This window comes from Pseudorca crassidens, chromosome 11, assembly GCF_039906515.1.
Source record: "Pseudorca crassidens isolate mPseCra1 chromosome 11, mPseCra1.hap1, whole genome shotgun sequence".
Taxonomy (NCBI): Eukaryota; Metazoa; Chordata; class Mammalia; order Artiodactyla; family Delphinidae; genus Pseudorca; species Pseudorca crassidens.
The window spans coordinates 26,231,893-26,490,628 of NC_090306.1; the positions used below are offsets into that span (position 1 = coordinate 26,231,893).

At 38.9% G+C, this 258,736-nt stretch overlaps 1 protein-coding gene, 1 long non-coding RNA gene and 1 other non-coding gene across 9 annotated transcripts; 2 read left to right on the top strand and 1 right to left on the bottom strand.

The window, feature by feature from the left end:
• Window positions 1-22,372: 22,372 nt before the first annotated feature.
• Window positions 22,373-36,592, bottom strand: LOC137201770 (uncharacterized). Its single transcript, XR_010932314.1, has 3 exons — window positions 35,889-36,592; window positions 26,234-26,379; window positions 22,373-22,758 (listed from the first exon to the last, which is right to left on the bottom strand). It is a non-coding gene; the product is annotated as an uncharacterized lncRNA (long non-coding RNA).
• Window positions 34,861-239,676, top strand: BICD1 (BICD cargo adaptor 1). Of its 7 annotated transcripts, none has more exons than XM_067696107.1 (10): window positions 35,303-36,039; window positions 123,897-124,109; window positions 175,834-175,986; window positions 182,403-182,828; window positions 192,900-193,991; window positions 198,008-198,159; window positions 200,723-201,040; window positions 202,003-202,196; window positions 229,980-230,055; window positions 230,184-230,747. In XM_067696107.1, exons 1-10 carry the CDS (start codon window positions 35,827-35,829, stop codon window positions 230,251-230,253), a joined length of 2,907 nt encoding a protein of 968 aa, XP_067552208.1. In that variant the 5' UTR covers window positions 35,303-35,826; the 3' UTR covers window positions 230,254-230,747. The 7 variants fall into 7 exon arrangements, 6 of the variants coding, with proteins under 6 accessions (XP_067552207.1, XP_067552208.1, XP_067552202.1 ...); XM_067696101.1 differs by lacking the exon at window positions 230,184-230,747 and adding an exon at window positions 233,619-239,676 and having other exon boundaries at window positions 35,310-36,039; XM_067696102.1 differs by lacking the exons at window positions 202,003-202,196; window positions 230,184-230,747 and adding an exon at window positions 233,619-233,757 and having other exon boundaries at window positions 35,333-36,039; window positions 200,723-200,930.
• Window positions 197,253-197,355, top strand: LOC137203100 (U6 spliceosomal RNA). Its single transcript, XR_010932930.1, has one exon. It is a non-coding gene; the product is annotated as a U6 spliceosomal RNA (small nuclear RNA).
• Window positions 239,677-258,736: the final 19,060 nt, after the last annotated feature.

Here is a 258,736-nt window from a genome sequence, read left to right on the forward strand (position 1 = left end):
GAAGGTTCCCTCTATGCCTACTTTCTGGAGGGTTTTTATTATAAATGGGGGTTGAACTTTGTCAAAAGCTTTTCCAGCCTCTATTGAGATGATCATATGGTTTTTCTTCTTCAATTTGTTAATATGGTGAATCACATTGATTGATTTGCATATATTGAAGAATCCTTGCATCCCTGGGATAAATCCCACTTGATCATGGGGTATGATCCTTTTAATGTGTTGTTGGATTCTGTTTGCTAGTATTTCATTGAGGATTTTTTCATTTATATTCATCAGTGATATTGGTCTGTAATTTTCGTTTTTTGTAGTATCTTTGGTTTTGGTATCAGGGTGATGGTGGCCTCATAGAATGGGTTTGGGAGTGTTCCTTCCTCTCCAATTTTTTGGAAGAGTTTGAGAAGGATGAGTGTTAGCTCTTCGCTAAATATTTGATAGAATTCACCTGTGAAGCCATCTGGTCCTGGACTTTTGTTTGTTGGAAGATTTTTAATCACAGTTTCAATTTCATTACTTGTGATTGGTCTGTTCATATTTTCTGTTTCTTCCTGGTTCAGTCTTGGAAGGTTAGACTTTTCTAAGAATTTGTCCATTTCTTCCAGGTTGTCCTTTTTATTGGCATAGAGTTTCTTGTAGTAGTCTCTTAGGATGCTTTGTATTTCTGTGGTGTCTGTTGTAACTTCTCCTTTTTCATTTCTAATTTTATTGATTTGAGTCATATCCCTCTTTTTCTTGATGATCTGGCTAATGGTTTATCAATTTTGTTTATCTTCTCAAAGAACCAGCTTTTAGTTTTATTGATCTTTGTTATTGTTTCTTTGTTTCTATTTCATTTATTTCTGCTCTGATCTTTATGATTTCTTTCCTTCTAGTAACTTTGGGTTTTGTTTGTTCTTTCTCTAGTTCCTTTAGATGTAAGGTTAGATTGTTTATTTGAGATTTTTCTTATTTCTTGAGGTAGGCTTGTATTGCTATAAACTTCCTTCTTAGAACTGTTTTTACTGCATCCCATAGGTTTTGGATTGTCATGATTTTGTTGTAATTTGTCCCTAGGTATTTTTTGATTTCCTCTTTGATTTCTTCAGTGATCTCTTGGTTATTTAGTAACATATTGTTTAGCCTCCATGTTTTTGTGTTTTTTACGTTTTTTTTTTTCCCTTAATTGATTTCTAATCTCATAGCATTGGGTCAGAAAAGGTGCTTGATATGATTTCAATTTTCTTAAATTTACCAAGGCTTGATTTGTGACCCAAGCTGTGATCTATCCTGGAGAATGTTCCATGTACACTTGAGAAGAAAGTGTATTCTGCTGCTTTTGGATGGAATGTCCTATGAATATCTAATTGTATCTTTCAAAGAGCAGGCATTTTAAGTTTTGAAGAAGTCCCATTTATTATTTTTGTTATTTTTTTATTTTTTTTTTGCGGTACGTGGGCCTCTCACTGCTCTGGCCTCTCCCGTTGCGGAGCACAGGCTCTGGACGCACAGGCTCAGTGGCCATGGATCACGGGCCCAGCCGCTCCGCGGCATGTGGGATCTTCCCAGACCGGGGCATGAACCTGTGTCCCCTGCATCGGCAGGCGTACTCTCAAGCACTGCACCACCAGGGAAGGCCCACTTATTAATTTTTTAAAATTAATTAAATAATTTTTGGCTGCATTGGGTCTTTGTTGCTGCACACGGGCTTTCTCTAGTTGTGGAGAGAGGGGACTACTCTTTGTTGCAGTGCGCAGGCTTCTCATTGCAGTGGCTTGTCTTTGTTGTGGAGCACCAGCTCTAGTTGTGTGGGCTTCAGTAGTTGTGGCATGCAGGCCCAGTAGTTGTCGCTTGCGGACTGTAGAGCGCAGGCTCAGTAGTTGTGATGCGTGGGCTTAGTTGTTCCATGGCATGTGGGATCTTCCCAGACCAGGGTTCAAACCTGTGTCCCCTGTATTGGCAGGCAGATCCTTAACCACTGCGCCACCATGGAAGTCCTCCCTCACTTATTAATTATTTCTATTACGGTTTCTGCTTTTTTATGTCCTAAGATATTTTTCACTAACCTAAGATTCTAAATATTTTTCTCCCTCTGTTTTCTAGAAATGTTATAGTTTTAACTATTGTCTTTAGTTCTATGATCCATTTGGAGTTAATTTTTGTGTATGGTATGAGGTAAAAGATTGAGGTTTCATAAAAAGAAACGAAATTGTTTTATTTGTAGTGAGGTGGATGGACTTAGAGTCTGTCATACAGAGTGAAGTAAGTCAGAAAGAGAAAAATAAATACCATATTCTAACACATATATATGGAATTTTTATTTAAAAAATGGTTCTGATGAACCTAGGGGCAGGACAGGAATAAAGACGTGACGTAGACGTAGAGAATGGACTTGAGAACACAGAGAGGGGGAAGGGTAAGCTGGGATGAAGTGAGAGAGTAACACTGACATTTATACACTACCAAATGTAAAATAGATAGATAGTGGGAAGAAGCTGCATAGCACAGGGAGATCAGCTCTGTGCTTTGTGACCACCTAGAGGGGTGAGATAGGGAGGGTGGTAGGGAGACACAAGAGGGAGGGTATATGGGGATGTATGTATACACATAGCTGATTCACTTTGTTATACGGCAGAAACTAACACACCATTGTAAAGCAATTATACTGCAATAAAGATGTTAAAAAATTTTAAAAAATAAGATTGAGATTTATATTTTTCCTGTATGGATATGCTGCTGTCCCCACATCACTTGTTGAAAAGACTCTTCTTCCCTCATTGAATTACCTTAGCATCATTTTTGGAAATCTATACACCACATACATATAGCTCTTTCTCTAGACTCTCTATTCTGTTCCATTGTCCTATATGTCTACCTTTACGCTAATATAAAATTGTCTTGATTACTCTAGCTTTATGATAAGTCTTGAAATCAAGTAGTATAAGTATTTGAACTTTGTTTTTCTTTTTCAAAATTGTTAGGTTCTTTGACTTTCCATATTAGTTGTAGTTTGTCAATATCTACAAAAGAGACTCTTGGAATTTTGATTGGAATTACATTGAATCTGTTGATCAACTAGGGAGCACTGACATTTTAATAATATTGATTGTTCTCGTCTATGAACATAGTGTACCTTTCCATTTATTTAGATCTTCTTTAATTTCTCTCAGAAACGTTTTACAATTTTTAGTGTACAGGTCTCATACATATTATGTTAAAATTTTTTCTAAGTATTTCATATTGTGGTTGTTACTGTAAATGGTATTTTAAATTTCAGTTTCCAGTTCTTTGTTGCTAATACGTAGAAATAAAATTGATTGTTATATAATAACCTTGTATCCTGTAACTTTGCCAAATTCACTTATTAGCTTTAGTTGCTTTGTTGCAGATGAGGAATGATATTTAAAGACTGCAATCTAGATTTTAGCAATGTTCATTGCTACTGCCATTGTTTCTAGGGCTTTTCATTGGATAGCACCAGGAAGAAATTACGAATACATATTGATATTTCCAAGTGAAGTTTTAGATTACTGTGCTCTTACTTAAAATGTTTTATTTAATTTACTTGTATCTCACGTTGAAAACTCTGGTTCCAAACAACATTAGCGTAATTATTTGTTTTAGCCTACAATATATGGATATGTGTACCAAAGTATCAATACAAATATCATTACTAACAGTAAGAATATTGAATGAAGTTCAAGATTTTTTTTTACAGTTCTTTTTATTCTCAGAATATATCTCATTGAAGTTGCTTAAAGATACTGTGCAATATAGATTCATTTGTTTTGACTTATTTTCAATTTCTGGACCTTGGTTTTTTTAAATAAATTTATTTAATTATTATTTTATTTATTTTTGACTGTGTTGCATCTTTGGTGCTGCACATGGGCTTTCTTTAGTTGCAGAGAGAGGGGGCTACCCTTTGTTTCTTTGTTGCAGTGCATGGGCTTCTCATTGCGGTGGCTTCTCTTGTTGCAGAGCACAGGCTCTAGGGGCACAGGCTTCAGTAGTTGTGGCACGCGGGCTCAGTAGTTGTGGCTTACGGGCTCTAGAGTGTAGGCTCAGTAGTTGCAGCACATGGGCTTAGTTGCTCTGTGGCATGTGGGATCTTCCCGGATCTGGGCTCAAACTCGTTTCCCTTGCATTAGTAGGCAGATTCCTAACCACTGTGCCACCAGGGAAGTCCTCTGTTTATATTTTTAATTGAGGTTATCACATTAGTAAGGCAAACAATCACTAGCAGAAAGAGTTTTCAGTTACGTGGCAGGTAACGTGGACAAAAAGCAAAGCCACAATCACAACTGTTAGAAGTATAGACATCTGCATGACAGTCTACTATTAATGACATATGTTGCCAGCTCTCTTGTTCTTGATGTATACTGATTATCAGTTAACCAGGAAATGCCCATATTTTCCAGAAGAATATCAAACTCTGAAAACCTAACTGGTAAGATGCAAAGGTTGGGGACATGTGGCATATGTAGAATGCTCCAGTTGACTCTCCCTGTATTAGAGTAAGAGTAGCTCTAGTTGTAGCCCTTGCCCTTTGTGAGATTGTGGGCACACCCTCTGAGAGGCAGGGGCACTAGTTTCCTGAAGCTGTCATGGTCTTAATGTGAGTGGCTCTGTCTCCTTAGAAATCTCCTGGAACAGTCTCCTGACTGAAACTTTCCCTTTAGTCTATCAGGTCTTTGAAGACAGGGCTCATGTCTTGCACACCTTTAATCCCTACATGAGACTCATTTCCTCCCATATCAGGGGTTGCTGAAGCCTTGGTAAGCTGTGGCCTTGGTCAGTAGTTATTGTTCAAGGGAAACCAGTGAACTCCATGAGGGCAGGGATTATATGTCTTGCCTTCTACTGTATCCCCAGCACTTAGAACAGTGTTTGGCGCTTAATGGATGATCAGTTTGCTGAAGGAACAAATTTCCCTCCTTCAACAGCTGAGTATCACAACCTTGCTCTACAGTTGCAGAGTCTCCAAGTCCATGAAAAATAAATCTGACTGGATTAGGACCCCCCAATATCTCACATGGGTAGGATCTGGAGTTGATTTGCTTAACTGAGCCCAGGGTAAAGTTCAGATGTACAGCTTTCCTCTTTTCCCTTCCTCACTCCATATTCTATGTGTCTAATTTGATTGAATGGGATTCTTCTTAAGTGCCTACTGGGATTTGAGTCCTACTATTAACCAGTCCATTTGGTGATGGAACAGATCCCCTGCATAGCTCTAGTTAGCTTTCTTTTTTTCTTCCTGGTAGAATTGGCCTCAGCTCCCAGACAACCCAGCTTTGTCCTGTGTCTTGGCTATTCTTGTGTCCACAATGGTGCCATAATTTTGACAGCAATTTTTGCCAGTACCCATTGACTCTTATACTGAGGTCCCTGTCTATCAGAAGGGATTCCTTAGCTACTGATTCCAACCTGGATCAGACGAAAATCCACCCCTGCCCCCATAACACACACACACAGAAACACACACATACACACACACACACACACATACATACACACACACACACACACACACACACACACACACACACACACACACACACAACTTTGGACTTCTTAAATTTAAGATACTGTCAATAGTTTGGGGAGTGATTCTATTATCAGTATGCTTCCTAGTCACAATTCATTAGTTCCTGGGGCTTATATTCATCTCTCTGCCAGTTCACGCTGGATTCCCAGCAGATCTCAAGGCCAAGGCTATGTATGGTTATAAGAAACACTCCTCTCCTTGTCACTGCACAAGAACTGCCACGGATAAGTAGAAAAAAAACCAACCCTGCTTTTTTTTTGCAGTACGCGGACCTCTCACTGTTGTGGCCTCTCCCGTTGCGGAGCACAGGCTCCGGACGCGCAGGCTCAGCGGCCATGGCTCACGGGCCCAGCCACTCCCTGGTATGTGGGATCTTCCCGGACCGGGGCTCGAACCCGCGTTGCCTGCATCGGCAGGTGGACTCTCAACCACTGCACCACCAGGGAAGCCCCCCAACCCTGCTTTTATTGCTTCAATTCACCCTTATTTGTCCACTTCTTTGAAACAGGAATGTCTGGCTTTCCCTTTCTAAACCACACAACTAACATGATATTTTTATTTTATTTATTTATTTATTTGGCTGCACTGGGTCTTGGTTGCGGCACTCAGGATCTTCATTGTCACGTGCGGGATCTTTAGTTGCCGCATAAGGGATCTAGTTCCCTGATCAGGGATGGAACCTGGACCCACTGCATTGAGAGACTGGAGCCTTAACTGCTGGACCACCAGGGAAGTCCGAACATAATATATATATATTTTTAAGGGCATAAGAGGTGTGTATTAGTTTGCTACAGCTGCCAAAACAAAATACAACAGATGGGGTGGTTTAAACAACAGAAACATATTTTCTCAAGTCTGGGGGCTAGAAGTGCAAGATCAAGGTGTCAGCAGGTTTGGTTTCTCCTGAGGCCTTTTCCTTGGACTTGCCATGGCCACCTTCTCACTGTGTCCTCACGTGGTCTTTCTTCTGTGCAAAGGCATCCATGATGTCTCTCTGTGTGTCCTAATCTTTTCTTTTCTTTTTTTTTTCACACACACACACTGTGTTTTATTTTTACAAGAGATAAGTAAAGCGATGCCAAGCGTTGTAAATGGATGACCACAACAAAAGCAACAATGATTGCAATTACCGAACACGAAACACACTCATACTATGTCATAATATTGACATTCAGTCCAGTAATCCTCCACTGTAACAGCTCCTTTACTTTGCAGTGAAAATTGATTTGTATATTTTTTGCCTCTGAGTCCTTGTGGGATTTTTTTTTTATTATTCAAACAGAAAGTCACAAAAATGATAATCATCTTCATCAGTTCACTCAGTCCCATGTAATTAATTTTTTTTCATCTTGATCTTTCATTAGCACTTTATGAGTTCATCAGTTTTCCATTAGAGTTCTGAAAATGCTTATTCATTCAGTTCAACAGTATAGTCAGTTACCAGAATCCTGTACTTGTCAGAGTCTTTTCCATGAATTCCTTGAAGATGAAACCCTTTCATCGGAACATCTTTGCAAAAGCATCAGAGTACACCCAGGACTGTCTAAATGACAAAAGACTTAAAAATGACCACGGTTAAAGATTTGATGAAAGTTCATAATAATGCAATTGGCAAGGAAATTTAGTTGTTCCTGAGATATACATTTTAAAGTAATAACTAGAATTATGACTTATAACATTATAACAGAACATATAAGATTTTAAAAAATTTCATGTAATGTCTGAAACATTTATATTAACATATTTCCATACAAATAGCCCAAAGAAAGTTTAGTATTAGTTGTTTTGTTTGTTTGTTTATACTGCAGGTTCTTTTTAGTCATCAATTTTATACACATCTGTGTATACCGGAACATAATATTTTTAAAAATTAAAGTGCTCCTATGATTTTGTTCCCTTGGCTAATAATTTATTTAAAGTGGATACATGAGCCAATTCTGGCAAGTGAGATGGAAGTAGAGCTGACCTGGGAAGGATTCCTTTCCTGAAAAATAAAACAAAGATACAAAAGGAAAAGGCTCTTGCCACCTCCCCCTTTTACTGGCTTGAATTGAGGGAATGCCTGGAGCAGCAGAAGCAGCCCTCCTTCAACCTTTTGGTGACAAGCCTGAGGACAAAAGCCAATGATAAGCACAGCAGAGTGAATCCCAGATGGCATCATTTTGCAGCTGAACTGATGCCAGCAACAACCTACCTCTGGTCATGTTCTGTAAGAAAATTTATGTTATTTGTTTAAATGTGAAATTATATTTTCTTTTACTAGCAAAAACATGCATTCCTAACTTATAGTTAACTTTCTCTTTTTAGCACATCAGTCTGGTCTTAATTCTAAGCATTATCTCATCTGACACTGTGACCCCACATTCACAAATTCCTGGCCCAACCCTCCCCTGGAATTTTATTTTTCCTTTTATCCTAGTTTGAACTTTTTTAACTTTTTCAACTTTTTTGAACTTTATACTTTTCCCTGCCCACCACTGTATGTCTTTAAACAGTTTGGTAGTCTACTCCAATATAAACATTATATGTTTAAAATGTAGGACACAATGATGTAGGGAGGACCTACTATGTGTCAGCCTTCCCTCATCCCCAGCCCCCCACACCAGTTATGTTATAGACATCACCTCACTGACTCTTCATAGCAGCCCAGTGTGGTAGGTATTAGCCTCCTCCCTTACCCCATTTTATAACAGAGGAACTTAAGCACAGAAAGTTTAGGGAACTTGCCCAAGGCCTCTCAGCTAGCAATTTGTAAAGCCAGTTTTCACCTCTAGGTCTACTGGATCCTCAAAATGCCCTTGCACTTAGGGCCCAGGCTTGTATTTGTCAGGGTTCTTAGTTGAAACAAAGTAATAAACTGTCCCTATTTATTTCAGGGTATAGAATAGCTTATAGAATTTCCAAGAGTGCCAGGGACCAAGCTTGAATGCTGCACAACTCAAAGAAATACCCCACCACACCACGGACTGTCAACACAGAAACCCCACTGCTACTTGTGCAAGTTGTGCAAGTAAGCACTGGGTGCCCAGGACACTAGAAGTTGGTCAGCAGAAGCTCTGCCACAGCAGCTCAGGAAGAATCAAATGCCTCTGCAACAAGGGCCAGTCGGCCTCTGTGCAGCTGCCTCCTCATTGGACTTTTGTCACCTTCTAGTCTCCCAGGCTTGCTTGGCAAAACCTGGGTTGTATATGTAACTGTGGCCACAAGGGAGTCTAGAAGACTGAGTTCTTAGTTTCCCAGCATCTACAGTGCAGGATGGAAAGCTAGAAGGGGTTGGAACTGGCACTGAATGAGCCAATAGGAGGATCTCCCACAGGATTCCCTAAAAAAGGATCTTTCTTTACAGGAGATACTTCTTCAATTTAGTGACTGCCACCAGGCAGAGAGAGCAAATGGATTGCAATTCAGTAGCATCTCTGAAAAACCATTAGTGTTAGAATGACTGAGATGGAATTTCAGTAATGTCGGCCATGATGAATGGATGATACCTCCCCTGGGCTGAGGAGGAGGAAATGTGGATTCTTGCCGTAGGTTAAGGAGCTATTCCTGAGAAATTTCCTTTATGTAGCTCAGTATATAAACTTATTAAAATATTTATGTATTTTAAAATAATTGTAATATAATTATATATATAATATAAATATAATTAATATAGTATTTTTAAAATAAGATGATCTGATTCAAAGAAATTAAATACTTACAAATTTTGTTTCAACTTGTTTTAAATTTACTTCTGAAGCAATATGGCCAAATAAGGCCTTTCTTCTGCTCCTACATTGAGTATATGGAAAATCCAGCCTGTGGACATCCCTTTTGTGTTGCTGTGATCTTGTATGAGGTGTTAAATAAAAGGTGTTCGAACTGGTTATGGGAAGAATGCTTTCTAACCGCTCCCACACTCAACACCTTAGTAATGGGCACATTTTAACACCTAAAAAAACCCACAAAAAAACTGGAAGTTTCTTCATTGATTATTCTATGCTAAACTGTTAGTTCTCTGTGTGTGTGTGTGTGTGTGTTTCTTTCAAGGGCAATGTTCATTAATTTAGTACCACCAGCTAGCTGACAGGTTGTCCTACAACCTGTCAAGGGCATTGACAAGTGACAAGGATATCCTTTTCCTGAAGGATTCTGGGGGGCTTTTCACCCCCATGCACAGGGTACTGACAGCAAAGAATGTCAGTCCACTCACGAGGAGTCTCCAAGTGGCAGATTGAACATTTCCTGCTGCTGCCAGAAGGCGGATACCACAGAGTGAAGCTCTTCTTTGCATTCAGTACCTCCCCTGTTCATTCATTTTCAGAGCCTGTTTTTCCTTTGACAACACTTCTCAGAGAGAACTGTGACAAGTGTACAAATGAACTTATTCCTGCTTTGCAGTACAACATGTCTACTATCTTAAATCCTCAAATTTAGCAGCTTCTAGTTCATTTTCTTCTTGTATTCATACATTCATTATGTATTCAAATAAATTGCACAGCAATTTATTTATGGCTGCATTGGGTCTTTGTTGCTGCACACGTGCTTTTTCTCTAATTGCCGCGAGCGGGGGCTACTCTTCATGGCGGTGCATGGGCTTCTCACTGTGGTGGCTTCTTTAGTTGCGGAGCACGAGCTCTAGGCGTGTGGGCTTCAGTAGTTGTAGCACGTGGGCTCAGTACTTGTGGCTCATGGGCTCTAGAGCGCAAGCTCAGTAGTTGTGACACACGGGCTTGGTTGCTCCGCGGCAGGTGGGATCTTCCCGGACCAGGGCTCGAACCCGTGTCCCCTGCATTGGCAGGCGGATTCTTGGCCACTGCACCACCAAGGAAGTCCCCCAATCAAATTTTCTTTAGTGAATACCTCAGAAGATAAAGTGTGTCTCTCTGCAGGATCGTGTAGCTTTCATAGAGTTTACTATGAAATTACTTGAAACTGAATCATGCTTTTCTTATTAACATCATCTTACAAAGGAAAAACTTCGTGTTTATAAAAAGACTAGTTTCAATATACAAATAGAAATACTCAACAGAACACAGCAAAGTATGAAAAAGATTTTTAAAGGAAAAATGAATACCAATTATAACAATTTTAGCACATTTCGACAGATAATCAGATTCAGTATGTGTTGAACTCAAATCATATTATTTGCACGTTAATCCCCCTTGTTTATTAGGCCTAGTTAATGTCAACAAAAATTTAATCAATAGTCTAAGAAAGAAATGGAAAATTTTATTTCAACCAAACTGAGGATTATAACATGGGAGACGGTCTCTGAGACAGCTCTGAGAACTGCTCCAAAGAGGGAAGGGGAGAGGTCAGTATATATGTGATTTTGGTGAAGGGGTATGTGCAACTAAGCACACATCTCAGTGGAAGGATGCTGCTAGCAATGAGGAATAGATACCTTAGTTAATGGTTTTAGTGCTTTTCTAAGTATGGGAAGATGCAAGAGTCCAAGTTTACAAAAAATTTCTCCTGAAATATTTCTAACTACCTAAGGGCCTGTTCTTCTGTTTTCCCAGAGCAGAAAGTGCCTCATCCCTATCTTTGCCCTGAATTCCTTTTAGGGTGTGTATTATAGGTCACTGACTGCAGTGGCTAATGACTGAATTCTTGTAGAACTGGATGGTGGGCAACATCCTTTATTTTACAATCGCTTCCCCTTCAGTCATAATTTTGACCAAGGTTCGGGAAGCATTTCATGACCAATTTGGCCCACGGTGCTAGGAATGCTTATTCCCAGGTCAGGTGAAGATTTCATTGATAGGTCACTCAGTGTGCTTATTGCTGGACTAGGTCCTATTAACAGTGGCCAAAAGCCTCTGGGCCACCTGCTTTACTAGTCTGTTATGGTCCTGGAAATGGTTCCTTTTCGTTGCTTCTTCGCATATGTAGAATTGCAGTGTTACAATCAATCTTATAGAACTATATATTTGATCAATCATTTCAAGTAACCTAATCATCATTAATTTTATCTGAAGCTCAGTCACACATTTGGCAATGCAAGAAACAATAATCTTGTAAAATAGGCAGAATACAAGTAATATAGCTAGTAACATTTATAAGGTCACAAGTAACTATTTAAGCCAAGAACTTCCATTAGGTGTGGCCCAGTGTCTCCCCAGGCCGTCTGACCAGTCTGCTCTGCACCAGAACTGCTATCTTTAAGGGAAATGATATATTGGCATTCTTCATAAAGTTCACCAAAGATATCTGCACATACAAGGCAAGTGCTAGGTCATTGTGACCCCTTACAGAATTCAGAAAGGAATGTTATCTTCTATCGAGTTACATGGCTACTGCCAGAAAAAAAATTTTTGTGGACTTTATGTTTGAGCGGGTATTTCTGCCATTGGGGAGGTCTGGTTAACACACAAGGCAGATGCACAATTCATACTAGAGGGAGGGAGGAGGCCCAAATGGGCAGAGAAAAATTTTATGTTTAAATTTTTCTTGCCTGGTCTTAAAATGTGAATTTTTATTTCATCAATAAGTAACCCTTTTGGGACTTCCCTGGTGGTCCAGTGGTTAAGACTCCACACTCCCAATGCAGGGGGACCGGGTTCAATCCCTGGTCAGGGAACTAGATCCCACATCCCGCAACTAAGAGCCCGCATGCCACAACTAAAAGATCCCGCATGCTGCAGATAAGACCCGGTGCAGCCAAATAAATAAATAAATATTGTTTAAAAAAGTAACCCTTTTAAAATCTCAGATCTATTGTTTTTAGACATTTGTTTCAAAGAAGTTTGTGTTTTGCTGTTTGCTCATCAATTTGATTTATTTTGTTAAAGGCTCTGTTTGTACAACAGGTCTCACTACTTTCAGAATATCTGATAGAAAAAAATGCTCCACTGGTGGTGTCTGTTGTAAGAGTTTTATGCTATTTTTGGTAAGACTGAAACTTATCTCCAGAACCAGGCCTGCTGCCTGTGCCATAAGACATTGTTATTGCTGTGAAAATAATCACTTCCTTAATTGTTTTTATTTCCATAAGTTTGTATGTCAGCATAGGAGGCTTTATTTAAATGGAGTAACAGTAAAAGATGAGGTAAAAGTGAGGAAAAAGAAGAAAGCAGATCACTGAGAAGAAAGAAACTCATAAAAAGTTTAATTGATAAGTTACTAGTTGAGGACTGGTTTAGCCCAGAGCAAGGGTTGGCAAACTATGGGTTTTTAGCCAGATCTGGCCCAATGCCTGTTTTTGTTTAGCCCATGAACCAAGAATGGTTTTTATATTTTTAAATGATTGAAAAAAAAGGTCTATTTTGTAACATGTGAAAATTATAAAAAATTCAAATTTCAGTGTCCATAAATAAAGTTTTATTCGAACACAGCTGCTCTGTTTGTGTAAGCATTGTCTACGGCTGCTTTCACACTCTAATGGCTGAGTTCAGGAGTTGTGACAGAGATCATGTAGCCTGCAAAACCTAAAATATTTACTGTATTTGGTCTTTTATGGCAAAAGTTTGTTGACCCCTGGACTAGACCTCTGAATTTGAATTTTGATACTTCTCTCTTCTTCACTTCTCCTTCCCTACATTCCGCCTTTTCTAAGTACTTCTTGGAAAGCCCCAGTCTGATCTCAGAGGTGGCAATCTGGTTAAAGTGAGGGTCTTGGTTTAGACCTAAGTCTGAAGAAGAAGAGGCTCAGAAAGAGCAGAGAACTTGATAGAAGACAAACCTGGGTTTGGATTCTGGCTCTGCTGGTTGTATATCTTTACTTAATGGACATCAGTTTTGTCATCCATAAAGCAGTAAAATACTTCATAGATGTGTACTGTGTAGTCAAAAAACTTGAATATGTACAGCCTGATATACACTATGTTCTCAAAAAAATACTAACTTCCATTCCGTTTCCCTGTGCTCCATGCTTGTGGTTGTTTGCTTAAATTTGTGGAGATGGTCTCGGGGCAAAGGGTTCCTTACATGGAGTAGGTTTTTCCTCTGGTTCCTCTCCTGATGGGTTGATTAAAGCAGCCTTCCTGGCTTAAGTGGAATTTCTCTCAATACTGCATTAGGGCACCTTCAGCCTAAGGTCTGAGAAGGTCTGCCTTGCGAAGTAATATTGTGGCTGATGTAAAGAATCTGTGCTTTTAATGAATTTTTATTGTTTTACTGAAGTTTATCAACTTTGCTTTCATATCTATTTAGCTCTCTTTTTAAAAAATAAACAGTGTATGTCTAGATTTACATTTATAATGAATCTCACTATCCTATACTATTTCTTTTTTTGTGGAGATCCCTAAAACAGGATCCTGGTCACTCTGTACACATTTTTTTACCAAAATGCTCTGAAATTCTTTGACCATATGCTCTTAAAAATATACTGCAAACATTAAGCAATTTGCCGTGTTTTTTAAGTGTTACTCTTTTTTGTTATGCAAAATGTAAGTATTTATTAAATAAATATCTTGCTATTAAAATGCTTCCACGATTATTGTTATATCTCAACTTTGTTTTTGTTCTGGATAGAAGCCACAGTGGTGACTTAGTTCATTCCATCAACCCTGAGTCTATTTTGCTAAAATAGACAACAGCTGAGCCATATTTATGTCATAATCTAATGAACTAACAGTGTATAAAATAACGTTATAAATCTGATTCCTTCTTTTGAGAAGGAAATTTACTTAAAATACAATTTCATTTTATACTATCAAAAGCTTGCACCATATGATTTTTATATATATATATATATATATATATATTGTTTTTCATGCTTGATCTCTAGAGGTAAATATTAAATTTTGGATAAGTTTAGAGTTTTTGCTAAATAGACTCAGTTCTGGTGTCAAATCTAGGCTTTGACAATTAAGACAAGCCTCCCTTTTTCATCTTTATAAAGTGGGAATGAATTTAATTTCACATTCTTAGTTCCGGGTTCATGACTGCATAAAGGAAGAGCTAAGAGCAGAAGGAGGGAACCCTTTAAGTTTGGAAGGAGCAGAGAGTGAGAGTTCCTTCACAGCTGGCACAGAACATAGATCTCCTCCCTGCAACACCGTGGAGGTGGCAGGGCTCTTGATGGGGCTGGTCATGGGTAGCTGTGTATTGTGCCTTGAGTGCCATGGTGTGGGACTGTGGGGAGGTCCCAGACCCACAGGCTCATGTTGGACATTTTTATTCCCAGCCCCACAGATGCAACTGGCGGAGGACTGACTGAGCTGGGCCATGGAGGTTGCTAGAGAGCAGCTGATTCTTGTTCTTTGCCTACATTTGGTCCAAGGACCTGAGAGGATGATGATCTTATGACAGAAAACCAGGTACAGAATTTATTGATATATTTTTTTCTTAACACTAAGTGTGTTAAGGTAAGGCCACTTGCTTCATCCCTTATATTCTTTACGTGGATTGGGTATGTTGCCTGACTGGTGAGCAATGGCCAATGAGCCTCATTTCTTAACCAGGTGAAGTTAAATTATCAAAGGTCCTAAACATGGGAATTTTGGTCTCTTTCTTCCTCTCTCTTTTTCCAGCCCAATGTGTGTCTGCTCTGCTGTCCCAAACTTGCCCTCAGGGGCCTATTCTAAGGTCTAGACTGGAAGATGAAGAGTTAACAAATTATTTTGTCTTCCACACAAAGCTTCATTTTCCAAATAACACTTAATCAGCACTAAAAGTAATATTTGGGTTTCTATATGCCTTATTCCTTTGTAATATTTCTCAGTTGGTCCAGAGCCCAGGTGGGAAGAGAAGGACTCTTTATGTGTTCCCTTCAAAGATTTAATCAAAAGCAACCCCCTGGAATAATCAATCTCCCCCAAATATCATAACTTTTACACAAAGGAAGAGGAGTAAAATGAATATTGGACATAGTTGTTAACTGATGTGCAACAATTTGGACTTATTTCTTTTTTAAAAAAAAATATATTTATTTATTTATTTTTAGGTGTGTTGGGTCTTTGCTGCTGTGTGCGGGCTTTCTCTAGTTGTGGCTAGCAGGGGCGCTACTCTTCATTGCCGTGCGTGGGCTTCTCGTTGTGATGGCTTCTCTTGTTGTGGAGCAAGGGCTCTAGGCACGCAGGCTTCAGTAGCTGTGGCACGCAGGCTCAGTAGTTGTGATGCATGGGCTTAGTTGCTCTGTGGCATGTGGGATCTTCCTGGACCAGGACTCGACCCCGTGTCCCCTGAATTGGCAGGCAGATTCTCAACCCCTGCGCCACCAGGGAAGTCCTTTAGGTTATTTCTTGATAGACATTGGTTCACTGCTCTTAGTTACAGGTGGGTCAGGGTTAACTACTCCCTATCCCTCACTACCAGGTTATAATGAAAGCAAGTTTCAGACAAAATTAGAGCACGCACACAGATGTTATGGAGCAAGAACTTATCAGCAAGCAGGCATGCAAAGTTCATACAGTTGGTCCTACTTGGTTAGATGAAGACCCAATCTGCTTCCTCAGGTGCTGAAGCACTTCTCACATGAAAGTTTCATTCTGAGGCGAGGTGTCAGTATTCTGGAGGCAGGATGTGGGTAACTTCATCATTGCCCTCAGGCAACTGAATTCTCTGAATCAATGGCTGAACACTCGAGACAGAGTCAACAACTGGGTGGCATCCCCTAGGCACAGGCTTCAGAACATCCTAGATTCTTTTTTAATTTTTAAAATTTTTTAATTTTTATTTTTTTACTGAAGGATAGTTGATTTACTATATTGTGTTAGTTTCAGGTGTATAGCAAAGTGATTCAGTTATATATATATATATTTTTTTCAGATTATTTTCCATTATAGATTATAAGATATTGAATATTGTTCCCTGTGTTATACAGTATATCTTTGTTGCATATCTACTTTATGTATAGTAGTTTACATCTGTTAATCCTATACTCCTAATTAACTCCCTCTTCCCCCCACCCCCGGCCCCAGCTTTCCCCTTTGGTAACCATAAGTTTGTCTTCTATGTCTGTGGTCTGTTTCTGTTTTGTATATAGATTCACTTGTATTATTTTTTTAGATTCTACATATAAGTGATATCATATAATGTTTGTCTTTCTCTCTCTGACTTACTTCACTTAGTATGATATTCTCTAGGTCCATCCATGTTGCTGAAAATGGCATTATTTCATTCTTTTTCATGGTTGAGTAATATTTCATGGCATATATATATATATATATATATATATATATATATATATATATGCACATACCACATCTTCTTAAATCAGTCATCTGTTGATGGGTATTTAGGTTGTTTCCATGCCTTGGCTATTGTAAGCAGTGCTGCTATGAACATTGGGGAGCATGTGTCTTTTTTTTTTTTTTTCCAGCCGAGCCATGTGGCATGCGGGATCTTAGTTCCACAACCAGGGGTGGAACCCCTGCCCCTGCAATGGAAGCACAGAGTCTTAAACCAGAAAGTGGAAGCCAGGGAAGTCCCTTGCATGTGTCTTTTTGAATTAGAGTTTTTGTCTTTTCTGGAGATATGCCTAGTAGGACTACTCTATCAGATGAGAATTCTATTTTTAGTTTTTAAGGAAGTTCCATACTATTTTTCATAATGACTGCACCAATTTACATTCCCACCAACAGGGTTCCCTTTTCTCCACACCTTCTCCAGCATTTATTGTTTGTAGACTTTTTGATGATAGCCATTCTGACCAGTGTGAGGTGATAGATCATTGTCGTTTTGATTTGCATTTCTCTAATAATTAGCAAGAACATCCTAGATTCTTATACTCTGTTCTAGCCAAGAGTGACTAAAACACTTTAGCCACTCCACATTTCTTGACCTCCATCAATTTTACCAGTGAGCATTCTTCTAACATCAAGATGCTAATTAACAAAATCTCCTGCTTATTAAAGATAAAGCACTTGCAGGGTGTACTTTCTGACTAGCATGCTGGCAAGGCCCCCTGAGGGGGTGAGGGAGTTCCAGAGAAGGGCATCTGACCTGCATCCATCTCATTCTGTAGAGCACACAGCCTCTGCAAATGGCTGGTTCAATGTCTTTGCAGCTTCAATTATAAAAGTGAAGAACTTCACAGAAACTAACACAACATTGTAAAGCAATTATACTCCAATAAAGATGTTTAAAAAAAAAGTGAAGGACTTCAAAAATATGCCGATTTGGGTTATTGACTATTTTGAGCTGAAGGCACTTGAAAAACACAAAATGTTAGAAGAGGCCTTCTTTGAACTCCCCTTATCTGCCTAAAGACCGATCCTCCCAAAGGAATCCAATGGTCTTAGATTCTCCTCCCCCTAGTTTCATCAACCAGAGAAGACTTGAAGTCGACACCACACCACACACATTTGTCACAAACTATCATATCTCCCACCTGTTCTAAGGCCCATTCATCTTTCCTAAAAATCACTTACTCTTTCCTAAGTGGCTTACGTCCCTTTCCCCTTTCCCTGTAAAGACTGTATATAAGCTTTCAGATTGCACAGCTTTTTGGGGTATTCACTTTTTTCCCCCGGTGAGGCCCCTCTGCCTGTAATATTAAAAATTAATAAATCTGTGTACCTTTTGTTAACCTGCCTGATGTCAGTTTATTTTATAGCCCCAGATATCATACCTAGAAGGGTAAAGAGAAAGTCTTTCTTCCCCTACAAAAGTTTGTAAGCTTGCATTTGCCCACATATAGAAGAGAAACACAATAACAAGTTTTCTATTTTCATACATATTTGAACTCTCCAATAAAGAGAAAGTATAAAATTTATAAACAATTACATTTTTTAATTTATTATTTGATCACCAATTATGTTATTCTTTTTTTCCTTCCCTTTCAGTGTTTGAACATATTCCTTATTATATGCTGTAAACTGAATGATTTAGGATTTACTTAATGCCCTGCCCCCTGCCTGCCCCTGACCGTTTATAATTTTTCCTCAGTCCAACTAGTGGTCATAGTTCAATTTTCCACTGTAGGCTTGGTTGGATATCATTATTATCATAACTATCATTTCATGGGTTCCCCTAATTCAAATTATTCCATGTTCCATCTTTTTTCAAAAATTATAACATTCTGCACAGGTTTTAAAGGTGGTAAATTGTGTCCCCCAAAATGAGTGATCTACAGGAGCCCAAGTTGTGAACTGCTGAGCTCAATGAAGACATAATTAAAATAACTCCCTTTAGGGACTGGTTGTATCAACAATGTTTATTTGTCAGTATCCATCCAGAAGAGCCAGGTATGGTACAGGTGCAACACTATGAAGTAAACAGCTGTAGACATGGTTTGGTGGATTAATAATCACTCAACATCCTTCATTACAGGCTGTGGATATATTTGGAAAGATTGCTAAGAGAATTCTTTTTAGGGTAAAAGGACAAAGTAGTGTGGCCTGGTATAGGGACCGTCCTGGTGACTAAAATTTCTTCTGCTCACCTCCCTTGTTCTCTACTAGGAGTCCTTCTTAGCCCACACCCTGGCTCTGATAGAAAGACAGGCTTTGAGTGCTTCTCTACCCCTGTCTGTTCAAAGCCACATTTGAAAAGTACAACAATTATATTATGGAGAATGATTTTCATGGGGTAAGATGGGTCCTGAAAGCATCAGCCTTGCCTGACCTACATGTGACATGAAGCCAACCTCACTCAACTCATCTCATGAGAATTCTGCCTGTCACATTCAGGTAAACAATCAAAAGAGTTTGGGATTTCTTTATTTTTGTCTTGGAGATAAGTGACAGAATTTCTGGTCCTGAAGTGAAAAAAATGGTTTTTAGAAATTAATTTGGGGCTTCCCTGGTGGCGCAGTGGTTAAGAATCTGCCTGCCAATGCAGGGAACACGGGTTTGAGCCCTGGTCCAGGAAGATCCCACGTGCCACGGAGCAACTAAACCCGTGCACCACAACTACTGAGCCTGCGCTCTAAAGCCCATGAGCCACAACTACTGAGCCCGTGTGCTACAGCTACTGAAGCCCATGCACCTAGAGCCCATGCTCCGCAACAAGAGAAGCCACCGCGATGAGAAGCCTACATGCCACAACGAAGAGTAGCCCCTGCTCGCCGCAACTAGAGAAAGACCGTGTGCACCAACGAAGACCCAACACAGCCAAAAATAAATAAATAAAATAAATAAGTTTATTAAAAAAAATCAATTTGATGTGTTGTGATATGAGCCACATACTTCAACTAGTTGTCCTTTCTTGGGGCCCTACATGTTCAGCTTCATTATATGTTTCCATAGTCTGGAAAGCCTGCCCCTCATGCCATTGCTACATCCTGTTTTCTGTAACAATTGCTTTAATGGTCCATTTCACTTTTTAGTTGTATTAACTGCTTCAGGAGTGATATTTGGAAACATGAACAAAAATCAGCAATGATATTTCATTTGACTCATTCTGCATTGCTTAAAATGTATTTCCTAATTTGTGGTTATATAAGTTAGGGGTCTGTTTTTTGGACAATCCACATTTCTAGTCTTTTCATTGGGGTCTCTTATTATGTCCTTGGTCTGACTGAGCAGGCAAAGCTTAAACCAGAACGATTGTCAAAACTAGTTAAGAAAAGACTCCCAAGTCTCCCAATGCAATGGGAAAAGCCAGTTATGTCTCAGGATGTGTCCATTGACCAAAGCAAATTATTCTCACCAGGCCATGGCTTGGGATACATGTTGCTACCTTCAAGGCCTGTGCAGTTTGTTGTTCCAGCCACTAGCACTTCTCTCTTTGGACTGTGACTAGTGGACAACAGCATGACAGATCTATTCTTGAATCATGCCAACAGGTATTTATATGAGTGGGGTGGGTAGGACCTACCTGAATGACCTCATAGAGTTGTTGTAAGGATTAAATGAGATAATGCATATATAACTCTTAGCACAGAGCCTAGAACATAGTAATTGCTCAGTAAATGTTATCAGTGATTATATTAGGACACACATACATCTTTCAAAACTTAGCTCCAATATTGTCTCTTCTGTGAAACCTCCTTGACAATTCCTAAGAGCACGGATATAAAAAGTCATTGGAGAGACTTCCCTGGTGGCACAGTGGTTAAGAATCCACCTTCCAATGCAGGCGACACGGGTTTGAGCCCTGGTCAGGGAAGATCCTACATGCCACGGAGCAACTAAGCCCGTGTGCCACAACTACTGAGCCCACGCCACAACTACTGAAGCCCACACACCTAGAGCCCGTGCTCCACAACAAGAGAAGCCATCGCAGTGAAAAGCCTGCACACCACAGCAAAGAGTAGCCCCCACTCGCTGCAACTAGAGAAAGCCTGCGTGCAGCAATGAAGACCCAATGCAGCCAAAAATAAAAATAAATAAATAAATAAATGAAGAAATGTGTATTTAAAAAAAGTCATTGGAGTTGCTCAGGACTTTTCACCTTACAAAGACCTTTCATCTCCATCATGTCATTTGATTTTTATGACTGCCATGGGAGGTTATGCAGGTATTATTATTATTCCCATCTGACAGATGGTAAAACCAAAGCCCAGCAGGATTTAATGACTTTACTAAAGCCACACGGGACATGAATCCAAGTCTTGTGACTACTAGCCTATTGTTTTGTTCAAATGTTTGCATTTTGGTAGAGAACATGACGTGTAATTCTTAGTTACTCCTTGGGGATAGAGGAGGAAGTGGTAGAAAGTTCAGTGGGAGAGGAGTACATGGCTTAAGAGAGGTTTATATGAACAGTTGATGAACATCATTTGTCAGTTGTGAGACTTTGGGCAAGGTACGTAATCTTTCTGTGCCTCCATTTCCTCATCTGTAAAATAGGAATAGTATCATTATCATTATAATTACCCTCAATCTCCTGGGGTTGTTGTAAGGGGTGAATTAGTTAATATATGTAAAACACTTAGAACAGGGCTTGGCATAGAGTGGTGTTCAAGACACGCTACCTTTAAAAAAAATTTGAAGAAAAAAAATGAGTTAGGAAGGAATCAACCTTTATATCTGTTTACCAAATTGGACATCAAGAGCTTGTAACTGCGTTTTCCTTAAGTACCCAAAGACTGTATTTGTGCATGAAATAAATTGTCAGTGAGGTTTGTGTAGCTCTGTCCAGTATGTGGCCATGGGCTGGGCATAGCATCTTTTGTCTCTCAGTATATATACAGGGACTTTATTAGGAGAAATCAGAAGACAGACGAGAGAACTATTAGAGCATGTGCTTTGTACTCATTAAGAATTTTTAGGAAGAACAGAAAAAGCTAAAATGTCACAAAAGAGAAGCTAAAAAGTTGAGTTGGGTGTGCAACACTGTGCCAAACCATTTAGCTTGCCTCCACTGGCAATGAGAGAAAACATTTCTAAAATGAAATTATTTTAGGGGAATTCCCTGGCAGTTTAGTGGTTAGGACTCCATGCTTTCACTGCCCTGGTCAGGGAACTAAGATCCTGCAAGTTGTGAGGCCAAAATTAAAAAATAAAATGAAATGATTTTAGTAGATATAGTGATTTGTTTGACTTGGTTACTAAAAATTGTCTGTGCAAGCTGGTTATGTAGCCATGGCATCAGGTGGGTTTCCGTGGTTACAAAAAATAATTACTCTCCTACAAACAGTCTTTGCAACAGAGAAGTGTTTGTTTATGATCTTACAATTGCTTTGTAATTCAAGGAATTTTATTTCAACTTAAAGAATAAAACTTAATGTTTGACTATTTTTTTGTGGAATTGGTCATGTTTTAAAAGGAAAAGAGGAGAGAGATTATGGAGATGTTCTATTACCCGTGTGTAGTGCGTTTTGCTTTTAGAACGATACACATCCATCCTCAATTAATAAGATGGCAGTTTACTCTGCAGGACCCACATGCTGGCCCAGAAATCCATTTATGTGTTCCTGGTTGCCCCTTTTCCATTCCCTGTGATTATTACTTCCCTCAAGTCCCTCTACTCCCCTATTTTCCCCTCTCTTGGCAGATGACTGGAGACAGAGAAAATAGAGTCCCTCATCTTATTTACTTATTTATTTTAAAATACATTCTCTTTTAAATTAATTAATTGATTTATTTGCTTATTTTTGGCTGTATTGGGTCTTCATTGCTGTGTGCGGGCTTTCTCTAGTTGTGGCAAGCAGGGGCTACTCTTCCTTGTGGTACATGGGCTTCTCAGTGCGGTGCTTCTCTTGTTGCGGAACACGGGGTCTAGGCTCGCGGGCTTCAGTAGTTGTGGCACGTGGGCTCAGTAGTCGTGGCTTGTGGGCTCTAGAGCTCAGGCTCAGTAGTTGTAGCATGCGGCCTTAGTTGCTCCACGGCATGTGGGATCTTCCTTGACCAGGGCTCGAACCCATGTCCCCTGAATTGGCAGGTGGATTCTTAACCACTGCGCCATCAGGGAAGTCCCCTTATCTTATTTAAATAGAAAAAAAGACAAATACAAAGACCTCAATAAGAAAATTGCAAAAGATGAAAAGAGAGAGAAGAAATATAAATGATAAATAAATAAACATAGTAGTTTTGGTCAAAAGGTTCATTCTCATTAGTTATCAACAAACTGTAGATTGAAATGACAATAAGATGATACTCTTTCTTTGCCTGTTAAATCAGCAAAGTTTTTTTAGAATAATAGTACTCAGCATTGATAAAAGTATGGTAAAATTGAAGATTCTTCCACTTCAATTGATGTGAAATTTAGCACACAGCCTTCAAAACATGCATGCTCTTTGACCCAGTAATTTCACTTGGAATAAGCTCTGTATAAGGTAAAACTCCAATAATAGGAGAATGATTATAATAATTTTTCTTAAGTTGTTTACAATTTCTTTTAAGCACTTGACTGTGAGCTAAGGACAAATCTGAGGTCTTTGCATTTATTTTGTCATTTAGTCTTCATCAGAGCTCTACAAGGCAGACACTATTATTCCTTTCCTACAAATAAGAAGCTGAAGTACAGAGAAGGAAAGTAACTTACTTGCCCAAGGGCACTCAGACAGGAAGTGGTTCCAGCTCTAGAGCCAGACCCTGAACCACTATTATCTATAGCCTGGTTCTAGAAAAGACTTAAGGCAGCAGGCAGAGTTATATAGTGAACAAGATAATTTCAAAAATTCCGTAGAAGAAAGAATAAACAGTGGTGGAGACTAAAACAGCGCTAGGAATAAGGCTGAAAATACATATTATGCAACCTATACACTTGCTAAAAGAAGGTCACAAGTTTGCCTAGATGCTTTCTAGCAGCCTTGGATAAAGGAAAATCTGATCACTTATACAATTCACAGTACTCATGAAATAAAAGCAGATCAATTTCTCCAGAGAATACCAACTATTCTTGTAATAAGAACAGACGCAGATTTATTCCACAGAACACAGAAGGTTCTCATAAAAAGAGACAGTATGTAAGGTCATGGCTAATGACCTCAACAGCATCCTTGTGTAGACAAGACAACCACTTCTGGTGGGTTGAGTCTCCCACCAGAGACTTTTCTCATAGGGCCTCATGACCCAACATCAAAACGCGGTAACAGGCGAGCAGGATGTGGGCCAGGCATCTTGCTCTGTACTGGTCTAAAGATTATAGAGTACCTGCGAGTGAATGGGCTGATAGTCCTTAAATAATCCCCCCTTTGATAAATGTGATTTATCAAAGTCCTGAAATTCAGACTGTACTTTTCAACAAGTACCTAGAATTCAGTACCTATTTTGTCATACAGTTTTTATTTGCATTAGGACCACTGGATTGGAGTAGGAATGGTTAAAAAAATATTACAATATGAAATGGTCAATTATTCAGGTTTTAAAGATGATGCTTAGGAAGTATTTTGATAATATGAACATTTTTTCAGACTATAATATTAAATAAATAAAGCAGGATACAAAACTATGTATAACATACGATCTCAACAGCGTTTAAAAAATATAGTAGCAAGATAAGAATATTCAGTTTTTCTTAATATAGAATCTTTTTTTCCCTCTTATTTACTGCAATAGAAGAATGGAAGACACTTTCTAGTTGGATTGGAATATCTCAGAAAGAGGCACTAGTTTCGGTTCCTAATTGCTTGGGTCCTAGGTTTGATTTATCATCAAACCAAGGGGAAAGAAAAAGACAGATATTAATTTGATTTGATTTATTTGGGGTGCAGGAGAAAATGGAGGGAGGCATAATGACAACGTGGAGGAAACAGATTATGGAGTAGGGTAGCGATAAGCAAGATTTCCAGAGATGCCTTCAGAAACCCAGAAGCTGATCTCTGAAGTTGCCCACGAAGTGAGGGTCCAGGGCTAGGAGATTTCTGTGCTCAGGAGAGGTTGGTTACTGAGCCCTGATATCCCATCAGATAGACCTACACTTGAACAACAACATGTTCACCAGCACCCTAGGGTCTACACCAGTTTCTTCTCAGAGATATAGAGATATTGCTCCTTCCCGAACTTGCATTAAATTGATAATTGCCGCACCACAAGGCATTGCTGACTCCCTCATTCATTACCCTGTATGAGCATCCTCTGTAAACACGTCCTAGGACATCAGTACAGGAGAGGGGTGGGTGAAGGGGGAAAGCTCCTATATCTAGAGAGAAAAGGTTAAACTAGACAAGCTTGAGATTATTTTAATAGTGCTTATACATGTGCACGTGAACGCACACACACAGAGGACACAGGGTACTGGAAAAAACTACACCTCCTTCAAGGATTCCACCTAGCTTCCCCTCCTGCCCTCTGAATACGTGTGTTGCCCAGGACCCATTCTCAGCCCTCATCTTCATTTTAGGTAATCTTGCTGGGCTATTTCAACTTCCACACAAATTCGGGTGCATATTAGATCCGAAATCTCCACTATGAGCCTTCTTATAGTTTAATGACATCCATAATAGTTACCACATAAGAAGCACATGTAGTTTCCCATCTATAAACATTTTATCTTTGTTTTTGTCCCTTAATCTCTAAATTCTTGATGAACATTGTTCTACTGTAAGAAGGAGGGTCTTGGGAGGGAAAAAGAAATTACCACTCATAAACCTCGTAACCACTCTATGAAGGAAGTATACTCATTCCTATGTATAGATGAGAAAATTGAGGCTTGGAGCAGGTAAATACCTTGTACAAGATCAAAGAGCTTGGAAGGAAGATGACTAAGGATTAAAGTCAGGTCTATCTATTTACCTAAGAAAGAAGGTTGATGGTTTCATGTTGGGGAATCAAACTTCTTATTCCCAGGATTTGGGGTAGTATGCTAACCAGGAAATACTAATTCTCCCCCCAGGACATGTTAGTGTGTGAGACTAAGTCACCATAAACTTTTAACCTTTTAATACTCAGTAAATGCTGTGACCTTCTAGCTTCATCTACCCTCTGATATACCTGGGACCTCAGGCTATCTGGCAAAAAGTTATCTTACAGGACTCACACTGTAAAGAGAAACACTCTTCCTCCTGTGTGTCTCCTTTACCCTCACATTACTACCATACTACTGCACTCCTGACACCAGATGTGTCAGTTTTCCATACATCAAGCAATTCTGCAACACCAGCTGGGTGTCCTACAACTTAACTAATTCTGACACTACCTACCTGGAGATAGCATCAGATCCCACAGGTTAAAGGCTCAGTCCCATAAAACTGTCCTCTCTGCCTCTCATTTCAGACACCAATTGAAAGTCTAGGTTGTTACCCATGCTTCCCACTGTTGCTGAGCCAAAGTTCATGCACCCGATGCACAGTGAGGCCAAACAAACTGAAACGTCAGTTTGGAGCAGAGAAAGGGCCTTACTGCAAGGGCCAACCAAGGATAATGGGCCACTAGTGCTCCAAAGACTGACTCTCCAATGGGTTTCAGGGAAGAATTTTAAAGGCAAATTTGGGGTGAGGGCTGCAGGGTATGTGACCTTCTTTTGATTGATTGGTGGTGAGGTAACAGGGTGATGTTCCAGGAATCTCAATCCTCAGCCTTCTGGTTCTGACCAGTCTGAGGTTCACGTACTTATGCTCAGCCTGAAGTTACCATCCTCCACCTGGGTGGGGGCCTTAGTTCCTGTAGAAGAACTCAGAGACGTGTGTCAGATTGTTATGTATATCCCTTGAGGAGGAACTAGGGCTCTGTTTTATCAAACTGTTTGAATCTGTCCTGTTTGAACTCATAGAAGGTCTAGGAGGCTGAAGCCTTTTTCCTACAAACAAGAAATAGGGGACATGGTCCTGCTTGGTTTCACCACCAGCTTTACCACCAGGTTTCACCACAATTAATTGCGAGTTTAGTTCCCACATCCCAGTCTTTGGTTTGGATTAGTTTGTTAGAGCAGCTCACAGAATTTAAGAAAACAGTTTACTTACTAGATTACTGATTTATTAAAAGGATATAAGAAAGGATACAGATAAACAGTCAGATGAAGAGCTACATAGGGCAAGATCTGGAAGCGTCTCAAACACAGGAGCTTCTGTCCTCATGGAGTTGGGGTGTGCTACCTTCCCAGCACGTGGATGTGTTCACCAGCCCAGAAGCTTCCTCAGCCATACCCTTTTGGGTTTTTATGGAGGATTCATTACATAGGCATGATTGATTAAATCATTGACCAACAGTGATTGATTCAACTTCCAATCCTTCTCTCCTCCTCGGAGGTGGGGAGGTGGGGCTGAAAGTTCCAACTCTCTAATTTTGATTGGTCCCCTTAGCAACCAGCCCCCTCCTTAGGAACACTTCAAAAGTCACTTATCTCATTAACATAAACTCAGATGTGGTTGAAAGGGGGCTTGTTATGAATAACAAGACACTCTTTCACCTTCATGGATCTGGAGCTATTCAGGAACTAAGACCAAATACTATAACAACTCTTATACTTGGTCTTCTGAAAAAAGCCATAAAACTATGTGGCTTTTAGTGTCTCTATAAATTCATGATTTTTAACTTTGGCTGGGCTTTTTCACCCAGGTGGGTGACAAAAATTTATTCAAAACCAAACTTTATAATTCTTTGATCCACAGCACCTTGTAAAACCTTAGATGGATTTATCACTTTAACTGCTAGCATATAGGTTTTTAAAAAAATTATTTATTTATTTTTGGTTATGTTGGGTAACATACAGTTTTGCTCATTAAAATGGTCCTCAAAATAAACTTTATAAAAAAGAGGAATTGGTATTCTGAAACAGGTGTCTCAGAACATTGCCTCAGATCAAGAAAATCAAGGCTGGTCAGTGGAAAAATTCTAAAGAAAGAATACCTGGTAGTCAGAATTTTTTAGTCTTCTTTTAATGAAAGAATAAGTTATATTAGCCTGTGTGCTGCAGTGTGCTGCAAATTCTTCTGGTTCTTTCCAGCCAAAATAAAGAGAGGGTAGATTTAATAATGAAGAAAGAATTAATGAGGTGAAATTGTCCCCCAAAATAGGCAAATGCTGATAACAAAAATGGTAAAAATCAAGAATTTCGAAGAAAACATCATTTAGAAAGTAAAGCAAAAAACAGATGGAAAAATGCAATCCCAACTAAAATTAAATTGAGTGCTATGAGATTACCAGTGCCTTTCTGGTGGGAAGATGACAATTATACAGGCTGTGGCTAAGAAACAAACCCAGAGAATCTGATCGCCACTGATTTTGAAGATATAAAACAGGGAGAGGACAGCTATGTGGCTGTTCCCCCCCCACCCCAACACAAAATACTCCAGCTTTTATTAATTAGCATCATGCATCTTAGAAGAGACAAAAGACGAGGTAGCAGAGCTGGGAGAACTCCCTGAATAAACACACAAAACAGAGCAGACGGGCCTCAGGAAGCCATGTGAGCAGAGGGAGGCAGCATCTTCTGGGAGTGGGCCTGGACCCAGGGTTGCTCCAGGATCTGGGCCAAGGGCAGCCTCCCAGAAGGCTAGTATTTGAGCTGCTTGAAAATCAAGTCCTGGCTTCAGAAGGCATTGATGGGGGAAAACTCACATCTACCTTTAGTATGCATTTGGAGGTCTCAGTGAGTGAGGTGTTTTGGAGGGTGGATTTCCCACCAGCAGTTACATAGTAGAGCATTCCAATGTACCACAGATCCACCATCTTATTGTATGTTTTCCACCATCTTATTGTATGTTTATCCCTCCATTGTTTCTGCAGTCATGGAGTTGTCTGCTCAGCCTGTCTCCACATTTGAAACTTCTCTTCACGCTTTAATCTATTACAATCTGGTTTTCACCCTCTGTTCCACACCAGCTACTCTTGCTAAGAACATGCACCTTCGAGGGATGTAATGTACAACATGGTAAATATAATCAACACTGCTGTATGTTATATATGAAAGTTGTTAAGAGAGTAAATCCTAAGAGTTCTCCTTTCAAGAAAAAAATGTTTTTTCTATTTATTAAATTTTGTTTCTATATGAGATGGTGGATGTTCACTAAACTTATTGTGTTAATCACTTCATGAGGTATGTAAGTCAAACAATTATGCTGTACTCCTTAAACTTATACACTGCCAATGTTATTTCAATAAAACTGGAAGAAAAAATAAACTTCTGGGAAAAAATTTTTTAAAAGACCTATAATCTGAGAACTATAAAACATTGATGAAGGAAATTGAAGATGATTCAAAGAAATGGAAAGATATCCCATGCTCTTGGATTGGAAGAATTAACATTGTTAAAATGGCCATACCACCCAAAGCAATCTACAGATTTAATTCAATCCCTATCAAATTACCCATGACATGTTTTCACAGAACTAGAACACATAATCTTGAAATTTACATGGAACGACAAAAGACCCAAAATTGCCAAAGCAATCCTAAGGAAAAAGAACAAAGCTGGAGGAATCAGGCTCCCTGACTTCAGACAATACTACAAAGCTACAGTAATCAAAACAGCATGGCATTAGCACAAAAACAGACATATAGATCAATGGAACAGAATAGAGAGCCCAGAAATAAACCCATACACCTATGGTCAATTAATCTTCAACAGAAGAGGCAAGAATATACAATGGAGAAAAGACAGTCTCTTCAGCAAGTGGTGTTGGGAAAGCTGGACTGCCTCATGTAAATCAATGAAGTTAGAACACTTCCATACACTGTATACAAAAACAAACTCAAAATAGTTTAAAGACCTAAATGTAAGGCCAGATATTATAAAACCCCTAGAAGAGAACACAGGCAAAACATTTTCTGACATAAATTGTAGCAATATTTTCTTATATCAGTCTCCCAAGGCAAAAGAAATAAACACAAAAATAAACAAATGTAACCTCATCAAACTTAAAAGTTTTGCACAGCAAAGGAAACCATAAAATAAACCAGAAAAGACTACGTGCACCCCAATGTTCATAGCAATACTATTTACAATAGCCAAGACATGCAAACAAGCTAAGTGTCCATCAACAGATGAATGGGTAAAGAAGATGTGGTGTACATATACAATGGAATATTACTTAGCCATAAAAAACTGAAATAATGTCATTTGCAGCAACATGGTTGGACCTAGAGATTATCATACTGAGTGAAGTAAGTCAGACTGAGAAAGACAAATATATGGTATCACTTATATGTGGAATCTGAAAAATAATACAAATGAATCTAATATATACAAAACAGAAACAGTCTCACAAACATAGAAAACAAACTTATGGTTACCAGAGGGGAAACCTGCAGGGGAGGGATCAATTAGGAGTATAGGATTAACAGATACACACCGTTATATATAAAATAAACAACAAGGATTTACTGTATAGCACAGGGAACTATATTCAATATCTTATAATAACCTATAATGGAAAAGAATCCAAAAAATATATATGTATAGCTGAATCATTTTTCTGTACAGAATTGTGAATCAACTATACTTCAATTTAAACAAATTTAAAAAAATAAAATAAAGTGTATTATACTGAAAAAAAAAAAAGAAAGAAAAGAAAAAAAGAGAGTACCCTCTTCTGTGTTCCAAATTCAGTGACATTTCTGTGTCCACATCTTACTCGACTTTGATCTCTCAATGGCACTGACTTGGTCCTTATTCTTTCACCCCTCAAACCTTCTCTTCTTTTGTTCCCTTCAGATGTTTCTCTCCTGGTTCTCCTCCTACCCACACTGACTGGTCCCTTCTCTGCAGGCTTTTCCTCTTCAATTCAGCCTTTACTAGGGGTTCCTCAGGGATAGGTCCCGGATGCCTTCTCTTCTCTATTTAAACTCTTTTCCTAGACAATCTCATTCATTTTCTTTGCTTTAAATACCATGTAATGCTAATGATTTCCAGAGGAGAATTGTTTATATCTCCCAAGAAGTCTTTCTTAATTCTGGTCTTACATCCAATTTTCTGCTTAACATTTCTATTCAAATGTCTCAAAACTGTCTTGAACTTAATATGTCCAAAATAGAACTCTTAATCTCCTGAAACTCCCTCCCAGTCTTTCCAATCTAACTAATGGCAAACCATAATCCCAACTGCCCAAGTCAGAAAATTAGAGTTTATTCATGATTCCTTTTTTTTCACTCCATCCTACGTCCAATCTTCAACCAAGTCTTGAGACTTCTTCCATCCCCTCTCCCAATATATCTTGAATCCATCCACTTCTTTTTCCTACTGCCACCACCTCAGTCCAGATCACCATTTTTTTTCTCCTGGACAATCACAACAGCTTCCTAACTAGTGACCCTACTTCTATCTTTCAATACCTCCAAACTTTTTACTCATAGCAGTGATAGTCTTAAAGTATAAATCAAATAATTTCATTCCTGACTAAATAACCAATAACCTCCCACTGTGCTGAAAATAAAACCCAAATTCCTCTCTTTTGTTTTTTTGGGTTTTTTTGGCTGTTAGGCAAAGGAAATCTTCTGAACAGATTCAGGATCTCTATATAAATTCCAGGGCCATCAAAAACCAAGAGAAGTGGAATATTTTAGCAGAAAGAAGCAATTAAGAATTCTATTCAAGTCTTGAAGTGTTGAGTGCCAGGCCAACCTTAGGCACAAATGTGAATCAGATATTTGTCTTCGGTTTTCCTAGCCTTCTCCTTTTCAACCATTCAGTTCCTTCCTCGGTGTAACTCTATCAGAATCAGGAAAAAACAAAAAGCATATATAACTGTAAGTTTAAGTTTACTAACTTTTTGCTTTTTAAACTTATTTCTAATTATTAGATGATAGACTTTATTTATTACCAAAGAAGTTTCAGACATCATTGAGGGGGATTAGAAAGAAGGGCAGAGGATTTAAAAAGTCCTTTCTGGGAGGCTCAAAATCACAACACATGACCTATCAGCTCTTCTGACTTTAAGCCTGATTCAGTTAGTAGGGCTATTTAAAGATTTTTCTAGTACATGCTGAGAAGCTACACAGAAGTATTTTGTCTCCTCTTGTTTCTGTGTGTTGTGAAACTCATTTCCCTTGAAAAGTTTTTTACTCTGTGATTGTTTGCACTTTGAAAGACCAGATTCTTTTTCTTTTAAATTGAGATATAATTGACATATAACATTATATTAGTTTCAGGTGTGCAACAGCCAAATTCCCTATTCTAACCTGCAAGGTAGGCACAGTATCTGAGTGTGTCTCCAGTGTTGCCTGTCTCTCTAATGTAGTCTTAGGCCATCTCCCTTTTGCTTAATCAGCCTCCGCCTCTGATTTTTATTCTTTGCACTCACCAAGCTCTTCTCTGCCTTAGGTTTTTACATATGCTGTTTCCGCTCCTTAGAAAGCAATTCCTCTACATTTTGCATATCCGATTCCTCCATGTTCCTTAGATACTAGTATAAAATCGCTTCTTCAGAGAGATCTCCATTGATTATCCTGTTATTTCTTTTTTCTACCTCAATTTTATCCTTATTTTTCTTTAAAAAAATTAAAAAACAAACACACAGATGCTGCTTATTAGGTGTTAAATACTATTCTATTCACAACAATCTCATTTGTAGATTAAATTATTAGCCCTTCTTTAAGGATGAGGCAACTGGTGGTCCAGTGGGTAAGACTCCATGCTCCCAATGCAGGGGGCCCAGGTTCGATCCCTGGTCCCTAGCTGGGGAACTAGATCCCACATGCATGCTGCAACTAAGAGTCCACATGCTGCAACTAAGAACCCACATGCTGCAACTAAAAAAAAAAAAAAATGCTGCATGCTGCAACTAAGACCCAGTGCAGCCAAAAATAAATAAATTAAAAAAAAAAAAAGAAGGATGAGGCAACTGAGGCACACACAACTAATAAGTGGTGAATTGGGATTTGACCCAAGCAGACTAAGCTTGTGCTCTTAACCACTATGCTGTAACCTGCCTGTCAATGTCACAATTTGGAATTATTGTATTAATTTGTCTTTTTTGTTGTTGCTGTCTGTTTTTTATTCATGTTATTGTCTGTCCCTCCCAGAACATAAGCTCCATGAGTCAGGGACCCTTGAGCACTGACATCTTATTGGTCATTGATTTCACAACGCCTAGTGTTATATCTAGGACATAGTGGGTACTTTATAAACATTGGTTTAATGAATGAATGAGAGCAAGAGAAAGCAATATTCATGCTGACAAAGTTGGTGAAAAGTTGGTTTGAGGTGCTAGACCACAGCAATACAATTTTTTCCTAAATATTTGTTAGAATGTTGCATAAATGATTGGAGGCTGCTAGGATAAAGAAATATGAAGGAACCCTGCTTCTAGGAATGATTTAAGAAATTATTTTCTAGATACTTGTCATTGATTTATATACACATATATATGTATGTGTGTATATATGATATGTATGACATATATAGGAAGAAAGAGAGAAATATAACTGTGAAGTACTGGAAGAGTATGATGTATAAGGAAACGTTTACTTTTTTTCAAGTTTAATATGAACATAGAAAGGATCAAAGTTGTAATAAACAAAATCTTAAAGTATTAAAATAGTGTACATGTCTGAATGAAGTCAGGCTGAATATATTAACAAAAATATATCAGTCAGAAAAATGGGGCAGGATGGAGCATAGGGAATGGGTGGCAATAGAAACTCAGAAAAAGAAAAGTCACAGAAGAAAACTCCATTCTTAGTTCTATCCAAAGGAAGGGGAGACACAAGCAATCTACTCCAAGTGTTATGACCCCTTTGAAGGGCTGTGCTTATACTTTGTGGAGTGAGGGACCGCCAGGGCATCCTGGGAAGAAGACAGTTTTAGCTAACTGCAATTACAGGCTTCCTCTCTCTTCAGCAGTTCATGGTCATTCATCATTGTGACAGAGAATGGGCACTATAGGAGCACACAGGGGTGGGGAGGGGCGTCTCAACTGCAATGAGAGCAAGCCTGCACAGGTGGAATGGAACTCACGGTGGTCCAAAGTTTCAAGTGTTTTCTTTCTTCCTTTCTCCCTTTCCCTTCCCTTCCCTTCCCTTCCCTTCTCTCTCTCTTTTTTTGATCAATCACAAGAGAATATTCTGTTGTAATTGTGAGCATGTGGAAGGAATCTTTTTTTGTACGTTTTCAGAGACAGTGAAAATCACATCCAGAGAACCTATTAGTCAAGGCTTTGTAAGGACACTGTCATTTGCTCTTCCACACCATCAACCATTGCTTTTTTTTTTTTTTCTTTACCCTGGGCACAACAATGGGAGAGTCCTGCATTCTAACTCAGAAAGAGCGTGTGTGTGTGTGTGTGTGTGTGTGTGTGTGTGTGTATGTGTTTGAACACCTCTTGGACACTGAGAAACAGCTCTGTGACAAGTGCCACCAGGAGACAGGGAAGGAACTGGTCAGATCCTTGATCTATTGATCCCACAGCCTACGAGTTACACAGAAATAGTTCTTTTTCTGCTCCTATTGCTTCCTTTCTTCTTGGTTGTTCTCTATTCTCATCTCTTCTTCCTTACCCTCTTTCATTCTGACTTTGCCTTCATCTCCTTTTGTGACTCTTCATCATCACTCTTTGCATTGATTAAAGTGGTCATTTTACGAGCATATAATATGTAGTTATTGGTTTTGTTTTAGTAATGAGTGAAGGTGAAGCCAACATAATGTTTCAGGTTATGGCTGTGGAGTTACGGTTAAATTTTGGCTTCACCAGTTAAGAGTTGCCTGACTTTGGGCAAATCGCTCAACTTTCCTGTGCCTTTCTTTCACCACCTGTAAATTGAGGATAATGGTTCCTACCTCAAAGAGTTGCTGTTAGGATGGGAGAAATTTCATGTACCATACTTCGAAGAAAGCTTAGCACGTGGGCTCCAGAACTATTAGCTCTTATTATTTTAAGAATATTTATTGTAGGGTACTGTTGATACTGTATAGAGGGAATCTCATGCAGTTTTCCTTTATTGAAGAATCCATAGAATAGAACTACTGGGGCAAGAAATAATTGTACCCAGAGGCTTCTGGGTGCATGCATTATAGAGATCTTTTTCTGAGTAGTGATGTTGTGATAAGCTGGGCACAGAAAGCTTGGGTGAGGGCAAGCAATCTTTAGCAAAGACTGTCCTGTAATACGGTTATTTGGAGTGAGCGTGAGGTGAACCAGGCCATGTAGGGAAAGGAGGGGAGAGATGGGAAGAGGAAGAAGGCGGAAGGGGCGGAAGCGGGAGCGTTGCGCGGGGGCGTCTGGAAGGCTTTGGAAGCACAGCGTTTGGGTGCAGAAGGCCAGGGAAGGATGCCGCGAGCCCAGGGGGTGAGAAGGAGGATGCGCGGGCCCCGAGCGCGTTAGTTACTGTTTGCCTCTCTTTGAGCAAGGCGCCGATTCCAGGCAGCTTCCTGAGCTTGGGCTCACGTCGTAGTGAGAGAGCCGGGCGCCTAAGCCATTCTCCGGGGCTTCGACGCCCACCAGGGCAAAGCCCTGGGAGGAATTCCTGCCGGCGGCGAGCAGGGCGGGCCGAGCCAGGCCTGGCTGGGGGTCCCTCCCCGCGCGCGTCCGGCCGACTAGGCATCGGTCCCGCGCACCCGCGGTGCCGCCCGGCGGGAGGCGCCTCCGGAGGTTTCCGTCTGGTCCCTGCCCCTCCCCCCGCGCCGACTCCGTCCGCCTCCCCGCCCCCCGTTCGGAGCCCCGGCCAGGCGCGGAGGGAGGGAGAGGGTCGACGCTGCATCATTCCGCACCCGCTGCAGCGCGGCCGGACGGAGCAGGTGGAGCGGGCGGGCGCGGCGAGCCGGAGCGCGGGGCCCGAGGAGACTGCAGTGACGCTGCCCGGAGACATGGCGGCTGTGCGTCTCTGAATAAGCAGAATCGGAGCCCCTCGCAGCCTCCGGCCGCCGCAGCCTGGCCATGCCGCACGGCTGTTGACCGCACGCAGGGGCCGGCCCGGAGGACACATGCCGCAGCAGCTGCCGCCTCGCCCCTGATCCTCTCCCCTGCATTCTCCATGTTGCATTTCTCGCCGGTTTCTCAGGCGGTGTAGCCGCGGCTGCCGGAGGGGCAACCGGGGCATTGCTCTGCTCGTACATCCAGCTACACGTTTCTTTTCCATTTTCATCCTTCCCTCCTTAGTTCCTTTTCCCTTCCCCCGCCTGCTTTGCATCCATCTCCCACACCCCGTTACCCCCTCCTGCCTCCATCCGCCGGGGCTATGGCCGCGGAAGAGGTATTGCAGACTGTGGACCATTATAAGACCGAGATAGAGAGGCTGACCAAGGAGCTCACGGAGACGACCCACGAGAAGATCCAGGCGGCCGAGTACGGGCTGGTGGTACTGGAAGAGAAGCTGACCCTCAAACAGCAGTATGACGAGCTGGAGGCTGAGTATGACAGCCTCAGACAGGAGCTGGAGCAGCTGAAAGAGGTGAGTTGCCTGTCACCTCTTCCTTGCTCGGCCCGGTCCCCCTCCCTCAACTCCCACTCATCATTTATAAAGAAGTCGGAAAGGATGCTATTGAAAGGACTGTTTCTTCGTCTTAGAGCTCTTTGTAGATAAGAGAAGATTGAAAGTTCATTGTTTTACCCCCAAGAGAGAATTTGCCCAGGAAATGAATGTATAAGCTGGAATTTGGGAGGCGATGGCTGTTCAGGCTGTGCGGGAGGGAGATTCATAAGAGTCCTCAAGCCTCAGCACTCTAAGGCGACATTCAGCTGGGCTGGAATGCGTAAATCAAACTTCTCAAAACTGCTGTTATATCACGTCCAGGTTTCAGTAACAATCCCATAATCCACAAAGTCGATGAGTGGGTTTGTGTTGAGGACCCACGGTTTCAGGTTGTAGAACCTATGGTACCTCAGCCTTCTGCTGAACATAACCACTCCTTGATGAGATTGGGAACTGTCATTAGGAGAACTCCTTGCCAATCCCATTTGACAAAGACTTGAGCAATCTTCATTCTCCTTGTCTTTAGTTATTCTTGTCGTCCGGCAGCAGGAGAAAAACAACTCTACTGCTGGGTGTTGCTGCTGCCTTGATTTCACCTCTGAGTGAGGGTGGGCCATGCCCAAAGTCTTAAAAGGTCACCCTGAACAGGGAAAATTTAATTCCCCTACAAATGGTGTGAAAGAATGGTATATATCAGATGCGTGGGTAGCCGTGCGTTTCACGTAAGGCTCTTCTGTTTGAAATGACTGTATGTATAAAGCCAGAATGTCACAAATTGGCCATGTATATATAACACTTGTCCTCTTTGATCTTTTGGTATTTGGCTTCTTTTAAAGACTGGCTAATGTATTAGAAGAAAATAAGTAGTGAATATCAAAAATTTAGAAGAATATACATATTGTTGAAGGAACTCAGTCTCTTTTACCCAGTTCCTGGGGTACTATGGGTAGCATAAATGTAAATGTACACACCGCTTTTCTATGTGGCATGTCTTTATTTTTAGGTGCATATTGGCATTTAAAATATTATTTCTAATTTGCTCTATATGCGTTTTTATTCTTATAATGTACTTAAACAGTTTTTCAAGGGGTGTCTTGTGTTATTACATTTAAAAAACATGATTTATGACAGATCTAATCAATTTGCCTTCTAATTTAGTACATAATATGGTAAGCATTTATAGTTTCAGGTATGTCTTATTTTTATTCTGATGCCTAGATGCCAGAACATAAACATATGGTGAAAACCCCAGTTAGAAATCTGATTTTTTGTGCGTTAGGCTGTACCTTTCTAGTTCATTTTGTTGTTGTTTTGTTTTGTTTTACCATGTACACGTCTATTAACTACAGCTGGACTTAATGGTATTTTCCAACTTAGATTAGGTCTTAAGCTGGTATGTTTGAATTCAGTGATGCTAAACCTTGTGAAGTCAGGAAGGTGATGGTAATTTTCAGAGATGTTTTGATGTTGTCTACACTTATCAACACTGCTTTACCAAGACAAGGAAGTGTAAACCAGGCAGTGTTAGCTACCACCTCCTTGATAAAGATGGTAGACTTAATTTAATGAAATGGACTTTAACTGTTAACTGTCCTTACTGCTTGATTCAAACAACCCTACTAGGGTTTTTCTGTGTCATTGTATTCATCGTGCATAGTAAACCTTAATGCAATTGTCTTTTGCCTTCACTAGACCATGAGCTCTTAAGGCAAGGAATCTGTCTTAATTTATATTGCATCCAAAGTCTTTAACACAAAGCCCAGCACATAGTGAGCATACAATAAGTATTTTATGAAAGAATAAATTTATACTGGAAGAAGATATACTTTATCAAGCATTCACTAGTGCATATTGGTTAGTGTCGGAGAAAGACTAAGAAAATTGAGGAGTATAGGAAGTGATTAGTATTAAACACTACCTGTATTACTTTCATCAGCAGTAATAGGAAAAATGACAAAAAATGTTTCGTAAGAATGGTGTAACAGTGTTTTCTTAATAGAGAATAATGCAAATACCAATTATAATTTTTTTCTGTAAAACAGTGAGGTGTATTTTGTTCTGTACAGCAGGAGGTTAATAAAAGTTTATCAGGATTATTTTCGCCAGATGATACTTGTTTACATATGTATTTTGAGTTGCATTTGGCATAAATATAATTTAATTTTATGTTCTCAATGAACTGGCTTATACTATTATATAAAAATGTATTTTAAGGTAATAAAAAAATCATTATATTGATTATTTGATAGTGAGACCTGTGATTTTGATCCTTTAAACATGATGTATACTTTAGTTGGGAGTATTATTTAAATGAGCTAAATCAGTCTCAGTAATGTTTCCTGTTTGAAAAGTAAATCCAAAATAATTGTGCGAACTAAGATATTGCAGTGATGATAGCATATAGAAGCCATTTTTGAAAAACGCGTTTTGTTAGCGCTCTGATTTTTCAAAAGGAAGTTTTGTTCATTTGCAGGTATATATAGGAAGTGATGTTCTTGCTCTATACTATAAAACCAAGTATAAAATCTTTGGTTTATTTCCAGGCTGTTTCAACAGATATGATTCATTTAAAAGTAATTGGACCAGTTTATGGGAATGTCAACAGAAAAATACTGTGCTAAGTCCAAGCTGGACGTTAGTAATTTGCAGTGTCGCGAAACGGCTGTCTCTAAGGTCATGTTGTTTTCAAGAGTCAGCACCCAGCAATGCTGCTGCCCTCCTTCCCAGGCTGTATACAGCTCTGACAATAATGCAGGTGAGCAGTATTGCTGAAGATGTGTAGAATCAAGATGATGAATTCATTAATTTTTTTCTAGTTATTTTCTTCCCTAAGTCTGGATTGCTCTTTGGCTTGGCCTCATATCATTAGGGCTCTGCCCGGTGCCTACATGACTACTGTAATTCTGAAAGAACACACTTGAAAGGAAAGTACTAATGATGTGAAAAGAATGACTTCTGAGATCATCATAATGTTCTCCTTTTCATTATCTTTGGGGAGCTGGACAAAGCACATGTCCACTAGAATATTTAATCACGGCTTTATGATTTCATGAGTAATGCTTGCTTTTCAGTGGCCTGGGGGGCACCCATGCCCAGTTATGTTCAGGGCCTGGCTGATTGTATGTTTGGGATATGTGTAAATCAGCACTGTGCCTGTCACCCAAGCCAAAATAGTGTTTGAAGAAGAGTCTTCTCTACGATAATTTGAAACTTAAAAATAAACATTCATTAAAAAAAAAAAAACCTAGAATTTAAGGTTTTTGTTTTGTTTTTTGTTTTAAAAATGTTTTAAATTTAGAATGTAGTAAAGTTTTAAAAGATCCCCTTAGAAAGAAATGATTCAGCATTCCTGGTAACATTTTAGAACACACATCCATGTGACAACTTTAGAAAAGTTTTGCAGCTGGGATACAGTGGACTGTCTGCTAAGAATCTTCAACTCATTTCCTTGCTCATTTTCTCAACCTGATACTAAGGATAGACACCAGCTGCTGAGGAAGCACTTTGTGGACACAGAGCAGCTTTCGTCTTAGAGCCAACTTGATGCTTTTTCAGGACTATAGTTAAATCATTCAAGAAATAAACACTGAACTTACATACTTTTAGAGATTGTCACATTAGGGACCTGACAAAAGCCATTTACCTGAATTCATCTTTAAACAGAACTAATTTTTTTCCTCTTATGCTTAGAAAGATTGTTAGTTTCTCTTCTCTTTGTAAATTCTAAATCATAAAATCATATGAGGAACCCCCCCCATATTTCTTTTCCAGTCTATGAATAAACATAGAGAAAGTTAACATTGAATTTATCTATCTAAGCTAGTATTTTTATCTCTTGTTGTTTTTAAAGAAGACATGTTATACTTATCACATTTATTATCAAATTAATTAAAACATCTAAAGTATATGGACATATACTTTTGGAAAGTGTTTATAAGCAACCTCAACGAACAAGCATAATCACTTTAATCATATTTTTTTTTGACCCAGTTTCTCTAACTTGTACCATTTTTCCTTTTTATTTCAACTCAAGGTTTCATCCCTGGCAAAGTTATTTCTCAGATACCATTTAGCAAGATTTTATAATCTCTCATCACATTAATCATATTTGCATGAACATGTACAGCAGCCATGGTTTGAAGATTTTTTTCAGAATTTTATGCTTACAAATATTCTTCCCTATCTTCCCAATAAATACACTTGTACTTTATGGATATTGCATTCCAAATTTGAAAATATGATAATTAACTTGCATGTTGAAATATATAGAAAAGACTTTATTACACCTAAGATTTTACTTGTAAACATGGCTTTGAAGAAGAGAAGGGCGTGAAGCGGTGCATAGTCTGACTGTGCACCTAATTCATTATGCTAGACTTCCCTGGCTCTCCAGTGATTAAGACTCTGTGCTCCCTAATGCAGGGGACACAGGTTTGATCCCTGGTCGGGGAAGATCCTGCATGCCGCATGGCATGGCCAAAAAAAAAACATACAAAAAAAATTCATTATGCTAAAGGAGAAGTAGCAGGAGATGAAATTGGGAAAGTGGCAGTGGCCGTATTTTGTCTTAGGGATGGGGAACCATTAAAAGGAAATGAAAGGAAACAGTAACTGTGTTTGGTGCCTTACATTTTATCGTTTAATCTTCAAAGTAACTCAGAGGCTTATTGCCTTTTTTTACAGATAAGAAAATAATTAAAGTAATAAAGCATTGAACTATGTATACAGCCCCATTTAGGACTAGGCACTTTGTATGCCTTATCGGTAATTCTTATAGCAATCCTTCTACAAGGTAGATATGGCTTGCATCATACAGAAGAGAAAACTTGGTCTTAGAGAGGCTATGGGTCCTTCTCAAGGCCACAAAGCTAAGTGGTGAAACCTGGTTCAGGAAGAAGCCCACTTTCTTTGCACCTTACTACCCTGACATGCTCAAACACCTCAGTCAACATGCAGTTAAAAGGTCATGGTATTGGTCGTAGAGGGTGGATTGGAGCTGTGCAGAGACAGTAGGGGTAGTGAGGGGAGGACAAACCTGAGGGCTGTTTAGGAGGTGTAGGGTGGAATGCGGTGTTGGATGTGACTGGGTGTGGAATGTGAGGAAGAGAGTAGATTTGAGAATATCAGGATGAATTAGAAGGTGGTTCCATTCACAAAGGAAGGTTCTAGGGGGAAAGAGCAGTTTCAGAGGGTAAAGTTGATGCCTGAGTTATATGAGGTTTTTAAGTTCATGTTTTCTTTTAAGGGGAGGAATAAGTTGCATGATAAAATACTCAACTCTCAGTTTAATAAGACAAATGAATAATTTGTGCAATTGGTTGTCATTTTATTCAAACCTAATTTCCAGAATATGGAATATATGAACAGTTTAATGATGTTTTCACAGTTTGTTTGCATTCTTTTTTCTTTTATTTATTTATTTATTTATTTTTGGCTCTGTTGGGTTTTCGTTGCTGTGCGCGGACTTTCACTTGTGGTGACCGGGGGCTACTCTTCCTTGCGGTGTGCGGGCTTCTCATTGCGGTGGCTTCTCTTGTTGTGGAGTATGGGCTCTAGACATGTGGGCTTCAGTAGTTGTGGCTTGCGGGCTCTAGAGTGCAGGCTCAGTAGTTGTGGTGCACGGACTTAGTTGCTCCGTGGCATATGGGATCTTCCCGGACCGGGGCTTGAACCCACGTCCCCTGCATTGGCAGGCGGATTCTTAACCACTGCGCCGCCAGGGAATCCTGTTTGCATTCTGAATTGAGAGATGTATAAACTCATAAACAATGGTCAAGAAGCTGGCCTGGCACAGTGAGGAAAACCAGCCCTTGCAGACCTCTAGGGTTAGGGGTGCTGGAAGCAACGTCACTCACCTCCCACTGACTGATACTTGAGAGTACATTACCACTTTTACTTTTTTCTTTCTTTTTTTGGCCGCAAGAGTTTGATTGCCCTTTAAAGGGCAATTACCATTGTGGGGCTTCCCTGGTGGCGCAGTGGTTGAGAGTCCGCCTGCCGATGCAGGGGACACGGGTTCGTGCCCCGGTCCGGGAAGATCCCACATGCCGCGGAGCAGCTGGGCCCGTGAGCCATGGCCGCTGAGCCTGCGCGTCCGGAGCCTGTGCTTTGCGACGGGAGAGGCCACAACAGTGACAGGCCCGCGTACCGCAAAAAAAAAAAAAAAAGAAATTACCATTGTGTAATTATGACAATTTGTGGCAACAGTCCCAGTTGGATAAAAGCATAGACAAATAGTTTCCCCTTCCTCTCCTCCCAGTTCTGTCTCTATTGCTAATACTTTGGTGCGTATTCTCTTATACTTGTTTTAAATAACTTTAAACATGTGAATCCATATGCACGCTTCTTTGTTGTTCTTATTCTTTAGTTTTTATAAAAATGGACTCATGCCGTGCGTATTACTCTGTAACGTGACATTTTTTTTTTTTTTTTTTTTTTTGCGGTATGCGGGCCTCTCACTGCTGTGGCCTCTCCTGCCGCGGAGCACAGGCTCCGGACGCACAGGCTCAGCGGCCATGGCTCACGGGCCCAGCCGCTCCGCAGCACGTGGGATCCTCCCAGACCGGGGCACGAACCCGCGTCCCCTGCATCGGCAGGCGGACTCTCAACCACTGCGCCACCAGGGAAGCCCGACATTTTTAATTTAATAGTATATCCTTTCAAAATACAGATATTTCTAGGACAGGGCTGTATTTTTAAGGCACTGGCGTTTCAAGTGTGAAGCAAATGGGACTGATTAGGGAAGAAAACCAGAGAGCCTCAGGGAGTGTGGTCGGCACTGGAGACCAGGAGAGGTGGGGAGGTGGCCCAGGGTCTGCCCTCAGGATAGCTTGGGTGGCCCTGTGAGAGAGAAAACTAGTGTAGGTGTGTGTGAAAGAAACTGATGGGATTTGTTTGGTTGGCCCATGGCAGGCCTGTGATACACCAAGGGAAAAGATGGGAAGTTTTATGGGTGAACTGGAAGCGATTTTGATTCCTTGTCTACTTGGCTGGTGTCAGACCTACGTGGACACCATAATAGGTGGCTGGTTTCCAGGGCCGGCAAGAGCTGGTCCTGCAGTGTGGCCACATCCTGTCCATGCTGGGTCTTGGGGAGAAGCCAGGATGATGCAGGCAGTTGGGCCTCATTATGTTAGCCCATCTTTGCCCTGTGACAGTTGAGTTTTTTTGTTTTTAACTTTCCATAAAAAATTATTTTTATTATTATACTATTTTGGTTGTAATTGTAAAGATAATTTACTTTTATTGAAGACAATAAAGTATACAAAGGTATGAAGAAAATTAAAACCACCCATAATTTTTATTAGTCCTATATTTTTAATCTACATTATCAACTATTTTACATTATATAACCAATCAGAATTTTTTTTTTTTTGCTTTAGATTGTCCATTACTTCTTTTTCTTTAAACACAGCCTTCATCAGAGGCATGTCCATTACTTCTTGTTCTGTTACATTTATTCATTCAAAAGTTTTTCTGAGTGGCTGCTATGTTGACACTATGCTTCTTGCTGAAGGTAAAAGGTTGAGCGAGACAGACAAGATGGAGCTGCCTGAATGGAGCTTACGGGGAGATAGTCAGAAAGCATACACGCGTGTCAGATGTGAGAAATGCCACGAGTGAAGAGATGGGGGCTGGCTGGGGAAAGCATGATCAGGAAAAGCCTCTCCCAGGAGGTGACGTCTGAGCCCAGACCTGAATGATGAGAACGAGCCAGTCATGTGGAGATTGAGGGAAGTGATTTTTTAGGAAGAGGGACAAGTACAAAGATTGTGGAACTCTGTTGGTAGTTGTTAGGGGAAATGGTGGGTGACCATGCCCTGTAAAAATAACCATTCATATAAAGAAGATGTGGTACAATGGAATACTACTCAGCCATAAAAAAGAATGAAATTTTGCTTTTGCAACAACATGGATGGACCTGAAGGGTGTTATGCTTAGTGAAATAAGTCAGACAGAGAAAGACAGATACTGAATGTTATCATTTATATGTGGAATCTAAAAAATAAAATAAATGAATGAATGTATCAAAACAGAAACAGACTCACAGGTATAGAGTACAAACTAGTGGTTACTAGTGGAGAGAAGGAAATGGGGAGGGGCAAGACAGGGATAGGGATTAAGAAGTACAAACTACTATGTATAAAATAAATAAGCTACAAGAATATATTGTGCAGCACAGGGAATATAGCCAATATTTTATAATAACTTTAAATGGAGTATGATCTGTAAAAGTTTTGAATCACTATGTTATACACCTGAGAACTAATATAATATTGTAAATCAATTATACCTTAATAAAAAAAGGAAAATAAAAAAAATCACCATTCATTTGAAAAATGACCATCCATAAAGTAGTGTATTGCCTTTAGATTCTTCACATGAGATTTTGGAACTGGACATCAGAAGTATTTGTGCAGAGCTTAGATCCCTCTGAGGTCTTCTTTTTGAAGAGGTGACTTTCAATACAGATTACTCATTAGGATCAGCTGGGTGATTTATAAAAATACTGCTGCCTGGACCCCACCCTGAGGCAATTCAAACAGTCATTGGAGGTGGAGAGGGGCTTCAGTATATTAACCCCACTTCCCTCATAGGTGCAACTAGGGCTGAGAGCCTCTCTCCTAGAAACTTCCAACTCTAGGAGTAAATGACTCCATAGGAATAGAAGTGTTTGTAAGAAAAGCTGGGAAGTCATGAGCCATGAGGTATGTAAACCTCAATGGCACAGTCGTTTTACTTCTCTGTTTTCTATAAATGAAGACACTTGGGAAAGCCTTTCAGAAAACCAACAAATGTCATCAAAAACTTAACTATGTTAAAATGTAAAATAGATAGCTAGTGGGAAGCAGCTGCATAGCACAGGGAGAACAGCTGGGTGCTTTGTGACCACCTAGAGGGGTGGGATAGGGAGGGTGGGAGGGAGGGAGGGAGACGCAAGAGGGAAGAGGTATGGGGATATATGTATATGTATAACTGATTCACTTTGTTATAAAGCAGAAACTAACACGCCATTGTAAAGCAGTTATACTCCAATAAAGATGTTAAAGAAAACAAAAAAACAGAAAAACTTAACTATGTTAGACAATTAAGATGCATGCTAAAAGTATATAATTTTCGATCCTTCAGGGTTGTTTGAAGCTTCCTTTAAAAGTTATTTGTCTCCTTTGTTGTGTCTGTTTTGTTGCTCTATTCTGTTTGCAGTTGTTTATGCCAGCTTTACAAATTCATAAATAGAATATTAGAAAAGAATTGCTTTGATGGATTGATCTTTAACTTCTGGGGTTATTATCACTTGTTCTTTTGGTTATACATGCTTACTGTTTTCAAATATTATTTTATGGAGAAAAAGCACTACACTAAAATGTAGTATTTATCTGGTATGTTTCTATCTTTATATTTAGAAATGAAAAAAAGAAACCTGTTTACATTTATGGGAAGTACACAGTAACAGTAGCAATTTCCTTAAGAATGTTTTGTTGCGCAGTTTGGTGTGGGTCTGTAAATAGAAGGTTCAGAATGATGGGTCTTTGTTTTTCTCCTGGCATACTGCAGACTAATGTGGAATCAAATGCCACTGCTGAAGAGCTCTTAGCCATCAATTTTTGAAATTGAAAGAGGTTTATATTATAACATGAATGTGCTTTGTTGATAAGCCTCACTGATTGCCATTCTCTAGATAGTTTTAGGAGATTTTTTGAAGTTGACCTCCATGTGAGGTAATTAGATGGAGACAGGATAAGTGTAATCTTGTACATGGCTTCTTTTGATGAACTGAAGACACCACCATCTTACAGATTATCTTTTTGGCATACATGGCCATTTTCCCCCCTTTAAATCATAATCTGACATTCTTTCTGCTAATGCTGGTATGTGTGCTGAGCCTTTAAGCTCAAAACCTCAAGGAAATATAATTAGGAAGAAAAAGCAACCACTAGAGGGAGAGAAAAAAGGATATAACACACTTGAAAACTAATTATAAATGCTTTAAAATTTTTGGCCCTTTGGATTGTATTTTTAAGTTGATAAATGTTATTAGTGTTGGTGATTCACAATTAACTATGGTTTAATGATCTCATTCTAATGATCTGAACATCAAAAACCCCTTTCGTTAATATTTTAAAATAATTTAGAACTAGGACGCTTTTTAAAAAAAAATTATTTATTTATTTTGGTTGCGCTGGGTCTTAGTTGCGGAAAGGGGGCTCCTTAGTTGAGGCTTGCCGGCTCCTTTAGTTGTGGCACATGTGCTCCTTAGTTGCGGCTGGTGGGCTCCTTAGTTGTGGCATGTGTGTGAGATCTAGTTCCCTGACCAGGAATCGAACCCGTGTGCCCTGCATTGGAAGGCGGATTCTTAACCACTGCGCCACCAAGGAAGCCCCACAATTACACTTTTAGACAATGGTTATAGTAAGACATTTCAGGAAATGACAATGCTAAGAACTGTCATCATTGATCAATTCCAAATGAAAACTTTTTAAGTTGCATTTTAATTTGTGATGCTAATGTGATTTAGAAATATGGACACCAAAGTAAATATCGTGAACAGGTAGGTCATTGCATAAAGCTAACTAAGGTTCACTCATTCTTTCTTACAAAAACAATATATTCAATACCTCCTATGTGTTAGGCACAGATCTAGGTGCTGAGAATACAGCAGAGACAAAACCCAACAGGAATATCCATGCTCATGAAGCTTACATTCTGTGGGAGAATGGAAGGGGAGACAATAAACAAAATGAATAAGTGAAATAGAATGTTAGATGGTCCTAAATGCTATAGAGAAAAATAGAGCGTGAAAGGGGGGAGATGGCCTGTGAAGTGGGGAGGGATCAGAGAAAGCGTCCTTGAGAGGGACGGGCAAAGAGGCTGCGTGGCTGGAGGGGTTGGGGTGGGGTGTGAATAGTAGATGAGGTCAGAAAGGGAATGGGTGTCAGTGATGCAGCAGCTTTTAAATTGTTACCAGGACTGTGGCTTTTACTCTTGAATGATAGGGGAAACTTTTGGAGGATTTGAGAACAGGAGACCGTGTCCTACGCCTTTTTTCCCCCACATGTGTGTACGTTCAAGGAGACTGTAACCTCCTTCAGGGAGAAGGAGATCAAATTAACCTGGTAGCTCATGAGATTTGTCGCATGTTCTCCCTGCCTCCCCCACAGCGAGTGTGTAAGAGATGTCTGTGGTATTGCATTCATTTAGGCTGGAAGAAAAAGGTGAAGTAATTAAGACAGTTATTTTGAAAAGAGGTTGAACTAGACTACCTGTTTTAAAAGTAAGCATTTGTTTGACCAATTAAATCAGTTTACTAAAAAAGATACTGTGTTGACTTGCCTGGGTCCTTGAACCATAATCTTTACTTAACTTTCTTCTACTCTGTCCCTTATTCTGGACGATATGAGCCATTTAGTAGACCTTAGTCTAACGTGACGTAAGGACAGTTTAACATTGTATTACTGGTTCTGTGCCACAGTTGATATTCTAGTTCCTGAGGGACTGGAATGGATGCTGGTCATTCATGCATTCATTCATTCATGTATTAAATAGTTAGCATCAGTTATATGCCAAGTTTATGCTGGGTGTACAAAAATGAGGAAAACGTGGTCTTTATTTTTAAGTTAGTTATTTGCTGTTAGAGGCAAAAGACATGAACAAATGTGATTAAGGTGTTTTATTGGAAAGATCATGGGTTTTTGAGTCAGAACAAACTGTATTTGAATTTGGTTAGTAACTCTGTGATCTTAGGCTAATACTTAAAACCCTACGAATCTCACTTTCCTCCTCTGTGAAATGGAGGGAGATAGTAACTATAGATAGTAACTATATAGTAACTATTAGTAACATAGTTACTAATCCATCTAAAGCATTTAATGCAGTCCCTGACACCTAGTAAGCACCCGATAAATGATGGATGTGATGGTGATAATAATTCATCATAATAACAAAATAGTAAAAATAATAATGTGTTGGCTGTGCTTGATAGGACACCAAAGTGGAGGGCAGCAAACTCAGAGCAATCAGAGAAAAGTTTCTGATCAGGACGACGTGTGAAGGGGCATGGAGAACAAGGAGGGATTTTCCAGGCAGATGAGGGGCAGAGTCCTTCAGGAAGAAGAAACAGCCTGCAAAGGAGGGAGGATTGCAGCGATCGTTGCTCTTCAGCATCTGTGTTGTTGCAGGTGGCATTTGAAATGGGATGACGGGTGGGAGATGGTTTGGGGAGAGGCGATGAAGGGCCTTGGAAGGAGGCTTGTCGGTTCCCCCACCTCGGCTCCGGCGTGGCTGACCATGGCGACGTCTGCCTGGGAAGGCTTTGCCCCTGAGCACCAGGTCCCAATGACAAGATGAGAAGTACCTCCACCTAACAAGGGGTCTGGAAGTCTCTGCTGCTCCTGTGCCCTGTTTGGTGTGTTTTCGGGTTTGTTTTAGCCTCCTGGCCTCTTGTGAATTGGAGAGTGGCAGCTTCCCAGTCTTACCCCATTGTGACCAGGTTGCCTAGCTGCCCCTTCAGTGAGGGTCCTCAGTGCCACTGTCCTTCCGTGTGGCTGGGCTGCTTCTGCTCCTGAGAGCCCTCATCGCTCACCCACCCTCTGATTCCTGACTCCCTCGGCTCTGAGAGCCACAGGCCCTGAGGTCTTGACGTAGATTCTAACCTGTTGACCAGACCCTGCATGTTGAGCTCTGTCCATACTAGACAATATTTCCTCGCTCGTTGCCTTTGCTGTTTAGGACTCATGGCTGTTTTCCTCCTCTCTTGTCTTTTCTCTCAGTTGCCATTGACTCAGCTTCAACCTCCATTTTGCTGCTTTTCTACGAGTATCTCCCTTATGCCTCTGCAACGGGGTCAGGCCACTTGTGGGACTGCTAAGGAGCTTGATCTATATACCATGGGAAAAGCATCGACAGTGTCAAAGCAGGAGAGTAATATCATTAACTTTATGTTTGAAAACAGTGATTTTTGGCTTTGGATTCTGACTACAGTGGTCTAGGACCTCTGACTAACCCTTCTGCTGGGAACAATGAAAAATGCTAGAAAAAATATAAAACTAGCCTTTAAAATGCATGAATGAATTGACTTCTTAGTAAGAATGCTCAGAGGCTACATCTGAATAAAAGCAAGAACCTTTAGATGTAAGCAGTACATCAACGCTTTTGCCTTGAGTGCCTTTATTACCTGTAGCTCTATAAAAATTCTGCCCTTGGTTATTTTGTTCTTACCAGAGTCATGGGAAAAATAAATCTCTGCACTAATTCCCAATTAACTGGTCTATTTAATAATAAATAATATCATACTCCTGTAAAATTTAAAACTTTTATGGAAAAGGCTCAGATGAAATATTACCTAAGCTGGAATTCATTTCTTTTTATCAACTTATATTTTTTCATTTTTCATATTATGAAAAATGTAATTCTTCCTCTTCTTAAAAAAAAAACCTTTATAGTGTTATTTGTGTTCAGATAGTTTTAAATCAATAATTTTCTCCTTATGTTTATAGCTTAATTATATTTTCAAGTCAAAACTATTTGAGGTTTTTCCCCTTTATAATCTAATATTAACAATATGGAGTAAAAATTCAGCAATCCAGCATCACATTTAAAACTCCCTGTTTAACATTAAAAAGTAAGACTTCTCCAGTCTCTTTTTCTCCTTGTATACTTTTCTTTCTCATCTTTTATCCCTTCACTTTCCATTAACTTTACACCAGAATATCAAGGATTTAATGGATCATGAAAGAATGAACTCTAATTAGGAGAAAATCCCTGGGAACATTTATTAAATGTCAATGTGGAGGAAATCTTCCTAAGCAAGATATAAAACTTAGAATCAAAAGGCAAGCCTGACACATTTGGTTACATAGAAATTTTTTTGAAAACTGAGGTAGGCACCACAAACCAGAGTGGAATACAGACAACAGATTGGGAAAAAGAAAAAGCAACATGATTGATTTACAAAGGATTATTATCCCTAGTATATAGCTACCCTGAGTTGATTGAAAACAACAATAATGCCATAGAAAAAGGGGACAGACTATAAGACAAACAGAAGAGGGTTTGCAAATAATCAATAAACATGTGTAAAAAGATGCTCGATATTGGTAGTCAGTGAATGCAAATTAAATAATAGTGAGTTTTCACTTTTCTACCAATCAACTTAGAAAAATTTTAAATATTGATAATATACAGTGTTTCCAAGTGTGTGGAAATGTGAACGTTCTTATACATTGTTTGTGGGAGTATGAATTGCTATGAGCTTTGAGAATGTGATTTGGCAGTTTGTATTAAGATATAAAATGCACACAATACTTGTATACCAGTCCTCAAATACCATGCATCAAAGAGAAGCACTGGTTAGCATTTAGTATCTAATTAGACCCTATCTAAATGTGTGGAACATAAAAGGAATCAGATTATACTCATTCTTCTTGCATATCCTAACAGATTTCTGTATGTTTAAATAAAATCATATCTTAAAATCTAGATGTAATTCCACACATCCCCTCTTATCACTTCTCCCTTAGCCCATTTCATAGACCTGGTTTGAACTTTTGATTTAGTGCTCTCGGAGTATTTTTTTTTTTTAACGTCTTTATTGGAGTATAATTGCTTTACAATGGTGTGTTAGTTTCTGCCGTATAACACAGTGAATCAGCTATGCATATACGTATATCCCCATATCTCCTCCTTCTTGTGTCTCCCTCCCACCCTCCCTATCCCACCCCTGTAGGGGGACACAAAGCACCGGGCTGATCTCCCTGTGCTATGTGGCTGCTTCCCACTAGCTATCTATTTTCGAAGTATGATTTTTTAAAAATTTATGTTGCATTATTTTTCTACTCTTCTTGGTCTTGAAAATATGTTTGTGAACATTCTTGACAAAAAGTGATGCTTATTCTCTCTTCGGGTGGATTCAGGAGTTGCTCCTTTCACAGTGAAGGGACCACCACCACCTATGCTTATTGTTGTCCTCAGAAGCAGTCATGCCACTGGACTCCTGACCCTATTGGCAGAAGAAGTAACACATATACTCTGAGGTTTACAAAAACTACTCATAGGAAAACCCTCTTTCACATTCTGTGAATGAGTTAAGTGATGACTTGGGAATTTTAAACTGTTACCTCTCTGTATTTATGTATTTATGTAAAAATAAAAGTTGTGGCATGTAAAAACAACTCTTTGAGGGAGAGTCCATTGCAAAAAAGGAAAACGACATAGGAAAAAAAATAACTAGAAATGAAGGTTAGATGACACTGTATGTCAAAAAGAAGCTTTTTTAAAAAATTCCTAATCCTAAATAGAAAAATTACTATGGACGTTTATTTATTTCACAGATGATTATTGAACACCTGCCATGTCCCAGGCATTGTAGTTAGGTACTGGGGGTACAAAGTTCCTGCCCTCGGGGACTTGACATACCAGTGGGGGAGAAAAGCATAAAAGAGTAAGGAAATAAAGAAATAGTTTTGCATAATGACGTGTGCTAAAAAGTGAAGAAAGCAGGGTAAAGGAATAAATAATAAGACTGGCAGGTATGCTGGGTAGGCTATTTCAGAAATGAGGGCCAGGGCTTCCGTGGTGGTGCAGTGGTTAAGAATCCGCCTGCCAATGCAGGGGACACGGGTTCGAGCCCTGGTCCGGGAAGATCCCACATGCCGCGGAGCAGCTAAGCCTGTACGCCACAACTATTGAGCCTGCGCTCTAGAGCCCTCGAGCCACAACTACTGAGCCCGCATGCCGCAACTGCTGAAGCCCGCACGCCTAGAGCCCATGCTCTGCCGCAAGAGAAGCCACCACAATGAGAAGCCCGCGCACCGCAATGAAGAGTAGCCCCCGCTCGCTGCAACTAGAGGAAGCCCACACGCAGCAACGAAGACCCAACACAAACAAAAATAAATAAATAAAATAAATAAATTTATAAAAAAAAAAAAGAAATGAGGGCCAGACATGGCCTTTCAAAGGAGAAGACATCTCAAGTGATGAGGACGAGCAAGCCTGGAAAAGATTTCAGTGTCCGGGACTGAAAGTAACTGCAAAGGTAAAGACCTTGAGGTTTGAATGAGCTTGGTGTTACTGGCATTTTGGCAGTAGTCCTTTGTAGGGTAGAACTGTGCTGTGCATTGTGGGGCTGTGGGGCTCCTGGAGGGTGGTGAGCATCCCTGGCCCTGCCCACAGTATGCCAGCGTGTCCCCACTCTTAGGTCATTGTGATTACAAAAGCACTGTTGCTGTACATCATGGTGACTGTAGTTAACAACAGTGTCTTATATATTTGAACGTTGCTAAGAGAGTAGATGTTGGTTCTCATCACAAGGAAGAAAATTGGAACTATGTGAAGGTGATGGATGTTGACTTATTGTGGTAATCATTTTGCAATTATACATATAACAAATCATGTTGTACACCTAAAAACTGGTACAATGTTATGTATCAATTATATCTGAATTTTAAACGTAAAAAATAATAAATAAATACAAAGAATAAACCAAAAAAAACACCCTCACACCTTCCAAACACCTCCTCTCCCCCCAGGGTGGAGCCGTACTACCCTCCATAGAGAACCCCTACAATATGGAGGGAGGGGCTGGTGTGGATGTTAGAGAGGAGGATGGAGCAGTGGACAGCGACCAGGACCTTGAGCCCTGGCAAGAAGTCTGGACTTTATTTTAAGCATAACGGGCAGCCTCTGGAGTGATGTGATCTGATAAATATTTCAGGAACATCACTCTGGCTCTTCCTTGCAGACTGTCGAAGGAGTGAGCCAAGTGAAGAGGCTGTTGCAGTATTAGGTGATGGTGGCTTGGGCTGGAGGAGATCTACTTGGGGGTGAGAGAAGAATGATTCAGGATGCATGACGAAGGACTTGCTAATTAATTGATCGGGAGAGCAAAAGAAAGGGAGAAATCAGGATGGCTCCTGTGTTTCTTTATGACAAGCTAAGAAGAATATAAAGAAATCATATGATGAGGTATGAAAATGAAGGAATAAATAATTTTTCATGATTAAATTTAGGAGATGAAATATTCCATATTTATTTGAATTTGAAAATTCTCACGGATCCTGATTTTGATGCTTTGTTTAAAAAAGAATTTTAAAATATGTCTGCCAAAGCATTTAACATTTGGAAAGGATTCATGACTTGGACAGAAAAACAAGCATCATCCTATAGTTATTATACTCTGTGTTGTAATTTACTGGACTTAAGTTGGCTACATTTCATGATACACATTGTGTGTAGTCATATTTCTTCCTTTTATTACGAAGCTAAAATGTTGTCATTTTTCTTCCTAAAACTAAAACAAACTAGCCATATATATACACTTCTGACATTCTGTGAGGGCAACCAACCTGCTCCATTTACTAAAATGGATGTCAGTATTTTTTAAACTAAAGAGTTAATCATTTATAGGAAGCAATGTGTGTACTCTAGATTAGAAACATGGAGACTGGGGCATAAATATATCCTTAAACTGAAATTAAAGTAAAAAATGTGACTAGTACTAATAACAGCTTTCTTTCCCCTCTGCTGTGGATCTCTTGACTCGCTTGCAGTGCTAGATCACACTGTAGTCCCTGAGGGCCAGGGAGGCAAGTGTACCAGACTGTGAAGGAGCTGATGTGACCTTAGTCTGCATTAACAGAAACACTGTCCAGAATGTGATGGTAAACGTCTGTCCATCCGCTCCTGGAATATTGTGTTCTAGGTATAATGATCCAGGCACCAATGGGTGGCAGATACGAGGATACAGAGCTCAACTTAATATGAAGAAGGACCTTCCTTTATGGAAGGCTAAGAGCAGAGGGAAAAGTAGCAGGTTTTCTGAGGAGAGAGACTTCCTTGTTGGCTAACGGAGATGTTTAAGCAGAAGCCAAAAAGCTGTTTGGTAGGGATGTTAAGGAAGTGAGTCAGGCATTGATGGATTTTGGAACGGGGGATGTCTGAATTGTTTTCAGCATTGTAACTCTATCATTAAACATGGCTGTCTTACTAATACTGCAGAATTAAAGTCCTGCTGACAACAGCTGCGCCAGCCCTGCTGTTTGTTTTGCAATGGCTGCTTGGTTGTTAAACTCTGCAGGTGAAATAACAGAGTGACGGAGAGCAGTGCCAGTGAGATGGGCTGCCTCTCATCCAGAGTAGAGATCACAAACCGGTACCCCATAGGCAAAAGCCAGCCCAGTGATTTAGAAACATCTGGTGCAGGGAGCTTCTTTTTTTACAATAAGGAGAGTCATGTAAAAAAATCTGTATTTCAGAGCTCTCTCAAAAAATTGGAAGATTTCACAAAGCCCTGGGCCCACATTTGTTCATGACATCAGTGGGCTGGAGCTGAGTCCCTCTTCTTCAGAAAGGGCGTGAATCTCCAGTTCACCACAGTCCCCACCATTCCATCTCATCCATAACACCTTACTGTATCATCTGTCGCTTCCTTGTTGACATTTGACGTTTTATTTTGGCTGTGCGGCTTGTGGGATCTTAGTTCCCCAAGCGGGGATCAAACCTGTGCCCCCTGCAGTGGAAGTGTGGAGTCCTAACCACTGGGATGCCAGGGATTTCCTTGACATTTGAGTTTTGACTTCTGATCAAGACACTGACACTCTTGCCCTTCTATTGAAAAAAAATAAAGAAGAAAGCAAAGTCAAGAATGAGAAAGCAGAGGAGTTGGAGGCGGGTCATCATGCCTTACCAAGAGCCCTGGACTTGGATTAAAAGGACCCAAATTTTACTCTGAGTGTACCTCTTATATCTCAAAGCCTACATTTCTTCATCTACTGAATAGGAACAGTAAACAGGACTATGTTTATTTTTGAATGAGATGGTAAGTGCAGGACCACCTGGCACATAACCTTGCCCAAAGTACATGTTCTGGTTAGCTGATGTCTCTCTATGCTCTCCTGTAAAACCCAAGGCAACTCTAATATTCCTTGTTCAGTGATTTTTGATTTTCATGTCTGTTTTCTCTTTGTGTCTTATTCAACTTTATATCACCAAGCACTGAACTTGACTTTTTGATGAATGAAGTGAATTTTTTTTTTAAACAGGATTTTAAAATAATTAATTTTATATTTGGCTGTGCATGGACTTTCTCTAGTTGCTGCTAGCAGGGGCTACCCTTCGTTGCAGTACGTGGGCTTCTCATTGCAGTTGCTTCTCTTGTTGCAGAGCATGGGCTCTAGGCGCGTGGGCTTCAGTAGTTGTGGCTCGCAGGCTCAGTAGTTGTGGCGTGTAGGCTTAGTTGCTCCGCGGCATGTGGGATCTTCCTGGACCAGGGATTGAATCCGTGTCCCCTGCGTTTGCAGGCGGATTCTTAACCACTGCTCCACCAGCGAAGTCTCCAAATGGAGTGAATTTTGAGAGTGAGGGAAGAGAGAACAGAGAAAGAGGAGATGACTGGGCATCTCCTTCCTTCCCTGTTTCTCAGATCCCCTTCCCCTCCTTCCTGGATCCTCAGTGTCCTAGTCCTGCCCTGAACTCCAATCTCTCTAGAAGGATGTCCACCCATGCTTACCTGGACCACTGTGTGCCCAGTTTGAACATTCTTAAATTAGGAAAGTGGTTCTTTCTTAAACATATCCCAGTTCTTTATTTAAGAGCTTTATTATCAGGTTTGCTTAAGACTCCTGAAATAGTTACTAATACCTGGAGGTATAGCACTGTTTTGGTTTATCATGACTCTGGTTTTCACTGAATACTTAGTATTTTAAAGTGGTTGTTTTACTAACAAGTTATTTTGCTTTTGTGACCTGAAACCGTACTCTCAAATATTTACTGTGGTGATACCTTACTCAGATATATAATTTTTCTATATTTTTCAAAAAGGAAAAAAATCATAGTAGAAAAAAGAGAACAAGGTAGCATGTTTGGTGGTATATGTTTCAGCAGGAGCATCTGGCCTGATTATCTTACAACATATAAAGCCTTTCCATACCTGATGTCAGCATGTGCAAGCAATGTTACTTTTTGTTACTATGTTATAATAATACTTGGGTGTATCTGTTTGATTAAATGGACTGTTTCTATGTTTCCTAGCAGTGTGGCTGTAGAAAGTGTTCTAAACACTTTTGTCAGGAAACCCCAGTTTTAATTCCAATTCCCTGTTTACTGGCTAGGAGCCAAGACCAAACATTTAAACTGTTATAATTGCTAAATTGTGTTCGCCCCGGACCACATACAAGGTAGTCTGCTAAATATGTACTCTGTCTGATCTCAACACCCTCAGTAGTCTACGAAGTAGATGTTTTTATTATTTCCATTATATAGATGAGAATATTGAGTCACAGATGGATTAGGTAACTTGTCTAGTTAATGATGGAACCAAAATTTGAGTCAGGCAGTGTGACTTCAAAACTTGCATTTTTAACAATAATAATAATATCAGCAGTAATACTACTGTAAGATAGAAGTAATAGCTTGGACTTACATAGTGCTGGTTGTGTGACAGGCATTTCTCCAAGTGCTGTACATTCATTTAATTTATTCAAACTCATTGAGCTGTGCTTTCTTAGTTCATAGACTTGTTATGAGTATTAAATATGAATTGTGTGTGCTATAGAAATTGTAAATTAACTCAATTTCTTGGGTGGCATTATTGTACATTCACACATAAGAATGAAGAATTTTATGATTTTTTTTTTTACTTTTATGATTTTGAGGGGAATTCCCTGGCAGTCCAGTGGTTGGGACTTGGCGCTTTCGATGCCATGGCCTGGGGTTCAGTCCCTTGTTGGGGAACTAAGATCCTGCAAGCTGTGGCGTGGCCAAAAAAATAAATAAAAATAATTTTATGATTTTGATTAATTCACATCCTTTAAAGTGACCAGGAAGGCAGAGTTTGCTGCATGCAGAAAGGCTGCATTTACGTTAATTTAATAAAACAGTATGATAGTAATAGCTTGGTCCTTCTTTAGTAAGTTTGTAGTTAAATTTTCATTTTCCTTAAAACTTTTTACAAGATAGAATTTACTCAGGGCTGTTATTTAGTGACTGTATTATAACTGAATAATTGGAGGGACTAATTATCTGTCTTGTGCCCTAGTCCCTGTGGTTGCTATGGTGACTGCTTTAACAATGTTCAGTTACCTTGACTGCTGAATTAGGCTTCAGTGCATCATCCCTTGTTTAAAGCCATGTTTTCCAGGGTGGAACCACTCTGTTTCTGTAAATTTGTGTTTGTTATCATCTGAAAATTTTTAAGGCCGTCGTTTTATGGCCTCTGCTGTAATTCTGTGTGTGCAGCATGATGGAAAAAGTGAAAAGCCCTTAAATTAAATCAGAGTTTAATCCATGTCCTTAAACTAGATGGTAAGCTGCTTTAGGCCTTTTCCTATCCCTTACACCTGGTCCCAGCTCAGTAAATCTTTGCTGATTGACTCTCAAGTTAAGGATTATTTTTATAGTAGCATATGGTAGGCTTAAAAAAAAATACTGGTAGTTGAAAACTTGTTGGCATATATCCATTTGCAGATTTTTCTAGGTCTCATAGAGAAGCAGCAGAACCATCTGTCCCTGAACCTAGGGTGGATGTCAGCGGTCTCCTTTCAGTTGCACTGTCTTTGTAGTGGATTGTCTTGCTGTGCTGTAATTAAGCCAGCCGGTAGGAGTCCCTGTATTGAAGGGGCCCTCTCCCTGCTGGATAAGTACCACTGGCTTTGTGTTACATGCCATGTTATTGTGGAGTGGATAATTTTTTTTCCTGCACGGGTCTTGATTTAATAGCAGGATCCTCTGAGCTTCTTCCAAGAAGCACCACATCTCCCTGAAAATAAATGGAGGATGAATTCTTTCTTGAGATCCTGAAGACTATTAAATAAAAGCTTTTCTTTTTCTCATGTTCAAAAATGCTAAATGTTTATAATTATACTCCCAGTGAGCAACTTGGTTCACTGGCTTCCTTCCTGCTCTGGCAAAGGTAGTTTCTTTTTTTTTTTTTTTAGTTTTTTTAGTTTTTTTTTAGTTTCTTTTTATGGCAGAGAAATTTTATAAAAATGTAATATTTTTAAAAATGCCTAAAAGTCAAGAACATAACATTTTTATAAGCCTCTCACTATGGGCTAATAAAAGAAAGGCTATATATGAGACTGTTATGCTTGGATTTGAATATCCTTTATTCATCTTTTCTCTTATACTTACCTTCATAAAGCCTTGTATTCCCTCCTACAGGCAAGCCTCCCTTCTCTCATCCATTTTCTTACCTCCTCACCCCTCTCCTGCCAAACATTCCACTTATCTGTTTGCTGCTTTTCTCCGTGGTAAGCAAACTTTCTTGTATCTTAACCTCCTCCCAGAATATTCTTTCTGTCTCCTCGACGGGGCTTACTTGTCTCCCCTGCAGCCTCCTGTAGACGATATTGCTTGTTCTCTTCCATATCCTAAAAATCTAAGAATCCAGAGCCAGTGGCATATTCTCCCCCCACCCCACTGCAATCTCCAGACCATTATTCTTCTATCATTGCCTCTATTTTTGCTATGCATCCTGTCTTTAGTCTGTTTTGACTGAATAATTCAGTGAGAAAGAATAGACTCAAGGAAAGAGCTAAGATGGGGAGACACAAGTGGGGAGTTCTTCAGCAAATATGTTATCGTGTGATGCTTTTAATTTTTGTGAGAACCTATAACTGCATTCATAAGCACACAATTCTTTTTTATTTTTATTTATTTATTTATTTTTTGCGGTACATGGGCCTCTCACTGTTGTGGCCTCTCCCGTTGCGGAGCACAGGCTCTGGACGCGCAGGCTCAGCGGCCATGGCTCACGGGCCCAGCCGCTCGGCGGCATGTGGGATCTTCCCGGACCAGGGCACGAACCCGTGTCCCCTGCATCGGCAGGCGGACTCTCAACCACTGCGCCACCAGGGAAGCCCATAAGCACACAATTCTGACTACATGGCTGAGTACAAAGCAGCTCCAAGAATAATAATATAAAGTTTGGATATTTAACTTCAAGGTAGAAATAATATTAGTCCGTGGGTAAGATGCATAATTTTACCTTGAAATGTGGAAAATCAAGTCAAAATGGACCTCAGTTTTCCAGGAAGCATTTTACAGAACTTTCATTTCTTGCCAGAAATCTTCCCAGGCCTGACCTTTTGAAGTCTGTTATTGCTCTGAGGATGTATCAGTAGAAACAAACATATGATTAGAAATGTAGATGATTAAAAATGCTGGCATTGGGACTTCCCTGGTGGCGCAGGGGTTAAGAATCCGCCTGCCGGTGCAGGGGACACGGGTTCGAGCCCTGGTCCGGGAGGACCCCACATGCGGCGAAGCAACTAAGCCCGTGTCAATGAAGACCCAATGCAGCCAAAAAAAAAAAAAAAAAAAAATGCTGGCATTTATTTGTGGTCACAAGTGTTACTGACCTGTACATGTAAGAAATAGAAATCTACTGCCTTCTTTTCCAAAAATCCTTACTTATTGGATAAGTAAAACATAGAATGTCATACCATTTTGAATTTTTACATTTTAATGAAGTTGAAGGGACTTCCCTGGTGGCTAAGACTCTGAGCTCCTAATGCAGGGAGCCCGGGTTCGATCCCTGGTCAGGGAGTTAGATCCCACATGCTGCAACTAAGAAAAGATCCTGCATGCCCCAGCGAAGATCCTGCGTGTGGCAACTAAGACCTGGCACAGCCAAATAAATAAATAAATATTAAGAAAAAAAGTTGAACAACTTTTTTCATGTTGTTTACCATTTTAAATTCCTCTTCTGTTAGATTGTTTTGGGGAGGCATGTCCTTTGCCTTCTTATCAAACTGCATGTCCGTGCTTCCATTGAAAGAAGTGCCATATAGTTTGAGAGGACCTTTATTTTCTAAGAAGACTATTTGATTAAATGTTTATAAGAACTAGATCTACAAATAAGAAGCAAAATGTTGGGTTTTAATTTCTTTGGATAAAAATTTTACACATATTTCCTCATTCTCACAGGGTTACTTTTTTTTTTTTTTTTTTTTTGCGGTACGCAGGCCTCTCACTGTTGTGGCCTCTCCCGTTGCGGAGCACAGGCTCCGGACGCGCAGGCTCAGCGGCCATGGCTCACGGGCCCAGCCGCTCCACGGCATGTGGGATCTTCCCGGACCGGGGCACAGGCGGACTCTCAACCACTGCGCCACCAGGGAAGCCCAGGGTTACATATTTCAGAATGTGTAGTTTTGGCATTTGAAGCAGAACTGAAAAAAAAAGACATTAATAACTGCATTAACAGCATGGTATATACCGGAGGACTATAAATGTGGTGACTTAAATTCAGTGATTGGAAATTTAACATTTTTCATTGTAATTGAAATCTTCCTTAGAACATACATGTTTCCTTGACTCAGAAAGGAAAATACGTTGAGGAAATTTCACTAGTTACCTTATAATTCTGTAAAAATCTGTTACCTTTCAAGGGTATAAAAGTTCAGAACCAGGGTTCTCTGTTTTGCTTCTTTGCCCTGAGTGAGTGGTTACCTTTTCTGAGCCCTTGGCTTTCCTTCTGTGAACAGAAGGCACTCCATCTGCTGTTTTAAAGTGGAGATTTACAATTCAAACAAGACAATGTTTTGATCTTATACTCGTGTGTTCTAAGATAGCCACTTAAAATTAAGAAAATGATATTATTCAAGATCTTACTATCTTTTTTGTAACCTATTCAGAATTTATATTTTTGATTTTTTTTTGTCCTGATATGTATTTTTTGACCAATTTATTGTGTTTTTGTTGTTAAGTTAAACATGTATGAAAAGATGTCTCAGAACAGTATCCTAGATTTCTAATGCCCAATGAGAAATTTGATTTGGACCCCCTCCTTTGGACAAACTTTTGAATAGCACTTACCACAATATCCTGTACATGTTGGTTTTCTTACCTTTTTTTACTCCCCATTCTTTGTAAACTTTGTGAGTCAGTAGCCTTGTCTTACTTGTTTTTGTCTCTCTCCAGGGCCTAGCACACAGTAGGTAGTCAACTAATGTTTGTTGAATGAAGACCTAAATCATAGTCTGGTTTTTAAAGGTATAAATTTTATCATGTTTTCCATTTTGCTGAGGAGATAATGGATTCCTTTATCCTATTATTCCTATATCCCTAATGGGAAGGAAAAGTTAAAATAAAAAACATAAAAGTCTCTTCACCTTCCTCTGCATAATGGTCAACTCTTCAAGCATCACCAGGCAAGATCTGCACCGTGAGCCGGAGGACACAGCTTAGACTGTGGAGCTCACATGTTAGGATGAATTGTATGAAATTGCCATTTTTGTAGATCAAAATGATAGAATATTGTAATTCCACATGGTTCAGCCTAATGTATTAAACAAAAAGGTATGGGTGAGGGCTTAAAGTTTAATCCATTTTGGGAATCTATATTATCTGAGAACAACTGAGATACACAAAAAGTCAAAGCAAAATTAATTAACTTAAGAATTAGGACCAACATTTCATAGTGGATAGTCAGGAAAAAAAAAAAGAATTGATTGGAATTCTTTATTCTTATTTTACATATGAAACTATGCATATATTTGTGAAAATATGTTGGAAAAATAAAAATAAACTAATTCTTCAAATTGAAAATGAATGGTTTATTGTTACCTATGGTATTTTTTCTCCACAAAAAAGGCACATTACAACAGCCTTCACTTCACATCTGACTCTATGAGCATTTCGTTAAAGAGATCTCAAACTAAATTTGAGGACTTCATTAACTTTCCAGGGGTTAAAAAAATGCTTAAATCATTACTTTCTTATGAAGCATCCAAAATATAGTCAGGCTTTCTTATTTTATTTTCTTCAATTGGTAACAGTCTAAGGCTGTAAAATTCTTATCAGGGACTTGGGGTGTTATTGGAGCCCTCTTTTGTGGATTTTATGAAATCCTGCATCTTTTATGGACCTTATGAAATCCTGCACAATTTGAAATTTTATAGTGAATTCTGTTTGCATTGCCTTTGCTGTGTCCACAGCAGCGTTCCATGAGACAAGTACAGAGACACTGATTCTCCAACTATAAATAGTTCTCTCAACTCTACCCATTCCCCTTATCCTGCTTCCTTTTTCTTCATGGCAGTTATTATCTCCTGATTATATTTTTTGTTTGTCCTTTGTCCCCTCCCGTAGTTTCCAGAACATCTAGTTTTATATGTCTGCATAACCTTTTTAAAAAACATCTTAACTGTGAAATATGCTATATATACAGAAAAAGTACACAAACACAAATGTACAGTCTAACAAATAATATAAAGCCACTATTCATGTAGTCATCACCCAGGTGGAAGGAATAGAATATATGAGCACCCCAGCATCTCCCTTTGTGCCCCTCCTCCATTGCAACTCCCCCACCCTAGGTAATCCATAATTTTGGATTTCCTGTTTTATGAAATGCCTATTTAACTCTTTAGCCATTTGAAATATTAGGTTATCTGTCTTTTAAAAACATGGTATGTAGGAATTCTTTATATATGTTCAGAATTCTGGTCTTTTATCATTTGTATGTGTTGCAAATATCTCCTTGTACACAGTGATTTGTCTTTTCGATCATAAATGATTCTTTCCAAAATGAGTATTAGCATCTCACAATAGGACAATGGCTTTTCTGCTAGCAAAATATAATATTTCCCCTTTCTCTTCATGAAAATTTTTTTGCTACAGTACCAGTGAATATACCAGAGGTATAAATCCATGGCAGGTGTGAATGCCAAAGATTATGGTTTAAATCAGCAAAATATACCTTCTTAGATACTAGAAACATTTTGTCAAATGGCCTCTAGCTTTATCTGGGCCACTTGAAGAATCACCAGGAGATGTTATACAGTAAAGTTAATCCACTTAGGATAACAGCATTTAGTAATTGCTTTCATTAATCAAGGCAGGTTAATTTACTGTCTACTTGCATAATAATGTCAAAAAATCTGTTATCTACTGAAATCTTTTATACAGAAAGTTGTGTCTGTTTCCTTCATTAAGATTAAGGTTCAAATACGAATCCAAATTACTCAGAATCACTTTCTCTTCCTCACCTTTCTGACACCCCCACTCTCGTACAAGAGAGGCCAAACTGCATTATCAGTCAGCCCAGAGCTCAGAGCTCTCTTCTTTTGTATTTAGATGCCATCCATTTACTTTTATGGACAGTTACCAATGGCATTACTATGGGAGGGGGCACGTGAAATTGTCTCTTATCTAGAAAAAGAGTTGGTTGTCTCCTGATGGTTGAGTGATATACATAGATGTTGAGGGAGACCTAAGTTTTTTGAAAGCAGTATTCCTTAATTCTTGTCAATGTTTTCATCAGTACCACTATGCATGTATTATCTCTGCATATCTTAGCACTTTGTTTTGGACATTTTGGTCTTTGCTTCTGCTAAGTAAAGCAGAAGCTTTACTTACTTACTGCTTACTTACTGCTGAGTAAGAGAGGAACAAGAAAGTAAAGAAGCCTTGATGCTAAGTACATCCATTCAGTGCCCACAGCTACACATTATTGAAATCATGAGGAATGCTCTCTGGCACAAGTTAATGGTCATGGATATGACAGAAGTGGTAGAGGAAAAGGCCATGGAGAGGTACAAAGTAGGAGGGATGAAAGGATTCATCCTTGCTATCAAAATCTTATATTTATATTCCTAAATCCCATTTCTTCTTTCTTTTGACTATGATTTACTGATTACCAATTAAATTACCAGATACTGTGTTATTCCACAGGAGATCCTGAATATCTTTAAGTAGCTCCTAGTCTTAGAAGAGGAAAGGAGGAGGGAGATGCTAAAATAATTATAATATACTCTTATAATACACGATGTGTTGTGAGCACAGAGAGCCAGTAACTTTACATGGAGAAAATCGTTTTTGAGCTGATCTTAGAGGGCCAGGTTGATAGACTTTGATGTTCAGTTAGATTTGAAGGGTTAGGGAGAGGGAGTTTTTCATTTGTTTGGTTGTTTTAAGGCTAGATGAATATTATTTCTATAAATGACAGAAGTGCTAGAAGACAGCAGATTTCTGTTTTCTGTATATTTATACATTATGACAGTTCACTTACAGACACACTCATCCTTGTACATAAATTATTCATATAATGTTTACCTTTCCCCAGTCTGAGTTGGCAGCTTTGGGCACAGAGATCAGGGAGCCAGCTCCTCCTTCAGTGGGTGTTTGGGTGGAATGCTTTCAAAGAAGTTCCTTTCTCCTGGCTCTTTTTTTTTTACCCCCAAGTTCAAAGATCTTGATTAGACATTTCTACTTGTGTCATACCTTCCTGATCTATTGATGTCCAGGAAATTTGATAACAGACATTTTAGACTTGTTTAATCATTTAAAGGAGCTTTTAAAATAATAAATGACTCTCAAGGCCAGTTTAGTTTTGCTGAGGTGAAGATCACTATTATAATTAGAGTCTTTGATCTAGTGAGGTAGAGAAATTTCTGGTCAAATGATGAACTGAAGACTCAACACATGTGCTCAGAAAGTTTTATTTGTTCCTCTAGACATCTTTCCTTTTTTTGTGGTGGTATTAGACTGATATTATATATTGGCATTCTGTAAGCCTACTTTGATAAATCAAAGTAGAGATAAATTGTGTTTTCAGCTAATTGTGTTAGCAATTGTGTATCCCAGCAGGTGTTTACTAAGTACTTACTATATGTGAAACACTGTATAGGTGCTAGCCATACAAAGATGAGCAAAACAGGTATGGGTTCTGTCTTCATAGCACTTAGAGTTTAGTGGGAAAAAATGGAATTAATCAGTTTCCCATATTTATAATTACAAATGACATACACATACAAATAAAGGCTCTCTCATAATCCATTCATTCTTCTCTTTCACTCTTCTTCCTAATTATACCATCTGCATAAGTTAACAGTCATTTGTCAGGCTTATTTAGCAACCAACTTTGCAATTTTCTCTAGCACATTTTTGTTAGTAATTGCCGTTACATAGTTACTCTTACATGTTGGCCAATAGTGCTTCAGAGCCATGATGGCTTCCAGATATTCAACTTGGGAAAGCATGTGGATGGAGAGACCATGAACCGAAGTAGAGAACATAGGAGAAAAGATTTGAGACTAAGAAAAAAATGTTTTGAACACATGGAGTTTAAGGGAACTATAAGACATCGGAGTGGAGGTACTCAACAGGCTAGCGCAAATACACTTCTGAGTCTCAAGGCTAATGAAAAAGCAAGAAAATTGACAATAAGGAACCATTAACATGGGTCTTGCTCTGCTTGTGCAATATTTGATGTCCAATTATTGCATATAAGTAGTTCTTGAAGCCATGGGGGTGAATGAGATGAAAGTAGAGGAAGAAGGAAAAGAGCTATGGATGGAGTCATTTTGGATATTTGATTACTTATCAGACAGCTAAACTTCTTATTTCTTGGTAGTGAAGATTTACCAAGAAGAATTTCTATGCTATTTAAAGTAAAATGATTTGTGATTAAAATCATTCAAGTTCATTGTTCACTGCTCACTCGATTTCTGTTTTGTTTTTTAACGTCTGCTTCAAGGCTACTCTCTTTATAGTTTCTATGGTGATGATTTTTAAAAAACTTTTTCAAGTTTTCTTGAAACATGAATAAGTACACAATGACTTAGTGAATGTGGGCTGTGAGTAACTGGCTGTACGATTAACAGCTGCCGTCTCAGGCAGCACTTACAATTCCGGCAGCATTTTGAGAGCAAGTCTGAATGGACCCACTTGTAATCTGCTGTGAAAAACCATTTGTGTATAGTGTGTTTCATTTTTTAATGTGTAAAAATAAATAAAATTAAAGGATTTCTGTACAAGTCACATTTGGTTTTAAGTTTTACTAATTTCTATATGTAAAAAAAGATATAATGATTATGCAAATTGAAAGTTTTTGATGGCAGCTGTTAATGATTGTGCAAATTGAAAAACAAAACAAAACACTTAAAGGGCTGGAGGAGAGAGGGAAAAATCTCAAAGAGACAGCATGGCCAGCAAGCCTTGACAACAATCTTAAGAAAAAATATCTGTATCGACAGCAGCAATCCAAGGTAGCTTTGTTTAAAAAGGGAAGCAAAGGGCTTCCCTGGTGGCGCAGTGGTTGAGAGTCCGCCTGCCGATGCAGGGGACATGGGTTCGTGCCCCGGTCCAGGAGGATCCCACATGCCGCGGAGCGGTTGGGCCCGTGAGCCATGGCCGCTGAGCCTGCGTGTCCGGAGCCTGTGCTCCGCAACGGAAGAGGCCACAGCAGTGAGAGGCCCATGTACCACAGAAAAAAAAAAAAAAAAAAAAGAATAAAGGCAAGACATTGACCCTATCTGAAGAATTCTGGTCACATGATCACAAGGAACATGAGTAAACAGTTTGGGATTCGGCAGTAGTCCTAGGAGATCATTTTGGCCTGTCTGAAAATTTTCTCTAGAGAAATGAGAGAAAAGCACACATTTTCTTTTTGACCTTGAGAATTTAACCTGGTTTGCTGTGTACAAACAGGAAGATCCCAGGAGTTGCCCAGTCAGTTTTAGAGAGGCATGTGGATGAAGATAGGGATTAGAAGAACTGGGCTTTGGGGCTGAACAGGGAGAAGTGTGAAAGCACTTACCCAGGAAGATGCTTCTCTTTAGCTGTACCAATGTACTGCTTATTAACATCCCTGAACTCCTGTTTTTGCTTTTCCTTGCTGTAGATAGGTAATTTCCAGGGCTGCTGTGTAGTACAGCTTTGGAGAGTAGTGATGGAAGTGCCACCACTGATGTTATGCAGTGCAGGTCTGCACAGCCTGACACAGAGGCCTTGGGTTGGTCCATGATGGTGCTGAGTGTATGATAGTCTGATATCCCACTAGAGTAGAGGTTTTCTCGTATCATATGAAATAGATAAGAATATGCAGGCTGTTATCCAGAGACAGTAGTCGAAAGAGGAGAAACCTTTCCATAGGTAAGGAGGCAGACAAGACTCGTGGTAAATTCACTGACTCTTCTTTCTGAGCATTTCCCTGTCATTTTCATTATGGCCCTTCCTTGTAATCTTAGTATAAACTGTACTCTGCTTCTCAGCAATTCTGGTAAATTTTTGTACTTCAGCAAACATTCCAAAACATGTAGGGTGCACTGGCTTTTGTCCTTTCTGTAGACATCAAAACAGACGGTGGTGGCGTTGTCAGAAAAATGGTAGCAGACACAGTTGCCTAAAGATATTAGATTTCCTTGCTGTAAAAGAATACTGAGGGCTTCCCTGGTGGCGCAGTGGTTGGGAGTCCTCCTGCCGATGCAGGGGACACGGGTTTGTGCCCCGGTCCGGGAAGATCCCACATGCCGCGGAGCAGCTGGGCCCGTGAGCCATGGCCGCTGAGCCTGCGCGTCCGGAGCCTGTGCTCCGCAACGGGAGAGGCCACAACAGTGAGAGGCCCGCGTACCGCAAAAAGAAAAAAAAAGAATACTGAGATTTATGTGACTGGAAATTCCTGCTCAAAGCATGTGACAGTGTAACATATTCCAATACAGAAGTACAGGGTCCAGCTTTCCCACAGCTCCTCGCCACTCATGGAACCTGCACAGATTCCACCAGTGGACAGCGCCTCACTTTCTTCTTTCTTAGGCAGCCTTTTTACCCTGACAGCCCTTCTGACTGTTCTGGAGTATTCTGCTGCATGCCTCCCGCTCACCAGGTACAGCTCATTAATTACTTATATACAGTATGTTGATTGCATTATGGTACAGCTTTGCCTAAATCACGTTTTTGATTCTTATTAATTTGGAGACATGTACGTGCCAACCCAAGCATAGTAAGTTGCACAGTATTTATTGCAAGACTAGATGAATTGAAGGTCATGTTTCCAGGCATACCTAGGCTTTTAACGTACATTATGGTTACTTTGTATTGGGTAATGACTAGCTAAACTTTATCAGATCCTCCCCCTGGGAGTTTGTGAGACAGGGAGGAAGGAACAGAAGTGCCAGCAGTGGAAGCAGAGGCAGCAGAAGGAAGACGAGCAGAGTCTGAGAGCAACTGAGTCACAAAGTGAGGGATATCTGAGTGGACTCAGGTTGAGGGGGATCCCTGCCTCTGCTTGCACATCTTCTTTCTTCCCTGCCTTTGGTTTGCCGTTTTCTCCTTTCCCTATGGCCATGGTGGAAAGTGGATGCTCCACAGTTCCTGAGATTAGACGTCTTTAGTTTAAGCAGTCAGCAGAGACTAGTGTGTTTAAATCCCAATTGCAGCTGCCAAGGAGAGAGAAATGGAGTGGCCCACCTGGGATCAGGTGTTGCTGTTGGTCCATTTGGCTATAACCAGAGAGATTTATGTGTGCAAACATGGCTGCTGGGACCCGATTCTGAGAAAACAGAGATATGAGCAATGTGAGAATAAGTTCTCCTATTTAAGGAGTTATTCTATAGGAATATATCCTAATCTTTTATTTATTTTTTCTTTTAAAGAAGTCAGACCTACTTCATATAGTAATAATATTGAATATCATAAAAAAATGCACAGCTACATCTGGTTAGATTTTTTTTTTTTTTTTTTTTTGTGTGTGTGGTACGCGGGCTTCTCACTGTTGTGGCCTCTCCCATTGAGGAGCACAGGCTCCGGACGCGCAGGCTCAGCGGCCATGGCTCACGGGCCCAGCCGCTCCGCGGCATGTGGGATCTTCCCGGACCAGGGCACGAACCCCTGTCCCCTGCACCTTGTCACTCTCTTCCTCCAAAGTTCCCCAAATGCTCTTTATCTCCCCACTCTGTGAATAGGGACCCAGGTTAGTCCTTGGCCTCTGCCCTTCTTTTTCACTCTTTTTCATAAGTTTTTCCACCGTCTTGGTGTTGATGAGGCACGTTTCTAGCCTTGACCTCTCATATAGCCATTTTTTGTTAGACACAGTTGCCAACTGAGTGACAACTCAGTGGCTTCATGTAGCACAATTACTAGTATTCCCATAATTTTGTCAGTGTCAGTGAAATTCTCCCATTTCACTAGGCTTAAACTCATTTATCTTTGGCAACTTTTTCTTCATTGAGTCCCACTACCAAGTGCAGTTGAGTTTTCCTTTGCAGCGACTGTAGGAGTAATGCCTTCTTCTCCATTCCTTTTGTCATGACCACAGATTCTCACTGGAATATCTTCAGTATTCTCCCAAGAAGGATTTTTTTTTTGGCATTTGTTTTGTTTTTTAAAACTTCTGTTTTAATAAGTAGTTCACAGACAGGAATTACTTGAAGAATTACTCCGAGCTCCATAACAATCAGTATCTGAAGTGGTCTGAAAATCTTGAAACATAAAGGCAAGATTTAGTGTAGAAATGTTCCTAGGTGATTCTGATATGTACCCTTGGTTAAGAATTACTGCTCTGTTCTTCCCTCCAGTTCGTCTTACTCCCCATTGTTAGATCAGTTGTTTAAATACCACTGAAATCCTTCCTTTGCCAGCAGCCTCCTCAAGTCTGTCAGCTCAAGGTCAAGCTCCTTAGTCTGAGATTCAGCACTGCTCACTGTTCCTCCAGGAGAGCCCTGAGCTCTGAGCAGCTAGTATTTCCTTTATCTGTCATGTTCGTATTCACTCTTGTGGCTTTACTGGTCTCAATAAAGTAGGTCTTTCTTAACTTCCTCAAGACCTGCCTTCTCCAAGCATTCCCAATGAATGTAGCTCACTCATATTATTCTTTCCTTTCCCCAAATTCCTGTGGTCTTATGGCCTGTACAGCTTATAACCCAGTACTTAATTATGGACTGTCTTGTATGCATGACATATTTTCTATCAAAGTAGATTTTCAGTTTCTTAAGAGTAGGAAAGTATTTGATATCCTGTACACAGTCCAGTATAGCCTGGCACTATAAATCAACTTAATCATACACTAAATGATGTCTGTACTGATGGATTGTGGATAAACTTCCTGCTTTATCCTGTATCCAATTAAAATGATCCCATTTATGGTTTTCCCCTAATTCAAGCATTTTACCCCATATTGTTTCTGCAGTTAGGCAGAGAGGTGAGCATCTGTGAAATCAACCATTTTGCTTTTCTTACTCAAAATGTGATTTAAAAAAAAGTTGTGGTTTTCTTAAAATCAAGTATCTTGAAAGCCATTTATTATTTTTTTTCAGTTAATCAACATATTTTTAAATTTCTTTAACCCACAGTGCAGACAGGGCCCTAAAAGAAAATGTGAGCTTTGTCCGCAGCTGTACCCTATCAGCCACTAGCAGTCTGATTGCATTATTTCAAAGGCATAGCAATTATTTACACTCTTTATTACCCAGGGGCATTTCAAACTGTTACTGAAATGCATCCATCCCTGGAGTAACCATCTGTGAATTGTAACACCATAAGGTAGAATGATGAGCAGCTACATCTAATTGATATGCAAAAAGGAGTTTCAGCTGTCCAGCTATGGAGATTAAAATTCATCCTTTAGTAGGCTATTTCAGCCAAATTTTTGTTTATCATATTATCTAGTTCAAGGACCTGTTGTTTTAGGATTCGCAAAAAGAGAAATACAGCCCTCTTCTCCACTGAGATAAGAACATCTCAAAATGAAAGCATCTTCTTTAACAAATGTTTATTGTAAAAAATTCAAACTCTACAGAGAAAGGAAAGTTCTTGTAAAATGCAAGGAGGTTGCTATCATTGTTGTAGAATAGCACAATAGCAGTACATTTCTTTCATACATTTGCTTGCACTCCAAAATTCCTGAGAGGAAAAAAAAAGAAAGAAAAAATGCTTTATTTTAATGTTTCAACTGCATTAAAATAAAAGAAACTATTGGGAGGAACATTTGTTAAGATAGTAAGATATATTCCCCATATTAAATGGGTTTTATAACAATGACTTAAAGTCACTGAAAATTTTCTCCCCCTTTATTACAACATGTAACCCTGACAGGGTCTCTTAAATTAGCTGTCTGGCTAGAGGTACTAAGCCCTCCCAGTGACGCCAACCCTTTTGGAATTATCTAGGAATCCTACAGACCAGCTCATACTTCACAAAAGTTGTTCTGTGGAGATTTATAGTCTGTGTGGAGAATAACACTTTTAAAATGTAGTGAGGTCTTGAAATAGCCCTGCTGTTGCCGCCCGCTGAGAGAGAACTACTCTCCTGAGGTCTGCCCCAGTGGCTGGAAGGAAAATAACAGCTCCTTGTCAGTCTGTGGCAGGAGTGGATTATCAGACATTTGTAAAGAGACAGCAGCAGACTCAGGCCTTCCTGCAGTAAAATTGCACTTAAATATGGTTGCTCCTTCAGGGTTTCTGTGTGCGGTATTAAGGCACACTGCAGTCCAGGCAGCAGGCAAACAGCTCTCCTTGAATGTCTGTGTGTGCAAAGTGCCTGCGCTCGTCCTGCCTATGCCTGCGAGGATGCAGGGCCATCTTCTCTGCTGCTCAGCACACAGCTCAGTCCCAGCCCCTGGGATGAATTAATAATGGGATATAGCCGAGAGCAGCTTTAGCCTTGGCTTGGGTTCCCAGCTATCATGCTGCTGAAGTCTAAGGATGCGCTTAAAGTAATTGAAGCAAAGCACGGCAGGGATGTATTGGCTCAAGATGAGGCACTCTGGGAGATCACTGTTAACAGCGTTGTGGAAGTTATTTGGCACTGGAAACCTAGACCATTTCCTAAAATTTCAAATATTTTTTGGCATTTTGGGCTCCAGATATTTAGTATTCTTTTTGGAAGAGCTGTTAGCTGCCAGGCAGTTTACATTTTGAAATTATGCTGTGATGACATCTCTAAGCTTGTCTTGGTGTTACTTACCACCAGCAGGACATGTATGTATTTCAGAACACGTATGTTTAGATAAACCAGGAGAGCTGCTGTGACACAAACCTGGAAGCAGTCAAAGCAACTTTTTATATTCTTAATAATTTGAAAATTACTTGTATTCAAGAAAAACTCCCAACTATTTGAATTCTCCTCTGCAAACAGAAAAAATTCTACAAAAATTGTTACGTATACATATATACAAACACACATATAAATATGAGCGTGTGAGAGATTTTGTTTCCTGTCATATAGTATGTGATAACTGTGTTTTGTGATGTGTATGTGTGGTGCTGTTTACCAATGTGTTTTTGATTCTGTATCTTAAGATTACTACCCATTTTACAGATGAACGGGTTTGCAAGGCAGAAATAGAGACAGATGTAGAGAACAAATGTATGGACACCAAGGTGAGGAAGCGGGGTGGGGGGTGGGATGAACTGGGAGATTGGGATTGACATATATACACTAATATGTATAAAATAGATAACTAATAAGAACCTGCTGTATAGCACAGAGAGCTCCACTGTACAGTAGAAACTAACACAACATTGTAAAACAACTATACCCCAATTTAAAAAAAAATTACTACCCATTTGACAGTATTGACCCTGTAATGTTGTGATCTAAGAAAAAATCTCAGGAAATACTTACATTTTAGCTCTCAAAACAATTTCTCAAAATGATGGTACTGTTTTATACTGAATAAATGTTACTGCCTATTATAGAAACAATAATTTTGACATTTACAAATCAGGTGGTATTTTTGTAGTCAAGCTAATTCTCTGACTTAACAGATTACTTTTTACAATCATTTAGTCCTCAAAAGTATCCTGGGGCATAATTGTTATCTTTGTGTTTATAACATTGTAAAAAATTTACTTGAGGATGCACAGCCAGGAGAAGTAGGACCCAAACCCAGATTTCTCAGACATCAAATATTGTGATCTTTTGTACCATGTTGTCTTCCAAGAAAGAGAGTAGTAGACTCTAGTTTAGACTTTTAAATTATTTATTCCTTAAATATATTCCTTAAATTATATTATATAGTGTAGTTGAGTGTTTAAGAGCATGACTTCTAGAGTAAAAATGTATGGGTTTAAGTTTTAGGTCCGTTACTTGCTAAACCGTGTGAAGTTACTTAACATCCCTGTGCTGCAGTCTTCTCATTTGTAAAACGTGTGTGTTACCTTGTGGGGTTTTATATATTTGTTTATTTATCTGTGTATACATTTACACATCCTTTTTTTCCTCTCTCTCTATAAATGTCTAATAGAGATATATATACACACCCCCACCCCTAGGGGTGTATACCTGTACAGAATGAATTAGTATGTATTCGTGGTTCTTAACTGGGAGGAATTTTGCCCTCTCCTTTCCCATCCCCCACCTTGGGAGACATTTGGCAGTGTCTGGAGACATTTTTGGCCATCCCAGCTGGAGGTTGCTATGGCATCTATTGCATACTAATAAATGTCTTATACTGCCTTGGACATCCTTCCAAAACAAAGAATTATCTGACCCAAAATGTCAGATAATTCAGGGCTGAGGTGATTATCTCTGGATTAGTATAAATTAGCTATTGTCAATCTGAATATATTTGTGTGTATGTGTGTATTATATATACGTACATATAGAGAGAGAGAGACAGATACACACATATGTATGCTAAATGAGTCAGTAAATACAAAACACTTTGAACTGTTGCCTAGAATATAATTACAGTAAGTCCCCTACATATACATAAGTCCCCTACAGAACCTTCAAGTTTTGAACTTTCAAAGATGTGAACATGCATTTGCATGTCCAATCACATAAGTTAGTTCACGTGTCTGGCATACATTGTCACATCCTTTACACGTGGTTGTGCTTTTGTGTACTTTACTGTATAGAGTACAGTAGTACAGTATCTTTATTTCAAGCCCAGGATACCCAGAAGCAAGTGTAAAAGCAGCAGTGTGTAGCCAATTGTGTTAGTTGGGTACCTAGACTAAGTTTGTTGGACTTACGAACAAACTGGACTTCTGAACGTGTTCTCTGAACAGAACTCATTCATATGTAGGGGACTTACTGTACTGGTATGTATGTGTTAGTCATAGTTATTGTTTTTCTAAACCAAAGGTCTGGTTTTCACAGGCTTAAAACCTAATAAATATGGATGTTAATTGGCATATGTTTTTAAAATATTAGATATTGATTCAGCAGATAAAATTCTTTAAATTACTCTTGTCTAGTATTATGATTATTTTGAGTCTAGAGCCTTATTTTTATTTAATTAATTAAATTAATTAATTTATTATTTATTTTTTTGGCTGTGTTGGGTCTTCATTGCTGTGCATGGGCTTTCTCTATAGTTGTAGTGAGTGGGGGGCAACTCTTCGTTGTGGTGTGTGGGCTTCTCATTGCGGTGGCTTCTCTTGTTGCGGAGCACGGGCTCTAGGTGTGCAGTCTTCAGTAGTTGCAGCATTCGGGTTCTGTAGTTGTGGCATGTGGGCCCTTAGAGCACGCGGGCTTCAGTAGTTGTGGCACGGGGGCTTAGTTGCTCCATGGCATGTGGCATCTTCCAGGACCAGGGACCGAACCCATGTCCCCTGCATTGGCAGGCGGATTCTTAAGCACTGCGCCACCAGGGAAGTCCCTAGAGCCTAATTTTAGAGATAAGTACTTGATCCCTGCCTCTGTGCGTCAATTTGAATTTCCTTTCTTAATGTTTTTTCCTTTTTGTGGTATCCTTTGATGCAAAGGTTAATGAAGGACCCAGGCTCACGCATATGGATGCTAAGGAATTTACCTTCTCTAGAAGGGATGAAATGTCAATAGGACAAACCTCTTTGCCTAGGAGCAAATTCAGGTGTTGTGCTATTATTTTGGATAGTTTGTATTAATAGATTTTCAGACCTATCTCTAAGCATTTTGGGGGCCTAGGACAAGAGGACAAATGGAAGCTTGCTCAATCTATATCCAAATATTAAAAGTGATAAATCAGTGGTTCTGCCCACATTTTCTGCTTATTCTGGAAGGAAACAAGATTCCTGGACGCTCAAGGGTACCTACTGGGTGGTACTAGGAGGCATCTGATCCCAAATCTTCTTGCCACCGTTTCTTTGTCTTCTCAGTGTGACAGTTTATTTCCTAGGTATTCTCTCAGTCTCTCTCTCTTTCTCCTTTTTTTCCTGTCTTCATTGGTCACAGCTTAGTGAATTTCACCTTGGAAATTTACTTTTTCACCTATTCACATTAAAAAAAAAAAAAACGGTTTTCACGTATTCACTTCACTGTCATGATTAAGAACATGGGTTCTGAAAACTGACTACCTGGGCCAAATCTACTATCACACTGGCTGTGTGATTCTGGGCAAGTTTAACTTCCCTTTGTGTCAGTCTCTGCATCTGCAAAATGGGGATAATAATAATACTTCAGAGGGTTGTTCTGATGCCAAATGAAAATATACATGTAAAGTTGGTAATAAGGGTGACCCCCTACAGCGGCACCTTCAGTACCTGAAAGCCCTTTGGCCAACAGATGTCACAAAGTTTATTTAATATTAATTTGACCATTAATTATTGGGTGCTTTACTATGTGCTAAGGGTTGGGGCAGTGATATAGTTAAGTAGTTAAGGTGTGGGATTTGGAATTAGACTGCCTGGTTTTAGATCCTGGCTCTTCCACTTACTAGCCTTGTGACCTTGGGCATGTTATTTAACTTCTCTGCGGCTCAGTTTCCAGATGTAAAAGGAAAATAAAAATAATAGCAACACGTTAAGGTTGTTGTAAGAACTAAATGAGTTAATATGTGGAAAGAATACCTGTGGCACATAGTAAGCATTCAACAAATATTAGCTATTCATCTTCTTCAAACTCTTATGGTGGCACATTTGGCCCCTGTCCCTGTATGCAGAGAAGTTCATGTACTTTATTTGCAAACAACCCTCCATGAGTCTCGTGAGAGCTTCGCTTGCGACTCTATGCAACTTTCACACTTGTGCAGAACTCTGTTACAGCCTCTGTAATATCCCAAAGTGTCATTTTATAGTACCTCCTCTCTGTCCCCACTGGTTTATGAGCTCTTCAAATGCAGGAACTTGGTCTTTGGTGTTCTTTTCCTAGGGCTTTGTACAATGCCTGACACTCTTGATTAAAAATGCTTAAGAAGTGTTTGTTGTATGAGTGAATGAAAAAATGGGACCAGTGATATGGGTATAATTTGTACACCATCTAGGCTATTTATTGTATGTCAGTAATGCTACACATCCCAGTAGCCCTGTTGGGCATTGCTGTAACGTCAGTAACCAAAGTGTCACCTGTGTCCTCCCAGTCCTGTTAGCTTCAGCCTTTACTATTTTTCATCTGTCAATGCAGCACCAACAACTTGGTCCCAAAAGCCTGTCCTGGCAAGAAGTGTTCAGGGAGAATCAATCCACCAGCAGGTGGGATTCTGGAATTGCCTTGCTGCCAAAGACCCAGTATTTGATGTGTTGCCATCATTGCTGCTTATATATGCCCCCAAGCAAAAGTCCCCATGTTAACCATCCTCTTGCTGGGGACTCTGGGTTGAACTCTGCCTGTTTGCCTGGTGTTTTGACAGTCTTCCCCAATTATCTTGCCATCCTTGTGCCCAGAGAGGAAGTAGGGCAGTTAGTTCCTACCTATAGTTGGGATTCCCCTTCAGCAGGAGTCACACGGCTGCACTCCTTGAACACAGAGCTTTCCTTGTGTAGGATGGTTTGGGCCTTACAGGCTGAGGTTCGAATCCAAGCTCCACCATTTCCCAGTTGTCACTCTTGGAAAGTACGGATTTCTCCGAGCCCCGGATTTCTCACCCACAAAATGGGGACGATATTGCCCAGTTGTAGCGAGTTTAGATGACATGTACGTATGGCATCTGACACATACTAAGCACATGGTTTAGTTCGGCACATACTTTGTATTCAACAAAGGGTAGGTTATTGTCCCTCCCGCTGCCGTGTCCCAACCACTAGATTTGCTTGCTCTGGATGTTATCCTCTTCTGGAACCAAGCCTTCCTTTACCAGGCAGCTTTGGCTAATCCCCTAGCAGTAAACCTTTCCAGCATGCCTTACACTGCCCTTTTTGACAAGAGGTGTATAATACCCTGTGTTGTTAAGAAATGGCTTTATCTTTAAAAAGCTAAGCTATTTCAAGCTAAGGTATCTCTTAAAATCTATCATACGCTTTAGTAATATTTCCATAAATATGGTTAAAAGTAACCACTCTAAAAAAAAAAAGTAACCACTCTTATTGAGGTTTTGTTCATTTGTCTTGAAAATGGAAGTGCCTCACTTTAAAAAACATTTTTGGGGGCCTCAGTATAGATTTTGGACAATCAGGAAGCATCAGTTTTTCAATATTAAATCTGGCTAAGAAGAGCTAGCTGATTCAAATTAGTTTTAATTCTTATAATCTGGTATGAAAATCTAAATTATCTTGAAATACAGTGGTGCCACTAAAATTGTTTTTGTGTTTCATATTCATTCATTCATGCAACAATCTAAGGTTTATTAAGTGCAAGAAACTGAGATGGGTAGATTCTCCTGTTAATGATGAAACATATTTTTGTATAATTAAGTTTCAGATCTTTCTCTCTCCCTTTCTCTCTCTTTCTCTCACACACACACATATACATATATGTACTAATTTTTCCTTTTCCCCCTTATATAGTTAAAAGTTAAAACAAATGAAGGTAGATAATATTTCACTTGTACTTAAGCACTATCCAAATTTGCTTTATTTGCAACAAGACTATGATATAACCTTATAAGCATCTAACATCATTTATTAAGAAAAACTTTTTACGGGATAGGTTAACTCTATGACTTGATGAGCAATATGTTTATCTTTTGTCTGGAAGCCTTAATGGTACAGTAATACCCAATATTGCCCATAATCTGCTCAGATCCAGAAAGAAAAATGATTTGAATATAATTATGTCTTCAGATTACCCTAAATCCAATCTTACATGACTTACTCAGCCCCCCCCAACATGGTAAAAGATATGAGCCTGAAGACACCCGTTGCCAAACCATTACTCATCATAATGCTGAGTAGTAATCCTTCTAAGCTGAAAGATGGCATACCATATGACAAGTGAAAGGGAGCTGACACTAGAAAGAACATTAGTGAAATCAATATTATTCAACCAGAGACATAGACTCCATTAACAGTATGTCAATATGACCAGTTATTTTCCACAGCACTGACATCATGATTGTATTTTTTTTCTTTGTCTTTAGGAGAGAATAGTTTTGCTTACGGTAATTGTTGAATTGTAGCCATATGCTAGAAGGTTTTCTTGGAAGTTTTGCATTGTCATCATTACTGGTTTGAATTTGTCTTTATTTGATTTCTAAACTCCTGATTGTAACTTACCTTAGTTTGAAGGTTAAGATCAATAAACTGGACTAAACATTCAGTACGTTGATGTGAATTCTAGCAATTCTTGATGATTTTCACTGCTCAGGGAATAAGATGAAAAGCAAAACTTTAAGAGTAATCAGAATTTGTAAATAAGTATTTATTTGTATAATTATTTTGTTAATATCTGCTCCCACAACTAGACTGTAAGCTCCCTAAGTGTGGGGACATGTATATTTTGCTTGTCATTGTATTCCTATCACCTAGTACTATGTAGTGTCTAGCAAATAGAATGCTCTGGATGAATATTTTTTAATGCATCTGTGACTCTTCATGGATTTTGGTTCAGTTTTCTGATATTGGGAAGCTGTCAGCTTCAGTTATACCACCACCACTATAGTAAAGAAGCCGCCATGATCAGGAAACTGCAGATACTGTTGCTGGTTCCAGAACCATGCCCTGCCTGCTATGATATGCACAGTAAATGGATGCCCCATATCACACCCTTCAACAGCCATGAAGTGAGGGAGTTGACACTGCAATCTCTGGTAGGAATGTAACCGAGAAGGAAAATTCCTCCATGACCATGCTGGATAGCAGAAACAGCTGTAACCTGAGCCTCACTTCCCCTGGCTAAATCCCACACAGGTGTGTCTACGGTGACCCTAAATCGCACTCAAAAACCTACCTGCAATACAGTCTTAGAAAGTGCAAATTTTAATATTCCAGCTTCTGCTGGAAAGAAGGCTCATCAGAAAGAAGTTAGAATGGGCTTCCCCGGTGGCGCAGTAGTTGGGAGTACGCCTGCCGATGCAGGGGACGCGGTTTCGTGCCCCGGTCCGGGAGGATCCCACATTCCGCGGAGCGGCTGGGCCCGTGGGCCGTGGCCGCCGGGCCTGCGCGTCCGGAGCCTGTGCTCCGCGGCGGGAGAAGCCGCAGCAGTGAGAGGCCCGCGAGCCGCAAAAGTTAGAATGGATGTTAAGCACCAATCTGCTGTATCCATTGTACTTCTTAAAAGTTTACTTTCGTTTAGCAATCTTTGGAAGAATGCAATGTAAATTATGATTTTTCAATGTCAAAAAATAATTGACATGTATAGGGTAGTGGTTAAGAGTGCGGGCTCCAGAGTCATGCTATCTTAAGTCAAATCCTCTTTCCCCTCTAGGTGCCCAAACTTCCAGATCTGTAAATGGGTATAATCTTGTTTCAAAATATGAATTTGAGGAATGAATAAGATAAAGAATGTGATATGCTTAGCACATGCCTGGCTAATGGTAACTTGCCAATAATGTTACCTGTTATAATTCTAACCCTTATTCATCAAAGCTTTGTCTTCTAATAGGAAAGAGAGATTCTTTGATTAAAAAATAAAATTTGGGGCTTCCCTGGAGGCGCAGTGGTTGAGAGTCCGCCTGCCGATGCAGGGGACACGGGTTCGTGCCCCGGTCCGGGAGGATCCCACATGCCGCGGAGCGGCTGGGCCCGTGAGCCATGGCCGCTGAGCCTGCGCGTCCGGAACCTGTGCTCCGCAATGGGAGAGGCCACAGCGGTGAGGGGCCCGCGTACTGCAAAAAAAATAAAAATAAAAAAATAAATAAAAATTAAAATTAAAAGAAATAATAAAATTTGGGGACTTCTCTGGTGGCACAGTGGTTAAGAATCCACCTGCCAACACAGGGGACACGGTTTTGAGCCCTGGTCCGGGAAGATCCCACATGCCGCAGAGCAACTAAGCCTGTGTGTCACAACTATTGAGACAGCGCTCTAGAGCCTGTGAGCCACAACTACTGACCCCGCGTGCCACAACCTCTGAAGTCCACGTGCCTAGAGCCCGTGCTCCGCAACAAGAGAAGCCACTGCAATGAGAACCCCGCACACCGCAACGAAGAGAAAGCTGCACTCACCACAACTAGAGAAAGCCCACGCGCAGCAACGAAGACCCAACACAGCCAAAACTAAATAAATAATACATAAATAAATAAATTTATAAAAAAATAAAATTTGAATTCCATTATAATAGAATTTTATGTAAGGATGTAACAAATCTCATTTAATTCTTCCTGTTTCCTTTTCATTTCATTCATGCAGTAATTGAGGGTTTATTATGCACAATGTACTGAAGTAGGTTGATACTCTGATTTTATTTGATTGATATAAATTCTTAATACATGCTCGTTGTGGAGAATTTGACAATAAAGAAGTATATAGAGAATAACATTAAATTACCTGTAATCATACTATACAGAGATAACTGTTGGTAACAAACAGTTACCAACAAAGTTGTTTTCCTGTAGTTTTCTTTAAAAGATAATATATATTCAGTTTGTATCTTGCTTGTTCACTCAAGGTTATATTAGGAGCTTGAAAAACTTTTAATGTCTTGATAATAATATTTAAATGGAATGAAGAAGTTGCTGTTTTCAGTTTTTCAGTATTATAGTAATATCTTTTGAACATGGATTCTAGTGCTTACCAAATACTCCATGTGTCCCTTACATTTACCAACTTACTTTTTTTTTTTTTGCGGTACGTGGGCCTCTCACCGTCGCGGTCTCTCCCGTTGCGCAGCACAGGCTCCGGACGCGCAGGCTCAGCGGCCATGGCTCACGGGCCCAGCCGCTCCGCGGCACGTGGGATCCTCCCGGACCGGGGCACGAACCCGTGTCCCCTGCATCGGCAGGCGGACTCCCAACCACTGCGCCACCAGGGAAGCTCCCCCAACTTCCTTTTTAGTTGAGTTAGGGTCCTGAGACTAGTTTTAGACAATGACCTGCGAACAGAATTTGCTAGTGTCACTTATAAGCCAGTATGTTTCCTTTGTCCCTTTCTTCCCCTAATGAAATAAATTTGGAGAGGTGTGGTTCAGATGACATAGCTGGAGGAGAGCCATCCAATCTACTTTTTACTTAACTGAGTGAGAAATAAACATTTGTTGAGTTAAACCGTTTAGATTTACAGGTTTGTCTATTATAGCAGCTTCTGTTAATTACTCTGATAATTCGTAGAATTTGTCTTGTTTTATCAATAGTATTGATTTACTATTATACTTTTTTTTTTTTTTTGCAGTTTTAATGGCCAGACTATTATGCACTAATTCTCAGGAGTTCAGTTAACAATCAGTTCTTGGCACTATGTAAACTGAAGATGAATCATAATATATGGTTCAAAAGTGAGACTAAGGATAGTTGACTACCACATAATCTATTTTGTCTTTTTTCTCTTTTTTATTGACATCAAACCAGGTGGTATTTTAGACTACAAAATGTTCACTGCATGGAGGAGGGTAAATGGACTGGGAATCTCCCTGTTGTCAAATGAAACTTTATGGTATTTGTTATAGAGGTAGTTGGGGTAATTAGAGAAAGCCAAATATAACGTGTCTCCATCTCTGTTCCTTAGTTGTGAGGGTCAAAGTGGGAACACTGCAGTGTGGATTCAGAAACCCATTTCAATAGCACGTTGATAAAGAGAAAGATTGTTCTTCAAGGACCTCAAAGGACAAAAGTGAATCCATTAACACTCTAGAAAACAATTTCACTACTGCAGTGGGGAAAAATTCAAGAGGTAAAATGGATTTTAGAAGGTCACTGGAGCTAATTGTCAGTATTTCTGCTCTTCATCAAAATTATTTTTAATGAGCTGCCTGATAGCTGTGCATCCTGACAGTGTAGGTGAAATGGCAAGTCTGGGATCATAGGGGCATAATTAGATGACACTGCCCTGCTTTTGCTGAACCAGGGGGAGATCTTCCCTAGAGAAAGATCCAAAGAGGGGGACTATGACAGGTTACATAAAGCATTCCTTGGGAGCTTGAATTTTACTTCAGACTCAGAGGAACTGCAATAATGATGAATTGGGTTCATGAGTATATATACTCATGATATCAAATAAATAGAGTATATACACTCATAGAGTATTATGAGAACAAAGACTAGAATTACTAGAAGAGATATTTGAAAAGAGACTGCAGGAATTGACCAGATTTGTATAAAAGTATTTGAGGAGATACTCTTAAAATTTTTTTTTTTTTTTTTTTTTTTGTGGTACACGGGCCTCTCACTGCTGTGGCCTCTTCCGTTAAGGAGCACAGGCTCCGGACGCTCAGGCCCAGCGGGCATGGCTCACGGGCCCAACTGCTACGCGGCACGTGGGATCTTCCCGGTCCAGGGCACGAACCCGTGTCCCCTGCATCGGCAGGCGGGTTCTCAACCACTGCGCCACCAGGGAAGCCCCAAAATTTATTTTTTAAGAGGATTTGGCAATTAGCCTCAAACTAATTTATAACTTGACTGATTTGAAGATTTGCAGGGATTCAACTATTCAAAAACAACAGTAAAACGATGCAGAATACCTAGAAACCAGAGAGAACTACATGTGGACCCCTTCAAGAATTCTGAAGGGGCTCTTTGTAAAAGGAGATTCATAGGGCTCTCCTGCTGGCGCAGTGGTTGAGAGTCCGTCTGCCGATGCTAGGGCACGCGGGTTCGTGCCCCGGTCCGGGAAGATCCCACATGCCGCGGAGCGGCTGGGCCCGTGAGCCATGGCCGCTGAGCCTGCGCGTCCGGAGCCTGTACTCCGCAGCGGGAGAGGAGGCCACGGCAGTGGGAGGCCCGCGTACCGCCAAAAAAAAAAAAAAAAAAAAAAGGAGATTCATAGATAATCTTTATTGAATTGTTTCTATGAGAAAATTGTTTCTCAGTTAACAGACTAAATCAGGCTACGAGTTTTCAAAGATTGTTACAATTTATGAAACTGCAGTAGCTCTCAGATGGGGGCTGTTTTGTCCCCCCTCCCCCTCCCACAGTGCCTGGAGACATTTTTGGTTGTCACAACTAGGGGAAGGCTACTGGCATCTAGTGGGTAGAGGCTAGGGATGCTGCTAAACCTCCAAACATCCCACATTGCACAGAACAGACCCCACAACAAAGAGTGATTCAGACAACGATGCCATTACTGCCCAAGTTGAGGAATATTGAGTTAAAGTAAACCAGGGAACTTGTGAGTAAATGAAAAAAGGGATAAAATTGGGGGAAGTGAAAGCTAACCACATTTGTTAAGCCTCTACCCAACACAGTGCCTGAAGCGGGGTTATAGATGGGATGCCTGCCTCGTTGGGATCATAGTATCAGCAGTCCCTATAGTCCTAGGTTGGAACCCTTGGCTGCGGTTTCTAGACCTCTCTACTCTTGTTACCAAAAAATTGAGAAGAAGAATAATATTTACCCTGTAGGTTTTCGTGAAAATTCTATGAGAAAACATAATAAGTGCTTGGCATGGTGTCTTACAATCTTTAAATGCCTGGTAAGTGGTAGCTGGTATCAGCATAGAAATAAATTAAAAAGCTGTACACCACAATGTTTGCATTGGTTATCACCGGGCCATGAGTTTTAGCTTTCTTTTTCTCAGATTGTATTTTAAAAATTTCTACCATAACATGCATTATTTTCATAAGAAAATAATAAACTTGTTTTAAATCAATTCAAAAGGAAGCTTCAGATTCCATATCATAAATTCTAAATATTCTTTTCTTTTTTCCAGAGTCAAGTCTAGGTTATGTAGACCACCAAATAATCAGATATTTTCAGCTACTACCTAATTCGTAAATGTATGAAAGCTGTGTTATTGGAATGAAATGAAAATAAGAAATAAAATTATTGTCAATATTCTGAGATAGAAAAGCAAAAATGCATTTATGACAGGCTGGAGAATACATAACAGGATTTGGGCCTGCTGCAGTTGTTCATATATATTCATGTTTTGCTCAGACTTTAAAATTATTTCTCCTTTTACGGGCACATAGCAATTATAGGGAAGTAGCTGAGAATCATTCTTATTTGACATTGATCTTCCTAATGTCATGTCATATGTGAAACCCAGGAAGAGTCTTTCGTAGTGTTTAAGAGCACAGATTCTGCAGCCCAGCTTCCTTGCATCATATCCCAGCCTTGCAGGACATTTGGTTTTCTCCAAAACGTCCATAAGGCATTTGGTCCATGCCAAAAAGTGCTTGAAATTTGATCCAGAATGTCCGTGAGCATATTCGGTTTGTGCTAAGTGGTTTGAACAGGACCAAACATCAAGGACCTTTTGGTGTGGACCAAATGGCTTATGGACGTGGACAGAACCAAATGTCCGCAAACCAATCTCAGCCCTACCACTCATTAGCTTTTTTTTTTTTTTTTTTTTTTTGCGGTGTGCAGGCCTCTCACTTCTGTGGCCTCTCCCATTGCGGAGCACAGGCTCCGGACGTGCAGGCTCAGCGGCCATGGCTCACGGGCCCAGCCATTCCGCGGCATGTGGGATCTTCCCGGACGGGGGCACGAACCTGTGTCCCCTTCATCGGCAGGCGGACTCTCAACCACTGTGCCACCAGGGAAGCCCTCATTAGCTTTTTGATCTTGCGGAAGTAACAACTTCCTTGTGAGTTAGTTTCCTCACCTTTAAAAAGGAAATAATAATGTACTTATAATATTAAGGTTAAAAGGAGATGGCATGTATTTATATTTATATAAATAAATGTATTTTCTTCCCTCTAAACAACACCTGGCTTATAATAGGGCCTATGTAAGTGTTTGCTGTTATTATTGAAAGTTGGATATATTTTTTAATGTCTATCTTTTATACCTATTACGGAGAAGAAATTCACAATACTAACTGATAAAACAAAGATAAGTTTGATAGACACTCTTCAACGTGTAAATGAGAAGTATCAGACTGCTCTGATACTTTATTAGTATTAATTAGTTCAGTTACAGGATTGCATTCTATGGCTTATTCATGCTGTCAGTTACATCAGATTATGTAATGTATTTTAGAACTAGCTACTAACACATGACTGAGCTTTTGCAAGCTATAGTTCTTCCTCACCTCCCACTGTTTCTCAAGGAGGGCCTTGCATTTCCATTTGAATAGTGAGATAAACCTGAGAATGCGTACTTTTGTGTTCCTGGTGGGAGAGTGAAGGATTCAAAGTTCCTTTTTTCCTGGTGCAGTTTCTTGTTCCTTGTTTTTCTACTTACCTGGTAGGACTTGGCCTCAGTGAGCCTTCTGCTTTAAAGGGCCCGGTTCGGGACTGAGGAACAAGGCCTGGTGAGGGTCTAAGGGCAGAGAATGGGAACCAGTTGCTCAGGGTGGCTCTATCCTGACCTTGAGAGAGAGGAGTAGGAGGTGCTGCGAGGCAGTCCTTGAGACTGAGGTGAGAACAGTTACCTGGCATTTGGCTGACAGGAACCAGAAAGTCAAAGCAGTGGATGGTCACTGGTAATATCGGTGCTGAAAAGATTTTTAGGCTCAGATTGCGTCAGCAATGCTCAGCAATGTAGAAACTTTGGATGTGAACCAATCACTAGGTCAGGTTCCTGAGTGGATCCAAAACAGATTCGTGAGAAGAATCGTGACTTTGTGCCTGTCTGTTCTGAGGAGATGGGACTGCCTTGCACCTGGATGTGAATCCTGGTCAGGAGCTCTCATTCCTTAACAGAAGATGAACTCTGTTAAGTCTAAGGACCTGGGCTTAATTAGGGCTGCAGGCTCTGTTGGAATTGTACTGGGTACTGTCAATTTTCTCAAAAGTTTAACTGAAAACATTTTTACGAAGAATAATATATAAAACAATATGTACTCTAATACTTAGCAGGAGTATAATATGTATTTGTTGAATTGTTGAATCTATTCTAGGCATTTGAAGTTTTATTCTCTAGGTTAGTGGCTTTTGAACTCTGTCACAGGATCCTTCTGAGGAAGAGAGACAGTGATGGGAAGGAGAGGTGCAGCTTTGCCTCAATCTGCTGTATATACAAGACTTCTCTAGAAGCTTATCTTCTTTGAAGAAAAGTTTTCTCTAGCAACTACATTTTGAAAACCACTCTTGTAGGCAAACGACATCTGATCCTTGGATCACCTAGCTCATTGGATAGCTTTTATTGGAAAACTACCCATGTTGCTTTAGCTTCCCAAAGAAACACCTTCACCAAATTGTGTTTAAAAGTTATGCTTTTAAATTATATTTAACTATTATATGAGAACTACCTTTTCCTGTGAAACCATAGAATATGGGTCCTTCTTACATGAAACATGTCTCTGAGTTTAATCCTAAGAAAAACCTTGTTTCTCTAGAAAATAATTTTTATTCTCTGACAATGCACATTATATAACTATTTTATTTCCAACTTTCCCTTAGACATCCTGAAATTCTGAGCTACATTTTATGCACAGTCCCAGAAATGATACTGACTTTTATGATTGGAACATTTGTTTCTTCTTGTTCGTTACCTATTTCCCCCTATTTTTATTATTTTCTTTCTATTTTTATTATGTATGCCTCTTTGCAAGCTGCCTCAGATGCTTTTGGAATGAGGCAGGATGTAAATTCAATAAATAAAATAGGTCCAAACCACTTACAAACAAAACCTTCTTGGGATGGAGCCTAAATATTACTTATATAAAAAGATCTAGTTCCACACCTTCTACAGGAATACTGTTTGCTCATTTCCCTGTAGTGTACTTTATTCTTTAAATATTACAGTATTTTAGTTAGCATAATAGAAGGTTCATGGATCTAGTTTCTGGGTTTACAGCAAGTGAAGCCTTACTTCCAAAGTGTCACTTTACAGATTATAGTTATTTCCTAGACTGGCATATTTTGTGTGTCTAAAATTTGGCAAAGGGTCTTACTGGTTTGAACATAGATTAGTGGAGCACTGAATTTTAGAATTTGAAGAAACGTAAGAGATCATCTAGCGCAGTGACTCTCAACTAGGGAGACATTTGGCAGTGTCTGGAGACATTTTTGTTATCAGATCCGGGCTGGGTGCTACTGGCATCTAGGAGTGGAGGCCAGGAATGCTGCTAAGCACCCCGCAGTTTACAGGGCAGCTGCCACACCCAAATGTCAATACTGCCGCGGTTGGAAACCCCGATTTAGTCCCATCACATAATATTTCAGACAAATTGAGGCCCACAGAGGTTAAGTGACTTGTCCTTCAAATATAAGATTTAAAATAATCACCCAAATTCATTCTTTTATTTTTTTTTAATTTATTTATTCATTTGTTTATTCTTGGCTACGTTGGGTCTTCGTTGCTGTGTATGGGCTTTCTCTAGTTGCGGTGAGTGGGGGCTACTCTTCCTTGCGGTGGGCGGGCTTCTCACTGTAGTGGCTTCTCGTTGCAGAGCACGGGGCTCTAGGCGCGCCGGCTTCAGTAGTTGTGGCATGTGGGCTCAGCAGTTGTGGCTCACGGGCTCTAGAGTGCAGGCTCAGTAGTTGTGGTGCACGGACTTAATTGCTCCGCGGCATGTGGGATCTTCCCAGACCAGAGCTCGAACCCATGTTCCCTGCATTGGCAGGCGGATTCTTAACCGCTGTGCTGCCAGGCAAGTCCCCAAATTCATTCTTAAAATAGTAAAATGATAAGAAAAAATTTTTTGAGACTGAGATCAAAACAAAGATGTTCTCTATGGAAGACTGTTCTGAAAAATTCCGTACCCTCTCTGTGGGTGCCTCTGTACAGGAACATTGTACATTCCTGCCCTGTTGAAGTCAAACATGGCTCCTTGACTAGTTTGGGCCTCTGAAATGTGAGACAGATGTCCTTTTCAAGTGGGAGACTTAGGGGCACTTGTATGATACGCGGTGTTCTCTCTTCCTCTGCCAGCATGGTTGGCAGTGCTCCAGGCAGGGCAGGTCTGTTAGCCTACTCTGAGAGCCATAGCCAACCCCTGATGGGGATGTGGTGGGAACTAGAAATTAAGCCTTTACTGTCATTTTAAAAATGTAATCACATCATAAATTAGGTCCCTAGGAAGTATGATATGCAGTATTCCCACATAGAACAAGATTTTGATGCTTTCCTTTCCTTTATAACTTAACTTAAGATCTTGCACACACAGCATTCAGTACTTTTTTCTTCTTCCACGTTACCTCACCCAGGGCACCCTTTATTCTTACCCATCTGGAGTAAATATAAGGCTTATGTCACAGTTATGGAAGAGCTAGCAATATAAATGCTTTTCTTTTTTTATTTGTATATTTGTATTTTTAAACTTATAGCACTAAAACTGCTGGAACTGAGCACTAGTCCTTAAGACAGATTTTTCCTTCCCTTCTCCCTTCTTTGCATCAGTTTTCCCTACCTTCTTCCTTTCCTTACTTTAATATTTGTTTCTACTTAGGACTGAATGCTAATGTATTCATTACTGGCTGGCTTGTATCTGCCTCCATGTGGTAAGTCTAGAAGGACCATTTACCCGAGGAGGACAGAGTAAGTGGCTGGTGGAGTATCCTGATTATTGTTAGCTGGAGTCACCAAGCTGCTGGGATCTTTGTGAGAGGGAGGGATTAGTTTGCTTTTATTCTGGGTACTGGTGATATAGAGATGAAAAGACAAGGTTTCTTCACCCAGAAACCTTAGAGTCTTTAAAGGAAATAGACTTACCAGCAAGCTACTTTGTCTCCTTATCCTTAAACTCACTCTTGGATCTCTTATAACACTTTTTTTTTTAACATCTTTATTGGAGTATAATTGCTTTACAATGGTGTGTTAGTTTCTGCTTTATAATGTAGTGAATCAGCTATACATATACATACCATCCCCATATCTCCTCCCTCTTGCATCTCCCTCCCACCCTCCCTAACCCACCCTTCTAGGTAGTCACAAAGCACAGAGCTGATCTCCCTGTGCTATGTGGCTGCTTCCCACTAGCTAGCTATTTTACACTTGGTAGTGTGTACATGTCCATGCCTAACCCTGGTTTTCTGGCTGGAGGAGTGAGGATGGCTAAGGAGAAATGGGAGGAGTTGAGTTTTTTTTTTTTAAGGGAAACTGTAAAAATATATTGAAAAAAGTGATGTTAAAAGAGTCTAAATATTTATGTAAAATAATAATATTGGAAAAATTCCATATAATGATAAAAATGTGTAAACAGTATAAATGATTAGCTTAGTGAAATTATTTGCAGCTGTTAAAAATAGTGACATAGATGTGTTTAGAATGTGTATGTATCAAGGGCTTCCCTGGTGGCACAGTGGTTGAGAGTTCGCCTGCCGATGCAGGGGACACGGGTTCGTGCCATGGTCCGGGAAGATCCCACATGCCGCGGAGCGGCTGGGCCCGTGAGCCATGGCCTCTGAGCCGGCGGGTCCGGAGCCTGTGCTCCACAACGGGAGAGGCCACAACAGTGAGAGGCCCGCATACCTCAAAAAAAAAAAAAAAAAAAAAAAAAAAAAGAATGTGTATCAAGTAAAAATTCAGATTGCAGAAGTGTATGCATATGATGACCCTGTCTACAAAGTAGATATATGCATATGCTAATGTGATTGTGTGATGATGGGCAGTTTTTGGTTTGTTTTTTTATCTTATGGAGAAAAACAGCAGAAGTTATTTTTACAGGTATCAATTACTAAACCACTTACAGTGTGTATTACCTAAATTATACTCTTCCTGGTATAGCTGTAATTTCATAAGATTTAGTCATATCTTTAATTAGATAGTAGGCTGATAGGGGAGAATAATCGCTTCTTATGTGTCACTCTCAGAACTCAGAATAATTCTGATTCATAATATCAAGAGATCACCATTGAACACAGCCTAAATGAGAGAATGGGCTCAGCATCAAAGACGTCAAAGCATGAGCTTTAAAAAGAACAGGCCATGGTCAAAGTATTGTCCACTGGACTGCAATGCTGGTTGCCTGCCTGTTGCAACTAAACAGGCTTGACCACAGTTCTCGCTGGGACTTAAGCTGCAGTTTCCAGGAAAAGGACAGAAAGGTAAGATAGGACAGGACCAGGGTTAAAGGAAACTAATCTGTTTGCTAGATCAGCAAATCAGTCCCTGATTTACAGAAATTTAAGATTGGATTTGATTCAAATGTGATTAACTTCGGTTTGATTCATGCTGGAGACTCTGCTCTGGGATATCCTGTCTGGTAGACAGACCACAGAAGCAAGAATCTCATGACTTATTAGAAAGTCAGAAATATTAGAAAGGCAGGCAGGTGGCCACTTGTTTGGTTCTCAGTAGTCTCTAAAGCTGTGCAGGAGCCTGGCGACTGACTGACCGGGTAGGTAAAAGGGCCGGCAGCTCTCCCCGCTGCTGTTGTAGGGAGTTGCTCTGTTACCGGTGCCGGCTGTCCTGGCGCACTGCAGGCTGGCATCTGGGGGTCACTCAATTCAGCACCTTCCAGCTGGGATGAGGGAAGTTTTGTCTTGCATTTTAGTATAAGGGGTTTTATTTCCAGGAAAATAGCTGTTCCTTAGTTAAAACAGCATTCCACTTGTAACAGATAGCAGCCTCTTCTCTCCACATGGGGATAGGTTTTGGAGAGTGTAAAATATTAACCTAAAGAACGTGAAGTACTTCATAGTTCTTTTAAGGCCACTGAAAAGTAAATAATCCTTTAAGAGGGGTTACTCCACAAGTGAAGGGACCATGCTTTGCATTTTTTCTGTGTAAAGTAGTCTGTGCCTCTGTAGAAACTGCAGGCCACACCTCGAGTGATAAAGCAATTCTGCAGCGAAACCCATTTACACCAGATTCTGGATGTCATTCCCACCAGAAACAATTCCAAGAACATACTTATATTTTAAATAAATGATAAAAGCAGTTTCTAGATGAAGTGTATATTACGAAGTAGAAACTTTTGTTATTGGTATATTTATCAATCCATATTAACCTAAGTTAAAGCTAATAGAAAAATATTGATCCCTTCTTAAAATAGATAAAACACATTTTGAGGTAAGTTGTTTTTCTTCCTATTTGTGCCAGTGCTTAAAATCTAATGATACGATAAGCTTTCCTCAACCCTCTTAGGGTCCTTGGCTGGACCTGAAAATTAAACTGACAAAGACATTAACAATATAAATTTTGTGTGATACTTTCATCAGGAAGTGAAGACCCGAAGAAACTATTAAACCTGAGTATTTTTATAATACTATTTTGAGCAAATTTGATGAAGAGTGGACATTTGTGGAGAAATATGGTGGGTCAAAGTGTATGAGATTACTGAAGTAAGCTGGGGGAACCTTAGCAAGGCCTGATTCTTTGGATTTTTCTGTGTCCGTCTGTCTCCAGAATGAAGGATGTGCCTTTCTTCTCATAAGAGGAGGGCATGTCTCACATGAGAGTTTTATGACCTTCCTTGCCTCTGTCATTTTCTCAAACTCCTTCATCCTAAAATATTTGATATGCCAAGGTACCATATTTTCGAGCAGCATATCCTGAACCCCAACAGTAGGTTCAATAGTAAAGGAATCTAAATTTCTACTTTCTTGATACCAAAAGCATGGAAATAAGCAAAATATTTTCATAGCTATACTACTGATTTTTCAAAAAATATATATGCAGTTTGTGTGTTAGGCTGAATTCATATTTTTGTAGTAGGATTAAAGGGGAACTTAAAGTGAAGGATTCCCCTGGGATTCCCCAGGCAAAGAAGCAAAGCCCTATTTATTCACTGAGCCCAACTGAGCCCAGACTAGAATTTCTTTCTTAGACATCCTTTCCCTTGTGCAGTGCACAGCGAGTGACGTCCAGACGGGGACTTCAGTGTTTCTGAACTCCTTGGCCCGATAGTCAGCTCTAGTGATCTGCTCAGAGAGCCCTGAGGATTTCTGTCTAGACCTTGCAGTCACCCACTGAGACATGTCTTCTGGGTCTGCTTTCCCACGTTCTTCGTAGATGTGTGGGTGTATTCTCTAATGTCTTCTGGAAGAGTCTGAGCTGCACTTAGCCTTCCATCTAAAGAGGGACTCAAGATGCCTTAAAGTAGGCACCCGTCACACATCTACTTATGATTCTGGAGTAAGGCCTTTCTCTTGATGTTTCCTGCGATCAGATTTCCAAATATGCTTTTCACTTGGGTCTCTTCATTCCCTTCTGCAAAGGGTTTCCTACGCAAGGTTACCCTCATCCTGCTGCAAGTACACGGTCCCCTCGAGGAGTCTAAAATAGAGCCTTTCCTTCAGTAATTCACAACTCTGGTCTCAACAGGTTACATTTTCCTCCTAATATTGTCCTGCTAAATCAAATGTCATGCCGTCTTCCAAAAGATCACCATTTGTAAACATTTTATTAATAATAAAATTTGCATTTATTGGACACTTATTTTTTTAACATACATGATCCCATTTAATCCTTACAGTAATGTTATTAAGGGACATTCGCTTTCTCAGTCTGGGGTGTCAGGGACTCCTCATCCCTGTGTATCCCAGCTTTTAACAGATTGTTGCTGTTGGTTCCTGTCACGTTCTCTTGTATGTACGTGTGTATGTATGTATCTATTAATACATACACATTTAAAAATTTATTCGACTGTAGCTTTAGAGGAGCGTCAGGAGGTAGAAAAAATAAATGTTTTCAATCCATCTTTACGTGGAAGTTGGAATATTACTTTTTATAGTGGAATCACGAATGAATTTAGGAATATTTTTGGCATTTGAATAGATGCATAAAAGAACTAAAGAGTTGTTTATTAAAAATTCCACTTTTTACTAATTTGTCGTATTGAATGCCATGGTGTGTAGAAATTCTGGCTATGAAATGAAAACAGTTATTTTTAGACTTGATTTTTTTTCTAATTAACATTTGAAATCATTTAAAGTTACTATTAGGAGCCCTTCATTTTATGCATATAAATGCAACAGGACAGCTGGTTATCTTATGCATTACAGGAAGGGTTATGTTTTAGCACATTTTCAAATTCAGCTAAGCTAATTATCAAAAAATATTTCTCACTGACTGGCTTTTGGAACATAATTCAATTTTCTTAGCAAATTTTACTTATTATTGGGATATACTTGTTATAATTCTAACAGAAAAAGAACACTGACCTATGTAATTTTAGTGTCATTAAATTTGTCTCTTTACGTCTATGTGTACCTCATGAATTTAGCCAAAGCAAAAGCAAATCTAGAAGTCCCTGCACAGCAGATTGCAGGGGAAGAAGTATCTGCTGATGTGTCTGCACTGTAAAACCCTGCTGTCTGGTGGAATTATGATAGTAATTGCTCTAAGATGCATCCTGTTTACAAAGACTAATGTTGCAGCTGTTTTTAATTAGCTGCTACAAGTGAAAACTTGCCAGTGTATGCTTGTTAGAGCTACTTAAACTTATTCCATTCCAAATAAAGGAGAATTTAAAGATAGCATGGTAGAACAGGAAACTGTTCATTAACAACCAAGTTCAGAGAGGTGGTGGTAAATATCTGAATGTATCCTTCTGATTTTATGGCAAGGAGAAAAACTCAATTTCCTGTGGTACAGACAATTATGTTCTGTATTGTAGTTTTCCAGTTTTTTCTTATATCTATATTTCTGTCCTGAGCAGATGAATCATTCTCGAGGAAAAGGCTCTTTGCAGTCCCCACTCTTTGGACTGTGCATAGAAAATACTTACATGAGGTTTGTAGTATTTCCATTCATAAAGGTTTTAGAAATTGTTTTGAGAAAATCAAAAGGTTAGAAATGAAGGAGAGTTAAAAGTGTTATCATGAAGTTTAGTGACTATCATTCACAGAAATTTGTTCAGTGGGTTGGAAAAATCTATGTTAATTTTCTTATTTTCTTTGATTCTACAGGCCTTGAGGCCATTTTGCCATTAGTTTTTTTTTTTTTTTTTGGTGGCCTCTCCCGTTGCGGAGCATAGGCTCCGGACGCGCAGGCCCAGCGGCCACGGCTCACGGGCCGCTCCGTGGCATGTGGGATCCTTCTGGACCAGGGCATGAACCCGCGTCCCTTGCATCGGCAGGCGGACTCTGAACCACTGCACCACCAGGGAAGCCCCTACTATTAGTTTTAAAATGGTAATATTGATGCTCATAGTCAGAACCATTGAAGAAAGCTGACATTTTTAAATTTTTAAAATTAATTTATTTTATTTTATTTTTTTTTGGCTGCATTGGGTCTTCGTTGCTGTGCGTGGGCTTTTCTCTGGTTGCAGTGAACGGGGCTACTCTTCTTTGCAGTGTGCAGGCTTCTCATTGCGGTGGCTTCTCTTGTTGTGGAACACGGGCCCTAGGGGTGCGTGCTTCAGTAGTTGTGGCGCACGGGCTTAGTTGTTTCGCTGCATGTGGGATCTTCCTGGACCAGGGCTCCAACCCATGTCCCCTGCATTGGAAGGCGGATTCTTAACCACTGCACCACCAGGGAAGCCCAAAGCTGAAGCCCAAGAACATTTTAGGTTCTTGTAAAGAGTTTAAATCATCTGTGATGGTATCTAATGCAGTGCCTTGCATAGAGAAAACATATTTATTGATTTGATTTCATGGTACACTGATTACACTGATCTCTTGCTACTCTGTGGCCTTGAATAATCAGTAATTGACTGTAACTGAAGTGTTATATGACAGATGGTTGTTTTCCATCCTAGGTGAAGACCTAATGAGAATTTACTTAAAATAACAGCAAAGAAACTTAGACTTTAGAAAAGCAAAACAAGGATGATAAAAATCCTTTTGCTATAAGACTCCTTTTGCCTGAAACTTTGGAAATAAGTAGATAAATTAGATAGCTAAATTCTCTTTCAGCTTTTGATTACTTGATTTTCATTGTTGTTTGCAAAGTTTATGAAACCTAAATTTTCTTCAATTCATAAAATGTGTTTTATGGTTGAATAGAAGAGCCATAAACTTTTCTATTCCTTTTAGCTACATTCCTGCAGAACCACATTTTTGGTTTTCAATATGATTTGTTGAATTCCAGAAATTTATCTATAAATCATTTGTTAGGAACATGTTATTATGTATAAGTTCCATCCAGATGGAAGTCTCTACCCTTTCATGGGCCTGGACTAATAGTGCCAGAGAACACAGAAGCAGACCCACCCCAGGCACCCCCCTCCTTCCCTGGCCTTCACTCTCTGGCACAGCAAGCAGCGACTCCACTATCTCAAGCCACTGGTAGAGTCCCTTCCCCAGGACCTGGGAAGTAATTTTAGCCCAAGGTAAAGGTTGTGCCTAATTCAAATGATTGCTTTTGTCACATTCTCTACATTCACAGGAATGTTTTATTATTAATCACAAATCATAAGCGATTCCTATTCTTTTAAAATGCTTCTAAAGAGCTACATCCACTGCTATGATTTTGATGCCTTATTAGTCGCTTAGGCTAAGCTGTGCTCTGGTCAAAAACAACCCCCAGCATTTCAGGGACTTGCAACAGCAAAGGTTTATCTCTCATGCTATACCTCCATTGCAGGGAGCTAAGACTCTATTCCACGTCACTGTCATCCTGAGACATAAGCTGAAGGAGCAGCCCCTCGCTGAGGCTTTGCTAGTCCTTCAGCAGAGAGAGAAAAACAGAGCGGAAACTTACAATGGATCTTAAAGCTTCTGCTTGAAAAGGATGCATGTCATGTCACACACATTGTACAAACCCAGTCAGATGGCCGCTCTGGGAATGTGCAGTCCTGCAGAGAGGGCCACCACAAGCCATGCAGCCAGGCCTGGCGTCAGTGGGGCAGGGTTGTATAATCATTCCATGGTGAGGGGCAAGGAATACTTTTGAATAATGTTACAGTCTATTACAGTTATGAAATCTTGAGACTGGCTGTAAATACATTCTCATGTTTCTGTGATGAGGTCTGAACGTTGCTGACTCCTGGCAGAGATAGCCCTCTGTACTCACCATCCCGTTTTATTCTCTTCCTGGGCCTATAGGAAGATAGCCTTTCTCAACCCCTTTGCATCTGTTTGGGGCCAGGAGACTATTTATACCCAGTGGATTAGGGGAGAAGTGATGTGTGGCATGTCCAGACCTAGCTCCCATGCACCTGACAAAGTCCATTCTCCCTAACTCCCTCCCTCCCTCCTTTCTTCCTTCTCTCTCTCTCTCTCTCTCTCTCTCTCTCTCTGTACATTGACTGGGTGAATACAGAGGGCCCTATCTCTCCAAATCACTGCTCAGAGGCAATGTATCCAGGAGAACCGTCTGTCCAGAAACATCTACTTTCAACTATGGGTTAGAACAAATGAACTTTTGTTGTGTTAAGACACTGAGATTTTGTGGTTCCATGTTTCTGTGTTACCCTGTCCTGATCAATATAACCTTCCTTTTTGGTTTACTAGAGTGATGTACATTTTGTAGTGAAGTGGTCAAATACAACATAACCCCTGAAATTGCTGAATGTACATGTACAGTTCTACTGTGGAAATATAAATACGTGACCAAAGAACTGATTTTAAAATTTTATTTCATTTTAATTAATTTAAATTTAAATGGCCACACGTGGCTAATAGCTACCTTATGCGACCACAGAACCTTGAGAGTAGAAAGTTTTTTTGGCTATGTGATATATTATATAAATCTTCCCACTATCTCAGCAATCCAAACATAAAACCAACACACTGTCTAAATTAGACACTTTCTGGGTGACTAAGAGACATAAAAATGAGCAGCAGAAAATAGCTACATCTTTATATAGTGTTTCATTGGTGATGGTTGCGACATTGGAGTACTAGTCAGAGTTCTTTTCTAGTACAAATTGAGATGAAGGGTTCATGTTAATAGCTTCCAAATATAGAGTGCAGAAGAACAAATGGTGGAATGGACATTTTTTGTCAAAGTATAAGTGTGGTCTTTAATGACATAAAATAAATGTAAAATGAACAAGACTTCACATTCATATCTGAGTTTCTTCACTGTGAAGTTTGTGAGGTATGTTAGAGTTGATAACTTTGCAAATGGTGTGCCTTTGCTTAAATCTGTACTACATTTGCAGAGGTGCTTGCAATGCTGGGAACCACTTACAGGTGTTATAAAAGACTAAGTTTTTCTATGTTTAAAGGACTATTTCAAAGGAGCTGAGTCACGTAATGAAAAGAACATTGGATTCGGAGCAAAATGTCTAGATATTTGTGTTGTCCACTCTCACTAACTGGCTATATGAATTTGGGCAGGTTATTTAAACTCTCTGGGTCTCAAGTTTCTTCCACAGTGAACTTATGAGCTTGGACTACTCACCAATCTCTAAAACTCTATGGCTGAACGTCCCTCTATGTCAGTCCTTTTTTTTCTCCTTAACCATTTGTTGTTCACATGTGGAAAGGAGGTATTAGAATGAGCCCACCCATGTCAACATGACTTAACTCTGCTCCAGGAAATTCTTGCCCAGAAAGATGAGACAGTAAATTAATAAATAGCTTCACTGTTTGCTTCAGGGAATTCTGCAGATCAGTTTATCAGGACAAACAGTTTGCTCATCTGGGCAAACAGCTCTCTTATTAGAATAATATATCATTCACCTGGGCAAACAACTTGACGAGTACATGGAAGAATGACATTATGCATCGTGGTCTTCAAAGTGAATCTGCTATAAATGCTATCTTATTTTACTATCTAACTGGCACGAAAATATCTTAGTATGTGAGTCTAGCATGTATTTCCTATCTAGCATGAGACTCTACATAGTTTGTATATGAATGAGGTTAATTATAACGAGGTTAATGAAATCATAGTCATTGAGTTAATTATAACAAGGTGGGTGAGCAAAATCAGTTTTCTATGTCAAACAGTTTACAACTTTATATAAAACAATCACTTGTCTGTAATATACGTTCTAAGAAATTCAGTTTTCTATGACAAACATACATACTCTTAAAGTTACAGCTTAAAGCCTTTGTAGTTTGAAAGTGCAGACCACAGAGGTTCCCAGACATTACTTACCCAACATTAAGAGCTACTTATTAGTTTAACAAGAGACAGGGCATGTGCAAATTTAAACTTAGAGCAGAAATTTGTGCCTTTTGCTTAAGTGTTCTTTGTTCAATGTGCTCTTTTTGTTGTTGTTGTGGAGTTTTGTTTTTTTTAAACATCTTTATTGGAGTATAATTGCTTTACAATGGTGTGTTAGTTTCTGCTTTATAACAAAGTGAATCAGTTATACATATACATATGTCCCCATATCTCTTCCCTCTTACGTCCCCCTCCCTCCCACCCTCCTGTTCAATGTGCTCTTAAGAAAGTACCCTGAATTCTTAAATAACCTATGTCCAAGTTCTTTTTCTTGAAGTTTCTCACTAAATACCTTTATCACCCATGAGTTCTCTCATTAATTTTAACTAAGGCTGAATTAAACTATTCTCAAGCTTACGATTGTTATTTCTTCCTGAAGCCCAATAGGAAAAGCTTTGTCCTTAGGTTCACAGTTTTACCTCAGGAATTTCAATCACAGATCTGAGAGCAGCTTGTTGAGGATATGAAGTTAGAACTTAGAATGTGCCCTGAGAAAAGGGTCCCGTGACATTCACATCTGTTGCTTTGACATGGCCGTTTTGATGTGGAAGCATTTGATATAGACTGAAAAGGACACAGTTTCAGTCAAAAGAAGTTACCAAATAATGTACAAAGTGGACACCGTAACCTCCCGAGCCTCCCCCCCACTGTTGACCAGCCTGTATGTTGTATTCTCTTTCCCTTCCTCCTACCTGTTCCCCTACTCCCTGCCCTGCCCTGTCCATGTTGGATACTGTGGCGGATCAGAGATGTGGTGAGGCATAAAATCAAAGGGAAGCGTGAGATGTGTTGAGGGTTAACTAACATCTGGCAGGCCAACCACATGTGACCAACATTAGAAGTTTACCAGCCGTCTTCCTCATCTCAGGAAAAGCCATCTGTCATTCAAAGCAAAGCATCTTCTCCTTTCTGAGGTTTTACCTGTATCTTTGATGTCTGTACCTCAAATTCAACTTCTCTCTTTTCTCCCTAAAAGTTAAAGGTATTGATGGGAGTAGGGGTTAGGGTGGAAATGTTTGGGCCTGTGGAAGAAAAATTCATCTTAGTATTGGTTCTAAGAAAAGAATCTGATTATGGTTATCAGATTACTACAATCAGGCTGAAAGGACAAAACCTTTAATGTTTTCTTATTGACAAAGGAATTTTCAGCACTTTACCAAGGAGGGTACATATAGAGACTTGAAGACAGCTTCCTTGACAGCCAATTGGTATGTATACCTTCAAAATTAATGACTATATTTCCCAAGAAATAGGATTAACCTTATGAAGTCTGGATGTCTCAAAGTAACTTGCTACAAACTAGTTAAGACACTTTTATGATGACAAGGTACAGATCAGCCATAGGTAAGAAAGAGCCTTCAACAGCATGAGTTAGGATTTATAGTCTTAGCATCTTCCAGTCCTAGGTATTGTGACTAGCCTCCACCTGTATCACCGAGCTGTAACTCTCTAACACAAATCTCTGAGTAACAAGTATGCATCATATTTTTAAAAATCCTTTATAATGATGATTTTGGGGAAAGGACCAAATATCCTTGAAGTTCTCACAGACTTTTTAATACATTTTTTGGGAGGAATGATTATACGAGTAACACATATTGATAAATGCTCCAAAAATACTGAAAAAAATAGTGAGGAGGCTGAAAGTCCACCATAGTCAGAGTCAGGGTCAGGGATGAATGTTGCATTACTTGATAATAAAAAACAGCAATTGTGCATTTTGACAAGGCTGTCTGAATACCCTTCTTTGTAGCGGGGTACTCCCACTTGTAATTCTGTTTCCCCACCCACGTCCTTCCCATGTGGTGGTTGAGAGGTACCTCTAAGCCTACTTATTTCATTGTCTCACACTTCCCCTTTAGTTCTTTGTACTGCACCAAGCTCTGCTTTTCTTAAATTGGCCCCCACTCTCGTGGCCTCTGATGGTCCGTAAACAAGAACTGTTCATCCTCTTCCCCTCCCTCCAAGGCCTTTGCTAAACTTATCACCCTCAGTTTCCTTCTACTTCCTTCTTGCCAGTTCACAGTCAGTGTCTTCCTTTAAGATCAACATCACAAAGGAGACTTCAGGTTTGAGCTGTGGTTTCATCAATTACTGAACCTGTGTTTCTAGACAAGGTTCTTAACTTTAATTCCCCGTGATCTTTTTTCCCTTTGATATCATGGGTCAAGCTATTGCTCATTTCTGCCTTTATTGATATTTCAGTTTTTTTCCATTAACATTATATACTGTGAACCCCATGAAAGGTCAGCATTACTATGCTCCTGAGTAGGACTGAAATTCATGTCTTTAGAAAGAAATGAATTTGATGCTAGTAGGGATGAGTTGTAGAGAGAAGTAAATGGGAGGAAAAACGGAAGTTATTGTGAATTAGAACAAAATTTATTAAGAGTTCTTATAAATTTCTGGCAAGAAAATGTTGAGGATAATTAAAAGCTTAAAAATTATGTAAGATACTATATCACTTAGAATTAGGATTCAGCAACTTTTCACAGAAAACTCAGACAGGAATTGTTTAAACATAAAAGTCCAGAGGTAAGTAGTTCAGGGCTAATGTGGCAATCCCATAGTCACAAGAGGCCCAGGCTCCTTCTTACCTTCTTTTCTACCATCCTTAGTCCTGGTTTACATGCCCAAAGTCTCCCCATGGTCACAAGATGCTCCTGGTGCTCCAGCCATCATGTCCACATTCCAAGCTGAAAGAAAATGGAATGGCAAAAGTGCACATCTCTCAACTGATTCAGCCCTCTTTGAAAGAGATTCCCTGGTTTCCACCTACTTGACTTCTGCTTACATTTCCTTGAATACCCCTAGAAGCCAAGGAGGTTAGGAAAAGTAGTCTTTAAACTGGGCACATTGCCACTCCAAATAACATCAGCATTTCCTACTAAGGAAGAAGGAAGAGTGCATATTGTATAGGCAACTCACAGGCCCTTCCACAATAGCAAGCTAGGGCAGAGATAACCAGATGATGACTTTGCTCTAGTTTAGGCTAAACAAGCTCATATCTTTCTCTGCTTAAGCTACTTCAGTACTTCTTAACTTCCTATAAGTTCACAGCAAAAGTTTCCTATTATTTTATTAGTGCTTCTTATTATATTCCTTAATTCTAATTTCTTGCTGCAGTTCTGCTATACACAGTCTGGGATAGTTGATGACCATTCACTGGGCTTTGAATCCTGGCCATGCCACTTACCAGCTGGTGACTTAGGCAAGTTACCTAAGCTTACATGCAAAATAGGAAATGTCATTTGTTATTATAAATAATGCTTTTTAGGCTGAGACAATTTTTAATTGATTTTTTATTGAAGTGTAGTTGATTTACAATATTGTGTTAGTTTCTGCTGTACAGCAAAGTGATTCAGTTATACATATATACATTCTTTTTCATATTCTTTTCCATTATAGTTTATTATAGGATATTGGATATAGTTCCCTGTGTTATACAGTACAACCTTGCTGTTTATCCATTCTATATACAGTAGTTTGCATCTGCTAACCCCAAACTCCCAATCCATCTCTATCGCATCCCCACTCCCCCTTGGCAACCACAAATCTATTCTGTATGTCTGTGAGTCTGTTTCTGTTTCATAAAAAAGTCTATTGTGTCATATTTTAGATTCCACATAGAAGTGATATCATATGGTATTTGTATTTCTCTTTCTGACTCACTTCACTTAGTATGATAATCTCTAGATCCATCCATGTTGCTGCAAATGGCATTATTTCATTCTTGTTATGGCTGAGTAGTATTCCATAGTGCATATATACCACATCACCTTTATCCATTTGTCTGTTGATGGTCATTTAGGTTGCTTCCATGTCTTGGCTATTGTAAATAGTGCTGCTATGAACATGTATCTTTTTGAATTATAGTTTTGTCTGGATATATGCCGAGGAGTAAGATTGCTGGATCATATGGCAAGTCTATTTTTAGTTTTTTGAGGAACCTCTGTACTGTCCTCCATAGTGGCTGCACCAATTTACATTCCCACCAACAGTATAGGAGGGTTCCCTTTTCTCCACACGCTCTCCAGCATTTGTTATTTGTAGACTTTTTTTTTTTATCTTTTATTGGAGTATAGTTGATTTACAATCTTGTATTAGTTTCAGGTGTACAGCAAAGTGAACCAGTTATATAATAAATATACATATATCCATTCTTTTTTCTTTTTTTTTTAGACTTTTTTCCCATATAGGCCGTTACAGAGTATTGATTTGTAGACTTTTTAGCGATGGCCATTCTGACCAGTGTAAGGTGGTACCTCACTGTAGTTTTGATTTGCATTTCTCTAGTGATTAGCGATGTTGAACATATTTTCATGTGCTGCTTTATGGCCATCTGTATGTCTTCTTTGGAGAAATGTCTACTTAGGTCTTCTGCCTATTTTTTGATTGGGTTGATTGTGTTTTTGTTATCAAGCTCTGTGAGCTGTTTGTATATTTTGGAAATTAAGCCCTTATCAGTTGCATTCTTTTTTTTTTTTAATTAATTTATTTTTTCACACACACACACACACACACACACACACACTGTATTTTATTTTTACAAGAGATAAATAAACTGACACCAAGCATTATAAATGGATGACCACAGCAAAATCAACAATGATTGCAATTACCAAACATGAAACACACTCATACTATGTCATAATATTGACATTCAGTCCAGTAATCCTCCACTGTAACAGTTCCTTTACTTTGCAGTGAAAATTGATTTGTATATTTTTTGCCTCTGAGTCCTTGTGGGATTTTCCTTTTTTTTAAATTCAAACATAAAGTCACAAAAATTATAATCATCCTCATCAGTTCACTCAGTCCCATGTAATTAATTTTTATTTTCACCTTGATCTTTTGTTAGCACTTTTATAAATTCATCAGTTTTCCATTAGAGTTCTGAAAATGCTTATTCATTCAGTTCAGCAGTATACTCAATTACCAGAATCCTGTACTTTTCAGAGTCTTTTCCATGAATTCCTTGAAGATGAAACCCTTTTATAGGAACACTTTTGCAAAAGCATCAGAGTACACCCAGAACTGTCTGTAAATGACAAAAAACTTAAAAAAAGACCACGGTTAAAGATTTGATGAAAGTTCATAATAATGCAATTGACAAGGAAATTTACTTATTTCTGAGATATACATTTTAAAGTAATAACTAGAATTATGACATATAACATTATACCAAAACATATAAGATTTTTAGAAATTTCATGTAATGTCTGAAACATTTATATTAACATATTTCCATACAAATAACCCAAAGAAATTTTAGTATTAGTTGTTTGTTTGTTTGTTTGTTTATACCACAGGTTCTTATTAGTCATCAATTTTATACACATCAGTGTATACATGTCAATCACAATCGCCCAATTCAGCACACCACCATCCACACCCCACCACAGTTTTCCCCCCTTTGTGTCCATACGTTTGTTCTCTACATCTGTGTCTCAACTTCTGCCCTGCAAACCGGTTCATCTGTACCATTTTTCTAGGTTCCACATACATACGTTAATATACAATATTTGTTTTTCTTTTTCTGACTTACTTCATTCTGTATGACAGTCTCTAAATCCATCCATGTCTCAACAAGTGACTCAATTTCGTTCCTTTTCATGGCTGAGTAATATTCCATTGTATATATGTACCACATCTTCTTTATCCATCCATCTGTCGATGGGCATTTAGGTTGCTTCCATGACCTGGCTATTGTAAATAGTGCTGCAATGAACATTGGGGTGCATGTGTCTTTTTGATTTATGGTTTTCTCTGGGTATATGCCCAGTAATGGGATTGCTGGATCATATGGTAATTCTATTTTTAGTTTTTTAAGGAACCTCCATACTTTTCTCCATAGTGGCTGTATCAATTTACATTCCCACCAACAGTGCAAGAGGGTTCCCTTTTCTCCACACCCTCTCCAGCATTTGTTGTTTGTAGATTTTCTGATGATGCCCATTCTAACTGGTGTTACCTCATTCTACTTTTGATTTGCATTTCTCTAATAATTAGTGATGTTGAGCAGCTTTTCATGTGCTTCTTGGGCATCTGTATGTCTTCTTTGGAGAAATGTCTATTTAGGTCTTCTGCCCATTTTTGGATAGGGTTGTTTGTTTCTTTAATATTGAGCTGCATGAGCTGTTTATATATTTTGGAGATTAATCCTTTGTCCGTTGATTCATTTGCAAATATTTTCTCCCATTCTGAGGGTTGTCTTTTCGTCTTGTTTATGGTTTCCTTTGCTGTGCAAAAGCTTTGAAGTTTCATTAGGTCCCATTTATTTCTTTTTGTTTTTATTTCCATTACTCTAGGAGGTGGATCAAAAAAGATCTTGCTGTGATTTATGTCAAAGAGTGTTCTTCCTATGTTTTCCTCTAAGAGTTTTATAGTGTCCGGTCTTACGTTTAGGTCTCTAATCCATTTTGAGTTTATTTTTGTGTATGGTGTTAGGGAGTGTTCTCAATTCATTCTTTTACATGTAGCTGTCCAGTTTTCCCAGCACCACTTATTGAAGAGACTGTCTTTTCTCCACTGTATATCTTTGCCTCCTTTGTCATAGATTAGTTGACCATAGGTGCATGGGTTTATCTCTGGGCTTTCTATCTTGTTCCATTGATCTATGTTTCCGTTTTTCTACCAGTACCATATTGTCTTGATTACTGTAGCTTTGTAGTATAGTCTGAAGTCAGGTAGTTTGATTCCTCCAGCTTCATTTTTTTCCCTCAAGACTGCTTTGGCAATTTGGGGTCTTTTGTGTCTCCATATGAATTTTGACATGATTTGTTCTAGTTCCGTAAAAAATGCCATTGGTAATTTGATAGGGATTGCATTGAATCTGTAGATTGCTTTGGGTAATATAGTCATTTTCACAATATTGATTCTTCCACTCCAAGAACATGGTATATCTCTCCATCTGTTGGTATCATCTTTAATTTCTTTCATCAGTGTCTTATAGTTTTCTGCATACAGGTCTTTTGTCTCCCTAGGTAGGTTTATTCCTACGTATTTTATTCTTTTTGTTACAGTGGTAAATGGGAGTGTTTCCATAATTTCTCTTTTAGATTTTTCATCATTAGTGTGTAGGAATGCAAGAGATTTCTGTGCATTAATTTTGTGTCCTGCAACTTTACCAAATTCATTGATTAGCTCTAGTAGTTTTCTTGTGGCATTTTTAGGATTCTCTAAAAATGACATGTATAGTATCATGTCATCTGCAAACAGTGACAGTTTTACTTCTTCTTTTCCAATTTGTATTCCTTTTAGTCTTTTTCTTCTCTGATTGCTGTGGCTAGGACTTCCAAAATTATGTTGAATAATAGTGGTGAGAGTGGACATCCTTGTCTTGTTCCTGATCTTAGAGGAAATGCTTTCAGTTTTTCACCATTGAGAATGATGTTTGCTGTGGGTTTGTCATATATGGCCTTTATGATGTTGAGGTGGGTTCCCTCTATGCCCACTTTCTGGAGAGTTTTTATCGTAAATGGGTGTTGAATTTTGTCAAAAGCTTTTTCTGCATCTATTGAGATGATCATATGGTTTTTGTTCTTCAATTTGTTAATATGGTGTATCACATTGATTGATTTGCATATATTGAAGAATCCTTGCATCCCTGGGATAAATCCCACTTGATCGTGGTGTATGATCCTTTTAATGTGTTGTTGGATTCTGTTTGCTAATGTTTTGTTGAGGATTTTTGCATCTATATTCATCAGTGATATTAGTCTGTAATTTTCTTTTTTTGTAGAATCTTTGTCTGGTTTTGGTATCAGGGTGATGGTGGCCTCATAGAATGAGTTTGGGAGTGTTCCTTCCTCTGCAATTTTTTGGAAGAGTTTGAGAAGGATGGGTGTTAGCTCTTCTCTAAATGTTTGATAGAATTCAACTGTGAAGCCATCTGGTCCTGGACTTTTGTTTGTTGGAAGATTTTTCATCACAGTTTCAACTTCATTACTTGTGATTGGTCTGTTCATATTTTCTGTTTCTTCCTGGTTCAGTCTTGGAAGGTTATAACTTTCTAAGAATTTGTCCATTTCTTCCAGGTTGTCCATTTTATTGGCATAGAGGTTCTTGTAGTAGTCTCTTAGGATGCTTTGTATTTCTGTGGTGTCTGTTGTAACTTCTCCCTTTTCATTTCTAATTTTATTGATTTGAGTCCTCTCCCTCTTTTTCTTGATTAGTCTGGCTAATGGTTTATCAATTATTTTATCTTCTCAAGGAACCAGCTTTTAGTTTTATTGATCTTTGCTATTGTTTTCTTTGTTTCTGTTTCATTTATTTCTGTTCTGATCTTTATGATGTCTTTCCTTCTGCTAACTTTGGGTTTTGTTTGTTCTACTTTCTCTGGTTTCTTTAGGTGTAAGGTTAGATTGTTTACTTGAGATTTTTCTTGTTTCTTGAGGTAGGCTTGTATAGCTATAAAATTCCCTCTTAGAACTGCTTTTGTTGAATCCCATATGTTTTGGATTGTTGTGTTTTCATTGTCATTTGTCTCTAGGTATTTTTTTATTTCCTCTTTGATTTCTTCAGTGATCTCTTGGTTATTTAGTAACGTATTGTTTAGCCTCCATGTGTTTGTGTTTTTTACGTTGTTTTCCCTGTAATTGATTTCTAATCTCATAGCGTTGTGGTCAGAAAATATGCTTGATATGATTTCAATTTTCTTAAATTTACTGAGGCTTGATTTGTGACCCAAGATATCCTCTATCCTGGAGAATGTTCTGTGTACACTTGAGAAGAAAGTATAATCTGCTGTTTTTGGATGGAATGTCCTATAAATATCAAGTAAATCTCTCAGGTCTACTGTGTCATTTAAAGCTTCTGTTTCCTAATTTATTTTCATTTTGGATGATCTGTCCTTTGGTGTAAGTGAGGTGTTAAAGTCCCCCACTATTACTGTGTTACTGTCGATTTCCTCTTTTATAGCTGTTAGCAGTTGCCTTACGTATTGAGGTGCTCCTATGTTGGGTGCATATATATTTATAATTGTTATATCTTCTTCTTGGATTGATCTCATGATCATTATGTAGTGTCCTTCCTTGTCTCTTGTAACATTCTTTATTTTAAACTCTATTTTATCTGATATGAGTATAGCTACTCCAGCTTTCTTTTGATTTCCATTTGCATGGAATATCTCTTTCCATCCCCTCACTCTCAGTCTGTACGTGTCCTAGGTCTGAAGTGGGTCTCTTGTAGACAGCATATATATGGGTCTTGTTTTTGTATCCATTCAGCAAGCCTGTGTCTTTTGGTTGGAGCGTTTAATCCATTCACGTTTAAGGTAATTATCGATATGTATGTTCCTTTGACCATTTTCTTAATTGTTTTGGGTTTGTTTTTGTAGGTCATTTTCTTCTCTTGTGCTTCCCACTTAGAGCATTTTTTGTAGAGCTGGTTTGGTGGTGCTGAATTCTCTTAGCTTTTGCTTGTCTGGAAAGCTTTTGATTTCTCCATCAAATCTGAATGAGATCCTTGCCGGGTAGAGTAATCTTGGTTGTAGGTTCTTCCCTTTCATCACTTTAAGTATATCATGCCTCTCCCTTCTGGCTTGTAGAATTTCTGCTGAGAAATCAGCTGTTAACCTTATGGGAGTTCCCTTGTATGTTATTTGTCATTTTTCCCTTGCTGCTTTCAATAATTTTTCTTTGTCTTTAATTTTTGCCAATTTGATTACTATGTGTCTTGGCATGTTCCTCCTTGGGTTTTTCCTGTATGGGACTGGCTGTGCTTCCTGGACTTGAGTGGCTATTTCCTTTCCCATGTTAGGGAATTTTTTGAATATAATTTCTTCAAATATTTTCTCGGGTCCTTTCTCTCTTCTCCTTCTGGGACCCCTATAATGCAAATGTTGTTGCGTTTAATGTTGTCCCAGAGGTCTCTTAGGCTGTCCTCATTTCTTTTCATTCTTTTTTCTTTAGTCTGTTCTGCAGCAGTGAATTGCACCATTCTGTCTTCCAGGTCACTTATCCGTTCTTCTGCTATTGATTCCTTCTAGTGTAGTTTTCATTTCAGTTATTGTATTGTTCATCTCTGTTTGTTTTTTAGTTCTTCTAGGTCTTTGTTAAACATTTCTTGCATCTTCTCAATCTTTGCTTCTATTCTTTTTCCGAGGTCCTGGATTATCTTCACTGTCATTATTCTGAATTCTTTTTCTGGAAGGTTGGCTATCTCCACTTCATTCAATTGTTTTTCTGGGATTTTATCTTGTTCCTTCATGTGCTATATAGCCCTCTGCCTTTTCATCTTGTCTATCTTTCTGTGAATGTGGTTTTTATTCCACAGGCTGCAGGACTGTAGTTCTTCTTGCTTCTGCTGTCTGCCCTATAGTGGATGAGACTACCTAAGAGGCTTGATGGGAGGGACTGGTGGTGGGTAGAGCTGACTATTCCTCTGGTGGGCAGAGGCAGTAAAACTTTAATCCAGTTGACTGTTGATGGGTGGGACAACAATTGATGGTTTACCTCCCTGTTGGTTGTCTGGCCTGAGGCAACCCAACACTGGAGCCTACCTGGGCTCTTTGGTGGGGCTAATGACAGACTCTGGGAGGCCACATGCCAAGGAGTACTTCCCAGAACTTCTGCTGCCAGTTTCCTTGTCCCCGCGGTGAAACAGAGCCACCCCTCGCCTCTGCAGGAGACCCTCCAACACTAGCAGGTAGGTCTGGTTCAGTCTCCCCTGGGGTCACTGCTCCTTCCCCTGGGTCCTGATGCACACACTACTTTGTGTGTGCCCTCCAAGAGTGGAGTCTCTGTTTCCCCCAGTCCTGTCAAAGTCCTGCAATCAATTCCCACTAGGCTTCAAAGTCTGATTCTCTAGGAATTCCTCCTCCCGTTGCCGGACCCCCAGGTTGGGAAGCCTGGCATGGAGCTCAGAACTTCCACTCCAGTGGGTGGACTTCTGTGGTATAAGTGTTCGCCAGTCTGAGTCACACACCCACCAGTTATGGGATATGATTTTACTGTGATTGCGCCCCTCCTACCGTCTCATTGTGGCTTCTCCTTTGTCTTTGGATGTGAAGTATCTTTTTTGGTGAGTTCCAGTGTCTTCCTGTTGATTATTGTTCAGCAGCTAGTTGTGATTCTGGTGTTCTCACAGGAGGGAGTGAGAGCACGTCCTTCTACTCTGCCATCTTGTTTTCGACATCTGTCTGTCGCATTCTTGGCAACCATTTTCTCCCAGTCTGTAGGCTGACTTTTCACTTTGTTTATGGTTTCCTTTACTGTGCAAAAGCTTATAAGTTGGATTATGTCCCATTTGTTATTTTTGCTTTTATTTCTACTGCCTTAGGAGATTGACCTAAGAAAACATTGATACGATTTATGTCAGAGAATGTTTTGCCTATGTGTCCTCTTCTTGGAGTTTTATGGTGTCATGTCTTATATTTGAGTCTTTAATAGGCTGACGCAATTTTTAAAAATTCAAATGAAAGATCACATTGCTTTACATGGGGAGAAGACACATTCAAAACATATGTTTCATTCACTTTGGTAACCAATAAGAACTGTGTCCACGTACAGAGCAAAGGAAACATGTCCAAGAAACGTTTTTCTTTTCTTACTTGATTAGAAATAAAAGTCACTTGATCTTTTCTCTTCCATCCTAGTCACAACTAAGTTTTAAGAAAATCCAGGTCATATTGATAACTCCAGGTCAATACTGCTTTTTGCAAGATCAGAAATGTTCCCACATTACATTCTTTAGGTTTCAAAAAGCCTACTGTACTTATTCTCCTGGAATAGTTTGAAATAACCCTTTCCCTGAATGAAAAGCTTCTTTCTACAGTTCTTTCTTCTGAAACAAGGCTTTCCTTTTGTGAGCCCTGAACTGGAATAATTTCCTGGGGATCCCTCTTATCTAGGGGGATTGTAGTGAGGTCACTGCCTGAGCTGATTTCAGTTCATTTTTTTGAGATGAATTGTATGAATGCCTTCACAAGTCATCTTTTAAAGGGATAGACTTGCATAAAAATAAAACCACCAGATTTCTTCATACAGTATAATGAGGTCTTGACATTCCAGAGATTTGGTACCTAAATGCATAGACACTCAATGAATGTCTGTTGGAAGGAAGGCTGATGGAAAGGAAGAAAGGAAGGGAGGGAAAGTTAGAAAAAAATTTTTTTTCACTGGAGATAGGTTTGATTTTTAATTGGGAAAAGGAATGTGAAATTTATTGTTGTTATACTTGCGAACCCAGAATATAATTTATGATGACTTAGAAGTAATTGCCTTTTATCTACATTTTAATGCAAAAACAGTCATTGGACAAGATGCAGAAAAACAATTTACCTATATTTTATACATGTTTTGTTCAAAACACCAGAATCAAAAAAAAAAAAAAAAACCAGAATCTATAAGAAATGTTGAAGAATTTCTTTGTGGTTATTATACTCATAAAATGTGTGCATTTGAGCTTTGCTTCTGGACAGACATGTTCTGCTTGACAGTCTCTTTTGAGATCGCTTGCTGAGCACATATATTTTTCCTTTTGCTGATTTTAATGTCTCTGTAGTTTGCTTGGTAGCTGTTATAGTAAGAGACTAGCTTCTAACCTATCCAAAGGAGGCTAAGATGAACAATCAGAAATAAGATTGACCAAAAACAACAGCTGGGGGACAGTGGCTGTCCCACACTTTTTTTTTTTTAAATAAATGTATTTATTTATTTATTTTTGGCTGCGTTGGGTCTTCGTTGCTGTGCGCAGGCTTTCTCTAGTTGTGGCGAGTGTGGGCTACTCTTTGTTGTGGTGTGTGGGCTTCTCATTGCTGTGGCTTCTCTTCTTGCAGAGTACGGGCTTTAGGCGCACAGGCTTCAGTAGTTGTGGCACACGGGCTCAGTAGTTGTGGCTCACGGGCTCTAGAGCACAGGCTCAGTAGCTGTGGCGCACGGGCTTAGTTGCTCCACGGCATGTGATATCTTCCTGGACCAGGGCTCGAACCTGTGTCCCCTGCATTGGCAGGCGGATTCTTAACCACTGTGCCACCAGGGAAGCCCTGTCCCACACTTTTGATCCCAAGATATCTTAGGGTATGTCTCACTCTGGCAAAAAAAGAAAAACTCGGAACACCAGGAGGGCCAAGGGAGAGGGAACATGGGTGGCTGCCAGCCTGGGCAAATGCATTCCTTTTGGTTGAGCCAAATTCATGAGGGTAGAAGACCAGATCCTAGCTTGAGGCCCAAACCCTGATGAGTCAGAACAAGTGGTCAGGACCTCAAGGGCCTGGTAGGCAATGGTGGGCAAAGATTTGGACGTCCTGAACTTGCCTACACTGTGGAGGTGGGGTGCAGTGGGTAATTTTTTTTCTTTTTCTGCTTTTTGGTATTAACTATATTCTCTTTAATAATCACATATATTACTTACAAAAAGGAAAAAACCCTAGGTTTTATGTATTCACTGACTAAATTTCAAAATCAGTATGGATTTGCTCCTTTTCTAGGAAGTATGGTGTTTTCATTTAATAGATTGCCGTTAGTGTACTTTAGAAGCAGCATCCAGTTTGATGCAGATATTTCAAGGTTTAAATAACTTAATGAATAAGGTTTAGTTGATGCAAGGTACCCCTTCTTTCTCAGGGGACTGTTCCTCACCTCAATACCTTATGAATGTCAATGGAGCATTATGGGACAGCCTAGAAACAGGCACAGTTATGTCAGTATGATTTACGGCTAACTTGGCACTCGACATCAATGTAAAGGAGGGGCGGGCAGTTCATTAAATGGTGCCAGGGAAATTGATTCTTCATATAGAAAATAAAGTAGATCTGGACTTCATTTCATACACAGAAGTCAATTTCAGGTGGATTAAGAGACATAAACATGAAAGGCAAAACGTTTACACTTATGGGAGAAAATATAGAATAGTTTTACGACTTTAGAGGAGAGAAGGGTATTACATGAGACACAAAAAGTGCTAGCCAGAAAGCAAGAGATTGGTCATTGGACTACCTTAAAATCAAGGACATTACTTCATCAAAAGACATCACTAAAAGAGTCGGGAGAGGCAGAAGCCATGAACTGGGAGAAAGTATTTGACTTACATATAACTGACAAATAATGAGGAAATAGGAAATCATCCTTCAGACAGTGAGACCCCACTTCATCAAAAGATACTGTAAAATGAGTGAAAAATCAGGACATAAATACTAGGGGGAGATATTTGCCATGCGAATAGCTGACAAATTATTAAAGGGGGTAAAAAGCACTCTGTAGAAAAATGAAAAAAGCCTTTAATAGAAATTACACAGAAATAGAAATGTGAATGGTCAATAAAAATATGAAAATGCTTAGCTTCATTAATAATCAGGAAAATGCAAATTAAAACCACCAGAGGATACTATTTCCCACTCCCCAGAGTGGGAAAAACTTTAAAGTCAAAAAGTCAAGTAAGAATGTGGAACAACAGGAACTGTTAGACACTGTTGGTGGCAGTGTGAATCAGGGCAGCCACTTTGGAGAACCCTGCAGTCTTGTCAGGAAGTGTTGAAGCTGTGTGTGATCTATAGCCTAGTCATTCAGCTCCTGGCCCACACCTTAGGGCAGTGGTTCTCAACCCTTCCTTATGTTAGAATCTAAAAATGAGCATGTCAGAAATAGGCCTTATCCCAGACGTGTGGTTACCAAGTTGTATGCGTAGGTGCTCAGGGGCACCACCACAAACCCACAGAGGACCGTGGGGTATTTTGCATATTCGAGGGAACACTGTGATACTTGGCATCTGCTGGACACTGTGTGAACTACTAACTCAAGATAGTTCAGTTCACAGTTTCCTTGTTAGACTTGCTCCATTCTCTTCTACTATGCAATATTTTGCAAAGCTAGATTTTTCAGTGGTTGCTCTAATAAAAAGCAGATAGGAAACCATAGGAAAATCAATGTGGAACAGGAAATGAAAATGGCAGGGTTTGAGAAGTTGTACAGAGCCTAACAGGTGCACCTATCCCATTCGTAAGTAATTGTGGTTATTTAAGAATGAAATTAAAATATTTTTTCTTTCAATTTTTGCACATTAGTTTTTCAGACAGCTAGTACATCATTTGGACATAAAGACTTAGTAAGTTGTTGGAACTAACTATTTAGAAAATGGAATTGTTTGGTATTTCTTTTGTCCTAGGAATGCCATTAAAAAAGTTTTGAGACATCAAGTGGATCTTGAACCAAGAATGTTTGAGAATCTCTGTCCCAAATTAGTTAACTCAGAATATTTGGAGTTGGAGTCTGTGTGTCTTCGTTTTTAAAAACTTCCCAGGTGATTCTAATGGCCCCTAGAGCTGAGAAGCACTGCTAGGGAAACTCTTACACATGTGACTGAGGATAGTGCTATTCAAAGTGTATCTGGGGACCAGCACTGGTTTGCACATTATTTCCTACAGGTCTTCGTCAGGATGTAGTTTATATTAATCACATGTTCAGTGAATAATGGTACAGTTTTTGTAATCCTTTTTCACCCCTATGTTACATTTGCTCTGGTTAAATTTATTGAAATATAATTTTCTGTCTGTTAAATCTAATAATAAAAAATTGGATAATTGGATTCTGGTAAGGATACAGAGCAACATGAACTCTCGTTCATTGCTGGTGGGAATGCAAAATGCTAAAGCTATTTTGGAAGACAGTTTGGTGGTGTCTTACAAAACTAAACATACTCTTACCATATGATCCATTAATCATGATCCTTGGCATTTACCCAAAGGAGTTGAAAACTTATATCCACACAAAAACCTGCATACGGATATTTATAGCAGCTTTGTTCATAACTGCCAAAACTTAGAAGCAACCAAGGATGTCCTTCAATAAGGTGAATGGACAACTAAACTGTGGTACATCCAGACAATGGAATATTATTCAGTGCTAAAAGTAAGTGAGAGATCAAGCCAAGAAAAGACATGGAGGAACCTTAAATGCATATTACTAAATGAAAGAAGCCAATCTGAGAAGGCTCCATACTGTATGATTCCAACTGTATGACATTTTGGAAGAGGCAAAGTTCTGGAGACCGTGAAAAAGTCAGTAGTTGGCAGGGGGATTGGAGGGTGGGAATGAATAGGTAGAGCACAGAGAGTTTTTAGGGCCGTGAAACTACTCCATATGATACTATAATGGTAGATACATGTCATTATGGCTATGTCCAAATCCACAGAATGTACCACACCAAGAGTGAACCCTAATGTAAACTGGAGTTTGAGTGATTATGATGTGTCAATGTAGGTTCATCAATTGTAGCAAAAGTACCTCTCTTTTGGGAGAGGCTATGCATGTGTGTGGGCAGGGAGTATATGGGAAATCTCTGTACTTTCCTCTCAATTTTGCTGTGTACCTAAAACTGCTCTAAAAAAAGTCTTTAAAAATCATTGGGGCTTATATTTTGTGCTTTTCTTCTAATATTTTTCTAGTAATTTACTATTTACACAGTTTTATTAAAATATAATTGACATACAACAAACCACATATTTAAAGTGTACAATTTGATGAATTTTGACATAAGTATAATTTGTGAAATTATTATCATGACCAAAATAATGAACTTATCCATCAGTGCCTAAAATGTTTTTGTGCCCCATCATAATCCTTCCTTTTTCACCTCCATACCGCTTCCTCAAGCTCCCCACAGACAGACAGACAGACACACACACACACACACACACACACACACACACACACACACACCCTCTCCTGGGTAACCACTCTTCTGCTTTCTGTCACTGTAGATAAGTTTTATTGTCTAGAATTTCACATAAATGGAATCTTACAGTATGTACTCTTGTCTGACTTATTTTGCTCAGCATAATTATTTTATGATTCAACCATGTTGCATGTATCAGTAGTAGATTCCTTTTTATTTCTGAGTAGTATTCCATTGTATGAATATACCACTTTTTTTTTTTAATCTATTCACTTGTTGATGGACATTTCAGTTGTTTTCAGGTTTGACTATTACAAATAAAGCTGTGAACATTTGTGTACAAATCTATATGGAATGAAATGGCTGGGTCATGTTGTAGACGTATGCTTACAGTAACCCATTTTTATTGTATTTTGCAAAAGTGTTAGTCCACCAAGGATTGGACATAAAACTGTTTCTTCACAAAATGTATTTTGAGAAGTACTAGCCAGGGAGGTGTGCAAAACACTGGATGCAGTGGATCCAATCATCCATTGTTAGGAGAATGGCTTATTAAAATGGGGTATATATTTATTCAGAAGACTACTTTATAACAATGAAAATAGATGAACGATAGCTACACTAATCAAAATGGATAAATTGTAGAAATTTAAAGTTGAGTTTAAAAAGCAAATTGCAAAAGAATGCCTATGGAACGATTCCATTATACAAATTTAAAAAATAAACCATATTAAATAATGTTATTTACAAATTCATACATATATGGTAAACTATAAAGAAAAGCAGGAAAATGGTAAATACAAAATTTAGTATAGCGCTTACTTGGGGAGGTTGGGGTGCAGCGAGGGAGATAGGATGGGTAGACAGAAGCTTTTGAGGCTAATGGGTCATGGTCTATTTCTTAAACTACAGAAATTCATTTTGATGTTATTTTTTGTGCTTATATTTTGTTATAAATTTTCTCTTGTGTATATTCAATATATAACAACAAAATTTAGAAAAATCTCTGAACAGTTGAAAAAGGAGTTTGTTAAGCAAGACAGAAGGTACCAATTATGAACCATCAAGGATAGAAAAAAATCCAGGCTTTAAGTAAATATATATTTGAATGATAGGCTATTAGGTATTACATTTGGAAAAATCAGGGGCATTAAACCAATCATAGAATATTTAGTTAAGAAGTATAGAAAATATGGTATGTTATTTATTAGAATGATGCCTTGTAGCCCTGTAATATGATGATTAAATCAGTTAAGGATATGTGGTAGATGTTTAAAAAAACCTATGGTCAGTCACATCAAGCTAAAAATGCATGTTTTTAATTTTTGTGATAAATGAAAAATGGTTTACAGAATGAAAATCAAAAACTGGTAATGAAATAACCTATGTTTCCCAGATGGATGGAATTAACTGGGTAGGAGTTAGGTTAAAAAAGCCAGAAAAAAAATGGGGGAAGTTAAGAAAGAAAGAGTTGAAAATTCTCACCAAGAGAAGATAAAATGGAATTCTTTGATAAAATCAACCTTAGGGCCTATGCCTTGAGAAATTTCTGTGTTTTGTCTTTTTACATTTTTAATGGCTTAATAAGAAAAATGATACATCAGAGTTCCCTTTCTGGTAAGAGGTTCAGTATTTCAGAAATGTGTGGGGAGCTGCTCTCCATGGAGAGGTGAACGGCCTGCTGAGTCATGCACAGGCCTGGGAGAACCTTCACACAGGGACGCAGCAGCCTGTCAGTGTTGGGTGGGGAGAGAGGGTGGGGACCGATATTAATAAGCATTTACTGTGGATTTTATTTATACCTCTTATCTGATATCCTTACCTTTTAGACCTAGTCTGTTTTTATTTTTTTAAGGTAGACATTATTATGCATTTTCCACATTTGGTAACTGAGACATAGAAATTCAAAACCTTGCCAAAGATTGCAGAGGAGGCAGATTTAAACCCAAATACATTTGATTCCAAAGCTCACCTTTTTCCTACAATTAATAGCCAATACTTACAGTGAACTTACTGTATTTGTACCAAGAACTGCTCCAAGTGATACACAGATTTTCTCTAATCCTCACAACAACACTATCAGATAGAAATTATTATCCTCATTTTACAGATGAGAACACTGAGGCACAGAATGTTAAGTAACTTCTTCATTGTCATACAATGAGTAAGTGGCAGAGTTGGTCCAGCTCAGGAGCCAATGTCTTTAACCTCTTTTGCCTCTTATGAGTACCTGTGCCTTTCAAGGATCAGGCTTCATTCTGTCAGGGAAACCTTATGGCTCCTAATAAGGTTTGAGCCATGTGAGTCATGGAAACGGATTTCTCCCAGCTGGTTACTTTTCGATTGTCTCACTTACAATGATCCCTTCTTTTCTAATTGGACCATACCCTCTAAGACACTTTGCTGCTGGAATATAGTGGTTTGGGAAATGTTTCTTAGCCAGTTCAAACAAGTTTAGCTAGTTTATTCCTATTTTTTGTGTGTGTGCTTTATGAGGTCCTTTGGGCTTATTTTCCTCAGAATAAGAATGAATCCTTAGTAGAGCTTTTAGTCCTCTTAAACTCTCAAACTTCATTCTTTAACTTGGACTTTCCTTAAGACTTAATTTAAAACAAATGGTAATTAAACATCATTTAAACCATTGATGGGATTATAACTTATATCCTTTCTACTCCAAAAGTATTTGAAGCAGATTAAAACAAAAGAAACCAATACAGTGGGGGTAAATACACCTCAAGAGTGTAGAGAAAACAGGAGATAGTTATACCAGAGACTTAAGTTATTTTAGTTCATTGCTACAGAGCGTTTAACGCTGAATTTCCTGGCAGCTGAGGCAACAGAAATACAGTTGGTCAAATGATTTTTATTATATGTTCAAAGAAGATAAAGTAGCTCCTTGGGGAGGATGGGTTTTAGTGATAGGCCGTTTGACAATCCTTTCCTTCCTCCAAGTTAAATTATGTCTAAATATTCCCTGGAGCACTCAGCTCTTAGTGCTATAGTGGAGACTTTAAGGAACTGCCTCAGATAAGTCTTTAAAGACACGCCGTGGCTATGCTGTAATTCTTGCTTAGCAACACTTCAGTTTAGCTTTGCTCCTCTGGGGAAAGGCCAGGTTCTGGCTCACCTCCTCCTTTGTTCGGGTCTCTACTCAAAGGTCACCCCCTTCTCTGATCGTCCTCTCTAAATGAGGCTCCCTCTGTCCACACCTGCCTGACTATCCCTGCACTGTCCAACATGGAGGCCACTAGATATGTGACAATTAACATTGATTAGATTACATAAAATTAAAAATTTAATTCTTTGGTCATATTGCCCCATTTCAAGAGCTCATTAGCCACACGTGGACAGTGGTTACCGTACTGGACAATACAGATACATCATTGCAGAAAGTTCTATTGGGCAGTGCTGTTTTATACTCTTACTCTGGATTTCATTTTCTTTTTAGAACTTTTCCAACATTATGCTGCATGCTTACTGATTTATGTTCCACTAGAATGCTCCCAAAGGCAGAGATTTTTTTCTAGAATATTGCTAAATCCTCAGTGTCTAAAGCAGCGCCTGTTACAGTTCTCTGTAAGTACTTAACTGAGTGAATGAACAAACGAATGAATAAATTTTAGTATTTCAAATAAGAATATTTTGTCTAATGTCCTCGAGTGACCTAGTATACTGTTGTCACAATTTTTAAGATGAAAGAATGAAGATTCTGTAACCAAGGATCATATTTTAAAGATAATTTGATATTATTAAATATACTAGCCGAACTTTTGTCTTTCATATTGTGAAGGATAATAAGCATGAAAATTCCACTTAACAGTTAATATATTTTCCTGAACATGAAGGTAAAAAAATACCAATTTTCTTGGGATTAAAAGTCCTGCGGGGCTTCCCTGGTGGTGCAGTGGTTGAGAGTCTGCCTGCCGATGCAGGGGACACGGGTTCGTGCCCCAGTCCGGGAAGATCCCACATGCCAAGGAGCGGCTAGGCCCGTGAGCCATGGCCGCTGAGCCTGCGCATCCAGAGCCTGTGTTCCGCAACGGGAGAGGCCACAACAGTGAGAGGCCCACGTACCGTAAAACAAAAAAAAAAAGAAGTCCTATGAGTAGAATGAGAAAGCAAGGTACTTATTATATAGCTAAATGAACTTACACTGGCATGTGACTGAAAGCAACTGTGATACATTGTGATGGACTATATTAAAGGTGATAATTGTGCAATTATAGCTACACACATGATAGAAATCATAATACATTCTAAAATTGTATAGAAATGTCAGTTTACCTCAATTAATTTCAAATAAAACTATTCACGAAATGACTGCAGTGCCTAAAAGGAATTTGCTATCTGAACAAAATATAACTAGAAGCATGACTGCCCTAGGTTTGCCTATAAATAGACAGCAAAGCTAGTTTTGTGATTTCTGCCAAGTGTGCAGCTTCAATAGCCTTGGAAAAGATTGTCTCTCGTCTCTTGAGTCCAGCTTTGTTAGGAGATACTTGGAATGGTGGTGGAGGAGGGAGGTACCCGGCAGAGCCAGACAGGTCTGGTAAATCAGCTTCAACAATTAGCCAAATGATAGTTGTCAGTTGGCTGTCATGCCCAATTCCAGTTACCAACAATTAGGAATTGGGTAAAGAAGGAGTTTTTTCTCCTTCACCCTCCCTTTCTAAAACGCAGATATTTTCTGTAGTGTTAGTTCTCAGCGGATTTGCAAATGCAGATCATGGGGCATCTGTAGCCTGTGCTGGATTGGTATTATTTTTCTATTTCAAGTAAAAAAAAAAAAAAAGCACCATGGTAAATGTCCTTGGATAACCTTGCATACTTTCAAATCAGGTCCAGTGAAGGGCCATGTTCCTCATAAAAATAATGACTAGGGGCTTCCCTGGTGGCACAGTGGTTGAGAGTCCGCCTGCTGATGCAGGGGACATGGGTTCGTGCCCTGGCCCGGGAAGATCCCACATGACGCGGAGCGGCTGGGCCCGTGAGCCATTACCACTGAGCCTGCACGTCCGGAGCCTGTGCTCCGCAACGGGAGAGGCCGCAATGGTGAGAGGCCCGTGTACCGCAAAAAACAAACAAACAAAATAATAATAATGACTAACTTTGGAAACCCCCATGTTCAGTTAAGTTTTCTGAGCTACAATAAATATGAATTAAGGATTCATCAAAATGTTTATATTTTCAATTTCAATTCTTGAGTCTACTTTGAAGATCTATTCTGTGTATATGTCTAAAATTTTTTATTTCCTTTGGTGCAGGATCCAGAGTACAATTCTTAAAACTTTACATCAAGGGTGGAAAGATAAATTCACTTGCTATTAAGACATTAGGGGTTGTTTTAGCCACCAAGAGAGCATTGCCTGTGTGCTGAGAATAATGTGAGAACCATAGGTTGCCTAAGTCTGTTGATCTTACTTAGGCAGAGTTAAGAAAATGGCCCTGTGAAAGTTTTCTGTTACATAGATGTGGGAAAGTAGTTGTGAAAAAGAAGCAAGTTGACGTGCTTGACACACAGTTCATGCTAATTTGAAATTTTACCAATACTTAAGTATGATAATCAGGGTTCCTTTGCCAGTGTGAGGGTCTACTGAAGACGTAACCAGGTCACCGTGGGGAGATGTGCTGCCAGATGTCTCCCCTCCAAAGATTTTTTAATGGGTAATGAATTCAGAATTGACCTCACAGAATCTGATCATCACTGATAGAAAAGCAAGGTAAACATCACTTCCAAAGACAATTTTTCATCTGTTCATAAATCTATATGCTTATTATCACATGTAGAAGCTTGGCTACTCAAATAAGAATTTCTTTCTGTCCTGAGACTGAGCAAGCCAAACACCAAGAGTATTCTGCTCTGAATAGATGAACATCAATACTGAAATATTTCTTTCTCAGTTGATGTTTAGGAATCATCTGTTGATTTTGATCCATGTAGAGATTCTAAGGAAGATAGTTTATTGAGACATAGGCTTGCAGGTTATTTTTTAATTTTCTGTTTCTGTAGTATAATTTGGAGATGAATACCAGATTGTCTTTAAAATCACTAAATCATAACTTTATGATGTCCCTTTTAATGATTAACCCAAACCTTTTCTGCCTTCAAGTTTGTAACAAATGTGAAACTGAGTTTCAGAGGTTAATTCCAGCCTTGTTTCTTTATGACCTGTACATAGTCCAGAAGCATCATTTTATGACACTTAAAATTTTAAAATGTATATCACATCATAAAGCCATAGCACTTCTAATTGAATAGTGACCCTTTGGTGTTCAAGTACACATGTTCTTTATAACTGTATGTGCCAGTATTTTATCAAACCTATCAAATTCTTGAGGGCAAAGACTACATTTATTTACCTAACTTTTTATTTTGAAATAACTCTAGACATAGAAAAAGTTGCAAAAATACTACACTGAATTTCATGTACCCTTTACACAGCTTCCCCAGATGTTAACATCTTACATAACCATAGTACAGTTATGGAAACCAGAAACTGACATTGCTACAATATTATTATCCGATATAAAGAATGTATTTCGGGACTTCCCTGGTGGTCCAGTGGTTAAGACTTCGCCTTCCAATGCAGGGAGCCATATTGTAACAAATTCAATAAAGACTTTAAAAATGGTCCACATCAAAAAAAAAATAAATAAATAAAGAAGGGGGCTTCCCTGGTGGCGCAGTGGTTGAGAAATCTGCCTGCCAATGCAGGGGACATGGGTTCGAGCCCTGGTCCGGGAAGATCCCACATGCCGCAGAGCAACTAGGCCTGTGAGCCACAACTACTGAGCCTGCGCATCCGGAGCCTGTGCTCCGCAACAAGAGAGGCCGCGATAGTGAGAGGCCCGCATACCGCGATGAAGAGTGGCCCCCGCTTACCACAACTAGAGAAAGCCCTCGCACAGAAACGAAGACCCAACACAGCCATAAATAAATTAAAAAATAAACTTAAATCATATGGGCTTCTAAGAAGACCTCTGCTTAAAACAAAAAAGAAAAAAAAGAATGTATTTCAGTTTTGCCAATTGTCCTAAAGTCTTTTTTTCAGGTCAGGGTCCAATCCAGGATCCCATTCTGCATTTAATTGTCATATTTTCTTAGTCTCATCTAGTCTGGAGGAGTCTTCCTCTATTTCTCCTGACCTTAATACTTTCGAAGAGTCCTGGCCAATAATTTTGTAGAATGTTCCCGTTTGGGTTTCCTTGATGTTTTCTTATAGTAAGAATTGGCCTACTCATTTTTGGCAGAAATACCACAGAAGTGACTCTGTTCTCCCCTCAGTGTGTTATACCAGAGGGTACACGATGTTAGTATTTCTTGTTGCTGCTGAGCTAACTTTTGGTCACTTAGTTAAGGTCTGCCAGGGTACTCCACTGATCAGTTACTATTTTTCCCATTGGAATTAATAAATATCTTGGGAGGACATGCTTTAAGACTATGCAAATATCCTGTTTCTCATCATAGTTTTTGCCTATTATTTTATATTCCACTGATAATCTTTACCTGCAACTATTATTACTTGGTGTTTGCCAAGTAATATGCTGATGTCAAGTAATGCTGATGTATTTGATTTCTATTAGAATTAAATGATTTGAATCCTACTGTAAAGAAGAGCTATTCCTTCTCTTATTTATTCAGTTATTATATCAATGTGGGCTCATGAATATTTATTTTATTCTATGGATTATAATTCATTACTATAACTATTTTGTTTCCCCAAATTATCCCATATTTAGCCCTTGGGAGCCCCTTCATGTAGGCTCTCATTTTTTTTTTTTTTTTTTTTTTTGCGGTATGCGGGCCTCTCACTGTTGTGGCCTCTCCCATTGAGGAGCACAGGCTCTGGATGCGCAGGCTCAGTGGCCATGGCTCACGGTCCCAGCCGCTCCGCGGCATGTGGGATCCTCCCGGACCGGAGCATGAACCCGTGTCCCCTGCATCGGCAGGCGGACTCTCAACCACTGCGCCACCAGGGAAGCCCCACATCATTTTTTTAAAAGCATTTTGTTACTTACTCTTTGGCACCACATGATGCACCAAGTTCGTTTTGCTCCAGTGAGAGACTCCATCATTTCTTCCAAGAGCCCTAGTTCTTTTAACTGGAGATTGATATTTAGAAACAAAATTTGGCCGCAGGGTTTGCTGACAGAGCTAGGAAATCTGTACACACACACACACACACACACACACACACACACACACACACACAAGCACCTTTCTCTCTCCATCTATCGACCTATCTCCCTATTAAAGACTATCCTGATAATTCTAATTACAACCCAGTACCACTAGTTTCCTTCTAGACTTCTCCCTTTCCTTATTTGTAATGCCTTTCTCCAAGAGGGAGAAACCTGTCTTTCATTATCCATAATATATTTACTTATTTCCTCAGCCCTAGTATACATGTAAAGAAGTTTCAGAATTGTGAGTCCATAATCCCTGTGAGAAACAAATTTACTAACTATACTATAGTGTTTAGGTACAGTTCTTTTTGTTTTTAGCTTTACTGTGTATAGCAAAAATACTGATTTCCCCAATCAGTTTAGATCTTTTCTTCTCAACCTTTCAGTGTGGTCCTGTTCTTCATTTGCGGTACAGCTGGATTCATTTGTTACTATTTGTGTTCCATTTGGGTACCTGGACACATAGAGGCTGATTTTCATTATTATTTATTTGGGAGGTATGTGAAACCTTACTGTAGTTTTAAGAGTCAGAGTGATATGAAAAGGCATTCTCAGAAAAGTGTGACTCCTATGAAATGTGATCCCTTGTATAGTGTTTCATTCCCTCATTCTTTCTACCCCATTCCCACTCACCCCCCGTAGCTTACCAATTTCATTACTTTCTGGCTTATTTTTCTGTATCTCTTTTTCCACAGATATGTTTTCTTATACATTGATTGCATTTGAATGTCTTTTTGTGGTACCAGGCAGTTTGAAAGCTGTTTGGTGATTTTTCTCTCTTAAGGGCATTGTTCATAATTGGTATATTCTTACCACTAATGTATTAGAAAGCTAATGAAACTATTTTCTTTCTTGAAAATTTCTTTTGGGATTTTTTCTGGAATGAAAATGAGAATATGAATTTTGAAGGTCTCATTAGCACTGAACTGTCTATTCCTTAAAAAGATTTGTCTAAAAAATGGTAACATAAAACAAGCAGCAATGTTTTTCAAGTTTTAACCTGTTATATATATATATATATATATGTATATTAGCAAAATACTTAAAATTTTTCTTTCTCCTTAATTGAATTTGAATTATTTCAAGTGTCAATGAGAGCTGCTAGCCTGTTAGATGAACTATGTATTTTTTGCTTCTGGAAGTCTTGCAGAATACCTTTTCTTTTACACAAAGTAAAACAAATCATGTTCCCAAGTCTGTTGAATAGTGCAGTGGTGCATTTCACTGTGTGCTCTTTTTCTTTCCAAATCCTCTGCAGGCATTTGGGCAGTCCTTCTCTATCCACCGTAAGGTTGCTGAGGATGGAGAGACTCGGGAGGAAACACTTCTGCAGGAGTCAGCATCGAAGGAAGCTTACTATCTGGGGAAGATCTTGGAGATGCAGAACGAACTGAAACAGAGCCGGGCCGTGGTGGCCAACGTGCAGGCAGAAAATGAGAGGCTCACAGCTGTCGTGCAGGATCTGAAGGAGGTAAACAAACAACAAACATATTCCCTTTGAGAGAGCTGTGGGAGAGAGAACTAAGATGAAATTCTTCCTAGGAGAGAGGAATAAAACTTCTTCTCTAATCAGAGGAGCTGTATTAAACAAGAAGCACTTGATGCCAATGCTAGCAATTTTTCTGCTTTTTTAGTGAAATGACAGCTTGTTCTGAGATGAGCTTTTCTCTCTCTTATTGTTCGTTAAGAATTAAAGTCTATTTATTGAGTACTTAGGAATTGGCCTTGCTATTTCTGCAGAGGTGTTTAAAAAATACAGTGACCCTAAGGTCACTTCCTCCCTTTTACCTGTTTCAATACAATGTGGAGAGGAACGGTTGGCTGTTATGCTCGGTGTCAGCACTAATTCAAAATGAATGTGGTGTTAGACTCTCCTCACTGGGGAGAGAGATCTTGGGGGAGTGTTCTGAGGGGTCTTAGAGTCTGGTGATGCAGAACCATAAACTCTTCTTCTGGCTGTAGACAAGCAGCAAATTATAGCTGGTATGAATCAGGTTAGGAGCCTTCTTCAGTCCCCGGGCCCTCCCTGGACTCACTCTTTCCCTTCAGCTTTTCACGTAGCAGCGTCATATGCCAGATGGTTTCAGAATGGCAGAGTCATTCTGTGCTGGAGGAAGGAGGTAATGTTGGGGACAGAAATAGCCAAAAGCAGCTTCATCCACCAAACCCTTTTAAGAGCATTTTTGAAAACTTCATATTAAATCGTTCACTCCAGTTTTTGATTAAGAAAGCTATAGAAGAGGTGCAGATTTCCTCTGATTCCTACACCAGTGCAGAGGAGGTTGACAAACAAATACCGGGTCCACTACCAAGTGGGCTCATTAACTGAGCGTTTTTTTTTTGTTTTTTTTTAAATTTATTTTTGGCTGCATTGGGTCTTGTTGCTGCACGCGGGCTTTCTCTAGTTGCAGCGAGCGGGGGCTACTCTTCGTTGTGGGGCGCGGGCTTCTCATTGCGGTGGCTTCTCTTATTGCGGAGCATGGCCTCTAGGCACGCGGGCTTCAGTAATTGTGGCTCATGGGCTCAGTAGTTGTGGCTTGCGGGCTCTAGAGCTCAGGCTCATTAGTTGTGGCGCATGGGCTTAGTTGCTCCGCGGCATGTGGGATCTTCCCAGACCAGAGATCGAACCTATGTCCCCTGCATTGGCAGATGGACTCTTAACCATTGTGCCACCAGGGAAGTCCCTAACTGAGCATTTTGATAATAGAAAAAGGTCAGATGAAAAAATTGTTTGATATTGTGAAATATAACCAAAGTAATCCACTGATACCTTTCTCTCGACATTAGTGACATATTAGAAATAAAGTTTCATTATTATAACATATAAGTTGTCCAAAATTTACTGGAATTTAATCAATAATTTACATTTGCCTGTGTCCATATTACCATGAACTCAGTGAATATTGACAGTAAGGTTTCTGCTTTACCTAGTTCATTGTCTTTGCACATGCCCCAGATATAGAAATATGACTCTGGAGACAAAGAAAGGAGCCAACCAAGGGGAATTTAGTGTTGGGTACCAAAAAGAACATGAGAGTTTTCAGGATGCCCTGCCTCATTTCCCTCCACTGCAAATGATTGTTAAAAAACAGAGCCCATCTCCAGTTCTTCATTTGATGCATCTGTATGTGCTGGGTCTTCACCATCACTTGCTTATCCTTTGGAGTACCAGACCTCCTCCTCCAAGTGGACTCAAGGTCATATAGTGCCATAGGCCACCTTCTTGGATTAAGCAAAGCCCAGAACATCCACAGGCAGAGACCTCAGCAGCCATGGGCAGCAGGTTCACGTGGCAAGTTGGCAGAGAGGTTGTGATATGGGCAACCTGAGGGCCATGGGCACCCACATGCAGGTGGTTTGTGTATAAGGACTGCAATCAATGAGTCAAGCAGTCTTGATGGATCCTCTGAAAGCTACACAGCCCCACTGTGCGCGGCAGTTGCAGCTGAGGAAAGAACAGCAAAGGTTGAGGAAAGGGTACCACAGGTGTTTTCCTCTTGGGGCAAGACAGTGGAGATTGCTGGAACATCCTCACTTACATATGCCATGCTTGAGTGCAGTTTCCAATGAGTAGATTTATGATAAGTGGCAGGAGTTGATTATTAAGAATGGGGATGCAAGTTAGGAATAAACTGAGGCCGCAAAGGAAACAAAATGCTGAGAAGCCCTTCATTCAGATCAGTTCTCAAATTTTAGTGAGCACCAGAATCACCTAGAGAACTCATCAAAACACTAGTCTTGGGGCTTCCCTGGTGGCGCAGTGGTTGAGAGTCCGCCTGCCAATGCAGGGGACACGGGTTCGTGCCCTGGTCCGGGATGATCCCACGTGCCACGGAGCGGCTGGGCCCGTGAGCCATGGCCGCTGAGCCTGCACATCCGGAGCCTGTGCTCCACAACGGGAGAGGCCGCAACAGTGAGAGGCCCACGTACCGAAAAAAGAAAAAAGAAAAAAAAACAAAAACAAAAACACTAGTCTTGGGCCCCCTAAAATTCTGATTCAGTGTACTAGGTAGAACCCAAGAATTTGCATTTCTAACAAGTTCACAGCAGGTAGAGACCACACTTTAAGAACCACTAATTTAAACTTCTTTGCCTGGCTTAAAGCTGGGCATGGGGGTATCATAAGGCTCACAATTTGGGGAATTGCTGGATGATCACTTGGTTATAATTCTTCGATTTCTATGCGTTTTCAGTAGTTGATTTGCCGTAAGAGAATAACTTGTTACATCCAAATTTATGTATTTTTTTAATCTAAAACAGCTCAAGGCAGTTTAGCCATTTGGATTTGTCAATAACTAAAAGAAAAAAACAAACAAACAGGTGGTCAGTTTCCTGGTCTTCTAAGCGTGCCAACAATTTATCTGTTAATATTCTTTCTGATGGGCTGAAAGCTAGTGAGTGGTATTACTATATCCCAGAGCCCTGCTGTTTTTCATGCAGACATTGTTTTAATGTTGCTAATAAAATTATTATTAGCATGTAGGGCTGAGGACATTTGTAAAAGGAGAAAAGGAATAAATTCTATTTCTTGGTATGTTGATACAGACTTCTGATGGCTGGTGTTAAGTTCAAATCCCAGATTTGTTTTTATCGTAGGCTTAGTTTTGTTTGTCTTTTTGTATTCTGGGTATTGATTGGTGCATAGTGACTGGAAGAGAGATGACGAAACAGAAAAATCATGACCTGATGGACCATGAGAAATAGACAAGGATAACCAATTAAAAGCATAGTAAATCATCAGCTTGACAGATGCTGTGTGAATTTTTTTTTTCTTTTTGGCCGCACCCCACAGCATATGGGATCTTTGTTCCCCTGTCCAGGAGCTGACCCGTGCCCCCTGCATTGGAAGTGCTGAGTCTTAACCACTGGACTGCCAGGGAAGTCCCTGTGTGACTTTAATAATTAAATTAATGGAATTATTTTTATTTACTAAAAGGACTAATCTCTAATTTCAGTAGGATCATTGGTACTGGCAAAGGTGCCTGTGTGTGTATATGTGCTGTCTGTGTTATGGAAGCTTTACACTCATATTTGCACACACATATGTGTGTATTTAATTCCACAGCCAACTTCTTTTCCATATATGGTATGTATAGGACAGTATAGTGGAAAAAATGGAAACATTTCTGAATTAGAAAATCAATATTCTAGTCTCAGCACTGCTAAAAGTTTTAGAATTATACTCACGGTATTTGTCAAAGATTAGTATATAGTAAATACACAATAAACATAAACTGTTATCATTAATAACTTTCTGCATCCGCCATAGAGCTATTGTTGAAATTATCATTTATTATGTAGATCCATATTCTTAGGTTAAAGAAACATTAGGTAAATACCTCTTTGAATTTATTGCCTTGAAAATTCTTTCTGTTGAGATATGAATCAGGTGGTAGGAATTATAGTTTTTTGTTTTTTTTTTTTTTTTGCGCTACATGGGCCTCTCACTGTTGTGGCCTCTCCCGTTGCGGAGCACAGGCTCCGGATGCGCAGGCTCAGCGGCCATGGCTCACGGGCCCAGACACTTCGCGGCATGTGGGATCTTCCCGGACCGGGGCACGAACCCGTGTCCCCTGCATCGGCAGGCGGACTCTCAACCACTGCGCCACCAGGGAAGCCCTATAGTATGTTTTTATTATTGCTTTGGTTGTTAAAAACCTCCAGCACTATGTGTCACTATAAAACCTAACTTAGATTTTTCATATAATTCTCATTTTTAAACATTTTCATCAGCCTTATTGTATATGTGTTCCTAATGGTAAACTGCTTTAAATAAGATTTTTAAGTACAGGGAGTATAAAGAAAAAATGTCACCCAATCAAAGAACCGAATCGGAGTTAATCTTAAACAAGTTAGGTGTTAATCCTACAGATCTAGTAACAGGCAGGGGATGGGAAGGGGGGAATCCTTGGGTGACCTTGACCAGCATCATTTCGGTGAAAGCTAAATGAGAGCAGATCGATTGCTGTAGTGCCTAAGCACATATTGAGTAAACAAGTTTGAATTTCATTTTTTTATCTCAACCTATAGGTCTAAAATACTAGAAGATACCCTGAATTTCACTGTACAGCCATGTCACTGTAACTACCAAGAGCACATGGCTCCCTCTTCTGAATCTTTCCTCAAGTTAATGAAATTTCTGGCACAATACATGAAGCTTTAGTACAACAGCTAAATTTCTAACTAGTTGGCAACATTTTATTAAGATATGGCCATTTTATATTTCAAAAGCTGCTTAATCCATATGATCTTTATCACATTTGAAGCTCCATTTTTTTTCCCTCATTGGAATATACAACCAAACTTTATAATCCACCAGCTCAATTTTCAGGAATCGATTATAGCCACATCTGTAAACTTTTAGGCCATGAAGGCACCTAGTGATTATTTGGTAAAGCCTACTCCCAGATCAATAATTCTTTCTCCAGTAACCTGGAATGGCCATGTAGCCTTTACCCAGACACTTCCATCACTATGGAGATGGTAAACTATGAGTCCTTCCAAGGAAGGGACTGTCTTTTGTTTGTCATTTATCTTGGTATCCCCAGGACTCAGCACAGTGCCTGGTCAAAAGAAGACATTAAAAAAAGAATGTTTGTTGAGTTGAACTGAACAGAAATAACATACTTTAGGAGTTAGCTACCTCTGGTTTGAATTCCACCTGTGCCACTTACCAACTGTGTGATATTGGACAAGTTACATTTGTTCTGTAAGTGTCACTTTCCTCACTTCCGACATGGAGATGGTAATACTAATGTACGGGTCCTATGTCAAATGCCGTGCACAAAGGAGATGTTAAATTACTGTTCATTCCTTGTCTTCCAGATACCTCCCAAGGCTGCCCATCCTGTTGCTTGGCAGCTCTAATTGTTAAACTGCCCTTTTTTGTTCAGTGAAAATTGACTCCCTGTAATTTTCACCAACAGGCCATATTCCTAGCCTCTGGATCTACAGAGAATACGTTTTTTTGGTTTTCTATTCCACTTGACAATTTTAGCCCATGCCCAACAGCTTCAAATATTTGGAAAGGACTATCTTGTCTTCTCTTTTTCAGATTAAACATATCTAGATCAATTAGCACTTCCTCATGTGACATGGTTTCAGGATGCCTCAGCATCCTGTTTATTACCTTCTTAGACTGAGATCCAGTGTCTCTTAAAAATGTCTGCTTTTTAAAAACAGACTGTTGACTGTCTTTACCCCATTGGAAATTTTTGAAAACGTGAACTGTTGGATGAAGGGTTTGAGTTTCTCATCTTAGGGTTTTCATCTTTTTGGATTTTCCACTTTGCAGTCATACATTCATTCATTCATTCAACAGAGGTCTCTTCAGTGCTTGCTGTGAGCCAGATGCTTGGGTGCTTGGAAGCATCAGTGAACAAAAAGTCAACAAGGAGTGGTTGTTTTCAATGTTAAAACAACTAAATGTGTTCAGAAACTATTTCCTTCTACTCTTTAGTATCTGTGGAGATAGTGAGCTGTGTTTTAAATCTTTTTTTTTTAACATCTTTATTGGGGTATAATTGCTTTACAGTGGTGTGTTAGTTTCTGCTTTATAACAAAGTGAATCAGTTATACATATACGTTTGTTCCCATATCTCTTCCCTCTTGCATCTCCCTCCCTCCCACCCTCCCTATCCCACCCCTCCAGACGGTCACAAAGCACTGAGCCGATATCCCTGTGCCATGCGGCTGCTTCCCACTAGCTATCTACCTTACGTTTGTTAGTGTATATATGTCCATGCCTCTCTCTCGCCCTGTCACAGCTCACCCTTCCCCCTCCCCATATCCTCAAGTCTGTTCTCCAGTAGGTCTGTGTCTTTATTCCTGTCTTACCCCTAGGTTCTTCATAACATTTTTTTTTCTTAAATTCCATATATATGTGTTAGCATACGGTATTTGTCTTTCTCTTTCTGACTTACTTCACTCTGTATGACAGACTCTAGGTCCATCCATCTCATTACAAATAGCTCAATTTCGTTACTTTTTATGGCTGAGTAATATTCCATTTGTATATATGTGCCACATCTTCTTTATCCATTCATCCGATGATGGGCACTTAGGTTGTTTCCATCTCTGGGCTATTGTAAATAGAGCTGCAATGAACATTTTGGTACATGACTCTTTTTGAATTTTGGTTTTCTCAGGGTATGTGCCCAGTAGTGGGATTGCTGTGTTTTAGACAACATATACTATAGATTGAATGTTTGTGTCCCCCAACATTCGTATGTTGAAACCTAATCCCCAAAGTGATGGTGTTTGGAGGTGGGGCCTTTGGGGGTGATTAGGTCATGAGAGTGGAGCCCTCATGAATGAGACCCTATAAAAGACACCGCAGAGAGCTCCCTTACCCCTTCCACTATGTGAAGACACAGCAAGAAGTTGGCCATCTATGAACCAGGAAGTGGGCCTTCACCTGACACTGAATCTGCTGGTGCCTCGATCTTAGACTTCTTAGTCTCCAGAGCTATGAGAAATAAATGTCTGTTTAAGCCGTCCAGCCTATGGTGTTATTGTTATAGCAGCTCAAATGGACTAAGACAACATATAACATTTCGTACAGTAAATTACACTCATCTTAGTCTCTCGTTAAAACTACAGATAGGTGGTACCTGCTGTGACTAAGCAAAAAACATCTAAACAGTCAGATTAGATGCCATGGACCTCAGCCACCAGCACATAGTCACTTTATTTAAGGAGAGTCCTTCAGCCACTCTTTAAAAATCAAATTGCTTCTACTGCATAAATAGGTGGTTTGGTAATAGTGTGGAATTAGAAATCAGGATATCTGAGTTCAGGTCCTAACTTGACCATTTTACTAGTTCTGTGATTAAACTTCTCATTTTCAATATAAACATTATAATAACGCCTCTCCTACTCCTCATGATTTGTATGAGGAGAAAATATTTTTCATGAAAGTGCTTTACAAGAAGTAGAGGACTATGTTAGTGTTATTTATTGTTTCACAGTTTGTAATCGGACTTATTCTTACACAGCAAGACAAAAACAATAAATTTAGAAAGATGTATTGGGGTCTACTGTCAGAAGGCCCCAGCACCTTCTGACAGTAGCAAGAAGTAATGGCTGGGGCTTCCCTGGTGGCGCAGTGGTTGGGAATCTGCCTGCCAATGCAGGGGACACGGGTTCGAGCCCTGGTCTGGGAAGATCCCACATGCCGCGGAGCGGCTGGGCCCGTGAGCCACAACTACTGAGCCTGCGCGTCTGGAGCCCATGCTCCGCAGCAAGCGACGCCGCGACAGTGAGAGGCCCGTGCACCGCGATGAAGAGTGGCCCCCCGGTCGCCGCAACTGGAGAAAGCCCACGCACAGAAATGAAGACCCAACACAGCCAAAACTTAATTAATTAATTAATTAATTAATTTTTTAAAAAAAGAAGTAATAGCTGACACCCTGACACCAAAAGAAGAAACAACACATGTTTAAAAGCCAGTAGGCTGAAAGAGGAGAGCTGTCTGGGTGTTCTTACTATCAGTGTAAATAGCCTTTCGTACCTGGCTGGTTCTCAAAAGGGTCACTGCGTTATTTCTCAGTACAACATCGAATGTGCTTACTGATGGGGAGAGGTTAAACTATTTAATTAAGTCATCCAATAATAAAAAAGCTTTTCTTATATTCTCTGAGGTTTCTGGTTGAATGATTGGTCATTGAGAGCTGTGTTTACACATAGCTGAATGAAATTGACACTTCCAGCTGAATGATGATTTTCCTGTTCTGTAAAGGCATGGCTTGGCTATAGCTGCAAAGTTATTTCCCTGGTACGTCCCAGTTTCTACTTGTTGGGAATGGACCTCACACCTCCCTGGAATGATGCAAAGTGTCAAACAGTGAAGAATTATCACTCTTTTAATTGGTTTAAATAACTAACCATAATATCATAGCTAACATTTATGAGAGCTTATCATGTGCCAAGCACAACACTCAGCATCTTACATTCATTATCTCATCTAATTCTCTTAAATTTACGAGGCATGTACTGTTTCTATCCCCCCTTTACAGATGAGGCAGAGAGGCTGACAACTTGTCCAGCAAGCAGTCAGGCTGGTGTCCTAAACCAGGCAATCTGACTCCAGAGTCCCTGCTCTTAACCGTGTTAGTGCCTGCTTATTTGTTTATTGATTCCACTGGAGAGAGCTTTTTTGTCAAAAAGTTCTTTCTAACACTTGCTGAGCTGCAGTAAACAAACACCCCTATTAACATCATAAAGGAATTTGAAAGCAGTTTAACAATATACAAACAATTCACCTTTGAATAATTGTGATTTGATTGTGCCTTTGGGAAAAATAATTTACATTAATGGGTTTGTTTGTAGGATTAGTTTAAAATTACAGGCTCATAGAATTTTTTTAATGTATGTGTGTATAGTTCTGTGAATTTTAACAAACAGAGATTCATGTAACCACAATTATGATGCAGAAATTGCATCATCCCCAAAACCTCCCCCTGTGCTGTGCTACTCCTTTGATAGCCTTCCCCACCCCAGTCTCTGATAGTCATCTGGTTTCTATCACTATAGTTGCGTCTTTTCAGGAATGTAGTGTAGATGGAACCATACAGTATTTAACCTTTGAGAGTGGGTCCTTTCCCTCAGCATAATGCCTCTGAGATTCATCTAAGCTGTTGCACGTCAGTTGTTTCTTCCTTTTTATTGTCAAATACCACTGTATGGATATACTACAGTTTTGGTTTTTTTTAATCATTTCACCTATTGAAGAACATTTGGGTTATTTTCAGATTTTGGCAATTACAAATAGAGCTGCTATATACATTCATGTACATTTATATTTTTATATGAACGTAAGTGTTCATTTCTCTACGGTAGATACCCAGGAAAAGTGGAGTTTGTGGATGCAGATGTGGTATGCTGGCAGATGTGAATGCGGACAGTCTTTGCAAGTCCTCTTCAGGTTGCTTCAGTTTTCTCACTGAAGGAAGCAAGGCCAGCAGCTGAGAGGGAAGATGGGGGAGGTGTTGGGGATTTGAGGAGAGAGAAGTGGTGAGATAATCACTTAGAAGAGTGAGTCACTAAGGTATGATCCTAGGAATGAGCGGCTGAAGCAGGTGAAGGTCCCTCAAGAGGAATTCCAGGAATTGAGATCACCTTTGTGCATATTAAGAATGCCAGAAATTGAGACCGGGAGTTCTGGAGACATTGGCAGTGAACCAGGAGCTGAAGTCTTAGAGAAATAAAGGGGAATGAGTTGGCGTTTACTAAGTGACAGTAACAGTGCTGAGTAGTGGGTAGTATGCAGTGTCTATGCCTACCCTGCTGCTACCTTGTCCCCGTAGGAAGTTACTGTTAATTTGTTTTGTTTTAATGTACATTTACTAAGTAAAAACAAAAAATCTCGGTATTCCCTGGTGGCGCAGTGGTTGAGAGTCCGCCTGCTGATGCAGGGGACACGGGTTCGTGCCCCGGTCCGGGAAGATCCCACATGCCGCGGAGCGGCTGGGCCCGTGAGCCATGGCCACTGAGCCTGCGCATCCGGAGCCTGTGCTCTACAACGGGAGAGGCCACAACAGTGAGAGGCCCGCCTACCGCAAAAAAAAAAAAATTCCATGATGACATGAGATTTAAAGCAGAGGAATTTTAAGGGTGGAGGAAGAAGAGGGTGAATGCTCTGAAAGCAGCCAAGCGGAGCAAGATGGGCACCCATCTCACCTCCAGGCCTGTACTTGAGAGAGTTGCAGGGGAAAGTGTCCCCAAGGGAGAATCAGCTTTCCATTAATCGAGGAGTACATTATACACATCTGTAAAATCACCATGCCTGCTATAATCCCATATGCTCATAGAGTCAGTGAATATTGATTAAAATGCATGCCTTGTAAGGAGTGTATACATTTAATTTCTCTTTTTAAGAGTTGGAAGTACTTTTTTTCCTGTGATTTGGAAAGTTGGGTGGTTGTATTTGTCAATGAGAAATAATACAACAGCTTTTGAATAGCTCTCAAAACGTCAGTTGATCTTAGTCAAAAATATCTTTAGCCTTTCTGAGCTTATTTTGGGCAGGCGATAAGGACCTGCATCTCCATAATCCCAAACATTCTGGGGAAAACTTCAAAAATGAAAGCATATGTAAATGTTTCCAACATCCAAAATGTTGGACAGCATTTGGACACAGCTTCAAAATAGTACCATTTTCATTTGTGACTCTCTGCCTTAGACAATGAGAAGGGGCATAAACTTCTGGCCTGATATGACAGTTGCATCAACTTCCTGTGTAATAGCCAGTCACTAAACTAGTGCCAAATGGAGAATTAAACGGGAAACTGCAGGGAAGTTCGAGCTAAAGTTAGAAATGGTGAGAGAGCTTTGCTTGGGGCAGGATGCAGAAATGGCAGTTCTGGAGCTGACATAGGTTAAAAAATAAAAATTTGTTTTTAAAGTATTCATGTGTAGTTTCTTTACTTTTTTTATTAAAGGTAATTTTTATCAGTTATCATTCATCATTTTAAAATAATAAGCAGCAAAAGGCAGACTACTTTTTAAAATGTGTGGTATATACTTGGTGCATATATCATTTATATATGGATTTTATATATATGGAATATATATAATATATATGGATTTCTTTCCTTTCCTCTCTCCCTTCCTCCTGCCCTTCCTTCTTTCTTCCTCCTACCTCCCCTTCCTCCCTTCTCTTTCCTATCTTGTGAATTAGGGTCAAACACCAGCTTTCTACCTCTTGGAACATAAAAATAAAGATCTGTGCACAATCCATTTTATACACATTGATTCTTGGACTAAAAATAGCTTGATTCAGTTTCAAACTTTTTCTCCTACCCGAAGCTCAGATTTTGCTCCCTGTGCGGACTGGGTGGAAGGAAGAGTAATGCACAATCAGCATTTCTGCTAGAATGCTTAGTGGACAATTTTAATCTTTTTTTACATCTTGACCTCTTTCCAAAGAACATCCTGGTTGGCAGATCTAGCCTGATTAAGATTCTGTTCAGGTATTTAATTCTCCTAAGGGAATTTATAGCTTAATCTAACAATCAACGATACCTGAATCTACTCAGAACTTAATTTCTTGAAGGTTATAGGAGACTTATACTTGAACAAGGTAGAAAGAGCAAACTAATGAGTGAGCTTAGCGATATAATGAATTTTGATATGTATCTTGAATTATACTTTTTAATGCTTAATCAACAAAGATATTTAAAAAAATACTATAGACTGAATCATACTAGATGCATTAATATACCCAAACTTTAACTTTCAATTTGAATTAAAGTAGAATGCATCCCATAAGAAAGGCTGTCCATTGGTTACCTACTTAAATAGCTTTCTCATCACTTGTTCACTGATATTAAAAGTAAATTAGGGCTTCCCTGGTGGCGCAGTGGTTGAGAGTCCGCCTGCCAATGCAGGGGACGCAGGTTCGTGTCCCAGTCCGGGAGGATCCCACGTGCCGTGGAGCGGCTGGGCCTGTGAGCCATGGCTGCTGAGCCTGCGCGTCTGGAGCCTGTGCTCCGCAACGGGAGAGGCCACAGCAGTGAGAGGCCCTAGTACCGCAAAAAAAAAAAAAAAAATCTAGAATATTAAAATGTGTTTCCTAATGGGCCTTGGCACATAATTTCAAATATGCACATTAATAGATTGACACTATTTGTGGGCCAGATTATTCCTGTGTCGTCTTGTGGCATACGGGAGAGAGTATCTGTCTAAAAATGAAGTCGAGATTTGGCTACTTGTACAGAGAAGGGGCCAGCAAGTGTTTTCTGGATGGTAAATTCAGTTGTTAGAATGAAAAGGAAGCTGAAAGGATAACAATATCTATCTTGTCCCAACTGCTAATGATAATGAAACTGGGCCTTGAGAGTAATAAAAATCTTGCAACTTTATTTGAATCAATCTTTCATTGGCTTTGCTTGCCAATGAGATGTTGTTTTACAACCTTTTTTTCTTTTTAACTCCTTAGAGAGTGGTTCAGACATTTTTTTCCCTAATTGCCACAAAACAAAATACTGAGGAATAAGATTTTGTAGGGTAGTGTTGAGCTTGGGAGGATCACAAACCATTATAATATATAAGTTTTTTTTTTGCTTCCCCAGGGATTAATTTTTACCCCCTTGGGGGCTGCTGTAACAAAATACTTCAGATGTGGTGGCTTAAAACACAGACTTACTGTTTTATAGTTCTGGAGGCCAGAAGTCTGCAGTTTAGTAGGCTAAGGTGTTGGCAGGGTCTTCTTCCTCTGGAAGTGCTGGAAGTGTGTCCATTTCCTCTTCTAGCTTCTAGGACTGCACTTCATGCATTCATTGGCTCGTGGCCCCTTTCTCTACGTTTCAAAGCCTGCACAGCCTAGCATCTTGTTTCAGTGTCATATTGCCTTCTTCTTTTGTGTCAAATCTTCCTCTGCTTCCCTCTGATAAGGACACTGTGATTACACTTAGGGTCTACCCAGATAATCCAGGATGATCTCTCCAACTCAGAAATCATAACTTAATCACATCTGCAAAGTCTCTGTTACCATATAAGCTACCACATTCACAGGCTCTAGGGATTAGGACCTAAATATTTTTGGAGGCTTATCACAGGGGTGATACCACCCCCTACTGGAAATGCATATTCTACACCATTAAGGAAAAAAAAAAGAAGAATAAAAGATAATAAATATGTAACTTCTGCTAGGAATCAATTTTTTATTATATCCCGATCTACTCGGGGCACTTGCCATTAGAACAGAGTATATGTTTAAAATTAGTAAGATTCAGAAGCCCTAGAGTTGGTGATGCCCATCTTATTACGATGTACTAACCCATCCATTTATTTTGCATCACCCTTTCTGCTGGAGCCAGTCAGCAGAGAAGGGCATGAGTCACTCCAAGGTCAGACAGTGTTATTACCTAACTCTTATTGTAATGGACAAATCCACCATTAAGCTTCAGACTGAGAGAAATACTATTGAGTTGGCAAAAGCTTTTCATGTGTACGTGCAGATAGTCATATGTAACCGCAATTTTTCAGACTCTGTGGCAAAGAGAAATGAAAAATCTGTGCCATATTTTAATTTGCTGCAAAATTTCTCCTTCAGGAATGACCATTCTATTGAGCACCACTCTGTGCCAAACACTGCTGGAAATACCAGCATGTGTAAGCAATGTCTGCCTCTGTTAGACTGTTCAGAGGAATAAAATGAATATATAATTAATTCTAGTACTAGAAGGCACATCTGGCCCCCTGGGCTGCTTCTCTGAGCACAGCTGCCTGAAATAAAACAGGAAACACCTACCTGACATCCTCTAAATACACAGCCGATTAGAGCCCTCTGAGAAACATTCAGTGGATACCACTTGGCTCTCCAGCCTAAGTATTATTAATTAAAGACTCGATGCCAGGGTCTTCTTTGTTTATTGTAATTGCTATCTTAGATGGCCTTGAAATTGATCAGTTCTCTGTTAACAATCCATGAGTTGTACTCCTATTTGAAATGAGTAGAGGTTATCGTGGAAGTTGAATAATATATTTAATATAATAATAAAGCTTGAAATCAACAACAATCCTTATGAAGTCCAACTGGATTCTTAGTGCTCTGCTCCAACTGCTTTTGGACTTTCCCTGACACATTCTACTGAATCATGGGCTTAAAAACAGTTGTAGGGACTTCCCTGGTGGCGCAGTTGTTAAGAATCCATCTGCCAATGCAGGGGACACGGGTTCAAGCCCTGGTCCAGGAAGATCCCACATGCTGCAGAGCAACTAAGCCTGTGCACCACAACTACTGAGCCTGCGCTCTAGAGCCCGCAAGCCACAACTACTGAGCCCACGTGCCACAACTACTGAAACCCACTCACCCTAGAGCCTGTGCACTACAACTATTGAGCCCACGCACTGCAACTACTGAAGCCCACGTGTTCTAGGGCTCCCGTGCTGGAACTACTGAAGCCTGTGCGCCTAGAGCCCATGCTCCACAACAGGAGAAGCCACCACAATGAGAAGCCCGGGCACCACAACGAAGAGTAGCCCCCTCTCGCTGCAACTAGAGAAAGCCCACGTGCAGCAATGAAGACCCAACATGGCCAAAAATAATAAATAAGTAAATAAACAAATAAATAAACCTTCTTTAATAAAATAAAAATAATAAAAACAGTTATATTTGCCCTTATTCTTGGGCAAATAGGACCTGAGCATCCTAATCTTTTTTAAAAAACAGTATTGCCAGAGAATGTTATTGAAGGCTAGTAATATATCATTTCATGCTGGATAAAGCAGATGCACAAAAGAAAAATTGTATTCAGTAAAATTCCTTACAAATTTTTTACTTAAAACTTTGCAAATAATTGAAGTTAGAAGCTTTGGATTTTGTTTTTAGAGCTAAGTGCAGATTTTGCAAGTGTATTCATCTCCGTATTTGCCAGGGTTTAACACTGGTTATGCACATAATTAGCTGAATAAACTTACACATATGATTATCCTTTCTGGACCTCAGTATCGTTATCTATTAAGTGGAAATAAAAGTAACACCTACCTCTGGCGGCTATTGTGAATGCTTACATGTGATGCACTTGGCACATAGCAGACAGTGACTCAGAGCTGGCTGCATTATTGCATTGCATTATTTCATTGCTGTTTGCATACATTTTTAAAATGTATTTAGGATTATTTCTTTTTTAAATTTTTATTATTTATTTTTGGCACGCGGGCTTCAGTAGTTGTGGCACGCAGGCTCAGTAGTTGTGACTCACTGGCTTAGTTGCTCTGCAGCATGTGGGTTCTTCCCAGACCAGGGCTCGAACCCGTGTTCCCTGTATTGGCAGGCAGATTCTTAACCACAGCACCACCCGGGAAGTCCCTAGAGTTATTTCTTAAGAATAGCATTCCAGAAGTAGAATTACTGGATCAAATGGTACAAGGTTTTTTTGTTTGTTTGTTTTAAGATCACACACATAGTTATATTGCTTTTATAGAGGATTAAAGCAATTTATGCTTTCATTAGTAATAGAAGAGAATTCCCATTTCACTGAGCCCTGGCAAGCATTAAGCTCTTTCAGGTTGCTTATTTGATAGCTGAATGGTGACATTTCAGTATTAATTTATAAGATCATTATTGGAAGGGACATGATTTATCTTGTTCATCACTATATCCTAGCATAGAGCTTGGCATATACTAGACACCCAGAAGAACAAATGAATGAATAAGAAACTTGCCACTTTCATTAATTAGGGGAATAATAAATGAATAAATTCATTAATTAAGGGGTAATTTCTGTACCTTAATTTTTTGCACATTTATTAGGTTTTAGTTTTTCTGTTATTTATGTGTGCTCCAAGAAAGTTTTGATTTTTTTTAATGATTTGCTATGAGTATTTCCCCCAGTTTATTTGCCTTTGGATTTTATTTTACTTTTAACATATTGAAGTTTTGGCAGTTCTGTTTTTAAATCTACTGCTTGTTTCCTCTGAGATTCCTTTTAGTGGTTTTAAGTGCAGATGTTTCTTCTTCCTTCTTCTCCCCTTCATTCTTCTCAAAACTATAAAACTGTAATGTTCATTTATATCAGTTTTTATGTTTTAATTTTTACTTTTAATGTTTTAGTCTATATGAGATTCAGTTTCATGTGTGGAACAATGTGAGAGTTTAAATTTAAAATGTTCCCCTAGGACTTCGCTGGTGGTCCAGTGGTTAAGACTCCACACTTCCAATGCAGGGGGCAGGGGTTCAATCCTTGGTCAGGGAACTAAGATCCCACACGCCACATGGTGAAGCCAAAAATAAATAAATAAATAAACTAATAAATAATAAAAATTAAAATGTTCCCCTAAATGGCTAAATGCCCAACACCATTTATGCCATGAGGCTCCTCTTTTAATAAGAATGTTAAATTCTTATCTATACTTTGTGTTGAAACTTATCAAAACAGTTTAAACTAAGAGAATTGCAATAGATTACAGTCTCAAAAAAAAAAACCCAGAATATTTTTATAATGTTAGAGAGCAAAATAAATGAAAAGAATGAATTATTATTAAAGTTATTTTCAATTCAAGGAATGAAAAATAGGCATATTTACTACATTATTACTATTTCCTATAATATACAACTTTTGTGATTTGACATAGATCTTTAAGACATGATTTATAAACTTACAGAAATGGCATAAGTACTGGGGTTAAAGGTTTACATTTCTGATGAGTCTCAATATTTTTACTTTGAATATCAGGAAAATACAAGAGTATAATCAAATTTAATCTTATTTTCCCCAGCTGGATTGGTCAGCACTAGGATTTGATGAGCTTCCTGCAACCTAAATATTCAGTAGCCTAAGGGTTTCTTATCAGGTTTTGAATAAATAAAGCATTTTTTTTGTCTGAGTGGGTTTCTCCATAATTTCCCTTTCATTAAAATTGATTCCTTTTTTTGGGCTTCCCTGGTGGCACAGTGGTTGAGAGTCCGCCTGCCAATGCAGGGGACACGGGTTCATGCCCAGCTCCGGGAAGATCCCACATGCCGCGGAGCGGCTGGGCCTGTGAGCCATGGCTGCTGAACCTGCGCGTCCGGAGCCTGTGCTCCGCAACGGGAAAGGCCACAACAGTGAGAGGCCCGCGTACCACAAAAAAAAAAAAAAAAAAAAATTGATTCCTTTTTTAAAGACACTTGTATTTTCTTTTCTAAAAGAACTCCTACATTATTCTGTCTTCACTGTATTGTGTTTTTATATCCTGTCTGTCCTATTTCTGGCCTATTTTGTCTTATTTCTATCATATTGTGTTATTCTCCCTACCTATTCTAATGCCAGAGATTCACTTTGTAATTATTGCCATGTAGCAATATGTTAAAGATTACTGGTACTATTTCTCTCTCTCTCTTTTTTTAATGTTTCAATTATTTTGGTCATTTTTAGTTCATGTTTAAATGGTCAGGTTCAGTTTTTAGATTATCAGTATGCCTGTATTCTTGATAGATAGAACAATTTGTAAGACAGGCTCGGGCTCCCCCCTCCCTTTTTTTTCCTGTGCTGATTTAATATTTTTTTCTAGGAGTGACTTTAAAAATTCATTAGTTCACTTGTTTCCAGGTAAGAAGAATCCTCCTTTATAAACTGTTCCAAAATTAAAATCATCGCTTTCATATACATTCTCTAAAATGAAATATGGAAACCAAATGATATTTACAACCAGAAATTTCAAACATTAATACTAAGATTCTTTTGTATTTGAAATAGAGAACTAGTAATATCTACTCATAGGATTTTCCAATCTAATCTTTTTCCTGCTAATGGATTGCTCAGTCTGACAGAACTCTTAAGGACCATTTCACCCTGTCTCTCTCTTTGCCTTTCCCCCTTATGCAAATAAGATGACCCTTACATCCAATCAAATCGTCACAACAGGTTTTTCATCATTTTTAATGGAATGTCAGCTTTGCCACCCACTTGCCTGATACCCAAAGCCTTTCCATCTCCCTTCAATCTGCAACAGAGAATAGTCATCAGAGGCTGTCATCAGAGAGAGTTATCTTCAATTGCCTACTTGTTATTCTATTCCTGTCAAACACTCAGCTGGCAGATATTCAAGGGTCATAGCCCAAGTGACAGGCAATCTGCCAATTCCCACATTTTCCCTTAAGTTTTAGCCTTCTGTTGATATAAAGTATTAGAAAGCTGTACACAGTTATCAGCGGTATGATGTGATGTTTAAAAATAGGGACTCAGAAGTCAGATAAGGGTTGAGTTCAAATTCAGGCCCCACCACTTACTTTCCAGTGGAATCTTGTCTAAATCTCATAATCTTTCTAAGTCTTGTTTCTTTATCTTTACAATAGGGTTAAAAATAATGGTGAAGGAATATATTTCTCTTGATAAACCAATGATATTTTTTTAAACCAGATAACTAGAGTTCAGTGACTCTTTTGTGTTTCCTTTTTTACTTGTTGTCTGGGAAACAGAGAGCTCACTCAGGTTAAAGCTCAATTAAAGTGAGTACTTGGGCTTCCCTGGTGGTGCAGTGGTTGAGAGTCGGCCTGCCGATGCAGGGGACACGGGTTCGTGCCCCGGTCCGGGAAGATTCCACATGCTGGGGAGCGGCTGGGCCCGTGAGCCACGGCCGCTGAACCTGCGCGTCCGGAGCCTGTGCTCTGCAACGGGAGAGGCCACAACAGTGAGAGGCCCGAGTACCGCAAAAAAAAAAAAAAAAAAAAAAAAATGAAGAGGCCTGGTCAAGATATTGCTATTTGGTACAGGAGCTATTTGCCCAGGTGAGCAGTCTGTTGTCTAAGATCAATTGATTTTCCTAAAGCAAACAGGGAGTTGAATTACTGATTTTTATAGTCTTATTTGCCCTGAGCAAAGTTTCCCTGGAACAAACAACTAAGTCATGTTGACACAGAGGTCTCAGTTCTCAGTCCCAATAGCTACATCATGTCAGTGCTTGTAGTCATGCTTCTCAAGGATGTTTGCTGCTTTTTTTTTTCCTAAAATTTCTTGTTTTAACTGCCTTATTATGTAGACATATTTTATTGTAATGGCCTCAAAACATTTAAAGCAGAAGGTATAAATAATAATAATTAAAAAAAGAATAAAAATGATAGTATAATCCAAATCATCAGCAGGGGCAAAGAAAACAAAAGAGGCTGTATAGTGTAATGGTTAAAGCATGGGATCTGGGTCAGACAGACCTGGGTTTTAATCATGGCCCTGAGCAAGTTACTTACCTCTTGCTGTCTCAGTTTCTTAATTTGTTAGATGAGCATAATATTGCCAAATAGGGTTACTTTGAGGATTAAATAAGATAGTGCAAAGCTCTTGGAGTAGTTAAGTGCCCAATAAACAGTAGTGTAAGAAAAAAGAATGAAATCACAACTTGGCACCACAGACATTTTAAAGATTGAGCATTGGGTTGAAGCAAAATTGAGACTTGGAAAGAAAAGTTGTCCCTTGGCATTTTTTAATAAAGAAACATGAACTACAGTAGACAAAAGGTGCCTAACTTTAACCTGGCACCTGTTAAGTTTAAGAATTATTTAAAGAAAATCACAAAGCCCTGATTTGGTTAAATTCTCTGAGGTCTAATTCCAAATTCCAGAGCTGGAGATGGACATGGTAATCACTTTAGTCTTAAAATTAGGACATCCAAAGAGCAGCCAACATTGCTTCCATTTCTCTCTCTAGTAGATGGAAAGACTTTTGCCAGCTGAGTGGCAAGGGTGGAAAAGGAATATTAAAAATACCCACTGGTCTCATTTTATTTTTAGGTCAGAAGGGAAAATTTATGAACTGTTGCCTAACTTGACTTTTCCATTTTAGAGTAGAAGGAATGTTCAGATTGAAAAACAACTACCCACTGGTAAATAAGGCAAATAATACCTTTGAGTCTAGGGACACTTAAATGGCCTTTTAATTTGTAGTTATTTCTCTTCCTTCTCAGGATAACTAGGAGAAGGATGGGAGAGATTAGTCTCTAAAGAGGAAAAGAATTTATTATCTCTGCCTTCAGAAATAACACTATAATTACATGGCAGATTTCCACCAAACCACTTTTTAAAATTGCACTTTTCTACTGATTAGGAAGGACTATTAAGAAAGCATCTTTACAGTTATTTCATATTTGTAGTTTTTTCAAGTGCTTATTGGTTTTGCTTTCCTCCTCCCACTATTCTGCATTCATCAAATATTTATTGAACACATTTTATTGCCAGGTACTCGTGTAGGCACTGGAGATACAGCAAGAAACAAGACAACATCCTTGGTCTTGTGAAACTTATATTCGTGTGAGTCAGATGGACAGTAAACGTAATTATAATATTCTGTCCCATTGTAAAATGGGAAATCTTCATGGAGGGACTGGGTTCATGTGTTGGGGTGGGGTGACATCAAGAGTTCTGTTTTGGGGCTTCCCTGGTGGCGCAGTGGTTGAGAGTCCACCTGCCGATGCAGGGGACACGGGTTTGTGCCCCGGTCCAGGAAGATCCCACATGCCGCGGAACAGCTGGGCCCGTGAGCCATGGCCGCTGAGCCTGCGTGTCCGGAGCCTGTGCTCTGCAACGGGAGAGGCCACAACAGTGAGAGGCCTGCGTACCGCAAAAAAAAAAAAAAAAAAGAGTTCTGTTTTGATCATGTTTGGTTTGAGATGCCTATTAGATCTCCAAGTGGAGAAGACAACAAGTGGAGAAGAAGAAGATAATTGGACATGTAAGTTTGGAGCTCAAGGTAGAGGCTGAGGCTAGAGAAAGGAATATAGGAGCTATCAGTGAATAGATGACAATTCAAGCCATGGGTCCAGATGGGATCACCTATGGACTGACAAGAGTCAGACCTCAGACACTCCAATATACAGAAGTCAGTGAAGAAAAGAATGAGTCATTAAAGGAGACTGAATCCTAGAGATAAATGTGTTTCCAAAAGGAGGAAATGAAGAACTGTGCAAGGAAGATGCAGCTAAGAATTGATCACCGATTTGGCAAGATGGAGGTTGCCGATGACCTTGGCAAGAGATTTCCCTGGAGTGGAGGAAACCAAGGCCTGATTAGAGTAGGCTGCAGAGAGAATGTGAAGAAATGGAGATAGCAAGTGTAAACAAACTTAGTTCAGGATTTTGCCATGAAAGGTAGCAGAGGGATGGGGGTAATATTTTTGCTTTCTTTGTTATTAGTTCCTTCTGTGGTGGTGGTTTATTTTAATGGGAGATGTGTGTTTGTTAACTGATGAACTTTAAAGAAGGATAAATTGGTGATGAAGGAGAGAAGTAGGAGGGATAATTGCAAAAGTGAGGTCCTTAAGCAGGTGAGATCTGCTTTCCTGATATGCATAAAGATGCAAACCTTAAAATGAAAAAAAAAAAAAGACTGTGCTGATTTCAAGAACTCTCAGTTAGAATAGGGAGAGGATGGTATGGGTAGGGGAAAGGGGGAACTGGGAATCTGAGGAACCTGTATGTTAGTAACATTTTCTAGAGAGAGGAACCCCAGGTGCATAGGGTAGAGTATAGTAACAGCTGGCCAAAAAAAAAAAAAAAAAAAGGATTTAAACAAGCGAACTTCCTGGTGTCCTGGGATGAAAAAGTGAGCCTGGCAGGAAGCCTGATGTGTACAGGGATCTCTATAAAACAAAATATGGGGCTTCCCTGGTGGCGCAGTTATTGAGAGTCCACCTGCCGATGCAGGGGACGCGGGTTTGTGCCCCGGTCCGGGAAGATCCCACATGCCGCGGAGCAGCTGGGCCCGTGAGCCATGGCCGCTGAGCCTGCGCGTCCGGAGCCTGTGTTCCGCAACGGGAGAGACCACAACAGTGAGAGGCCCGCGTACCGCAAAATAAAAAAAAAAAAAAAATATATATATATATATATATATGTTCTTATATGTGTGTTCTTTGAAATAGTTTAATTGATCCTGTACTGTGGTTAACAATATATAAATCTACTTTAAAGTAAGTTATTGATCTGTCTGTGAATGTGTCTTTCCTCTTCCCTCTTCCTCTCTCATCTAGAGTTAAAATAAGAGAGAGGAGAGTTTCTGGTTTGATTTTCACAGAGGAAGATGATACACATCATTATGGCTGGAGAGGGAGGGAATACTAGGTGTCCCTGAAAACATTCAAATGGAGTCTAAGTTAAAATGCTGTGGGTTTGGGACTGTTTTCTTAGAGATCACTAAGGGGTTCAGGAGCCAACAGATGAGTTTGTTTGTTTGCTAGTATTTTAAATTTTATTTGGTTAATTGGCAGCATTGAACTGAAGTTGTTCCATTATTTTATTTTGTTCATTTTTATGCACAAATATCTTCCTATATGACTTGATAATATCAATCATTTGCAAGTGATTCTGTTGCACCACCAGGTTGGGTCCCAGGAATGCTGAAGCATGGGTCCTACGATAGAGACTTGAAAAGGACATAAACGGTATTTAATAATAAATGCTGTCGAGGTTGGTATACCAGACCATTTTGGTGAGTGACCCACTCCTTGAAATAGGAAACACAAGATTGTTCGGAGAGCCTGTATGATAGAGAGGCCTAACTATTTGAATGAAAATACTAAAAAGCGTATCATTTTGTTAATCCCACAGCCTTAGATCTTCAATGCTAAAAGGACTGCTAAAACCAAAGCTTGTCCTACACTACATTAATCACAAAGAAATTCTGTTTAGACATTGAGTCAAACTTTCCTGACTATGTTGCATACAGGTAGTATTGTGCACTCTGCAATTTCACCTTTACTGTTCAAATCTGGGCATCACCACTTATTAACTGTGTGGATTTGGGGCAAGTAACTCCTTTGTGCCTCAGAGAAATAGGCACAATAATAGTGCCTACCTTAGTGGGGTATTGTGAAGATAAAATGCAATGCATATAAAACAATTAGAACAATATCAACGACATGGGTTAGATGTTTTTTATGATTATTGCATTGTGATATAATCAGATGACTGTCTAGAAAACACTGTCAACTTGCAGTGCATATTTATCACTTAGTTAATTTTAAGAGATAATGAAACGATAGGGCAATGATGGCAAACTTCTTGACAACTCAGGGATGAGAAATGAAACTCAGGTGTTATCTTGTTTTTGCCTTTCACTAGGTATTCTGCCTACTTTTCAAAATTGTGTAACTTTAATCTTTATTACATACAGGCATATTCTCAGCAAGTTTAGGCCACCTTATGTAATTGGAAGGATGAAACTGCAAACTCAGTTTCTAGTCCTTTTGAGTTTGTTAGAATCAATACAAAATTTTCCCTCTTTGAATTTTTTCTTATGTTTACCTCATTATTTCTGGCTATAATAGAAAATTTTCTTTAAAATTATTGCCACTACAAAGGGAATTATATTTCTCAAAATGCCAGTTAAACACAACCCTTCATTGTTGTTTTTATATATTTTTAAAGTTATATATACATGTTAAAATACTTAAATGAAGTGAGATAACATACAAACGAAATCTTTCTTCACACTGCTCAACCTCCAGCCCCACTCTATAGACGTAACCACTTCTATTAGTTTGCTGTAACAAATTACCACAAACTTTGTGGATTAAAAAATTCTTTATCTTACAGTTCTGTAGCTCAGAAGTCTGAAATTCATCTCCCTGGGCTAAAACCAACATGTTAACAGGGCTGTATGTTCCTTACTTGAGGCTCTAGGGGAGAATCTTTTTCCTTTCCCTTTTCAGCTTCTAGAGGCCGCCCACATTCCTTGGTTCATGACCCCCTTCTTCCATTCTCAACATTGGCAACATCAAGCCAAATCCTTCTCACACTGCCATCTCTCTGGTTCTCTTTCTCTGTCTCTCTTCCACTTTTAAAGACCCTTGTGATTACACTGTGCCCACCTGGACAATCCAGTATAATCTCCCTATTTTATGGCCAACTGATTAATAAGTTTAACTCATCTGCAACCTTATTCCCTTTTATTACCTAGTTTCCCTCTAGTGCAATTAAAAAACAGCAACGACCCAGTAGCTAACATTGCTTAAAGAGCAATTTCCTTTCTTGTTCTCCTTGTTTAATTGTCTGCTTTTCTTCACTCTGAGCTCTTGAGAGGCATTTTTTTTCCTACCAAAGCAAAAGCATTAAGATCCATTTAGTGCTTTAATTGAGACTCATTCCCTCTTCCTTAGACTAGATCTTGGCCACTGTATTAGTCTTCTCAGGCTACCATAACGAAATATCACAGACAGGGAGGCTTAAACAATAGAAATTTATATCTCACAGTTCTGGAGGCTGGAAAGTCCAAGATCAAGGTGCCAGCCAATTTGGTTTCTAGTAAGGTCCCTGTTCCTGGCTTGCAGATGGCTGCCTTCTTGCTGCATCTTCACATGACTTTTCCTCTGTGCTCCCACAGGGAGAAAGTGAGCCAGCTGTCTGGTGTCTCTTATAAGGGCACTAATCCCAAGACCACAGCCCCATCCTCACAACGTCATCTAACTCTGATTACCTCCCAAAGGCCTCATCTTCAAATATGGGGCGTTAGGGCTTCAATGAATGAATTTGTGGGGGAAGCAATTCAGTCTATAGCAGCCACAATGGGCCAGTCATCTGGATGGAGTTTGAAGAAGCTCTATCCATGCCAAAGCTGTAGCTCTTTTTTAAAATAATAGAGGCATAATTGCTAATGTGACCCTTTTAATGACCATTTATTCTACAAATATTTCTTGTTTGTGTCATATCACTCACTGGCTTAAAAATCTCCTAATGATGAAAAGCACTGAACTAGAGAACATATCCAATCTTTCTCCTGTGCTCTACAAGGCCATGATCAGGCACGTTGCTACCTCCCAAGTGTAATATATCACCCTTCTTCACCCATACTGGCTCCCTTGCTGCTTTCTTCCTTATGGCCTTTGTTCTTGCTGTTCACTCTCCCTGCAATGCTTTGCCCCAGATAGCTTATTCTCATCATCCAGGCAGAGAGAAAAGAGAGGTGGCAATGCAGTGAATCACACACAAGCTGTTAAAGCTTCTGCTTAGAGGTGGCAAGCACTTCACTTCCACTCACATTTCATTGGCCCGAGCAAATCATATGTTCATGACTGATGTCAGTGAGAGCATTGTATGATCTTCTACAAGGGAGAGGCTCAGAGGAAAGGGCATTAAATATTTGACCACAAGAGAGTGACCAATAACATCTCTTTCTGCAGAGTAGGTTTATAACAGTATTACTCTAGGATGGAACACCCAAACTGTTTGTCTATGGGCTGTCTTCAACACACATACTTGTGCTGCACCTCTGTTTTGTATTGTTGAACTAGTTGCCACCATTTAAAAATCATGACATTTCACAAAGATGCAGATTTCTGGCTTCTCTTTGAAATCTAACTTTTTTTTTTTTTTTTTTTTTGTGGTACGCGGGCCTCTCACTGTTGTGGCCTCTCCCATTGCGTAGCACAGGCTCCGGACGTGCAGGCTCAGTGGCCATGGCTCACAGGCCTAGCAGCTCCGCAGCATGTGGGATCTTCCCAGACTGGGGCATGAACCCGTGTTGCCTGCATTGGCAGGCATATTCTTTTTTTTTTTTTTTTTGCGGCACGCGGGCCTCTCAATGTCGTGGCCTCTCCCGTTGCGGAGCACAGGCTCTGGACACGCAGGCTCAGCGGCCGTGACTCACGAGCCCAGCCGCTCCGCAGCATGTGGGATCTTCCCGGACCAGGTGAACCCGTGTCCCCTGCATTGGCAGGTGGACTCTCAACCACTGCACCACCAGGGAAGCTCTGAAATCTAACTTACAGCAAGAACCATTTGGAGCTGAGTGGCATCACCGTTCTAAATGGGATATACACTGCAGTGGTGCCTGTCAAACATTTTTGACATCACCCACAATAAACAATACATTTTACATTGCTACCCAGCACTCATGTGCATGCATATGTAGGTGTACACACTTGTGTACAGGTATACACATGCATATACATTTCCAAAGCAGGAGTCCATGAAACAGTGCTTATTGTTTCTGCAGTGCATGCTGATATCATCTATTATATCCTACTTTACCTTTTTCTTTCCTTTTTTCAAAATGTGGAATCAACCCTCTAAATTGATTTCACAAACCACTGCTAGGTCACAGGCCACAAGTTGAAAACATTGCTCTCGATCATATTACTTGTCTGCTGCTCCTCTGAATGCTACTGGTTGGTTTTCTAGACTGAATTTCTGTCTCAGCGCTTCCGGATTCCCAGAACAGTTTGTTGTGTGGGTGAGCAGCAGCTGTTTGCCCTCACAGATTTAAGCCCATGCAGTTACTGGCTTTGCCCATGGGTCTTAAATAAAACTTATAGCCCTTGAATACCTGGAAGTTTCTATTATTACCCTTCCCTTATTCGACTTTCTAGTTCAATTAAAATAGTTTTTTACTGCCTGGTCAGGGCCGTCGCGGGTAGGAGCCGCAGTCATGCCCGGATATTAAGTCCAGGAAAAGCGTGTGGGCAGCGGGTGCGCTGGCGTGTCTGACCCCGTTTAACTACGTGCTCCAGGAAGTAAAATCCTCTCTGCCGTGTCTGAAGGAAGGAAACTGCAAAGCTTTGAAATATTCATTTTTTTGAGTGTAAAAGATCAATGTTGGATGCCAGATCAAGATTCAAGGAAAGAGGGCTTCCCTGGTGGCGCAGTGGTTGAGAGTCTGCCTGCCGATGCAGGGGACACGGGTTCGTGCCCCGGTCCGGGAAGATCCCACATGCCGCGGAGTGGCTGGGCCCATGAGCCATGGCCGCTGAGCCTTCGCGTCCGGAGCCTGTGCTCCGCAGCAGGAGAGGCCACAACAGTGAGAGGCCCACGTACCACACACACACACAAAAAGATTCAGGGAAAGAAAAGGGTATTGATACTACTGTGTTGAAACCAAGATGAAAACAACAAAGGGTCTTCTCTGGTCATTAAAACAGAGAAGCCAAAATAAGAGACATACTTTTTGTTACATCTGTCCGTTGGACCAGTTTTTTCCTCCATGGAACACTGAAGAAAATGTATGAGCTCTGGTTTTCAATATGTATAAAGTAAATGATTCTCTTGCTGTAAGTTATTTTTGGAAGAAAAATATAATTGAACAGTTATGGGGACTTCCCTGGTGGTCCAGTGATAAAGAATCTGCCTTACAATGCAGGGGACGTGGGTTCCATCCCCGGTCAGGGAACTAAGATCCCACATGCTGCGAGACAACTAAGCCCGTGTGCCACAACTACTGACCTCGCACGCCTCAAGCAGAGAGCCTGCATGCCACAAACTACAGAGCCCATGCGCCCTGGAGCCTGCGCGCCACAACTAGAGAAGAGAAAACCTGTACGCCACAACTAGAGAGAAGCCTGTGTGCTGCAACGAAGAGTACACAACTAAGACCCGGCGCAACCAAAAATAAATACTAAATAAATCTTTAAAAAAAAAAACAGTTATGAGCTGAGGACATAAGAGATGTATTTTAAGAATTGTTCTGAAGCACAGAAAATGGAAAGACTTATTTTCAAACTTGACTCTGCAACCAAATGACACAATCTGTACATCCATTGTGAAGGCCACGTATGGGACTATTAAAATCAACGTGGAACCTGGTGAGAAAATGTCTATCTGGAAGGTTTAGGATAAAACTTTCTTTTATTCAGTCTGTACTATTCAGTTCTAAAATAAATTGTGTTTGATTCCTTAGAGAAGGAAAAAAAATAGCTTTTTAGGCAAAGAGACCTCTGATTCAAAATATCACAACTTCCTGGCTGGGCTAGGGAATAAAAGACAAATGTAAGTGAGTCTTATTGTAGGTGCAGGAAGGAATATTCTCAGAGGATGAGCGCTGTGAATGGTGACTTTATTACCTAGGGAGGCCCAAGTACATGGTTTCCACAGATTGATTCCTCTATCTCATGCATTCATTTAACAAATATTTATTGATCACCTGTGTGTCAGGCCCTGTGCTAGGGAACTCATCCAAAACTTGTACAAAGATCTCCTAGATGCACACAGTGTAGATAGTAATCATTTATTTCTGTGTTCTATGCCTTCCTGTTTCTTGTTTTCTTCCCTTGACCCAGAAATTCATCCATTGTCAGAGGGCAATTCTGGTTAAATGTTTGTCACTCAGATGTGTCCTCCTGCTCAGATCTTTGTTGATTCTTACTGCTGTCTGTATGTATATGTAATGGGTTTATGCATGTTGTTGTAGGGAGAGGGTATGGGGATGATGAGACACTAAGTAAAAGTCTCTCGGCCACTATGACACAAGCAGCATTGCTATAAAACCAAGTGGAAAGAGGTTATGCTAAAAGGAATGAAAACAGTGTCTGCATGTTTTCATGGAGTTCAGCGAGGCTTTCCATTTTGAGAACCAGTGCCATTTTGATACCGAGAGGATTCCACCATCTCCATGGTGTTGGTCCCTGGAAGAGATTCAACCACCTAAGTAGTATTGGCACCAGGTGTACCCAGCATAACCAGGCAGCAAGGCCTTGTGGGACATGACGGGAAGGGGCTTATCAGGATCTTCCAAGGCAGTAGTAAGGCTCCTTCATCCCAGTTGGGAGGCAGCAGAAGCTTCACAGTGGACATTGCTGGATGGTGCCGGAGCAGGAGAAGAAGGAAATGGCTAACATGTTTGTGAGTCCAGGAGGACATCTAAAAGAGACTCCCAGAAATAATTATGAGGATGAGGTGAGTTCATACTTAGAGATATTGCAGTAGCTGGTAGACACAAGAACCAGTAATATATAGCTTGTTACTGTTAAATGTGACCCCAGGTTAAGTCGTGGGTTTACACAGCAAGGTTATTTTTCCTTCTCTATGTATGTGCTTCACCTAAAAAAGGCCTTTTATAGAAGCACGAATGCAGCTCATTACCAAAAATGCTTGAACACTGGCTCCAAACCTTCCCCGTTGCCTTAACTTTTTTGTTGTCTTTCTCTTGTCTCCTTTTCTGCCTACCCTGTTCTTGTTCTCTTGTGTCTCTATCCGAGCCGGAGAAGAGGAGAGTCATGAAATCCTTGGCTGCTCTGTTACCTGTGTCTTCTATTTCTATCTTTTTTCTACTCATCCTCCCATTTCCCTCTCCATCCCCATCCCTTTTACTAGCAAGTCCCTCCCTGATGTCCTGGCCACCCACCCCCTTTAGCTGCCTACCACCCTTAGCAGTAGCAAAACAGCAAAAAATAAGAATAACTGAAGGGGGTATAGTCGACTGAATTATGGCCCCCCAAATATATGTCACATAACTCAATACATGCTAACCTCTTGTAGCTCAGAATGACTTTATTTATAATAAGGGTCTTTGCAAATGCAATTAAAGATCATGAGATGAGATCATCCTGGATTAGAGTGGGCCTGAAATCCAATGACAAGTGTAGAAACAGATAAGAAGAAAGGCAGAGACACAGGGAAGAAGGCCATGTAAAGACAGAGGCAGAAACTGAAGTTCTGCTGACCCAAGACAAGGAACGCCAGGGGCCACCAGACACTGGAAAAGGCAAGGAAGGATTCTCCTGTAGTGCCTTCAGAAGGAGTGTGGCCCTGCCACCTCCTCAATTGCAGACTTCTGGCTCTAGAACTGTGAGAGAATAAATTCTGTTGTTTAAGCCAGTAAACTTATTGTAATTAGTTATGGCAACCCTAGGAAACTTAGACAGTGGGAGACCAAACAGCACCAAAGAGACATTTATTTCACAACTGGTGAATATTTTAAAATAAGAAAAATATTCTAGAAAGGAATACAAAAATATTTTCAATCATTAATAAATAAAGGAATGCTTGCTAAATAATTATTTGTAGCACATTTATAGAGTCAGTTCTCACCTGGCAATAAAGTGCTCCTAAAGTTAACACATAAACAAATTGTTTGAGACTCATAATACATTTTTTCCTACAGGAGTCATGGGATATGGATATTTTCAGATATTAATCCATAATAATTGTTTTAATTTTAATCATATGTAGACTATAAATTTCCTGAAGCTCGGGATTGTCCTGTACACATATAAATTTCACTGCCTAGCAGACTGCTTTGCATATGATGGGCCCCCCAATAAACACTCCTTGAATTTTTAAGCACCATGAAGTAGTGTTTAATAGCAGCTGTTCTGGAGTCAGATTGCAAGTCTAAAAATCCTGGCTGTGCCACCTATGGAATGTAAGTCATTAAGCAAATTATCTCTGTGCCTCAACTTATTTGTTTATAAAATTGGAACAATAATAATAATAATACCTACCTCATAATGTTGTGAGGAGTAAGTGAATTATTACATACGAAGTGCTTAGAATTAAGAACAGTACTTGCGTACCAGGATTCAATAAATGTTAAATATTATTAGCTCTAAACACGTCTCCCCAACTAAATTACAAACTCTTTGAGATAGAGAAAATGTCCTATGCTTTTTATAATCTCAGAACCTATACAGTTTTGCATAGTATATTCATTAAATTAGTATTTGTTGAACTAATAAAAGGGATGAATGAGTGAATGGTTACCTGTTTATAATACCTTCTCCCCCCAAAATCAAATACATAATCAGTAAAGTTCTAACATTTGTTTCAGTAAAAATATATTCAGAAATTAAACAGTTAAACAATTGTCAAAGAACTACAAATATAATTGAGAAGAAAAGAAAAGAAAATTACTACCAATTGTGAAATTTCTCACTGTATTTTAGCCCCTGGAAGGCAGCGACCTTGTCCTATGTTTCTTTGTAATTCTAGAGTTGTGCATCATGTTTTGTTTCCTACCCAGGAAGAACACAAGGAAGCACGTATACAGATTTCTGGAGGTCTTTCTCTATGTAGATCACTCCTTTCCAGAATTCTACCCTGCAGCTTCCGTCCACCTCAGCTTCCTGACCTCTGAACTCTTCACCTCAGCGGGGCCTCTGGGTTCTCTGGGTTCCCCCTTCCTGCACCTGCAGTCCAGGAATTGACTCCAGGCAGAAAGTTGGGGTGTTCACAGTACTCATCTCATCTGTTTCCCTTCCAGAGATCAGTCTTACAGGCCTCTTAGTGTCTGAAAACAGCTGTTTTGTATATTTTGTTCAGTTTTCAAATTGTTCACAATGAGAGGTTAAGTCTTTGTTGCTTTATCAGGGCTAAAAGTAGTTCTCAAGCAAGTGTCTTGGTTAAAAGAGAAAAAAAAAGGTAACTATAAACTAAGACATTTAAGTTCATTCCGTTGGTTCTTTTGTTGGTTAAGACTTACAGTGCCATTCCGCAGTTTTGAAGAGGTTCTGCTAGGCAAATTTTCAGTCTCGGTCAGCAGTTTGCTTCAGGGGTAGACCCTTCCATCTTCACTTCTGGCTTAAATGAATTAGAGTGAAGAAGAGAATTCTAAAGTACAAAGACTGTACACCGTTGCCTGCCCCAAAGCACATATCTGATAGCTTGTTAGGCAGGATGGTGAGTAAGAATGTCATCTCTTTCCATTTATTTGTGCGTCCATTCTTATACCCTTAGTCTATTAGGATCCTCTATTGCTTTTCACAAATTGGTTTAAACTTTTAACAATGGTATATACAGATTTCCTCATCTAAGCACAAGGCCATTTCTATTTAGGTTATTTCTGTTCAATCAATCATTTCCCTTCCAAGATCATAGCCCTATAGTTGTGTCATACATAAACAATCCATTTTAATAGAATGCCGTGGGGGATGGGGGGAGGGCAGATAAGAGTCATTTCATCAAAGAAGTGTATTATATCTACTGGAGGGTCTTCTTGTCTGAGAAACACTCCTGGAATTATGTTTTTCAAAAATTTCAAATTTTACTAAAATTGTCAATTTTATAACAGATGATTTTCTTTTCAACATAATAATTATCTATTGTGATAGCAACCGGACCACATTCTGAAAGTTCATTTCCTTGTTAATTTTGACCTGACTCTTAAAAGCTCCTTTATGTAGCTGCCAGGACAGCAGTTGAACCCCATCAATTAAAAGATATTTGGGGACCACCTATGGTCCAAAATCCAACATAATCACAGCTGGGATAGAAGAATGAACAAGAAGTTAATGAATAATACCTCAGTCACTTCAGGGAAATTAAGCCCTGCCCAGAAAACCCTGGCCCTGAGGCTTGAAATCTGTTATCTACTGACAGGACCCTCCAGTATCCCAGTACCTTCATGGTTCCATTGTGTCAGCACAAGAGTTGCTGGTGACAGAGACTGGCAGGTGTCAACTGTCTAAGGCATTCTGTCTGCTGGGTTGTTTAGTGTCTCTTCCAGGGTAGATGTTTTCCGATAAGTGTTAATATGCAGTACAAAGATCTCCATACTACGTGACTACTACCATAAATCCACCCATACACCTCTTGTCCAGACCTCCCTGTCCCCAATCTTTCAAACTTTCTTCTGGGCATATATATATTATATATATATATATATACACACACACACACACATATACATACACACACACACACACATATATATACGCACATACATATTCATATACATATATGTGTGTGTGTGTGTCTATTGTAAGCAAGGCATGTAAGTTCAAGAGAGCAGAGATAGTCATAGTTTGTTGTTGTTGTTTACTATATCCCTAGCACTTATAATAGTGTCTGGTACATAATGGGCACTCCATGAGTAGTTGTTGAATGAATAAATACTAAACACAAGTCTTTGTCAATATGTGTGAGAAGTATATTCCTAGTTAGAGGCTTGCCTTCTCGTTTACTTCATTGTAAGTTATACTTGGAAGAATAGAAGTATTAAATTTTAATGTAGTTAAATGTATCAGTCTTCTTTTTCTCTACAAGTAAGCCATCTTTGTTTCTTATTTGAGAAATTCTCTGCTGCAAGGTCATAAATATATTCTAAATTTTCTTCTAGCCCATCTTTCCCCTATGGATCTGCAGTGACATCTCTGTTGTTTATTAAGTTTCAATATAAATGTGAGTCTGTTTCTAGGCTCTTTATTTTACTCCATTGTTTGTTTGTCTGTCCTATTCATTTATTTGTAAGTGCTGGACAGTTATGTCATTGAGTAGGTAATAGACCAACCTGCTATGAGCATCTCTTTTCTGGATGAACTTCAGCTGTTGTAAATTGATTTTTTTAATCTGGACCAGTGGTTGTCAAACCTAATGTGCATCACAATTGCTTGTTAAAACAGATCTCTGGGAATTCCATGGTGGTCTAGTGGTTAGGATTCGGTGCTTTCACTGCCGTGGCTGGGTTCAATCTCTGGTTGGGGAACTAAGGTCCCACAAGCTGTGTGGTATGGCCAAAAAAAAAAAACACCCAAAAAAACAGAAAAAAAAACCTAGATCGCTGGAGTTTCTGATTCAGTAGGCCTGGGGTGGAGCTTGAGAATTTGCATTTTTGACAAGTTCCCATGTGTTGTTGTTGCTGCTGGTTCTAGGACCACACTTTGAGAACCTCTGTTATCGATAATATGACTTCAAGGGAATTCCCTGACAGTCCAGTGGTTAGGACTCCACGCTTTCACTGCCAAGGGTGTGGGTTCAATCCCTAGTCGGGGAACTAAGACCCCACAAGCTGTGCAGCCAAAAAAGAAAATAATAATATGACTTCAAGTGGTCATTATTTATTTCTTTTCCCCTAGAATTAATATGTCACTAGATTTAAATAGTATTGTTTGTTAATATCGAACATCATATTAAGAAGGCAGATTTACTTAAAACATAATATTGGAAATAGACATGAATACATAATATTTTGGACTTAAAGTAAATGTTGCTGTGATTTTTTTAAAAAGAAGTGTAAATATGAGTGCTGTCCTCCCAGACTTTGATAGTAGGAGTTGTTGGGGTTTTTTTTACTGTAAATTATCTTCTTAGACTGAAAATGTAGAGCATATTCCTCTTCAGACCTAAGTACTATATAGGAACTATAAGTTGAGTAATTTAACAGGATATTCTCCATATGCAAAAAATGACTAGTATCATTTTTACTAGTCTGTAGAGCTTTCTGATTTGATATTATCCAGAAAGAAACAAATTATAGAGAAAACATATCAGCAAAGATAGGTAAATAGTTAGTGCATCATTTTAGTATTTCTAACAGTATTATAGATGAAATTATAAATTCTCTGGATTTATGACACTTTAAACTTGCCTTCTGAATGTCACCATAAATCTGATGGCTGAGACACTGGTCAGTAACTTATCAGGAATACATACTAAAATTATTTGCTTTGATTTTTTATAAATTTATTTTATTTTTATTTATTTTTGGCTGCATTGGGTCTTTGTTGCTGTGCGCAGGCTTTCTCTAGTTGCAGTGAGCGGGGGCTACTCTTCGTTGCGGTGCGTGGGCTTCTCATTGTGGTGGCTTCTCTTGTTGCAGAGCATGGGTTCTAGGCACACGGGCTTCAGTAGTTGCAGCATGCGGGCTCAGTAGTTGTGGCACACAAGCTTAGTTGCTCCGTGGCATGTGGGATCTTCCTGGACCAGGGCTCGAACCCGTGTCCCCTGCGTTGGCAGGTGGATTCTTAACCACTGCACCACCAGGGAAGCCCCTATTTGCTTTGATTTTTTAAAATGCTATTTAATTTTATGTTTGCTTAAAATTGACTTGTTTTAAGCCAGTCATATGGTGGGCCCCAGGCATATATTAAATTAAAATTGTGATTGATCCAAAATATTATTTAGATTTATATCCTCAATTCACTGATGAACGATATTAAAATAATGAATAAAATATATGGGTAATTTAAAATAATACAATATATCTTCAAAATCTGAATATAACTGATAACATATTTGTGTTACGGCTGATTCTTTACAAAAAGCAGTTCTGGTTTACTGAAAAATTCTTATTTTAAAAGTCTGTCAGTCTGATTATTTCTGGAGAATGTGAGCTTTACTGAAAGTATAAAATTTAATAGGAGTGGAATTAAATAACTAAGGTACCACCAAAGAATCAAAGATATCTCACACATACTTTGATTAATCAAATGGTGAGTGGGAACATATTTTATCTCACTATGTAACTCAGTGAAATGTTAAATAGGTAAACAAAGAAGGTAATTATCTGGAGTTTTTAGGTAAGATTAAAAATATATGAAACTCCAACAGAATACTCTTAGGAAATATTCCCCCCACATACACACTGAGTTCATTTGGCTAATAGTGATTCTTAATATATATTTTATAATATTTCTTTGGCCTGGGCCCACAGACTAAATGCAGACATTTCTCAGTTAGTCATTTTCAGGTTTGTTGCCTAAGATGCTAATTGAAATTCAGGGCAGGGAAAAATACATCACTGGCTTTTGTGTATCTATGAAGGATCTTCTTATTAGACTTTGTTCCGTAAAAAAGCTTCTCTTCTCTGCAAACTGAGAAGGACCCTATGTGTGAAGTGTGTCCAGTCGTGTCTTCAGGAACAGTGTAGACACCAGTCGCTCACCAGCCGGAAGCCCTCATGCGCTCTCCTCAGCAGTGACCCCTGACCATCAGGTGCCAAAAGAAGATGCTCACTCACCTTCCAAAATTCTTTCCCAGGGCGGGGGGGGGAAGGGAACCATCCTTTGAGCTCCTCTATGGGACTCTGAGTTTCATCCCCCAAACACTATTTTCTCCCTGAATTAGTGTCCTTTGAAACGTTGAGCCAAATAAGATAGTACTCAGAGCTTGAGGCTATGGCCCCTTAGTTCTGTTTCACAATGCTCCCAGCCTCTTCCCGAGTTTGGAGGCCCAGAAAATGAGGAATTCATTTTGATTTGGAGAGAACTCTTCGTTTTCCCCTTGCACATTTTATTCTTTTTGTTTCAGTCTGTTTTCTTTGGCTTTCTGCCGGAAGCCAGGAGCCGAAGCCAGGGTGTCTTAATGAAAAGAGCTCAGAATTAGGATCTGGGGTACCTGGGTCAAAGCCTAGAGCTATCATTTCCTACTTTGCGACCTACCCCAATTTCCTTTATCTCTTTGGGCCTCAGTTTACTCATTATTATAGTAAAATGTACACCACAAGTTTTTTTTATTTAACTATTTGTACCGTATTTAATTACCAACAATTAATATTATATATCAGTTATATATAGTTGAATCATAGCATCCTTTTGCTGTCTTTTTTTATGCCCGAGAAACTTCCTTCCTATGTCTGATAAGTAATATGTAAGCGGCTAAAACAACTTTTATTAAGACATTAAATAATCAAGATTTCCCACTTCAATAGTACTATAATTGATTGAAAAATTCACTTTGAGTGATTGTAAAATAAGTAATGACAATAAAGCAGTAGTTATTTTCATGTAAGAGAGAAAAACCACAAGATTTAGAATCTACTTACCTTCGCCTGCCAAGAAGGAAAAATGTTATTGAATATATTGATTCAATGTATGTATATCTTTCCGATATTTCAAATATAAACTGAATTTCTGCCAAGAGAGTACTATTCAGATATTCCTTTTGTTTATCTTGCCTTATAGTACTTTATTTGGTTTTAGAAGTCTACCTGCAAAGATGCAGCTTGTAGAAAAATATTCTATTCCAAATGTTTCTTACTGCTACAGAGTGTGTGAAGAAAATGCCTCAGAATATTCTCCTAGGAAGGCAAAAAAATTCCGATGCAGCTTGTAGCCTTGACGCCTCTGTTTCCTTTCAGGACTGACTAGTATGATCTGCCTTCTGGTGACTGAGCAGCTCACTCTCATCCGAGTGTGCAGGGTGTGAGCGAGGGGGCCTGCACCTTGTTTTCTGTGTAGTGTCTTCCTGGATGGTTGCTGGAATTTATGATTATTGCATTCCGCTCTCCTAGCCTCAATTTCTGTTTTTGTTTGCTCTTACTGAAGTTGGAGCAGTTACACAGGGTCAGATAATTGAAATGACTCACAAGATTCCAAAGGGTATACGCTTATAAGACTTCGTAGGAGCAGAAAACTTTTTCCTTCTTCCTTTCTCAGTTCTTTGGCAGGTCTCATAATTAAATTGACATAAGACAGATTCACAGGGGAAAAATATAAGGGGACCCCATAAAATATGAGACTCCCCAGCGGCCAGGTAATCGAGGCTTATGTACCATCCTGAGCTAAGAAGGAGGAAGTAGGGGGTCTGGAACTTCAAAGGAGAGGAAGACAATTCACAGAAGCTGAGAAGAGCAAATGTTTGGTAAACAAATGTTTGCCATGCCACGCAGACAAGTCTTTCTGACATAAAAAGTTGTATCTGGTAATAACTCTCTTCCTGGTACAGGCCTCGGATCTAAATTCTTTTAGACAATTAAGAGGGAGGTAAAAGGCTCCTCCTAAGTCTGCTGGACCCCAATGTCTTCAGCTCAAAATAATCCACATGCCAAAATGGCATATACTGGGGTGGCCTATTCTCCTCTCCCTCAGCTTTGATAAGCTAAAGGATTGGGACAGCAGGAAGAGGAAACAAGCAGAGGTCTGACACTTCGAGACACAGCTCCAAGGCCCTTTCTTAATACCATCTGATGTGTCTTGTGTTCATGTTGTGAACAACTAAGATACACGCAAGATACTTGTTTTCAGGGAAGTTTACGGAAGAGTCTTTTATACCTGGCTGCTCTTATAGCTAAAATTAGACAATATAAACTATGGAGCCAAGTACCAATCATCAACCTATAGATTTTCTATAAATAATGTAGACAAACTAGTAGAGTGTGTGTCAAGGGAGTTTCAGATTTAAGCAGCACATTGTAAGTCACTAGTTACTCCATTTCATCCTATCAGGGTCCAGGGTCAGTCACAGATGTCTGTGATCCCTGGAGATGAGCTGAGAATGACCTTTAACTACAGATTAACCCCAGCCTTACACAATAGTCCATTTCCTTTGCTAGTATTGCTTCCCTCTCACCTGGACTTTGTCACTTTTAAATTTCACTACCTAGGTTTTCACCTATCTCTCAAGTTATCACTCCTGCCATGCCAAAATTCCTTTCTCTAGGTTATTCTAAAGTTCAGTTTCCACTTATTTCAAAGCAAGGGGGAAAGCCAATACCAGGAAGATGTTGGTAAGGAGAGTTCTTTTTGAAACTTTAATGTAGATTGTAAAGGTAGAAAATTGATCACCTTTAATAATTACCTAAAAGATACATCTTGGAATTTCTTAGACTTTTAATATAATTGTTGAAATCAGAATGCCAGTCAACTTAAGAAAAATCAATACTTCAGGGTTTGGAACTTACATTTTAATAAGCACATATACAACTGGATTCCTGTAGCATTCGTTAGCCTGCAGTACTCACACATCCAGAATATCAAAAGCCTTCATAGAGGAAGGATTCTGGAAACAGTGTAACAGTCAGAGTAAAAGTTATAGCTTTGCCTTTGCAATGAGAGCTTTTACCTATGAAACTTAATAGGCAATGAATGTTCAAAATGTGGACACCTCTTGCTAATATTACATCATTATCTCCAGAATCAGTTCTGAGGAAATTTTGCAAGAAGTTATGTATTGAAAACAATAAAATAATTTATTAGCACCCACTAACTTATTATACACTGGGGAAAATTTACTAAATCATTTATATTTCTATTCATTCCTTATTTCATAAAGAGAAGGAAACTATAACGTAAAGAGAGAGTTTACAATAATCTTGAATGGATGGATGGCTACATCCATTCAAGCAACAATTCACTTTAATAAGCCATTTTTAAGGAAGCAGGGCTTAGTGGTTAAGAACATGTGTTCTAGATTGAACTCCTAACTCTGCACTTATTCTTGAACTTTGGGGAAATCATTATATAACCTACCCATGCCTCGGTTAGCCTAGCTGTAAAATGGGATTTTACAGCTCATAGAATTGTCATGTGGGTTAAAAGATTAAAAGAGTTTTATATTTCTAAAATGCTTAGAATGGTCTTGGCACATTGTAAACATTATTTAAGTGCTTATTAAATAAATAAATTCTGGCTTGTAACTGAAGAATGCTATATGAGATACAGATTCTAGTGATATGTATGTGTATCACTAGGTGTGATGTATGTGATATATATGTATATATATACCACATATACATCCACATATATAAGTAAAATAATTTTGTTATGATTAGTCCATTATATAATTGTGTTAACCATGTTCATTTTCATGTGGGAATGAGTTGGTTCTATAGAGATAAATTTTGAAAATAAGCAAGATATAAAGGAACTCTGAAAGTATACATAAGCTACTAAGAACAGTGGGTTGGGGGTTGAGGGGTGGGACAAGTTGGGAGTGAGATTTTTACTCACTGCATATATTTTTATAATATCTGGCTCTGAGATCAGTATCTCCTCATTTTTTTTTTAATTTTTATTTATTTATTTTTGGCTGCGCTGGGTCTTCGTAGCTGCTTGGTCTTTCTCTAGCTGTGGCAAGTGGGGGCTACTCTTCACTGCAGTACGTGGTCTTCTCATTGCATTGGTTTCTCTTGTTGCAGAGCATGTGCTCTAGGCACGCGGGCTTCAATAGTTGTGGCACGCAGGCTCAGTAGTTGTGGCTCACGGGCTCTAGAGCACAGGCTCAGTAGTTGTGGTGCACGAGCTTAGTTGCTCCGCAGCATGTGGGATCTTCCCGGACCAGGGCTCGAACCTGTGTCCCCTGCATTGGCAGGCGGATTCTTAACCACTGCGCCACCAGGGAAGCCCTCCTCAACTTAAATTATTCATATGATGAGCTAGAAGCATGTCTACATGTTGACTGTTTTCTCAAAGAATCTTCAAATGGTTAATGATAAAGAACATTCTGAAGGATCTCCAACACTGTCCTACAAAAGCTTTTTTTGTTTGTTTTGTTTTTCTTGTTGTTTTGTTTTTGTTTTTGTTTTTTGGCCACACCATGCGGGATCTTAGTCCCCTGCAGTGGAAGCGTGGAGTCTTAACCATTGGACTGCGAGGAAGTCCCACAAAAGCTTTTAACTGACTTTTTAAAAACTACCTCTTAATGAGGATGTAGGATGGCTCATTACAATTTACAAAGTGCTTTTAGAAATGTTTTCTCATTTATTTATGACGACTCTGGAGTTGAGTAGAAAGCTATATTTCTGTTTTATTTTTATTTATTTATTTATTTTTTGGCCACGCCATGCGGCTTGTGCAATCTTAAGTTCCCTGACCAGAGATTGAACCCGTACCCACTGCAGCAGAGTCCTAACCACTGGACTGCCAAGGAACTCCCTATTTTTCTGTTTTCAGAGGTAAGAAAACTGAAAGTCCTGGAAATTTTTTGCTGTAAGACAGCATTCGAATCCAGGTCCATGTCCAGAACTATTTTTACTCTTCCACCCACCTCTTTGTAAAATAGCTGCTTCTCTGAAGCTGCTATTTTTTATACTATTCCATATATTGAAGACTTAATTTGAGTAACTATATTCACTAATAGTTTAGGCTTTCTTCTTTATTACCAATGTTTGGGCTAAACTTTGTTTCCTGGATAATAAAGGTGTTTTGTAGTAATAAAAATAAACAACCAAGTCAGACCAGCCAGATATCCTGTAAAAGTTTCAGAAACCATCTGGATGAATAACCAATCAGTCAGCCTCTACTATATGCACATACCTAAGGAATAAACAAAAATAGTGTCTCTAATGACCTTTAGTCCCTTAAGGGGTTAACTTGTATCTTCCAATCAAGTTATAAATTATATCAATTCCCCCACTTTCTGTGCAGCGTTTTCTCCTCATGATACTTACCTCGCATTTTGTCATTTTTAATCCCTTCTCCTTTCTCATCCCTCCAAATTTTTTCTTTATTTCAATGTTCACTTCCATTTTTAAAAAAATCACTTTAAGTACACACCATTACTTCCATTTTTGATCACTTCTTTCTCTTTCATGGTGTTTCTTCTCATTAAACATCTTTATATAGTGTGTTCCCATGGTGATAGGCATTAAAATTAATTATTATAATGAATGATTTTGAGACTATTGATGCTGTTTATCTGTTGGGTTAGATCGTTCTTTACAGCAAGGTCACAATAAAGTCTGTGAAGCTGCAGTGAAAGGATATTTGCTAGAGATCGAACTATTTCTGGAATATTTGTGAACTCAGATGTTTATTGCACAATCTAGATTTCAAATCTGTTTAATGTATTATCTAAATTTCCCTTTTCCATTTAATAAATTATTATAGTAATTGTGTAATCAGGGCAGCATGGATATTCATAATTATAAGGAGATACTATCAGTAAAGAAAAATTGTCCTGCCATCTTTAAATTTAAAAAAGAGAAATTTTAAAAAGAAAAATCAAGCAAGTAAGCAAGGGGTAACTAGACTATTTTGGGAAATGATCATGGTTTCCTGACTTCAAGTTTGATTATGGAAAGAAGAAAAGATTCCAGTATTTTATATCTGCAAAAGCTCATTCCAGAACAAATCAGTATATTCAGGTTACAATACCCAGGTCACAAAGCCACACTTTCACTGATTAAAAAATAACTTCCAGTCCACTGAGTGAACTTTAAATGATCATACTACTTTGTGAAACATAATAACTCAATTACTGGATCTGATATATGCTAGATACTGCCAGCACAATTTGCTTATTATCATGTGAAATACATTCATGCTGCAGCAAAACTGTCTATAAACTTTGCAAAACAAAGATATTTTATCAGTAGTAACCAAACTATTAAAAATCTTACACATAGTCTCAAAAGACCACATACATGATTCCATTTATACGAAATGGACATGGATTTTTTTTTTTTTTTCCTGTGTCGAGCAGCTTGTGGGGTCTGAGTTCCCTGACCAGAGATCGAACCTGTGCCCTCGGCAGTGAAAGTGCAGAGTCCTAACCACTGGACCACCAGGGATTCCCTGTAATTTATTTTTGAGGTGATGAAAATGTTCTAAAATTGATTGTGGTGATGGTCACAACTCTGTGACTATATTAAAAACTATTGAATTGGATGCTCTAAATGAGTGAATTTTAGGTATATGAATTATATCGTAATAAAGTTGATACCAAAAAAAATTTTTACACAAAATGTTTTCTGTAAAACACATGTTCCACCCAACTAAGATGCAATGTAAATGTTTATTAAGCTATTTTTTTTTACTTAGAATAAATATGTATTATTTTAATGTCCTTTTTATACAAGTAAAAGAAGAAAAAATTATAAATCAGGGTATAAGAAAATCAGTCATATGTTATTTATTTTGTGCCATTTGTTTCAAATGTTTACAATAAAAGGGTGGATTTTATGTTGCTGTCAAGATTTTGCTTATGAGAAATGTTTGAAATGAGGCATTGAAATGTGAACTGCTTGTGAAATGTCTGGTCCTTGATTTCTAATGGAGGCTGATATCCCATGGGAAAGGTGCTGATATTGCTTCAAATTCAGTCAAGGATAGTTAACCCTTCATGGTGCCGCTTTCTTCAGAACAAGATTTGCAGATACCTTCAAAGTGAGAATTACGGAATCTTGCTTTCGTTATGGCTTTATTACTCTTGTATAGTCATTGCCAGTCAGGACCTGATCATCTTGTTTCACCCTTTTTTTTTTTTTTTTTTTTTGCGGTACGCGGCCTCTCACTGTTGTGGCCTCTCCCGTTGCGGAGCACAGGCTCCGGATGCGCAGGCTCAGCGGCCATGGCTCACGGACCTAGCCGCTCCGCGGCATGTGGAATCTTCCTGGACCGGGGCACGAACCCGTGTCCCCTAGCATCGGCAGGCGGACTCTCAACCACTGTGCCACCAGGGGAGCCCGTTTCACCCATTTTTATATATATTCACTCCTTTGCTTTTAATTTTATGTCATTATTTAAATCTGATGATCCATTCAGCCCTCAGCAGTTGGAAGGGATCTGGAGTTGTGCTATAAAGAGCTTGGTGGTTTACCCCAGTCAGCTGTACAGATACTATCATTTTCTACTGTCTCAGAGTAACATTTTCCAAGGACATGGTCTGTGGATTGATCAAAATGCTCCTTTTAAAAGGCGGAGATCTTGTAGTCAAAAAAATTTAGCAAATGCTGCATACCACGTCTTACTCTTACAAAGTCTCAATACATGCTAGCATATTAAGGGCTCTGAGAAGTCCAACAGAAAAAAATACATGTGTAACTTTAACTTATATTTCCTAAACTTATGTTTGAGCAACTCCCAGTAACCCTGCACAGAACTAGCCTAATGAAGAGCTCACTATGGGCAATGCTGTCCTGAAGTGGCAATCCTCTCCTCCTTTACTACTCTTTCCCAGCCATGGCAAATCTCTTTTTATCCGTTTTCTCACTGAGCATGTTTGTTTTAAGCCACATTTCAAACTCACCTTGTTTGTTTGTCCTAGCTATTTCCCAGTTATTAAGTCTGGATTGCACTTGGAGATGCTGCCTGTATGGTGCTCTGGACACCTCCTTTTCTTCATCGATAGCTCTCGTGAAGACTGTGAAACCCACGTGACTGCCTGGTAGAGCAATTGGTCTTCCCTTATTGTGATTTCGGAAGAAGGTCCCAGTGTCCATCAGCTTATTATTGGCTGATAGCATGGAGACATCACAGTGTTGATGTCCCTCATTAACTGTACCCATTCTTAAGAGAGAGAGTATAACAAGTCGTGTCAGTCCTATAGTATATATCTATGTCTGTAGGAGATGTTTATCGAACCCTCTTCTTGGTACAAATTTCCACAGAGATGGGATAAAGTATAAATATGCACAGAATGTGTGTCACCAAAAGGGTTTTTAAACAGTGGAGAATTTTACCTGGGGCCTGCTTTGCAGGTGTGCTTTTTTTTTTTCCCCAATCTGTGAACAGATATGAAATGTACAAATACACCTGTACTTTCAGCTAAGCTCATCCTTCAGAGACTTCCCAGCTTTCCTCACATTACCACCAGTCCAACTCAGGCTGGAAGTGATGAGTCTGAGCTGTGGGATACAACTACCATGAGTGACGGGCTCCCCTGGATTCTGGGGTACTGTGGGGATGAATTACTGACAACTAGTGAAGGACATCTGTTCCTTCTGACATCTAGTGAAGGAAAAATAGCCAATATCCAGCAAACAAATAAATCAAATAGTGATAAACACTTTTCAGACCATTAAAACAGGGTTATGTGAGTGTGACTGGGCAGCTACTTTAGAATGAGTGGTCAGGGAAATCTTGTGGAGATGACACTTAAGTTGAGATCCTAATGAAGAGACAGACAATGTGAACCAGGAGAAGGAAATCCAAGCAGAAGAGACAGCTGGTGCAAGGACTCTAAAGCAGGACCCAGCTTGAGATTGTTAAAGAACCAGAAGTTTGGGGATTGGGGGCATGATGTGTCCTTGGGAGAAAGATGCAGGATGAGCACTTTATGTGAGGCAAGAGTCAGGTCCCATAGGGTTCTGTTAGCCCTGGTGGGGATTCGAGAATCATCAGCATATCGGTGGTATATCTAAAGCTAGAGGCCTGGATGAGGTTGCCTTTGGAGAGTAGCCAGAAAAGGGAGGGGCTCAATATAGATTTGGAACACTTGACAGTAGAGGTTGAGCTGAGAAGGAGGGGAGGAAGTCAGAAGGGACTGCAAAGAAGCAGCCAGTGAGGTTAGAGTTTAGATGTCTGGAAAGCCAATAGAAGAAAAAGAGTTTCAAAAAGGAGGGAGTGGTAAACGCTGTTGAAGAAGTGGGGTAAAAGGATGGGACTTCCCTGGTGGTCCAGTGGCTGAGACTGCGAGCTCTCAATGCAGGGGGCCCAGGTTCGATCCCTGGTCAGGGAACCAGATCGCACATGCCGCAACTGAAAGATCCCGCATGCTGCAATGAAGATCCCGCGTGCCGCAACTAAGACCTGGCACAGCCAAATATATAAAATTTTTTTTTTTTTAAAAAGAAGTGGAGTAAGAGGAAAACACAGGTGTGGGCACCAAATCCAGTGGCAACAACGCAAGTCATTGATGACTTTGACAAGGGCAGGTTCAGTGTTTATTGGAATGGATTGAGAAAGGGCGATCATGACTCTAGAAACAAATATGGATGTAAAGGTCAAGTTTTGTTTTAAGACTGGATTTACTATCTTTAAACTGTATAAAGTATTGATAGATTAAAAGAAAGTAACAGGAATGGGAATAGGAGCCATACCTCCTTCTGCTCCACCCCCACCCCAAGTAAATATGAGGCAAGATTCTCAGGGAGAGAAGAGACTGATTGTATGAAGAGAGAAGTAGGAAACTTACTACACTGTGGATATACGGTATGATCACTAGACAGTGCCAAAGACCTGTTTGAGATTCAGGACTTCACCACTCATATTAGGCACCATTCTGATCCACATAATATCTGGAGGTTATTCCCCTGACAGGAAAAGAAACAGGCATGGAGAATTAGTAACCTTGGCCAGAGTTACTAAGTGTTGGAGTAGGGGTTTGAATCCAGGGAAGTTTGGTTCCGAGCCTGGACTCTTCACCACTACATTCCACTACCTCTTTGTGAGTTGTAGTTGAAACCATGTGGCATGGATTTGTATTTTCTCCAGTTCTGTTTAGCTTTGGGCATAACAAGGCAGAAAGTTAGGCTCTATGATGTGTTTGCAAGACAGTAAGTATGTGATGATAGTATTGGGTTTGCCAAAATGTTCGTTTGGGTTCTCCATAGGATATTACAGAAAACCTGAGCACACTTTTTGGTCAACCCAGTAGAATCAAACCTGGGTAAGGAGGGAAGTGAAAACCCAGGGTTGCAGGTAATGAGCAAGCTGGAGATCGAAGGATAGCAAACCTTGATGTGGTGGAAGAATGGCTGGGTTGGGAGAACTGGAGATGATTTGGAAGAATAGGAGGTAAGTTATTGGTAATGTGGGTTAGAGAGTAGATCACCTGAGTTGAGGACGCTGAGGACCTGAGAGGTCAGGCAAGAACTATGGTCCACTCCTCTCACCAGCAAAAGAAAAGTTAATCTTTGGCCAAAAGAAGGAAAGTAAAGATTATGGTCTTATAGTGCCAGAACTGGCCAGCAGTGGCAACTCTCCAGGAGAGAAGTGAGAAAGTCAGTACTGCATACCCCATCCTTTCCCTTCTCCATCTGTCTTCCTTCACTCCACTCACAGATCCAGAAATTCCTGGTTTGACTATCCAAATTAACACTACCTGTAATTATTAATAAGACATCTTTAACTCTCACATTAACTTTATTGTAAAATTTCTTCCTTTCTTACAACTCCATTTTGATACTTTTATCCTTATTAGGCCATTGTTTTTTGCTCTTCTTCTTCTTTTTATTTTTTTCATTTATTATTACATCAATCAGTGACTAAGTCCTGTTCATCCTGAGATGTCCCTCAAAATTCCTCATCCTTTTCCTCAAGTTAAGGGGCTGCTTAGCTTGTTCTCTGTCCGCCCTTCCAACTCTCAGAGTGACTTTTTAAAACATAGGTCTGATTACATGGCTACTTTGTTTAAAAGACTTTGATGGTTCCCAAATTCCTTTTTTAATGTAGAATTTCCTGCAAAATCTATCTCAAGTTCCTTTGCTCCAGCCACACCCAGCCGCACTATTTCCTAAACCACAGCCTGATTAAGAACTTGAAAGCTTCCAAGCACTGTAAATATTTTGGTTCCTCCTACTACCTCATAGGTTAACCATACTAGACTGTAATTTAACATTTTATTTTATGAAATAACACCAAATGTAGACATAAGCTGAAAATAATTGGCTATTTTCTAGATTTTTCTGAATTTCTCTCTTCTCTTTCTCTCTCTCTCAGTGCTCCAGCTTCACTGGTGCCCTAAGGAAGTGCTCGGTCTGGCTATTGGCTATTTTAGCATTGCCCTCAAACAAATAGGACTCTCCTTTTGTTCAAAAGTTTACCTCTGGCTGGAAAGTCCATCCACCTCTTTACCCATTTAGTCAACTCTACTTGTCCTTCAAGGTTCTACTCAAATGTTACTTACTTTATAAAGCTTTTCCTGACTCACCCAGGAGTAATTAGCAATAGTAATCATTATTCAGCCTTTAGATGTGAACCTGTCTCTGTAAGAGCATGTGTTCCACTGTGTTAAGGAAATTATCTGTGTGTCTGGCATCTCTGCTCATTTCCTCATGTTATATCATTAAATTCTCACAATTACCATATAATGTTAAGTATTAGGATCCCCATTTTACAGATGAGTAAGCTGTGGGCAGGGACCTGTCACCCAGCTCACACAAGTTATTAGTAAGATCTAATAGGCCAATGAATATAATTAAGTTATAAACTGGAAGGCACTATATTACTTTTTATACTTTAGTCTTTGTGTAGTAATAAGTGCTTATATTTTCTTACTTCTGGCCAATAGTAGAGGGAATTTATTATTCCCACATAAAGAAATTCTCTTGGTTTTTTTTTTGCACTATGCGGGCCTCTCACTATTGTGGCCTCTCCCGTTGCGGAGCACAGGCCCCGGACGCGCAGGCCCAGCGGCCACGGCTCACGGGCCCAGCTGCTCCGCGGCATGTGGGATCTTCCCGGACCGGGGCATGGACCCGTATCCCCTGCATCGGCAGGCGGACTCTCAACCACTGCGCCACCAGGGAAGCCCTCCTCTTAATGTTTTTTAAAGTTATTTATTTGGCTGTGCCGGGTCTTAGTTGCGGCATGTGGGATCTTCGTTGCGGCATGCGGGATCTAGTTCCCTGGTCAAGGGGTCGAACCTGGGACCCCTGAATTGGGAGTGCGGAGTCTTAACCACTGGACCACCAGGGAAGTCGCCTCTCAATGTTAATTAAAATAAAACTCTCAGAATGCTGCTATACTCAAGTGCAATGCAAACTGTGAGGATAGTCTACCCCACACATTTCAGGGAATCCTCTGTCCTCTGAAGAGAAGCTGGGGCTCAGGTCTCTGGAGGTGAAAGGCTAGAGGATCTCCTGGTTGTGCCATTTTCTCCCCTTTCTCTCATGGTTTATTTTTCTCACTTTCATTATTCTTGATGGGGGTTTTTAATAGAGCTCAGTGCCATCTTATCCCAGAAAGAAAAAAATTGTCAGAGATAAATGTATGATGAGTATGCAAAAAACAAAAATAGAAATTTAAAAAATTTATTATGGAAGCAAAGAACACTGCCCATAAAATTTAATCTTTGGCAGTTCAAAAAAATCCATGGGTTTCAGACTTCCTTGGTGGTGCAGTGGTTAAGAATCCGCCTGCCGATGCAGGGGACACGGGTTTGAGTCCTGGTCTGGGAAGATCCCACATGCTGCGGAGCAGCTAAGCCCATGCGCCACAACTACTGAGCCTGAGCTCTAGAGCCCGTGAGCCACAACTACTGAGCCCACGTGCCACAGCTACTGAAGCCCACACGCCTAGAGCCCGTGCTCCGCAACAAGAGAAGCCACTGCAGTGAGAAGCCTGTACACCGCAAGGAAGAGTAGGCCCCACTCGCTGCAACTAGAGAAAGCTGGCGCGCAGCAACGAAGACCCAACGCAGCCAAAAATAAAAATAAATAAATAAATAAATTTTTAAAAAATGCTTTAAAAAAAGGGGGGTTTCTAACAAAATAAATGAGACCAGTTTTCTTCCCCTGGGTCTTATGTCTGTTTTATTGCTAGAGAGCCTTTCAACTTAACCTGTCTCCACACCAAGCTCTTCCTTTTCCTTAATTAACATCAACAGTTTTCATTAGCTATTTTATGATTTATCTGTTGGTGATCCTCATTAGCTTTGCCATGGTCTTAAATTTGTCCTGACATTTACTATCTTACTATATAAGGTTTTATGACTAATTCTGAGTGTATACGAGCTAGGTTTCTAGTCATTAACATTTTTTACGTTGTATATATTCACATTTTACAGAACCTCTTATATCTTAACGTTTTTGTTTATAATTTTATATAAATGACTGGCATCCAATTTATTAGCTTCCTCATATGTTCATGCATATAAACAAGGAAAACTAAATAACTATACATCACCCATTCAGTTAATGGTAGACCTTTAAGAAACAGAAAAATATATTAAGATTTCCTGTATCTGCAAAATAAAATTTAATGAAATATTGTAATTTGGCTTTGTAACTAGACTCTATTTTTCACTGTACACTTATTGAACACATATGCAAAATATTGTCCAAGGAGCAGGGAATAAAGTAGTGTTTCTGCCTCTAAGTAGCTTGACAGTATATTGAAAAACTGTAATAAGTCCAGTCATTTCACAGATTTAGGTATGTTTATTTCAAAATGTGTTGTTCTCCCTTTGTTCCACACTCTAACAACGCAGACAAAAAGCCATAATCCCTACAATAAATTTTTACGATGATTTTTTTTTAGATTTTGTGTTTAGCCATTTGTATAACTGTTTTGTTATTCATTCCATGGTTATAAGGGCCTAAAATATGGCAGGTATTAGGGACCCGTAGGCAAACACTAAAGGTTCATTATATTCAGATGGAAAAGGAAATTTAATACACGTAAAAAGTGTAAAAGATAAATAAATTACTAATTTCAAGTAATGTTTAGTGCTATTCTTTCAACAGTTGTTTTCTGAGTATCTACTCTATGCTAAAATTCTGATCTATGAAGGAAATCATATAGGATGATGTGAGACTGAAGGGCAGGGGTTGGGGAGTTGTCTTATATTAGCTGTTCAGAGAAGGCCTCTCTGAGGAGACGACATTTGAACTGAGACCTAAATGACAAATAGAAGCAGAAGAGTTTCCTAACTTGGGTCCTGGGAGTCTGTGGATAGAATTCAGGAGGCCTGTAATCTTGGAGGGAAAAATAATTACATCTCCATTTTCTCTAAACTCAGACAAAAAACTTAGCATTTTCTTCCATTTGAATGTAGGACACAAACTTCAGTAGCATTAGCAGCACCTGCTACTTTGTGATCAGTATTTTAATATCACATCGAAGTTCTTGCAGAATCTTGAAATATCATCATTTCTTTGAAATTATGGTATTTCTTAGATCTGCCACTAGATCTGAGTATACATTCTGCTAATAAAGAAGCACATGTATTACTGTATCAGTTACATGTTACTGTGTCGCAAATCACCCCAAATTTAAGGGCTTAAAATAATACCCCATGATTCTGTGGGTCAGCTATTTGAGCTCTACTCAGCTGGGCAGTTCTTACAAACTAACATGGGGTCACTCATGTGGCAGCCATCATCTGGCAGCTCAACTGAGACAGGGCCACGTGCTCCAGCAGGCTAGCCTGGGCTTCTTCACATGGTGGCAGTGTTCCAAGAGAGAAAGAACAAGAGCTCCAATGCCTCTTATTTACTTATTTATTTGGCTGTGCCATATCTTAGTTGTGGCACGTGGGATCTTTTAGTTGCGGCATGTGGGATCTAGTTCCCTGACCAGGGATCAAACCCAGGACCCCTGCATTGGGAATGCGGTGTCTTAACCACTGGACAACCAGGGAAGTCCCTACAAAGCCTTCCTAAAGATAGACCTTTAGCCTTCCAAGCTAAAGCTTCCACTGCATTTTGTGGGTCAAAGCAAGTCAATGAAGCCAGTTCAGGGTTGACTTCAGACTCCACTGCGTGTGGCCATAGGGAAATGTGATTAATTGGGGGCCACTACCATAATCTACCTGATTACCATATCATAATTTTGTAAAATATTATATTAACTTAATTTGAGCATAATCAGTGTCCTTTGTAATCTTGTCTTTTACACTGTAAGGGAGGAAAATTTCCTTCTACCCTCTTGGGTTCTGTGACTGGGATAAAGAATTAAACTGACATAAAACAGATTAATAAGAAAAAAGCATACAAATTTAATTTTTTTACAAGTACATGGGAGTGTTCAAAAGGAAAATGAAGACCAGAAGTCATTAGGCCCAAAAGCTTGTATACCTTTTTACACAAAGAAGGGTAAATTGTGGGGATGTGACAAGACAAAGGAGCTTGGGCTAGGGGCAGTATATCGTGGAACAGTGACTAGGAACTAAATGGGGAAAACTAATGGAAGATCATTTTAGTAGATGTGTTTGTACGGGTCCATTTCAGCATCGATTCCCAGTCTCTTGTGATAAGAACGTTCTCTTCCTGGTACAGGAAGGGCATTTTTCTCAGGGGAAATTTCATGTCCTGCTTTTAGGTAGAAAGGGGGAGGGCAGAGAGCCCTTCCTGCATCTGCTGTTTCTCAAGTGCCTTCAGCTCAAAATAATCAATATACCAAAGTGGCATATGTTGGCATGGGAAGTTCTGAACTCTTTCAGTGCCCTTTAAAATATCATTCTGAGAAGAGCTCCATCGGCTTCACCACGTTGTCAAAGAGGGTCATGGCGCAGATGAGGCTAAGAACCCTTGATCTGGAGACAGGGAGTCGGGGAGGGGGAGTGAAAAAGCCTGAAGGCGGGAATGAGCGGCCAAGTCCAACATGGTAGGGGGCAAAAGGAAGCTTCTGTGCCTGAAGCCAGGTGACTGAGGCCAGAGTGTCTGGACCAAGCCAGGATTAGACCACGTGGCTTAGTTGGAAGATTGTGAAACTTGCAGAGGGACCCCCCCGGAGTTTGGAAAGTTGGTACTGTATGCATACTAATCTATAACTTTCTTTTATATTTCATAATGTATTGTGGCTCTCTTTGCATTTTAGTGCATAAAGCTCCTCACTCCTTTCTTCTCATTCTTTTAAATAATTTTATAATGCTTCACTAAAGGATGCATAATAATTTATTTCATTGTTCCCCCATTAGCAAACATTTAGACTGTTTCCAATTCTTTGTGTAAATATACATGAATTTATTTTTATTTACCTCTAAGAAAATATGCTTAAGAATGATTTTTAGTTGTAGAATTGCTGGGTCATGTGTATGTGCTTTTAAAATTTGACAGATATCATTAAATTTTTATTCAAAAAAAGGTGGTACCAATTTACACTCCATGAGATGTTTTTATTATTATTTTTAACTACCAAGACTTTATCTACACTTCATAAAATCTAGAAGTTTTGTATTTACTGTTTATTCTCTTGTTTCAGAACAATGAGATGGTGGAGCTACAAAGAATACGGATGAAGGATGAAATCCGAGAATATAAATTCCGTGAGGCCCGCCTCCTTCAGGACTATACTGAACTAGAAGAGGAAAACATAACGCTGCAGAAACTGGTGTCCACGTTAAAGCAGAACCAGGTGAGGTTTAAGAAGATTTTTGGTTACACTCCAGATGGATCTATACCTTCTGACCATTAAGGTTAAATCTTCTATTTATCAGAAAAGAAACTGTCAAAATTTGCCTCAATCTCCCAACATTAATTATGTGCTGAAATTTCCCAACCCTCCTATTTCAGCTAAATTTAAAAGGCAAACCTAGAAGTAGTATAATTACCAAAAAGCTTTATTGGATAAGAAAAATCTTACTTTATACTTTAGCTCTATGTTAATTTATTTCTGGAGTAAGTTAAATGTATGGTAATCAGTTTAACCGCTGACCTCTCATTAAAGCCTGGGTTTGTGAGCCTGTTTTGTAATACAAGCTTAAGGTTTCCCTGCAATCTCTATCAATCTCTCTCTCTGTAAACTGCTTTCAAATCATACGAGGATTATGAAATATAAATCAGTACGAACAACATTATAAGAAAAAAAAGACCTGATTTCTTTATTCTGCTGTAAGCTGACTAAAAAGATTGCATGTGTACATTTAAATAATTTTGTGGGTAATGAGACTTAGATTGCTTAATTGCTGAATTTTCCTGATCAATTTGCACTGTGGTTTGTTATAGTTATTAGTAATAGCATTCTTGAATCTGTACTTTTGGTAGAATTTATTTATGAATAAAATTCATAGGTAGTTAAGCAAAGGTGGACTGGATTTCAAGGTCTTTTCAAAGGTGGTTCCTCAACCACAACCCTATTCTTGTCTCAACACTGTTATAACCTCTCAGATCAGGTCATCAAACTGTGCCAGGCACTGTGCTAGGCTACAGAGGTACCAGAATCCAGAGGGTACGATTCTTACCCTCCGTCAACTTAGAGGGCAGCCCAGTTGTATGCTTCCACCTCTCTCCCTTCTCAAGTTGGTATCTCCTTCCAGAACTGTTTCAGTCAGCCCTTCATATCTATGGGTTCTGTGTTTGTAGTTTCAACCAACCACAGACTGAAAATATTCTAAGAAAAGAAATTCCAGAAAATTTCAAAAAACAAAACTTGAATTTGCCGCACACTGGCAGGTACATAGCATTTACATTGTATTAGATATTATAAGTAATCTAGAGGTGATTTAAAGATGAGCCAATGTGCGTGGTTATATGCAAATGCTACAACCACTTTATCTAAGGTTTTTTTTTTTTTTTTTGCGGTACGCGGGCCTCTCATTGTTGCGGCCTCTCCCGCTGCGGAGCACAGGCTCCGGACGCGCAGGCTCAGCGGCCATGGCTCACGGGCCCAGCCGCCCCGCGGCATGTGGGATCTTCCCGGACCGGGGCACGAACCCGTGTCTCCTGCAGCGGCAGGCGGACTCGCAACCACTGTGCCACCAGGGAAGCCCTATCTAAGGGTTTTGAGCACCCAGATTTTGGGGTCTGCCGGGGGCTCCTGGAACCAATACCCCACAGAAACTGAGGGATGACTGTGGTTTTGATAGATATAAAGATGAAAAGTGGAAAGGAAAAATCCAGAAGAAAATTGACACAATTGAAATTTTATTATTGATCATTGCCACTTCTCCCCAGCTTTGGAGTGCTGGGGATCAAAATGTGTACTAAGGAGTGCAGGGGGTGGTTCCAGACCATTAAAAAAGGGTTATCTGGATATCCCATGTGTTTTTATCTCATTCCTTCCCCTTTAAGCACTGAATCACTGTGTGTGCTGAGGGCTGGCAGTACCATGAGACCCTAGGTCTTGATTTGTCTGGGGACAGTGAGCTCACAGTGGGGAACATTAGATTTTTTTAAAATATATGTTTCTTAGAAATAAGAAGGGTATTTTTTGTTGTTTAGTTTTTTTGGTCGGTGATGAAGAATGTAGAAGACTTGAAGCAAGTTTATGTGATGTGCAAATATTTAAAGTGGTCATTTCTCCTGATTCCTACAGGTCCTCATTGCTCTCTGCACAGGCAGGGGTGCGGAGAGCATCCATCTACACTGTAGGGTTTCCCATCACTGCATGTGGTAGACTAATTTACTCAGGAGGTTAATTTAGGCCAGTATTAAGTATTCTTGAAAGACTGCCAAGGTATCCTGTGAGTATTCATTAGCCCAGATGCCATTTCTGTGGGAATTTGTACTACTAGCCTGGCTGATTACTGCTTACAGTTTACCCATACCCTCCCACCAGTAATTGAAACATGGAAATCAAATGCTTAACTCAGAAGTTTGAAAAAACAAACAAAAATGTATACATCTTTAAAATTTTATTTTGTAGATGTAATATGGTAATTTTCCCAATTGAGTGTCTAATTAATTAATTTGAAATCATTTTCCTTACAAAGGGCTATTCTGGTTTATTTCCTAACAAATGGGTGCACTGTAGTGTCACAAGTCTCTCCCAATTAAGGAAATACTGGGATTTGTTTTTTTCTTACTATTGGCCTTTATTTACAGGATTTAGCATATATCGTAAACTCTCTAATTAATGAAGTATTAAATATAATACTTTACGTATAAATACCACAGATTTTTTTTTCAAAGACATGATGATGGCTGGCTTTCAATCTCAAAATTGGTCTGAATGTTGCTTTGTACTGAAGTTTCCTATACAAAATATACTCTTCCAGCCTGGTTTGAGGTTTCTCTAAATAGGAAAGCTACTAGAATTGTAAAATGTTTAGTTCAAAGAACTAGAAGATGCTCTTCTTCTGAAGTTCCATTTTCCTGTTAAATGTTGATTATTTTCTAAATAATTGTTTAAATAGCACTTCTTACTCCATATGTAGCTTCTATATATTAGTTTGTTTCCATCTCTCTTCACTATAGTATAAACACCTAAAACAGGGGCTGGCCCATTGTAGGCATTAAATATTAATAAATACTTGTTGAAATAATGAATAAATGTTTTTTCTTTATCTTACATCCACAATTCAACTTACAGAGGAAACTAAAATTTAAGAGTATTATAATTAACCATACCAATTTTTATTCGTGATCCTACACCAAAGAGTTGACTCTGAAAACTTTAGCCGCATTCCTCTGTGTGCTGATTTGGTTCTGTGTCTAAAATAAAATTAGACCCAACCTTATAAATGTTTTATACCTTTATACTTTTCAAACCAAAATATCTGAAAGAAGTGCAGTAAGCAGCAGTAGCCATAAAAAAGTGTCAACTGTCAGTTCCCCATCAGAAAAAATCAGAAAAATCTGTTGATGAAACAAAGCTGTTTGTTAGCCCTCTTGCAGTAAGATAACAGCTCAACAGAGCCTTAGTAGTATCTCAAAACAGGATGTCAACAGGAAGGATGTTCATAGGATTTGAGGATCTGGACTGGTAGGTCTCACATGGTGGGAAAGTGGTTGGGTTAGACAGAGTTTATGACATAGCTTTGAGTTGGGAGGTACAGTAAAGTGAGGGTCTTGATTCAAGTCTTGAGGAAGCTGTTTTAGTTGAGTCTTATCTTCCAGGAGCAAGTTTTTCCCTCAAGCAGCTAAATTTTTTATGCCTAGTCCCAGTATCAGTTAACATAGAGGCAGGACCCAGTACTGCTTAACATAGGACAGGAAATCATGCTCAAGTTTTAGATATGTGATGGCAGGAGAGAGAAATAATAAATTTCATGTCCCTAATAGCTCACATATTGAGCTAAAGCATTCAATATTTGTTATCTAAGCATTGAAAACCCTAGTTTTCAATTAATAATACAATCATTTTTATTATGAAGAATATTTCCTCTAGGGATATATTTCTATTGATATATTTCTATCAAGTGATAATATCATAAGAGATATTAAAGATATTATTTCCTGGGATCAATTCAGTTTGATTTCATTTAACCAGTATTTCAGGGGTATCTTTCTATGAGGCCATGTACTTTTTAAGAACAAAAACCGTGGTCACTGGCTCAAAGAGCTCATGGTCCCAGTAGGGAAGGCAGGTAATAAACTCAACCATCCATGTAATTGAAGAGTAAAGCTATGTGTTAGGTTTGGCAATACGGGTCCAAATTAAGATCTTTAGAGTTCTAAATAAAGCCCAAATGGAAAACAGCAAGAAAAAAAAAAAATCTTTGGAGTTCCTAAACTCTGAAAATATTATGGTACTTATTTCCAACCCTCATTATTAAAAATAGAATTACCAAACTATGAAGTTGCTATAATGAATCGCAACAAAGTACTGATTTTTCTCATGGTGACTACTTTGATGCTTTCTTTAACATATCAAATACCAATTTTTAAGTGCCTTCTCATTCTATTTCTTGGTGCCTCCACTTTGCTGGGGCTCTAATCATATGATAAAGCCTTGCAATGATGGTACAAGAAAGGAGTGATCTGTTTGCCTGAGTGGGTCAACAAAGACTTCAAATTAGGATCAGAGTCTTGACTTGGGTCTTGAATGATGAATAAGAGTTTTCCAGATGACTGTCTTTGTCTAGGCAGAGAAACATGAAACAGCTGGGTGAATAGGAACCACGTGTGAGAAGAGTGGAATGAGTGAAGCTGCCCAGCTAGAAAGAGGTCAAGTCCCTAAACACAGTTTATTATTAGTATCTAATATCATAATTGATGTTGTTATGTTTTTTCTATTTTATTTTTTCATTCACAATAGTTTATTCAGCAAATACTTATTAAGAGCAGAATTTTGTTGAAACACTATGAAGGAATACTGAAGCACTGTGAGGGACACCTGGGTGCATAGAAAGTATTTCCTCTAAGTAGTTGTGGAGAATATTTATTAAAAATATTTATTAAAAGGTGGCATGTGGTAAGAGCCATGGAAAAGGCCCCAAAGAAGGCATTTGGGCTCAGAGCCGAGTTCTCTTTCACCTATAGACTTTCACGACCAAGAGAGTGTTTGAACAGGCTCTTATTTGGTTGTAATTCAAGAGTAATATATTGATAACAATATATATGTATTATTTTTCTTAAAATCACCTTTATTCCCACCACTAAAGAACAACTATTATTAACATTTTGTTAAATTTCCATTTGATCTCTTGTATTCCACAGTCGTAATACATTATCCTTTTTCACTCAGTTGTATTTATTTCCTATATCATTACAAACCTATTGTTGACATCGTTTTGATAACTAAGATTATATCATATTCTTAAGAAATTATTTGTTCAAGGGATTATGGCTTTGCTTTTTAAAAAAATTATCTCTTAGGGATAGATCCTAAAATATGTGATATCTAGGGGTTAAAATAATCCAACTAGGGGAGTGAATGGAAATATAGATGAAAGAAGAGTAGACAGGAGTTGATGACTGTTGAAGCTGAGTGGTGGGCTCCTGGGGGTTCATTGAACTCTTCTTGCTACTTGGGTATTTTTACATTACCCACAATAAAAATTTTTTAAAAAAGAAAAAAAAGAAAAGAAAAACATCTCATTATGTGATGGTAAAAATATTTGGTAGATTTAGATTGTTCTAAATTCTTTACTCTCTCCCTCTGCCACGTAACCTGGCAGTGCCCTAGAAAGGGCAGAGTAAATTGGCCAGCTCCATTGACCTTGGTCTTAGTCATGTGACTCTCTGACCATTGGAATGTTAGCAGACATGATGGAGCACAGATTTCAGACATACTACCTTGGTTTGACTAATCCCCTTACCTTCATGCCCCAGGAAGCGTGACCCTTCAAGTTTGGTCCTAAAACAAGACATGTGCAGCTGACCTGAACACAGTCTGAAGCCTGAAGCCAAGTCTATCCAACTGGCAGCCTGAAGCAGAGCTGCTGGTGCTGGCACACAATCACCTGGTTATGTGGGGATCTTTCTTGCAGCTTTGCTTGTGTAAGAGATCTTCCGCCAGTTTCCAGTTGGTTTTCTGTGAGAATTGTCCCACATGTAGATGTATTTGATGTGTTTGTGGGGGGAGGTGAGTTCCATGTCCTCCTACGCCACCATCTTGATCCACTTCCATGTATTTTTTTGTTTGGGAGTAATTGGTACTGTTATTGCAGATTCTATCCTTAAGCACATGAAGTTTTTCTTTGCTTTCTCATCTTACTCTCAAACATATTTTATTGAGATTATATTCTTATTGTGATCATTTAACTAACTTACCCTGAGTTTAAAAATGTCCTCGTTATTAATAATTAAATAAAACAAGTAATAGTGATGATAAAAATCTTTTCTTGGATTGTGAATATTCTGATAAACTATTACAAAAAAAATTCTTGATTTATTAAGCAAACAGTGCCCCCTTTTGACCACTGGACTCCATAAAAGAAATCCTGAGAGAGAGGTACCTTTTTCATCTCTGCTAGGAATTGAATTTATATGTATGGATATCTAAAGAAACCATCCTGTGTTACCTTAATGGTGTATATACCGCGTGCTTCTCAGATTTATTTTGTACCGTTTTAATTTTTAAACGTTAGGTCCACTAGAGTGTTTAATGGCAGTTTTGTTAGACCCAAATTTTAGTTTTATGAATCTTCTTTATCGTATCTGATTCAGGTTGAATACGAAGGTTTAAAGCATGAGATTAAGCGATTTGAGGAGGAGACGGTGCTGCTAAATAGCCAACTGGAAGATGCCATCCGGTTGAAAGAAATCGCTGAGCACCAACTGGAAGAAGCCCTTGAGACCTTAAAAAATGAAAGGGAGCAAAAGAACAGCCTGCGGAAGGAGCTCTCCCAGTACATCACACTCAATGATAACCATATCAGCATTTCAGTCGATGGACTCAAGTTTGCAGAGGATGGAAGTGAACCCAACAATGATGACAAAATGAACGGGCATATTCATGGGCCCCTTGTGAAACTGAATGGAGACTATCGGACTCCCACTCTAAGGAAAGGAGAGTCTCTACACCCTGTTTCTGACTTATTCAGTGAGCTGAACATCTCAGAAATACAGAAATTGAAGCAGCAACTTATGCAGGTAAGAACTTTGTTTAGGGCTGTTAGAGTGAATATTTTGTAAGTTACGTGTACTGTGTTGTGGGATTTCTTATTGTCACATTTTAGTTCCAGATTATTTTTAAGAATATTCTTTAACTAGCAACTTTGAAAGTACAATAGTTTAGAAAGACACAAAAGAGGTGTTGAAGAGAAGTCTCTCATTTGCATTGCTTTATGAAATTTATTTCTTAGATAAATTAGATAGCAATGGAGTGTGAAGGGAGAAAAGGTAGCATCTTGATGCATTTGTCACAAAAGAATTCAAAAGCTTTATACACAAGAGAAATGACAGAAAATGAAGTTTTCTATCACAAGCAACTCTGTGTATAGCTTCAAGATGAATGGTTATACTTCACAGCAATATTTTAAGCTCTAAAAGACATGAAGGACATGACATGGGGAGGGGGAAGGGTAAGATGGGACAAAGTGAGAGAGTGGCATGGACATATACACAATACCAAATAGATAGCTGTTAGGAAGCAGCCGCATAGCACAGGGAGATCAGTTTGGTGCTTTGTGACCACCTCGAGGGGTGCGATAGGGAGGGTGGGAGGGAGGGAGATGCAAGAGGGAAGAGATATGGGGATACATGTATACGTATAGCTGATTCACTTTGTTATAAAGCAGAAACTAACACACCATTGTAAAGCAATTATACTCCAGTAAAGATGTTAAAAATAAATAAGTAAAAGACATGAAGGACTTTCTATATATAAACTAGCAGGATATCATATGATTAAAAATACAGAACAGGTATAAATCTGAAACCAAGGATTTCTTCTCCCTACATGAGCTAGGCCTTAAATTTTTAGCATCTTCTAATCAGATGTCTTGGGGAGAGTCCCACAAGCTTACCTCACTGTGAAATGGCTTTCTAATGTAGTCTTGCTTCCTGACTATACGTTAATCCAGTGATGATAGAAATGTTGTCAGAGGAGCAGCATCGCCACCACCATCATCACCTGTGGGCTGCTGAGGGACAAATTGTTGGGCTCCCCACAGATCTACTGAGCCAGGTATCTGCTTCAACAAGCTTGTTAGGTGACAAGTTTGAGGCTTGCTCTTCAGTCTGTTATCCCACCAAGGTTCTTTGCATAAAGCTGATAATTAAAGGCCTTAAGACTCTGGCAATCACTTTTTTTTATAGCAAACAGGGCTTATAATTTTCTTTTCTATTTATTTATTTATTTATTTATCTATCTATTTATTTATGGCTGTGTTGGGTCTTTGTTGTTGAGTGTGGGCTTTCTCTAGTTGCAGCGAGTGGGGGCTACTCTTCATTGCTGTGCGCGGGCTTCTCTTGTTGTGGGACAGGGACTCTAGGTGCTCGGGCTTCAGAAGTTGTGGGGCGTGGGCTCAGTAGTTGTGGTACATGGGCTTAGTTGCTCTGCTGCATGTAGGATCTTCCCGGACCAGGGCTCGAACGCGTGTCCCCTGAATTGGCAGGCAGATTCTTTTTTTTTTTTTTTTTTTTTTTTGCGGTATGCAGGCCTCTCACTGTTGTGGCCTCTGCTGTTGAGGAGCACAGGCTCCGGACACGCAGGCTCAGCGGCCATGGCTCACGGGCCCAGCCGCTCCGTGGCATGTGGGATCTTCCCGGACTGGGGCACGAACCCGTGTCCCCTGCATCAGCAGGCGGACTCTCAACCACTGCACCACCAGGGAAGCCCAGCAGGCAGATTCTTAACAACTGCACCACCAGGGAAGTCCCAGGACTTATAATTTTCTGCCTCTACAGAAATGATGACTGAAAATATAATTAGCAGAAGTAAATAAGACTAGAGAACCCATGAAATTAATATATTATTAGGCTTATTTTTAATATTATATCAAAAGTTAACGTACCCTTTAACTTTTTTTTTTTAATATTTATTTATTTTTGGCTGCGTTGGGTCTTCGTTGCTGTGCGTGGGCTTTCTCTAGTTGCGGTGAGCGGGGGCTACTTTTCATTGAGGTGCACAGGCTTCTCATTGCGGTGGCTTCTCTTGTTGCAGAGCATGGGCTCTAGGTGCGCGGGCTTCAGTAGTTGTGGCTCACAGGCTCTAGAGCGCAGGCTTAGTAGCTGTGGTGCATGAGCTGAGTTGCTCTACGGCATGTGTGATCTTCCCGGCCCAGGAATTGAACCCATGTCCCCTGCATTGGCAGGCGGATTCTTAACCACTGCGCCATGAGAGAAGTCCACCCTTTAACTTTTAACTTTACCTGCCCAGTGCTTTTGGCTGCTGAAAGAGAATTAATGAGAATTCATTTTCTCAGTGTTCAATTTGAATCAAGGTAAGAGGGTATGGCCACTGGAAGAAAATTAATTTCATATAGATTTACCTGACTGCAAAGTGCAGTTCTGTGTAGGTAATACTTTTCCATGTCTTTTTGCTCACACATTTCTTGTGAAAAAAAATTTTTGTGACATATATTTACAAGAACGTATGCCCTCAAATTGAATAGAATTAATGTAAAATTTTTCTTAAACTATCATGTTGGTTTCTTTAGGATAAAAATTTAGTGGGTTGAAACTTTTGTATTTTCTTTTTATTTTGGTGGCAGTGTAGAGTATATGAGGAAGAGGGGGTTTTATGTGTAAACAGCTCAGTAGTTTTCAATCAGGTCAACTATTGGTTGAAAGCTCAGAGCTGTTCTCAGTTTTAATCTTAAAGGTAATCTGAGCTGGGGAATACAAAAGTCCAAAAGAGAGGAGCAGTTTAATCAAAAGAATGGTGGAGAACAAGTGTTCAGCAAGAGAGTGGTTCTCAATGGGAGCCACCTTGCAGCATTTGGGGTGGGATAGTTCCTCATTGTCTGAGTCTGTTTGATGAGTTACAGGAGGTTTAGCATCTCTGGTCCCAACCCATTAAATGCTCATTACATCTCCTCATAGATGTGGTGACCAAAAATGCCCCACACATTTCAAATGTCCCAAGGGTCAACCTCTAGTCGAGAATCATTCTTAGAGGGACAGCACTTTGCTGTCCCATAAAATGGGGATACATTTTACCTTCTTCAAACTGTCATGAAGGTTTTTGAGTTAATGTACACAGAGTGCTTAGAACAGGGCCAAGCACATGATAAATGCTCAATAATTATGAACTATTATCATTATTTCAACTCCGCAATGCCTTTAATTTGTTAAGCACTCCATTTATTTAGCTATTATTAATATAATTAACTGTTATTGTTGGATGATTAGCTCAAGGATCATCATCTCAGATGGGTGTAATGTGGTTGCTGGTAAGTCTCAGGGTGTGAGACAGTCTGAAAAGGGATATTTATTCAGCAAAAAGTTAGAGCGAGAAAAACTTGGCTGGATAAACCGTCCCTCAATATATGAGAACACTGTGTACCTTTGAATCTTTCATTAGAACTTAATTAATGCTGACAGTTTATAAAGATGTAGAGGGACACAGGAAGGGCCTTATGTCCCAAAGTTTGCTCTTAATTTAGCTGTAAAAAACAGGCTCCACACAGGAAGGGCTTTGCAGTGTCCAGTCTCACACTTGGAACACTAACTACTAATTTTGTTGTAGGCCAAGTAACCACCTCTTTTCTTTTAACCAGCATTTTTGTAATATATCTCATTCAAATTGTTGAACACAAGTATAGCAGAATGTATCTTCTCATGCATAATTTCTTTATAATCTGAGTTTTTCCTTAGCTATGTGTCCCCTTGTGTTTAATTCATATAAATAAATTATAAAAACATTACAGGAGGGCTTCCATAGTGGCGCAGTGGTTCAGAATCCGCCTGCCAACGCGGGGGACACGGGTTCGAGCCCTGGTCCGGGAAGATCCCACACGCCACAGCGCAACTAAGCCCGTGCACCACAAGTACTCAGCCTGCACTCTAGAGCTCGCATGCCACAACTACTGAAGCCCGCGTGCCTAGAGCCTGTGCTCCGCAACAAGAGAAGCCACCACAATGAGAAGCCCGTGCACCGCAACAAAGAGTAGCCCCCACTCTCCACAACTAGAGAAGGCCTGCGCACAGCCACGAAGACCCAATGCAGCCAAAAATAAATAAATTTTTTTTTAAATTACAGGATACATTGCATAGAAGTTATTGCAGTTGGTGTTGATGTGAGCCTTGAAAATAATATGGCAGTTCTAATAAACAACACTTACACACACCTTGCAGCACATACCATGGCAGTACCATTGTTTTGGACCTTCTGAGGGAGCAATAAAATGCACTTTTACTATGACTATCTGGAACACTTGGGGCCAGATGTATTTTGAAATTAAATATTCAGAATATAGAAAGTTTAGGCAGGGAGAAAATTTCCCCTCTTCCCTTCTAGGTTCTTTGGCTGGCCTAATAATTAAATTGAAGACAGATTAACAAGAGAAAAACAAATTTAATTTCGTATGTAGAAGGGCAGAGGCAGGAATGTAACACCCTATACCAGGGAATATGCAGCTGTTAAGATTTTCTTTCATAGGATTAAAGAAACCCTTTGAGGGACTTCCCTTGTGGTCCAGTGGTTAGAAATCTGCCTTCTAATGCAGGGGACGCAGGTTTGATTCCTGGTTGGGGACTAAGATCCCACATGCTGTGGGGAACTAAGCCTGCAGGCCACAACTAGAGAGCCTGTGTGCCGCAACTACTGAGCCCGCGAACCCTGGAGCCTCCCCATTTCAACTAGTGAGAAGCCCATGGGCTGTGATGAAGAGCCTGTGTGCCTCAACTAGGACCCAATGCAGCCAAATAAATAAATATATATTTTTATGCTTTAAATATACTTTTATTTCTGTTTTTTTAATCAGTCCAAAATAAATATTTTAAAAAATAAAATAAAGAAACACTTTGAAAACAGCATACCTGAGTCAAAGCCTATCAGCCTCTTCTTATCTTGCAAGATTCCATCTATGCATGTAAATTATGTTTTCCCCACTAATGATATTTACTTAACCTGGTTCCAAAAAGAAAAAAACTATGTTTATGCCTTGGGTATCAGGAATGTTGGGTTAATTGCTTCACTTCTCTGAGGTGCATTTATAAAAGGGAAGGTAAAAGGTGATAAATTAGCCCCATCACTAGTCTCTATGATGCCTTTGTTGGAATTAGGAAAAAAAAAAAGTCCCCTTCCTCAAGATATCATACTGCCATCTGCTGGAAAATGGTAATAATATTGATAAATATAAAAACCTACACTGACTACAATTTAAATAGTGCCTCCTAGAATTGTATCACCCACAAAATCCAGTTATTTCAAATAGGCTATAATAATAATAATAATTCTCAGTGACAAGTACTTTAGTTCATTTTATTAGAATGAAAATAAGTAGATCCTGCCTGGGAACACTAAATAAATTACATAATTATTTAAAGGAGTCTCTATGCTTGTGCTAAAATTTCTACCTTTGACAAATAGCCTCTGTTTAACCTCATATCACAGAGAGTCAGACTAAGCAGGAGAAAACTCTTTGCATTGTTTTCTTTAGTATCATACTGGCTATATAATTTCACATGTAATGTGAGAAAATAGTAATATTTCTCTAAGACTGAAATTTTTAAGTTTTGTTGTATCCTCGTGGATGTGGAAGAAATAAAGATGCATATTGTGTTTATAGATATACTGTATTAAAGGCAATTTAAGTTTTTCCTATAATGATGGTAAGTGGTCAATTTGCTGCATGTCCCATAAGAGTTAAAAGTAATTTATATATATTTGCTTAATTGGTGGATGCTTATAACCCAGGTAGATAGCGTTATCCCCATTTTACAGATAGGGAAACTGAGGCACAAATATGTTATGTAATTTGCTCAAAGCCAAAAGCCTAGGAAGTGGATTGCTACACAGAGAAAGAGAGAGAGTCAAACAAATGAAATTTTATCTGTGCTTAACTGAGACTCACAAAATATTTATGAGATGAAATTAGTAAGACAAGATTGGTCAGTTCCTAGTTTTTAAAAATGTGACAAATACAATTTCTTAGGACAAAGTTGACAACTTAAGTTGTCAAACTATTGTAAACTTTACAGTTAAAGATTACCTTTAAAAGCTTTAGGCAAACACATTTCTCAGCAGCCTTACTTTTTTTTTAAACCATCTGTCAGTAGCCATAATAAGAGCATCCGTAATCACACAACAAGGGATGAGTCCATGTAGTTATTTTTTAAGAACAGCTTTATAGCAATTATTCACATACAATCCACCCAGTTGAAGGGTATAATTTGGTGTTTTTTAGTATAGTCACACAGTTGTGCAATCACCATCACAGTCAATTCATTACACCATAAAGAAACTATGTACCCATTAGCAGCCACTCCAACCGTAGGCAACCACTAATCTACTTTATGTCTCAGTAGATTTGTCTATTCTGGACATTTCATTTAAGTGGAATCACACAATATGTGGTCTTTTGTGTCTGGCTTTTATCACTTAGCATAATATGTTCAATTCATGTTGTAACATATAGTAGTATTTCATTTCTTTTTATTGCCAAATAATACTCTATTATATAGCTATACCACATTTTATTTATTCATTTATCAGTGATGGACATTTGAGTTGTTTCCACTTTTCAGCTATTATGAATGCTGTTATGAACATTCACGTACAGGTTTTTATGTGCACTTATATCTTAATTCCCTTGAGCATATACTTAAGAGTGGAGTTGCTGGGTCGTAGGGTAGCTCTATGTTTCACCTTCTGAGGAACTGCCAGACTGTTTTCAAAGCAGCTGAACCATTTCACATCCCCACCAGAGGTGTATGAGGATTCTGATTTCTCCACAGCCTCACAGACATTTATTTGCCACTTGACCATAGCCTAATTGCCCTGACTAGAACTTCTAGTACAATGCTGAATAAAAGTGGCAGGAGTAAACATTTTTGTCCTGTTCCTGGTCCAAAGAGGAAAGCATTCACCATTAAGTATGTCATCTGTGGGTGTTTTGTAGATGACCCAGCAGGTTTAGGAAGTTCTCTTCTATTTCTAGGTTGTTGTCTGTTTTCATCATGAAAGGGTATTGAATTTTGTCAAATGCTTTTTCTGCATACATTGAGATGACCGTGTGGTTTTGTCCTGTGTTCTGTTAATACAGTATATTATATTTATTGATTTTTGCATGTTGTCAACATTGCATTCCTAGGATAAACCCCACTTGGTCAGGTTGTCTAACACGTTTTTATATGTTGCTGGATTCAGTTTGCTAGTATTTTGTTCAAGATTTTTGTGTCTATATTCATAAGAGATACTGGTCTATAGTTATCTTTGCCTGGTTTTGGTATCAGAGTAATACTGGCCTCATAGAATGACTTGAAAAGCCTCCCTCCCCTTCTTTTTTTTTTTTTTTTCCTGAGTCTTTGTCCAGCTGACTGACTTTTGCATATATGTGTGTGTGTGTGTGTGTGTGTGTGTGTGTGTGTGTGTGTAAGAGAGAGACAGACAGAGAGAAGAGATTCCTTCTCACCACACTCTCCAAAATATATTACCTTCTTTTCCAACTGCTGGATTCCCTCACCTTGTGTTTCTTGGTTGTAGGCTGATCTTTTTTCACAGCTCTCATTCATCAGGGCACAGATTTGCCAGTGTTACTTCACTTCAAGCAGAGAAGAATGTTATTTATTTCTGAGTTCTATTTTACATACTCATACTATGTATAACATTACAAAAATCACACCAGTCATTCAGGTGTCAAATTGAAAGTCAGATGACCAGGATAAAGACTTTATGGAAATTAATAACTCATAAAACAGCTTTTATTTCTTTTCCTATAAAAGTCCTAATATAAACATGCAAATTCTGCTGTCTTTTCTTTTGTTCCTTCACAAAAGAAGAATCTATCAGTACTCAATACATATAAATGTGTTTATTTAAAAGGTAAACACTCAGCAAAATTGAAAATAATTTCTATGGTGGTCCAGTGGGTAAGACCCCACATTCCCAATGCAGGGGGCCCAGGTTCGATCCCTGGTTGGAGAACTGGATCCCACATGCATGCCGCAACTAGGAGTTCGCATGCCACAACTAAGAATTCCACATGCTGCAACTAAAGATCCCGTGTGCCGCAACTAAGACTCGGTGCAGTCAAAATAAATAAATAAATAAATGTTAAAATCATCCCCCTCCCTCCAACCGTCATTCCAACTGCCTTTAAAAATAATAATAATAATTTCTATGGGATGGGATTTCGCTGGTGGCCCAGTGTTTAGGACTCCGTGCTTCCACTTCAGGGGCACAGGTTCGAAACCTGGCCAGGGAACTAAGATCCCACACACATGCCGCAACTAAGAGCCTGCATGCTGCATGGCCAAAAAATAATAATAATAATAAAAATTTCTATGGCGCATAATTATAACAATAATAATAATATATTGTGTACTTATACCAGACTACAGAGTTTACAAATTATGCATTCAAGTTTTCTGGCAAAACAACCAACCCTACTATGCAAAGTAAAATCTTCAGTTTCAGATAGAAGACAGAGATTGTAAGAAGAGAAATAAGGCAACTATTCTTAGTCACTGTAGAAGATTATATATTATTTATATATAATTATAGATTACAGTTAACTCAGCAAGTCTCTCTTGAATAAGTTCTTCACAAATGGAGATTAAAATATACACTTAGAATGAATAGTAATTTTAATCTTTAAAGTGCTTTGCATTTAATAATTCAAAGTACCATGTATCTTAAATAGTTTAAGCCCTGCTGTCTGAAATCCAAATACAATTTAAGGTACTTCAAGCCTCAATAGCTGAGGGAAAATGTAATGGCAGTTATACAAAATTATTCACAATTTAGTTATCTTTTTTTGGAGGGGTGGGCAGACCAACCTCAATTGTCCAGAAAAAATATACACACACACACACACCTGTATGTATGTATGTGTGTGTTTACATACACACACATACATGTGTATGTGTGTATAAAATTTGGACATCATTCCCTATTCAAATGATTCCACCAGAAATGTATTGAGTGTGGAAATTAGTACTATATGTGGAACATATACATATGAAGGAGACAGTGTTCTATTTAATGTTTTCTGGAGGTGCTATCATGAAGAAATTGGTAGACATACTTTGGGGCTTAGAAAATGTTTATGTTAAATGGGAATTGGCAAAGTCCAGGTTGGAAGCTCTCCTAAAGGCATTATCTCATTTATCATAACACTTTTGCCTCTAAAACAAACCTGAGACACGTTCAGTACATTTTGTTCTCATCCAGTTTTTAGTTTTATCCAAAAGTTTTTCCTATTGAAGAGCTTTTTGAAATCAGCTATGCGTATTGTATTCATGTATACTAATCAAATGATATTTAGATTTTTCAGACCAAATTTACTTAATTTTTAAGAGAAAAAGAAAAAAACCAGTCCATTTCATTGAGATTGTATACAATACCAATAGTAGAATATTTAGGAGATTTTCCATCTCTTTTATCAAAAATTCAAATGTCTTGGCTTTTCATCAAATACTGTGTTGCATAATTACCTGGATTTTCACTTAAAATTATTGCCCAATAGTCTGGATAAGTCAATTCATCTTCAGCTATAAGCAAGTACAATCTGTTATACGTAATGAAACCCAGCTAAGAGGATTTGTATTCAAATATATCCTGACTCTGAGATGAAAGAGTTGCTTTTGCACATACAAATACAAATTTGTAAAGCAGATGTGTTTGCCATGTAGAAGCATTTTGGTCATGGGAATTGGACCACAGTTACCCAAATGTTAACAACAGCTAACATTATAATACCTTGAGCATTAAATTCACTGTCCTACTAAATCATCCAAATGTCCCTATGAGACAGGCATTGTTATGCTCCTTTTATAGATTATTAAACTGAAGCTTGCCCAGATTTGACTTGTGTATAATGCATGAGAATTTGGGTGGGTAAATATGCAGAGCATAATTCTTTTGGAATGATGTACTTTTTGATTGAGTTACCAGAACTGCTGAAATAAGAAAACACTCCAATTCAACTTGTAGTAATGGAAACATGGGCTCTTCTGCATTTTTAAAACATATACATGTCCAAATGTGAATGGGTCAAGCTCATCACTGACATTGCTTTGAAGTCATTCAGAGACTTTCTTTTGCCCTTGCAGGTAGAACGGGAAAAGGCCATTCTTCTGGCCAATCTCCAGGAGTCACAGACGCAGCTGGAACACACCAAGGGGGCACTGACGGAGCAGCACGAACGGGTGCACCGGCTCACAGAGCACGTTAATGCCATGAGGGGCCTGCAGAGCAGCAAGGAGCTCAAGCAGCTGGACGGGGAAAAGGGCCAGGACTCGGGAGAGGAGACCCATGACTACGAGGTGGACATCAATGGCTTAGAGATACTTGAATGCAAATACAGGGTGGCAGTAACTGAGGTGATTGATTTGAAAGCTGAAATTAAGGCCTTAAAGGAGAAATATAATAAATCTGTAGAAAACTACACTGAAGAGAAGACGAAGTATGAGAGTAAGATCCAGATGTATGATGAGCAGATTACAGGCCTTGAGAAGACCACCAAGGAGAGTGGAGAGAAGATGGCCCATATGGAGAAGGAGTTGCAAAAGATGACCAGCATAGCCAATGAAAATCACAATACCCTTAATACAGCCCAGGATGAGTTGGTGACATTTAGTGAGGAGCTAGCTCAGCTTTACCATCATGTATGTCTGTGTAATAATGAAACCCCTAACAGGGTCATGCTGGACTACTATAGGCAAAGTAGAGTCACCCGTAGTGGCAGCCTGAAAGGGCCTGATGATCCCAGGGGACTTTTGTCTCCACGGTTAGCCAGGCGGGGTGTGTCATCCCCTGTAGAAACAAGGACCTCACCTGAACCAGTTTCAAAAGAAAACACAGAGGCCAGCAAAGAACCAAGTCCAACCAAGACTCCCACCATCTCTCCTGTTATTACTGCCCCACCATCATCTCCAGTATTAGACACAAGTGACATCCGCAAAGAACCAATGAATATCTACAACCTTAATGCCATAATCCGGGACCAAATCAAACATCTGCAGAAAGCTGTGGACCGGTCCTTGCAACTGTCTCGTCAAAGAGCTGCGGCACGGGAGCTGGCCCCCATGATTGATAAAGACAAAGAAGCCCTAATGGAAGAGATCCTCAAGCTTAAGTCCCTACTGAGCACCAAACGGGAGCAGATCGCCACACTGAGGGCAGTGCTGAAAGCCAACAAACAGGTGATCTCATTCTACTAATGAGCCATGCTAGCCAACACTTTAGTTTATTCCTAAATGTTTTTGAGTGTCCACCACCATCAGGATGAGAGTTCAGATTCCTGGTCATTAGAGGAATAAAATAAACTGGCCAGAGCCAGATCAGAATGTAATAATTTCTTTGAAGTGCGTGAACGGATGAAACAGGAGAGTAGCTATGCCCCACTAAGTAGAGGTAGAGGTGAGGAAATTAAAGCAGGAACAGAGAAGATCCAGTTGCAGATGTAGAAAGGCAGTCCAGGCAGTACTTACCTGGAGCCCAGCAATCACTGAGTGTAGAAATAGTAGATGGGGGGATGCAGAATAGTCTGGCATGGAAGCTCACACCAGGCAGAGACAGCAAGAAAGGCACCCTGGCAGGCAGCTAGCGCAAACAGAGGGGAGCTCTCTAGAGAGAGAGGTAGAGATAGAGATAAAATAGAATGTGCACTAACTCTGCCACTAACCACATATCTGAAATTTAGGTCCACTTGGGATGTTAATTCACCTCAGTCAGAGCTTAAGCAGTAGAGAATTTTTCCTAACCATAGATCTTGTCCTTCTGGCATAAGTAGAAATGCTACCACATGATCCTACCTAACTCCTAGATCTCCTTGATGTCTGAATTTGGTTTCCACCCTCAAGCTTTTTCTGGATGACAGTGCTATGACATATAGGTGGGAAAATATTTTTAACCTCTGTTATTTTCTCTGGAAAGTGAGACTTGAAAGATACCTTTGAGAAGGGTGCTGAATAAAGGGTATTGATAAAAAGAAGCAACAAAACATCAAATACCTTCCTGCAAATGTGAGCAATGCTAGTGTTGGAGAGTGAAAGTTAATTTCAGATTCAGACTTCCTTTCCCTTTTGCCTTTAACTGGGGGAAACCATACCATTATCATGCCATCTACATTGCAGCTTTCTTCCATCTTTATCTTCAGTTCCCATAAACCTGTTGATAGAATTTGGAGGTCTATACCACAAGCAGTAATAATGTTTGCACTATATAAAAATGTTTTTTACAAATCTAAAGGCAAAATAGGACCTTATTTTTGTGCTGTCACTTCAGGGAATTAGAAAAGATTAGGATAAATGAAGAATTTGTGAGAGATGTGACTCCAGTTTGAGGTCAGAATAAAGAGTTTGTTACCATATCCTTCCAAAGACCCAATGATTTAGTGGTCATGAATAACTAATACCGTATTAGATAAGGCTTAGAAGACCTTCATCAAGGACATAATATCCTGGGCATTCTTGGTCAAGCCATTCAAATAACTTCTTTGACTTCTTCCTGAAGTTTGAATATTACTGACCTAGAAACCTAGATCTATAGAAGTGTCAAGATGCTTAATTGACATAGAAGTACAGATAAGCATGGTTGATCAGCCAAGAGAGACTAATTTGTCAATAAGCATTCATTGATTCCATATTTCATGGCAGGCAGTAAGTAGGGATGCAAAAACAAATGACTAGTAATCTAGTAGAATTTCAATACATGCCTGTAACTATTTACAAGATAGTACCTATCATCGAGCATTTTAGAGTGATATAAACAGTGCCATAGGAATTCAGAGCAGTCCAAAGCATTCCTGGCTGAATTTTTATTTTCATAGTACTTTGTGGTACCATTTGCATTACATTAGTGTCACAGCCCATATGGTCTCAGTAAATTAAAGGTAAACACATTTCTAGCCATGTCTTTAGTTTACATTTTAATGACGTTAGGGCTATTGCTGTGATGCTGTGTGCCATAAATAGCTCAGGTCTCTACAGATGACATCCACTATATTTAGACATTGTGGAATACTTATTATTAAGGCTAAGCTAAGAATTCTGTCATAGAGGAAAAAAAGAGAATCTTCCTGTTTTTATTAAAACAGGCATTCTGCATTCTCTATGACTTTTAATATACCTTAAGGTTTTCTGTAAGCACAGTGTCTTCTGATGAGATAAGTAAATGTTTACAAAGGACCATCTGTATACTAAACTGTGATGGATGCTAAAGATTCAAAGAAGGCCAATACATGGTCCCTGCCTTCCAGAAAAAGACTCACAGACTTCTGGGGATGTCAGAATAGAACAGATAATTACAGTTTGATGTTGTACATGCTGTAATCCAATTTGCGGGAACATTGCAAAGGAAGTAACTAATGTATCCTAGATCTAGACCTCTGTGGCTGGAAACAAGATTTTTTATTTAGAAAATCAACTTTGGGAGAATGTGGTGAATGCAGACGTCAGCAAATCTGCTAATGGGTTAGAGATACTTACACTTTCTTAATTCCGAAAAAGCTTTGTGCAGTTTTGTGGACAAAAGTCTACAAACATTGCTGAGTCCTTTGGGGGCATTTTTCACAATAAATGAGTTTGTACGTCTGTTTCAGATCTTGCTCTCTGTCACTTCCCTCTCTTTTCCCCTTAGATAACTGACCATGTATGTAGCTCCACGTGTTTACAAACTTGTTACATCTACATTTTCACAACTTAAACTTAACTGTCTGTTCTAAATGATCATGTGTCTAAATTTTTAAAAAATCAAACAACTGCCATTTTTCCCCAGGTCGATTTCTGCATTCTGGATAACTTTCTGAATCTATAACATTTCTAAAGTTTCTACTGAGTTGTAGCACTACGGAACATACTAAACTGTTTTATGAGTAACCTCTCATTTTAATCTGAATTTAAATACAATCAAAACTATTAAGTTACATTAAAAATAAAAAGAACTATTAAGTTATGACTTTGGAATAAAAACATTAATAAACTACCTTATCCAATAGTGTTTTAATTAAAAAAGAATCCATTTATCTCTATAAATGGATTGGCACTTTGTAGAAGAAAGTTGAAGCTGTCCACTTGAAGCACAAAAAGAAATGTTAAAAAACCACAGTAGTCTTCCTGGGAAATCCCATTACTAATGGATTTTTTTCATTAGTAATGGGCTTTTTTCATTAGTATTGAGTATTTTTACACACTCTGAAAACTGTAGTTAACAGTTTGTAAAAATAGTGTGTATCCAGTTTGGCTTCAGTATGAATACCATGGGGGTTATGCATCAACTAGGCAGTCCCTAAATATACATTGATTTCATGCATTGATTTAGCCAACATTTTTTGTTTATTTGTTTCTATTTCCTACTGTGTGTCGGGCTAGTTCTCAATTTGAAACATTCTTAATTCCAAGAACTTAAACATGCCCAAATCCCAAATTCAAACAAATACTTTAATTCATTCAATATTTTGGCCCCTGCTTTGGCAGCATATACACTAAAATTGGAACGATACAGAGAAGATTAGCACGGCCCCTGCACGAGGATGACACGCAAATTTGTGAAACATTCTATATTTAAAATATATGTATATATATTTTTTGGAATCTGATTTTACGGAGATTGTGAAGAAGTTGACTATAATTTGTTGTTTTGAAGAAGTTGTATACAAAGACTTAGGAAATAATTGATTCTTTGTTAATTCTTTTCCTTAAATATATAATATGGATTTATAGTTTGTTATACTCATGTTATAAATTGCAATGACCTGTGTCTTTTATTCTATATGTTTCAAACCCACCAAGCACAGGTGACAAAAGAATATTTGAGTTCTATTGTATTTCGACTGGAAGCTGTGCTTCTTCACTAACTTCTCCTTGATAAAACCCTTCTTGTATAAAGTTTCATTTTGGCTCCCTTCATATCTGAAAATCCCACACTCTCAACAATCTGCATTAAATATTTACTGAACTACTATCATTCCCTTAGCTCTTGATAGTGACTCTGGTTCACAGCTGGCTTCTAGGGCAATTTATCCACATTATAGATTTACATTTATGTTTTGACATAAAAAAAATTGCCCTATGTCCGAAGTCCATATATATGTTTATATAAAATTCAACCTAGACAATTTCACTTTTTATTTATGAAAGAAATAGACCCAGCATGAAGAATGTGTATGATAGATTTTCCTGATATGAAAATTGTAAGCATTGTGATTTTTCTGCTTTAGACAGCTGAGGTGGCATTAGCTAATCTCAAGAACAAATATGAAAACGAAAAAGCAATGGTGACTGAAACTATGACGAAACTTAGAAATGAACTGAAGGCTTTGAAAGAAGATGCAGCAACTTTCTCATCCCTGAGAGCAATGTTTGCAACAAGGTAATAGTTTTTCTTGCGAGATTAGGTGTGGTACATGGGGAAAAGACTTCAAAATGCCCATGTTCATCTTCGTGCATCGTGAGTGTTACTTAGTCTGCCATCTAAAAGGGCAAGGTGTAAAGAAAATACATGAGATTCCACTCTGACAAATCTAAGATAAAATCTTTTGTGCTGTTTTCCAGAGCCCTCTACTGGACACACTGGATCAAGCAATTCTTCTACATACAAGTGTTTTTATTTATTAATTTTTTTAAATTAAAAATTTTTTTTTATTTTTTGGCCGTGCCGCACGGCTTGCAGATCTTAGTTCCCCAACCAGGGATAGAACCCGGGCCCCCAGCAGTGGAAGCAGAATCCTAACCACTGGGCTCCCAGGAAATTCCCCATACAAGTGTTTTTAAATTAATATAATAGATATTTTTTTTAGAGCCTTATGTGCCCAAAAGAATTAGACCAAAAAAAAAAAAAAAAGGAAAAAGAAAAAAAAACACCTCCAATAAGGGGGAAAATACTCACTTCCTAAAATAGCTAAATATTACATTATCATCACTGACATTTATTTCTGTATACATAAAAGTGTTTATCATTAGCAAGTATTTGTGTGAAAAAGATACTTTGTAATGAATATTAATATTCATCATATCAGCTAATTACTTACTTTAATATAGTGTGAATTAAATTATAATTTCTAAAATGTAATTATATATATCACCAAATTTTTCACACTGCCCAACTAATTATTTAGACAAATATTACTTACTACCTCCCCCCACCAGTTTTGTTATGAAGCACCACTATATTTTATTTTTTAGACTTGAAATGACTGTTAAGAATTATTGATTCAACGTTTTCAAAGTCTTGAGGTGTTCAATACAGTGTTGCAGTTTCCTTTTTGCTGTCACAATTCAGTGCCAAAACAAACATAGTTCTATATTTTATATGATGCAAACAAAATTCACAAAGCATAACTATGCTTATGCTTTATTTACAGATTCAGTAAATTACTTACATGTAGCTGATATAATGTAAAAAAAAAATCCTGGGCCCTGGAATCTGTCCAGCTTCCTTTTAGTGTCAGAAGAGAAAAGGCTCAAACTCAAACTTTGTTATTGACTCTTGGAAATAGCAGTGAGGTGGCCGAGTGCCTAAGAGACCACAAGGTTACAGGAGAACTGAAGGGAACTGACTTCTGGGTCTGAGCACAGTAGAGTTTGGGGAGTAGAATGTCCACACCTCTGGCCACTATGGCGGTGGAGGGCGGCAGGATGGAGAATGGGTTTGGTGCACAATGCCCCCCTCTTTGTAAAGGAAATCAAAACATTTTTAAAGGGACATTTAAAGTCTCGATCTGGTTTATATAAGAATTATTATCCTCAAATAATGCATTTTCACAGAAATTTGTTTTTTCAGGTATATTAACTGCCTTACTCCATAGTATTCTTAAAAATATTTTTATCTAACCAATTAAAATAAATCCAGGGTCCTGAAATCCACATTTTATTTTACTAAGCCCTGATTTTTCTTATGATATTCCTACTATGCTTCTTGACATTCAGTGTTAAAGAAAATGGAACCCGGGAGATTGGGATTGACATATATACACTAATATGTATAAAATAGATAACTATTAAGAACCCGCTGTATAAAACATTAAATTAAATTATATTTTTTTAAAAAAGAAAATGGGACCCACCTGGATCTCAAGTTCTTTCACTACAAAGTCTGTTCTTTCTTTAAAATACCAAAAGTCTTGTGTTAATTTCAAAGTTTGTACAATACATTTTGGGTAACTCCAGAAAGTCATTAACTATCTTCTGATTCATGGAGAGCTCTTACTATCTTAGTAGGTAAATAAATGCAGAAAAAAACTCTGAATAATTTTGTGAATAATTCTTCCTTCCAAATGTACATATGCTTAGGTGTTACTTTTGGTAGAAAAAAGACCACTTATCCTCCTGCTGCAGCACAAGTATCAAACCTGAATAAAGATGTTCCTGACAGCTGGCTATATCTGTTTTGAACCCTATGCAAATCTTGGTTTGCACCTATTGCTTTATCATCTGTTTGGGAAATCATTGAAGATACTCAGGTTTCTAATTCAGGCAAATCTGCCATATTGAAAGCAATAGCAACTACAATCTGTACGCAATTAAAATAAAACCTATAAATATAGATAAAGAAGTACATATTTTCTTTACAAATATTATTATTCTTTTGCATGCTACAGGCATAAACTACAAAGCTATTGTAACACATCTACAATGCTGTGAACATTACCTGAGACTTTACTGTTGGTTCTTCTGCAACCACAATAACTCTGTCTCTGGGGTTTAAGATGCCACCTATTAACAATGTCCCCATATATACTTCATTGTATAGATTAACTAACAGTTATTGAACCTGCTCTGTTTCCAGTTTTTTACTATAATAGATTACTTCCATTGTGATCTAGGAAGACCAGTGTTCCAAATATCTAAATTCCAGTAAAATTCATTACTTTCAACTTAAGTTCCAAACTTAATTTCACCAAGATTTTCTCCTGTGGTTTCTGTTGTGGTTCCAGATGTGATGAATATGTCACACAGTTGGATGAGATGCAGAGACAGTTAGCAGCTGCAGAGGATGAGAAGAAGACTCTAAACACTTTGTTACGAATGGCTATCCAGCAAAAACTCGCCCTGACCCAGCGGCTGGAGGACTTAGAGTTTGACCATGAGCAGTCCCGTCGCAGCAAAGGCAAACTTGGGAAGAGCAAGATCGGCAGCCCTAAAGTAAGTGGGGAGGCATCAGTCACCGTGCCCACCATAGACACTTACCTCCTGCATAGTCAGGGCCCACAGACACCCAACATTCGGGTCAGCAGTGGCACTCAGAGGAAAAGGTATGCATGCAGCGATCTTCATAGTATGGTGCAGTGGCCAGATTTTAGTTAACTGCAAAAGTTAATGTGCTCTTATTGTGGAGGATGGAGGAAGGAAAGGAAGGGAAAAACTGGGAGTGGGTGTATAAATGGGCCTTGCCAATGTTGGTTTTTCCAAATTAAAACCTTTGGATACTTGTGTTTATTTATTCCTTTCTGTCCCCCACACCCCATCTCTTGGTTAACCATAATATACTTTTCAAGTGTCTGTTAACATTTTTGCTGTTCCTTGTATGCATAAATATGCCTCTCCCTTACCTCCAACCTAAAAATTGGTAGACAAAAAGGTCAATATTAAGAATGAAGCTATGTTTTACATGGGTGATAGTTTTAATGGCAATGGTGCTATTTACCAGCTTCTCTCTAAGGAGGCAAGGATATGAATGTGTTCTCTTAGGGGAACTTTTGTCCGTATTCTGAAAACTGGTGACTGACTGAAAGGTGATGTCTCTATTTAGGTCAAATAGAATGGAATATGTATAGTCTTTTTCTTAAAAGCAGGTTTTTGTGCTTTTTCATTTGTTATGTGAATATTGTCCAAAAGTCACTTGTATGGTTTTTAATGGCTTGATTTTATGACCTTTTTCCAGAGTCCTGGATGTTGAATTTCTTACCCTGTATATTCAGTTAATAGTAAAGTTTTTATTTTAGGAGTTTTCAGTTAAGAATCAAACAATATAAATATTTTCTATTTGTGGTTCAAACTGACTAACTATAATAAATCTCTTTTCCAGTATCCAGTACAGTTTCCAAATAGGGTTGTATCCTGGTATGGAAACTAAACATTTAGTGAAAATCTTGATTTACTTGTTAAAAAATTTTAAATGCCAATATAAATAATGTTGTCACTGGTGAGGCTTTGAAAGGTAATTAAAGTAAAACTTTTTTGTTTCCTATATGTATTTTCTTGGATCTCCTGCAAGACAATTTTCACCTTCCCTTTGTGATCAGAGCCGTCCCAGGACTTCAGGGGCTTCCTACCTACAGAATTTATTAAGAGTTCCCCCTGATCCCACCTCCACAGAATCATTTCTTCTGAAGGGCCCCCCTTCCATGAGTGAATTCATCCAAGGGCACCGGCTCAGCAAGGAAAAAAGGTTAACCGTGGCTCCACCAGGTAAACATTTTTTCCTTGGGTGCATGTGATGCAAATGATGAGTTGAATAGACAGCTCTCCCCTTCCTTCCAACCACTCACTCCCACCCATCCGCAGAGTCTAACTTTAATGACGGTGAATTCCTACGGTTAAAGTAAAAATGCCTTTATACCTCTCTTTCGGTTTCCTTCTTTACTCAGCCAGACAATCATTTCTTAGGAGTCTCCAGCGACCTCCTTTTAACAGCAGTCAAGGATGGAAAATGAGAGTTGGAAGGAATGGGATAGCTGAAGGGAAACTAGCAACAGGCACAACACAGGACACACACAGTCAGGTCCTATTTGCAGTTTGGTAGCTCATAGCAATTCCATCTTGGTCAAATTTTGTCATTTTCTTCTGATCATTTTTAATGTAATTTCAGTAAAGGGAGCCATCTTTATAAAAAGCCTTTTGGGCTGATCTCCTTTTGTAGTGACTCAGAATGTCTCCTCAGTTATAGAGAATATAAAAGTAAAATCCTCTAAGGTTTTGCTCCTCAGGAACATTTAAGGTCTTAGCATAATGTTCTTAGAGTTTGTAAGCCCTTATTGATTTGTGTTTACCAGCATGCTCACAACTTACTTTAGCTTCACTGTTTAGCATTTTTCTTTTTTTAATATTTTTTATTTTTTCTACGAAAGGCCTCAATTGAAAATGTGACTTCTGGCAGATAAAGATCATCCTTTTAGGAAATCCCTGCCTGCATGCTAACTATAGGTCAGAGGTGGTACACAGGAATTCTGTGAAACAAAATAAGCCCAAAGGCAGCTGTTATTAGGCGATTGCAGGGAATGACAAATTAAAACTAATTCTAGTTAGTTGCCAACAGTTAGAAACAGGAGATTTCACCTGAACAGCTGTATTTCTGGGCTCCCTTGAAGGATTCTGAATATCTGGCAGCCCTAAGTCTGCATTCATGCATGTCAGCAACCTGTTGGATCTATGTAGTGCCTGCTGCTTTTAAACAGGGCAAACTGCAGTTTACCACAGGGCCTCTCGCTCCCAATTACTTATATCCAGCCTGCTGCACTTGTTTCTGTTATCTTCCGGCCCCTACTGTAACCTTCGAGTTTGCCACAGAATTTTTTTTTTTTTAATTTACTTCAATTTTACCTTAATTCCTTTTTGGAAACCTCAGCCTTTGGATCTCTAATACTGTACTTTCCTTATCTGATTCATAAGTCAGCCTACTGATTGGGATTAAAAGATATGGTGTGGAAATTTATAGCAGAAGTTAAACATTCTAAGAATGTTTGAGGACATAGGTAGTGATAAGGAGTTAGAAGAGCCTTCACAGCCAAAATGTACACCTAAAACAAAAGGCAACAACTCTCCTGGATGTTCCTCCTTTCATAACTCTTATCCTCTTCTTTTAGACCCCTTTGGAAGTATCTGTGAGTCACCAAAGTGGTCCTGTTTCATCAGGACACCTAACTTAAATAAAACCCACAGGTCTTTTTGTGTTCCAACTGGACTTAGTAGCACTCTCTTCTAGAAGTTAGAAAATAAATTCTGTGATTAGTAAGTAACCCTATTGTATTTTAATTTTAAAAGTGACATATCAATAAGATTAAAATTAATAATATTAATAACTATTTTCATTTTATGTATGACTATTTGATGCTTGTTTACATTAATATCTATTTTACATCATTGTCATTACATTGTGGAAACCACTAACAGATATCATAAACTTTTCTATGTTACTGCCTAGTCTTATTTTTATTTTTAAAGGTTGTAACGTAGATTCTATTTCAGATATTGTTATTGCATTAATCACTACTTCCTCTCTTGTTAGCCTCTGAGATGGTTTTCCATTATTTGTTATAAGATTCTATTAGGAATAGCATGCATTCAACTTCTCATCTATTTCATTTTCTTCTCAAGAGTGAGATCACTGAGTTAAAGTATGAACATCTTTATGTTTTTTGCTCCATTTTGATGTGCTGTCAAAAAGGGCATATCATGTACTAAAAGTCCAACATTTTCACACATTGACTCTTTCTACAACTTTATAGACACTGTACACATCTTGCAACTCTAAGGCTAGTTAGCATACATGAATGAGAATACTATTATGTGGTCTTAAATTCTTTAGTGTTGAATAATGAGAAAATGCCATAGGCCTTAGGAATGATTGCTATATACAAGATTAGAGAGAGAAATAATGTGGAATTCAGAATCGTCATTAGGCCAGAAAATCATTTTAATGACAACTTAGCATATTGGTAAACCTTATATTTTTAACCATTTATTTGAAGTTAAAATAATAAAAGCAGGAAGGAAGTAAAGCTGTTATTATAGCCTGAAGAATTTTTAACTGGATATCATGGAACCAATCAGATTAATCGTTAATAAATTCTTAAATCAACCCAGCAACATTTTCTAAAAGGTTCTGGTTAAATGAATTACTATAGAAACTGACTAGCCAGCTACACCAAATTGTAGCTTCTAAAAATATTTGCACTATTGACAATATACATTATTTTTCCTAGGCTGAACTATATTGTATAAAACATATTAAACATTATTTGATGCTTTTACTATATAAAATGTTTTCATTAAGCTGAGGAAGGGAAATATGCCATATATATTCAGTCCTATGTCCTATGCAAGAAATATCTTAAACCCATGGGAAATAATAGGTTTTATGAGTTTAATATGTTATTATTATAAATTTACTTGCTGGTAACAATATATATTCATCACTTTTTTTTTTCCATACGCGGGCCTCTCACTGTTGTGGCCTCTCCTGTTGCGGACGCGCAGGCTCAGTGGCCATGGCTCACAGGCCCAGCCGCTCAGCGACATGTGGGATCTTCCCGGACCGGGGCATGAACCCGTGTCCCCTGCATCGGTAGGCGGACTCTCAACCACTGCGCCACCAGGGAAGCCCCAAAAATATTTTAATATATCTTTTTAGGTGATTTTAATTATTCTAATCAGAAGTGTAAGGAACGGCACCAAAAACGGAGGGGAGCTTAAACAAGCTTTATTTGGGAACGCTCCCGGGCGAGGTTCACTGGTCAGAGAGAAAGGCGCCAGAGAAGTCGCGCTCGGGTGCGGGCGCGAACAAAATTTATAGGGGTGGACGCAGGGGAGGCGCTTGTTGTGTGAAGCAGCCCCCTTTTTTGGTAATCTTTCGGGTGTTGTGGCAATGTCAGGTGTCGGTTGCATCAGCCTCAGAGCCGTTGGTTCCGCCCCTCGGGGAGCGGGAAGACAGGGGCCGAGTGGAAAGTCCCGGGTCTGTTTCCTGGGCAGGTGGAAAGTCCCGGGCTGATGCCACTCGTGGGTTCGGCTGCATCAACCACCCTGGGGGGGCTTCCGTCTGACTCCCTGAGCCCTTCCCCGGACCTGCTGGCCTTACAAGCAGATATATAGGTTGTTTTCTATTGTGGATCATTGAAGTAATTAAATCAATAAAATGATATTAGTTTGTTTTGGATCCTTTGGTTGAGGAATTGGAAGAGGTATAAATCTCATTTAACTTTTAAAACAGTTACATAAACAGAACACAAAATATTACTTACCATATATAAGGAATATTTTCAAATAGATTTCGCTTCTATGAGATGGTAAGCAGAAACCACATCTTCAAGGCAGAATTTCTTAATTTCTGGGAAATCAGTTCTAGGATAGGGCATTGATTTTCAAAATTAGTAGAATGTTTTGTGCTAATTTGTTAGTACATTGTACTGATTGATTTCCAATATTACTAAAACCTTGTGGAGGAAAATTCTGGCTATGGCTCTCTCTCTGCTACCTCAGCCCCTGAAATCCCAGAGTTTCCAGCCATGGCTTGTTGACTTTCTTGTTCTTGACTTTATCCTTATCTAGCATACAAACTCCAGCATCCTCCCCCATGTGCCTACTAGAGCTTTGATGAACTTGAATCAAAAGGGGCCCTTCTGATATCAGCAAGTTTGCAATCAGGCAGCAGATAGTATATTTTCATAATATCAGTGGTTATTTTGTAGCCAACGTTGTATCTCAGTGCCTTCACTACCTAGGCCTATATAATTAATAAAAACTTACAATTTAATCAACAATTTAAATCAGTCTACCAGAATATGTGAAAGGAATCTATGCAGTTCATAGGCCAGAGATGTTATGTCTGTAGTAAAGACCTAAATGCATCATTTGTACAAGTGAATTAGGGACCCAATTGCAACATGGAGGGCGGGGGAGTGCTTCCCCACACCGAGCAATTCTTTGACACCAGCTGGGTGCCCTATGATTCAACTCAATTCTGACACTATCTACCCGGAGATGGCATCAGATTCCACGGGTTGAGGACTGAGTCCTACAAGACTGCCCCACCCCCCACTTCATACGCCAGTTGCAAGCCCGGGTCATTACCTGTGTTTCTGACCCACTGCAATAGATTGGGCTTCCCACGACCCCTCCTTGGACTCCAGGCGCCAGTCCAAAGTCCAGGTTGTTACCTTACTTCTGAACTACTGGCTATAAATCAGAGGTTCCCATGACCCGCTCTTCAGATTCAATTAATTTCCTACTTCCTTGATCACCAGTTTAGTATAAAAGGATGTAACTCAGGAAGAGCCAGACAGAAGAGATGTGGAGGGCAAGGAATGGGGATAGGCGCACAGCTTTTTTTGCCTCCTCTCCTAGAGCGACACTCTTCCCCCAGTCTCCGCGTGTTCACCAACCCAGAAGCTCTGTGAACCCTGTCCTTTCGGATTTTTATGGAGGCTTCATTAAAGATGCATGAGTTTGATTAAATTCTTGGCCGCTGGGTGATTGATTCAACCTTCAGCCTCTCCCTGGAAAGTCAGGTGTTGAAAGTTCCAACTCTAATTCTGTGGTTGGTTCTCCTGGCAACCAGCCTCCACCCTTAGGTGGGGTCCTAAAGTCATTTCATTAACACAACAAGAGGCACTTTTGTCATTCTCAGCACTTAAGAAATTCCAAGGGTTTGGGGAGCTAAGGGTCAGGAATCCTGGACGAAGACCAAATATACATTTCTTATAAATCACAATATCGAAACAGGATACAAAGAAATCTGAAACTTGAAAAAGCAAGTTTGAACTCCCTTCTTGAAGTAATAGCCTAAGCAGTTTGCTCCTCGTGAACCTGTGCTTTCCTTGTAGGAGCTTTTTCTCTTGAATGTTCTGCTTCCTGTCCCTCCCTAGCTCTCTCTTTTCCTCGCTCCTTCCCTTTCTCTGAAACCATTACTGAACTAATGTGAAAGAATGGTATTGTTTTGAAATCTGAAAATTTTCTATATTTTAGATCTTAATGATTTTTAAAGCAGCTCATAAATGTATTAACCTTAGTATGTAGTCACCCCTTTAGTAATAGATACAAACACGTTCATTAGTGAAAATTGTCTTTACGTTTCCGTATATTCAAACAGTAAACATGTATTTGTGTTTGTTGTATTGCAAAGCCTATGTTCTTAAATATGTACCAAAACCACATTTCTTTCATTAACTCATTTCCTCATTCGTCAAAATGTAACAAAATATATTGTGCATCTACTATGTGTCAGGTACTTTTTTTGGCTTTTGGTATAATGTGATGATATTCAAGTAAAACATCACCTCTGTTCTCCCCTTTAAGGGGAAGTAGATGAGCAAATAAGTAATGATATTAATAAATGTTCCTGGTAAATAGAAGAGTTGGAGTGGTGAGGAAATCCTCGCAGAAGAAATGCAAGCACTGGTCATGGTAGGTAACTGTAGACCTTAATAGGCAGAAGGTATGTTGCCGAGTCCAAGTTCGCTCTGCTTGCCGCACGGCAGACCAGTAAATCAAGAGACGAGGTGTTGAGGCAAGGAATAATGACTATTCGAAAAGCCGACAGACCGAGAAGATGGCAGACTAGGATCCCCAAAAAACAATCTTATCGGGGTCTGGATGCCAGTTTCTTTTATGGAACAGAGAGGGGGAGGAGGTGAGGAAGTAAAGTAAAAAGACCATGTATCTTGCAAAATAGGAGAGGATGTGTTAATTTCTTCTTTCCTGCAGCCATTCACAGGTGGGCAGGGTCAGATTGTCTTCCTGTGAGCTGAACAAAGGCACTTTACTTGATGTTCGGGCAGAGGGGCAGGGTTCCCTGAGGCAGGCCATTATGCATGATTATAATAACAAAAGCAATGAAAAGCAAAGTTTAAAGTCAAAGAAACAGATCTAACATGGAGTCCGATTTAGCTCTTCCCTGTTACAGTTCCCCACTGTCAATGTCCATTCCATAATCTTGTGCAAAAGGGGCGATGACCATTCTAACTGTTTCTTGCTGCGTCTCGTCACATGGATCTTTCTGGGAATGTCCACCATAGGTGCCAGTTGTTTCGAATGTTGAGATTTGTCTTTAAGGAATTTAGGGCTTTTCTATGTATGGGAAGATGCAAGAGGCTGGGCTCACTGAAATCATTCCTTTGATATGTGCCTCAGCTATCTGGGGCCTGTATCCTATATTTTCACATTCTGAGTTTCCTCAGGGCTCACTGTGGGGAGTGGCTGTAGTCTGATGGCTGCTAGATGGCAGGTATTCTTCTCCTTCCCTTTCCTCAGGGCTCACTGGCTCACATTGGAGGGCTGCAATCACTGATGCCATTTCTCAGATCCTCCCCTCTTGGTCAGAAATTTGAGCAATATTTGGGAGACATTTCGTGATCAAATTTTGTCCCACAGCGCTGGGAAGTTCATCCCAGATCAGGTGAAAATTCTTGATATGCCACTCCGGGTGGTAATTTTTGGATTAGGCCCTATTGATAATTAAAGATTCTCCAGATCCTCTAATTATGATCCAGGAGACATTTTCCCTTGTTGCTTCTACCCATACCTAGAATCACACTGTAATTATTTTGTTATAAATGTGATCTATTTCCTCAAGATGTTTAGGCATAGAGGTTTTGTTGGAGGCCTGGTTACACACTGGGTACTGTAAGAGACAGCAATCTTATAAAGTAGGATATAAGTAAATGCAGCTGGTAACACTGACGAAGACATGGTGCAGCAGGGAGGCACAAACAATTTGGAAACAAAGAACACATTAAAACAATGATTAGTATAACCAGTTGTAATCCAGTTGCAAGAATTAGCGACCAAAGGAACCATAACTGATTTAATGAGCCACTTGCAGTTTCACTGTACTGGCCATGTATGCAGAGCTTAATCTTTGAGACAAGCATATGCTACTGGCAGGATCAACCAGGTAGAGATAAAAAGATAAATGTTTCATCTTTGTTTACAAAGGCATACTTTATCAACTTGTTGTAGGTCACAGCATAAGAGAAAAGGTTTTTTTCTGAAAAACAAAGAATAAAGCCAGTATATTTTCCAAAGTCATAAAGTTATAAATCATATTTACCAGTTCATTCAGTCACATGTAATTAATTCCTGTTGATCTGGGTGAAGTAATCAGGTTTTCCATTAGGTTTGTCATTTGTTACCCAGTCCAGTGATATTATCTAAAGGCTATCAGAAACTAATTGTTAAAAAGTTCCTTTTATGAGTCTTCTTGAAGATCTTCATTTTGTAAAAACATCAGGACAAAACTTAAAGTAGCCTGGTTAAAGATTGGAATACGGACTTCCTTGGTGGCGCAGTGGTTAAGAATCCGCCTGCCAATGCAGGGGACATGGGTTTGAGCCCTGGTCCAGGAAGATCCCACATGCTGCGGAGCAACTAAGCCCGTGCGCCACAACTACTGAGCCTGTGCTCTAGAGCCCGCGAGCCACAACTACTACTGAGCCCGCATGCCACAACTACTGAAGTTAACACGCCTAGAGCCCGTGCTCCGCAACAAGAGAAGCCACCGCAATGAGAAGCCCGCACACCGCAACGAAGAGTAGCCCCTGCTCACTGCAACTAGAGAAAGCCCACGCACAGCAATGAAAACCCAACAGAGCCAAAAATAAATAAATTTATAAATTAATTAATTAATTAATTTAGTTAATCCTGACCATATATAAAACTTTCTCAGTAAAATGTAATTCCATTCCTCATACCTTAACTGAAAACACACATTCTACCATACTGAAATGTTTTATTATTTTCAGTAGCTTTAAATATAAATTAGAACCCCTGACTCTTAAAAACCTTAATTTCTAGTGAAAACCAAGAGGCAAGTAATAGTTACCAAAACCTGGAGAGACTATCTTAGATTATTTTTAGAACATAATTATTCTTATAGAGTTTACCTAAAAGCTCTTATCTCGTTATTTACTTTAAAGTTTCATCATATCAAGTTATTTTTCTGGCTGACAAATTTGCAACAGATATAAGATTTCATTTAACTTCTATTAAACCTAGGTCCAGTGAAAGTATTATACTTAATGTTGATGACTCTAAAGACATGTCTACATTAATTAGATCAATAAACGTAAACAATAATATCAGGTATTAATTTAATACTGAATATTTCTCAGTTCACATGAACCTGAAATTCACTTAGCTTAATTTCTCTTGTATTTAGAATTGTTTGATTTGTAAGCGCTTACTTTTCTTTAAGCCAATTAAATAGAGCTCATTTACAAGCTAACCTCAGCAATGTTATCCAAAGACAAAGACACACACAAACACACAAACAGAGAGACCTCATGGTTCTCATTTCAAAATTTCAGCCCCGAGTCAGGTACAGCCATGTAAAACCCATCAGTTTACAGAGAGTTTGGATTAAAGTTGGGTTTCTGGCAGATGGAAACCATTCAAGCTCCCTTGTCTAGATGGCTAAATCTTAAAAGACACTTAGGATTTCTATTTATCTTTGACAAGTCAATTTCTAAATTACTTTACCCTCTTTTCAAAATTTGCATTTTAAAAAGATGGCAGAGATGAGGGTTCCTGAGAAGACCAAATAGGACATTTGCATCTCAAAAATACAGGCAAGTTTCTCCTAGGATGACTTTGTTTCCTTCTCTGGGGTTTCCACGGCCACCATCTGTAGGCTTAAAGCTTGCTCCAGTGAGACCCTGATGTCAGGCTGTTCTGGCGAAAAAGTTACTTGAGCATTTAATTTACAAAGGCGACCTCGTCCCAAAACGGGTATTGGACACTCTGGCATATATAAGAAGCTATGTTTCAGGGTGAGGTCCCCTAGTTGGCATTCTAGACGTTTAAGAACGAATGGTTTTGTACTTCTCCAGAAACTCCCGTGACCCAGATAGACTGAGATGTTTTCTGTGCCACCTTCGTGTTTACCACGGAATATGTGGCACCCGTATCTATTAGAAAGTCAACGAACTTGCTCGCCACTGTCAAAACTATCCGGGGCTCCTGAGGGGAAATTAGAATCAGACGCCTCAAGTCTAAGGGAGTACCCTGGCCACTTACAGGATGTCAGCACAAGGGAAATTGCCCTTCTGTGGAAATGGCTACCAGTCCAAATTGGGTGCCCTGTCGGGTCTTAGATTGTGATACTGAACCAGGTCCCTGTGCCTCGGGTGTTAACACAGAAAATTTTATTCGATCCCTCTGGGTAGGGGAAACAGGAGGCAGTGAAAGGAGTGAATATGTTGGTGGCATGGGGGCAGTTGGAACAACTGCTGGTGCAGCCTGCTTGGCCAGTGGGGAAGTTGTATGAGCCAGAGGAGAGTTTAGGTTTTGGAGTACCATGTCCCCACTCTCATTTTCTCCCTCTTCCCCTTGCAGAACAGGTTCCCCTTTGGGTTTCCTTTTAGATCGCTGCACCATAAGGTGGCAGTCCTCTGACTCCTTTTCCTCCTGATGCAATAGCATAAATACTTCTACATATGGAATCTCATTTCTTTTCCCTGTTCTTTTGCAAAACACTTCTACTGCGAGATCGTATAACAATTGAGTGAGCCATTCAGGGGCCATAGCTCTTCTGATCCTAACATATATTGGGTCCACACCCTATTACAATAGTATATATATCTTTCTTAGTCATAGGCTCATGGCTGTGTTTTACCCAGTTATCTAATATATGCCCCAAAGGGCTCTCCTTTGGGAGAGATGGAGTATTTCCCATTTTTATGTTTGATAACACCAAAACACAAAAGATGCAAATTCCAACACAAAAGGCACAAATTCCAACACTGATGCACACAAAACCAAAACCAAACCCAATAAACTGGTTCCCAAAAAAATCCAATGACAATTCCTCTCTCCAACAGGGTACCCCAACCAAAGAGATTGGCTTGTCCCATAAAGGAAAAGCCCAAATTGAGGGGTGTAATATATTCCCGGTGTGCACGCCAGAGCGACTTACCCTCCAAAATCGAGCCTGTCAACTCATAGAAGTTTGTCGGTTCCTTGCTTCATCTGCCAAACGCTGGGGTAACCAGTGCTGTTTCAGGGAGTTTTGAAGGAAAGATCCTCAGGACAAATGGTCCCGGCAGCTGCTAGGACCTTGCCCCAATATTCTCTGATCAGGGCCTTCTAGCCACGAGCAGCAAGGCTCCTGGCTGGCTAAGCCAAATTTGTTACTGAGTCCAATCTCGCTCTGCTTGCTCTGCTCGCTACCCAACGGGCCAATAAATTGGGAGACGAGGTGTTGAGGCAAGGAATAATGACCTTATTCGGAAAGCTGGCAGACCAAGAAGATGGCAGACTAGGGTCCCCAAAAAACCGTCTTACTGGGGACTGGATGCCAGTTTCTTTTATAGAGCAGAAAGGGGGAGGAGGTGAGGAAGTAAAGTAAAAAGGCCATTTATCTTGCAAAATTTCTTTTCTGTAGCGATTCACAGGTGGGCAGGGTCAGATTGTCTCCCTGTGAGCTGAACTAAGGCACTTTAATTTAACATTGGGGCAGAGGCGCAGGGTTCCCTGAGGCAGACCGTTATGTATGATTATAATTACAAAAGCAATAAAAAGCAAAGGTTAAAGTCAAAGAAACAGATCCAACATGGAGTCCGATATAGCTCTTCCCTGTTACAGGTGGGGGTGCAGGTGTGGGTAATGAGAAAAGCCTTATAGGAAAGGAAGTCAGCTTGCACAAAGGCCATGAGCTTGGTGCTAGAAACTGCAGCAGGACTTGGGAGTGATGGAAAATGACACTGGAAAGGCAGGCAGGGACTTGAAAACAGAGGGCCAGGTTAGTGAGAGCAGACTTTATTCCAAGGGCACAGGTAACAGTTTTAAGAAGAGGAGCAGATTTTTAGTATATAAGATCACCCTGACAGCGAGGTGGAGAATGGATTAGATGTAGGTAATGTTACCCGAAAAATTGGGTTCACCTCTTGGTGGGTGTCCAGCCAAAAGACACAATCAAGCCAAAGAATGGGAGAAGGAAGGATTTATTACTTGCCACAAGTAAGGAAAACACCAGGGATCTTTCCCAGAGCAGTGTCTCCCCAAACAGCAAAATTGGGGAAGTTTTAACAACAAGCATATTCATGAAGGGGCTTGGTTGAGTCCAAGCTTTAGTTGATTGAAGTCAGGAGGGTCAGAAAAGGTCAACATCATCGTCCCTTAGGTTCCAGTTGATCTTGTGGTTAAGTACTTCAGGCTAATCTTTACCATTGAAGCAAAACTGGGAGTTTTTACAACTGAAATATTATGTTTGCTATTGTTACTTCTCTTGCCTGATAACAGGCAATGTTTCTGCATTCTTTTGTTCCCTTAAGATTACTGAGAACTGTTCAAGGCCAGGCTTAGATCATAAAATGGCTTAGGGCAGGGCTTCCCTGGTGGCGCAGTGGTTGAGAGTCCGCCTGCCGATGCAGGGGACATGGGTTCGTGCCCCGGTCCGGGAGGATCCCACATGCCACGGAGCGGCTGGGCCCGTGAGCCATGGCCGCTGAGCCTGCGCATCCGGAGCCTGTGCTCCGCAACGGGAGAGGCCACAGCAGTGAGAGGCCCGCGTACCGCAAAAAAAAAAAAAAAAAAGGCTTCTCTTAAGTCAAGAAAGCCATGCCTGGTTCTCTTTCTCCTGGAAGCCCCTGCCCCTAACTGCTTACAGTAACACCTGACGTAAAGAAGCAACTATAGAGTCTAATGAAATGTGAAATGAGAGGTGGTGGAGACTCGGAATCAAAACTGTGAGGAATATGAATGTTTACAAGTGTTTGAAATCAAAGAAGTTCAGCTCTACGCAAAAGCCAGCGTGTCCTGTGTACATACATCCTGCTCTAACTGCCTGTGCTTCTTCATCCTCCCGTGGTTTGTCTGTGGAAGGAGCTCGGTGAATGCTAACTGAGCTGACTTCCTGAACTAACAGCCTCAGTGGTTTTTTGCCTAAAGTGTGTTTTTTCCTATAGAGGCCTCTCCATTTTTGTGTGTTCCACTTCCCCATATACTTTCGTTTTCCACAGGATTCAATTCTTGAAATAGTAGGAGTGAACAGCATTCTGTTGAAACTTGTAATCGTTTAGGGTTGTATTTGCTTTTAACATAGCTTCTACAGAGTTTTCCCCGGCAGAGGAAGGCTTGAGCATTTTCTCATGCTACAGCATGTTGCCCTTAGTTTGGAATCTGCTAAAACAAAAGTTAATTCAAAAATACTAATTCACAAAATTACCAACCACATGTTTAAAAATACATTTTTCTGTCTTGCCCCAGTGTAATATGCAATCAAAAATTTGTTTAAAAAATTTTGTTCAAATTTTAGTGAATCATGTATGCTGCAAGAGTATTTTTCTCTTCTTCTGGGTTAGCTCTGATTCATTTTACAGTGGAAATTTGCAACACCCTTAAATTTTGTTTCAATTCTTTCAGTGTTTCTTCAAGTAGCAATTCCATTTTTACAGGAAGTCTTTTAGTATAGAATGATCTTTGGTTGGAATGTGCGAAGAATGTCATCTGAGAGTTATATCTCTTCTTTAGATTCTGTCCATCTCTATAATGACAGATAGCTAATTGAAAACTGCTAAATACAGGAATTTATCTCATTTTTTTTTTCAAATAGCTCCATATTTGCTTTGTTTAGATAAATATCAAATATCCTCCAGTTTAGAGGAGTGTTTTGATTTTCATCCAGATAACTAGTTTCATATAAAAATATTTTGGAATTTTAAGATTTTTTTCCCTTCCTTGTTTTCTTTTGCAAAGGTTTTAAGCTAGATGTCTCATATATACCAGTTTTTCTATCGTGTGCATAAATGCACAAAAATTATAAAGAGTTTTCTGATCCCTTGTCTCCATCGGGTAGAATTAGCCGCTTTGTCCTCTACTCCTCACTATAGACAGTACAGTCACAGTTTGTCTTAAAATCAGATTTCTCTATGAGTCTGTAGGCTTTTGGGCAGAAATCTTGCCTCTTTTAATCCCCAGGATCTTACACTGTACCTGGCACATAGTAGGCCCTCAGTTTATTGGATAATTGGTAATTAGTCCAAATTTTCTACAGTATCTCAAAATATACAGCTTTCATATTCATCTCTATATGTAGTTCTTCTGATATACAGAATTATAGTGCATTTCAGATGTAGTTTAAAGTAGGTGAGGTAATAAAATCTATATATAAAAATTGCGTTTGGAAAATTTTCAAATGAGTCATTTCTCTTACTATTTAATATAGGCAGCATATGTATCATTTGAAGTTTCTTTGGTTATTTTAACATATTATGCCTAAAAATCAAGGCAATTATAAGAAAATATTCACTTTTCTTTGGCCACGCCCCGCGGCTCGTGGGACCTTAGTTCCCCGACCGGGATCAAACCTGTGCCCCCTGCAGTGGAAGCATGGAGTCCTAACCCTTAGACTGGTGGAGAATTCCCCTGAAAATATTCACTTTAGAGGGCAAAATTTATGAACCCATGTAATACAGACCAAAATGTTGCATATAAATATATAGGCTTTCCTTACATATTACTTTCTCTTAATCTTTTCTTTAATAAATTTATTTATTTATTTATTTATTATTTATTTATTTTTGGCTGTTTGGGTCTTCGTTGTTGTGCGTGGGCTTTCTCTAGTTGTGGCGAGTGGAGGCTACTCTTCGTTGCGGTGCACGGGCTTCTCATTGTGGTGGCTTCTCTTGTTGGGTAGCACAGACTCTAGGCGTGCAGGCTTCAGTAGCTGTGGCTCGTGGGCTCTAAAGCACAGGCTCAGTAGTTGTGGTGCACGGGCTGTAGGCGTGCAGGCTTCAGTAGTTGTGGCACACGGGTTTAGTTGCTCCGCGGCATGTGGGACCTTTCCAGACCAGGGCTCGAACCCGTGTCCCCTGAATTGGCAGGTTGATTCTTAACCAGTGCACCACCAGGGAAGCCCTCTTATTCCTTTTTAAGCATATATGATTATATATGCATCTGAAAAGGAATAAGAGAAAGTAATAAGTATACTTATAGTTTTTAAGTATATTTTTCGATAGATAATGATTGTTCAAAAGTCAAAAGGTACAAAAGGGTATACAAAAAGAAAGTAGTTCTCTCTGCCAAAACTGTGCCCAGCCAACCTTGGATATCCTTTCAGAAACACTCTGTACATATACAAGCAAATATATATAAACATATGCATATATAGTCACATATATGTATTTATATATGTATTAACAGTAACACTGGCACAGCAACAAACATCATTATGCATGCTATTTTTTTGTCACTTAATATATCCTGGCTTTTTTTCCCTTTTTATATTAATATTCATCTTTTTGTTTATTTTTAACTAGACATTTGGAGGAGAAAGAAGATATACTTGAACCCTTTAAGAAAGCTTGAAATGTCTTTATGTGCAGAATTGACATATATCTTGTCAAACAATAAAATGACAGCTACAAGAATGTTTCACCATCTAGACCAGAGCTATTCAATAGAAAGATGATATGAGCCACATATGTAATTTTAAATAATCTAGTAGCCATATGAGAAAAAGAAACAGATAAACTTAATTTTAATAATACATTTTATTTAACACAATATGTCCATAATGTTATGATTGCAACATGCAATCAATAGAAGCAATTATTAATGAGATTTTGCATCTGTTCTTCTTAGTCTTTGAAATTCAGTGTGTATTTTGCACTGACACCACATATCAATCTGAACTAGCCATATTGCAAGTGCCCAATAGCCAGATTTGGCTGGTAGCTACTGTATTGGACAGTGCAGCTCTAGACCTTCTCACTTACCAATGGTTTTAACTGGATATAATTTCTGCATAGAAATCTAATCATTAACATCTAATTTTAAAATAAGATTTAAGGTGACACATGTTTAGGTTTTCTTTTAAAATGAAACATCGGACCAAATGTTTGCTATTACAAATTGATTCTGCTTCGTCTGTCTCTGGTAGCAATATTCTTTTAAACATTATAGATACATATTAAATGTTTGTATACCTTTCTCTATACATCTCCTTTATTTGTTTACTAGGTCTCCTTGCCAGTATAAGAATTTAATTCCTATTGTTCAGATATCCTAGGAAACCATATTTCTTAAATATTCTTAAAATAATAAAACAACTTAATGATTTTTTTTAATTGGTGTCATCAAGCTTGTAAAAAGTCTATGTTATTTATTCAAAGCAGGGAGAGCCTGGAAAATGTTTACAGTGCATCCTGCCAATTTTAAATGGCAGAGTTTAATGACACCATATATAGACTGAAAACACATCAGACTCTTCCAAGGTGGGTTCTGTGTGTTTTCCCATTTCCAAGATAAAAGAAAAGATAAAGACAATACTAAGTAAACCATTCTATGGTACAGATTGGAGCCACTCAATAAATAATGCAATGATTAATGTAACATTTAATGATCACGGTTCTATCAGCATCTTTATTTTGTTTTATTTTTGGGTTTGTCTTCTACTCCCTCCTCTGTCAGGTATACTATCCAGAACTTGCATTTTCTTAAAAGATTTCATATTCAAAACCTGAGCACTATCAGCACAATAAACTACGATAAAATGATGGAATTATTTAATTACTGAGGGATCAACATGAAAACCAACACTGCAGCAGTAATGTGCTTATTAAATTAGATTATATTTTCAATCCATGTTGACTCTTTTAATATAACTATGTCATATAACTCTTTTAGTAGAACTATGCTTTGAAGTCTTTTAAGTTTTATTAAAATTTTAATAAACCCATGGAAATTAAAATTTTTAAATTAAGATCCTCAAGGAAAGAAAACTACAATCTTTCTCTAATATATCCATTAAGTGAAAGAAAATATACTTATTTGATGTTCTGAATTGTTACATATTTAGGGTAAAAGTGATCACATCATGCTTGTGTCCACTAGAGTCCACCCATGTGGTGAAGAGAGAGGCCTCCAGAAGGGGGCTGAGTCTGGAGGGATGATGGGGAGGCACAGGTGGGCTGAGACACACAGGAGGCACAGGACGTTGCAGGCAGTAACTACCTTCCTCCCTTGACCCTGCCCAAATGATACTTCTGGCTCACTAAAAAGTATCGAAAGGCAGGTAGAAAACTCGAAAGAGTCAGGCACCTAGATCATAGCTTCTGATTCAGACTCACTGAAGTGACCAATCTCTGCCACCAAAAGACAAACTAGTCCGAACACTGAATTTTAAAATTGCATGTTATCCCACCACCTTCTACCTGTTCATGCCAGAGAACAGAGAACAGCCTTTATTCCACCAAACTGCTGTCAATTACTTACCTACAGCACTTAACCCTTAGTTTCTTTGGTATCCTTTGTGCCAGGGAGTAAGGTGGTACAACCGTCTGCCGTTGGCATGGCCCTGCCTTCAGATCCCAAAGCCTCCCCATGCAAAGAAGAGGTTTAGTACTCTGTTGTGATGGGCAGCTGGGGGCTCTCCCTCATTGTATTCCAGGGGAAATGGCCATCAGCTATGCTATACTCCTCACACTATTTAATCCAACTTGCTGGCACTAGTCTATTGAATTCTTCTGTTTGTCCTCACTATAACTACATAACAACCTCTATTATAAAAATGCTCTGATTATAAGCATTCCTTGGGATGTTATATTCAAACTGCAGCTTTCAAAGGGACGTCTTTTACCTACAAGGAATACTAAGAAAAACATAACTTAAAAAGCCACAGTAGGGGCTTCCCTGGTGGCGCAGTGGCTAAGAGTCCACCTGCCGATGCAGGGGACGCGGGTTCGTACCCCGGTCCGGGAAGATCCCACATGCCGCGGAGCGGCTAGGCCCGTGAGCCATGGCCACTGAGCCTGCGCGTCCAGAGCCTGTGCTCCGCAACGGGAGAGGCTACAACGGTGAGAGGCCCAAGTACCGCAAAAAAAAAAAAAAAAAAAAAAGCCACAGTAGAAACCTGGGGAAGCCAATCTTTAGGTTAACAACTGTAGGCTCTCCTCTGCATGTATAAGGACATGTGGATAGCTATAGTGAAGGAATACTGAAGGAGCTCTCTCAACTCTGAGTCTCTCTGATTCAACGAATACAAATTATTCTCTCCATGACTGGGACTGGAGTTCATTGTGTACAATCCATGTTTCTAAATACACTTGTAAGTAAATATATTAAAATATCTCAGCACCATATAGTATAGTTTCTGTCAAGAAAAAGTAAAATTCCCATTATCTAATAAACAGAGCAAACTTTTTTTTGGACAATTTAAAGTGTCTGTGTGTTATAAACTGACTGTACAAGTCCGGAAAGAGCAGAGTTCCAGAATTCACGCTGAATTCTTGTAGTGTGCTAATACTTTGCTTTCCTTCCCCAAACCGATGAGGTTCAATTTCCAAAAGTATACCTATATCATTACACTGGATATTCACTGATTTCATTGAGAAATGCTTCTCTGGTACCCATTAACATGGCAGCCAACCAGACTCTTCTGAGGCATATTAACAGTTTGGGGGTGGCCTTTGTACACGCTAAACCTGGCTTCAGTGGCTCTCCTGGGCTGTTAGCGAGTTGGGCAGGGTCTGAAGAAGCAGCCGAGTTCTGGCTGGGAGCATGGTGCCAATAATGAGTAATTCTGATGCTCACAGAAAGCCTATGCTTGCTACTTCCTATTCCTTTGTTTTCAATTATGTAGTGAAAATGTAGTTCCTTACACTTATACCTAGACTACTTAAAGTGACCTAGGCGTTGAACCTATACAGCTAATCAACCAGAAAGATTCACAGTGCACTGTACTCATTACACAACAATGAAGCATCTTGCCACCCTCTTGTTTTCTTCTTGCACAGCTATGTGTCGCTTCTTCCACACATCCTTCTCTTTAGTCATCTGTTGATGCTTGTTTGACTTTCTTGGCTGTTTCCCAGTGTATTATGCCTGAAAGGTATGAGAGGAAAAAGAAAAGCACGACTCAAAATGGTTGACTTTATTGCTTTCTATTGTTTACTAAAAAAGTAAAGTCATAAAGATGTCATATAACCATTAATTTCATTGTCACCTCTCAGCCAAAAAAAAAGTCATTGATATACTCTCCATATCACAAATTTAAAGTTTTTGTGAACTGTATATGTAAAAGCCAAGTTTGTTTTGGCTATGCTCATTACTGGACTCTGGAGATTTTCTCCCTCCCTCCCTTCCTTCCTTCCTTCCTTCCTTCCTTATGTTTTTTTTTTGTGTGTGTGGTTTTGGTGTATACATTATTTTTATGTCAGTTTAGTGTGTCCAGTTCACAAATCAAGTCTCCTTTTTGGGGACTGCTTCTTGAGCTGGGCCTGTCAATGTGACCGCAGTTGTCAGTGAATGTTCTCGAGAGTTGGACTAGATTAGATTGTTACTCTTAAAATAATTATTTAAAAGAAACTAATATAACTTCAAATATTTGCATTTATATGATTTAAAATTTTATATGAAAATATATACATTTACTTGGCAAGATAATGATTTAGATCAGGACAGTCATTTTAATCAAACCTGCTTTTGGTGGATATAAAATTCGTACTTTTTTTAGCTGAAGAAGATATACTTTTGTCATGTTAAGGACTTTTTTGCTGCTCTGATGCTGTTCATCTACTACATTTTTGCTCTCAACTGAGCCCTACCTCCCAATTCTTCATTGCACTTAAGATTTTGTCTTATTAGTAATGGAAAATCAGTCTATGATCAGTTTGGGTCATAAGAACTGAAATTAGAAATTTAGAGTAGAAAGAGGTACCCTATATGGATGCTGCTTAGTTCATGTTAAATACCTATTTCTGGCTTTCCAGGCAGTCCCAGCTCCACCTCTATTCGTAGGATCCTGTAAAAACAAAAAACAAACAAACAAAAAAGTATATTAGAGTCATTTACTCTGAGTAGGTATTTATGGAATAAGCCATTATGACAATAGAATCAGTTAAACATAAATTTTTTTCTCTTTTTATGCACTACTTGACATCAAAAGCAAAAAGAGGTAAGTTGGCTATAAACCTGAGTGAACCTTATTTTCTTTAATAGATTTATTTCTGAAGAGCTTTACTTCAATTAAATTTCTACAAATCAAATACTTTTACATTAGGAAGCTTGTTACTGTAAATCTTTATTCTTTTCTTTGAGAACTGAATAAGCACCTCTGTAAACTTGTATTTTAAAAATATTTAATATTTAAATATATTGCTTTTCCTTTAACGAAGTTATACATATGGTTTAATTTTCTTGTGAGGAATTTTGGTTTAGTTTTGGGGTTTCTGAGTTGTCCCCCCTCCCCAAAATATGGATTACATGTTATAAGTATTTCTTCTTTTCTTAAAAAAAAAAAAAAAAGCCAAGAAACAACTGACATTGGTGATAGTCTATAATTTTCAGATCCATCGCTTTACAGAAGAGGATGCCCTGAACCTCTCAGGATATTTTCTAGTTTTGATTTTTTTTGAAATGACTATATATATATATATATATATATATATATAAAAATAAGCAAATCAAACACATTTCACTGAGTGGTGTCTCAAATATTTTTCTTGTTTGGGATATATTTTCACTTGATCTTTTTAGCAGGTTCTTGTTTGTAGTTTAACTTATTTCTCTTTTGTTTCTTTGATGGTGAATTAATTCTGACATTCAAAGGTATAGCTGGTCTTCATCTGATACATGCTATTATTGACGTTGTTTAATGAGAACAGACCATCATACCATCCTGAGTTAACTTTGTGCCAGCTGACATTGTTCTTGGGAAGGTCATTTCAGAACAAAACGTTATTTTCTAAAAGGTACTTAACTGGTGTAAGAATCTGACAACAAAATGTACTTTTACCTCTTGGTGCCACTGTATTTAATTACCCTCTTCCCCTGTATCTTCCATGTCTTCCTACATAGGCTGTTAATTACACACATGCTCATGGTTTAATTGTAAGTTGTCCAGAAGCAGAAAGTTGACGATACTGCAGGGTATTTTTATATTTCTCTTTTGCAAGGTTTGAAATAAATATAGACTTTTTAATATTGCTTTGTTTTATCAGCTAGTCATATGATATTCCTCAGGACAGCAAATGGAAAGCTGGGTGAAAGTTTTTGTCTAATCTGTAATCACTGAAAAGTCTACAAATGCTCCTGCTCGTTAGCAAGACATGCTCTGATTCTACATTGTGGAAGACAGTTTTAATGCTTGTCCCCAAAGTATGATAAACTATGCACAGTTGTCATTTATATGAAAGCAGAGCCAGATGTTTTTAAAGATTTGTCACCAAGTCATATTTTTGCATTGTCTACCCTGAAATTTTTTTATGTGTTTCAACAATTCTGTCTGCATCGTTCCCTGGAAATTTTTAATGAATAATGATTGTCTCTGACTATAAAGGATATAAATAAATAATGGGATTTGCTGTGTTAAACACTGATGTTAAGTTAAGGCTGAAGTGTCTGGTGACATAAATTAGCAGATTACATCCCCGAGTAGCTGGAAATTGTTATTGTCTTATCTGTGGGTACTTTCAGAGAAACTCATGTGATATGTTGGGCAAAAAGGGATGAGATAGCAACTCTATGTGTTGATTATAAAATGCTAAAAGTTTTTCACAGCTATCCATTTTTACTAGTGCCAATGTACCATTAAATTCATCATTACGTTTTTGAAAATATTTCAGCTTTTCCTAACTACTGTTTATATTCATGCAAATGTTTCTATCTCATTATTTTTCTTTATATAATGTTCCTATCTTAAAATTTTTCTTATTTTTTTCTTAAATCCTCTACTGTATATGTCTGTTTTTTCAGTTTATGTGTATAGGCATCCATAGGTCTACTTAAGTGTTCCAGTTATTACTGCGAGGAGAATGTATTTTGATGCTTCTTTCCATTAACTCTTCTGTTAATTCACTAACACACTATTAGTCATTTTGTAGATTTAGTGAGGAATAATTTAGTATTGATGTTATTTGGCATATTTTAAATAATGGCAATTATAATTATTTTCAAGATTTATACATCAAAGTCTTAAAATTATTGAAGAATAATCAATCACCTTATATCACTAAATTAGCTTTAAAATCTTTATCAGAGAGTATTTTCTCTTTCTTATTCCTTTTGTTAGGAAGATATTGTTATGATGACAGGAATGTCTAAATTGTACTCTTTCTGCCTCAAGTGGATCCATCACACAGTGACATTAATAATGTAACTAATAAACAAGTCTAATGATCCTTCAGGGAAGGCAAAGTCAGTATATTAGCAGGTAGCGTGACTGAGGAATTTAGATACGCTGCAAGAAACGCAGTGGTCAAAAGCTGTGTACGAGAAATGCTGAAGGAGATGAGATAAGTGCTAACCGAGTTTAGGGGAAGCAGACACTTCCTTCTTGGGTGGTCAGGAGTAAAGACTGAAACTTGTTAGTTCTGAATACTCCAAGAGAAGAGAAGAGCATTTTAGATGAACGTAATAATAGGAGCAAAGACTTGTTGAAATGATCTTATTATATGGTCTATTTGGTCTTTTTAATTTCATTGTTGTTAATTGCAAGGACTTTGTTTCTTGAAGCTGAAAATCTCAAGGTCATCTTGACTCCTCCCTTTAGCGCTCATGTCTTATCGATGACCAGTTCCTGTTCACGGATGTGAAAGAGGATGCTTTCACAAACATCCTCTCACCTGATCTGCAAGATTTATATTTAATGATGTCCTCACTTAACAGAAAAGCTGAGACTCAGAATGGTGAAGTCACTTCTTCAATGTCCCTCAGCTACTGGTTGGTGGAGCAGGGATCTAAACATTAAGATCTCTCTGATGGACCTAAATCTTATGCTGACATGGAGGAAAGTTGAAGAGCACAGAAGAAAGGGAATAGAGAATAATGAGGAAGGCAAAGAGACCATAAAAAAATTGCTGCAGAGGCATCGTTGGCAAATGGAAGGAAATTGTGATGTACGCATTATCCAGTCCCATGAATTATTGTGTAAAATCCTCACTTAAGCCCTGAGTGTGTGCATAAGTATGTCAGTAATTAATTGTGGAGAGCACCTTTGTGCTATTATCCACAAATATTCAGAATTTCTGAGTTGGGAAACAAAAAAAATGTTACGCAATTTTTCTGTCTCCACCTCAGTGCATAGTACATAAAAACGTATATTTTCTACTAAAATAATTACTCAAATTTCACATTCTATTGTCAATTTGGTTTCTTCCAAGACTGATTTGACTACTTTAACTTCACTCTAAAATGATTTTTGCCAAAAAGAAAGTCTGCTGAAATTCGAGTACAGATTTTCAGTTAGAATTTGTGCTTCTGTATTCCTTTTCCAGTGGGTTTCCTTAAATTAAAACATATTTATTTATTTCAACCCTTGGCCTGCTTAGAGTTGAGAAGAATCAAGGTCATAATTATCACATTTTCTGACCTGAGAGAGAAAATAAAAGGAAGAGGAAGTTAATATGGTAGATGACAGAATAGAATCTAAAAGATGCATCAAGTAGGAAGAGGTGAAACATTTTAGAGATTAACATAACGTTAAAAGTATATAAAATAGGGCTACCCTGGTGGCGCAGTGGTTGAGAGTCCGCCTGCCGATGTAGGGGACACGGGTTCGTGCCCCAGTCCGGGAAGATCCCACATGCCACGGAGCGGCTAGGCCCGTGAGCCATGGCCGCTGAGCCTGCACGTCCGGACCCTGTGTTCCGCAACGGGAGAGGCCACAACAGTGAGAGGCCCGCATATGGCAAAAAAAAAAAAAAAAAAAGTACTTAAAATATTGCATTGAAATTCCAGACACCGTAAGTACAGGATGGAGGAAACATGACTTGACAGCACCATCTTTAAGCAAAGTAAGCCCATATGAGATAGCAGTGTGATGTGGCTGCCCAAAAATGCCACACAGGCTTCTGCTCTTTTAGTAGAATCAGGATGTCTCAGATGAGCAGGACTCTGCCACCCCTGTCCAGCTGCCACATCTTATCACTCATGGTTTCCTCTCTGAGCACCTCATTTTTAGAAGGTTATACACAAACTGGAGCATGGTTAGAGAGCAAAGATGTGGGTGTGAGAGGTTGAGATCGTGTCCTGTGAGGAAGAACTTGGATTGTTTGGCCTGAGGAAAACTCAGGGGACAGAAATCGTTTTCATGGGAACGTGTGAAGCACTTGATGGAGTTTATGGTCATGAAGGAAGGAGATGTGGTATGGAAAATAAGACATCACGAAATGGTTAGGATGCATTAGTTCTCAAGTCAGGAAAACCAGGGGCTGGGGCACAGGCCATTCTGTAGAAGACTGTTAGCCACAGAGAGCTGCTGCTCTGCCCTCCTCAGAACATCCAGGCACCAAGGAAGCCACCCCTGCAGCAGCACACTGTCCTCATCAACTCCCTCCACTGCCATCTGAGCCATGTGTGGAGCCCAAAACATAGAAGTGTTCCTGCCCCCCCCCATGAGGCTCTCCCCCCATCCCAATCAGTCACCAGTGGGCCCATGCAGTCACTAAGGCACTGACTTTTAGAAAATGGGCTAGTTTTCTAAATTGCATCGAAAAGTTTAAAAATAGTAGACGCCTGAGGAAAAACCATATGACAAGACTTTCTCTTCCTGCCAATGAAATTCATTAATTTCAGCCAGCTCTTCATAGAAACTGGATATTATCCCCATTCCTGCACCTTTTATCTTGCTTGTGTTTTTGAGGTGACTAGTTGCCTTCAAATTACGGTCAACCGTCTGATGAAGTTCTTATGTTTCTTTGACAATATGTGTCTGATAGTTTCTAGAGGTAGCTGGCATCAATTCGAGAGACAAACAGAGTAGTGAGTAGAAAATAGGCCTTAGCATTGGAAAAGTTTAACTTTAAATCTTTGCTCTGCCACTTCTTAGCTGGTGATCATGTATTAACTTAATCAGTGAATGTTTGTGGAGACCGTACTGTGATGCCAAGCTCTGTGTTTGTTTTTGGTGGGAGAGATCATGAAAAATGTCAAAGAAAAAACTAGTCTCAGAATACATGAGATTTTAATATAGTCCCATAGATCAAAAATACTTATTTTCCTTATGATAGGAATAGTGCAAATAACAACTCCAGAGTGTTGCTGAGACTTAAAACTAATATAAAGTTCCTAGGAGAAATTACATTACGTTGATTCACCAAATAATTTCCTTCCTTCTTTCTCACCAGATAATTTCCTTCCTTCTTTCTCCCCTTTCCTACCTTCCTTTCTACTGGAGGCCTTTGTTTAGGGAGGAATGTCAAATAAGTTCCTGTGTATACCAGGACATATAGATGTGTTAAACAATAATATCCCTTATTCACCTCTGCCCTTGAGGCACTAACAATCTCTTGAGTTCTGTGACATTTCTCAGGCCTATGGCCTTATAATATAAATGTACAGTGTTATCTAATTCAGTTCTGAGCATTTCAAGTAAACACTTTAATTTTATAAGATATTTTATTACTATTAGTAGAGGCCATAAAGAGTTTATAGTTGCTAAGAAGTTCTTTTGCTAATTTGCTCATTTGTTTTCTAGGTGTACAACCTAGATGTCACAACCTGCAGGAAGCATTTCCTGACTACTTAGATTAGTGAATTGTTTCTGCTCTGAGATCCCTACATTTCCCTATCATGGGAAGCATTGCAGTGAGGTGTCTTAAAATCTAATTCAGCCCTTGGATCATACAATCCTGGATTCAAATTCCAGCTCCACCTCTTAGTGAACTTTGGCAAGTTACTTAACCTAGGTCCCCCTTTCCTCATTCACAAATTGGGATTAATAAAGCAAGGTTAAAGGAGAGTACACATAGTAAGTGCCTGCACAGTGCCTGGCACATGGTGAGAAGTGTGAATGAGTGCTCAGTGCTCCCACCACCACATCTCATCATCATCACCATTGCCATCATCATCGCCATGACACTTTGTTGAATATGCTTGTCTTTCTCAATTGACCAGGGACCATGTCTTCTGTTTTCCTTTTATCTCTACCACCTCACACAGTTTTAGACACATAATTGGAGTTTAGTAACTTGCTTGCTGAATGGTTGAAACAAATTCTGGTGGCCCCAGATGACAGCAGTGGCTTCTGGTGTTCTGAGATGCCTCCTCCTTAAGTCACATACTTCTCATCTTTTATGCCCTCAAAAGCAATGAGATGAGGCCTAGTTCCTTCAAGAATGAGTCTACCAGAGTAGATCCTACAAAGAACAGGTAAGATCATGTAAAGCCCACAGCATCTCATAGCTGGAAGGGACTTTCTCAATCTCTCAACCCACCCCTTTCATTTTACAAAGTACCTGCTAAATACACATGGGTTAGCCAAGTCCATGACTGGAAGACTGTTGATCACAGAAGAGGAATTTAGAAGACAATTGAGTCAGAGCGGTTAGCTATTTTTCAAATTTCTTTTTTTTTTTTTACTCTTTCACCATCTTATCTATGGAATTTGTTTTTATTCTTTAAGGATAACACTTAGCTAAGTACTTATAAATAATAAATGCGAAGTAATAAAATAATTAACCAGAGGTGATATAACTAAAGAGGGAAAAACTGATATTCACTACAAATGTAAGAAATATCCACCACGTGTTAAACACTTCATTAAGAGAGTCCATTGTGGTCCTGCTCACCTGTTTTCTAAATTTCATCACAAAGCATATTTCAAATGAACAATAATCTGTGACTACATTAGCAAAAAGAAAAAAAAATCTAATGTGAGAGATGGAAAAGAATTTAGGCCATCTAAAAACTCTAATGCTGGGGCTTGCCATTCCACAGAGGTCAGAACTTTGCTATAGAACAGCTTTATTTATACCTTCCTGGCAATAGGAAAGACAGGCCAGATTCCCAAGTGTTCACATTCATTTGTATTCGTTGCATTTACTCAAATATAACAGAAGAGGGCAGCACACATCTGGTTAACTTAAAAATGTCTGGTGGCCACATCAAAATAGTTGTCTAAATTTGTCCAACAATTCCTAAATTATCCCTTAGCACAGCCATTGAAAAAGGTGAAAAGAACATAAAGGAATTCATCCTTTAAGACTCCTGAGTTTCTACAAAAGGGAATCATTGAGCTAATCAAGCTGCAAAATGGAAAAACAAAGACTTAAATAAAAAATAGAAAGTATTCTCCAAAGCTAAGAAAATGGAAATATTTTTTACATTTGAAAGACTTTTACTGAGTATGATAATCTGAACACCAGCTACTCAACGAATCAGATCTTGCTCCTCTTAAAAAACAATAATTAATAAGTTACTCTGCAACAAAGGCCACCTTATAAAAGGGTCTCTGTCTTCAGTGATGTTCTCTTGAATTAACTTAAATCAAGCCTATCTTATATTCTACTTTGCATCACAGACAACTTTAGTGTGTTTGCAATGTCTTATACAAAAGCATGAGCAATTTTCATGAATTTTGGTATTCTGGAGTTATACAAGTAGGTTTTGTTACAATAGAGAACATGTTGGCTTTAGAACAAGTGATGCTTAGATTCAAGCCTTTGAACGTAAATTTCAGTAGAGGCTCATTAATTCGACTTTAAATCCAGAATTTGTGGTAATTTGGCTTAAATATTACATATATAACATATAGGGAAAGAGGTTTGCTAAGCAAATACATAGTCTAAGCAGTTAGCAAGAGGAAATGCTGCAATTATTTAAGAATAATTGAATTTTTAATTCTAATTTTAACTTTTTTGCAAAATCTATTTTGCAGAAATATAATGTATGCATTTCTAACTAGCTTCGCAGGTGATCCTAGTACATCAGCCTGATACCAGTAAACAGACTGCTCTTTGATTATTTTAGAACACCCAGCACATGGTCTTTCTTGGAGTAGATGAGTAACATAACTGATCAGCTAAAGCCTGAACTTTTACTAGCTAGTGCTTTGTCAACCTAGTGTGAGCTATATTGTATGATTTCTTTTTTTTTTATTGTATGATTTTAAAATGACAAAAATAAAAGATTTCCCATTCAGGTTAGCTTTCTCTGTCAGTTACTGACAATTTAATATATATAAAATAAACATTCTAAGATTTCTAACAATTCTTGCTTTTGATAAATAAAACCTATTTTCAGAAAACTGTAAAGATGACTTCCTTCTCTAATATCCTACTATTAATCATGGAAAAGTTTGTATTGCATGCTTTTCTCAACGTACCTATGGGGATTGACAATATGCCATATGCCGGTGTGTCCGACGATGCGTACCATTTTGGAATAGCAAATCTAACTGCTGAGCAAGTAATTACCATCATGTTCAGGTTCAGGACTTGAAGATCTTTCATTATGTTAATAGATCCCTTATTTTTAGATGTAGCTAAATACCAAATATGAATGGCCACGTATGTCCTAAGATACTTGAGAACTCTCAGGACTAATTTTGTGTCACTAATTTTTAAACACTGTATTTAATTAAGGAAAAAGCCTTGTCTTTTCTATTGGCATCATTCAGGGGAAAAAAAAAAAGCTTAATCCAGATGTTTCTGTGTGAATGCACATTCCTCACTAAATCTCTCAGGCAGCTGCTTAAGTTATTGTTACTAACACGTTGCTCTGTTGTCTCTTCGTATACGTGTCTAATTTATCAGTTTCTTATAGATTGTCAGCAGCCTGCTGCCTCCGTACCGCCACAGCGCTCACAACTAGCCGGGGGGCAAGACTGCCCGACTCTCAGGTAAATTCTGATGTCCTCACTCTTCCCACATCTATGGAACTGCACATCAGTTCCATAGACCCCCAAGCTCTCCTTTCCCACATCATGACTGCCTATACATAATTATACTTGCCACATTTTATTTCAATTATGGGCTACACAGACACATACTGGACTCCTGAAGTCCACACATGCCCACTGAAAATGCAAGAGAGCTAGAGTTCATTTTACTGGCCACTGGCACGTAGCCTAAGGCGGCCTTCAGCTCCCCCGTGTGGGTAAATACTTGGTTAGCCCAGCGTTTCATTACCGTCCAAAATATAAAACCTGGAATTGCTTGTCTTTTGTCCTCAGAATGTATTTCCCAGGCAAACAATTAGGAAGGATATAAAGCATATCTGATGTCTGTTCCAAGACAACTTTATGAAAGTGTTTCTGTTTTCTGTCCACTCAGTACCCTCAATGAAACTGAAATTGAAAGGTAGAGAAAACCTTGTAATTGGCATTCAAAAAAAGAATATTTGCAGTGATAGTGCCTTTTATGTAAGATTAACTGAAGAATTTTAAAGGCAGGTCTACATACTCCCTGGATGCTAAACTGGAGAGTTTGCTAAACAATTTCTTTTCCAGTGAAAGCTTTGCAAATCCATTATGAACTTACCTTTATGGTAAATTCCACAGGCGAACTTCCAAGCATCATCAGAGCACCCCATCAGGACCTAATCATTTTCTTGAAATCCTTCATCTCCAGTTATTTGGCCTCCAATCTTGTCTAGTTTTTATAGTCTGGTTGTGGCTATTATAGCCTGCTTGTTGTTCTCTCCTTATTTTAATATAACTGTTGCTCTTCTCCCAGGGCAAGGCTTCTGTTGAGTAAGGGCAGGCCCAGACATACTTCCATGTATGTCTGAGGAGTAGATGTCAGTAGCAGGCTGCATGTGGTCATGGGTTAGAGCTGAGAGCTGGGGAGCCGCAAGTGCTCCCTGGAAACACAGCAGCAGCCAGAGCCCCAGTGATGACTTGGTCTCTCAAGTGGTTGTGCAGCCAGCTATTTAAGTGGGACATCAAGTGAGCAGGAGAAGTTATGTGATTAAATAGGCTCCAAGCCAGCATCTTCCAACTGATGTCTCAGCCTGCTGTTCCCACCACTTCCAGCAACAGGTTTTTACTTCAGGAAAGTTCTTCATTAACATACAAACGCCTTTAGTAATTTCAGTCATTAAGTAACTGAATATAATTATAAATGTTCAAACCCATTTCAGTGGGATCCTACGTGTGTAATGTAGAAGGACGTGGGCTCTTAGCCTGCAGTCCGTTCTCCACAAAGTGCCCCCACCCCACCCAGGGCCTGGGGCAGTGCCAGGCGCACAACAGAAGTTCAGGGAGTGAATGAGCTCTGGAATCACATTACTGGGTTTGAATCGCGCCTCGCCTCTGACACCTACTAACTGCGTAATCTTGGAAAGTTGCTTTTGCTGGCTAAGATTTCGTTTCCTTACTTGTAAAGTGAGAAAGAGAACGGCTACTGGGAGGATTCAGCAAGGCACAGGCCTGGGCCACAGTGTGCTCTCAATAGCTGTTACTACCACTAACCGTTCTTAGTACCTAACCGTTCCTTAAGACAGAAATCTGCTGTCTCTCATAACCTCTCTAATTTGAGAAGGCTACTGTATTAAGTGTTTCAATTAGATAAGAAATGGAAAGGCTAATGAGGAATCTTTTTAAGTTTAATAATTTATTTCACCTTGCTTTTTTTTTTTTGAGAGCCAGTTTGACTAAATGATTAGAACTTATTATGATTAAATGATTATGATTATTATGATTAAATTATTTGACTAGAACTTATCAAATACAGTATTTACATTCAAGAAGTGATTCCTCAATCTGTAAACCAAAAATATGCTTCTGTCACACAATATACACAGTGCAATTGTATTTTATGCAAATTAAAAATAGTAATACTATAATATGAAATATTTATAATCTATCACTTTAAGAAATCTGAAATAATAAAAAAAATTTTATTTATCATGAAACGACACAATGTATTGGGCCGAGGTATAACCCATGTTTAAGCCATTACTACACACTTCAGCTGGTCAAACAGAAATGCTTGCCTTCCTTTATCAAGAAGAGTATTGAACTCCATGGGTCTTCAAACACTTACGCCTCTTGTACGATGTGACCACCCTGTGCTACTTGCCGTAACTTATGCTGAATAACATGTTTAGTCCCCTCAAAAGAAACTCATTCTAAATCATGCAGATTTAACAGAAAGAAACTCCATTAGGTCTGTGGGAAAGTCTATCTGCTGCTCTATTTCCCGGGCCATCTGACTCTTTCTGGAGGGTGGAGGAAGAATCCTGTCATGCACTATTTTCTTAGTCCTTGTGTTGAACCTCTAGCTCTCCCATGTTTACCTATCACATTTTAAAATAGGTAGGAAAAATCATTTTTATCACTGCTTGTCCTAACTAGTGCAGAATAGCATATCTCCATTTAAACTAAATTTATAGCAGTTCAAAGAGTAAGGGAAGTAAGGGTGACCCCAAGCTGAGCAGTATTGTACATAATTATGATTCTGTATTAAAACTCAAGAGATATACATAGTATACCAAAGATAAAAATTGTTTAGTGCTCATTTTTAATGACTTGAATAATAGTGTTAGTTTTTTTAAAATTATGATTAAATTAATAAATAACAATAATAAACCTTGAATAGCTTTCTTACGTAACACTCTTGGCAGAAATTATTCTATGGTTTCAAAGTATAAAGGAAAAAAGCAGAGTTTTAGAAAAATGCCAATCTTTTTCAATTAAAAAAAAAATACCTATAGTGTGATTTTCCCCCTACTAGTCACATTTTAACAGGTCTGAACCCAAATCTGTTTTGTAGTATTACTTTAGGAAATTCAGTGATTTTGCATCCTTATTCTCCAATACTTTTCAGCAAGATGTTGATGAGCCTGAGCGTCTCTGTGTTCATTTAAACTGGAGGCTCTCAGACGTGGTCATTTTCGAAGTCTTCATTATATACTTGCTCTTCTGTCATATTTACACTACCAAGCTAAAGCAGGTAGGGGGAGCCCTTAGAGCAGATCAGACTTCCACAGGCAAATTAGTTCTTCTATTGAATCTACCAGAGAACTGTAGAATCCTCTAAAACCTTGGTCCAGCATGTCCATGTCCCCAGGAACTTCTTTGAAATGCAGATTCTCAGGTCACACCCCAGACCTATTGAATCAGAATCACTCCCGGTGATTGCTATGCAGTCATTAAAGTTTGAAAAGAACTGATCTAAAGAAATCTTGCAACTAACCCAGAGACCTAGGGGAATGAGACTGTGTGAAGAAATTGAAAAGAGTGATTGCTGGGGAGGCGTTCACATACTATTTCCCCAGTGCATTTCATTTTTCTTTTTGGGGGCATTTTTTTGAAAAATCTGCAGTTGTCTTGGCATGCTTTAGATTTAAGCCATTTTCTGTGCAAAATTCCTGTGAAAAGAATGTCTGTTGAACCCTTACAACTGTGTCTAGCCCCTTGTAAATGCATTTCTGGCTGACATGCTTGTTTCTCATTTGCAGTCCTGACATAGCTCTGCCCGATGAGCAGCCACATTCCAGCTCTCAGTGCGCCCCTCTACACTGTCTCTCCAAGCCTCCTTACCCCTAGTCTTCATCTCCCGTGGACGAATACCTGGGGTGAACGTTTTGTAGCCACACACAGGATACTGCCCAAGATCCAGCGCATGTTTTCTTCTCGGTGGTTAGAGGTTTGATTGAATTAATGGCCATCATTTTGCAAGATGAGAGGAAGTTGGGAAGAATAACACAAAGCACAGACTCCGGTGTGATAAAACACTTTATGGTTTCTCTAAGTCACAGATAAACTTCTGCAATCAAATGGCTACAGTTCAGTTAAATCAAAATAAATGAAACAGGAAATATGTATCTCAGATGGCTGGCTTTACCTCGATAGCTTAAGAGAGACCTCAGACAATGTAAAATACATATATTGTAAAATCATCTTTCCTTACACTTCAAATTCAGCTACAGAAGTTGATTCTAATTTTTTGGTCATTGATATTTACTTTGTACTTTATTTGCCACATGATTTATGTCTATAAAAATCATTTCTATGAGAGATGAACTTCATTTATTTTAAAATACACATAATTTGCTCAATTAAGTATGATTTTAATTTAGTCTGAAATCTGGAATTGGCCAGACTGTGGTCATTTTTCTTGCACAAAGTGATAAATGAGGTGCATCGGAATGTTAACAATAACTGTATTTTGCTGCTACACTGATATTGTTTATGCACTTACTTTCTAATCGGTAGCTCATTGTCTGCTGTTTTTTCTGTTTTGTTTTTTTTTTTAACTAGAATTCTTCACTGGACATTATTAAGTAAATCTAAAGAAGAGACTATGTTATGATTCATTGACTTATTCAACTTTTGATGGCATCTTTAATTTTTTTTAAATTGCAGACAAGTAGATGCACTGGTGCTGCTCCTTTGTGTGTGTATATGTGTGTGTGATAATGTTAAAGAAGGCTAAATAATGTGAAGGGAAAAAAATGGTGTGTTTATTTAATGATCAGAATTTTTTTTACTTCTCCCCAATTCAGGGTCTACTATGAGTATTTCTTGTTACAAGATATCAAGTATAAATGGGAAAAATATATGCATATGTAAGTTAGCCTTTGGTTAATTAATTTACCCAGAAAGTGTTCAAATTCTGATTAAAATTGTATGTTCTGTTGTTGTTAGGTTTTTTTCATAATGCATCTTCCTTGCCAAAAAAACAACAGGTAATAAACCTTAGCTCACTGTCTACTTTTGACAAACACTCAGGTGCCTACAATCATTATGTTATATTGAGACAATACATGTTCCTAGTTAATTTACAGATTCTGCTGAGTAACTTTTATGACTTAATTTAAGGCAGTGGATTTTCACAGCAAAATTAATTTTGCACATAATCTGACAAACAAGGAAAACAGCTAATTGAGCTGAAAGGTCTAACACTCTTGGGCTCCTTATATCAAGTGCTGCCCACACACCTGCTCCTATCCCTCATTCCTTGTCTAGTCAGGTAGCCTTAACTTGTTTAAAACCATACCGGTTTGACCTTTTCGTGTAATGATATCTGTAACTTCTCTTTAAAACAAAACAATCCTCACTATTAACACAAAAGGTAGTTAACAATGCAGGGCTCTAACAATGGCGATCCAGTAGGAGCCACTCAGCTTACTTAGTGGAAGTGGTGGAACACTAGTAGAGTGGCCCATCAAAGGTGGCAGCCAGTCGGCAAGTCGTAAAGCACAGAGCAGGAGCTCTCATCAATCGTACACCTATTAAGTAGTGGTCACTGTTACCAAAGCAACCAAGGGATTTTGAATTCCTCATATGAGTGCTATTTTCAACAGTGTCATTTATTATGCAACTTGCAGTAGTTGGAAATCTTCACCAAAATAGGGATTCAGGTTAAAATACGGAAAAAGAAACAAAACAAATCTTCATAAAGCCCTGATCATGGCCACCTAAACTTCTGCTCTTTCCACTTGCATTGCCTTGCTATTCTAAACATTTTCTTTATTTTATTGGTGTTGTATCTGCCTGGTACCAGTCTTAGTGAGACTGTGTGGATTTTATTAGAGTTCAGTTAAAGGAAGCTCCCCCACCCCCGTCCCTGCTTTTTCTTTTTCAAGCATCATGTGTTCGGACTTGAGAAGTGGCATAGCTGCTAAGTTGACTTTTAATTAAAAACTGTGCCTGAGGGAAAATATGCCTTTTTAAAAAGTACCTCAGAACATTTTCCTATATTGCCTCATCAGTTTTGTTGGTGGTGCAGGGAATTCAGCCGTGAGTATTGTCTGTGTGTAACTATAGGGCATTTGTGCTCTCTTACGCTATATTTGTGACCAGCTGAAAAGCTGGGTCATAGACAAAACACTTATTTCTTCCAATAAAAAGTTTATCATTAAGTCTATTATATACTAGTTTTATTTCAGTTCATTATATTAACAGAGTGGGAAATGCTTGTTTTGAAATAGTAATTCTATAAAAATGTTAATTTTAGCAAACTTTGCCAGAAAGATATAGAAACTTGGAAATAAATTTCTAATTTTCAGCACAAAACTAGATTGTAGTCCCTAAGCAGTAAGAGAGAGTTCCATGTATTTATACTGTGGTTTCACTTAGTATAGTTTAAACTGGGCCATATCTATATTTATTTATAGGCATTTAAAATGGACAAATATGTGTAGCATTGATAAAAATCAGTACCTGTAAAGAAACATCAGGATTTAAAAGGAAACTGGAAAACTGAAGAACTAGTGAAAATAAAAAAGAATAAACCTCAATAAGACTAGTTGAAGACAGACTTGGGGAAGAAAAACCAACTATAGAAGTATAATGACAATACTGGCTAATTATTGCAAACACAGTGGGCAAAGATTAAAGATAACTAGCAAGACTTTAAAAAGTAAGCACAATTACCATACTGAAAAGAATAGGATGCAGAAATACTTTACTACTGAGGATTTTTCTTAGTTAAAAAAATAAAATATTTAAAATAAAAAGGAGCAATAAATTGCCTTTGGTCTGGGTGCACAGGGGCATACAGGACCCAGAATTAATCATTCCAATCAACTCATGATTCATCATATCCCTTTTTCATATCCAGTTCTGTTTCAATAAGAGGAATTTGGAGAACTTGGTGAAAATAGAAAGTTATTAAATAATTAAGAAAAGATTTATCAAGATTATACTTTAGCCTAGGGAAGAAGAGGTACAATAGTGATCATCAAGAAAATTTAACAAAGGATAGGTACCAACTATGGCTGCCGTTACGAAGATTAGAATAAAAAAAATGTCTTCGGTCTGAAGGATTTATATTAACTCTTGGAAGGAGACTTTAAACAGTAGGAAATTAATCATCAAAATTGATAATCATAAGGAAGATTTGTTTTTTAAGAATTAAATATTACTGGTGGTCTAGTAAGGATTAAGTTATGTGGCAAGAAATCTTACCATAATGTATTATAATTCTGGGATTCCATAATTCTATGGTTCTTTTATTTAAAATTTAAAAATACATTAAATTTATACTGGTTAGTCATAAAATATTTTATCCCTTGAAAATAGGATAACAATCTTAATTTTTCCAAGATATTTGGTTAAAAAACAAAACAGCGTTGTCAGTATTATTTTTCCTTCCAGCTATATTTCATAATATCTTTAAAGTTGTCCAGAATGTAGTAATTTTACCATAAAAAGCCTCAATTGTCAGAGTCTAAAAAAACAAACGTCCTCAGGAATACTTCAGAAATAGGTATGCAATCCCTCAGGGGGACAAATTCTTCTCCAATTTTATCTTTTCTTAAAAGGATCTTCAGTCTACAATATTTGCTTTTTCCATGCTTTGAAAAATTTTCCTGTACAGATAGTCTTTCTGTTTCAAACAAGCATGAAACACCAGTCAAATTAATCAACTGTGAATGTGGACATTTCCTGATATTCTGTTTTAAATAAAATCTTTACAATTCTCAATTGGAAATTACAAAATATGAAAAGGAAGAAATGAAATATATTTTCTACTGAGCTAAGAATGGCAAATTTAATGTGTAATTGTTATAATCAATCAGCCAAAAGACATAATCTGTATCTCAGAAAGACACATCATGGGAAACTGATGGATTTCCACCAAGGAACTGTTCTAGTTCAACCCATGATGCCACAAATGTGTTAATATTGTAGATATAAAGTAGGACTAGATTCAAAAGGAACTCTTAGGATAAAGTTCATAATTTAAAAAATTTACCCTCTATGTTTTTTGTTTGTTTATAAACCAGAGTAATTTAAAATAGTCCTTATATTTAAGATTTCAAAAAATTTACAAGAATATGTTTTCATTAAATAGAATACAATTCTTCAAAAAGCTGTTAAATTGAAGATGTGATAGATAACATGATCAGTACTGATATTGACAAGCAATTTTTATTTTAAAATCACTTTCTGTGGACGTACAAGACCAATCTAGCTCCCGAGTGACCTTTTCCATTGTTTGTAATAATGCCCCCAGATGAGTTGTATCTGTAATTTAATTCATCTTTATTTAAATGACAAGTTAACTGCCACAGTCCTTGATACATTGCATTTGTATCCTGATCCTATTATATTTACATCTGAAAGATTTCATCTAGACATCTCTTTTGTCCTTCTTAAAGAATAACTTAAAAAGATATTTAGTATTAAGATATGTTCCCTAATCAAGGATTTTCCAGAAATAATATTCTACTTATGAAGAAGAGCAGCAATTAACTGCCTTTAGTGTAAGGGTGTGAGTGCATAAAAGTATGCCGTGTAAAATGTTTGCATGAGATATTTCACATCATGTAAGCTTTCCCATATTCATAATATGAACACTATAGAAAATCTTATTTCTCTTGTGATCTCTCCATTAGGAATGTAAGGAGATTCTTTCCTATATCTGGTCTCCTTTCCATATTGAAATGCATGGCTCTAATCCCTGGTGTATTTTCATCCTTTTCCTCTAGAGTTATTTGAAATTTGCCCTATTTAAACTGAAGCCTGGATAAACTGCTGAGCCAGATTATTTCTGTGGTTGGAGTTTAATTGCTATAGAACATTGGTTGAGAACATGTTTTTATTTTAACTTCTTTTTCTTTCAAAATTATTCTGTTATGGTCCTCTAATGAAAACACTGAGAAGTAAATCTGATGCTTTCTAGTATGACTGTTTTTCTTTTTAAAAAGTCATTTTAAAACAAATATCAGAGAACTATAAAGAGAAATGGCATCATTTTGTTGACAAATCATTATTCAGTGATAATGGAGATACAGAATGAATCATTTTGTTGTTTGAGTTCAAACATATGATTGTGCACCAAATCTTAGAGGAAGTAAATGATTTTAACTTATTGTCACAAAGTTTTCAGCTCAATGGTGTGACTGTTAGTCAATTAAACAATTCTTTGAAAATATTTTATGACATTTTTGTAATCTACTCAGTGTTTTTATTTGCATGATTATGCATATGTGATGAACCATACATAATTCTAACACTGTATTTCTTTCCAGTATTAACACTTGTGTAATGTGTGGCCAACCCTGATTTGTACACTGTATGATTATTGTTGTAATGGTCCTGCTATTCTTACATTTAATTGCAATTTTGTTATTATGCCTTTTGGTGTTAAATGATGTGAAGTGTTTCCACCTAATGATAATACCATATGAAAACTTGACTAAAAGACTGACCTAAGACACTCTCTGTTGCTAATTATTTTTTTAAATCCAAATTTCATAGGAAACTTGTTCTCGAAGACAAATGCCTTTATTTTAAATCCAAAAAATTATTTTATGAATTTATTTTTGCTTGTCCTTTTAAACTTTTTTTGTTGACAATCCTAAGTGAATGTCTCATGGGAGAATCCATACAGTATGTGCTTGTATTTATATTTGATCATGCACTCAATGGTTGGAAAAGGCACTACAGTGCTAAGAAAATAACCGAGGCCAATACATCAATTCTTTTATCTTGGTTTATGTTACCAACCGCATATGGTGTAATGCATAACTCTTTCCAGTAAATAAACTGGTTATCTTTCATTCATTTCATCTATGGTAGCATTTTATCAGTTTGAGCAGTGTGTCTGTATTTTATGTTGATTTGTACTTACAAAAAAAGGAAAAATTTATGAATTTCTATGATTTATATATTTACTCGAAGTGAACGCTTATTCAAACTAAAAACTGAATGCTTCGCTTTGACGTTTCTACACAATCTTATTAAGAAATGTGTGTCAACTTTGCTCATTTTCTCCATTTATCATCACTCCTACTTGTAATCTTTTCTAAAAGGTTGTTTTGGCAGGAGGATACGCTTAGCTGAATTAAATTAGAAATGTACCAACATGAAGGAAATGCCTGTTCTTAAAAAACGGAAACAGTATTTTAATGAAAGAAGAATGAAGCTTGTATGCTTTATTTTGGGAGACAATGCTTTGTCCTCTTTCATATGAAGAAACATCAGAGTCTCAAACCTGAGGAAAGTTAATTGGCTAGCCCCCCTCTTCAGATATGTGCTGTGGCAAATGGGCTGCTTTGGGAGCCACCTGCTCTGACCTGGCTTTATTTCTGGAGGCGGGGAGAGCCAGAATATGGACTTAACGTGAGGTTCCAAGGAGTTGAAACCTCTAATGCAATCCTCGTTTTAATGAATCGAATTAACCCACCATGGGCACTGCAACGGTCCCAGCTAAAGTTGCCTGCTTACCTGTTGAATAAATACAACACTAGAAATAATAGTGTAAACTTCCCTAACAATCTTTTTTTGTCTCTGAAAGCTATTGTTTTTCTTTGATATTATGTGTATTTGATCCTTGATCTTCTCATATACAATAAAGCTGATAGCCTGCTATATTCAAAAGCTAGAAAAACTGGATCAGTCTCCAGGAGCATCATCTCTCATCTTCCTACATTTTGTAGGCAACTGGGATAGCACTATACAGAGAGCAATGTGGAGGTTTCCTGCAACCCCACTGAGGAGAAGAGGCCAGAATTGATGGGATTTCATGCAAGGGGTTTTCTTAGTTTTTGGTTATACACACATTGACTAGCGCATTGTAGGAACTCAGTACAATTCCTTGGCTCCTTGCCATCTAGCTTTTCTCATAACACATGTGGAATTGTTATGGAACCTAATGTCACCTACTATAATATGAGCAGGCACTAAATGCCAGCTCACTGGGGGAAATGGTCTTTAAATGAAGTGAATGGCTATTCCTATCATTCTTTCCTTGTCAATCTAAAAACTGTATCTCTAATGCTGTATTTGAAGGAGCCTTAATGTGTACAGTGAAATAATCTGAGTCCGTTCTTAAACATTTTATGAATCAACTATCGCTTAAATACCTTAAGAAGAAACTCAGGATAATTCATCTACAACATAACTGTCAAGGAAGATAAATCTCACTGTAAAAAAATATTGCCGGTTTCAAAAGTAAACAAAATGTATAATGTAATTTAAATGTAAAAAGCAATATAAACAAATCATAACTCTAGTGACATCCTGTTAAATAGTAAAGAAATGTTATAACGGTCTACATAATTTGTGAGACTCAGTGCAAAATTAAAATGCAGATCTCCTTGTTCAAAAATGATTAAGAATTTCAAGACAGTGACAGCAGACATTAACAGGGAGTTCTAGGCACAGGGCCCTGTGTGACTGTAGAAGTCCACATGCCCATGAAGCCAGCCTTTTCCCAGAATATGCTGAAATAATGATTCAGAACCACAATACAATGTAGCTATCCAGAACCTGGGCTTTATTTTTAACAGAATGAATTTTCCAGTTTCTGTGCTTGGAAGAAAAAATAATGTGCTTTTGTTCTGGGAAAAAAAATTAATGCTATTACCTCAAAGAGTTATAAATCAATCTTGCAATACTCCCATATTCCAACACAGTCATACTTTTCAACTCAAAACTTCTGAACTCTCACATACGTACCAAGTTGCACAGAGATTATAAAAATCATTAAAAGAAATCTTCAAAATTGTCAGCAGTAGACATTTTAATTAATGTATATTAAAGTAAAACTAATTTAAGAACCCTACTGATACCTTCATCATTTGACTTCCTTTGAAGTTATAAATTATTAATGTCAGTCAAATGTCACAGGAATAGTCACCTCATTTAAAAGATCTATTAGCCCAAGATTAATAAGTGATTCATATCAACTTTTCTTCTAAATAAATCAAAGGGGAAAAATTATTTACCTCATGAAACCTATTGAAACTGAAAATAAGCTACCCTATGTGTAAGAAAGGGAGAAAATAAAATATATGTAATTTTTCCTGTTTTTGATAAAGTAACAGTGGAAACCTATAGAAATGGTTATCTGTAAAAGAGCAAAGCGTTGGTGTAAGGGAACAAGTGGGTAGCCAGATTCCTCAGTAGGTGAGTACGTTTTTATATTGTTTTCCTATTTCAACCATGGAAATATAGTATCTATACAAAAATGAAAAAGAAAATAGGTGCTCTCAAACTTCTCACAATGAAGTCAGAAATTAAAATTAGCATAAATTCTAGAGAAATAATTGTTCTAAAGCAGGCTATGTCAGTAGAAGTATTTTCAAAAGCATGGAATTTTGTGCAAATTTTAGCTCTGGCACTTACTTACCAGCTCTGAGACTTTGGAAATGTACTTAACGTCTTCAAGGCTCAACTGTCTCATTTTTAAAAAGAGGATAAAAATGCTTACCTGGCAAAAAAAAAAAAAAAAATGCTTACCTGGCAAGGTTATTGCCAAGATCAACATACATGACATCTTCCAAACAGTGTTTAGCCTTTGGTAGCTAATATTATTTCCAATAACACAGTGCATAGGCTACTGGAGTCCCATATGAATGAAATTCATTCATTCACTTATACATGCATTAATTAAGCAAATATTTATTGAGAACGTATCTTGTGCCAGATACTGCTCCAGGAGATTAAGATACAGCAGAACAAAACAAAGGAGGTTCATGCCTTTTTGAAGTTTGTATCATTTATGTAGCATTGATGAGGGAGACATACAAAGCCAGCAAACATAATAAATATGGAAATACCAAAGTATGTTAGTGAATCTGTTATGGAAAAATTAAAAAGTAGAACAGGGAAAAGAGATTGTGCTGGGTTGGAGTGGGGAGAAAGTGAAACAGATTACAATATTAAATGGTGTGGTCAGGTTGGGCCTTATTAAAAAGAAGAATAAATAAGATAAAAATCATTCTGTTTACATCATGATTGCTTCAGTTTTAAAAATTATTAAATTACATAGGTTGAAAAAAATTACATAGGTTGTTCAAATTTCTAGAAGTTACTATTCTAAAATATCAAACAGCAATGTACATTAAGCAATAGGATTTTCAAAAACTAGTCTTAAAATGTTCTAATAATTTGGAGTAACCATTACAATATGCATATATTTTATTTCATGACAATGTTGCTTTAAAATTCCAATATTTATTTTACAAATAGATATGCCTTCTTGAAGCTGTAGGACATGTTCATTTGTGCTTCGCCAATAAAAATTTGAGTCAAATAATTTTATTCATCAGTCTTATTAATAATTGTCAATTCTAATGAACTTATAATTGACCCTATAAATAATCCTTAAAATAACTCAAAGTTGTTTTTCAATATATAGTCAGAGATTAAGCTATTCTTTCTTCTGGTCCTTAATTCCAACTCTCTCCTCCTTGAATGACCCTTTCATCCAAATTTTCTGTAAAATCAAGGGCATCTTTTAAAATATATTCTCACAGACTTTCTTCCTAATACAAAGGTAAGAGGGATAGTATCACATTGCTAAGCTTTGCATCAACTTGCTGCTGAGTGTTGCCATTTTTCTTAGATTTATAGAGATCCAGAATTCAAGTTTGGCTATTTCATTAGAATTGACAGAAAGTAATATATATTTAAAACTCAACCTTCTGTCATGAATAGTTGCCCTAATTCTGGGTTACTGTATTAGAAAATAAAGGCCATATAACTAAATATATTTATGTAATATGGAAAGGATCTCATCAAATTACATGCCTAGATAAGTATGCATACTTAACAAATATCAAGGATGAAAATAAAATCCAACTGATAAAAATATTACCTATTAAAAGTGTTTATTATCTCCTGTGAACTGTCCTTTAATGTCACTTCTTTCTAGCAGATGCAAAAATAAAGCTGACTTGAATTTTGGTATAATTATGATTATGTGATTTTAATTACATACATCAAACCAGTCAAAGGTTATCTTTTATTTTTATTTTTTTTAATTTATTTTTATTTTATTTATTTATTTTTGGCTGCACTGGGTCTTTGTTGCTGTGTGCGGGCTTTCTCTAGTTGTGGAGAGCGGGGGCTACTCTTCGTTGCAGTGCACGGGCTTCTCATTGCGATGGCTTCTCTTGTTGTGGAGCACGGGCTCTAGAGTGCAGGCTCAGTAGTTGTGGCACATGGGCTCAGTAGTTGTGGCACATGGACTCTGTAGTTGTGGCTCACCAGCTCTAGAGCGCAGGCTCAGTAGTTGTGGTGCACAGGCTTAGTTGCTCCACGGCATGTGGGATCTTCCCGGACCAGGGCTCGATCCCATGTCCCCTGCATTGGCAGGCGGATTCTTAACCACTGCACCACCAGGGAAGCCCAAAAGTTGTCTTTTAAAAGTGTGCTTTATCTGGAAAGTGGCTGTTCTTTGGACTGGATGATGGCAGCCTACCATTATTTGTAATATCATTTGATTTCCACATCTAATGATTGATGGCAAAAACAAGATTTTTCTGAAATACTCCTTAGAAACACATTTTTATTGGATGTTGAATATTCCAAAGTCCACATTTGAATATGTCATGCACATTACTATATAATTTCTATATATTTTATATTTTAAAAGATAAGTACCTTACATTTAAAAGATATTTTCTTGTTCAATGTACTTCATTAGAACTTTGAAGGTGAGATCAGATCAGTGAAATGGAGTAACTTCTTGTTTCTTCTACTGTTGAAATTAAAAACTAAATGAGCCCTAATGATGTAACTTCTTCTCACTTTGTGTATGAACATTAAAACTGCAGTTTTCTCTTATAAACAATTTAGTTACTACTAAAAGTTCTTATGGCAGTTAGTAGATGAACATTTATTGACTGCATACTACATGCATCAACAGAACCTCAAAGATTTCTTTAAGATTGCAACTGAGCAAAATTATAACAGCTACCAAACAGTAAAAACTAGAACATGTGCTGAAATAATGGCATTCTCCTGTCATTTGCAACCCTACACTGAACAATACTGATGCTTCTAGAGCAGTCCTATTATTTAGGACATATGACTGCAACATAATATACTTCTTATAATATGTACCAGAATACATCTGATAAAGTTTGAAAACAAGCACAGAAAGCCTACGACTGCATCTATTTTCAGGTGGAAAAATGGCGTCTATGATATTGAACAAATTATTCAAGCACTGATTGTGTTCTTAAATATTCTCTAATCAGCAACGACACAGGGTGATAATTGGCTGGGTAAGTGATGATCATACCAGTGAGGCTGTGGAGGCAGTGTCAGCTTTTTAAGTTCAAGATCCTGTTCACAGCCCAGCCTTGCTCATTATACTTGTCCCTGGCAGAGCTTCTCTTTACTTGGATGGGAGTTTCATCTCTCCCTCACTGCCAGCAAGTTTGGGAAAACCTGCTCAGTTCAGGATAAAAAAAACAAATCAGATTATTTTCCTTCAGATTAGTCATTGATGAGTTTCTGCAAACCCCACTCATTTATTTCCAAAATGTTTATTTCTCTTTTCCTAGGTATAAAAGCAACACATGCTTATTGTAGCAAATTTAGAAGATGTGCAAAAGTAGAAAGAAGACAATAAGTTCACCCATAATCTTATCTCTCAGTGAAAACTGCTGTTAACATTTTGGTGACTTTCCTTGAAATCATACTGAATACCTAATTCTGAATCCTGCAATTTTCTCTGAACATTTTTATGGCGATTTTTCCCCTAAGTTATCAAAAGTTTACAACTACATTATTATTATTCTATTTATTTAATTATTTATTTGGCTGCATCGTGCGGCATTTGGGATCTCAGTTCCCTGACCAGGGATCGAACCCATGCCCCGTGCAGTGGAAGCACGGAGTCTTAACCACTGGACCACCAGGAAAGTCCTCAACTATATTATTTTTAAGGCTGGCATAATATTCTATGGGATGGATAAATGATACTTTTTAAAAAGAAAATACTGTCCTATTATTGGATATTTAAGTTACTTCCAGACTATTTTAAATAATGATGCCATTAAAATCTTTATACAGAAATTGTCATCTAAATTTCTGACTACTTACAGACCATTCCTTTAGGAGGAATACTGTTAATGGTCATGAATATTTTTCCTTTCAAGCATTTTTCTTCAGTAAATTTCACTGTGTATTTTACTATGTGGAAGTCACTGTGGAAGATGCTACAGAGGATACAAATATGAATTAGATGAATTGCCATCAAGGAGCTTACAATCTAGAAAGGAAAACCAGACAAAGTATATATAACTGTAATACATGGTGGAAAGTGATACATTCCATGAACAAAGGTTTTGATTTGTGCTTTGGAGACTCAAAAATTAGGAGTCTGCTTTCTCACAACGAACTGAAAATCATCCACATGAAAATGTTAATTCCCTGCTTTAAAAATATTTCTGATTGCCCAGTATTCTCATTAAAATGTTATCATATATCTATTTGTGTCTACTTTGAAAAAGGCCTCTATTGGAAGTATCACGTAAATAATATCACTGATTTCAAGTTTATACTTTATCTCTTTCATGGGAAATTTTAGGATGTATTGAATATGGTTATTTTCTATTGTAATGATTCAGAGCTATGTGGGCTACTGCAAATGCCTATAGAGGTGTGAGCCTTGTATTAAAGCAATGGTGTCATTGGAGAAAGATATAAATTTATAATTATAGTTTGGCACTAGTCATATAGCCTGTGTGTGTCATTTTCTATTGACATTGTTATGGCATATACATACATATGCAAAATACAGCAGAGCTTAAGTTATAAGTTTTGATAATATTTTGATCATTTTTCAAAATCAAATGGAACTCTTATATTCTTATTTCCATCTACATCAAAAGTCAACAAACTTTCTGTGTAAAGGACCAGATAGTAAATATTTTCAGATTTGCTGTTCATCTGGTCTCTGTCTAAACTACTCAGCTCTGCTGTTGTAATATAAAAGCAGCCATAAACTGTTGGCTGGGCTTCAATGAAACTTTATTTTTGGACATAGAAATTAGTGTTTTACATAATTTCTATATATTATGAAATATTCTTCTTTTGATTTTTCCCCAACCGTTAAAAAAATTAAAACCTATTGTTAAGGGACATCCCTGACAGTCCAGTGGTTAAGACTCTGCGCTTCCACAGCAGGGGGTGTGGGTTCGATCCCTGGTGGGGGAACTAAGATCCTACAGGTTGCGCAGTGGGGCCAAAAAAAAAACTACAAAAAAAAAAACATTGTTAGTTCATGGGCCATACTAAAATAACAGGCTGTGGGCTGGGTTTGGCCCACAGGTCACAGTTCACTGACCTCTTATCTAGATGATATCATTCAAAAACAACAAATGTGGAACTATTACAACATTCCTAATCGGCTATATTCCAATATAAAATAAAAAGTTTAAAAACAACAACAACAAAAAAGAGATATGCATAAATCCTGAAATAAAAGCTTTCCAAGCAATAATAATAAAAACATTAAATATACGGTTTTGCAATGTTACAACATCAAGTGCTTTTTTTTTTTGGCTGCTCGCCATGTGGCATGTGGGATCTTAGTTCCCAGAGCAGGGGTCGAACCCATGCCCCCTGCACTAGTCTTGGGGTCTTCCCTGATGGCACAGTGGTTGAGACTCTGCCTGCCAATGCAGGGGACACAGGTTTGATCCCTGGTCCGAGAAGATCCTGCATGTCACGGAGCAGCTAACCCAATGCACCAAAACTACTGAAACCCGTGCAATCTAGGGCCCATGTGCTGCAACTACTGAGTCTGCATGCTACAACTATGGAAGCCCGTGCACCTAGAGCCCGTGCTCCGCAACAAGAGAAGCCACCTCAATGAGAAGCCTGTGCACCACAACGAAGAGTAGCCCCTGCTCGCTGCAGCTAGATGAAGCCCACATGCAGCAATGAAGACCCAACACAGCCAAAAATAAACAACAACAAAAATTAAATAAAATGGTTAATTAAGGGAAAAAAAGGAGAAGCAAGAAGAACTACAACTCTGCAGCCTATGGAAGGAAAATCGCATTCACAGAGAGATAGACAAAATGAAAAGACAGAGAACTTTGTACCAGATGAAGGAACAAGATAAAACCCCAGAAAAACAACTAAGTGAAGTGGAGGTAGGCAACCTTCCAGAAAAAGAATTCAGAATAATGATAGTGAAGATGATCCAGGACCTCGGAAAAAGAATGGAGGCAAAGATCAAGAAGATGCAAGAAATATTTAACAAAGACCAAGAAGAATTAAAGAACAAAGACCTAGAAGGATTAAAGAACTAACAAACAGAGATGAACAAGGCAATAACTGAAATGAAACATACACTAGAAAGAATCAATAGCAGAATAACTGAGGCAGAAGAACGGATAAGTGACTTGGAAGACAGAATGATGGAATTCACAGCTGCAGAAGAGAATAAAGAAAAAAGAATGAAAAAACAAATGAAGACAGCCTAAGAGACCTCTGGGACAACATTAAACGCAACAACATTTGCATTATAGGGGTCCCAGAAGGAGAAGAGAGAGAGAAAGGACCAGAGGAAATATGTGAAGAGGTAATAGTCAAAACATTCCCTAACATGGGAAAGGAAATAACCACCCAAGTCCAGGAAGCGCAGCCAGTCCCATACAGGATAAACCCAAGGAGAAACACGCCAAGACACATAGTAATCAAATTGGCAAAAATTAAAGACAAAGAAAAATTATTGAAAGCAGCAAAGGAAAAATGACAAATAACATACCAGGGAACTCCCATAAGGTTAACAGCTGATTTCTCAGCAGAAACTCTACAAGCCAGAAGGGAGAGACATGATATACTTAAAGTGATGAAAGGGAAGAACTTACAACCAAGATTACTCTAACCGGCAAGGATCTCATTCAGATTTGATGGAGAAATCAAAAGTTTTACAGACAAGCAAAAGCTAAGAGAATTCAGCACCACCAAACCAGCTCTACAACAAATGCTAAAGGAACTTCTCTAAGTGGGAAACATAAGAGAAGAAAAGGACCTACAAAAACAAACCCAAAACAATTAAGAAAATGGTAATAGGAACATACATATCAATAATTACCTTAAACGGGGCTTCCCTGGTGGCGCAGTGGTTGAGAGTCGCCTGCCAATGCAGGGGACACGGGTTCGTGCCCCGGTCCAGGAGGGTCCCACATGCCATGGAGCGGCTGGGCCCGTAAGCCATGGCCGCTGAGCCTGCATGTCCAGAGCCTGTGCTCCGCAACGGGAGAGGCCACAGCAGTGAGAGGCCCGCATACGCAAAATAATAATAATAATAATAATAATAATTACCTTAAACGTGAATGGATTAAATGCTCCAACCAAAAGATACAGGCTTGCTGAATGGATACAAAAACAAGACCCATATATATGCTGTCTACAAGAGACCCACTTCAGACCTAGGGACACATACAGACTGAGAGTGAGGGCATGGAAGAAGATATTCCATGCAAATGGAAATCAAAAGAAAGTTGGAGTAGCAATACTCATATCAGATAAAATAGAGTTTAAAATAAAGAATGTTACAAGAGACAAGGAAAGACACTACATAATGATCAAGGGATCAATCCAAGAAGAAGATAAAACAATTATAAATATATATGCACCCAACATAGGAGCACCTCAATACATAAGGCAACTGCTAACAGCTATAAAAGAGGAAATCGACAGTAACACAATAATAGTGGGGGACTTTAACACCTCACTTACACCAAGGACAGATCATCCAAAATGAAAATAAATAGGGAAACAGAAGCTTTAAATGACACAGTAGACCTTAGAGATTTAATTGTTATTTATCGGACATTCAATCCAAAGACAGCAGATTACACTTTCTTCTCAAGTGCACATGGAACATTCTCCAGGAGAGATCACATCTTGGGTCACAAATCAAGTCTCAGTAAATTTAAGAAAATTGAAATCATATCAAGCCTCTTTTCTGACAACACTGCTATGAGATTAGAAATGAATTACAGGGAAAAAAACGTAAAAAACACAAACACATGGAGGCTAAACAATACGTTACTAAATAAGCAAGAGATCACTGAAAAAATCGAAGAGGAAATAAAAAAATACCTAGAGACAAATGACAATGAAAACACGACGATCCAAAGCCTATGGGATGCAACAAAAGCAGTTCTAAGAGGGAAGTTTATAGCTATACAAGCCTATGTCAAGAAACAAGAAAAATCTCAAATAAACAATCTAACCTTACACCTAAAGGAACTAGAGAAAGAAGAACAAACAAAACGCAAAGTTAGCAGAAGGAAAGATATCATAAAGATCAGAGCAGAAATAAATGAAATAGAAACAAAGAAAACAATAGCAAAGATCAATAAAACTAAAAGCTTGTTCTTTGAGAAAATAAAATTGATAAACCTTTAGCCAGATTCATCAAGAAAAAGAGGGAGAGAACTAAAATCAATAAAATTAGAAATGAAAAAAGGAGAAGTTACAACAGACACCGCAGAAATACAAAGCATCCTGAGACTGCTACAAGCAACTCTATGCCAATAAAATGGACAACCTGGAAGAAATGGACAAGTTCTTAGAAAGGTATAACCTTCCAAGACAGAACCAGGAAGAAATAGAAAATATGAACAGACCAATCATAAGTAATGAAATTGAAACTGTGATTAAAAATCTTCCAACAAACAAAAGTCCAGGACCAGATGCCTTCACAGGTGAATTCTATCAAACATTTAGAGAAGAGCTAACACCCATCCTTCTCAAACTCTTCCAAAAAATTGCAGAGGAAGGAACACTCCCAAACTCATTATATGAGGCCACCATCACCCTGATACCAAAACCAGACAGAGATACTACAACAAAAGAAAATTACAGACCAATATCACTGACGAATATAGACACAAAAGTCCTCAACAAAATACTAGCAAACAGAATCCAACAGCACATTAAAAGGATCATACCCCATGATCAAGTGGGATTTATCCCAGGGATGCAAGGATTCTTCAACATATGTAAATCAATCAATGTGATAGACCATATTAACAAATTGAAGAATAAAAACCATATGATCATCTCAATAGATGCAGAAAAAGCTTTTGACAAAATTCAACACACATTTATGATAAAAACTCTCCAGAAAGTGGGCATAGAGGGAACCTATCTCAACATAATAAAGGCCATATATGACAAACCCACAGCAAACATTTATCTCAATGGCGAAAAAATGAAAGCATTTCCTCTAAGATCAGGAACAAGACAAGGATGTCCACTCTCACCATTATTATTCAACATAGTTTTGGAAGGCCTAGCCACAGCAATCAGGGAAGAAAAAGAAATAAAAGGAATACAAATTGGAAAAGAAGAAGTAAAACTGTCACTGTTTGCCGATGACATGATACTATACATAGAGAAGCCTAAAAATGCCACCAGAAAACTACTGGAGCTAATCAATGAATTTGATAAAGTTGCAGGATACAAAATTAATGCACAGTAATCTCTTGCATTCCTATACACTAACAACGAAAGATCAGAAAGAGAAACTAAGGAAACAATCCCATTAACCATTGCAACAAAAAGAATAAAATACCTAGGAATAAACCTACATAAGGAGGTAAAAGACCTGTACTCAGAAAACTATAAGAAACTGGTGAAAGATATCAAAGATGACAGAAACAGATGGAGAGATACCATGTTCTTGGATTGGAAGAATCACTATTGTGAAAATGACTGTACTACCCAAAGCAATCTACAGATTCAATGCAATCCCTATCAAATTACCAGTGGCATTTTTTACAGAACTAGAACAAAAAAATCTGAAAATTTGTACAGAGACACAAAAGACTCCAAATAGCCAAAGCAGTCTTTTTATTTAAAACATCTTTATTGGAGTATAAGTGCTTTACAATGGTGTGTTAGTTTCTGCTTTATAACAAAGTGAATCAGTTATACATATACACATGTTCCCATATCTCTTCCCTCCTGTGTCTCCCTCCCTCCCACCCTCCCTATATCACCCCTCTAGGTGGTCACAAACCACCTAGCTGATCTCCCTGTGCTACGCAGCTGCTTCCCACTAGCTATCTCAAAACAGTCTTGAGGGGAAAATAACGGAGCTGGAGGAATCAGGCTCTCTGACTTCAGACTATACTACAAAGCTACAGTAATCAAGACAATACGGTACTGGCACAAAAACAGAAATATAGATCAGTGGAACAGTATAGAAAGCCCAGAGATAAACCCATGCACCTATGGTCAACTAATCTATGACAAAAGAGGCAAGGATATACAGTGGAGAAAAGACAGGCCTCTTCAATAAGTGGCGCTGGGAAAACTGGACAGCTACATGTAAAAGAATGAAATTAGAACACTCCCTAACACCATACACAAAAATAAACTCAAAATGTATTAGAGACCTAAGTGTAAGACCAGACACTATTAAACTCTTAGAGGAAAACATAGGAAGAACACTCTTTGACATAAACCACAGCAAGATCTTTTTTGATCCACCTCTTAGAATAATGGAAATAAAAACAAAAATAAACAAATGGGACCTAATGAAACTAAAAAGCTTTCGCAAAGCAAAGGAAACTACAAACAAGACAAAAAGAAAACCCTCAGAATGGGAGAAAATATTTGCAAGCGAATCAACGGACAAAGCATTAATCTTCAAAATATATAAACAGCTCATGCACCTCAACATTAAAAAAAAAAAAAAACCCAATCAAGAAATGGGCTGAATACCTAAATAGACATTTCTCCAAAGAAGACATACAGATGGCCAAGAAGCACATGAAAAGCTGCTCAACATCACTAATTATTAGAGAAATGCAAATCAAAACTACAGTGAGGTATCAGCTCACACCAGTTAGAATGGGCATCATCAGAAAATCTACAAATAACAGATGCTGGGGCTTCCCTGGTGGTGCAGTGGTTGAGAGTCCACATACCGATGCAGGGGACACGGGTTTGTGCCTCGGGCCGGGAAGATCCCACATGCCATGGAGCGGCTAGGCCCATGAGCCATGGCCACTGAGCTTATGTGTCTGGAGCCTGTGCTCCGCAAGAGAGCACAATGGGAGAGGCCACAACAGTGAGAGGACCACATACCACAAAAACAAACAAACAAACAAAAAAACAAATAACAAATGCTGGAGAGGGTATGGAGAAAAGGGAACCCTCTTGCACTGTTGGTGGGAATGTAAATTGATACAGCCACTATGGAGAACAGTATGAAGGTTCCTTAAAAAACTAAAAATGGAATTACCATATGATCCAGCAATCCCACTACTGGGCATATACTCAGAGAAAACCATAATTCAAAAAGACACATGCACCCCAATGTTCATTGCAGGACTGTTTACAATAGCCAGGTCATGGAAGCAACCTAAATGCCCATTGACAGACGAACGGATAAAGAAGATGTGGTACATATATACAATGGAATATTATTCAGCTAGAAAAAGGAATGGAATTGGGTCATTTGTAGAGACGTGGATGGATCTAGAGACTGTCATACAGAGAGTGAAGTAAGTCAGAAAGAGAAAAACAAATACCATATATTAACACATATATGTGGAACCTAGGAAAATGGTACAGATGAACGGGTTTGCAGGGAAGGAACAGAGACACAGATGTAGAGAACAAACGTATGGACACCAAGTGGGGAAAGTGGTGGGGGGTGGTGGTGGTGGTGGGATGAATTGGGAGATTGGGATTGACATATATACACTAATATGTACAAAATAGATAACTAATAAGAAGCTGCTGTACAAAAAGTAAAAATAATAAAATTCAAAGATCCAAAAAAAAAAAGAAAGAAAAAAGAAAGTGTGGAGTCTACCACTGGACCAGCAGGGAAGTCTCTCAGGAGTTTTTCTTAAAATTTGGGTAAACCATTTTTCCTGTATCGGTACAGAAAGCCCCCTACATACAAAAGAGTTTCGTTCTGAAAGCACGGGGTTTTTTTTGTTTGTTTGTTTTTTGCGGTACGCGGGCCTCTCACTGTTGTGGCCTCTCCCGTTGTGGAGCACAGGCTCCGGATGCGCAGGCTCAGCGGCCATGGCTCACGGGCCCAGCTGCTCCGCGGCACGTGGGATCTTCCCAGACCAGGGCACGAACGCGTGTCCCCTGCATCGACAGGCGGACTCTCAACCACTGTGCCACCAGGGAAGCCCTGAAAGCATGTTTTTAAGTCCAATTTGTTCGTAAGTCCAACAAAGTTAGCCTAGGTACCCAACTAACACAATCGGCTATAAAATACTGTACTGTAATAGGTGTATAATACTTTTCACACCAATAATACATAAAAAACAAACACAAAAATAAAGAAAAGATTTTTTATCTTACTGTACATTACCTTGAAAAGTACAGTAGTATAGTACAACAGCTGGCCTACAGGGGCTTTTATCGAGTGAACAGGCAAGAAGAGTTACTGACTGGAGGAGGGATGGGAGGTGGGAGATGGTAGAGCTGAAGGATCGTCAGCAATAGGAGATGGAGGGCAAGCGGCAATTTCACTCACGCCTGACGTTTCTGGCACAGGTACTGGTCCCTTGCTGGGTTTAATTCTATCTACCCTCTTGAGAAAACGATCCAGTTATATCTGGGTAGTGGCTCTTTTTTTTTCTTGTCATAGATGACACGGTAGCACCGGATTGCATTCTGAATGGCTGCTGCAGCCTTCATGTACCGTTCTACGTTCAGGTCCTGTACCTCAAAAACTAACAGTGCCTCCTCAAATGAAAATTCCCTTGCCGTTTCCCGTGTCATGAATCTCTTTTGTTCTTCAGTTACTTCTTCTTCCTCTTGTCTTTCTTTGTCCTTTCTCTGGGCCTCCAATTCCATCAGGTCTTCATTAGTACAGTATGTTCCTTCATCAATAATTTCTCGAAGCATTTCAGGAAATTCCCAGGCAGCTATCCTATCTGCAGTCACTGCCTCTCCACTTACTTTTATATTGTGAAGGTTGGATCTAGCCTTGAACCAATGAAACCAGCCATGGCTGGCAGTAAAAGATGCACCCTCTGATTCTTTCCCCTGTTTCTTCTTCAAGTCTTCATAAAGGCTTTTAGCTTTCTCTTGAATCAGCATTAAGCTGAGCAGGAATCAATGCTGATGCTGATCTGCATCCACACACTGAGAAGTTTCTCCATCTCCTCCATCACTTTTCCACTCTTCTTCGATATTATTGTTGACAAGGCACAGCAGACTTCACATGTTCCATGATCTTGTCCTTCTTCTTCAGAATCGTGCTGATGGTTGAACGATTCATGGTTATAATGAGCAAGGTCTACCATCTTTTTGCCTCGTTCCACTCTCAATTTTTCACTTTTGTTCCCATCGTTATCTCTTGGTGCTTCTTCTCAGTACCAGCTACAACACCACTGCTTTTGGACATTCTGGGCTTGAAATAAAGATACTGTACTACTGTACTCTATGCAGTACCGTATAGTAAAGTACACAAAAGCACAACCACTTGTAGAGGATGCATGCACGTGACAATGTATGCCAGACACGTGAACTTACGTGATTCGACATTCGAACACACGTTCGCATCTTTGAAAGTTTGCAACTTGAAGGTTCGTATGTTTGCTTTTGGCTACAGGTAACAAAAAAGCCTAACAGTGGCTTAACAATTAGGACAGTTTATCTTGTCACTTATCGAGGATTCAAGAGGCAGGAAGTTTCAGGGTTGATTCAGTAGCGTATTAAACATAGCAATGCCCAGGACTCTTTCCATCATTCTGTTCTGCCACCCTCAGTAGATGGGTATCATCTTCCCTCTTGGTCACGAGATGGCTACAGCAGTTCAGAACTTATGTCTGTATCTTTACAAAACCACATCTAAAAGCAGGAGGGTAAGGAGAAGGTGGGTATGGAGTGGGTTCCTTTTAATAAGTTCTTCTCCTATTGAGGAAGAAAATCCTTCTCAGAAACCCACAGCATATTTCCTCTCTAGACCCAGAACCAGATCATATGCTCCCCTAAATCAACAGCTGGCAAAGAAAATAAGATCACTGTGATCGCCTGATCTCATCCAGTTTTTCTACGAAGAAGCACAACTTGCCTGACCACATTGATGTCAACATTTGAATGAAACTGGGTTTTGTTAACAAGGAAAAGTGGGGATGGCAGTTGAGTAGGTAGCCAAGAGTGCTTGTCACATTCTTTTAATTTGTAATTAATTTTTGAAGTGATGTATTTAAGGTGTATAAAACCAAATAGGAAAAAACACACTTTATTGGATGAGATATGGGGCTCTTGTAACTCTGTAATAAATTTTCTGACTTCTTTATATACTCCACCACTAATTCACTCTTGATCAATCCTGGAATATTTCAGCTCAAAGAATATACCTCTTCTAGCAATAAGTAAGTAAATAAAAATAAATAAATTTTGATGAAGGAAATTTATTTAAATCAGGCACATATAGGAAGCTTTAGAAGAAGTCTACCAGAATGTTATTTTAATTTATAAAAGTGCAAAAAAAGGTATTTATACACAAATATATGTATACAACATTTCATCCATCTTAAGACACATTTTTCAGGCTTCCCTGGTGGCGCAGTGGTTGAGAGTCCGCCTGCCGATGCAGGGGACATGGGTTCGTGTCCCGGTCCGGGAAGATCCCACATGCCGTGGAGCGGCTGGGCCCGTGAGCCATGGCTGCTGAACCTGCGCGTCCGGAGCCTGTGCTCCGCAACGGGAGAGGCCACAGAAGTGAGAGGCCTGCATACCGCAAAAAAAAAGACACATTTTTCTTTTTTTTACTTTTTAACATCTCCAAAACTGGGTTGCATCTTATAATCTATGGCATCATATAATTGCTGAAAACCAAATAGCTCCTGATAAAATATATCATTGTGCATGTGTTGTAAACTTGGTCATTGAGGAGTTTTTTTGTAATAATGGTAAAAATACATAGCATGAAATTTACCATCTTAAGTGTCCAGTAGTGTTAACTCTCTGCACATTATTGCACAACAGACTCTAGACATTTTTCCTCTTGCAAAACCAAAGCTCTATACCCATTGAACAATCGCTCCCCTTTCCACCTCTCTCAACACCTGGCAACCACCCCTCCCAATACTTGGCAACCACCATCCTACTTTCTGTTTCTAAGAGTTTGACTACTTTATTATTATTACTCTTTATTATTTTTTTGGCTGCATTGGGTCTTCGTTGCTGCACTCCAGCTTTCTCTAGTTGCAGTGCACAGGCTTCTCATTGAGGCGCGTGGACTTCAGTAGTTGTGGCTCACGGGCTTAGTTGTTCCGTGGCATGTGGGATCTTCCCAGATCAGGGAACAAACCTGTGTCCCCTGCATTGGCAGGAGGATTCTCAACCACTGCGCCACCAGGGAAGTCCCTTGACTACTTTAAATACCTCATGATCATTGAGTTTGTGCATTGCAGATATCTGCATGGTGGGTTTAAATGCATTTAAAATGTCTCCAAAGAGATTCCACTATAATGTGGAAATAAAACAAAAATCTTAGAATGTATTTAGAAAGATACAGAAACAGAGCAACAGGTATAAATGTGATATTAACATTAGTAATGGGTGCAAATGTGATACTAGCAAATATTTGTCAGAGGACTGACTGCATTTCTGTATTTCCTTGAAAAAAAACCAAGCATTTTATGGGATGTAGCTCCTGGAACTAATAAATTTATCTTTATATTCTGGACCTGCCCACTTCATGGGTTACTGTTTCATAGCACTAGTCTTTGGAAAGCATATACATCAATACCTACTTCTATTTAAACTACCAAAATAGTCAATAACATATGGAAAGCTTGAGTATTCAGAATCTTAGAGTTGTATTTCCCGGTCAGTAAAGAGGATTGTAGTAGTATAGAATTGCATTCTGTTATGCAATTTAATCTACCAAAGTAGTCAATAACATATGGAAAGCTTGAGTATTCAGAATCTTAGAGTTGTGTTTCCTGGTCAGGAAAGAGGAATGTAGTAGTATAGAATTGCATTCTGTTATTCCATGCTCTTATTGTCCTGGCAACCAGTGATAGTTCAGCAGCATTTATGTATGAGATGTTTAACAAATCATAACCAAACCACTACAACAAAAACTAAATTAAACAAAACAAAACAAAACCCATGATGTAGGTAGCAGTTTTAAAACTTCCTAGGGCTTCCCTGGTGGCGCAGTGGTTGGGAGTCCGCCTGCCGATGCAGGGGACGCAGGTTCGTGCCACGGTCCGGGAGGATCCCACATGCCGCAGAGCGGCTGGTCCCGTGAGCCATGGCCGCTGGGCCTGCGCGTCCGGAGCCTGTGTTCCGCAGCGGGAGAGGCCACAACAGTGAGAGGCCCGTGTAACCGCAAAAAAAAAAAAAAAAAAGAAAAGAAAAAGAAATAAATAAACGACATCAAAATTAAAAAAAAACCCAAAACTTCCTATATGTGCCAGATTTAAGTAAATTTCCCCAATATTTCATTCATTCATTCTTGGAGGTGGTATATCATTTGAAATGAAACATTTCAGTATTGATCAGTATTTTTTTATCTAATGGGCTAAAAATGAGGGATGTGGACAGCTAAAGTGATTGCTAAAATGCAAATCTGATAACATCACTTCTTGCTTAAAAGTTAAAAATCATTCCCCTGGCATCAGAATAAAGTCCTCTTTTTTTTTTTTTTTTTTTAACGAAGTGTAGTTGATTTACAATGTTGTGTTAATTCCTGCTGTACAGCAAAGTGACTCAGTTATATTTTTTATATTCTTTTTCATTATGGTTTATCCCGGGACAGTGAATATCGTTCCCTGTGCTATACAGTAGGACCTGGTTGTCCATCCATTTTATATGTAATAGTTTGCTTCTACTAACCCCAAACTCCCAGTCCATCCCTCCC

What these genes read in the sequence shown, in the direction of transcription:
- BICD1 (XM_067696101.1), top strand. Translation starts at nt 35,827, where the DNA reads ATGGCCGCGGAAGAGGTATTGCAGACTGTGGACCATTATAAGACCGAG. An exon ending in TGAAGCAGCAACTTATGCAG is followed by an intron (nt 182,829 to 192,899) that starts GTAAGAACTTTG and finishes TTGCCCTTGCAG; the next exon opens with GTAGAACGGGAAAAGGCCAT. An exon ending in GTTAACCGTGGCTCCACCAG is followed by an intron (nt 202,197 to 229,979) that starts GTAAACATTTTT and finishes AGTTTCTTATAG; the next exon opens with ATTGTCAGCAGCCTGCTGCC.